Genomic DNA, 288,358 nt, shown 5'->3' with positions numbered 1-288,358 from the left:
CCCCTTATAAATCTATAGAATACAGGAGGAGAAGTAGACAATTAAGCACATCCAGTTTGCTCTGCCATTCGATTCAATTATTCCCAAGCTTCACTTTCCTGCACCCTCCTCCATGACCTTTGATTCCTTACTGATTAAAATTCTCTTTCCCTCAGCCTTGAGTATACTTAAAGAATAAAAGTCAACATTCTTCTGGAGGAAATGTACACCCAATTCAAACCCAATTAACACATAATTAAAATATCCATCACATGTTCCCTCATTCTATTAAATCTCAGGCATTCCTTCAGACAATATTAGATGATAATATTTACTCTTTTTCTTCTTAGGTCAATTAATTTATAATAAAAAGTCAGACATAACATACAAAATGACAATTGATTATATTCCCATTCTTCTCTTTGCACATGGAAATTTCAAACGTCATTTTTCTAGTATATCCAACTGTTTCTTAGAACTTGCTGCTTTCTTTTTAAAACAACCAGGTAGCTGACTGCTGCTATCCACCCATTTCAACTTTGAAATCTCTCCATTCTCTGTCATTTGTTTTAAAACTGCAATATGAATCCTCAGTCATTTCTATTCCCACATTTCATTGTGTACACATTATCAAAAAAATGATTTGTTATTTATTTAGCACTCAATAGGTATTGCTACAGAATTCCTCTTTAGCACTTTTGCAATGTTGTTGCTAAGAAAAACGCCATTAAGCAAGAGTGAACATCTCAGTCTCTGAGGATTTTGCTACTCATCTGATCCTTTTCACTTCCAAAGGGCAATATTTAGCTTCTTTTCCCACAAGAATGTTATTTTTAAACATTCATTCACAGGATGTGTGTGTCACTGCCTGGGCCAGCATTTATTGCCAGATGGCAGCTGAGTGGATCTGGAGTCACATGCATATCACGAGAATGGATGGCAGTTTCCTTCCCTAAAGGATATTAGTGACACGATGTGTTTTTGTGACATTCAACAATGGCCATCATTAGATTCTTAATTACAAATTTTCACTGAATTCAAATTTCACCATCTACTATGGTAGCATTCTAACCCCGGTCCCCAGAGAATTATATGGCCCTCCAGATGAATAGCCTAGCAATAATACCCACTAATCCATCACCTCCATTTTAAATGTTTCTTCAGTGTTTATTTTTCTGAATAATACTTTCCACCTTGGGATTTTGCATTGTTGGATTCAACTCTAATATTTCAAAACTGACCTTGTTTGGATGTCCCATTACACATCATAGTTCCTCTATTTCAGTTGTGGTAGCTGCTACATCTTTGTGTGATGCAATAAGGCTAACATTTTTCAATTAAGTTTTCTGATGCTAAGTAACTTTTTTTATTTATTCATGGCATGTGGGTATTGCTGGCTAAGCCAGCATTAAATGCTTTCTCTGTACAGGTGCTGCCAGATCAGCTGTGCTTCTCCAGCTATTTCTGTTCTTGTTCCACCATATATTACCTATCACTATTTGATCCATTTTACCTAATTTCCAATCCAATCTACTTAAAAGTCCCACAGCCCTGACTTTCAATATTGCATGGCAGCACCTGTAGAGAGAAAAAAACAGTTAATACGACAGAGTCCAAAGAATGTTCGTCAGAACGTCATGAAAGGTCATTACATTCAAAACATTAACCCAGATTTTCTTTCCACAGATGTTGCCAGACCTTCAGATTTTCTCCAGCACTTTGTTTTTGTTTCAGATCTTCAGCATCTGTAGTTCTTCCAATTTTTAATTCTGCTTTAAGCCCATTTGTCGTTATGTTGTGAAATTTACTGCTCACCCCATAAAACAAAATCACCTACATGCATCATGAAGAAGTTTGAAAGCTGCCCCTTAGATCCCAGTGAAACATGACAAGGTCTTATTTTAACTGAAGACAACCAATTTTAATAATACAAGCCTTATTGAGAATTTCTAAACTCTACAGGTATTTTTTAGGCCATTTACTTTATTTTATTGTTTTCCAGAGTGTACCGACTGCAGTGTGTGCCTTTTTCGGAAGATGAAGAAACATTTCCACCTTGATCTGATCACCCAAGCATTTGTCGGCAACAAATCCAAATAAAACAACATTTCTTGTCATTAGTGAACCTACCCTTATGTCATGAACCCCAGTATTTTTTTCTCATTCTCATACCACTAGCATAGCCTATAAGTCGCATCGGGGATATTTTTTCCGTGCATGTCCACAAATGTGATAGGGCTGATTGTCCTCTATCTAACACTTTGATGTACAACTCAAGTTCTTTCCAGTTTTGTAGTTCTTGTTGTTCAGCATCTTTAACTTATCCTCTAGTTTGTTCATGGCCACTGAGTTTTCCCAGTCACATGGATTTCTAGTAATGGTGGTATTCCTGGTTTGTACTGTACTTCTTGTCCTTTTTAAACTGTGCCCTTCATCTTGCTTCCTATTGCTATCTAGGCTGCTGCTGTCTGACCACCGCCATCCCATCTGCCACTTCTTTGCCCACCCGCCCAGCACGTCCAAGCCTCCCTGCTTCCTCAAAGTTACCTGCCCTTCCGTCTATCTTTATGTCATCTGCAAATGTAGCAACAATGCCCTCAGTTTCTTCATCCAGATGGTATTGCATACCTTAAATAGTTTAGGTCCCAACTATGACCCCTGTAGAACTCCACTAGTCTCAGGCTGCCATCCTGAGAAGACTCTAACATGCTCTAACAAGACAGTTCCCTTATTTCAGGTCAGAGAATTGCTCCTGGAACACTTTAGGCATATATACTCACTTTTCTCTCCTTCCTCTTCCCCTTCAGCTGCTTGTCTTCTTTCTGTGTTACCTCTGTTTATTCTCCCTGTAATGTTATAGTCACAGGGAATACATAATACTGCATCCTGTCTGATAGCAAGTGGTCTGAGCTTGCAATCAAACTGAAGTCCTTCAGTTCATGCCACATCACTCCCTGCAGACTTTAGCAGTTTTAAAGGAATATACTAAACACCAAACATATCAAGAATTGCAGTAAAAGGTCAGTAGAAATCAATCAGCAACAAATGAAAAAGAAGGCACACTTGCCTTCATTGCTCAGAACATTGAGTATAGGAGTTGGGACATCGTGTTGCAGCTGTACAGGATATTGATGAGGTCACTTTTAAAATGTTGCTTACAATTCTGGTCGCCCTTCTATAGGAAGGATATTGTAAAACTTGAGAGGGTGCAGAAAATATTTACAAGGACGTCACTGGTACTGGAGGGTGTGAGTTATAGGGAGTGGCTGAATAGGCTGAGTCTACCTATCCTGAAGCACCAGAGGCTGAGGGATGACCTTATAAAGGTTTATAAAATTATGAGACATGGATAGGGTGAACAGCCAAGGCCTTTTCCATCGGGTGGAGGGAATCCAAAACTAGAGGGCACAGGTTTAAGGTGGCAGATTTAAAAAGGACCTGAGGGGTAATTTTTTCACACAGAGAGCGGTGTGTGCATGGAATGAGCTTCCAGAAGAAGTGGTGGAGACTGGTATAATTACAACACTTAAAAATCATCTGGATGGGTATATGCATAGGAAGGACTTAGAGGGATATGGGCCAAATGCTGGCAAATTGTATTAGGTCAGAGTGCGATGTCCAGTCAGCATGGATGAGTTGGACCAAAGGATCTATTTCTGTGCTGTATAACTCTATGACTATAAAAACATGGAAGTAGTTGAGGAAATAGACTGGCAGAGATGTCATTCCTATTGCTGAACATTCAATTGGTAGTGTGAGATTTTACATGAGCAGGATCTGGGCATTACTGGCTAGGCCAGAATTCATTGTTCATCCCTTGTTGCCCTTGAGAAAGTGATGAAGAGTTATCTTCTTGAACTGCTGCAGTCCATTTGTTGTAGGTGCATCAACAATGCCTTTAGGGAGGGAGTTCCAGGATTTTAACCCAGCAATACTCAAGGAATGGAAATATAAATGATGTCAAACTTCTTGAATGTTATTGGAGCTGCACTTACAGAGTCATAGAGCACAGGAACAGACACTTCGGCCCAACTTGTCCATGTCGGCCAAGTTTCCCAAACTAAAGTAATCTCACTCGCCTGCATTACGCCCAGATCCCTCTAAACCTTTCCTATTCATGTACCTATCCAAATGTCTTTTAAATGTTGTCACTGTACCTGCATCTACCACTTCCTCTGGCAGTTAATTCCACATATGAACCACGCTCTTTGTGAAAAAGTTGCCAGTCAGATCCCTTTTAAATTTTTCTACTCTCGCCCTAAAAATATGTCCTCCAGTTTTGAACTCACCCATCCAAGGGAAAAGACCTTTGCTAGTCACCTTAACTATGCTCCTCATGATTTGATAAATCTCTATAAGGTCACCGTTCAACCTCATACATTCAAGGGAAAAATGTCCCAGCCTACCCAGCCTCTCCTTATGACTCAAACCCTCCAAATCCAGCAACATCCTGGTAGATATTTTCTGAACCCTCTCTAATTTAATGATATCCTTCTTATAGCAAAGCAATCAGTACTGTACACTGTACTCCAAAAGTGGTCTCGCCAATGTCCACTATGCTTTGGCCCACCATGTCTATGCTGATCAACAAACAATAACCTATACTAATCCAATTTGCCTGCATTTGGTCTATAGCATACTATGCGCTGGCAGATTAATTGCTCATCCGAATGCTTCTAAAATGTTGCAATAGTACCTGCCTCCACCACCTTTCCAGGTATCACGTTCCATATATCCACACCTTTCCTCAGATATCCCCCCAAAAACCACTTACACCTCACTTCAAACCTACACCCTCCGGCCTTAGATACGTCTGCCCCCCATGGGGAACAGATCTCATGATCTACTTTGTTTATGCCTCTCATAATTTTGTATGTCTCAATCAGATCCCCCCTCTCCTTAGTCTCCTCTGCTCGAAAGTAAACAAACTCACCATATCTAATCTCTCCTCATAACTGAAACTTCCAGTCAACATTCTGGTGAAAATATGATGTGGACAGTGTCTCTATATCACATTCATACTATTGTATCTTTTCAAAAATGGTTGAAACTGTCAGAAGCACCACAGTTATACCATGGGCAAAAGTGGACAGTTTTTAAGTGAGGTCAGACAAGCGCATTTCAAAATTTCAGCAGCTTCAGAAGTCATCTTTTCTGCTTACATGTCACAGTCTTATACTTGTGCTTTTAGTTCCTTTGTTACGTTGCCTGAAGATTTAAACGATGTACTGAGATGATCACCAGTATTTTGCCTGTAGTAAAATTTAAAATGTCCCCATTCTTCAGATTAGAGTCACGCTAGATTTAAACTTCATTGTCACGTCTACTCAGGAACAGGAGTGCAGGGAAAAGTGTACAATGTCATGACACACAGTGCTATCTTACGTACAAAGGTATAAAGAAAACCTAGGAACAAATTAATAAAAGAAACAAAATTAAAAAGCTAAGCATTACCTTCAGAGAACACGTAGAAAAGTAAAAAAAAGTAAATAGTTTACATTAAAGTCCTTCTTAATATAAACTAGAAAAATAGAAGAATGAGATTAGAAGGTCAGCAGCCTTTGATGAGTCTTCCTTCTAGCTCACTCTTCGGTAGACCTCAGCTGCCTGTTCTTGACGATGCTGCTACAGATACTTAGAGACCTCCATCATTGCTTGCTCTTCCTGCATTGGGCCATGATGCCATCAGCAAAGCAACCAGTACTGTACACTGTACTCCAAAAGTGGTCACTGCTACTGAAGCTGCTGCCTCCCTGAACGCCTCCTACTTCCCAGAACAGTCTTGGGCAGAACTCATTCACATGCTGAGATTCCAACACACCGAGCCAAGAGTCTGTGCCGAGGGGCCATGATCGGCCGTTGAGAGACTGGGCCGAAGTGCCAGCACATTGAGCTGAGAGACTACCAGGACAGACCCAGCTGAGAGACTGCTATGGGCAGCAAAGAGATTACTACACGGCGCCAAGACACCAGGCCAAGAAGCCATCGCTGGGCCAAGTGATTGCCATGTGCCGCCAAGAGACTGGGCTGACAAACCACCACAGGCAACCAGAGACCAGGCCAAAGCGCTACCAGGCCCAGAGACCACCATGGGCTATCGAGAGGCCAGGCCAAGATATTATTGGGCTAAAAGACCAGCACAGACTGCCAAGAGACTGCCGCAGGCCGCTGAGAGACCAGGTCAAGACATCACTGAGCAGAGAGACTACCACAGGCCGCCAAGAGACTGCCAGTAGCCAGGCTGAACCGAGTGGATGCCTTGTCAGGTTCTGACAGAGACCAGCAGTGTAGAAAGAAGAAAAACAGAGAGCAAAAACAAAACCAGATGGAGTGGATGAGTTCCAGCTGAAGCATTCTACTCCTCTGCCATCTTGGAAATTGTATTATCTTTAAACATAGAGTATAAAGCACAGAAACATACCATTCAATAAACTAGAGAGTTGCTATTTTTGTATTCCGTTCAGATCTCAAACTTTTTTTTAATCTAAGTTCTCTTACTATCTCTAGTGAACTGAGTGATCATGTACTGTCAATAGTGAAGCTGAATTCATGGCATCATGATAGTCATTCTCAAATCTATTCTTTAACTGAGTACACTGGCACTGAAGCATCCAAATTACAAAGTTGTGTCAGTGTTACTTTCTGCAACCCAGACGGAAGTAAATCTTGGCATAATTCTTTTCTGCTGTATCCCATTGTCTGTATTGTTATTATTATTCTTTTATCAGATGTAGACAACACTGGCTGTGCCAGGATTTATTCCCATCCCTCATTGCCCTTGAGATGATATTAGTGAGCTGCCTGCTTGAACCCCATCAGAAGTCGCTTGACAGCAGGTTACAGGCCAACAGGTTTATTTGAAATTTCAAGCTTCAGAGCACTTCTGCTTTGTCAGGCGAAGTCTGAAAGAGCAACTCTCCGAAAGCTCGTGATTTCAAATAAACCTGTTGGATTGTAACAAGGTATTGTGTGAGTTCTGACTTTGTCCACCCGAGTCCAACACCAGCACCATCACTTCTTGAAAATCTGCAGTGCTTTTGATCCAGACATACCCATACTGCAATTAGGAAGGGAGTTCTATGATTTTGACCCAACAACAAAATATTTCCAAAGCAGACAGTGAGTGACTTGGAGGGAAACTTGCAGCTGGTGGTGTTACGATGTATATACTTGTTTCTCTGAGATGGTAGTAGTCATGAGTATAGAAGGTGCTGTCTTAGAAGCCTTGGTGATTTCCTGCAGTGCATCGTATAGATGGGGCACACTGCTACTGAACATTAGTGGTGAAGGGACTGACAGTTGTAATGGTGGTGCTAATCAAGCAGACTGCTTTAGTAAACTTCTTGAGTATTGCTGGGGCTACACTCATTCAAGCAAGTGGGGTGTATTCCATCACACTCCTGACTTTTGTCTTGTAGATGGGAGAAAGCTTCGATGAGTCAGGAGGTGAATTATTCACTTCAAGATTCCTAGTCTCTGACCTGCTCTCATTGCCGCAGTATTAAATAGCTAATCCAGTTCAGTTTCTGGTCAATGGACAATCTCCAGGATGTTATTATTGGGACATTCAGTGATGGCAATACCATTGAATGTCAAGGAGCAATGGCTAGATTCTCTCTTTTTGGAAATGGCATTTGCCTGGCATTTGTGTGGTGCAAATATTTTCAGGCCAACTCTGGATATTGTCCAGATCTTGTTGCATTTGAAAGTATATGAAGCGTCATGAATGAGGCTGAACACTGTGCAGTCATTAGTGAAATATCTCCACTTCTGACCTTATGATGGAGGGAAGGTAATTGATGAAGCAGCTGAAGATAGTTAGGCAAAGTACACTTTCCTGAGGAACCCCCTCAGAGATGTCCTGGACCTGAAGTGACTGATCCCCCAACCACTACCACCATTCTGTTTTGTTCCAGGTATGACTCCAACCAGCAGTGAATTATCACCCTGATTCCTATTGACTCAATTTTTGGCATAGCTCTTTGACATCACACCAGTCAAATGTGGTGTTGATGTCAAGGGCAGTCAGTCACTGTCACCCCACCTCAATTATACTACTCTTGCTGTTTCTGTGGCCTCAGTTTTCAGTTTTTAGTGCCCTGCTAACTGATGTAAATAAGAAAAAATATCTTCCCATGCATAGGTGTGGAGCTAAGTTTGAAGGAATGTGTCAATGAAGGATGTTGTGATGACAACAAAATAAAGTGATGTTATATTTCATGTCAGAGCCATAAGACCAACACCTATTGTGATCTGGAATTTAAAGTACTGATGTACAACATTAGTCAACACTCAAGTGATTGTAAAGGATTATGGCTGTTTCACTTCTTACTGGTTCTGCCACTGCCCAAATACTAAACTTTTACTGAACATAGATATGTACAGTAAGCCACTGAGCAGTTCTAAAAACAAAGGACAAATTAAATATTTGAAGTACAACATTTGAGAATGTCTCTTAATATTCATTTCTGAAGCAAAGAATTTTAACCAAAACTTTAACCATTTGTTTTCCTGCTAGGGATGCTGGTTGCCCTTCCATTCATTTGGAACACTGAACTATTCGCTTTTGGTCAAGCTGAAGTATGAATGGCAGTGCAATAGAAAAAGTCGGGTTCCAGACGTACACTTGCAATGCCAAAGCATACAGCACTATCAGCCATGTGCTTGAAAATGGAATTAGAGTAGTTAGCTTAGTATCAGAGATAATGGGAACTGCAGATGCTGGAGATTCCAAGATAATAAAATGTGAGGCTGGATGAACACAGCAGGCCAAGCAGCATCTCAGGAGCACAAAAGCTGACGTTTCGGGCCTAGACCCTTCATCAGAGAGGGGGATGGGGGGAGGGAACTGGAATAAATAGGGAGAGAGGGGGAGGCGGACCGAAGATGGAGAGTAAAGAAGATAGGTGGAGAGGGTGTAGGTGGGGAGGTAGGGAGGGGATAGGTCAGTCCAGGGAAGACGGACAGGTCAAGGAGGTGGGATGAGGTTAGTAGGTAGCTGGGGGTGCGGCTTGGGGTGGGAGGAAGGGATGGGTGAGAGGAAGAACCGGTTAGGGAGGCAGAGACAGGTTGGACTGGTTTTGGGATGCAGTGGGTGGGGGGGAAGAACTGGGCTGGTTGTGTGGTGCAGTGGGGGGAGGGGATGAACTGGGCTGGTTTAGGGATGCAGTAGGGGAAGGGGAGATTTTGAAACTGGTGAAGTCCACATTGATACCATATGGCTGCAGGGTTCCCAGGCGGAATATGAGTTGCTGTTCCTGCAACCTTCGGGTGGCATCATTGTGGCAGTGCAGGAGGCCCATGATGGACATGTCATCAAGAGAATGGGAGGGGGAGTGGAAATGGTTTGCGACTGGGAGGTGCAGTTGTTTGTTGCGAACTGAGCGGAGGTGTTCTGCAAAGCGGTCCCCAAGCCTCCGCTTGGTTTCCCCAATGTAGAGGAAGCCGCACCGGGTACAGTGGATGCAGTATACCACATTGGCAGATGTGCAGGTGAACCTCTGCTTAATGTGGAATGTCATCTTGGGGCCTGGGACCACATTAAGGCCAGGCCCCAAGATGACATTCCACATTAAGCAGAGGTTCACCTGCACATCTGCCAATGTGGTATACTGCATCCACTGTACCCGGTGCGGCTTCCTCTACATTGGGGAAACCAAGCGGAGGCTTGGGGACCGCTTTGCAGAACACCTCCGCTCAGTTCGCAACAAACAACTGCACCTCCCAGTCGCAAACCATTTCCACTCCCCCTCCCATTCTCTTGATGACATGTCCATCATGGGCCTCCTGCACTGCCACAATGATGCCACCCGAAGGTTGCAGGAACAGCAACTCATATTCCGCCTGGGAACCCTGCAGCCATATGGTATCAATGTGGACTTCACCAGTTTCAAAATCTCCCCTTCCCCTACTGCATCCCTAAACCAGCCCAGTTCATCCCCTCCCCCCACTGCACCACACAACCAGCCCAGTTCTTCCCCCCCACCCACTGCATCCCAAAACCAGTCCAACCTGTCTCTGCCTCCCTAACCGGTTCTTCCTCTCACCCATCCCTTCCTCCCACCCCAAGCCGCACCCCCAGCTACCTACTAACCTCATCCCACCTCCTTGACCTGTCCGTCTTCCCTGGACTGACCTATCCCCTCCCTACCTCCCCACCTACACCCTCTCCACCTATCTTCTTTACTCTCCATCTTCGGTCCGCCTCCCCCTCTCTCCCTATTTATTCCAGTTCCCTCCCCCCATCCCCCTCTCTGATGAAGGGTCTAGGCCCGAAACGTCAGCTTTTGTGCTCCTGAGATGCTGCTTGGCCTGCTGTGTTCATCCAGCCTCACATTTTATTATCTTAGAGTAGTTAGCTGCTTGTTTTTGGGTTGAATAGCCGTTTTCTGTGCTACAGACCTCTCTGACTCTTTCACAAACCTCACCCACTCTGATAATAACTTTTAAAAACACCAAAACACCTACTTATTAGAAGTAACAAATATAAGAAATTGAACAAAATGCAGTGATAATGTATGCCACACACTGACCAGTGGAATTTGTTGCCCTTGAGCAGTAATGGATCAAGAATGTAGCATTTTTTTCCACTGTCTTTTGGTGCATGTGAAAAGTACAAGGATCCTAGAAATTCAGTTTGTCCATTGTTGGGAATGGAATCGCCTGAATGGTGAAGCTAGAAGTGCACTTGGTATAAGGAATCTGACATCATTATCTTTGACCTGCTCACTGGAAAGGAAAGATGCAAGATTGTGCCACTATACTGACAGCAGTGGGTCTAAATTAAATGATTAGAGGGTGCAGGAAAACAATTGAACAGGAAGCAGGACAATCTAGTCAAAGTTGTGGCTGGTGTCAAATATTGTGATGCTGATTGGAGGTAGGAGTAGCTGAGACAAAGATGACATAGATACACAGAGTTGTACAACAAGGATACAGACCCTTCAGTTCAACTCGTCCATGCCAACCAGATTTCCTAAATTAATCTAGTCCCATTTGCCAGTATTTGGCCCATATCCCTCTAAACCTTTCCTATTCATGTACCCATCCGGATGCCTTTTAATGTCGTAATTGTACCACCTCCACCACTTCCTCTGGCAGCTTGTTCCATACATCCTCTGCATGAAAAAATTGCCCCTTACATCCTTTTTATATCTTTCCCCTCTCACCTTAAATCTATGCCCTTTAGTTTTGGATGCCCGTACCCTAGGAAAAAGACTTTGACTATTCACTCTATCCGTGCCCCTCATGATTTTATAAACCTCTACAAGGTCACCCCCTCAGCCTCCAGTGCTCCAGGAAAAATAGCCCTGGCCTATTCAGCCTCTCCCTATAACTCAAAGCCTCCAACCCCAGTGACATCCCTGTAATTTTTTTTTTCTGCATCCTTTCAGGTTTAGCCACATCTTTCCTATAGCAGGGAGACCAGAATCGAGCACAGTATTCCAAAAGTGGCCTAACATATGTCTATACAACCACAACATGACATCCCAACTCCTATACTCAATGCATTCACCAATAAAGGCAGGTGTATCAAATGCCTTCTCCACTATCCTGTCTACCTGTGGCTCTATCGTCAAGGAACTATGAACCAGCACTGCAAGGTCTCTTTGTTCAGCAACACTTCTCAGGACCTTACCATTAAACGTATAAGTCCTGTCCTGATTTCCCTTACCAAAATGCAGCACCTCACATTTATCTAAATTAAACTCCATCTGTCACTCCTTTGCCCATTGCGCCATCTAATCAGGGTGCCGAAGTACTCTGAGATCACTCTCTTCACTCTTCTAAACCACCAAATTGTTTTACATTTGGGCTATTCTCAGCTCCAGACTCCATTAAGTACTATGGTTTGTGACCCTACAGTTGAACTGTTTACAGACTGAATGTAAACAATTCTGAGGAACGGTCACCAGACCCAAAACGTTAACTCTGTTCTTTTACCTTCACAGATGCTGCCAGACCTGCTGAGCTTCTCCAGCAACTGTGTTTTTGTTCCTGATTTACAGCATCCGCAGTTCTTTCAGTTTTTATTTGAATGTAAACCTAGTTCTTTTGAACATAGTTAATGTTGGCTGCTTCAGGGAACATCTAATCCTTTAGCCTCTTTATTTAGAAAGGGTTCAACGAATGTTTGAGGGTTATACGTGATATTTGTTGATGTTTTGGACTGCATCAATATGGTGGACAGTGTACCTCTAACTCATGATGAGGTGTGCTTGCTGTCCACTATATTGGAAGGTTCAGAGTCTATTTAGCTCCCAAAATATAGACACTGCACAGCACCCTGGTCATTAGTTTCCCTGACAGAAAAAACATCAATCTTCTAACACACTGACAGACTTTTCTTGACAAATCTGATTCATTGTTGTTTTATTTGTTCAGACACATTCATGTCCTTGTATAAACTGAGAATCAACGCTGTTTCCCACCTTCTCCTGCTTTTAATTTTGTCATAGCAATAAACTTTTAAAGCTTTTATCACATTGCTTCAGTTTCATATACTTGATATTATAGGTGTACAGCACAACGTAGGTGACAGCAGGCAAGCAGAAATTGGACTTCTGATGAGATGCAGGATATTTTCTATCCTGGTCAACATAAATATAGCATTCATTGCAGAAACTCTAAATATCAAGTTATTTTGATCACTACATACAGCCTCACAGTTTTCTGTACCTTTTCTAGAATGAGCAACTGTAACTTAAACTGGCTCCAAAATCAAAGGTCCAGAAGAGTACAGCTCAAATGTCCAAACTTTGGCTGGATCTCCATGAGAAAACTTTATCATTTCCAAAGTTGTAGAAGGAAAGCTTAAATTGAAAGTAAGCTACGGTGGTAAAAAATGATTGAAGAGTTTTCATATAACATTAAATTGCTCAGTAAAATTCTCTGTTTAGCATTTGATTAGGCAATAAGGTTTCTGGAAGATAAATTCTTGCAACAGTAAGTTTAGACATTAAACTCCTGAATTGAATGCCTCTGAAACAAAAATTCTGCCTCGGCCATTAATGACTGATGCATTAAGAATCGTGTATGGCATTGTGCCCAATCTCCAGCTACTCTGTCAACCTTCAAACCATTTCCAAGGAACTTAAATTCCAGTCATTGTCTCATTTTTTATCTACTCCAACTGGCACCTTTGTGATAAGTGTAATTTCCTCAGAAGCAACCTCCAGAAAGGGTGATGTAAAGATCAAGACACAAGAAACAGCACAGTAGCACTGGTCTTCAAGTTACTCCATGCAACATCATTATCATGACCATAAACCTGCCCATCTCTGTGGGCAGAATCTTACAATAGCCTGAACAATGTGGGCTGTGATGCAAAATGGCATCTCTCATTGGAATATCATAGCACAGACACTGTGCACTCAGGTCACGTACCAAACTCATACATCTCAATGACTGAAGAATCTTCATTTGAGAAATAGAGCCAACATAGCTGATTAAAAATTATATTTCTCTTCTTCCTTGCTACCAATTCCTTGATGGAGAAAACAAGTTTAAAAAATAACTGGAATAATTGGAAATTAATGTACTGGTCATACCGGACATCCATTTTAAAATATACAAGATGATTGAGACCAATCTTGTCATATACAAGTTTTACTGTTGTTTTTTTTCTGAATTACCAGCAGTTATGAGTTCTCACAAATACAGATTCCATAAATACTTTAGTTGGCCACAATACACTACTGTCTGACTTGTCTCTGAGAGTTCCTATCACTCAAGTGTATACAGATACAAGCTGTGCCTTTACCTCCCATAATGCACATCTCTCAATCCATGCTAAGATATAGGCATAACATGGTGTAGAACTGGATGAACACAGCAGCGTACCATTCTGAAGAAGGGTCTAGGCCCGAAATGTCAGCTTTCCTGCTCCTCTGATGCTGCTTGGCCTGCTGTGTTTATCCAGCTTTACACCTTGTTATCTCAGATTCTACAGCATCTGCAGTTTTTTCTATCACTAAGATATAGGCATGTTCTTTTTTATACATTCATGGAATGTGATGTCAGTGACTAAATGAGCAATTATTGTCCATCCCTAGTTATCCATGTGAAGGTGGGATGAGCTGCATTTTAAAGATGCATTCTATTTGGTGTAGGTACATGCTATTATGGAAGGTGTTCCAAGATTTTAAAACGGTGGCACTGAAAGAATGGCAATATATTTCCAAGTCAGGATGGTAAGTGACTTGGAGGGGAACATGGTGGTGTTCCTAGCTATCTGCTGCCTTTGTCTTTCAAGGTGATGACAGTCATGGGTTTGGAAGGTGCTGTTTAGGGAGCCTTTGTGAGTTTCTATTGTGTATCTTTCAAATGGTGAATACACCCTGATGAAGGGTGTAAACCTGAAATGTTGACTTTCCTGCTCCTGATGCTGCCTGACCTGTTGTGTTCCTCCAGGTCCACACTGTATTGACACTGATTTTAAATGGTACACATTACTGCTACTGAGCGATCAAGAGGCTGCTTTGTTCTGGATGATGTCAACAAGCTGCTAGCATACAAGGGCCTTGTAGATTGATTGACTGATTTATTGTCATGTGTACTGAAGTACAGTGAAAAAGATTTGTTTACGATCAGTACAGGCAGATCATAGTAAGCAAGGACGTACAGATTAAAAAGATTTAGACATAGGCATACAGGTTACTTTGCAAAGGGCATGCTAGGCGAGATCAACATTAGCAAGATCAGCATTATTTGAGGCTAGAGAGTCCATTCATCAACATAATAACAGCGAGGAATAAGCGGTTTCTGAACATGCTGGTGCATGTGTTCAGGCTTCTGTATCTTGTGCCTGAGGAAGAGGTTGTAGGAAGTCTTTGTCGGGTCTTTGATGATGTGGCAGCTGTTCTGCAGCAGCGAGCCATGTAAACAGAGTCTATGGATAGAAGGTTGGATTCTGTGGTGGATTGAGCTGAGTACACAACCTTCTGTAGTTTTTTACAGTCCTGGAAAGAGCAGTTGCCATACCAGGCTGTTATGCACCTTGACAGTATACTTCAATTGTGCATCTGTAGAAATTGGTGAGGGACGTTATGGACATGCCAAATTTCCTGACCCGCCTGAAAAAGACAAAGCATTGTTGTGACTTCTTGATTGTCACATTTACGTGGGAAGTCCAGAACAGGTTGTGGGTTATTGTCACTCCGAGGAACTTAACGCTTTCCACTCTCTCAACCTCAGTTACATTGATGTAGATGGGGGCAGAAGTCAACAATCATTTCTTTAGTTTTGCCGATGTTGAGAAAGTAGTTCTCATTGCACCACTTAACCAAGCCCTCTATCTCACTTCTCGTTCTTCTTAGATATCTGTCCTACTATGGTGGTGTCGTCAGTGAACTTCTAGATGGCATTCATTTGGAATTTGGCAACATAGTCATGGGTGTACAAGGAATATAGTAGGGGGTTGAGGATGCATCCTTTGTGAGCTCTAGTGTTGAGTGTTATTTTGGAAGAGGTACAGTTATCTCTCCTCACTGATTGCAGCCTATGGGTCAGAAACTGAGGATCCAGTTGCAGAGGTCAGAGCCAAGATCAACGTCACGAAGTTTTAAGATCATTCAGGAGGGGATAATGGTGTTGAAGGCAGAATTGCACTCAACGTGCAGGATTCTGATATAGGCGTCTTTTTTGTCCAGATGTTCCAGGGATGAGTGCAGGACTAGGGATACGGTATCCTGTGGGCCTGTTATGTTAGTAGGCAAATTGTAGGGCAATGAGGCAGGCTGGGAGACTGGAGTTGATGTGGTCCATGACCAGCATCTCAAAGCACTTCATAATTATTGAGATCAGGGCCACTGGGGCGGTAGCCATTAAGGCATGTTGCACGTGGGTACATTTCTTGGGTACGGGGATGATAGTGGTCTTCTTGAAGCAGGTGGGGACTTCGGCTTGCAGGAGGGAGGGCTGAAGATGGCAGTGAATACCTCTGCCAGCTGGACTACACCGGATCTAAGTGCATGGCCTGGAACACTGTGTGAGCCCGTCGCTTTCCTTGGGCTGACTCCCAGGAAGACCAAACTGATGTCTGCAGCAGTGACAGAGGGACATATGCATTTGGGACTGTCAGGGTAGGCATCACCCTGCCACTGGCATTCTGCTTGAATTGAGTATAGAAAGCATTGACATGATGGATAGGCTTTTGGGAAGCAGGAGTTGAGTTACTTGCTGCTGAATTCCTAGCTTCTGACCTGGTATGCATATATATGGTTGGTCTATTTCATTTTCTGATTAATTATTAGCCCCAGAATGCTGATATTAGGGGATTCTGAAATGAGAATGCCATTGAATTTAAAGGGGTGATGGTTGGATTCTTTCTTGTTGGAGATGGTCATTGCCTTGCACTTTTTGTGGGGTGCAAATGTAATTTGCTACTTGTCAGTCAAACCTGGATATTGTCCAGGTCTTGATGCATTTAATCATAGACTGTTTCATTATCTGAGTATTGAACACTCATGACCTGACATATCTTGCACTCTACCATTACTGTGAAGCCAGGGGATCAACCTTGGCTCAATGAAGAATCTGGGAGGACATGCCTGCATCAGCCTCATGTGTCCAAAAATGTGGTGTCAACCTGGTGAAACTGCAATACGTGACTACTCGAATTCAACAGCATAAGCAATAATTGGCAGACTGTGCCAAGACCTTTAGGATTCAACCAACTAGGTCAATCATGGTGATGCCAAGCCACTCTTGCTGGTGAACACTGAAGTCCCCTATCCAGGGTGCATTCTGTTCTCCTGCCACCCTCAGTGCTTGATGTCACCAGATAGGAGTATTCATTCATCAGCTGCGGAGGGACTTGTGGAGGTAATTAGCAGGAGGTTTTCTTGTCTATGTTTGACCCGATACATGAGTGTTCATGGGGTCCAATGTTAGGGACTCACAGCACAATTACTTGCCCTGTGTGCTACTGTAAATGGTTGATGGTAATGTTGTCTGGGACTTTGTCTGTTTGGTACAATTCCATGAGAATGACCATGTCAGGTCGTTGATCGACTAGTTTGAGAGATTTTGATGCTAGCCCTCACATGTAAGTAAGAAAGACTTTGCAAGGTCGACCTGCTATTGTTGTTTCTCGTGCCTAGTCTTAATCAGGTGATCTATCTGACTTTGTTCTTCTTTGATCCTTTCAGCCATTTTACACAACTGAATGGCTTGCTAGGCCATTTAAATGAGTTTAAGAGTCAGCTACAGTGGCTGTGCGTCTGGTGTCACACATATGCCATAGCAGATAAGGATCAGTGCACCAGATTGCTTTTACAAAAATTGTCAATAGTTTCATTGTTATCATTCGACTTTTAAATCCAGACAGTTTTTAATTTGAATTTCACCATTTACCGTCATAGGATTTCAACTGGGTATCTGGATTACTAGTGCAGTGACAGTACCACACTGCCATTGCCTTAACTGTGATTTTCTATTACCTCCTTCATAATGTATACTAATACTTTCTCAGTAAAAGATTTTAAGGTAACTAGTCTGTAGTTTGAGGGCTTTCTGTATCCTTCATTTCTTGGATAGAAATCTGGCTATTAAATGTCAATTACTACTAATTTATTGAGTTGCCATGGCAATACCTCTACCAATCAACTCAGGCCAACCAACTAATCAGCACTCTCGTCTCATGCAGTATAGAAATCACAGAATCATACAGTACAGGAGTGGCCCTTTGGCCCATCATGTCTGTACTGCTAAAAATGTATTATTATCTCACCAGCCCCACTTTTCCACACTTGGCCTAAACCTTTGAATGTATTGTTATCTAAAATGCACATCCAAGGACTTTTTTTAAAGATTGTGAGGCTTCCTGCCTCAACAATCCTCCCAGGCAGTGCATTCCCAATGCCCACCCTTTGGGTGATAAAGCTTTTCCTCAAATCCTGTCTAAACCCTCTGCTTATCACTTTAAAAATATGCCCTCTTTTACTGACCCAATAACTAAGGGGAATAGCTGCTCTTTATTCACCCTGTCCTTGCCTCTCATAATCTTGTACACTTCAATCAGGTTCCCCTTTAATCTCCTTTGCTCCAAAGAAAACAACCTGAGTTTATCCAGCTTCTCCTCGTAGCTAAATTACTCCATCTAACACAGCATCCTGGTGAATCTCCTGTGCACACCCTCCACAGTAATCATATCCTTCCTATAATGTAGTGGTCACAACCATAAACAGCTTGGTCACAGCTGGAGAACTAAGTTATGTTCAGCTCCAACATGATCTCCCTGCTCTTATAATCCATGTTATGACTGATAAAGGCAAGCATCCTTCTTAACTACTTTATTTACCTGTCCTGCCACCTATCAGGGATCTGTAGACAAACATATCAAGACTCCATTGTTCTTGTGAGCTCCCAAGTGTCTTGCCATTTATTGAATACTCCCTTGTCTTGTTCTTCTTCCAAAGTGCATCATCTCATATTTGCCAGAATTACATTCCGTCTGAACTGATCTGCCCATCTGCCCAACCCATTTATATTCTCCTGCAACCTAATACCTTCCTCCTCATTGTCAACTACCCAGCCAATCTTTGTGACATCCACAATCTTACTTATCATGCCTCCGATATTCTCATCTCCATCGTTTATGTACATTACAAACAATAAGGAAGCCAACCCTGATACTTGTCGTAAGTGTAGAAGTTGGTTTTCTTATTGATTTGGCATTATTGTAAATTGTCATAATATGTGCAAAATGAAAAGCTTTAACAAAATGTGTCATGTGGTTGGCTGGCTCGTTGTTTTGATCATAGAATCCTTACAGTGTGGAAACAGTCCCTTCAGCCCAACAAGTCCACACCGATCCTTAGAGTATCCCACCCAGATCCATTCCCCTATAACCCACCTAATCTACACATCCCTGAACATTATGGGCAATTTAGCACGGCCAATCCAACTAGCTCGCACATCTTTGTACTGTGGGAGGAAACCAGAGCACCTGGAAGAAACCCACACAAACATGGGGAGGATGTGCAAACTCCATACAGACAGTCACCTGAGGGTGGAATTGAACCTGGGTTCCTGGCGCTATGAGGCAGCAGTGCTAACCACTGAACCAGCAATATGTCCCTAAACTGGCAAAGGACAATTTGATCCCCCTGACCGGCAATCAAACCCAGGCCACAGCACTGGAAGCGCAGAACCCTAACTACTAGACTACCTGGGAAGGCAATGTTTTGCGGAAAAACAAACCAACTTGGCAAGAAACCAACCACAATATTCACAACCCAAGCTGTAAATCTACTTTAAAACCTTAGAAAATATGTCACTTTTCAGCGGTGATGAATAGTCAAGTTAAATTGTATTTTTTTCAATTTGCTGAACATCTTCCAGAATTTAGGGAATTTTCAAAGATCACAACTAATGCACCTACTATCTTTGCTGCCACTTCTTTTAAGAAAGGTGGTGGTGACACATGGTAGTTAACAGAAGGTTTCTTTGCCTTTATTTGACCTAATGTCATAAAACCTCATGTGGCCTGGAGTCAATGGTGAGGGCTTACAGGGCAACTCACTGTTGTATGTTTAACACTGTAGTGCCATGTCTGTTGCATCTGACCTGCTGACGGGATGGGACATATCCAGGGATGGTGATGGAGTTGGCCAAGACAATTGCCTGCAAAAACTGATCCAGTGATTATGACTGAAGTCAAGATATTGGCTCATTCATGATTAACCAATGACATAGCTCTCCCACATGTTGAAAAAACTTTGCTGGTTCAACAGGGCTTAGGGTTGTGGTGTCTGGATCCCAAACTGAAATCAGATGGTTTGCCCTGTGTTTTGATCCTTTTAGTGATTTTATATAACTGAGTAGTTTGCTAGGCTCTTTAAGAGGGCAGCTATGAGTCAATGATACTTCTGTTGTTCTGGGGTCACATACAGGTCACACCAGGTAGTGGTGATAGATTTCATTCCTTGAACCAAAGGTGACTTTTTTTTACAACAAGCAACAATGATTCCATGGTTGTCATTAGACATTTAATACCAGGTTTTAAAATTGAATTCACATTCTACCATCTGCAGTGGTGGGATTTGAATCTGGGTCTCCAAAAGATTTCCGAATCTCTGGATCAAACAGTATAAATCTCTCCACAATTGCCTTGATTTGTGTATAAGATTTGATAGTGAATGTTTATCTGACAATAATAGTGTTCATACCTGTCTGAAACCTACACTTTTAACAGTATCAGCTGGATTATGATCAGGATGGGAAACCTAATGATTTTCACACAGAAGCAAATTACATGACTGTCCTGGGTAAGGTTAGATAACACAGTCTCAAGATTGAACATGGGCTTTCATGGTTTCTGCAGTTCCATTACTTATTAAAGCATCTAAATGAATCCTCAGGGCAAAGAACTTTTAAATAAAGATAACAACCAAGTTAACTTTTTGTTAGTTAGTTTATTAGTTTAGTAATTAGTTTTCTAACTGATCAGTTGCTGTTAATTATTATGCAGGATCTGTTTTTTAAATAGCCTTCGTGTATTTGGTTTAGTTACTTATAATGATCTAACAATGAAAATTTGAGATAGCACTTTAGTCTCATTTGAGTGATGTGCAAGGTTTCTTTAGTTTCCATTTGATTACCTCCTTTGGTAAACAAAGTTAAATTATTAACCTGCTAAGTATATTGCTGTTCATATCTGCATGCAGGCTTCATTATGGGTAATAATCCCATTCAAGTAAGTGTAAATGGCAAACCTGAAAAGTGTTACTCATCAGAAGAGATTAGAAAGAAATCAGCCATATTCCTCAAAAAATAGTATTGCACTATCAGCTGTCAATCTGGCAAGTAATTCATCATCCTGCATATTGTAAACACTGTCATTGTGCTCTACATCACTTTTATCCTTACATAGATGGCTTGATATTATCACCAAGTCACCTGCCAAATAGTGCTCATCCAATCAGGCTTATCCGTCAGAGACTTGGGAGTTTTGTGTGGGTCTGTGCACGCCTCCAGTGTCCTGGCTCAATATTCCTTCGAGTATTTCTGGTACCATCTGAAAAGTTCATAAGTTGTCTGCTTCATCATACTAACTCTCCCAGCATTGACTTCAAGGGTGCATATTTGTGCCTTTCACATCTCCAGCTCCATCTCATTCTGGTCAGCTCCAAGCCACCACCTACATTTCTGGCATAAATGATACATACAATTTACCTCTTCAACCTTGACCTAAACACGGGAACTGAATGTGGGACTATTGGTCCACATCCTACCCACCTCAACAATCCTGACAACCCATGATACTTCAATGCTCCCAACATCTAGGCTCCAAATACTTTCAGATCTCATGGCTCAATGTATCCAGAAATTCAAAATTACTTGCTCCCAAGTCTCAACCACCCATAAGTTTTTCCATAAATCTAGACAACTCTAATATGTTCACTGGGTCTCAATATGTTGTTTCTCTTGTTACTAGAGTTTTTCTTGCTTGAATGGCTAGTCTTCTTTTTCCCATAACTTCTCTTAACCCATACTGCGTTTCCTAAGGGCATAGCTTCCCAAATTTCATCCCAGACTGTAGCAACCAATCCTGATCAAATGATTACAGAATCCCTACAGTGCGGAAGCAGGACATTCAGCCCATCAAGTCCACACCGACCATCCAAAGAAGATCTCACCTAGACCCACCCCATCTCTGTAACTCTGTATTTCTCATGGTTATCCACCTACCCTGCACATCTTTGGGAGTAAATGGGAGCATCTCGAGGTAGCCCATCAGACGCAGGGAGAATGTGCAAACTCCACCAAGTCAGTCGCCTGAGAATGGAATCAAACCCGGTTCCCTAGCACTGTGAGGCAGCAGTGCTGACCACTGGTTTTGATTCATCCAGGTTACAGACTTGGGACAAATATTAGCCATTCCACCAGCTACCATTAAAGCCCCAGTACTTTGTGTGTTATTTCATTTCCCCCTTCCTTATCCCAGCTTTGTACTTCTTGCCTAATTCGCATGCTCAAGTTCCTTTAGATTGTCTCTCACCTATATGTTCTATAACAGGCCAACCTTTGTGTAGCATGGAGCTGCAAACTCAATTTTCCTCTCACTCAGGGTTCCGTGAGCAAATTTTTAGTTGAGAAGTAGCGCTGGACAAGGGAAGAATGGCCTCAAGTCCTGATCACCAAGGAAGGGAGAGGAAGGATGAGGAGGAGCGCGAGCAGGGCCAAACTTAAGATTTGATTTTAACTAACAAGAATATATAAGTACACATTTGCATTAGAAGCAGGAGTAGGCCATTTGGCCCTTCAAATCTGCTCTGCTATTTAGTGAGATCATGGCTGATCTGATTTGACTTCTGCTTTTTATCCCTACCAATGTGATAGTTTTTCATTTCCATGCTGAATAAGTATCTAACCACCTCTGCCTTTAAAATATTCAAAAACACTACTCCCACCACCTTTTGTGTAAGGGAGTTCAAATTCTTACAACTCTGGGAAAATTGTCCTGATCTCAGTCTTTTAATTTGAAAGGTGACTGTTAGTTATAGATTCTGCGATACTAGGAAACATCCTCTCTCCGTCCACCCTGTCAACTCCTGTCATAATCTAGGCAATGTTTCGATCAAGTCATGTCTTAGTCTTCTAAACTCCAGTTTAGACAGGCCTAACCTGTACAGCCTTTCCTCGATCCACTTATTCCAGTTTAGTAAACCTTCTCCGAACTGGTTCCAATCTAATTAAATCTTTCTCTAAATAAGGACTCAAATAGTGTACGAAGTACAACAATAGCATAATTTCCCTACTTTTACATTCAATTCCCACTGCTATAAACAATAAAGTTCTGTTAGTTTTCCAAATTACTTGCTGTACCTGCTAATGTTTTGCAATTTACTCAAGAGCAGCCAAATACCTCTGCATCAAAGAGATTTGAAATCTCACCAAATTTCTCACCATTGCTTCTCTTTTATTCATCTGCCAAAAAGCTTTATCACACATTTTCCTATGTTAAATTCCATTTAGCAGATGTTTGCTCACTCAGTTAACCTATCTATGTTCCTGTTGCCTTATGTCCTCTTCAAAACTTAATTTTCTGCCTATCTTTGTGTGATCAACAAATTTAGTAACCATGCCTACAGTATCTTTAAGCAATTGATTTTTAAATAATGCTGAAAAAGAGAGACTTTTTGTCAATACTTTTCTGCCTTGCACTTACAAGGACAATTCACAAGACTATCAAGAAAGAAGAAAACCAACATTTATCTGGAATGAGAAGATAGTGCTGATTGGTTTACTGGTAGGCTCTGATCGGGACTTTAACATGGAAAATACAGCAATTAATGATGATTAACCGTGACTTGTTTACATTTCAAATTAGCAGGTTGACGCTGACTGATCAAGGCGCTGTCCTGAGAAATAAACTAATGAATGGCTATCAACTACTTTGTTAAGTTGAAAGGTATAGTATGCCCACATGTTCTTTCTGCAAGCAAAGAACAGGGCTCTGTGTTTTAATATATGTTGCTTCCAGTGCATATAAATGGACCACACTGTCTAGCAAACCTAAATTGCTTCTCAGTGAATTTTTCACAAACTCAGGCTTAACCAACAAATATTTCCATTTGCAGAGACTGTGATGGCAGTTTTGCACATGGTTGGGTTAAGTCAAATCCTTGCTTGTTGCAAACAACCAAAGAGATACACGGTTTGATAATTGATAACAAGATGTGGAGCTGGATGAACACAGCAGGCCAAGCAGCATCTTAGGAGCAGGAAAGCTGACATTTCGGGCCTGGAACCCATTTTCTGATGAAGAGTCTAGCCTGAAACATCAGCTTTCCTGCTCCTATGATGCTGCTCGGCCTGCTGTGTTCATCCAGCTCTACTCCTTGTTACCTCAGATTCTCCAGCATCAGCAGATCCTACTATCTCTGTAACAATCCTTTTAATTTGTCAGGAGCACCCTGTTGTGGCAAACACCACTCACGTAGCTACAATGATAATAGTGCAGAACACCTAGGTTCACCTTGTGCTCAAACATTTGAGGTACCTTACTCATCCAGAGTATCCTGAAGTAGACTGTGTAATTTTCATAAGAAGTGTATGCCTTAGGGCTTTTCATGAGTTTGCAGCAGAAATGATCTGATCAGCACTGCCATTATCCTGTAAGACATCTTCAATGTGCCATATTTTAGCATCACGTTTGCATAGTGAACTAACAGCTTGGGCCCTATTTACAAGTTTGCTGATAAGACCGAAATTTATTACGTGCGACTGCAGTTAATTATATAAACTGTAAAGATTGAGGCCCCAGCACTAAGCCCTGTGGCACACCATTTGTTCCTATTTGCCAACCAGAAAAAGATCCATTGTGCCTACTCTTAGTTTCCTGTTAGCTCGCAATTATTTATTCATGCCAATATGTTTACAGAAGCATAGAAACATAAAGTACAGAAGAGGCCTTTGGTTCATCAAGTCTGCAACAACGTGATTGCTCTTTTGTTCTTCAGGTCATCCCATACATCGTCATATGATGATCCTTCTTGTATATCAACTCTCCTCAGAGTTGGGATTGTTTCATTAGGCAATGTTATGATTTCATCAATTTTTTTTAATCCTTTCTCTAGAATTATTATTAGCTTGTATGTTCGACAGAATCATTCTCAACAGGATTGAGCACAACTGAACAGACATTCCTTAGATACCATATTGAGCAAGGCAATTAAAATGTGCTCCCTCCCCAACACCTCCACCCAAGAATAAATAGTAATTGTAATAATTTTTAATCTCTTTAGGTACCATAGTTTTCCTGCTGCTGAATCCGGATTGGGAGTTGGTTAAAACTTGTGCAAATATCAACCACTGTTAGATGATTAACTTATAATGCGGTTTGCGTTCCTGAAACCAATTTGTATAAACCAATATAAGATTGTGCAACAGGAATTTAATATAGGGAATATAACGTAATTGCGGTGATTCATCCACAATAATATCATTTAGTTTAATTTTTAATAAACAAATCTGATCTGTACAAGCATCTTTTTTAACCAGTTTTAATCTTGTTTGAGAAACAATCAGGAGATCAGATACTTTCTCTGGAGAGAGAAACTGTTCAATCTTAGGTCTGTGACACTTTGCTGAGGTGCTACCAACTTTAGGTTGCACTTACTTCAGGTACTGGCATTCGGCTGGAAAATCAGTGAGAGACCCCATTATCTCATCTGGAAAAAGCACAATAAATTAACTGCCACTCTGACATTTAAGAGCCAAGTTGTGGCCTTAAGTAGTCCAGGAGGATGAAAGACCCTTACCGCCTTTCAAAGGCCTGCAACTGACCAGTGCAGGCTGCAACTGCAGGGGCAGTGCCAGCTGCCAGCTAATTGATAGTGAGGAAACCCAGGCCACAGGTGAGTGAGGATGGAAAGAGGGGTCAAGGGGCATAGATATCAAGAGGTGTATATCTAATAACACAATCACTCCAATTCTGATGCTGAGTCCATTGTTTAGGCAGGGATTGCCTTTCAATAATCTCCCACCAATGATCCTATATGCAATCGTGCCTCCAGTAGCAATGGGATGAAACCCCCAAGATGTTTGTAATTCCCCGTTAAAGAGCCACAATTGGGAATGGAATGGCTGCCACAAAATCTCCCCTTGTCCTCTAGACTAAATCAAGGCAAAGTTGGGATAGTAGTTGTATCTTCACCCGGCAACTTCTCTTTCCCCTCACCCCTGAATAAACGCCCAACCTCTAAACATGTCTTGGAGAAGGGTATTAATTTACACACACGAACTCTGCTTCTCTTTCTGCACATGCTCCCTCCTTGTTGAGTATCTTAACCCTTTTCAATGTTTTTTTTAAATTCCCAACATCTGAAGCATTTTGCTCTTCCATCTTATCCTTGAAGTGACTAAGATTAAAACAGCTGATATTATTATTCGTCTTGAGTTAGAGGTCAATAATGAAAGGCTGACTCATCAAAAGATGAGAAAGCAAGCATTTTTCTCCCTTAAGATAAAGTATGGAACTTGTTTTCATCAAAACTACTTTACAAAATAAATGGTCAAAACTGGTTAAAATGTGAGTGCCTCACCAACTTAACCCAATGAATAGTTAGCCAATTTGCATATTGTCTGTAGTGCCTACCAAGAAGGTGGAAATAGAATGCTAAAATTTAGCTTCAGCACTCTTACATCAGGGAGTGAAACATCAGCCAAAATTCCTGTTCTTTACCTTTGTCCTCTTCCCCGACAGAAATAATTTGGTGAACACAGGTTTAGAAAGAATAGTACAACTTTGACCCTTCCCAATAGGCAAAGAGGTCAGTTTAAGCATGCTCACTATCTACTGAATTGTGAAAACGGTTTTCGTCCTCCCATCGTTTTCAAGTTGGGAACCTTACACTTGTCCTCTACCATCTCATACCGTTCCAATTCCATTTTGTTATCTTTCCATGGTTCTGGAAACTGCTACTCTCCAATCATCACCTTGAGAGTTGTATTCTGAATTGGAATTCCTGACATATCATAAGCGTGATTAGCCTATAAGTGTTCAATAGCCTTTACCAAAATCTGGCACCATACTCCTTATTAGATGCAAAAGCAAAATATTGCAGATGTTGGAAATCTAAAATCAAAATACTCAGCAGGTCAGGCAGCATCTGTGGAGGCAAAAAAAGAGACAATGTTTTAGGTCTATTGCAGTATTATGAAACTTGCAAAAGTTAGTAATAAGATATGAATTAGGAGCATGAGTGGGTTATTTTGCCTTTCTAATGCTCTCTGCCATTCAATAAGATTATGGCTGATCAAATTGGGGCTTCAAATCTACATCCCTGCCTCCACAAAAACCTCTGACTTCCTTGTTGATCAAGAATCTATCTTTATCTGTCTTAAAAATATTCAAAGAACTGTGGCTTAGGCTCTTTCATAAAATCTATATTCTAAGTTAATAATATTTTACCTGAAGTCAATGTGTCTGAAGCCCTAACAGACTCGATGTTCAATGTGTCACCAACCAGACCACATGTTAAGCACTGCATTCAGTTTGAATCACCAAAAAAAACATAGAAGGCATCCATGAACCAAAGTCAGTGCATTGAAGAAGCATGGTGTGATGTGTCAAAGTCAAAGAAAAAGCTGGATAAAGTTCGGTCTCAAAAGTGAATGATATTTTCATTGGAATAGGTGGACATGAGAACCACACAATGTTGGTTCACAGTCTTCTTTTACATTATATGGCTCATATGGGCAGCTGCTGGATGTTTGTAGGACTTAAACAATGAAAAACTTTAAAATTTATGTCAGCTGCATGTCTGGTAGTTCAGCCTGAATTTAGAAGAAGGGAAGAGAATGACCAAGAGTTGCAATGAGGGTCGAGAATAGCATTGAGCAACTGTGTTTTAAATGTAGGGTGAATGATATTATACCTGTATTATCAGATTCTAGAGTCAGGTTAATGTTTCTTTAAACATTTTTTTCTGCTGCCAGCATGGAGTTGTTCCTATAATGATTGGTAGTTAAGCCACATGAAGATATGGTTTTCTCGATTGCGCTTGCCCAATTTGAGTAAAACATTGTGATAAAAGAGTCATTAAACAGAAAGTTAAATTCCTTATCTGCAGACATGGAGGGCTTAGTATCTGTTTCAGGTGTAAGCCTCCAATGCCAAGCACACGTATGTTAAGAGTACTGAATATTTTGGATCTTTGTTCCAGAAAGAGGTGTCTAAGAGGTGGACCATTGTTGATGCCAGTACTACAGAAGCCTGAGATAAGAACATGGCATAAGACATGCTTCTAGCTATTTCTGATCTAGTTGATATGCTTGTTCTAACTAATATTGTGTGCATTTTCAAAACACGGACACATCCAGTGTTAATAACACTCAGCTGCATGACAGACTTCCCCATTAACATTCAACTTGCAAATGAGATGTTTTTGATTTATTTCTGCTGTTCAATGCAAGTTTGTTTTGGATGTATTTTGATGAGTGCATCTATTCAGAGAGTTTAGTGGATTTAGCTGTCAATTTAGTGTTCTTGTACAACCCATTGAGTAGTTGAATGCCCATTATCCTGGTGGCAACCATAATGCCTTCTCCTGAAGTAGCCTGCGTTCCATCCGTCTACATTCAGAGAGTTGTGAGCGCATGGAATAGTTTGCCAGAGGTTGTCGTGGAAGCAGAGTCAGTAGTGACATTTAAGCGACTGCTGGACATGCACATGGACAGCAGTGAATTGAGGGGAATGTAGGTTAGGTTATTTTATTTTTGGATTAGGATTATTCCACGGTACAACATCGTGGGCCAAAGGGCCTGTACTGTGCTGTACCTTTCTATGTTCTATGTTCTATGTCTCCAAAAGGAACCAGAGAGTGGCTGCTTAGGCACATAGGCCACCCCTCTACACCCAGCTCATGGTTTCCCTTCCCATCTGATCACACATGGGCATAAATTGTAAAATGAGTTTGATGCAGCTACCATAAACATTGTGGAACCAATCATCCAACTATAAATAAGCCAGAAAACACAGTTATAGACAGATGGAGACTGGTTTCAGGGTGAATCACAGAAATCTAGAAGATAAATGAGTAAACTAAAATGGGCTGAATAGCTTCATCATTCATAAATATAGTATTATTTTGTAGTATAAATTGTTCTTGATTGCTGATCCTCTGATTCCTTTTCTTTCAATTTGGGTTTCCTCAGCATTCTGTCTTCTTTACTAATCTTCCTTTACACTAGTTATTTCCACAATCCATCCACCCCTAATCTCTCCTTTACAATTGAAACTATTTTACATTCACTGCCTGATTTAAAATTGCAATCTCTAATCCTGTTCCATGGCTAATTTATAGTATTATCTCCCGCTGGTAATGGGAAAAGAATGGCAATTGTCAATTCCTTTATTCTCTGCTCACAACTCCATTGTCTAATGTAACAAAGGGACTATTTAAAAAGTTGGTAAGGGATGCAAAGTTGGTAAGGGATACATCTTTTCACCCAACATCCACAGTTTAGTCTGCTTCTTGTAAAAGGGCATAAGTAAATCAGTTATTACCCATGAACTGCATACAATTAAATACTGTTAATATGCAAAAAGACTTTATATGTAAAATCAAAATTTCAAAATAAATCAAAAGCCAACACATTCCCTTTCCAGGACATTTTTTTGTTGATGAAGACACAGTACCACAGTTGAAGGACAGATCCTGTCTGTGCCTGAAATGGTGTGCAATTACAATTTACATTTGGCACTAGTGGTGTGTATGCCAGAAGGTCCTAACAGTAGTGAGCACCACCAACTCTCCTCCTCCATGATTTTATGAGAGGGTATCATAAAGCCCAGATACAGAATTAATGAGGTGAAGAATGAAAGATTGTATGAGAAAGTTACTGTGAGCCACAGTGGACTGGGTATCATGAATAATACTTGGCAAAACACTAACTCAAAATAGGAAAAATCACCTCTAATCTCTGACTTTACTCCTCATAGGAAGTAACAACATCAAGACAATGCCTGTTTTCTATTTGATAACAAAGTGTGGAGCTGGATAAACACAGCAGGCCAAGCAGCATCTCAGGAGCACAAAAGCTGACGTTTCGGGCCTAGACCCTTCAGAGGGTGATGAAGGGTCTAGGCCCGAAACGTCAGCTTTTGTGCTCCTGAAATGCTGCTTGGCCTGCTGTGTTCATCCAGATCCACACTTTGTTATCTTGGATTCTCCAGCATCTGCAGTTCCCATTATCACTGTTTTCTATTTGGTTGGGTTATACCCTTGTCGACATGTCTACTTCATTCTTCCATTGGTCATATGGGTTAGTCTGTGAGAACATACAACTGACAATTTCCACTGGTTTTCAGTTATTAGGATTTTTGTTTTCTGTTTTAACGTTTATTTCTTAGATTTCAATCTTCACCTTTATGCAAGTATCCTCTACTGACATTATATAAGGTGAATGATAAAAATGGAGCCTATTTTATGCACTTTATAAACCTTCATTTATGGACTTCAAGCATGTACCTTCTAATCCAAAAAACAGTTTTGGTCTAATTGAAATTATTAATGATGAATCTTACTTCATAGATATCCATATATATATATATTTCTTCCAATTTTCATTTTCTTATGAGCTGATCTGTATTATATTACCAGCATGATCAATTAATCTTATTCCATACAGATTTAAAAATACCCTTTTGCCACGATATTATCTTGATTGTACATGTATATAACCACATTTTCTACAAATGTAATATCATGCAAATTTAATGGTCAAAGAGCCTTGTTTTACATAATTTGATGACATTTGGTTCCTTGTTATGAACCATTCCCTCTGGTTTTCCTATTTTGTTTCAGATATTATGTACATTACTTTACAGCCAATTTCATTTGTATTATTAATAATTCCTCCTATTTAAGTTATTTTATACTTAACTACAACATTATATATCCTCTACCTATTAAAATGGCCCTTGATCCTTTCTTTGGTCTGTCCTTTACTCTCATCCCCTATTTCTTTTATCTTCAGGTTTCTGTCAATTTTAGTAATCACCCCACCAGAATTAAAGTCTTATCTATAATCCTATTCATACGTTCTAGCAGGACTTTGGTCCATTACAGTTAGGTCAAATCAAGGCCATAGTCTTACCAGTCTATAGGGTTGCTCTATCAGAGAGAGATGACTGGTGGTGGTTTAACTTAAGGGCCACCGCGCCTCAGGTGAGGAGAGAGGTTGAAAAGGAGAGACCTTTATGGTAACAGAGATAATGGGAACTGCAGATGCTGGAGAATCCAAGACAACAAAATGTGAGGCTGGATGAACACAGCAGGCCAAGCAGCATCTCAGGAGCACAAAAGCCGACGTTTCGGGCCTAGACCCTTCATCAGAGCTCTGTGTGGAGTTTTTACATTCTCTTTGTGTCTGTGTGGGTTTCCTCCCACAGCCCAAAGATGTGCAGGTTAGGTGGATTGGCCATGGAAATTGCCCATAGTGTCCAGGGTGGGTCTGTATGGAATGCTGTTCAGAGGGTCAGTGTGGACTCGATGAGCTGAATGGCCTGTGTCCACACTGCAGGTATTCTATTCTAATTAAAATGAGTCTGACATCAGTAAGAACAGACAATACTTGCACCTGTTGCATCTGCTTTATAATATCATTTTGTGCAGCCTTTAGAAAATGTAATATTGTTAGTGTATCAATTCTAACCCTTAACACACCAAATGACTTTATTGTTTCTGCTCCTCCATTGTTATATGACTCTTTTGCATATTATCATATTGATAATGGCTGCCTAATTTCCAAACGTCTAGTTATAGAAACAAAAACAGAAATTGCTAGAAAAGCTCAGCACATCTGACAGCATCTGTGGAGAGAAATCAGAGTTAACACTTCATTAACAAATGGGTTTTAAGGAATGGTCATTGGCCATTAACTCTGATTTCTCTCCACAGATGCTACCAGAGATGTTGAGCTTTTCCAGTAATTACTGCTTTTGTTTCTGATTTACAGCATCTGCGTTACTTTCAGTTTTTTTCAGTAGTTTCACAATTGTTTTCACATGTAAAGAACTGTCAGACTGCATGTTAGACGGAGATAGGCAAGCATCTGTTCTATTAAACTAATATAATGTACTTGCGCTCTGAAGTTTTCATCCTCATCTCCAGAAACAGCATGTTCAGCTAACAATGGAAATGTGGAATAAGATGGACTCCAAAGAATGGAGAGATAAAAAAAAATGGAAAGTTTGTAGTCTAGGGAACTTCATTTTTATGGGATGCATAGCGTCATCTCCTGAGCAACTGAGAGTCATAGAATGTGTCATCTACCTTATGCCAGAATTAAGGATATCTGGAGCAACTGTGTAAAAACATGAAAAAGAGGAGGAAGCCCCTGCTGTTGCAGTCAATTCCAGGGTCAATGGCATACTGTAGAACAGGGAAGTCTTACCAAGGGAGTATCAGACGATAACTGAAACAAAGATACATACTCTGGGAATGTAAATATGTGACTGAAAGACTGCAGTGAGACCAAAGGGTGCCATCACCAGAACCAGAGAAGGTGCTGTACTGCTTTGGCAGACCTGAGGCTGGAATGGAACGTGGGTCACTGGTGCTGTGAGGTAGCATTGTTAACCACTAAGCCACCATGCCGCCCTTGTTTGGTGCTGTTTAATCACTTAGCAAAATAGTTTTAATTGCAAGATTTTATTCTATGTTTGTACAATGACTTCTTTAATGGAATGCATTTCTCCTATGATCCAGGATATTCATAGTTCCTGCAAACAATTTCAATTACTCAACAGCTGGAAAGTAAGTAGAGCTATAGGGAGGGGTCAGGCTAACTCATTCGTTGCTATTTATTTGTGTTTAATGTTATAAATATCTAAATATGAAAAGGGTATTTTAATAAATGCTGAATCTTTATGACAAAGATGTTCAGAAATTTCTTCATTTTAGGAGATATCCAGAATTTGAGCGCAATGTTCTGTCAGCATTATAACTGAATTTTGAAACTCATCCAGCAGCTTTACACTACACACTTTTACAGTTGGTAGAGGAATTTGTCAACTGAACTTCTACAATGCAACAAGCCATAGTAAAGGACTGGAACTGGATAGACCACCTGGTGTTGACCAAGGCACTGGAAAAGACAATGCCAGAAACAGCCCAGGCTACCCCGCAAAGTCCTCCTAACCAACATCTGGGTGCTAGTGCCAAAAATGGGACAGCTGTCTCACAAACTAGTCAAACAACAGCCTGGCATAGGCACACCAATAGAATCATACCTTACAGACAATATCCCAGGCACCATCATCACCATCCCTGGGTATGTCCCATCCCACTGGCAGGACAGACCCAGTAAAGGCAGTTGTACAGGGGAAGGAAGCTCTCAACATTGACTCCAGACCTCATGAAGTCTCATGTCATGAGGTTAAAAATGGTCAAAGAAACCTTCTGCTGATTACCACTTACCAACATCCCTCAGCTGATCAATCAGTACTCCTCCATGTTGAGCAACACTCTGAGGATGCACAAAATGTACTCTAAGTGGGGGATTTCAATATCTACTATGAAGATTGAGTCAGCATCAGCACAACTGATTAAGATCTGACCAGCTCAAAGGACATAGCTGCTAGACTGGGTCCATGACAGGTGGTGAGAGAACCAACAAGAGGGAAAAACATACTTGACCTCATCTTAACCAATCTGCCAGGTGCAGATACATCTGTCCGTGACAATATCGACATAAATGACCACAGTACAGTCATTGTGGAGTCCAAGTCCAACTTCCATATTGAGAATATCCTCTGTCATGCTGTGTGATACTATCACCATATAAAATGGGATTGACTTCGAACAGATCTAGTTATTCAAGATTGGGGATCCATTAGGTGCTCTGGGGCATCAACAGCAGCAGAGTTGTACTCCAGCACAACCTGCACCCTCATGGTCCAGAATATCCCTCACTCAGAGTCATAGAGCTCTACAGCAGGGAAACAGCACCTTTGGTCCAACTCATCCACGCCCACTGGATATCCTAAATTAATCTAGTCCCATTTGCCAGCATTTGGGCCATATACCACTTCCCATTTATGTATCCATCCTGTTGCCTTTTAAATGGTGCATTTGTACCACCTCCACCACTTCCTCTGGCAGCTCATTCCATACACATTCCACCCTCAAGTCCTCTTAAATCTTTCTCTTCTCACCTTAAACCTATGCCATCTAGTTTTGGACTCCCCTACCCTGGGAAAAGGATTTTGGCTATTCACCTTATCTGTGCCTCTCAAGATTTTATAAACCTCTATAAGGTCATCCCTCAGATGCTCCAGGGAATATAGCTCCAGCCTATTCAGCCTCTCCCTTTAGTTCAAAACCTTTAGCCCTGGCAACATCCTTGTAATTTTTTTTCTAAAACCTTTCAAACTTCACAATATCTTTCCTATAGCAGTGAGTCCAGAATTGAACACAGTATTTCAAAAGTGACCAAACAAATGTTCTGTACAGCTGCAACATGACCTCCCAACTCCTATACTCAATGCACTGACCAATAAAGGTAAGCATACCAAATGCCTCCTTCACTATCCCGTCTACCTGCGACTCTACTTTCAAGGAATTATGAACCTGCACTCCAAGGTTTCTTTGTTCACCAACACCCCCTAGGACCTTACCATTAACTGTATAACTTTGCCCTGATTTGCCTTATCAAAATTTCACATTTATCTAAATTAAACACCATCTGTAAATCCTTGGCCCAAAAGCCCATCTAATCAAGGTCCCATTGTCCTGTGAGATAACCTTGCTCATTCTCCTCTAAACCACCAATTTTGGCATCATCTGCAAACTTACTAACCATTCCTTCTATATTGACATCCAACTTATTTAAATAAATGACAAAAAGTACTGAACCATTACCATCAAACTAAAGGATCAGTCATGGGTCAATAGACAGTGTATGGGGGTGCACAGTAGAAGCAGCACCAAGCATACCTAAAAATAGGTGCCAATCTGGTGAAGCTACCAAACAGGATTACATGCATGCCAAACAGCATAACCCATAAGTGATAGACAAAGCTGAGTGATCTCGCAACTAATGGATCGGATGTAAGCTCTGCAGTCCCACCACATCCAGTTGTGAATGGTGATTGACAATTAAACACTCACTCAAAGATGAGCCTCCACAAATATCCCCATCCTCAATGATAGAAAGCCCAGCACATCAGTGCAAGAGATAAGGCTGAAGCATTCACGGCAATCTTCAGCCAGAATTGGTGATTGGATGATCCATCGCAGCCTTTTCCAATGGCTGCCTGCATTACAGATGCCAACTCGATTCATATCACATGATATCATGAAATGGTTGGAGTCCCTAGATACTGCAAAGTACAGCTACTATACTGGCATTAACGAAACAATATGGAAAATTGCCTAGGTGTAGACTGTACAGAAAAAAAAGGACAATTCTAATTCAATCATTAGTAAAGTGATGGAAGGTGTCATCAACAGTGCTATCAAGCAGCACTTGCTCAGCAATAACCTGCCAGCACCACCCAGCTCCTGATCTCATTACAGCCTTGACAGAACTGAATTCTAGAGGTGACGTTGTGGCGTTCCCTTTTAGGAGATTCCTACACACTTGATACAAATGTAAAACGCTGACTTCTGTGAACAACCACAGTTTATTTAAGTACGTACAAGCTTCTGGAGGATCAATTAAAAATCTTCGCAGGGCCTGCAGAGCCATGTCAAGTGATGCTTCCCAAAAAGGGAACCATCCTCCCTTTATATCGGATTTCACATCACAGTCAGTCATGTATGCAAGATACAACTTTTTACTTCCCCATAGCCATATGCCTAGCAACAGTGATAGTACATGACTTAATCACCTAACATTCGAAGCAAAGGTCAGCTGCCCAAAAACAATGTGTACATCTAGACAGTTCCTCACTTCCAAATCGTCATTCTAGACAGGTCCGTATCTTTTTAGCCTTAGTTCAACATTTACAGAGAGCAGAGTATAATTACAATACCACATTTTGTCTGCGAGTCAGAGTGCCCATGGCATAGCTTAGCACCTAATTTCTTACATGTCAGAACAAATATTAACCCTTTAACATTTCAAGGTGAGACTGGCAGCCCTTGACACCAGAGCTGCATTTGACCAAATGAGACATTGATTCCAGTTTTGCTAAGGCTTTTCAGTGGGGAATCAGCAGGCAAACTCTCCACTGGTTAGAGTCATACTTGGCCCCTAGGAAGATGGCTATGATTATTACAGGTCAGCCATCTCAGCTGCAGGTCATCTCAGCAAGATTTCCTCAGGGTAGCGTCAAAGGTCCAACCACCTTCAGTTACTTCATCAATTACCTTCCCTGAATCATAAGGTCAAAAGTGGGGATATTAAAAGATGATGATACAATGTTCAGCAACATCTGCAATCATCAGATAATGAAGCAGTCAGCAAATGCAACATGATCTGGACAATGTCCCAGCTTTAGCTGACAAGTGACAAGTAACATTCATACCACACAAATGTTAGGCCGTGACAATGTCCAAAGCAGGTCCATCATCTACTGGGCACATGTCAGAAGAGTGATAGAAAAAACACTGCCCGAATGTGTGGAGGCTCAACAATACTCAAGAAGCTTGACACGGTCCAGTGCAAAGCATCCCACTTGACTGGCACCACATCCACAAGTATCCACTCCCTTAACCACCCAGTAGCAGCAGTGTGTAATATCTACAAGATGTACTGTAGAAATTTGCCATAGGTCCTTACACAGCACTTTCCAAACCTATGACCACTTCCAACTAGAAGGACAAGTGCAGCAGATACATGGGATAACCACCACCTGCAAAGTCCCCTCCAAGCCACTCAAAATCTAGGCTTGGAAATATATTGCATTTAGTTCAGTGTACCTGGATCAAAATCCTGGAATTCCCTCCCCAGTTGTATTGCAGGTCTGAGAAGCCAGCTCAGCACCACCTTCTCAATGGCAACTATGGACCAGCAATAAATGTGACCAGCCAGTGACACCCAAGTCCCACGGGAGAATTTACGAAAAGCTATTCATGATCCATCCTTCAATTGGTGACTTCATTCAAGGAAGCAAAAAGAAATGGCTGGTGTGGAGAATGAAATTATCACCATAGTCCATGTACATTGCTTTTCTGAAGTTGGCTTGCAGCACATTTTGAGTACCTAATCCTTCTGGAGACACCTTGGAAATGTTGGTTCAACAGTACAGATGGATATTTATTCTTCACATATACCATGCCACAACCTGGTTGTGTATAATGACGCAGTGTCAAAAAAGTTTTCATTTGTATTTGACCTTTGCAGAACCTGTACGAGAAATACTAAATGCTAGCACAAGGTGACCAAGGTAAGTAAGTATTCAGCTCATCAGTGCTGATATCTTTCCCTTATTAATCACATAAATACAGCAACAGGCATTTAATAGGCTTTATTGTAACATAAGTCCTCAAGTGCTTCGCAGAATTATTCACAGTTAAAATTAGAGATTTAAATGCATGGTTGATAATGACAAAAGTTTCACTTTGCTTCTTGGCGCCTACATCAGTACTGAAAACTGGGGGATGTATTAATGGGACACGTCCACCTGAACAATGCCGGGATCAGAGGACTGGCAAGTTATACAACTAGGGCAGTAGAGGATGCTTTAAATCTGAGTGATTAATTACACGAGGGGAGACATAGTAAATTAAAGAGAAAGGACAAGGCAATACAGCAGGAACAATAAGTGGGTAATGACAATCAGAACATAGCAGAAAGGGACAGTGTGTATAAATTTGTGTTCACCAGCAGATAAGGCCAGAGTTATTTGAGTATATTGTTAAACTGGAGAAGGTTCAGAAAAGATTTACCAGGGTGTTGCTGGGAATGGAAGTTTGTGATATACAAATGGACTGGAAAGGCTAGGACATTTTTCCACTGGGGCATAGGCGGTTGAGGGGTAACCTTATTGAGGTTTCTAAAATCGTGAGGGGCATAGATATGATGAGTGACAAGTATATTTTCCCTAAGGTGGGGGAGTTCAAATCATGGGGGTAATTTTTTTAAGGTGAGAGGAAAAAAAATTTAGAAGGAAATTGGGGCAGCATTTTTACAAAGAGAGTGATTTGTGTGTGGAACTGCGAGAATAAGTGATGGATGTAGATACAGTTACAATGTTTAAAAGACATTTGGATAAGTTCATGATTAAGAAGGGTTGAGAGGGATATAGGCCAAGCACAAGCAGGAGGGAGTAGTTTAGTTTGGAAATATGGTCAGTGTGGATTGTTTAGATTGAAGGGTCTGTTTCCATGCAGTATGACTCAACGATTCTCAGACAGAATTCAAGGTTTTACATGTCCATGAATGCAGCATTATATCAAAATAGGTGAATCGATAGCACAAGCACTAACAAATGCGTACAACCTGACTGCCACTACGGAGACATGATTGTGGGAGATGAGAGCTAGATCAGGAATATTGTCATAAATATGGGCCATAACCTCATATCTAGAACATAGAACATTACAGCACAGTACAGGCCATTCAGCCCTCGATGTTGTGCCGACCTGTCATACCAATCTGAAGACTATCTAACCTACACTATTCCATGCACGTCCATATGCTTGTCCAATGATGACTTAAATGTACCTAAAGTTGGCGGATCTACTACCGTTGCAGGCAAAGCGTTCCATTCCCTTACTACTCTCCGAGTAAAGAAACTCCCTCTGACATCTGTCCTATATCTTTCACCCCTCAATTTAAAGCTATGCCCCCTCGTGCTCGCTGTCACCATCCTAGGAAAAAGGCTCTCCCTATCCACCCTATCTAACCCTCTGACTATTTTATATGTCTCAATTAAGTCACCTCTCAACCTTCTTCTCTCTAATTAAAACAGCCTCAAGTCCCTCCGCCTTTCCTCGTAAGACCTTCCCTCCATACCAAGCAACATCCTAGTAAATCTCCTCTGCACCCTTTCCAAAGCTTCCACATTCTTCTTATAATGCGGTGACCAGAACTGTACACAATACTCCAAGTGCGGCCGCACCAGAGTTTTGTACAGCTGCAGCGTAACCTCTTGGTTCCGGAACTCGATCCCTCTATTAATAAAAGCTAAAACACTGTATGTCTTCTTAACAGCCCTGTCAACCTGGCTGGCAACTTTCAAGGATAATCTACAGATGTATTGAAGTTTAATTAAATCTTGTTTTTTTTACAAAAAGGAACACACAGTCAAATGTTGACTACAGCTGTACATTCAGTGGCTACCTGACAAGATGACAAAAAAGCTTCAAATAATGACAATGCAGTACAAACTGAATTTGTAATTCCCTGTGAGTGTCTCAAACTGTGAATGCTATGGTAATTTAGACAACAGTCTGGTGAGAGACATACCTGCAATTTATCCTTGCAAGAATACATAGGGTCAGGGGTTAAATGTGAGCTTCAATACTGGTTATGCGTGGTTTGTGTTAGTCCTAGTGTATGGACTAGTGTGCTGTGTGCATCTAAGCTCTGAGAACAACCATTTGACCATCTTTGCATGGCAGGTAAAACAAACATAAAAGAATTTATCTCATTCTAGAGTGTTGCCAATCTAAGAATGTTGAAATTGACTGTTAATTGTCAATGTCACACTACCGGCAAGATCCAATGCAACAGCCACAATATTCAACTAACTGCTCGTCATGAACAATTCATTCACTGATTTATATGCCTTCTTTTAACTTGTCTCATTTGGGACGAATCTCTAATGTTTAATCTGTGCTTGTTGCATTACAGTTTCTTCTTTCACTTAGTAATTAATAAGCTAATTCCTTTTGTTAATTTAAGAAATTTTTGTTAACCTGGCTCCTTCGAAAATATGAATTCATTTGGATCTGGGAGAAAGGTAGCCTTTCTTTTACAAACCGAGGGAGCCAGTTCACCTCACCTCAACTGACAGCTTAACAGTTTCAGGTGTCCTATCTGAAACTGAACCAAATCAAAGAGCCTCAAAGGCACAGTAGTAGTGTCCCTAACCCTGAACTGAGAGGTCCCGCTTCTTTCCGCCCAAAGATGTGCAGGTTAAGTGGATTGACCGTGCCAGATTGCCGATAGTGTCCAGGGATGTGAAAATAAGGTGGATTAGCCATGGAAAACCCAGGGTTACAGGGATAGAGTGGGGGGGAGGGTGGTGAGTCTGGGTGGGACGCTCTTCAGAGAGTCAGTGTGGATTTGGAGGGGCCAAATGGCCTGTTTCCACACTGTAGGAATTCTACGAGGCTTCTAGGTTTTTCCAGGGTGAGGCAAGCTAACTTGTACTGATACTGAAAAGATACCCGATCAGCCAACCTTTACTGTTAGGGAAAGGTATGATCTACCAACTGCAGTAAATACCAAGGAACTGGTAAAAGGGATGTAAAGACAGCACATACCCATTCCTTTACCAAGTATATCTAGAGTGTGACTTTGTGTCAGGCCCACTGACTACGGGAGTTGTCACAAAAACAGAAATAGCTGGAGAAATGCAGCAAGTCTGGGAACATGTGTGGAGAAAAAGCAGCGAACCTTCATCAGAAGTCATGGGAGTTGCCCCCTGTTGTAGAGTAATAGGGTGCATAAATGTATCCTGATGAATCTTCACCAGTTTGCAGCAACCCTTTTCAACTCAGACTGATTACATAGTGAGATAGATAGAGAGGACAAGGATCATGAGAAGGTCCAACACAAAGTTTTTGAACACTTTAAAAAGGAAAAACAATATTTATCAGGTTCTACCATTGTACTTTGATTAAATTCTATTAAACTGTATCAGTCTCTTCACAGGACTCTTCAATAAGCAGTCTTAAATCTCTAAGTAAACAGTCCCAAGTCTGCACTAGCTACCTTTTCTGACATACACTTCTGAGAATTCACTACACCATATTCCACAGATTCCTACCACTGTATTTGAACAGTTTACCTGAAAGGACTGGTAATACCCTGAGACTGGGTAAGGCTGTTCCTCGGTCTTTGAGGGTTGCTTGATTTTCTAGAATCTGTAGGGCTTCCCTTCTAATCTAGGGCTGGTTCTGGTCTTTGACTTGTCTCACCAAGATGGTCTAGATCTAGTCAATTGATGATGTTCACCATGAGGTACAAGAAGATGGAGAAGCTGTGCCATTCGAAGGTACTCTCTTAAGACACTGACGAAAAGGTGTAAAACTAGTGTAAGCTGTTCCTCAAGGTTGCTCCTTTTATTTATTTATGTTTAAGTATTTTGTAATCAACCTGTTCCGAGTAGCTATCTCACACCTGGAGCATGTGGAAACTAGACCCAGCTCTTGTGGTCCAGGGGTAGGGACATTACCACTGTACCACAACAGGGTCCTAAAATATAAATCACTCTTTCCATTGTTGAAGGGAGCAGGGATATAAAACACCTCAGAAGCCCCTATGAGAAGCAAACTCACAACCCCAGTTAACAAGACCAATACTCTAACCTCTGAGCTGGGTGCAACCAAGGCTGTGTAGCATTCTTACAGAAACAACAGTTCATTCTGAAACAATGTGGTCAGTAGAACCTGGCCAGGCAGTTCCTAGCAGAGTCCAACTAGGTTTAAGCTTGGCTTCCAAATTTTGAGTTTTAAATTTTAAATCCATGCTATAGAGATACAGAATCTCTACAGTGTGGAAACAGGCCATTCAGCCCAACAAATCCACACTGCCCCTCTGAAGAGCATCCTACTCAGACCCAGCCACGTACCTCAGCATTTCCCCATTTCTGAATCACCTAATCTATACATCCCTGAACACTGCAGGCAATTTAGCATCGCCTGTCCACCTAGCCTGCACATCTTTGGACTGTGGGAGGAAACTGGAGCACCCTGAGGAAATCTACACAGGCAAGGGGAAAATGTGCAAACTCCACACAGACAGTTGCCTGTTGGTGGAATCTAACCCAGGTCCCTGGTGCTGTGAGGCAGCAGTGCTAATCACTGAGCCACCATACCACCCACCTCATGAAAAAATGTCAATAATTCTATATATCGTCACACTTCTGACTTGTGCTTTGTAAATGATAGATAGACTCTGGAAAGTCAGGAGGTGAGTTACTTCAGAATTTTTAGTCTCTGACCTGCTATTCTAGTCACCATATTTATATGGCTAGGCCATTTGAGTTTATGTTCAATAGTAATCTCTTGGTGTTGGTAGTGGGGAATTCAGTGGTGGTAATACTGTCGAACACCAAGGAGCAGTTTGTTGGAAATTTAGAAATATAGAAAATAGGAGCAGGAGTAGGCCATTCAACCAACCAGGAATGTTCCACGATTTATTATGATCAAGGATAATCGTTCAACTCAGTAGCTGTTCCTGCATTTCCCCTTTTGATCCCTTTAGCCCCAAGTGATGTATCCAACTTCTTCATGAAATTATACAATGTTTAGGCCTCAACTGCCTTCTGCGGTAGAGAACTCCACAGGCTCATCACTTTTTGGGTGAAGAAATTTCTACTCATCTCAGTCCTAAATGGTTTTCACCCATAACGTTAGACTATGTCCTCTGATTCTGGACTCACTCATTATTAGGAACATTCTTCCTACATCTGCCTTTTCTAGTCCTTTTAGAATTTTATAGGTTTCTACGAGATTTCCCTTGATTCTTCTAAACTCAGGAGAATATAATCCTATTTCTCTGATGCTGCCTGGCCTGTTGTGTTCATCCAGCTTCACACCGTGTTATCTCAGATTCTCCAGCATCGGCAGTTCCTACTATCTCCGAGAATATAATCCTAATTGATTCAACCTCCCCTCATATATTAGCCCTACCATCCCAGAAATTAGTCTGGTAAACCATCGATGACCTCTGCTCTATAGCAAGAACTTTCATCCTCAGATAAGGAAACAAAAACCACACGCAATATTCCAGGTACAGTCTCAGACCTGTGTAAAAGCAAGAAGACATCCCCGCTCCTGTATTCAAATTCTCCTGCTATGAAGGCCAACATACATTTGCCTTGTTCACTGTCCACTGCATTCTGACCTTCAGGGATTGGTGTCGAAGGACATTCAGGTCTCACTGAAAATTTCCCTATCTTAATTTATAGCCATTCAGATAATAATTCACCTTCCTCCTTTCCCAAAGTGGATAACCTAACATTTATCCACATTACACTGCTTTCATGCATTATCCTACTCATCAGCTTATCCAAATCACACTGAAGCATCTCTGCCTCCTTCTCAAAACTCACCTACCTCTCTCACCCAGACTTCTGTCATCTGCAACTTCAGATATATTTTGTTCCCTCATTGAAATCACTAATCCATAATGGGGTGCTAACACTGATCCCTGCATACCATACTAGTCACTGCCCATCCTCCGCTTCTTCCAGTCCCGCAGACCTGACCAGTCCCCCTCCACCAACACCCTCATCCGCCTAGCCGAACTCGTCCTCACCCTCACCAACTTCCGGGGGGGGTGGCCATGGGTACCCACATGGGCCCAAGCTATGCCTGCCTCTTTGTAGGTTATGTGGAATAGTCCCTCTTTCGCACCTATACTGGCTCTAAACGCCACCTCTTCCTCCGTTACATTGATGAATGTATCAGCACCGCCTCATGCTCCCAAGAGGAGCTTGAACAGTTCATCCATTTCACCAACACCTTCCATCCCAACCTCCAGTTCACCTGGGCCATCTCCAACACATCCCTCACCTTCCTGGACCTTTCTGTCTCCATCTCAGGCAACCACCTACAAACTAATGTCCATTTCAAGCCCACCGACTCCCACAGTTACCTGGAATACACCTCCTCCCACCCATCTTCCTGCAAAAATTCCATCCCATATTCCCAATTCCTTCGCCTCTGCCGCATCTGCTCCCAGGATGAGGCATTCCACTCCCGCACATCCCAGATGTCCTTGTTCTTCAAGGACCGCAACATCCACCCCCCGCCCCCCCCCCCCCCCCGCAGTGGTCAAGCTGTGCCTCAACTGTGTCTCCCGCATTTCCCGCACCTCATACCTCACACCCCGCCCCCCACAATAACCGCCAAAAGAGAATCCCTCTAGTCCTCACATACCAGCCCACCAACCTCTGGATACAATGCATCATCCTCCAGTCACAATCCCACCCCACCACTGAAGACATTTTTCCAACCCCACCCTTGTCTGCCTTCCGGAGAGAACACTCTCTCTCCGCGACTCCCTTGTCCACTCCACACTCCCCTCCAACCCCACCACACCCGGCACTTTCCCCTGCAACCACAGCAAGTGCTACACCTGCCCCCACACCTTCTCCCTCACCCCCATCCCAGGCCGCAAGATGACTTTCCACATCCAGCAGATGTCCACCTGCACATTCGCCAATGTGGTACACTGCATCCACTGTGGCTTCCTCTACATTGGGGAAACCAAGCAAAGGCTCGGGGACTGCTTTGCAGAACACCTACGCTCGGTTCGCAATAAACAACTGCACCTCCCAGTTGCGAACCATTTCAACTCCCCCTCCCATTCATTAGATGACATGTCCATCCTGGGCCTCCTGCAGTGTCATAACGATGCCACCCATAGGTTGCAGGAATAGCAACTCATATTCCACTTGGGAACCCTGCAGCCTAATGGTATCAATGTGAATTTCACCAGCTTCAAAATCACCCCTCCCCCCACTGCATCCCAAAACCAGCGCAGCTCGTCCCAACCTGCCTAACCTGTTCTTCCTCTCACCTATCCCCTCCTCCCACCGCACCTCCATTTCCTACCTACTAACTTCATCCTGCCCCCTTGACCTGTCCGTCCTCCCCGGACTGACCTATCCCCTCCCTACCTCCCCACCCATCTTCTCCTCTATCCACCTTCAGTCCTCCTCCCCCTCTCTCCCTATTTATTTCAGGATCTTCTCCCCATCCCCCTTTTCTGATGAGGGGTCTAGGCCCGAAACGTCAGCTTTTGTGCTCCTAAGAATGCTGCTTGGCCTGCTGTGTTCATCCAGAACAGGAAGAAATCCACTGCATCACTGATCAAAAACATTTAAAAAATGGTCCAGACATCAGGATGGACTTCTCATTCAATTCTGCTACAAATCTCACCGTAGACTGTGGGAATTATTTTTCTATCCCAAAAGCATTCACATCCAAAGGATCATTAGCCACCATTTCTGTCACCTCCAGCAGGATGTGCAACCTGATACATATTCCCCTCCCCTTCTTTGTCAGTGTTCCTCAGGAACCATTCTTTCCAGGACATCCTGGTCCACTCCTCCTCCACTCCAAACAACTCTGTACATGCCCACAGCACCTTTTTCCTTGCAATCAAAAAAGGTATAATACCTGCATGTTTACTTCCTCCCTCCTCAATATCCAAAGCTTCAGGCACACCTTCCAGGTGAATCAGTGCACCTGCACTTCACTCAATCTAATCGACTGTATTTGCTGGTCACAATACTGTCCCCTCTACACTGGAGGGACGAATCACAGACTGGGCAACCACTTTCGCGGGACACTTACGTTCTGTCTGCATAAATAACCCTGAGCTTCCAGTTACCTGCCATTTGAACATATCACCATGTTCTCTGGCCAATATTTTTGTCTTGGGCCTGCTGCAGTGGTCCAGTGAGACTCAGTGCATACTGGAAGAACAGCACTTCATTTTCAACTTTAGGATCCTGCAGCAGCTTTCTCGACTCAATATCAAGTTCAACAATTTATGCCCTTGAGCACCTTCTCCCACATCTTTTAACTATCCCTGAATCTCGGACTCTGTCATCGCATGAGCTATTTTCAGCACTGCCAGCCCATTTTCACCTACTATGGTCCCCATCAGCAGATCTTCTTTCTCCTGGCTTACCGTTATCCATACATTTTTTGTCTAACTGTCTTTCTCTGCCTCTGGGCTCCATCCCTACATATCACCTACTCTTTTACTATACCCCCCACCCCCTTTCTTCAGCAAATACACCCTTTTTCCTAGCCTAGACCCAAATGTTGATTTTGCTTTCTAATCACCGATGCTGCCAGACCTGCTGGGTTTTTCCAGCAATTTCTGTTTTATTGGTAGCTCTGTAATTAAAGTTTAATATCTGCATTGCTGATCTGGGGTTATGATCTGTGGTCATGGCATTTCATTACAAAAAGGAGAAAATAATAGGAAAGATAAACTAAAATAACACACACTTAACACTCTCATTGTGCCAGCTACAAGATGTCTAGAATTTACATTTGATATCTTGGCAATGTTGAAGGACCAAACTCCAAAGTTACAATCTAGTGTCCTGGGTTTTTAAATTTTCAAAAAAAGGTAACATACTTTTATTTCACTGTCCCCATTTTGGAAATGTATCTCAAAGTGTTTTAGAGCTAGTAGTAAAGGAAGAGTTTCCTTCTCCACTGTGGAATAACACTTCTGATACTTGTTTAATTTTTTCTGTATGTGCCTATTTGCTCAATCTAATCAAAATCTGTGCTCCAGAAGGACTGCCCATTACCTGATGGTGCTCATATCAACAGCTACTTCAAACGATTAAAGTTTGGAGCTGGAACAAAGATTTGTTTCTTAAAATAGCCTTCAGGTTTCCAAAAGCTCTCTTGCATTTCTCAGTTGAAACTACTTTTCCTATCTCTGTAACAGGTCTGTCGGCAGTATAACTGTTGTAATGAATTTTGGAACAAACTGCCTGCAGAATTCCGTATTCCTAAGAATCTCTGATTCCTTTTTTTTGATGTGGGCACAAGGAACCATGCTACTACTGGCATTTTTGCAGTCCTCATCTTTTATCCACAGTGTGGCCAAGAAAATTCACTTTGGCTTTAGTGAACTGACTCTTTGTGATTTGGACAATTTTATCAGCTGAATGTAATTTATGAACAAGGGGTTCGAGTTCCTCCCAGTGCATTTCCGACGGGTCTCTGTGCATTAAGAGGTTATCTAGATATGCTATAAGCCTTTCACTCTCTGGTTAATCAACGTTTGAAAGGTACAGAAACATGAATTGCTGGAAAATCTCAGCAGGTTTGGCAGTATCTGTGGAGACAAATCAGAGTTTTGGGTTGAGTGCCCCTTCTTCAGAACTTTCAGCCTTTCAAAGACGACTGATGGCATGGCTGAACACTATTATAACCTGTCTAGTGTTACAGAGGTGAAGACTGTTTTCTAATTTCCTAATGTAGCCTGCTTTGCCTGCCCTAATTGTGCAAACTTTCAGCCAAAGTATTGGGTTAGACTCAGCTCTGGTTACTACATTAACTGTTCAGCAATCAATGCAAAGTCATGAAGTTTGGACATGAGTATAAGTGAAGGACTACTACTGCTATGATCCATTGGTTGGTATTCCAGAATGTAGTTAATCTCCTTCCAGATGTGGGTCTGCTTTTCTGGGCAAACAGCTAGGGATGTTGCCTTATGGAAGGGATTGTTAGGTGGGGCAAAAATCCCCATCAGAGTATGGACATAGCTGGACTTAAAACCCTCTGAAGACATAAGTTGTGGAAATTACAATGGATTAAAGTTCATTGAACTTTTGGGACTCTAGAAACCACAGGCTGCAACTGAGCCAGGAAAAATTTCGCTGGGTCAGACTGGGAAATATGCAAGCCCAGGGACAGGTGTCCGGAACAGGGGTTAGTTTGTAGAAACTAAAGGAAGACCCCCATTCATGCCCTAGCTTAAACAATGGAAGCCAGGCGGCAGGAAACAAACAACTTCAGACCCCCTAGAGCCTGCAGATGTACAAAGCCATGCAATTATCCAGTCGTACGTTCCACACCATTGTGCTACATGCAAACCTGTCCCACCTAGGGATATAACGAAATTCACAACATTATTCAAACCTGAACAAATACCTGTCCAAGGGAAATACTGGACATTCCAAAACCATTCCCTTCAATTGAAAGGTCATTCACATCTACTCCAGTGCTCAGGAAGCCCGTTCAGTCCCGAGAGTATGAACAATAGCTCAACAGATTTAGCAGGAGATAAGGGGGCCTGCAGTTGGGTACAACTGGAGACGCCAAGCCCTGCACTGCAGAAGAAAAGGAGGAGGAGAGGAAGTGTGTCTGATACTAGCACTGCGATACCAACAATGTGCCCAAATTCCAACACAGTGTGCTCCGATGTGGGCTCCGCGATGAGAGTCCGAGCGAGAAGCAGGCCCCGCTCACGAAGGAAAGCAGCCTCACAACCACTGAATACCAGCACCTAACCACAAACTTCTACTCCATGTCCAGAGGCAACAAAAGGCATTTAGAGACACAAGACACTGACTGGGACAAAGCCAGCAACACCTACCACCATCCACGACAACAACCTGCTCACAAGGACCACCAGACATAAAAGAAACCCCAAGGTACCACCAAGGTCTCTGATGAAGGGTCTAGGCCCGAAACATCAGCTTTTGTGCTCCTGAGATGCTGCTTGGCCTGCTGTGTTCATCCAGCCTCACATTTTATTACCCAAGGTACCACCAGCCTGGTCCCGTGTGTCTAACTGCTTCAGCAGACACCACTAGATTGTAGTAACTGGTACTTGCGGCCCTTCGCGGACTTCCAGCTACGGCAAGAGACTACGGACAAGAGCCGGTCAAAATCGTGTTTTAACACCAGGGGTGAGCTTCAGGTCATCGAGACTCAAACTCCAGCTTGGCTAGTCTTAGATAGGGGCAGGTGGAGTTCAGGAGGGCTAACAATGTCGGGCACCCCTCAGGAAGGGAAATCGAATATGATTCCGGGTCGGGGGTACTCTGTCTTTCTCTTTCTTTCTCCCTCTCTCACCATCTCTTTCTATTAGCATAAGTAAGAGGGACCCACTATTTATTTGCCGATTGTATCAAGTCTTAGCTGCAAGACTTAACTGAGGTTTAAGTTAACTGGGAGACGAAGTCTCAGTCAGAGATAGGCAGGTTTTCGATATTCACTTTCTTGTTTTCTATAAATAAACTCAATTTGCTTGCTTGCCCAATAAAATCAGAGTTTTCTTTGCCACTGAAGCATCTGCCTCCTGTGTTTTCCACCATAACACACTCCACTACCTAAACCCAGTGCAAGAACCAGGGAGCTGATGAACAAAAACCAGGCTACACTCCCTATAGAATGGTCGCCATGAAGGAACACTGGCAGAGCAAATGCAATGCTCTGGATGGTGTAATAGAGGCTGAGAACCTGATGGAAGAAAGGCTTTCCTCTTATGTGTTTGAGTGTATATAGTTCTGTGTCGGGTTTTATTTTTGTTTGTTTTAGCGGTAAGGTGTGTGTGATTTGTTGGATGTTGGACTGTTTTCATATGGAACTGAGCCTGACCATTGCTGAAGGGCGAGGCTGTGTGTTCAGGACTGTCAAATTGACAAAGTTTTCGCTGCTGGGTTGCCCTAACAGGAGGGAAGTGGATAGGTCCCAGTAGTAAGGAGGATATTTCACAAGATGTGTGTCCAGCCACTCCCAGGCGATGGTTTGGTACTAAGGAGAAATGGGGTCACAGGGCTGTGGCTTCCGTTACTTGAAAATTTAAAATGAAAACTCACTTACCAGAATGATGCCCACAGGAGACACAGTGACTGCTGGAGATGTTACAACAGGTTCCACCGCTGGAATTTGGGGAACACAAATCAAACCAACACTTATACACCAAACACATCAGGGGACACTAACCCAAAGGGGGAAGCAATTGGAGGGCACAGTGTCAAGCCTACAGACCCCAACTCTAGAGAGACTGTACAACAAGCCAGAGATATGTGTGTGTGTTTGTGTGTGTGTGTGTGTGTGTGTGAACATTGTGTTTCTGGAGGGGACTTTTAATGGGGATGTATTTTGTTTATCCTGTGTAATGACAAATGTGTGTCAAATCTATTTAAGGTTTGAATCTGATGTCCTATATGTATGCTATACCAATATATTTTGATGAGATTCTCTAATCCTGCCTTGTGTTTTCCTTTCAGGGGACCATGCACTGTCTTGGATGGGGAAAATAAATGTGAGTGGGGTTAGGTAATCTTGGGAGTTGGCTTTTGGGTTTCGATGATGTTTGCTCACCTGAAGTGATACTCGAGAATGTAGATGTATCAAAGAGGGCATATGTAGGCAATGGTCTAGTGGTATTATTGCTAGACTATTAATCCAGAAACGGTGCTGATGTTCTGGCTGATGGTGGAATTGGAATTCAAAGAAAAAGTCTGGAATTAAGAATCTACTGATCACCATGAAATCATTGCCAATCTCAGAAAAACCCACCTGGTTCACTAATGTCCTTCAGGGGAGGAAATTTGCTACCTTCATGTGGGTCTGGCCTACATGTGACTCCAGACCCATAGCAATATGGTTGACTCTCAACTGCCCTCTGAAATGGCCTAGCAAGCCACTCAGGTGTATCAATCGCTACAAAGACTCAAAGAAATGGAACTGGACAGATCACCTGGCATTGATCTAAGCACCGGAAAAGACAACAGCAGAAACAACCCTGTCGACCGTGCAAAGTCCTCCTCATTAACATCAGGGGGTTAGTGCCAAAATTGGGAGTGCTGTCTCACAGATTAGTCAAGCAAGAGCCAGACATTGTCATACTCACAGAATCATACCTTACAAACTATGGCATAGACACCACCATCACCAACCCTGGATATGTCCTCTCTCATCAGCAGGACAGACCCAGCAAAGGGGGCGGCACAGTAGTATACAGGCAGGAGGCAGTTACTCAAGTAGTCCTCAACATTGACTCTGGACCCCTTGAAGTCTCACGGCTTCAAGTTAAACATGGGCAAGGAAGCCTCCTGCTGATTACCACGTACTGTCCTCTCTCCACTGATGAATCAATATGCCTCCATATTGAACAACACTTAACAGGAAGCACTGAGGATGGCATGGGCACAAAATGTACTCTGACTGGGGAATTTCAATGTCCACCACCAACAGTGGCTCAGCAGCAGTACCACTGATCAGGCTGGTTGGGTCCTATAGGAGATAGCTGCTAGACTGGGTCTGTGGCAGGTGGTGAGGGAACCAACAAGAGGGAAAAATATACTTGATCTCATATTTACTAATCTGCCAGCTGCAGTTGCATCTGTCAATGACAGTATCGGTAAGAGTGACCTTTGCACAGTCCTTGTGAAGACAAAGTCCTGCCTTCATATTGAGAACAACCTCCATCGTGTTGTGAGGCACTATCACCGTGATAAATGGGACAGACTTTGAACAGATCTAGCAACTCAAGACTGGGCATCCATGAGACGCTGTGGGCATCAACAACAGCAAAATCTTATTCTAGCGCAATCTGTAACCTCATGGCCCGGCATATCCCTCACTCAGCCATTACCATCAAGCCAAGGGATCAACCCTGGTTTAATGTAGAGTGCAGGAGGCCATGCAAGAAGCAGCATTAGGCACACTTGAAGATGAGGTATCAACCTGGTGAATCCACCAAATTTGACTACTTGCATGCCAAACAGTGAACGCAGCAAGTGATAGACACACTAAGTGATCCCACAAACAACAGATCAGATCTAAGGTCTGCAACCCTACCACATCCAGTCATGAATGGTGGTGGACAATTAAACAACTCACTGGAGGAGGAGGCCCCACATATATCCCATCCTCAATGATGGAAGAGCCCAGCACATCAGTGCAAAAGATAAGGCTGAAGTATTCACAGAAATCTTCAGCCAGAAATACTGAGTGAATGATCCATCTTGACCTGCTCCAGTGGTCCCCAGCATTACAGATACTGGTCTTCAACCAAATTGATTCACTCCACGTGATACCAAGAAATGGCTGGAGACATTGGGTACTGCAAAGGCTATCGGCCCTGACAACATTCCAGCAATAGTACTGAAAACTTGTGCTCCAGAGCTTGCTGCTCCCTTCACCAAGCTGTTCCAGTACAGTTACAACACTGGTATCTACCCAACAATGTGGAAATTGCCCAACTATGTCCTGTACATAAAAAGCAGGACAAATCCAAGCCGGTCCGTTACCGCCCCATCAGTCTCCTCTCGATCATCAGTAAAGTGATGGAAGGTATCATCAACAGTGCTATCAAGCAGCACCTGCTCAGAAATAACCTGCTCAGCAATGTCCAGTTTGGGTTCCACCAGGGTCAGTCAGCTTCGGATCTCATTACAGCCTTGGTTCAAACATGGACAAAAGAGCTGAATTCCAGGGGTGAGGTGACAGTGACAGCCCTTGATATCAAGGCTGCATTTGACTGAGTGTAGCTTCATGGAGCTCTGGTAAAACTGGAATCAATGGGTATTGGGGGCAAACACTCCGGTGGTTGGAGTCATACGTGACACATAGGAAGATGGTTGTGGTTGTGGGAGGTCAATCATCCCAGCTCCAGGACATCTCTGCAGAAGTTCCTCAGGGTAGTGTCCTCAGCCCAACCATCTTCAGCTGCTTCAGCACTGACCTTCTCTTCATCATAAGGTCAAAACTGGGGATGTTCGCCAATGATTGCACAATGCTCAGTACCATTAGTGACTCCTCAGATACTAAAGCAGTCCATGTTCACATGCAACAAGATCTGGACAATATCCAAGCTTCGGCAGACAGCTGGCAAGTGACATTTGCGCCACTCAAATGCCAGGGTATGACCGTCACCAATAAGCGACAATCTAACCGCCATCTTTTGACATTCAATGGTGTTACCATCACTGAATCCCCCACTATCAACATCCGGGGGGTTGCCATTGACCAGAAACTCAACTGGACTCACCACATTAACAGCGAGACAACAAGTACTGGGAATACTACGGCGAGTAACTCCTCTCCTGACTCCTCAAAGTCTGTCCACCATCGACAAGGCACAAGTCAAGAGTGTGATGGAATACCCCCGACTTACCCAGATCAGTGCAACCCCAACAACACTCAAGAAGCTTGACACCATCCAGGACAAAGCAGCCCGTTTGACTGGCACTGCATCCACAAACATCCACTCGCTCTACCACCTACGCTCAGTAGCAGCAGCGTGTACTATCTACAAGATGCAATGCAGAAATTCACTAAAAATCCTCAGACAGCACATTCTAAACCCACGACCACTTCCATCTCGAAGGACAAGGGCAGCAAATATATGGGAACACCATCATCTCCAAGTTCATCTCCAAATCACTCACCATCCTGACTTGTAAATATATCACCGCTCCTTCACTGTTGCTGGGTCAACAACCTGGAATTCCCTCCCTAATAGCATTGTGGGTCAACCAGCTTATCCCCACCTCCCTAACCTGTCCTTCCTCCCACCTCAAGCCCTACACCTATCTCCTACCTACTAGCTCATCCCACCCCCTTGACCTGTCCATCCTCCCTGGACTCACCTATCTGCTCCCCAACTCCCCTTCTACACTCACCTTTACTGGCTCCACCCCTGCCTTTTTGACCTGCCTGTCTCCTCTCCCTCTATCTTCTCCTTTATCCATCTTCTATCCGCCTTCCCCTCCCTCCCTATTTATTTCAGAATCCTCTTTCCCTCCCCCATTTCTGAAGAGCATAGAACATTACAACGCAGTACAGGCCCTTCAGTCCTCGATGTTGCGCCGACCTGTGAAACTAATCTGAAGCCCATCTAACCTACAGTATTCCATTATCATCCATATGTTATCCAATGACCATTTAAATGCTGTTAAAGTTGGTGAGTCCACTACTGTTGCAAGCAGAGCATTCCACGCTGTTACTACTTTTCTGAGTAAAGAACCTACCTCTGACATCTGTCCTATATCTATCACCCTCAATTTAAAGCTATGTTCCCTCATGCTAGCCAGAAGGGTCTAGGCCCAAAATGCCAGCTTTTCTGCTCCTCTGATGCTGCTTGGCCTGCTGTGTTCCTCCAGCTCTAAACCTTGTTATCTCAGATTCTCCGGCATCTGCAGTTCCTACTATCTCTAAAACAGCTGTATTTCAAAATTGTGTTTATCCCCAGTCGTGAGTCTATTTCCTCAAGTCGCAAAATACCCAACCTAGCTAGCAGGGAGGGGAAGGTGGCTTGGTAACAGTGCAGGGCACCCCAAGGTCATAAAGTCTGATTAAAGTATCTGTGTTTGAAACTACTGTTTGGTTTCTAATAGTAATTAGCCTGTGTTGTTAATAACTAACTAATAGTGACAGTTTCACAGTTTTGAGTTTGCCTTTTTATATCTTGTATTTTGTTCATCTTTGTATTATTTCCTTGTTTATTATTTTTGCCATTTTATTTCTTGTGATATTTTCACCTTTGCATTTTATAAACGCAGAGATTCTTTGCCCTGAAAAACCTGTCTGCTGACTTCTTCACTTCACATTTCTAAATTAAGTCCAATGTTAGAACCAGGGATCCGGGAGTGATTTGAATCACCTAAAAATCAGCAGACTACTGATCACAAACCAGAATCCCTACAGATGTCTACCATATCCATATCATGGAGAGCTAATGATCGTGCAGCCTCGCTTGATTTTGCATAAGCCCTTAAGTGAAGTGAGCAGCCTCATCAAACCTGCTCACTATTCTGAAGCTAGTTGGGCAAGAAAGGAAGCTAAGTTTGCTAATTCTTCAATATTAGTTAGTCAGGTAGTGAGGGTTCAAATTGGGCCTCACCCAAATCACCCTCCAGTTCACCCCTGATATGAGATCTCAAACAAATAATTCATTTTCCTGATCTAATCTGTACAGACCACTGAACTGAGCCTTTAAGGGTTCAGGTGGCATTAGTATGAGCATTATCACAGTCTCCTGGCTGAAAGGTACAAGCTGCAGCATGTCTATCAGCCTATTGTTTCATCACTGTTTAAAAGAATTTCAGATATTCTTGAGCAACTTCACAAGCTCATGAACTCCACTACTTAGTTTAACATGGAGACATGAAGACAGCAATGAATTGCCAAATAAGGGGGTTTATTGATTGTTAAATGTCTTGTTAGTGGTTTAACCCACCTTATTAATATTCAGCTTTCGCTCTTACCAAACATGCCAGAAAAGCTAGATGTCAAGAAACCTTGACATGGAAACCACAATGATACCTGGTGGATTCAGCTCTCCACTTGCTCTAAAGGCCCTTCATGTTGCAACCAAAGAGCATTACATACATAATTCATAGGCACCAGCTGCATGCATCATCATTCACAGGCAAAGGCACTGGCAAGGTATTCTGCAATTGCAGACTTGGATCTCAGGACGCAGCAGCAACCAGCATGAAAGGGATTCAGCAGGGAAACGTTATGCACACAGAAAGACACCCAGTTCATAGATTGGACTAGGCTCAGAGATGTTCATCTTAGCACTCGATTATGCAGCACGTACTAACACAATCCATGCCGAGCGTTGCCTTGCTTTGCTTTGCTGTATCAATTAGAGCAGTCATATAACCATACAGTTTGATTTGCTGGTCCGGAGTCCTTAGACAAGATAGCATACATCTTGCTGTACAGCAGAGTGTTAGTTCAATCTCACACCTGCACCATGAGCCAGCAGCTCATGCAGCAAACAGACTGCATAGGCAGGAAGCAAGTGGTGTAATGAATAAGCACATATGCCATGTTCATCTCATTTACGAGGAGTTAGGTGGGAAAGGTAGGCAGATGGATGCAGATGGGTTGAGGGGGGACCTGGAGAGCTTCAAAACCCATGGAGTTCATAGGAATGGCTCCCAGGAAGGGATTAGGATGTCTAGGAGCTCATTGGCACATTGAGGTGGTATCTGAAAGCCAGTGACCAAGCAGTTCTGATTGTTGCCTTCCCTTATGTTGGAAATCCAAACAGCATAATGATGAAGAAAATGGTCGCAATCATATTTGAAGTGGATGAAATAAGTGGCTCAACCTTTGAGTAAGGAGGCTGCAGAACTCACCAATGCCAGGGCCTTTGAAGACAAAGAATATCACACAGTGCACAGGACACAGCCCTGTGGGAACCCTATACCCTGGCTATCCCAATGTATTGTGCCTTATCTTTATGTTGCACCTCCCCGTCACAGATATCACTGACCAACTTATTCATAGCAGAGAGACTGTGAAAGAATAGGGACATAGTATGAGAAGTGCTAAAGGTGTCAGCAGCCTCCATAGTCATGTATGTGTATTGTTCCTTTCGTTTCCAGATAATGCAGCAGGCCGTCTGCACAAACCTCCACAATGGAACACTGTCAGTGGCCATTAAGTTATGCCTCATGCTGTACCATTGACATTGAGGCTGTGCAGAGAGATGAAAAACTACATTTAAGGTGAAATCTGTGATCATTCATTAAAATAAAACTACGAAATAAAATACCATGCACATGCATTTGTCTCCTATGATAGCAAAGTTCCTTCAATGAGTTATCTCCTTCCACTTCTTTATGATATGTCTTAGCATACTTGCTGTGGCGGAAGATGTCAAATCAACAGTGGAACCCGTTGACCCAGCAGGTTTGGTCGGCTGACCCTGGGTACACTTAAGTCTCAACACACCAGATTCAAATTGACCCTCTCATCATGAGTGGCGAGTGCATGTATGTGGAAATATAGGGACTGGTCACGCCTAGAGTGTCCTGAGTGGATCCTCCTCTGGTTGGATGTCTCTTGACTTGTTCCTGTCTCCTTATGAGGAAGAGGCACCTGGGATGTGCATCAGGCTTGCTACCACCTTGCCTTTGGTCGTGAGGACCACTGGCTGGGGTGATGGTGTAGAGGTGTGTGTGCCCCTCCAGCAGACCCTGAGGGTGCTGGATATCTTTCACAAAAGCAAGTGTCAAGCCCCCAAAGGGTCACTGCGCTCAAAGCATTAACTCTGCCTTATCTGCACAGATGATGTCAGACTGCTGAGTTTCTCGGTAATTTCTGTTCTTTTTCATGAAGGTGACCAGACAATTCTAAAACAGCAGCATTGCACAATGATGACTAATGTGTCCTATATACCTGTTTACCACTCCCTGTTCATATAGACGAAGTACCTGAAGGCCAACATCACTGAATCCTTTACTTCCTATGTCTGAGCTGGTGTCCAGCAGTCCTCTGAGTACAAGTGGCCTAGCGTACATCTACTGCGGCCAGCTGCACAGCTCTAGCAATCGGGTGCTCGCTTGCTCACTTGCTAAGCCTAACATTCCCACCGAGATAATCAGTCTCTAAACTAATACACAGATTTTTAGTCAGTAAGTGAATCAAGGGTTATCAGGTAAAGATAGGAAATTAACAGACTGTCAGATCAGCCATGATTTCATTGATTGTCAGAATGGACTTGACAGACCAAATGGTCTAATTCCGCTCTACATTTTATAGTGTTAGAAGAAGGACAGAAATTTAAACTAATTTTACTGAACCCCTAAGCTTGCCCTTTATTTTGAAATATATAACAATTTAAACCTTTACTAAGAAGCTGTACACTCTGTGTCTCTTATCACAAAGGCCAGACAGGAGGCAGCTCATTGTTTAGTGCCCTTACATTGCCAGCTCTGGCTTTATTAAATAAATATAGACCACACTTTATTTTAAATAACTTTAAATTTGATTCTCAGTAGGTCTGTTACCCAAAAATAAAGAGTCTTCATTTATCTTATGTTATAGACAATTGACAATAGGTGCAGATGTAGGCCATTCGGCTCTTCAAGCTAGCACCACCATTCATTATGATCATGGCTGATCATCCACAATCAATATCCTGTTCCTGCTTTATCCCCATAACCCTTGATTCCACTATCTTTAAGAGCTCTATCCATCTCTTTCTTGAAAGTATCCAGAGACTTGGCCTCCACTGCCTTCTGGGGCAGAGCATTCCATACATCCACCACTCTCTGGGTGATGTTTAAATACTGTAAACCCAAACTAAAAGCTATATTGATAAAACGTACGAATCATGAAATTACATATATGTAACAATATTAATGCTGTTATATATGTTGTTAGGATCCAATGTTGTGTAAATAAATGATGTCACAGTGTTAGACGGATAATTTATTTGGAGTATTCAAATGATTTTAAATTGATATACAGCAGCTACTTAATAGCCAGACATTAAAATTGATAATTGATATTTCCCCTTATGGGGCAATATAGAATGACAGGTCATAGTTTCAGACTAAGGGGTGGCAAATTTAAAACAGAGACGAGGAGGAATTAATTCTCTCAAAGAATTATGAATAGGTGGCGCAGTTGACACAGGGACAGTGAATAAATTTAAGGAGATATACAGACTTTTAATTAGTGTTGTTCTGAAGTGTTATGGAGAATAGGCAGGAAAGTGCAACTGAGGCCAAGATGACAACAGTCATGATAGTGTTAAACAGTGGAGAAAGCTCAAGGGGTTGAACTGTCTACTCCTGCTCCTTGTACTTATGAGGCTGGAGAAGAAGTAACGGGGAACAAAGAAGTGGCATAGGAACTGAATAAATACTCTGCATCAGTCATCACAGTGGAAGGTACCAATAGCATACCAAAACTTCAAAAGGAGGTGAGCGTTGTGCCCATCACAAAGGGGAAGGTGTTGAGCAAGCTGAAAGGGCTGAAGATGGACAAATCACCTGAACCGGATGGACTACACCTTTAAACACAATTCCTGGGTCAGGGAAGTCCCAGAGGACTGGAATTTGGCTGATATAACACACCTGTTAAGAAGGGAGGGAGACAGAACACTACAAATTACAGATTGGTTATATCTCAATACCTAGGTCATTAGTGAGATTTTATAGCCCATTATTAAGGATGGGACTGCAGAGTACTTCAAAAAGCATTGTAAGATTGGGTTGAGTTAGCACAGCTTCATCAAGTAGATGACGCCTGGCAAATCTGTTAGATTTCTTTAGGAGGTAACGAGAAAATTGGACAAAGGAGAGCATGACCTATTTGATTTCTACTAGGACTTTGACAAGATGCTGCACAGAAGGCTTTTAAATAAGAGCCACAGTGTTAGGAGCAAGGTATTTGCATGGACAGAGGACTGGCTGATTGCGCAGAAGGCAGAGATAAAGGGGCCTTTTTGGGGATGGCAGCCGGTAACTACTGGAGTTCTGCAGGGTACTGTGTGGCACCACAATTATTCAGGGCTCAGAGGAGGTTTACAAGAATGATCTTGAGGATCAAGACTTGTCATACGAGGAGTGGTTGAGGGCTGTAGGGCTGAAATCAATGGCGTTTAAAAGGATGAGGGAGAATCTCATTGAACCTTATAGAATACTGACAGGCGTGGATAATGTGGATGTGGAGAAGATGTTTTCACTAGTAGGAGAGAGTAGGACCCAAGGACACAGCCTCAGAGTGAAGGGATGACCCTTTAGACCAGAGATGAAGAGATATTTCTTCAACTATGCGGTGGCGATACTTTGGATCTCATTGCCCAGAAGACTGTGGAAGCCAAGCCATCAAGAGCATTCAAGACAGAGATAGATAGATTCTTGATTAATAATGGGATCAAAGGTCATGGAGAAAAGACAGGAGAAGGGAGTTGAGAAAATATCAACCATGATTGAATGTTGGAGTAGACCTGATGGGCTGAGTGGCCTAATTCTACTCCTATAACTTATGTTCTTATGACAAGGCACCAGAATTGGATATGGTGAATCAAAGGCCACTAGGGTGAGAGTGGAAGTTGTGTAGGCACGAGCCATAAATTTCAGTCTTTAGACCTGGGGTTTTGTGAAGATATCTTTTGTTATAACAGTGAACAAATCCTAAAATATTTATAGACATTTTTTCTTCTAATTCCAAACTGTGATGTTTTTAAAAAGGACTGCTATAGAAAAACCGGATTTATATTCAGTGAATATCTGGCAAAGTCCTGTTTGAAGCCATAAATGTCTCCCATGTAAATTGTCAACAAGAAGAGATTTACCAACAAACAATGGGGTGCTGACTATGTCTCCCTTCTTGGCAGAAAGCCATCTTTTGTACGTATGAATATTTTACCCTCTAGAAATATGCAAACAAACTATTTTAATTCAACTAAAGCGGACTAATAGAACTAAGTGCTGGAATGTGCTACAGAATCTCAACCAAACTGCACGACTAAGGATTGTAAAGCTGACTGTTCACCTACCATCGTCAACACTTACTGGAATCTTCTTTGCAATGGCTGCAAAGTTCAACCATCTGCTGTTCCTGAACAATTCACAAGTAAAAGGTTCTTTCTTGTAATCTGTGTGTTTCATTACTAATTCTTCTTTTGTTTGCTAATTAATAAACTTACTCTTTATTGATGCATGAAAGTCTGATAAAAATCAGTTCCTTTGAAAACATAAGTTCATTTGTTGCTGGGAGATATTATCCAAAGGAAAGAAATCTTTTCTAATTTAGCCTTTCGGCCACCAACAGAAAAGATGGGTGAATGAAGGAAGGTTATTTTACCCTTCCTCACCCAACAGTTTAATTGTTTGGGTTGATCAAGTATTCAAAGGGGTATTACATGATTATTTGAATAGAAACAATGTGCAGGGTTACAGGGACAAGGTAGGAGATCGATGCTATGTCAGAATGTTCATTTGGAAAGACTGTGCAAACACAATGGGCTAACTGACCTCCTTCCACAGGGTAACAACGCTGTGATTTCTTATATTACATATGCAGGCTATATTGCAGAGCTACATGAGCAGAATATGTCACAATTCACTTAGATAACTGGGTTGTAGGGATACTTGGTCAGGTGACATTGTAATTACATACATAGAGTCACAACATCATTTGGACGTAAGTTTTTCAGCATGATCAGGATGCATTACATGGAAGCACTATTTATAGACATAGCATCTTAGTTCTGGTCTCCAAATACAGTCTATATTACCTTATCATTGGTGAACCTGTACAAACTGCAATACCTGAATCTCAGGATGTACTCCATATGGTTACTGAAACAGATGATGAACGGATATATTTCAATGAAAAGATCCACCCATTATATTGGGAGTAGCCTAAAGTGTACATTGAATGTAAGGAGTGATAACATCACATTGTAACCACACCCTATCATTATTTTTATGGTCAACACTTGGTTTAAAAGGTTTAAACTCTGTGTGAGGTAGGGTTTCAGGTTTGGCCTTCACAGGACTCATTCGACCATGGGTTCCTGGAGTATAACTATTTGGATTCTTAGCTGGGCCATTTCATCCACCTTCAGTGTGGATATCAAACATGGTGAGTGTGAAAAATTAATCTTTCTCAGAGCAGAACTAACCTCTTGTCTTAACTGGCACTGCAGATATCAAGGACTATGCGCACAATTGCTAAAAACAAAAAGGTGTAGAGCTGGATGAACACAGCAGGCCAACAGCATCAGAGGAGCAGGAAAGCTGATGTTTCAGGTCTAGACCCTGCTTCAGACAAAAAAAACTTTTTTTTTCTGAAGAAGGGTCTAGACCCGAAATGTCAGCCTTCCTGCTCCTCTGATGCTGCTTGGCCTGCTGTGTTCATCCAGCTCTACATCTTGTTGTCTCAGATTCTCCAACGTCGGCAGTATCTCTGTGAAAAATAAGTCTATTTTACTTTATCCCATCTTGAATATGGAAAATCTAAATTGCAGCTATTTCTCAGTCGGTTTTCCTCCATCATTACTAAATATCAGAATTTGTATTTTGCAGCTAGATTACCAAACCACAAGGATCATGTCTGCAGCACTTGGGGAAACAATCACTTTAAGACTTTCGATGGGAATTTTTATACATTTCCTGGAACTTGCGACTATAATTTTGTGTCTGACTGCAATCAACTGTATAAAGATTTCTCCATTCAAATTAAACGATCGATCTCCAAGGGGCACCCCAAAATACATTACATCACAACAACAATCAAGGATATTGTGATTTTTATGACAGCCAAAATTGTGGTCATCAATGGAGCTATGTAAGTTAATCAGTGAAATATTTCGTATTGTATATATAACAACTTCAGTGAGGCAGTTTAGAGATCTTGGGTCTCAGTTAGCCAATTTTGCTCACAGTTTGATCTCATGGTGTATCTTTATCAACAAATCCCAACTTTGAAAATGCAATTCTTGAATGTTTCTGCTGCTCCATGTCCTAAAATAATTGGAATAGAATTTTGTTGTCACCATACAGACAGATTTGAAAACTCCTCAGGCTTTAATTTAGGAATGTGATCAGATTATGTCCACAGTTTGAAGATGAGAATTCATGTCTCTGATTCCCAAACAAGCATTCTTCTGTGTGAACAATGACAGAAGTGTCAGCAGCATCTTTGTTCAACAGGTATCATGAGATGCTTAAATCTTCCAAAATGAGATAATGTAGCATAGACCAGATATAAAATTTAGGACACAGGTTGTACATTCATCTGCTCATGAACAAACTTCTATAAAATGTCAATTAAGTGTATCATACCCATTAAGCTAGGATCACTATATGACATAACTAAGCAATAATGGAGTGAACAGAAGGAAAATTCATGTATGAGAATAACCAGGAAGATATTATAGATGACATTAGACCCTGGGACAGTCAGTGTGTGCATGGGCATGACGGCATTCAGTCTCTGTGGATATGCAGGTAGCGTAGGTGAAAGGACATGATTCGGTCACTGTGAGTTGAATGTTACCAGAAAATAGACATGTCAATTTTGGTGAGCTTCAGGAAGGTTTTCTCTTATTGAGCCCTAGTGAGTTTTCTCATGCTATCTTCCTTGAACTAGTGGAAGTATTGGCCACTGCTTGGACCTCCTGTATTGCTGGGTGTTGTGCATGCACTTTGACAAGTAATGAAAGTCTATAGCTGCTCTGCATAGTTCTTGTCAAATGACAGGTTGGGCAGTGAGAAATTGGCACCCCACATGGAGATCCTGGTGCATGAACAGGGCAGCATTTTTGGGTGGTTGGGTGACAAACCTATAAACCAGTCAAGCAATGTTTTGATTTTAAGATTCTTATTCTTGTTTTCACATCTCTCCATGGCTTCACTTTTCCTCATCTCTGTAGATTCCTACAGTTTCATAACCCTCTGTAAATATATTCATAGAATCATAAAATCCCTACAGTGTGGAAACAGGCCATTCAACCTAAAAAGTCCACACTGCCCCACCAAACATCATTCTGTCCAGACCCATACTCCTACCCTTTCCCTGTAACCTTATATTTCCTATGGCTAATCCATCATACTTACACACCTCTGGACACAACGGACAATTTAACATGGCCAATTCACCCAACCCGCAATTCTTTGGGCTGTGGGAGGAAACCGGAGCACCTGGAGGAAATCCATGCAGACACAGGAAAAATATGCAAACTCCACTCAGACAGTCACCTGAGGGTCGAACTGAATCCAATTACTTGTTCCTTTAATTCTCGTCAGTTGTGTTATTCCCAATCACAACTGCTCCACCTTGTCTTGTCTTCAGTGCTCCAGACTCCAAGCTCTGGAATTCCTCCCTAACATCTCTCTGTGTTTCTGCTGTGCTTTTATCCTTTCAAATATTTTGTAAAAACATCCTTGTTGATGGACAAAGGGACAGTGAGTTAATGTGGATGAACAGTCTGTTTGTGTTGATGGACAGTGAGTCAGTCAGTTTCTGAGGATGGACAGTGAGTTTGTGATGAGAATGGACAATGACATTTGGTTCATAAGGCCAGGCGGTCAGTTCATATGTTTGGACAAAGGGCTAGTCTATTTATATGGGTGGACATCGAGATAGTGTGTGAAGCTGAGCAGGTAGGAGTTCAGTGTTTTTGACTGGATGCATTGTGATGATCAGTGCTTATAGTAAGGCAGTAGAAGATCAGTTTGTAAGCAGAATCACTGATACTGTCAGCATATGGCTTGATTTGTCGTTGGATGGCTGAAATATAGTTTATGTGGTTGGATGGGGTGCAGGGAGACAATCAAACCTGTTTGTGTCTGAATGGATGGCCAGCATGTCAATTAGGTTTTGTGCACAGACATAATTATAGTTTTCATTGACAGACAGAACATAGAATATAGAACGGTACAGCACAGAACAGGCCCTTCAGCCCACGATGTTGTGCCGACCATTGATCCTCATGTATGTCCCCTCAAATTTCTGTGACCATATGCATGTCCAGCAGTCTCTTAAATGTCCCCAAATACCTTACTTCCACAACTGCTGCTGGCAACGCATTCCATGCTCTCACAACTCTCTGTGTAAAGAACCCGCCTCTGACATCCCCTCTATACTTTCCTCCAACCAGCTTAAAACTATGATAGGGGACAGTCTAACCATGCCCACCATTGTTCAGGTGTTTGGGCCCTCAACCTGAGTCAATATGTTCATTTTCTAATCAGACACTGGTAGAGAGTGTGTAGAGTGAACTTCAGTCTACAGTCTAGTAGTATTATCACTGAACTGATAATCCAGAGACCCTGGAAATATTCTGGGGAACTGGGTTTAAATCCCACCAGAACAGACGGTGGAATTTGAATTCAATGAATATCTGGAATTAAGAGTCTAATGATGACTGTGAATCCATTGCTGATTGTCAGAAAAACCTATCTGGTTTACTAATGTCCTTTAGGGAAGGACACTGCCATCCTTTCCTGGTCGGGTCTACATGTGACTCCAGAACCACAGCAATGTGGTTGATTCTGAGCTGCCCTCTGGGCAATAAGTGTTGGCTAGCCAGCAACACCCTCATTCCATGAATGAATAAAGGATTTAGCCTCTGCTAGTCAGTTCACAAAGTATTTGATGAAATAATCAAGAGTCTGCTTTATTTTGTGTCTAAATCATATTACACAAATTTGCTTTTGTTTAATGCTGAAAGTAAGTGACAAAACAAAGCATATCTGCAGAAATGATCCCAATGAATTGTTGTTGTTTCAGAGGGACAGCTGTGGAAACACCAGAAAAATACAGAAGTGCCATTTATTCTATTTTTCAGGGATCCATTCTCTTCATTAGATAAATACAAATTGAGCTCTCCTCTGTCAGAGCAACACTTCTCCCTGTCTTTGGATAAGTTTGTTTTCTAAGCAACATTATTTTCTCTGAAGGCACTCAAAAGAAAGTGCTAGTTTAGCATCATAGAAATAGTTCAAGCTCAGAAGAAGGTCATTTGGCCCACTGGAATTCCCAAGAACAAGGTACTTAATGCCATCCTGGTTCCTTTTCCTTAAAGCCCACAAATGTTTCCTTTTTAGCTAACTTGTGTTGATTTCAGAAGTTCATCCATGAGTACCATACAGAAAGTCTGGTAATATGTATTTAATGAATACTTTTCAGAGTCTCACTCCCTTACTATGGACCTGGTCTGTATATTGAACAAAATTTTCAATACACTAAGCTCTATGGAAAATTTGGGTTGACTCTAATGTGGAACAGAGAGGATGCTTTAATGGTAAGTACACATATTAGATACAGCTTCATCGCAACTTCAGAATTGTAACATATTCTAGAATATTATCCTGTATGTGAATAACAGACGTGAGGCAACTAGAAAGGAAGATACACATTACTTGTGGTATAAAATTAGACAAGGATACAAAATGTTCTTAAGGCCACTTAGCGGGGAGGTGATGTTATGATGGTGATTTCACTAAATTAGTGATCTGAAGCACCATGCTAATGTTCTGGGGTGTGGGTTCCAATACCCCTCCCAACACATTGTAAAATTTGAATTCAATAAGCATCTATCATAAAAAGATAGCCTAATGGTAACCATGTAACCAATTTGATTTTCATAGATGCCTGTAGGGGAGGACATTTGCTTCACCTAGTTAGTTGACATGTGACACCAGACCAACACCAATGTGATTAACTTTTAAGTAGGGATGGGGGAATTCTCATTCCCCTTTGGCATAAGGCAATACTGTGTGCCCCACTATCAAATCCTGAGGATTACCATTTGAGCAGAAATTGAACTTAACCACCCATATAAATACAATATTAGATCAGAGGCTGGAAATTCAGGTAACTCACTGCTGGACTCCCCAAAATTGGTCCATCATCTATAATGCACAAGCCTGGAATATGATTGAATACTCTCCATTTGCCTGGATGAGTGCAGCTCCAATTAAACTCAACAAGCTTGACAACATCCAGACAAGGCAACCCACTAGATTGGTACTCCCATTCACCAATTTAAAGACTCACTCCTCCCATTACTGACAGACAATTGCAGCATTACATACCATAGACAATATGCCTGCTCAACTCCCCAAGATTCTTTCATTAACACCTTTCAAGTTGATAGCCTCTATCACATTGAAGATCATGGACTGCAGATGAATGGGAGCATCCAAAAGATTCTCTGCACACAACATGCTGAGTTGGAACTATACCACTGTACCTTTGGTTGCAGCTGGATCAAAATTATACAACTCCATTCCTGTACTGCAATAGCACTGTGGGTGTACCTGTACCAAATGGATTACAGATGTTCAAGAAAGCAGCTTACTACCTCTTCCTCAAGGTCAATTAGGGATCAACAGCAAATGCTGACAATGTCCAAATTCTTGTTAGCATAAAATAATCCTTAGGAGAGCATGTTTTTGCTCATTGGAGCCATTGCAATACCCGCAAGGTGGTATCTCAGTAAACTGTTGGAGAACAGATTGCCGGACACCTATGAGACCCCGCAAATCTCTTTGAACATTGGTTTCCATGGCCATGTTAGCAACTGTCTGAACTTTAATGTTTTAATGATGTTAAGGTTGCTCAGGTTGCAGTTGGAGTTGTTGGTTGGTTCGCCGAGCTGACTGGTTTTCATACAAATGTGTCACCTCCCTTCTAGGTGACATCGTCAGTGTTGTGTAGCCTCTGTTGAAATGCTGTTGTTCTGTCCTGCTCTAAATTTATATGGTCCGGTCTGTCACGGTGGGCAATCTTGCAAGACCTGACCATATAAATTCAGAGCAGGACAGCACAACAGTGTATCAACAGAAGCTACACAGCACTGACGATGTCACCCGGAAGGGAGGTGACACATTTGCATGAAAACCAGTTAGCTCAGCGAACAAAACAATAAATACAGTCTGAACTGACATGACAGAAAGCTGTGCTTGCAGGATGGCGTTCAGAGCTTGCATGGCAGCACACTGGTGGTTTCTGTAATAGAAGGTGATATTGTACAATGCAGGGGTCTACAAATTCACTAATGGATTAGAGACCAATTTCATGCTGGAAAGAATGGGTTCTAGCTTGGCACATAACCATGGACTAACTTACTGCCAGACTTGTCCATCCTTACTGGTTGGGACAGCAGATTTACTTACAGGCCTACCACCACACCAACTATTTGCCTTGTATCTTCTTCTTCTATGCCAATCATCCCTGATTGATTCATTAATCTGAGTCCACTGCAGCAGAACTCTTGTGTGACCATGCTGCCTGTGATTTTGGTACTCACACAGATTGCCTGGCTGCAGACTCCTTGTGCCCTGTGTCTCACCAAGTGTAGCTCCCACCTCTCAGCTTTCCTGTAAAATATATGCTGTGTTAGCATATGAATTAATGGCTATAGTTGTGAGATTGAGTAACAATGTTTCTTCATCATCCGTTTTGTTTTACAATAACATCTGTTTCTTTTCCTCAGAGATAGTAGGAATTGCAGATGCTGGCGAATCTGAGATAACAAGGTGTAGAGCTGGATGAACACTGCAGGCCAAGCAGCATCAGAAGAGCAGGAAGGATCCTTCTGAAGAAGGGTCTAGACCTGAAACGTCAGCCTTCCTGCTCCTCTGATGCTGCCTGGCCTGCTGTGTTCTTCCAGCTCTACACCTTGTTATCTCTGTTTCTTTTACTCCACTGTTTGACAAGCTTTCTGCTCCCGGTTATCGGAAAAGATGAAGGTGGTAGGTTACGGTTGTGTAAGGGGAGGCAGGGAATATAGAACATGTCTGGTCATATATTTGTTGGTGAAGAAACAAAATGTTGTGGGATAATAAAAGTAAAATACTGTGAATGCTAGAAAACTGAAACAAATGCAGAAAATGCGGACAAACTCAGCAGGTCTGGCAGCATCTGTGGAGTCAGAAACAAAATTAACATTTCAAGTCCAAAGACCCTTCTAAAAAACTGTTTTTTCATGAATTTTCATGGATTAAATGAAGAGAGGCTGAACAACGGAAATAATCTAGAGTCAAGACAGAAAGAAAAGCCCATGCTGGAGAAATTCAGTTATGAACAGAGACTAGATAGGCTGCATCGGTTTTCTTACAAATAAGAAGGTTGAGGGGTGCAGTGATAGGAACTGACTGGATTTTGTTGAGTAGAAGATCCCTTGATTGGTGTTGTTAACCTGAGTCAAATCAGTAAAGCCTTGACTGACCAATATAACCAGGGGATTAAAATCTCCTCCGTTCAGGGCCTGATGCTGAATTGGCTGTCCACAAATAAATAAAGGGGATATCAGCCTCTGCATAGTTATTTCAAAGGGGTACCAGATTGAGGTATACAAAGTACTGTGGGATACAAATAGGGTAGACAGAGAGAAACCTTTCCCCTTAGTAAAAGAAACAATAACCAGGGGCACAGTTTAAGGTAAGGGCCTGGAAGGTTACAAAGAAGTAAGGGGAAATTGAGGAAATTGTTTCCCACCCAGAGTTTAATGGGTTCCTGGAACTCACTCCTGAAAGGAGATTAGAAACAGTAACTCCCAGGACACTCAAGTAGTATTTAGATAAGCACTTGAAACACCATTTCATACAAGGTCAAGTGCTGGAAAATGAGATTAGAATGGATAGGCACATGATGAGCAGCACAGATCTGATTAGACCAAGGGCCTCTTTCTATCTGTAAAAACCTTCATATGAAGCTTATTATGCAATATAAATAAGATGGCTGCTTATCACATGACATTGCAAAATTTGCTGTGATAACACCATCTACATCATCAAAAATTTAGATGAGTATACTTTACATATAGCCACCATGCTACCTCAACACATCAACAATGCCATCCCCCACCACAGCCACCCCGCCCTCCAAATCCTGCCATTACCAAGCTTAAATGCTCATGGTCATTACTTACCTCCTTATAGGCCTCATTTGGAGACATGCAGGTGTGGGTAGGTAGACGACGAAATAGTCACCCAAGGAGTGTTATGGGCCTCCTCCTCTGCCTTCAAACCCAGTGGCTATTAAACTCTTCCCTCTATACTAAGTACTATCACTGAGTTGGCAACAATGTTTGAGGTACTGACTCCTATTGTTTAATGTAATATAAGTTTATAAATATTTTGTGTTAAAAACCTTGAGGTTCTGTCATGAAATTAAGTCTTAGTCAAATGTCAATTGCTTTATTATTACTTTTTTTTAGGTGGAACTTGATGTGAAATTTCAAAATAGGACTTGTGGGCTCTGTGGAGATTATAATGGACTTTCTTTATACAATGAATTCATTGCAAATGGTAAGTCAAGAAATCTTGAACTTTCTTTGGGAAATAACTTGCTGAATGAAGTAGTTTTAAATTTGAAGTCTCTTGTTTTCATACACTTTAGGCCAACAATTTTCACCGATTCATTTTGGAAATCTGCAAAAAGTCCATCAGCCAAATGAGCAATGTGAAGATGTAGATGAACATGAAAAAGAAACCAGTGCTTTGTGTGAGCAATATGTACGTTTCACTAATCTGTATCTACGGCTAGTAAAATCTTTGAAGTTAATCACACTTTCCTGGAGTTACTAAACTAGAAATGCAGTGATATCATAGAATCCCAACAGTGTGAAAGCAGGCCTATAGAGCTTACATCAATCCTCTGAACAGCATCCCATCCAGACCCACCCCCAACCTATGCCTGTAACCGTGTATTCCCATGCCTAATCCATCTAGCCTGCATATCTCTGGGCACTATGGCAATTTAGCATGACTAATCTACCTAACCTGCACATTTTTGACCTGTGGGGGAAACCAGACAACCAGAGGAAACCCACTTAGATACAGGGAAAATGTGTAAGCTCCACGCAGTCACCTAAGGAAGGAATTGAACCCAGGTCCCTAGCACTGTGAGGCAGCAGTGCTAACCATTGAGCCAAGATAATAAAGTGTGAAGCTGGATGAACACAGCAGGCCAAGCAGCATCTCAAGAGCACAAAAGCTGACGTTTCGGGCCTAGACCCTTCACCCTGAATGAATGATCAGGATGAAAGGTCTAGGCCTGAAACGTCAGCTTTTGTGCTCCTGAGATGCTGCTCGGCCTGCTGTGTTCATCCAGCTTCACACTTTATTATCTTGGATTCTCCAGCATCGGCAGTTCCCATTATCTCTAACCACTGAGCCACCCCATTTCACAAAGAATGCTACATCTATGTGTAAATGTGGGCCAAGGCAAGAAAGAAGTTTAATTGAAATGCCTGATTAAATTCTTAGATAACTTGCACTGTCTAGACTTGCACTCAAAGAAAGCTGCTGGCACCTCATTGACTGATCTCTTACCTTTAAACATTGTCTTTTGGGATAGGAAGAGTAAAATCTTAAGTTTAAGAAAATATGTATCCATAAATTCTTAATGAGATTTTAAATAATTGTGACTATGTAACAAGCACAAGAACTAACACATATTTATGTTTGCATATGTATTCATATTAACCTTTTACTACAATTCATCTCAACTCTCACATCCCATATCTACTTACATTCATAAATTTAGATACGCACTTTTCAATAATTATTATGTTTCAATTTACACGTTGTTATGTAGCTGCTGTATTTTTCACACACAAACTTCTATATATTACACTGATATTTTTCAGAGAGAAGCTTGTGAAAATCTCCTTTCAAAAAACACATTTGCAGATTGCAACTCCCGTTTAAACACTGAACATTATATTCAGGCCTGCATGCAAGACATGTGCACCTGCAGCAAAGTCTTAGATTCATTCTGCTTGTGCAGCACGGTCTCTGAATATTCCAGGCAATGCTCCCATGCTGGAGGGAAACCAGAAAACTGGAGGACAGAGACATTTTGCCGTAAGTGTAACATAAAGTTGAAGTAAGCATTGCTCAGTGTGGTCAAGAGAGGAGGGGAACATCAACTATTAATAAGTTAGAAGTGAAAAAGCATATCCAGTTAATAGAGAAGATCAAGAAAGCAAAACTAGTATAGAGTGCCAGAAGGTACTAGGTAGTTGTGCAAATCAGCTATCTCAGCAAGGAATCATGCCCAAAGTGCGTGTGGGCTCTGATCTATACTCTCATCACTATTTTTATCATTATTGTGAATATGTAATCAGTTCTTACTTACCTTTATGAAGAAAGGTTGAGGGAAATATGGTGACAATCGAGTATATGAGTTTGACAGGCAGAGAGTGGTTTGTTGAAGTTGAAGATCTATTCCTCTTCTTGTTTCAAACCATTTTTATCGAAGAGAACAACACGCCTGTCAACCCTTCCTAATCATGTAACCATACCTTTTAAATGTTGTAACTATACCAGCCTCCATCTGGCCGCTCTTTCCAAATGCGCACCACTCAAATGCATGAAAACATTGCCTCTCAGGTCCTTTTAAATCTTTCCCCTCTCACCTTAAACCTATGCCCTCTAGTTCTGGACTCTCCCAACCCAGGGAAAAGGCCTTGGCTATTCACCTTATCCATGCCCGTCATGATTTTATAAATCTCTATAAAGTTACCCCTTATCCTTCGATGCTTCAAAGAAAGTAGTCCCAGCCTTTTCAGCCTCTCATTATAGCTCAAACCATGGCAACATCCTTGTAATTTTTTTCTGAACGCTTTCAAGTTTTACAACATTTTTCCTATAGCAAGGACACCAGAACTGAATGCAGTATTTCAAAATGGCCTAATCAATGTCCTCTACAGCCACAACATGACCTCCCAATTCCTATACCTGACTAATAAAAGCAAGAATACAAAACACCTTCTTCACTATCCTGTCAATCTGTGACTCCAGCTCCAAGGAAATATGAACCTGCACCCCAGGCCTCCTTGTTCAGCAACAATCCCCAGGGCCCTTCCATTAAGTCCTGCTGTGATTTTCCTTATCAAAATGCAACACGTCACATTTATCTAAATTAAACTCCAGTCAGTCGAGGAATATGGTACGGTCACTTTGAGGCTCTGTTACAATCTGACTGGGGTGTGTTCCATTTAGTCTGGAGGTGCCTTCTAATTAATCCAGGGGTATATTCTCGTCAGTTTGGGGCAGTACGTTCTCTTCAGTCCTGGGCTGTGTATTCTAGCCAATCCAGCTCGGGGGATGAGGTTTGTTTTTATTCTAGTCAGTCTAGGGTAGCAGGGTGTTCCAGACAGTCCAGGTGGTATGTTCCAGGCACTCTAGTCCAGAGCTGTGTTTCCGACAGTCTGGGTGGTGTGTTTCAGACAGTCCAGGTAGTGTGTTCCAGATGGTCCAGGGCTGTGCTCCCGTCACTCCAGTGCTGTATTTCAGACAGTCCAGGTGGTGTGTTTCAGACAGTCCGGGTGGTGTGCTCCAGGGCTATGTTACAGTCAGTCCAGGGGTGATGTGTTCCAGTCACTCCAGGGCTATGTTCCCGACAATCTGGTTGGCATGTTCCAATTAGTCTGCAGGTGCCTTCTAGTCAGTATGGAGGTCTGCTTTAGTCAGTCCAGAGCGGTGTTGCAGTTACTCCTACTAAATAAGAGGCAGAAATGGCAGCAAGGGCATTTAAAAATCCATACAGGTTCACAGACTCAGAGGTTTACAGCACAGAATAAGGTTATTCAGCACATTTTGTCCACGCTGGTTAAGAAAGACTCGACTATACTAATCTAGTCCTCTACCTCTTTGTCTATAGTCTTGGGGGCTATGGGAAAATAAGAAAATATCTATCAACTTCTTAAATGTTACAAGAGTTTCTGACTTACCACCCTTTTCAAGAGATGAGTTTGAGATTCCCACTATCCTGTCAGTGAAAATAATTCTCCTCACCTCTCCTCTTAGCCTTCTGCTTGTTACCTCAAATCTGTTTGGCAGGAAGGCAGAAAATAGCTTCAGGAAGAATTGGGCAAGCTTAGTGAATGGACAAGAACATGATAGCTGCAATATAATATGGAAACACAAGATTGTTCACTTGGTAGGAGAACTAGATGCGAAGAATATTTCTTAACTAGTAAGAGATTAGAAAGTGTAAATGTAAAAAGAAACTTAAATGTCCTTTTTGATAAGTGATTGATGGCTAACATGTGTGGTGCAGCAAGCAACCATTAAAAGAAACATTGGCATTTGCATTGTTTCTCTCTGCACAAAATGAGAACACTCTGTCTAGACTTACATACTGAGTAGGTTACTGCAGAATTCTGGCTTTAAAAGATTCCAGTTGTATTCATTTTACAGGGACTACATCTGGGTATATATCTGTTTGTCCCTCTATCCATTTGGTGTGTGTTATTTTACAGCAAAGAAATGTCCTTTAAACATGATCTACAAGGAAAGTGGCTCTCCCTGTATGAACAGTTGTTCGCACCTTGATACAAGCAGCTTGTGTGAAGAGCACTTCATGGATGGCTGCTTCTGCCCACCAGGTAGGCAATTTATGGTGTCTTGAAACAAATTATTTATTTCTCCCTACTTTCCTTCATCATAAAGAATCCTACAGCAATCTCAGAATCTGCTGTGTTACTGAATAGTTGAACCAATCATATGGGAAAAATAATATTCAAACCCATAAGCAAATAACTGATTCGAGACTAATTTCTAAGAGAAAGAAACTAATCACCTTGGCATACATGTAAATTATCCACCTTGGCAAGTAACCACTGGCAGCAAAAACACAGAAAAAAAGTGGTGGATTTAAATTTTATTACTGAGCTTTCATCTGGTCCACAGTTGGCACAGGACATCTAAATTGGGGATTCACACTTAGATGCCTTACTTAACAATTCTGACCTTTATGGGGATATCATTTGTATGGGGCAGTAAAAATTTGGTAAGGGTTGGTAGCTTCTGCAACAAACTGCATTATGTAACCTTGAGTGTTGACCACTTACGTGTTGATCCTTTTGTGTTGTGTCTCATGGTCAGTATGTCAGTATACCTTGAAGAGACATGCTCATGGTATCATCACTGCACATCATAGCATGTGATCGAAAGGTAACGTCGGTGAGTCCAGCGCATGACTGCAAAAAACAAGGCTGAAACCTTTGCAACCATCTTCAGCTAGAAGATCATAAGTGCATAAGCACATGTCACTGCTGCTGTTCAAAATGATTAGAAGAACATTGGAATAATTATAGATATGCTTCATATTTTTCAGGCACGGTGCTCGATGATTATTCTGGCACTGGGTGCATTAGTGTGAAGGAGTGTAAATGTACAATGAAGGGCAAACATTACAATCCAGGCACTCTGATTTCAGCAGAATGTGAAGAATGGTATAGTCATCATTAATTCCGCTTCTGTAATAAGACTCCATTTAGCTTTGAACAAACATACTAAATTGGTGTTCCTTGTCATTTAAGTCTCTGCGATGGAGGTAAATGGCTGTGCAAAAATCTACCGTGCCCAGGTGTCTGCTCATTTGAGGGAGGAGCACATGTCTCCACTTTTGATGGCATGAAATATACATTTCATGGTGACTGCTATTACATTCTTTCCAAGGTAATAAGATCTTATAAATATTTATTTTTGTTACATGTCAAACAGCACGGTGGCTCAGTGGTTAGCACTGCAGCCTCACAGCAACAGGGATCCAGGTTCAATTCCAGCCTCATTCTCCCCGTGTCTGTGGTGGTTTCCTCCGAGTGCTCCGGTTTCCTCCCACAGTCCAAAAGATGTGCAGGCTAGGTGGATCGGCCATGCTAAATTACCAGTAGTGTTCAGGGGTGTGTGGGTTATGGGTCTGGGCGGGATGCTCCAAGGGGTAGTGTGAACTTGTTGGGCTGAAGGGCCTGTTTCCACACTGTAGGGAATCTAATCATCATGTGAATAGTAATATTATGCTGAGCAAATGTTGGAACTGCGAGTTGATAAATTTCCAGCTCCTGATGGACTTCATCATAGAAGTAAGCCAGTGAAGTGATTGATGTGTTAGTTTTAATTTTCCAAAACTCATTAGATTCAAAGAAGGTTCCTCTAAATTGGAAAACAGATAATGTAACTCCTTCATTTGATTATGGAGCGATGCGGTAGGCAGGAAAATACAGGCCAGTGACTTTAATTTCTGTCGCAGGGAAAATGTTAGAAGCTACTGTTAAAGATGTTATAACAGGGACTTGGATATATTCAAGTGAATCAATCAGAACTAACATGGCTTTGTCAAAGAGAAATCATGTTCAACTAATTTATTGGAGTTCTTTGAAAGAAAATTGTGCTGTAATAAAGGGAAACCAGTGGATGTATTGTATTTAGATTTCCAGAAGCAATTTGACAAGGTGCCACATCAAAGGTTATTGCCAAAATTAAAAGTTTGTAGCGCAGGGGTAACATTTTTGCATGGACAGAAAACTGACTCACTGCAGGATGTAGAGAAGGAATAAATGGGTCTTTGGCTGGCAGGATTTCACAAGTAATGTGCCACAAAGGTCGGTGCTGGGGCTCAACTTTTTACAATTTATATAAATGATTTGAACGAAGCAACCAAATGAACGGTAGTTAAATTTCCTGATAACAAAAAGGTACGTAGGGTGATGAATAGTGAACAGGACATAAGGCAGTTGGAAAAGGATGTAACAAAAACAAAGTTGCTGGAAAAGCTCATAAGGTCTGGCAGCATTTGTGAAGAAAAAAATCGGAGTTAATGTTTCAGATCCGGTGACCTGAGGAAGGGTCATCAGACCTGAAACATTAACTCTGATTTTTTTCTTCACAGATGCTGTCAGACCTGTTGAGCTTTTCCAGCAACTTCTGTTTTTGTTCCTGATTTACAGGATTCAAAGTTCTTTTGATTTTTACTAAAGGATGTAAGTAGGTTAAGTGAGTAGGCAAAGATCTAGCAAATGGAGTATAATGTGGGAAATGAAATTGTCCATTTTGGCAGAAATAGCAAAACGAAGATATATTATCTAAATTGTGAGAAGTTGCAAAGCTGAGATGCAGAGAGGTCTGGGTGTCCTTATGCATGAATCACAGAACCTTAGTACACAGGTAGAGGAAGACAAATAATGTGTTATGTTTTATTGCAAGGCAGTTGAATGTAAGAGTATGGAGAGTTTTTTTTATAGAACCCCTACAGTGTGGAAACAGGCCCTTCAGCCCAACAAGCCCACACCTACCCTCAGGGCATCCCACCAGACCCAAGCCCCTTTAACCCACCCAATCAACACTACAGGCAATTTAGTATGGCCAATTCACCTAGCCTGCACATCTTCAGACTGTGGGAGGAAACCCATGCAGACTCAGGGAGAATGTGCAAACTCCACACAGCCAGTCACCTGAGGAATTGAACCTGGGTCCCTGATACTGTGAGGCAGCAGTTCTAACCATTGTGCCACTGTGCCACCATGCCACCCAGGTTATACTTCAGTTATATAGGGCATTGGTGAGGCTGCATCTGGAGTACTGTGCACAGTACTGGTCACCATACTTGGGGAAGTATGTTAATGTGGTGGAAGCAGTTCTGCAAAGGTTTCCTAGACTAACAACTGGAATGAATGCATTGCCTTGTGAGGAAAGGCTAGCCCTGTATCCTCTGGAGTTTAGCACAGTCACAGGTGAATTAATTGAAATATACAAGATCCTGAGGGCACTTGACTGGGTGGATGTAGAAAGGATGTTTCCTCTTGTGGGACAATCTAGAACTAGGAGTCATAGTTTAAAAATAAGGGAATGCCCATTTAAGAAAGAGATGAGATAAATCACTGTGTGTGAAGTCTTTGAAATCTCCTTCCTCAAAAGGTAGTGGATGCAGAATACTTAAATACTTTTTAAGGCTGAGATAAATAGATTCTTGATTACCAAGGAGAATGAAAGATTACTGGAGGTATGCAGGAATGTAGAATAAAACCAGATCAGCCATGTTCTTATTCAATAGCGAAATAGACTAAAAGAGCTCATAGGCCAAGTCTTGTTCCTTATTTGAATGTTTGTATGCTGCAATCATGTCTCTTTCCCAGTTGTACTGGCAGCTTTATAGGATATTATACTAATTCTGCCACATTCCTGTTTTGTTACTGTTCCTTTCTGTTACACAAGTTTTCCTTTGTGGTAAGGGTTAGTGGAGAGGACACCAAAACAAAGGGTTGAGAGAATACCTACCAATAAAACTATCAACTTTGCTAATTCAGGCAAATTTGGAACAAAGCCTTTTCTTATAACAGAACTCTTTGCACAAATGTATCAATGTACTGTAGCACTGTATTGTGCCCCAAAGCTGGAAATTTTCTCATGGTTTAAATTTTACAGCCATCTTTTTATTATTGATCTGTCAGTAGTTCTTTAGTTGTATTAAGTTTTTTTCTGCAGCATCCCAACACTAGATGTTGTCTTGAATATAAAATATCACGAGTTGGCTCTAGCAGTTTCACGATCCACTATGCAATGCCAGTGCTAACATGAGATTATTCCTATACAATATTAATGGGGAATCTCAATGAAGTGGTATACTCAAGTTCTGAAGTCCAGAAAAAAAACCTTTTTTAAGGTTTAAAACCTAAAATATCAAAGAAACTTAAAGTATCATAGAATCCTTAGTGTGGAAGCAAGCCATTCAGCCCATTGAGTCTATACCAACCCTCCAAAGAGCATCCAACCCAAAGCAACCCCCACCCCTGTAACCCTGCATTTCCCATGGCCAGTCCATTTAGCCTGCACACCCCTGAGCACTATGGGAAACTTAGTCTAGACAATCCATCTAATCTGCATATATTTGGACTGGGACTGTGGAACGAAACCAGACACCTGGAGGAAACCCATGCAAACATGCAGAGAATGTGCTAACTCCGTACAGACAGTCGCCTGAGGATGGAATCAAACCCAGGTCTCTGGTGCTGTGAGGCAGCAGTGCTAACCACTGAGCCACTGTGCTGACCAGTAGACTGGACTGTGAGCCCTTGTAACCATGGAGGTAACAACCCACTACTCAACAACAGCCACCCCTTGTCTCTCCTCTTGGGACATAATCCACATTTTGTGTTTTTCCCTTTCAATAATGAAAGAGGACTGGTGTTAAAAAGCCTGTTTCAGCTGGAGGGTGCCAATGGGACTTAATGTTCTCATATGTACCAGGCTAGGTTTGAGCATTAGCATGCTGTGAAGGTTATGATGGAGAAACTGCCCTTAATCATCCCTCATGTTTCCAGATAAAGCTTTTCTCTCATGCTGAGTGATGCAAAACCAAAATATTGAAAACCAAGGTGGCGAAGGATTGGGGCTCCTGATCCCAGGGCACATCTGCTCTGTCCGCTTTTCTTTTCTTTCTTTTCTTGTCTTCATTCTTGTTTCTTTTCCTCTTTTTACTTACCTATGCGAATAGTTCAATTGTAGCGATGGTGTGGAGGTGGCGAGGTGAGCCCAGCATGGATTCATGATGAAGGCATCAGAGGTGAGTTTGGGTTCCCGGTGCATTCTGCATTGATGAGATAGGCCCAGCGCCGACTCATGGCTGCTGCAGCAGAGGGAAGTTTGGATTCCCCGCAGCATCTGTATCCAATGCAGGCTCATGGAGGTGGCAGCAGAGGTGAATTTGGGCCCAGAACGAGACACTATTAGTGGTGGCCACACTTGCAAGGTCCAGCAATGACTCATGGTTATGGCAGTGTCGATGGAGGCGAGAAGGCACCATAAAGTGGTCATTCTTGCACTGGCAGCGTGGTGAGGGACTTGTGGCTGGCCACTCTAGGACTATGGCTGAGCACTTAACAAAAACAAGGTGGTGGTGCCGGCTTATTGTTGTTATCACTGGACTGTTACTCCAGAGGCCTAGTGTCCTGGGGACTCAAGTTCAATCCTGCCAAGGCAGATGGTGGAATTTGAATGTGATTAAACATCTGGAACTTAGAGTCTAATGATGATTGTGAATCCGTTGCCAATTGTTGGGAAAAAGTGCCTCTGGTTCTGATGAAGGATCTAGGCCCGAAACGTCAGCTTTTGAGCTCCTAAGATGCTGCTTGGCTTGCTGTGTTCATCCAGCTCCACGCTTTGTTACCTCTGGTTCTCTAATGCTTTTTAGGGAAGGAAACTGCCATTCTTAACTGATCTGGCCTTCATGTGACTCCAGATCCACAGCAATGTGGTTGATCTGGGCAATTAGAAATGGGCAATAAATGCTGCCCAGCTGGCTTTATCCCATGAATGAGTAAAAAAAGGACTGTAAAGTTGAACTTTATTTAGAGTCAAAGAATCATTAAGCACCAGAAACAGACCCTTCAATCTAAGTAGTCATGCCGTAATTCCAAATTAAACTCATCCCTTGTGCCTGTACTTGGCCCATATTCCCCAAACATTTATTATTCATGTACTTATCTAAATGTCTTTTAAATGTTGTAATTGTACCTGCATCCACCACTTCCTCTAAAAGCTCATTCCACAAACAAACCCACTTCTGTGTAAAAAAATTGCCACTCATAGCTTTTTTTAATCTTTCTTCTCTCACCTTAAAAATATTTCACTTAGCCTTGAAATCCTCCACCCTAGGGAAAAGATACCTGCCATTCACCTTATCTATACCCTTCCTGATTTTATAAATCTCTATAAGTTCACTCCTCAATCTCCTCCACACCAGTAAAAAATGTCCCAGTGTTTCCAGCTTCTCCCCATAACTCAAACCCTCCATCCCAGCAACATTCTGGCAAATCTCTTCCAAACCCTCTACAACTTAATAATATCCTTATTATTCCTTTATTTTACTGCCTTTATGTTTTATATTTTGGTTCATTTCTCTGTTTTAAGATGGCACAGGAGAGTGGTGAAACTATATGACTGTTTATAACAATAAATAAATCAAGTAATAAATAAATCAAATAATAAATTAGTTAGAAAAGGAAGTACGACAACAAAAGGACTCTCACTTCCCCTGACTACTAGAAGTCAATCATAGTCAAAAGGAATCAGCATTTTAAACAATTCGCAAAACTAAGGATCAGGAAACTGACTTGTTCATCTACAAACATCAATGCTACCATTGCAATGGTCTCAATGTTGAAAGATCTGTTTTTTGTAAACAGAGATTGATCCATAAATCTATTTTTTTAAACTTTTATCTTTTGTACTTACCTTTTATTTCTGACCAGTGTATGTCTGTGTCACATTGTCAGTTTTTCTTGTGCTCAGTAATTAATAAATTCATTCAATGTTAACTCAGATAGCCTGCTTAAGTTGGTTGCTTTTAATATGTAAGTTCACATGACTGTGAGAGAAAGTTATCCACAAGGAAAAAGAACTGTTTTAAAATTACATTTGTTCTACCCAACTGGGGGGGCAGTCGAAAAAAGATATGAAGCCAGTTCATCCCTCCAAGGCTGGCAGTTTAATAACGTGAGTTCTCCAATCCAGAACCATAACGAATTGGGGAACCTTGCCCTGCGTCTGGTTATGACACTATCTATAGATTCTTGTACTCCTTCTTTTGTGCCTACCATATGTGCTTTGTCATCTACAAATCTATCTGATGTTCTCATAAAACGTCAAAATATCAGACTAAAATTTGAATTTGTGCAATAAATTCTGTGGAAAATTTTCACAATTACAGCATCAAATAAAATACAATGGTCAGCTTATTAATAATTATAAATAATTGTTAATATTAATTCATTGATTGTAAATTATTTGCAAATGTTTAATGGTTGGAATTTTTGCAGCATTCTTGGACTAACAAATACAAGTTCCTCATCTCAAAATAATGGAAGATCAGCATTTGGAGTCAGCAAGCTGAGTCAGAGATAAAGCAATTGGAAGTATAATTTACATTTGGTAAAACAATGTTAAGTTGCTCTAGCATCCATACGTATCCAGAGTCTAAGATGCTTAGATGAAACCTTGAAATACTGCAAAGTTTCCACTTCTTTGTCAGTCAGTCAGCTTATACTGGTCAGCATTTGGTTATTGATGTTTAAAGCTATCTTTATAACTTTTGATTCTAGATTGATTTTAAAAATGGACTGATCATGCTTGAGGCAATCTATTCTACATATCCAGCCAGGTTTTGTTTTCATTATCCCTGTTTCTGATTCTTAACTGATGGATAATAATGATCTTCATGTCATCTCTTAACAGGACTGCGAGGGACAGCAGTACACACTGCTGGCAGAAATAGTTCCATGTGGAACAATTGCATCAGAAACTTGCCTAAAAACACTGGTGTTAACAACCGATCATAAGCATAATGTAAGTTTCTTCAGTATGTTGTGGCAAGTCTAATTTGTAGTTGTCAACACAACGTTTAATGACTGCATTCATAATTCTATTCCGTCTATTGTTCTTGGCCTTCCTGTTTATTCGCTTCAAATGGAGCTCACATCATTTCCATCACTAAAACAGCTAATTTGTTTACTTTCCAGACAAATATTTCTTTCCTGCCAAATATTTTTATTCTCCATAAAGCCCAAATCCACCCAAAGTTAGAGTATCATTCTGATATCGTAGAATGCTTTTCTAATAAATGTCTCAGATTTTTCAATTGGATGCAAGGGAAGTCAACCCTCTACAGAATGAAAACACAGAGAATGCTGGATAAACTCAGTAGGCCTGGCAGTATCTGTGGAGAGGGAAACAATTAAAGCTTCAAGTCTGGTAATCTCTGTTATCTGTATTTTTACCACCTTCTGCAGTATTTTGCCTTTATCCCTCTACATAATACAATCCACTCTAGTATTTATCTCCCTCTCTGTTATGTTTATTTTCCAGCCAAGATCATTCCGATCTTTCTTCTCTTACAATGTTCAACATTCTCTTGCTGACTCAAGGAAAAGCTCTGTGCACTAACATAACGACATCCCCTAATATCAGTAATGCTTCAGTTTTTCTCCATCCTACAATCTTCACACTTTTAAAGCTCAATCTCTTCACCATCTGATCATTATTGCGAGATGTGTCTCATCTCTCTTGCTCTTTTCCACAGTGGTGATTACCGCATTATGTTCTTTGGCCTTTTGACATTGTTATTTAATAGGAAATGGGTGATTGTGTCTAAAATAAAAGACTATTGTTTGCTTTTGTTTTGCTGTGCTGCATTCATCTAAAATTATTTATTTAATTCCCAGGTGCTTATTTTTAAAGATAATGGGAATGTTCTTATTAATGGAGTCAAAGCAGGATTACCACTGGTAACAGGTAGGAACCAGTCCTAATGAAATTTGTTGCAAATACTCTGCTCACTTAAATGAGAATCATCAATAGTTAAAGAACTTGGAATAAGTTGTCCATGAGTTCAGTTTATTTTCAGGACACACTTCTGTCATCTAACAGTATCACATGAGTATGGTTATCCAAGAAGTATCAGTACTAAATCTTACATTAAGATGTAATGTGTTACAGTTCATTGTACTTTCACATACCTATTGTAATCTGGAGTAATGGGTAAGGATGGCAGAGTCGCAGTCATAGAGACATACAAATGTACAGCAAGACAACAGACCCTTCAGTTCAACTCGTCCATGCCGATTAGATATCCTACATTAATCCAATCCATTTGCCAATTTTTGTCCTATATCCCTCTGAACCCTTTAAATTCATTTACCCATTCAGATGCCTCTTAAATGTTGTAATTGTACCAGCCCCCACCATTTCCTCTGACAGCTCTTTACATACATGAACCATCCTTTTCATGAAAATGTTGCCCCTTAGGTCCCTTTTAAATCTATAGTATTGGTAAAGATCTGTAGCTCGGGTTGTGGGTGAGGTTGTTGACTTGCTCACCAAGCTGGCTTGTTTTTGTTCCGACATTTCATCACCATGCTCGGTGACATCATCAGTGGAGCCTCTGATGAAGCAATGTTATTCTACTCCACTTGGAATTTATACTGTCCGGTCTGTTATCCTGAGTACTGCCCTTTCCGGTTTTGATCTGTATGGTTCATTCAGCCTAAACTATGGATCTGGCATGTAGATGACACATTTGTCATTATTAAATGCAACAAATTAGAACAGACCCACCATTTCATTGACAGCGTATTCACAGTGATTAAATTCACTAAGGAAGAAGAAACGAACAATCAACTTCGATTTCTGGATGTTAAGGTAGAACGACTGACAAATGGGGAATCCCAAACCTCAGTATACAAAACAGCACCCCATACAGATCAAATCCTCAACTTCCACAGCAACCACCCCAATGTCCACAAACAAAGCTGCATTAGGACACTATTTAAATGGGCCAGGACACACAAGCAACACTTCAGAACTACCCTGGGAAGATGAAGAACACTTATATAAGATCCTCGCCTTAAATATATATCCCTGCAACTTAATCCACAGATGCCTATATAACAGACGACAACAAGAGGACACAGTATAACCCAGCACACTGGCCACACTGCCCTACATCAGGAACATATTGGAATTGACAACAAGACCCTAAAACCGCTAGGAATCATGGTGGCCCACAAATCCACAGTCACTTTATAACAAACACTTACAAGGATTAAAGACTCAATTCCCACAACATACAGAACAAATATAGTTTACAAATTACCATGCAACGACTGCCACAAACATTACATCAGACTGACAGGAAGGAAACTAGCTATCAAAATACATGAACATCAGCTAGCAGCAAAATCGCTCGATGAACTCTCCTTAATATCTGTACATTCAGAAAATAAAGGCCATTAGTTTAATTGGAACAAAGTAACCATAGTAGCCAAAGCCAAACAGAGACAAGTACGGGAATTCCTAGAAGCATGATTCTCCACCGATACTCAATCAACAAACATATAGAATTGGACCTCATATAAAAAACCCAAACAGATCAAAACCGGAAATTACTACTCACCGTAACAGACCGGACAGTATAAATTCCAAGCAGAGTGAAATAACATCATTTTCAGTGGAGGATCCACTGATGATGTCCCCTAGCAAGGTGATGAAATGTCTGAACAAAAACAAGCCAGCTTGGCAAGCAAGCCAGCAACTCATCCCTTTTAAATCTTTCCCCTCTCACCTTAAATCTATACCATTTAGTTCTGGACTCCCCTGCGCTGGGGAAAAGACCTTGACAATTCACCCCATCTATGTCCCTCATGATTTTATAAATTTCTATAAGGTTACCCCTCAGCCTCCGATGCTCCAGGATAAATAGCCCCAGGCTATTCAGTTCTTCCTTATAGCTCAAACCTTCCAAACTTAGCAAAATCCTTGTAAATCTTTTCTGAACCCTTTCAAGTTTCACAACATCATTCCTACAGCAGGGAGACAAGAATTCCAAAAAGTAGCCTAACCGATGTCCTGTAACATGAGCCTCAACATGACGTCCCAATTTCTATACTCAATGCACTGACCAATAAAGGCAAGTGTACCAAACGCCTTCTTCATTATCCTATCTACCTGCAACTCCACTTTCAAGGAACTATGAACCTGCGCCCTAAAGTCTCTTTGTTCAGCGACACTCTCCAGGACCTTACCATTACATGTATAGGTTCTCCTTAATTTGCCTTACCAAAATGCAGGACCTCACATTTATCTAAATTAAACTCCATCTGCCACTCCTTGGCCCATTTACCCATCTGCTCAAGGTTCCTTTGTACTCTGAGGTTACCTTGTTCGCTGTCCTCAACATCACCAATTTTGGTGTCATCTACAAACTTAATGACGATACCTCCGATGTTCACATCCAAATCATTTACATAAATAACAAAAAGCAGTATACCCAGCACTGATCTTTGCAGTACACCGTTGAAAATTAATCTTTACTTTTGCAATATGATAGCATGAATTAAAACAAAGGAAGAATATTGTTTGAAAATTGCTGCTTGAATTTTCCACAAATTTCCAATGACAGATGATGCTGCAGCCACTAACTGCACAACCTGTGTGGAAAACCTCACTGAAGAACACTTGTTGAACCGAGTGGTCCATGGTGCCCACAAGGAATCAATGTAATCTGCTTCTAGCAGTGTTAACCAAAAATTTCCCCAAACCCTTCAGACATACCTGTGAAAATACTACAGTTGTTTTGGGAACTGCAATCAATTGGATAAGAGCAAACATCTGAAGTGGTCAGTCGCATCCTTGCATGTAACTTGATATCAAAAACAGAAAATGCTGAATAAATCTCTGCAGCATCCATGGAGAGAAAGCAGAGTTTCAAATTTGTTTTAATGGTTACTTGACCTGAAATGTTAACTCTGATTTCTCTCTACAGATGCTGCTAGACTTGCTGAGTTTTTCTAGCAATTTCTGTTTTTGTTTCTGATTTGCAGCACCCACAAATTCTTTGGTTGTGTTGTTAACTTGATGTCAAGATGGGTTGAGAGGGGCAGGCTATCCAGTGAGACAAGTGACAGAAGGCAGGAGCTAAACAAATATTTAATTCTTTTTGCAGCAAATTATACTGTTTTCAAACCATCGACATTCCACATCCTGTTAGAGACCCGGTTTGGCCTGCAGCTGCAAGTCCAACTAATTCCTCTAATGCAAGTCTACATAACACTAGATCAATCATACAAAGGGAAAACATGCGGTAGGTAGTGTGTACTTTGATTTGTCCTAGTCATACTAAGTGATCTGTAGTCAAAGATACATCAAATGGAAGCAATTCTTTGTTCAAATTAATCACAGATCACAGGAATAGAATTGACTGTTTAGTCCCTCATGAGTGATCTGGAATCTAACTCCGTAAATTTGTCTTTACTACCTATCCCTTAGGACCTTTGGTGAATAAAACTATGAATCTCAATTTAACAAATGATTTAGTATTAATTATTGTTTGACAAAAAGAATTCCAAACTTCTGCCATCTTTTATATGTAGTAATGTTTCCCAATTTTACTTTGGCTCTAATTCTGAGTTTATGTTCACCTAGTTATAGATTCCACAACCAGTGGAAATGGTTTCTCTGTATCTACCTTATCTCTTTCCCACGTGACACAGTTTTGTACATTAACAGGACCTATTAAGCAATAGTAATATACAGTAAATCCTCCATAGCTGTGAAATAATGACTTGCGAATTCACCTATGCATGCGAAAAAGTAACAACAAAATTCAACATCTACAGGCAAACTCATGTATCCGCGATTTTTAACCCTTTTTTGGCTTGTATGTTTCATGACCTCCTGTCCTTCTACGCAGCCAATTTCCTAACCAGGTCACTATTTTGCCTTCAATTTATATGGGCTTTAATGTTAGCTAACAGTCTTTTGTGAGGAATTCTACCAAATAACATAGGATCCCTTGGATAATCCCACAGAATTAAACATTAACTCTTAACTCAGTACTTTCATTATTCTATGTAAACGCTTTTCCCTGTCATTTTTTTTCCAGTTTCATGTGTTCAAATGCTATATTATATTATTATGTATGTGATTTTGTTTTCTTTATAAGGAACTACAAACATGTTTAGACTGAACATTACTTTGTTTTATTTCTGCTAGGTTTCTGTGGGAATTTTAATGACATTCTGTATGATGATTTCAAGGCAAGTAATGGCATAACTGAGGGGACAGCCGCATCCTTTGCAAATACCTGGAAAGCCCAGCAGAAATGTGTGGATAAAACAGATCGCCTGGAAAACCCTTGCACTATTAGTGTGGAAAACAGTAAGATCAGAAGGATATAAGTTTGGGCTATATTAGCAAGAGTAATTTAAGGTCAAAACTTTATATTTCCGCATTTTTTTGGGTTTTTCTTCTGACTGAGAACAAGCTATCAAGTTTTGCTGAGCTACTTCCTCTTCATGTAAGTTTCAGTTTTTCTGTCGTAAATGTAAACACATCACCCTCTCATATGATTTTATAATCTTTAAACTTGGGGAGCAAACTTCAGGCTCTAGTATCATTCAAGAACAAAAAGGGTTCAGGTACATAATCCTTTGAAATTTGAGCCACAGGTTATGAGGGTGTTTAGCACACTTATCTTCATTGCTCAGACTTTTGAATACAGGAGTTGAGCTGTCATGTTGTGGTTGTACAAGATTTTGGTGAGTATTCTGGAATACCGTGTGCAGTCTGGTCACCTTGTTGTAGGAAGGATATTATTAAACCAGAGGAGGTTCAGAAAAGATTTTCCAGGATGACTCTAAAAGCTTTAGAGTGTGTGAATCATGTCAATGTGAGTGATGCAGTGAAATTTACTACTATGTAGAGTATTCTTCTGTCAGGGACTCAGGAAGAATTTTAATTTATATCCAAAATTATTTTGCAGAAAACTACGCTGAGTACTGGTGTTCACTTTTAAAAGAACCTGGAGGAGATTTTGCTCCCTGCCATTCCACCATTCAACCAAATGAATATTTCAAGGTATGTTGGTAACGTTAAATAAATACTTTCCACCAGTCTTCACAACAGAAGACACTAATAGGCATTCAAAATTATTAAAAAATTAAGGGACAAAAGGAGGAGAGGAAATGAATACAATAGCTATCACAAGAGAAACTAACTGAGCTAAAGATCACTAAGACTCCTGGATCTGATTAGACACTTCCCAGGACATTAAAGGAAGTACCTACAGAGACAGTGAATGAAGTTGTAGTAGTCTTCCAAGAATACTTATATTCTGAAGAAATCTGGAGAGGATTGGAAAACAATCAATGTAACACCTTTACTTAAAAAGAGGACATAAAAATGTGGCAACTTCATCCAACACTTTACATCAGTTTCACAATTTCAATTCATGGGTACCAGTATACTCCTCTTCACAATGGATGTCAAGTTACTTTAAATGTCCATTCTCCATCAGGATGGTGTTAGGGCTCTCTGCTTCTTCGTGAAAAAAAGGCCTGAACCATTCCCATCTACCACCACCCTCCTCCACCTTACAGAGCTCATCCTCACTTTGAACAATTTGTTGATTTCCTCTCACTTTGTGCAGACCAGAGGTGTGGCTGTGGGTAACCACACAAACCCCAATTCTGCCTGCACCTTTGTGACATACATGGAGAATTCCTTGTCTTGATCATACTTGGGTCCCACCCCACAACACTTTCTCAATACATTGATGACATCACTGGTGCTGCCTCCCTCTCTCATTAAAATTGGAAAGATTTATCAATTTCACTTCTAACCTCCACTTTGCTTCCACCTTCACCTAGTCCATCTCTAATTCCTCCCTTTCTTGACATCTCTGTTTCCATTTCTGGGGAGAGACTGGCCACTACGAACCCACCCAACTCCCACAGCTGCCTGTTGCCTGTAAAGACTCCATTCCATTCTCTCAGCTTATCTATTTCCACTGCATCTGTTCTGAAGTCGCTACCATCAGCAGGGTGCCTTTTTCCACAAACAATGATTCCCCTCCACTATGGCTGATAGGACCCAGAGCTATGTACAACCTATTTCCTGCACTTCTGCCCTCTTCCCTTTACTTCCCTTCGACAACACCAATAGAGTCCCCCGGTCCTCATTTTCTACCAGACCAGCATCCACATTGAAAGGATTATAAGTTACCATTTTTGGTGGCCACACTAAAAGAAGGATGTAAAGGCTGTATAGAAGGTGCCTAAGGGGTTTAACAAGATATTGCCTGGATTGGGGTACATTAGCTACAAGGAAAGGTTGGACAAACCCGGATTATTTTCTCTGAGAGGTGAGCTGATTGAAGCACATAAAATTATGAGAGGCATGGATGGGTGGATAGTTGGAGTCTATTTCCCATGGTAGAAGTATCAATACTATGAGGGAAAGGTTTATGGGGGTGCGGGGGGGGAGTTTAAACGAGATGTGAGAGGATGGTAGGTGCCTGGAATGTGCCGCCAGCAAAGATCATAAAAGTAAATATGAGAGCAGTTAAGAGGCACTTTGCGGGACACATGAACAGGCAAGAAATAGGACTGTATGCTGGCAGATAGCATTAATTTGGAATGGCATTATAGTCGGCACAGACATAGTGGTCCAAAGGGCCTTTCCTGTGCCGTACTGTTCTCTGTTCATTTCAGCCACCTCCAACAGGATATACCACCAGACACATATTCTCCTCCACTCCCTTGTCAGTTCCCAGGGAATGTTCCCTCTAGGGTACCCAGATCTATTCCTGCTTGACTCCCAATGTCTCTCCACATGCCATGGATTGACCCATGTAAACGCAGGAGGTGTATTACCTACCCGTTTACTTCCTCCTTCCTCACTATCCGAGGCCTCAAACATAACTTGCAGGTGAAACAGCGATTTACTGGCACTTCACTCAACTTGTCTATTGTATTCATTGCTTACTGCTGTGATCTTCTTTGCACGGGGAGTTGAAGCACTGGCTAAGTAACCATTTTGCAGAACAGCTACATTCTGTCTGCAAAAATGAATGAGCTTCCGCTTGCCTGCCATTTCAAAAAAACACTATGTTTCCTGGCCAGCATCTCTGTCTCAGGCTTGCTACAGTGCTCCAGCAAAGCTCCGTGTAAACTGGAAGAACACCTCATTTTCTGCTTAGGAACTGTGCAACCTTCTGGACTCAGTACTGAGTTTAATAATTTTAGGACCTGAATATCTTCTTCCATGTCCTTCACCCACCACCACGCCTTATGTCCTTTCATCACATGGGCTGCTTTCAGCACAGCCAACTCATTTTCACCTACTTATTGTCCCTTTTAGCAGCTTTTCTTTCTCTCTGGCTTAACATTATCCATCCCTTTGTCAGCTTAACTGTACTTCTCTTTCCCTGGGCTCCATCTCCACGTGTCACTTACTCTTTGTCCCAACCATCCTCTCCTGTCATCAGCTTAGATACCACCATTTCCTAGCTACCATCCATTCTGAAGAAGGGTCACTGGACTTTCCCCAGCGGTTTCCGGTTTTGTTAACTATAGGCTAGTTAGCTTAACATCTGTTACTCAGAAATAGTTAAGAGTCTATGATAAAGGATCTAATAGAAAGCAGTCAGAAATACATTATATCATCATGCAGACAATATGGCTTGAGGAGATCATGTCTGACTAATTTATTAGAATTCCTTCAAGTACTCATTCTTCAACAAGCAGAATAATTAGAACGATAACAGTGGATGTCCTTCAGAAGGCATTTGATAAAGTCCCACATGTTATCTCTAGATGAGATAAGAGCAATGGTGTTGGAGGTAGTATATTCGTATGAATAGAGGACTGGCTTACTGATGGAAGACATAGAGTTGAGGTGAAGCTTTTCAGGATGGCAAAATGTAACTCATGGAATGCCACAAAGTTCAGTGCTGGGGCAACAACTATTTCCAATATATATCAGTGACTTGGATGACGAAAGTGAATGTGCTATAGCCAAATTTGCAGATGACACAAAAATAGGTGAAAAAGCAAGTTTAAGTATGACTTGAAGAGTCTGCAGAGGAATACAGACAGGATAAGCCAGCGAATAAAACTTGGCAGATGGAATAGAATAGGAAAAATCACAGGAAGTGTAGGGGAGCTGAATATTATTTAAATGGAGAAAGATTACAAAAAGATATAGCACAAGAGATTTGGAAGTTTAGAAAAATGAAAGATGACCTTATTGAAACAGGCAATATTCTTAAGGGTCTTGACAGGGTAGATGCAGAAAGATGTTTGCCCTTGTGGGACAGTCAACAACCAAAAGGTATGGTCTCGTAAGACAGGGACTTGGCAAAATTTCTTTTCTCAGAGGGTGGTGTATCAGTGACATTCCTTACTGCAGATGGTTAGAGAGGCTGAGTCTCCTGTGCAATCACATCCTTATACACCTAAAAACGGATCACCTCTCAAGCTTCTCTGCTCCAAAGAAAACAACCTGAGCTTATCCAACCTCCCTTCATAGTTGAAATGCTTTATTCCAAGAAACATTTTGGTGAATATTCTCTGCACTCCTTCCAGTGCAATCATATTCTTGTGATAGTGTGGAGACCAGAATTGCAAACAGCATTCCAACTGAAGCCCAACATGACCTTCCTGCTCTTATAATCTACGCTTTAACTGATAAAAGCAAGAGTCCATATGCCTTCCTAATTACCCCATTAACCTGTTGAGCCTCCTTCAGTGATCAGCGGACAAGCACCTCAATATCCCTCTGTTCTGTCAGCTTCCGAGAATCTTGCCATTCATTGAATATTCCCTTGTCTTGTTCCTTCTTTCAAAGTACATCACCTCACATTTATCAGAGTTAAATTCTGACTTCCACTGATCTGCCCAATTTGTTTTTTCCTCCTCTAACCTAACATCTTCCTCCTTACAGTCAATCCCTTTGTCAATCTTTGTGCCATCCACAAACCTACTTATCATCATCACCAGCACTCCTCCCCACCCAACATTCTTATTTCCATCATTCACAAACATCACAGGCAATTCGGGATCCTGCATCAATCCCTGTAGTATGGCACAGTAATCCGGGCTCCAGTCACACAAACAGCTCTCTGTCTCCTGCCACAAACTCAATTTTGGATCCAACTTGCTGAGTTACTCTGGATCCCTTCATTATCAGTTTCCTATATGTGTCTTTGTCAAAGGCCTTGCTGAAATCTATATAGACTACATCAACTGCCCCACCTTCATCTCTACACACTTGGCCACCTCCTTGAAAAATTCAATCAAATTTGTGAGGTATGCCTTCCCTCTGACAATGCCATGGTGACAGTCCCAGACACCTTGCCTCACTAAGTGGTGATTAATCTTCTCCTTCACAATTTTCTCTAATAGTTTCGCTATCACCGATGCAAGAGGCACCGGTCCACAATTCCCTGCTCTATCTCTAACACTATAATTGCAAAGTTGAATCACATTAACCATTCTCCAGTCCTCTTAGCACCTCCCTTGCAGCCAGTGATGATTTAAGCATATGAGTCACGGTCCCCGTTATTTCCTCCCTCATCTCTCACAGATACCTGGGATAAAACTCATCTGGGCCTGGGGATTTGTCCACTTTTATACCACCAAAACTCCAATACCTCCCCAATTCTAATATCAATCTGATCAAGAAGTTCACAGTCCATCTTCTTCAATTCTATACTTGAATTGTCCCTTTCCAAACCAAAGACAGATATGAAGTATTAACTTATTGGCCTATCAATGTCCTTCAGTTTCACAAATTTCCTCCCTGGTCCTTAGTGAGCTCTGTTTCTTCCCTGGTTATTCTCTTCCTCTTGACATATTTGTAGAATATCTTGGCATATGTGATGCCCCTATTTAAAAAGAAATGAAGCACAAAGTAGGTAACTATGCGCCAATTACTTGATATTATTAGAAAAGCGCTGGAATCAACTATTAAGCAACTAATACAAACATATTTGGAAAATTGTAATCAAATAAAACAGTGTCAGCATGGCTTCATGTAAGGGAAATTGCTAATTTACTACAGTTTTTTTGAGGAAGTCTCAACCAGAGTATATAGAGGGAAATCAGTAGATGTGTTGTATTTGGAATTTCAGAAGACATTTGACAAGATAAGTAAAGATTAAGTCTTAAGATGAGAGCCCACAGTGTTGGAGGTCATTAGTTAGCATAAATAGAGAAATAACTAATGATCTGGAAACAGTGAGATAGGATTAGGATTTCTTCTAAGAGGCACAGGATGGTTAGTTCACCTGTTAAATTCCACTGATCTATCAATTAAAATCACAACTAACAGCAACTACTGAAGGAAAGATTAAGTGGTTTTCTTCAGATTTAATGTGTGTTTTGATTGCAAAGACCAGAGAGGCCTCTTGTGACCTGATAGAGATCAAACCCTTTTTGAATATTTGGTTCCTAGTTCCAAGTTGTTGAGTTATTTGGCAACCAATTACATGGCTATTGGCAGGCAAAAGGCTTTTGTCATCAACACTAGCTACTGGTCCTTAGATCAATCAGTTTCTTGATGCCTTTCAGCTGAATCAATCCTTCGGATCCTATTCATCCACAAACACTTCGGTGACTGCTTGTTTAAACAGCTATTTACAGTGTTTGCTTAGTGTGTCAGGTTTCTCGCTTTTCAAAACATGTAGCCAACCTTCCAAAGCATTGATTTCAGCTGCTTCTTTTCTCATTTTAATCCAATGTGTAAAAGCACAAAGATATAGTTTATTGCATTTTACCTACACCCTTCTCTCCAACTTATATAAAGAAATAATTTAGTCTTCTCCTTTTGTTTAGAAATGTATGTATGACAGTTGCAACTGTGATAAAAATGAGGACTGCATGTGTTCTGCACTATATTCATATGTTCGAGCTTGTGCAAGTAAAGGTGTCATGTTAACTGACTGGCGGACAAAAGTATGTGGTAAGTATGTTTTACTATATATTTACAATACAGTTGTGAATCTAGACGCAACCATAACAAATACATTTGTCCTGGAATTTTGACTGGTGGAAATGAAACAGGGCTGGCAAATGGGAACAGATCTCCCACAGGTCCAAACATTCTGCTCAGAAACTAACGTCTAACTCTGTGTTCTGGATATCTCTGCATAATATGCAGACCCATGCAGGTAATAGCCATCTCACCAATGCTATTCTTTTAGGTAGTTATTTTAAGTATGTACAGGTGTTATTTAAAAGAGAATTGTTTGACACAAAATCATGGCTTGTGGGATCACAGTAACCATGGGAGCAGCATCACTGGCATTAAATTGCACTTATTAATCCGCTGAGCTAGTCATGCCTCTACAACAACAACTTGAATTTATAAAACACCTTTAACATGGTTAAACATCCTGTACACTTCACAGGAGATTGTGAGCAAAATCCAACAGCGAGAGACTAAAGTAGGTGTTAAGGCAGGTGCCCAAAAATTCGGTCGAAGAGATCAGGAAAAAAAGGTGGTATCTTAAAAGTGTCGTGGGTAGTAGAGATGCAAAGTGATTTAAGGACCCATACAGAGAATAATAGAGCCAGAGACATTTACAGAGATAGGCAGGTGTGAGGCCATGAAAGGCATTTGAAAGCAAGGATGGGAATTCTAGAATTTAGCTGTTGCTGAACTAAGACCCAATGGAGGTCAGCAAGTGCAATACTAGTATGTACAAGTCACTATTTAGCATAACGTCTGATGCAAGTTTTGAGTTTAAATAATAATAATTTGAATTAAAAATGAGTACTTCTGAGATGTGATTATATTCTCACACAAAGACTTCAATGAAAGTCAATTAACAGTCAGTGTGGATTAATAGATATTACTGCAAGTTGCTGTGGCAGAGTAGCCCTTTCAGATCATTGAATTTTCTTATTTGTTTTAATAAATTTGTAATAGACTCTTACGTGAAGACCTGTCCTGCAACACTAATATACAGCTATGATATGAAAAGTTGCAAGCGCACATGCCATTCTCTGAGTGAGAAGGATATTACATGTGGAATCCAACATGTGCCAGTGGATGGATGTGGCTGCGCTGATGGAATGTATATGAATGAAAAAGGCATATGTGTGCCCTCATCTGAATGTCCATGCCTCTATCAGGGCACCCTCTTGAAAGCTGGGGAGATGATTAATCAAGGAGATACACATTGGTAAGTTAAAGTGGCCACTGTAGTAATTTTGCACTATAATTATGATTAAAAGATACTTATAAAATTTGACCTTATATTTTTACTAATCTGTTACAGTGTGTGTCAAGATGGAAAAATGCAATGCATTTTATCACTGCATAGAATACAGAGTAAGTTTTGCTGTCCAATTTAGTTGTATTTGTTTATGTGTCAGCCATAACAGTCAGTAACACACTCACTTCTGAGTTGCAATACATCAGGTCGAAACCCCATTCCATAAGTACAAAGAAATTAAGGCTGGAACTCCCACACAGTATTAAAGGAACACTACACTGTTGGAGGTGCAGCCTTTTGGATAAAATACCACCAAGGCCAAACCTTTTCTTCTCAAGCAGATGTAAGAGATCCCATGACACAATTTGAAGGAAGAGAAACCAATTTTCCTGGCCTGTGATTATCCCTCAACCAACATTACAAAAGAAGATTAACTGGTCTTTATTAGAATCCTGTTTTTTGGAAGGAGCTGAACAATTTGTGAAGAATTTGGCTTCTTCCTGTGTTATAACCGTGTCCACACACCAAAAGTACTTAATTGGCTACAAAGTGATTTAGGATGTCTGATAGTAATGAAGAACATGATGTAGATGCAAGCTTTTCTTCTTTCTGTTCACAGAATGTTTTCCACCCAAGATCTATTTAAGTTGCAATACTACAGAGCCAGGCATAACGGGGACAGAGTGTCGCCGAACTTGTGGAAACCAGAATCTGGACTGTGTGAGTTTCTTGTGCTTCATTTTCATAATAATTTATCATAATTCTTTAATGTATATACATGTCATAGGGTCCATTGCAGAGAAACATCACAAAGTCATTCTTATCAGTTAGCATTAATAATTTTTTAAACCATTCTCAAATGTCCACTTCTACTTAAATATTTGAGTCTTCAGAATACAGTCCAAAGTAATTAATTATGATGCAGCTGTACAAAATAAGAGCACTTCACATGAAAACAATTTTTTAAGGGTTCTTGTGGCATGGTGGCAACCCCTCTACCTTTGGACCAGGAGGCCTAAGTTCAAACCCCACTTGCTCGAAAGGTGTGTGATATCATCTCTGAACGGGTTGATTAAAACATAGGAAAAAAAGAAATTAATACTTTTGAGGGTTCTTGTAGCACACTACTATTGCCCCTACTTCTGAGCCAGGAAACCCAAGTTCATAGCCCACCCGTTCCAGGGCTGTGTGATAACATTACTGAACAGATTAATTAGAAAATAATATCAAAGCATTTTCCATATTAACCCCACACAGCTAGAGCAGTCAAATCCTTACTTGATTCTGCTACCAAACTGACTGTTGAGTTAGGATAATTAAATTAATGTGGCTATGCACTGTAGAAGTGAGACTGCCTCCCGTTAACTTACAACATTTTAATCGCACAATACTGTCATTCAATGGATTTTAAAAATTGCAAATAAAACATTAAGGATCAGTTTCTCTATCTCTGTGCCAATATTTTAAATCTAAAACGTCGCTGACTTGGCCAAGCAGGGGTCTGTAGGGAGCTGCAATGCATGGTTAGGCCTTTAGGTGCACAATGCCATCTTAGCAAAATATACGAGGTGCATGGGCTGGCGTAAGGGTATTTAACACTCCGATTGTAACTAAACTGATTCCTACCATTCATTAATGAAACTGCGAGTCATTTTATTGCCTCATGTTTCAGTGAATTTTTAAAAATCAAACTATTCAGATGTGATATGACATATCTGTGGAATTGATGGGACTTGACCCCACTCAAAGTCAGGGATATTGCCACTGTGCCAAAAACTCTTAGTTAGTTCTATAGTAGATAACTTCTGCGAACAATAGCCAGCTGAACAGGAATATGAGGTCAACTGATTATATTGCATTGACGAGAGGTTCTGGGAGAAGTTTGGAAGATGTTTGGAGTACTTTGTAAAGATATAACCATCATTCTATCAATATTTATTCTGGTAATTCTTCGAGGACTTTGCCTAAGCAGAGTGGCTGCTCTGCTACTTTTGGAGATTTTGTAGGGATCAGCAAGAGAAAGCATAGGGATGGGAATCTTTTAAGGCTATCCCTTGGTCTGTAGGAGGAATGGGAGGAAGAAATTATGTCCAACAGAAGGAGGATCAGGAACGCTCCATATTCTTGATGAGTTGTAACATGGTCTATGGGCAGTCATATGAAATGATTTTCCAGGCACTGCACCCCATGCAGCTTACCCTGACTCAGTGGTCAAATATTGAGTGGTCTGGAGAATGCTTGGCTGCCAATAAGGGAAACCTCAGGGAGCTGAGGAGTTTGTGATTGCAGAAGGGAAGTGCAGCTGGGCAGCAGTTGTGAGATCTTGAGTCATATCCCTGCTTCTTCTGTGTGTACGAAAGTAATTTGAAAATTAGCTTTTTGAAACTCAACACATATACCATCCAGTTGAATGTCAGTGAAGACAGGTTTGTCATCACAAGAAAGCATGTTAAAAAGTCCACTGAAATATATGGAACTTTAGCCTTCAAGTGTTAGAATTATTTAGGAGTATTGACAAGTGAAACGTTGGAGAATGGTCCAGCTTTAGCTCAGTTTAAAGTAGTCTTGCTTCCTTAGTTACAAGGTTGTCCCACTCTGAAAACACAAGGCATCCAGCTCTGACAGAATGATTACAAAGGGCTGTTTTCTATGATGACAGGCTCAGGTTCTAAGAAACATGTTAAAATTTTGGAAGTTGGGAGGAAGAACATTTTTCACTCAAAGCATTAAGAGTTGTGAAATAAGTTTCCAGGATAAGCAAATGAGGCAACCAGTCTAACTGGAGCAGGAGATAATTGACATAATTCTGAAGAAAAAGAATAATCAACGTGTATGATAAGAAGGCGATGTTATTTCATCAATCAACAAAGATGGACTTTATTCGTCTTCCTTAAAATTCCGGTATTGTTAACACTCTTGTCGTGAGGAAAGAAATGAGTTATGCCTTACAGTCATATACTCTTTCACTTCACAGATATAATTCTACATATCCAAATGGAAGCTACCAAATGGAAGATCATGTACGCAGTTAGGACCGAAAAAAGTTATTCTGAAAAGGATAAAGAATATTAACTATTGGAAGGGCCAAATGAATAATGTTTGACATGCTTCTTCTTAACTCTCTTCCAGAGTTACGGGGAGAGGAATGTTGGGAAGGGAGTTTGATTGATAGCCCATCTGATATTGCCTACTTTACTATACAGTCGCAAGTTAAAGATAACTACCAGACAATTAATACAGTAAATTTTTAGAATTGAGATAACAATTCACTTTTCTCTGTTATTAATTTTCAGTCTAAAACCTATCTTTCCTGGTTTCCACAGTACAGTGAGAAGTGCGTGTCAGGCTGTGTTTGTCCTGAGGGGATGCTGGATGACAGAAATGGAAGTTGTGTTGTTGAAGACAATTGCCCCTGTGTGCACAATAATTTTCATTATCCAGCTGGAAGCAGGATCTCAGTTGATTGTAACACTTGGTAATTTTATAACTGCAATTCAAATCTATAGTTATTAAAACATATCAAAATGTTAACTGTTTCTAAACCTTTTGTAAATCTGAGCCACTAAAATTACAGGTTAATAACACATGATATATGCTTAAAATTAGATATTCTGTCAATCCTTTATTCCTTATATTTTGTCCTATTTTTCTTGCACAATAATTGTACTGTAATATTTTTATATTATCTGCTGTTCACTTCTGAAATGTCAAAAGATATACAATGTAAAAAAAAATGGCTGTTGAATGAAAATCAACCAGCAACTTATTGGCATTTTTCTCACCCTGTTAACTATGCAGAAGAGGTATCTTGCCCTTAGCCTCCCCGTGAATTAAATCCATTTACTTCACTTAATGTTTAAAAATTTAACTGATTTTCCCAATCAACTGGTTCGGAAATGTTATTATACACCTCTGGAACAGCTGGGGCACGAACCTGGGCCTCCCAGTCCAGGGTAAGGACACTACCTCTGCACCACAGGAGAGCCTAGTTACTGCATTTTCACATTAACTGCCCATTAAACTCAGCACAGTGATTTAAATCTGGTAGTTACAAGCATGACTAACCTTTTTTGCAATGTGCTCAATGTTGATAACTGCCAATCAACTTCTATTGTCGCATTATAATCAGCTCACATCTCCGGCAAAATACAGGCTAACTAATTGCACACCATGAGATGGCCACTAGCACAAATTCTGACTCCAAGACTATTCGGAATAGAAGCTACACAACAAATTTTAACTAGCTTCTCAAACTTGAATATGAAGGAAGTTGAAGTTAAATAAAATAGTTCTTTTAAATCATAAATATCCTTTTGATGTTTTCTGATAATTGATGATGTTTTCTGCATTTTGTTCTCTAATCATTTTAATTTATTTAGTACTTGCCAGAAAGGCAGCTGGGACTGCACAAATATTCCCTGCTTTGGAGCATGTACAATATATGGGAGTGGTCACTACATCACATTTGATGGCAAACGCTACAACTTTGATGGGAACTGTGAATATGTTGCTGCACAGGTAGGTTTTCTTGTATCTTTTTCTAGGATATGTTATATCCTTAACTATGGTGTAAGAGCCTGAGGGCTAGTAATTTTATTTCCAGATGTCTGTAGTGAATCAGATACCTCAGATATCCTTAGGTAACTCTTTCAATAATTTTCTTTAACTTATCAGAAAACTTAAATTTACCCCAGCAATGTGGCTTAGGCTTGAAAATCCTTGCCATTGTGCAATGGGGTGCATTCATTTTCCATTTTATGGCATTAACGTAAATCACATGAGGAACTGCATGAGGATCTGCATTACGTTCAAGGCAGCAAGCTGTTTTAGTAGCGCAATATCATGAATATTATTTATCAAGATAATCATATTATGCATTTATTTTCAGGATTACTGTGGAGATAATCTTACCAATGGCACTTTCAGCATAATTACAGAAAATGTTCCCTGTGGAACAACTGGAACAACATGTTCTAAATCAATCAAACTGTTCTTTGAGGTAGTGTCTTTTTATTAGAATATTTTGCTGACATTTAACTATTTGTAAATGCATTTTGTTTGTATTTGTTTATATTGAATCCTTTTATATCTTGATTCAGAATTTTGAATTGAAGCTAGCTGAAGGAAAGCATGAAATAATTCAGAGGAATGAAAACAAAAAGATCCCTTTCACTATCCGTATTCTTGGTCTTTATCTGACTGTGGAAGCTGACAATGGGTTGATTCTGATATGGGACAAAAAGACTAGTGTTTTTATTAAGCTGAGCCCCGCTTACCAGGTATGATTAAATTATCAACAATCTGAAGACAATATCTATCCCAATATTTTGAAAATATTATCAATATATCTCTGGTTTTAAGTGGAAACAAAGTGAACTGATCTCAATGAATGAGTGATTATTACTCTGTGATTTCAGGGTTATATTTGTGGTTTATGTGGCAATTTTGACGGAAATGCCAACAATGACTTCATGACAAGAAGCCAGTCTGTTGTCGCTGATGTAACTGAGTTTGGAAATTCCTGGAAGCTAACTGCTAATTGCCCAGATGTTGTGCCCAATGATGATCCTTGCATTGAGAAACCACATCGTAAAGGCTGGGCACAGAAGCAATGCTCCATAATTACAAGTGACATCTTTGCAAATTGTCACAAAATGGTTGTGTAACTTTCTCATTTTTAAAATTTCCTCATATGATATCATATTTTAAATATTTATATATTTAGTAACCTATTTTATCAACAGGTTGATCCAAATCCATTTTATGACACCTGTGTCCATGATTCATGTTCTTGTGACAGTGGTGGAGACTGTGAGTGTTTTTGCACTGCTGTAGCAGCATATGCTTTCGCCTGCAATGAAACTGGGGTGTGCATTGACTGGAGGACCCCTGAAATTTGTCGTAAGTTTATGGCAACATTAACATACAAAGTGTTCAAGCTTTTAAAATTTAATATTTACTGGAGGTCTGTATGTGTTCTTTTTATTGTTCTTGTTTGATTACAATGTCACCTGGCAGTCTGAAAATTCACTGTCTTAAGGTCCTAGCTTAAATGTCGGCACTGAGTCCCTGATATTCCACATCTGATGAGTTTGGTGGTGTTTTGGTATCCACAAATCTCCATGTGTCCAGCGGTGACATTGTACAACAACTTGTCACTAAACAAAACTAACATGCATCATATATTTCTGAAAAAAATTACCACACTATTAGTTAAATTTTTTTTACATATTTATGAGTTGTCATAGATAACACATCATTTTAACTGATTGTCAAATTGTAGAATTGGATCACTTAATAAGGTGGATCTTTGCTCCCAATTTTTTATGCATATTAATGATCACTTCTGATGATTCACCAACAAATACTATCAATAGGAAGATGCCTAGGGACAAGCAATCAATGTAAAGATAGAAATGTGAACATGAGGGATGGTCATTAATACCAGAATAGAAATACAGAAGGATGCCTAATGAATGAAAAGATCAATTTTAAAAATGACAAAAATAAACACAGAAGGAACAACAAAAGATTGGTAGAGAAAGTTACTGGGGGAGGGGAGAATGTGGTGAAGGGGAAGAGAAAATGTTACTAATATACCAGAGAATAGTTGTATAAAGTATTAAATCTTGAAGTATGCAGAAAATCTTTAGATCAACTATTACGTAATGAATATCTATTTTCTGCTGTTTCAGCTATGTACTGTAGTTTCTACAACCCTTCTCCTGAAATGTGTGAATGGCATTATTACCCTTGTGGATTCCCCTGCTTTAAATCGTGCCTAAATCCACTTGGCCTCTGCAACACCACATTCCAGTTAGAAGGTAAACAGTCTTTTGATTTTACAAGAAGTTTCATACTACACGACAATATTTTGCTGTTTTTTATCCCATCAACAGCAACAACTACTAATTATATTGTTTAAAGTTTTTTTTATTCAGGAATACATCACAAAGTGTTTCAGTATTATAGTTTTCAGTCTAATGCAAATGAAAGTAAAGACACTGCTGAACTGCCAAAAGCCAAAACAGTTACAACAGTGGGAATAGTAATTTACAGAAACTGGTGTGTCTTGCTGCACTGATATTGGTACATTGGCACTAGCTGTACAGAGTCTGGCATTGAATCAACCAGAAATCTTTATGTGCACATCTCTTCCCAACACAATTCTGACTAAGTAACACTGAAGCAGAGTGAGAAATTTTCAAAACCATATAACTGCCCAACTGTGTACCAGTATTACCTCACAGCGGGTTTAGTACTGTTTTATTAGCTTCAGGTTAATTTTCAATTGTCTGCAACAACTCAGAAGATTTGTCTGCCGGTCATGCATAACATGAGATTGTTAGTCTGAGTTTGCTGCCAGTAGCTAGAATTCTGAAAGTTAGCATCTAGTCTTAACTGGGTTTATTTTAAGGCTATTTGTTGCTTTCAGAATCGACTTAATGATGTTGAATTTATCCTGGGTATTGAAGCAGCTAGAACAAGCAAATAATGTATCTGATATCCTAAATTTCAGGTCTGACATACCTGAACTCCTCAACTTAATTGCAATGCTGCTGAATAAATTCCTGTGTAGAACGAGAATGGAAGGGTAATGGGGTAAAGAGGGGCTTCCAGGTATAACAATGGGTATTTCAAGAAGGTCTCAATTGTTGCTGTTGTTGGAGATGTCTGGGCCAAGGGTGATTGAACATTCTTTGTGGGACATGATGGAGTGCTTCTACTTCTCTGGAAGCACAGTGGAATGTTTTTGTCCTACCCGGAAAGCATTTTTGTCCTTCTGATCAGCTGCTGACTTGCTCTTACTCATGGCTGGAAAGCTGTGAGTAAGATACTGTTAGGGAGGTTCTGACATGTTTACCCAGGTACCTCACTTGCTGGAAGTGACCCTATCTAATACTATTAGAAATGATGGGGAAATGTTAAGTTCAAACCAGGTAAGTGACTCGCTATTTCTAGCTTCCAATGGTGGGGTAGCTTCAAATCAATTTCAATGACAGTGTTCACAGTGTCATTTAGGTGCTCATAGGGGATGTTTGCAATCTTGAATTTAGTGCACAACTGCCATCACCATTTCAAGTGCTTTTATACACAACTAGATTTATTCTAAAACCAATATAAGTAAGTATAAAAACAATAACCTGGTTAATCTGAAATAGATTTGCTCAACAGTACCAATTTAATTTGTTCTTTTTATTCAATAGCATGAAAAAACAATTACTTTTTAAATTTTTTTTAGGGTGTTACCCCAAATGTCCAGATAATACACCCATCTATGATGAACATACAAAACAGTGTGTCGCTCAGTGTGGCTGTTATGAAAATGGAAAATATTACGAAATTAACGAAACTGTTGAAACCACAAACAACTGTGAGAAATGGTACTTATTATTCTTTTATTTGCATTTTCAATAATCTCAGAATTATGAATTCTGAATCAAACATTTGTGGGTGGAAATCCCATTCCAACCATTGACTTTTTTAGTGCCAGATTGAAGTTCAGTATAAGTGACTTTTACCAACATTTTTGTCAAAATTTTGATGGTTAGCACCATTTCAGAAAGATTGCTAGCATATTAATTTTATTTACCTAGCAATGGTGATTGCATTTCAAATGAATTGATTAGGTTTAAAATGCTTTGTAGTTTCCAAAAGATATGAAAATATGCCTTATGAGTTTCAAATGAAAGGATTTCTATTCACTTCCATGATGCTTAACTCTTTTAAAATCAAGGATTTTTTTTTCAGCTTGTGCACGCCAGAAGGTATTAAATGCATGAACGACAGCAGTGGTAAGTATTAATTTCATTGTTCAGCTACAATGTAAATTAATCATGTATTTTAAGACAAAATATGAATTTTCACATCACCCTACGTTTTCTTTCTTTATAGCTTGTGTCTGTATATACAATGGCACAGTGTACCATCCAAATGAAGTTATCTACAACATAACAGATGGGTTAGGAGATTGCATCCTGGCATATTGTGCTGACAATGGAACAATTATTAGAATAATAAGGCCTTGTGTGCCAATTAATACCACCCCAACAACACCGCTGACTGTTTCTCCATTTTCAATCACAGCCAGTACAGGTAACATTTTTCTGTTCATTTTTTGATTAGTAATCAAACTGCTCAAAGTGGGAAATAGAATACAGGTGTATGTCCTTATAATGTTCAACAACTCTGCCTTCTTCAATTAATAATTGATAAATTCACTGATTTATCATGCTACAGATTAAAAATCTGGATTTGTTTGATTGGTGGATTGCTGACAATATGAACACATAAAAGCACAATCAAGCACAAACAATTTAGCCATTCATCATCAGATCTATTTGGATGAAAACAATCACTGTCAGATCTTTCCGTTGCTAAATCTGCTCATGACTTCAAGATAATTTTGGACTGCAAAGACAACCAACAGCACATTTTTGTCCACTCTTAACTTCCCCCGAAAAACATTTTGCCTTCTTGACCTCACCTTAAATAGTAGGTGTGAAGAATTCATGACTTATTTTGTCCCTAATATTGAGACCACGTGTTGCTTTCTGTATCAAATCCTTCCCCTTCCCTTAGTCAGTTTTCTCCCAAGGTTTCCATGGCTGAATTCCTAACATTACATTTTTTCCAACTTCCAACATGAAAACCTTCCACAATGGCTTCCCATCCCTAGATCATTACCACCAGAATCCTCGAAAGAGTTTTACTCAGCCCTCTCCTTCTTCAAAACAACATGTAACCCTAAAGCATCCAAAGGCAAGTTCTACATACATGCTAATGACACCCAACTCTCCTTAATCATCATCACTTTCCCAAGGCTCTGACTGTACTCCCCAGAAACCCATCTGAAATAACTACACAGAGGCTGGTATTCCATCACCAAATTACCCTTTATTTACACGTGGAAAGTCCTTGACGCTGATCTAGTCCCTCAGAACCAGCTCTGAGTGAATAGAACTTCTGACACTCCTGTTTATAACTGTCAGCTAGGGCTCCCTGATTGGACCAGGTTAACAGCGCCAATCGGGGAACTCACATTGTGTGGGTCCACCTGGCTGACCTTGTTCCAACTGCTACATTCTTCTCCATCTAAGTCCGGGGACGTATGCCTGTTTCTTTTCTTCTAGCGTCTCCTGGGGCGTTTTTGCATGAGGTCTGGTTTCTCTGACTCAGCCTCAGATACAGGCAGGGTGTATGTAGCCCACCTGTTGTGTCTGGAGCATCTTGGAAGAAATTCATCTTCTTCTTCAGGCAGTAAAGACACTGATGCTATGACATCCGCCATGTCCATCTCAGACTCCGAGGTTTCAAAGAATCCCAACAATATGGAAGCAAGCCATTTGACCCATCATGCCCACACCAAACCTCTGACGAACATCCCACCCAGACCTTCCTCCCAACCCTATCGCATTTGCATGGCTAATCCACCCAGCCTGCATATCCCTGGACACTGTGGGCAATTTAGCATGGCCAATCCACTTAACCTGCATAACTCTGGACTGTGAGAACACCTGAAGGAAACCCACGTTGACATAGGGACAAAGTGAAAATTCTACACAGACAGTTGCCAGAGGGTGGAATTGAACCTGGGTCCCTGGCACTGAGGCAGCAGTACTAACCACTGAGACATCATGCCATCCATTTCTTCAATACTTGACATGGGTTCTGACAGCCTTTCCGGCTATTCTGAGGGGCGAGGTATGTTTTACCACTGCCCTGTTTGTGAGTTTTCAACTTTCATGTGGTCCACATGCTTGTTTAGGACTACCTCACCTACCCAAATTTTATAAGTCACAGGACCTGATTTTGTGTCAACCTTGCCTCTTATTCATGCAGGGCCATTTCTGTGGTTTCAGCATCAAACTTCGTCCCCGAAAATAAAGTGCATTTCTCGCAGTAGTCTTCTGTCCAGCACTTACATTTCTGATGCTGGTTCATGCCACCCCTACCAAGGTCCGATCAGATTTAACCTGATGTGGAGTCTTCTCCCCATGAGCTACTCTGCTGGAGCTATCCCTGGAGTTGCATGAGGGCTGGTCCAATAATCAAATAGCAACCAGGACATTTTGGTATTCAGTGAAGCTGTAGGCTGGTTCTTTAAGCTTCCCTTCAAAGTTTGGACTCGTCTTACTGCCAGACCATTGGACAATGGATGGTATGGAGCCATCCTTATAATGCCTGATGCCATTAAACATTAGGAAATGCTCAAATACCCTGCTGGTAAATGATGTCCTTTTGTCAGTAAGCAACTCTTCTCAGGGCCCTTTTAGTGTAAGAGATACTCGTTACTTTTCTATCAACAGTCCCTGTGTTTGACGAATGAACTCTATGCACATACAACCACTTTGAGTGGGCATCCACAATGACAAAGAACATTGTGCTTTTGAAAGGGCCGGCAAAGTTGGCATGTAACTGAGTCCAGGGTTTACCCAGCCATTCCCATGAGTGTTGGGGGGGGGGCTGCTGGTAGTAATTTTTGTCCTTGTTCACACTCTGGGCATTGCCCCATCAAACTGGCGATATTTGCATCCAATTTAGGCCACCAGACATAACTTCTTGCTGACATCTTCATTTTATACTCCAGAGTTCAACCAGTATCTGGTGACAGTCTATGCTTTGGACAATCATTCTTTCACCTCAAAACAAATGCCGTCCTTTCTGGTGATCTGGTCTCACTGGGTCCAGAAAGATTTCATTCTGGTTGTGGTGGCCCTTTTATTTCCCCTATCATCCTCAGCTGGTTTAGTTTTGCCAGGACTAGATCTTCTAGCCTCAACAGTCTGATATTGTCAGCGGTGACTGGAAAGGTGTCCAGAAAGTTTAAATCCAGAATGGACTGTCTCTGTGCCAGCATCATTGGTGGTGCATCTGCCAGCAGGAGGCTGCTCAAGGCATCTGCGTTTACTATTCAGCCTCCTAACATGCTGAGTACTATTGATAACAGATGGAATCATAAAATATCTGACAATGAACTGAACATTTGAATCCAAAATAAGAATTACATGCATTGATTTAGCACAGAACAAAAATACGAGGGAAGGGACAAGCAATGGATTGATTTGAACAAAGGATGAAAACTTTAAAATCAAAACTTTGCCAGAAGAAATGCCAATAGTCGTCTAGTCAGGGTAGATAAATGAGTTTTATTGTACCCCCTTGGCTATTTCTTAAATGATTTCAATTTTACAAAGAAAAGAAGTTTGGAGTTCAGCCTGTAAAGTGTTGAAAGAGTTGAGTATGAAAGATCAGCTGCGGGTTTTTGAAGCAATATTGCTAAGGCTAAGACAGAGATAGGCATCATTATGAAGATGAACTTAGTTTATCAAAATAGCAGGTTGATGGCATGCTATCAAATGTCCATTGCTTTTGTCTTGTCATATCTTTACCCTCTGCCCTTTGCATGCACAAGCAAACCTGATAGTTATCAAGAGATTAACATGGAACGTTCAGGCAGATTATCAAATGCATTTTTGTTAAAACAATTAATCTCAACCAATGTGCTCATAAGGGTGTAATATTTCACAACCCTCACTTAGCAACTGAGCTATTGTTTATTCTTCAGTGATAAAACTGATATTATCTGTATTTTAAATTTTTTTTTGTCTTCAGCGATTAAGACAGCAACTTCATCTATCCCCACAACCAGCAAAACAATCAGCAGTAAGTAAGCTCTAAAATTATTTGTAATGTGAAACATTTCCATAATAATTAACATAGATATATCACTGCACATGTTTGAGCAAAACTATCTCCAGTGGTGTTACATCTGTCTGTTTTTTGAGGAAAACATAGCAAAAAGCATCAGCAGGAAGTTTTATTCTTTGATATCATCAAATACAAATAGCATAGCCTGAAGTTGCAAGCCCTTTTCATTTTATTATTCATTGGAAAGTCTTTAAGAACAAACTTTATGAATATTTTACCTGCACAGAGAGTATCATTAATGGAGGTATTTGGTTCAAAAACGCATTTGTTTATGGACAGACAAATCTCTACCAGTAGCATAGAACTAGTTAATTGCAGCAATTGAAGAAAGATTTGTTTCCAGATTAATTTTTCCATATACACATATAGAACTGAACAGAAACCAATGTAAAACATTGTAATAGTCACATCAAATCTTTTAATTCTATATAGCTACTTGTGTGATAGAGGAACAATGTGAATGGACTCCATGGATAAGTGTAACCACGCCGAACTCTGGTGTTTTGGGAGGTGATTTTGAAACATATGATAAAATTAAGGAGCATGGATATGCAATTTGTGATGCTCCAAGCAACATTGAATGCAGAGCCACACATGCACCAGATGTAGACCTTGAAGATCTTGAACAAACAGTACTTTGCAATATCTCTTTTGGTCTCATATGTGAAAACAAGAACCAACATTACCAGAAAACATGCTATGATTATGAAATACAACTGTTATGCTGCAATTTTATATGTCAAGCTCCAACAACAACAGAAGCACAGTCAACCACCTCGCACATTACCACAAAAACAACTACAGAATCAACACCACCTATTCCCACAAGTGTTATAACATCATTCTCACCAGAAACGACAGCACAAAGTAAAAACACAACTGAAGTTTCAATGCCAACTAACGAATCACCAAATACTGAAAAAGTATTGAGAACGACAAGTGCAATACCAACGACAGTCCAGACAACAGAATCATTCACTTCAGCTCCACACTCAGCCACATTTTCAACGACCATCACAAGCAAGCACTCAACTAGCAGTATAAAGATACCCAATGGATCAACAACAACAACGATCTGTACAACTGAAACAATGGAGACGAGTGAATCACACTCAACAACAGTATCGCCTTCACCCACTTCTCCAACAAGCTCTGCAACAACGAACTCCCCACGAACTACACCAAAATCACCACCTCAAACATCTTCACGATCAACCAAAACGAGTCCATCAACGATATCCACAAGCGAAGTAGGCCCACAATTTTCAACCACAGCCAGATCCAAGCCAACATCGCCACTCCCTCCAAACTCAATGACAACTGAATTTCCAATCACATCTGCAACCACACGTACAACTCCAGGTTCGACCAGTACCACATGGACAAGGGAAACAACAACCGAAACATCAAGTTCAAAACCAACGACGAGTACAAACGGAACTCAAACGCCTGAAACGGTAAGCACTACAAGAATCACAAAAACAAAACCATCTGGAACACCGCCAGCTTCAACCGCAACACCAACAATGACCAGAGGACAACTTTCGACAGAATCTTCAACCATGAAGGTCTCCGAATTTTCAACCACAATCACAGCAAAATCAGTTACACCAACACCAAAACGACCAACATCAATAGTAACACCACAGTCACAAACATTTCCAACACCCGTTACAAGCAAACGTGCAACAAGTAGTGCAGAAATACCCACTGGCTCAACAACAACTACTATCTGTACAACTGACACAGGAGAGACCATTGAATCACATTCAACCACAGCTCTATCTTCAGCCACATCCACAAAAACAACTCTCTCTGAAACAACCTCAATTTCACCTACACCCACTGGACCACCTGAAACATCTTCAACATCACACAAACCACAATCTTCAACAACTTCCACAAGTGAAGTTACATCGACAATTCTGACCAGTACCACATCCACATCCACAGAAACAACAGCAGAAACACCAAGCACTACAACGATGGTAAGTCGAACCCCTTCAACAACAAGCAGGTCCTTAAGCACAAGCATCACTGCAACCTCAACTGCGGCATCACCAACACCAACAGAAACAATCAGCAGAACATCATCTTCAACACAATCCACAACCACGATAGTATCCAAAACACCTACCACTGCCACAGAATCATCGGCTACAACATCTCCAAAAGTTCCAACGTCGACACCAACTCCACATTCACCGTCTACTGTAGAAACACCCAGTGGCTCAACAACAGCTACTATCACTACAACTGAAACAACAAGGACCGGTGAATCACGTTCAACCACAGCTCCATCTTCAGCCACCTCCACAAAAACAACACTCTCTGAAACAACAACCTCAATTTCACCTACACCCACTGGACCACCTGAAACATCTTCAACATCACACAAACCACAATCGTCAACAACTTCCACAAGTGAAGTTACATCGACAGTTCTGACCAGTACCACATCCACATCCACATCCAGAGAAACAACAGCTGAAACAACAAGGCGCACACCAAGCACTACAACGATGGTAAGTCGAACCCCTTCAGCAACAAGCACATCCTTCAGCACAAGCATCACTGCAAAATCAACTGCTACATCACGAACGCCAACAGCAACAATCAGTACAACATCATCTTCGACACAATCCGCAACCACATTAGTATCCAAAACGCCTACCACTGCCACAGAATCATTGGCTACAACATCTCCAAAAGTTCCAACGTCGACACCAACTTCACATTCAACTAGAACGGTAGAAACACCCACTGGCTCAACAACAACTACCATCTGTACAACTGAAACAGGAGAGACCACTGAATCACATTCAACCACAGCTCCATCTTCAGCCACCTCCACAAAAACAACACTCTCTGAAACAACAACCCCAATTACACCTACACACACTGGACCACCTGAAATATCTTCAACATCACACAAACCACAATCTTCAACAACTTCAACAAGTGAAGTTACATCGACAATTCTGACCAGAACTACATCAACATCCACACCCAGAGAAACACCAACTGAAAAAACAAGCCACACACCAAGCACTACCACGATGGTAACTCAAAACCCTTCAACAGCAAGCACGTCCTTAAGCACAAGCATCACTGCAACCTCGACTGCGACATCACCAACACCAACAGCAACAATCAGCAGAACACCATCTTCGACACAATCCACAACCACAGTAGAAACCAAAACACCTACCACAACCACAGAATCATCGGCCACAACATCTCCAAAAGTTCCAACGTCGACACCAAGTTCACATTCAACTACAACTGTGGAAACACCCACTGGCTCAACAACAACTACTATCTGTACAACTGAAACAGGAGAGACCACTGAATCACATTCAACCACAGCTCCATCTTCAGCCACCTCCACAAAAACAACACTCTCTGAAACAACAACCTCAATTTCACCTACACCCTCTGGACCACCTGAAATATCTTCAACATCACACAAACCACAATCTTCAACAACTTCCACAAGTGAAGTTACATCGACAATTCTGACCAGAACTACATCAACATCCACTCCCAGAGAAACACCAACTGAAAAAACAAGCCACACACCAAGCACTACCACGATGGTAACTCAAACCCCTTCAACAACAAGCACGTCCTTAAGCACAAGCATCACTGCAACCTGGACTGCTACATCACCAACACCAACAGCAACAATCAGCAGAACACCATCTTCGACACAATCCACAACCATAGTAGAAACCAAAACACCTACCACAACCATAGAATCATCGGCTACAACATCTCCAAAAGTTCCAACGTCGACACCAAGTTCACATTCAACTACAACTGTGGAAACACCCACTGGCTCAACAACAACTACTATCTGTACAACTGAAACAGGAGAGACCACTGAATCACATTCAACCACAGCTCCATCTTCAGCCACCTCCACAAAAACAACACTCTCTGAAACAACAACCTCAATTACACCTACACACACTGGACCACCTGAAATATCTTCAACATCACACAAACCACAATCTTCAACAATTTCCACAAGTGAAGTTACATCGACAATTCTGACCAGTACCACATCCACATCCACATCCAGAGAAACACCAACTGAAAAAACAAGCCACACACCAAGCACTACCACGATGGTAACTCAAACCCCTTCAACAACAAGCACGTCCTTCATCACAAGCATCACTGCAACCTCGACTGCTACATCACCAACACCAACAGCAACAATCAGCAGAACACCATCTTCGACACAATCCACAACCACGATAGTATCCAAAACACCTACCACTGCCACAGAATCATCGGCTACAACATCTCCAAAAGTTCCAACGTCGACACCAATTCCACATTCACCGTCTACTGTGGAAACACCCGGTGGCTCAACAACAACTACTATCACTACAACTGAAACAACAAGGACCGGTGAATCACGTTCCACCACAGCTCCATCTTCTGCCACATCCACAAAAACAACACTCTCTGAAACAACAACCTCAATTTCACCTACACCCACTGGACCACCTGAAATATCTTCAACATCACACAAACCACAATCTTCAACAACTTCCACAAGTGAAGTTACATCGACAATTCTGACCAGTACCACATTGACATCCACATCCAGAGAAACACCAACTGAAAAAACAAGCCACACACCAAGCACTACCACGATGGTAACTCAAACCCCTTCAACAACAAGCACGTCCTTAAGCACAAGCATCACGGCAACCTCAACTGCGACATCACCGACACCAACAGCAACAATCAGCAGAACACCATCATCGACACAATCCACAACCACAGTAGAAACCAAAACACCTACCACAACCACAGAATCATCGGCTACAACATCTCCAAAAGTTCCAACTTCGACACCAACTTCACATTCAACTACAACTGTGGAAACACCCACTGGCTCAACAACAACTACTATCTGTACAACTGAAACAGGAGAGACCACTGAATCACATTCAACCACAGCTCCATCTTCTGCCACATCCACAAAATCAACACTCTCTGAAACAACAACCTCAATTTCACCTACACCCTCTGGACCACCTGAAATATCTTCAACATCACACAAACCACAATCTTCAACAACTTCCACAAGTGAAGTTACATCGACAATTCTGACCAGAACTACATCAACATCCACACCCAGAGAAACACCAACTGAAAAAACAAGCCACACACCAAGCACTACCACGATGGTAACTCAAACCCCTTCAACAACAAGCACGTCCTTAAGCACAAGCATCACTGCAACCTCAACTGCGACATCACCAACACCAACAGCAACAATCAGCAGAACACCATCTTCGACACAATCCACAACCACAGTAGAAACCAAAACACCTACCACAACCACAGAATCATCGGCTACAACGTCTCCAAAAGTTCCAACGTCGACACCAAGTTCACATTCAACTACAACTGTGGAAACACCCACTGGCTCAACAACAACTACTATCTGTACAACTGAAACAGGAGAGACCACTGAATCACATTCAACCACAGCTCCATCTTCAGCCACCTCCACAAAAACAACACTCTCTGAAACAACAACCCCAATTACACCTACACACACTGGACCACCTGAAACATCTTCAACATCACACAAACCACAATCTTCAACAACTTCCACAAGTGAAGTTACATCGACAACTCTGACCAGAACCACATCAACATCCACTCCCAGAGAAACACCAACTGAAAAAACAAGCCACACACCAAGCACTACCACGATGGTAACTCAAACCCCTTCAACAACAAGCACGTCATTTATCACAAGCATCACTGCAACCTCGACTGCTACATCACCAACACCAACAGCAACAATCAGCAGAACACCATCTTCGACACAATCCACAACCACGATAGTATCCAAAACACCTACCACTGCCACAGAATCATCGGCTACAACATCTCCAAAAGTTCCAACGTCGACACCAATTCCACATTCACCGTCTACTGTGGAAACACCCAGTGGCTCAACAACAACTACTATCACTACAACAGAATCAACAAGGACTGGTGAATCACGTTCAACCACAGCTCCATCTTCTGCCACCTCCACAAAAACAACACTCTCTGAAACAACAACCTCAATTTCACCTACACCCACTGGACCACCTGAAACATCTTCAACATCACACAAACCACAATCATCAACAACTTCCACAAGTGAAGTTACATCGACAATTCTGACCAGTACCACATTGACATCCACATCCAGAGAAACACCAACTGAAAAAACAAGCCACACACCAAGTACTACAACGATGGTAAGTCAAACCCCTTCAACAACAAGCACGTCCTTAAGCTCAAGCATCACTGCAACCTCAACTGCGACATCACCAACACCAACAGCAACAATCAGCAGAACACCATCATCGACACAATCCACAACCACAGTAGAAACCAAAACACCTACCACAACCACAGAATCATCGGCTACAACATCTCCAAAAGTTCCAACTTCGACACCAACTTCACATTCAACTACAACTGTGGAAACACCCACTGGCTCAACAACAACTACTATCTGTACAACTGAAACAGGAGAGACCACTGAATCACATTCAACCACAGCTCCATCGTCAGCCACCTCCACAAAAACAACACTCTCTGAAACAACAACCTCAATTACACCTACACCCTCTGGACCACCTGAAATATCTTCAACATCACACAAACCACAATCTTCAACAACTTCAACAAGTGAAGTTACATCGACAATTTTGACCAAAACTATATCCACATCCACACCCAGAGAAACACCAACTGAAAAAACAAGCCACACACCAAGCACCACCACGATGGTAACTCAAACCCCTTCAACAACAAGCACGTCCTTAAGCACAAGCATCACTGCAACCTCAACTGCTACATCACCAACACCAACAGCAACAATCAGCAGAACACCATCTTCGACACAATCCACAACCACAGTAGAAACCAAAACACCTACCACAACCACAGAATCATCGGCTACAACGTCTCCAAAAGTTCCAACGTCGACACCAAGTTCACATTCAACTACAACTGTGGAAACACCCACTGGCTCAACAACAACTACTATCTGTACAACTGAAACAGGAGAGACCACTGAATCACATTCAACCACAGCTCCATCTTCAGCCACCTCCACAAAAACAACACTCTCTGAAACAACAACCCCAATTACACCTACACACACTGGACCACCTGAAACATCTTCAACATCACACAAACCACAATCTTCAACAACTTCCACAAGTGAAGTTACATCGACAACTCTGACCAGAACCACATCAACATCCACTCCCAGAGAAACACCAACTGAAAAAACAAGCCACACACCAAGCACTACCACGATGGTAACTCAAACCCCTTCAACAACAAGCACGTCATTTATCACAAGCATCACTGCAACCTCGACTGCTACATCACCAACACCAACAGCAACAATCAGCAGAACACCATCTTCGACACAATCCACAACCACGATAGTATCCAAAACACCTACCACTGCCACAGAATCATCGGCTACAACATCTCCAAAAGTTCCAACGTCGACACCAATTCCACATTCACCGTCTACTGTGGAAACACCCAGTGGCTCAACAACAACTACTATCACTACAACAGAATCAACAAGGACTGGTGAATCACGTTCAACCACAGCTCCATCTTCTGCCACCTCCACAAAAACAACACTCTCTGAAACAACAACCTCAATTTCACCTACACCCACTGGACCACCTGAAACATCTTCAACATCACACAAACCACAATCATCAACAACTTCCACAAGTGAAGTTACATCGACAATTCTGACCAGTACCACATTGACATCCACATCCAGAGAAACACCAACTGAAAAAACAAGCCACACACCAAGTACTACAACGATGGTAAGTCAAACCCCTTCAACAACAAGCACGTCCTTAAGCTCAAGCATCACTGCAACCTCAACTGCGACATCACCAACACCAACAGCAACAATCAGCAGAACACCATCATCGACACAATCCACAACCACAGTAGAAACCAAAACACCTACCACAACCACAGAATCATCGGCTACAACATCTCCAAAAGTTCCAACTTCGACACCAACTTCACATTCAACTACAACTGTGGAAACACCCACTGGCTCAACAACAACTACTATCTGTACAACTGAAACAGGAGAGACCACTGAATCACATTCAACCACAGCTCCATCGTCAGCCACCTCCACAAAAACAACACTCTCTGAAACAACAACCTCAATTACACCTACACCCTCTGGACCACCTGAAATATCTTCAACATCACACAAACCACAATCTTCAACAACTTCAACAAGTGAAGTTACATCGACAATTTTGACCAAAACTATATCCACATCCACACCCAGAGAAACACCAACTGAAAAAACAAGCCACACACCAAGTACTACAACGATGGTAAGTCAAACCCCTTCAACAACAAGCACGTCCTTCATCACAAGCATCACTGCAACCTCGACTGCTATATCACCAACACCAACAGCAACAATCAGCAGAACACCATCTTCGACACAATCCACAACCACGATAGTATCCAAAACACCTACCACTACCACAGAATCATCGGCTACAACATCTCCAAAAGTTCCAACGTCAACACCAATTCCACATTCACCGTCTACTGTGGAAACACCTGGTGGCTCAACAACAACTACTATCACTACAACTGAAACAACAAGGACCGGTGAATCACGTTCCACCACAGCTCCATCTTCTGCCACATCCACAAAAACAACACTCTCTGAAACAACAACCTCAATTTCACCGACACCCACTGGACCACCTGAAACATCTTCAACATCACACAAACCACAATCTTCAACAACTTCCACAAGTGAAGTTACATCGACAATTCTGACCAGTACCACATTGACATCCACATCCAGAGAAACACCAACTGAAAAAACAAGCCACACACCAAGTACTACAACGATGGTAAGGCAAACCCCTTCAACAACAAGCACGTCCTTAAGCACAAGCATCACGGCAACCTCAACTGCGACATCACCGACACCAACAGCAACAATCAGCAGAACACCATCATCGACACAATCCACAACCACAGTAGAAACCAAAACACCTACCACAACCACAGAATCATCGGCTACAACATCTCCAAAAGTTCCAACTTCGACACCAACTTCACATTCAACTACAACTGTGGAAACACCCACTGGCTCAACAACAACTACTATCTGTACAACTGAAACAGGAGAGACCACTGAATCACATTCAACCACAGCTCCATCTTCTGCCACATCCACAAAATCAACACTCTCTGAAACAACAACCTCAATTTCACCTACACCCACTGGACCACCTGAAACATCTTCAACATCACACAAACCACAATCTTCAACAACTTCCACAAGTGAAGTTACATCGACAACTCTGACCAGAACCACATCAACATCCACTCCCAGAGAAACACCAACTGAAAAAACAAGCCACACACCAAGCACTACCACGATGGTAACTCAAACCCCTTCAACAACAAGCACGTCCTTCATCACAAGCATCACTGCAACCTCGACTGCTACATCACCAACACCAACAGCAACAATCAGCAGAACACCATCTTCGACACAATCCACAACCACGATAGTATCCAAAACACCTACCACTGCCACAGAATCATCGGCTACAACATCTCCAAAAGTTCCAACGTCGACACCAATTCCACATTCACCGTCTACTGTGGAAACACCCACTGGCTCAACAACAACTACTATCACTACAACAGAATCAACAAGGACTGGTGAATCACGTTCAACCACAGCTCCATCTTCTGCCACCTCCACAAAAACAACACTCTCTGAAACAACAACCTCAATTTCACCTACACCCACTGGACCACCTGAAACATCTTCAACATCACACAAACCACAATCATCAACAACTTCCACAAGTGAAGTTACATCGACAATTCTGACCAGTACCACATTGACATCCACATCCAGAGAAACACCAACTGAAAAAACAAGCCACACACCAAGTACTACAACGATGGTAAGTCAAACCCCTTCAACAACAAGCACGTCCTTAAGCTCAAGCATCACTGCAACCTCAACTGCGACATCACCAACACCAACAGCAACAATCAGCAGAACACCATCATCGACACAATCCACAACCACAGTAGAAACCAAAACACCTACCACAACCACAGAATCATCGGCTACAACATCTCCAAAAGTTCCAACTTCGACACCAACTTCACATTCAACTACAACTGTGGAAACACCCACTGGCTCAACAACAACTACTATCTGTACAACTGAAACAGGAGAGACCACTGAATCACATTCAACCACAGCTCCATCGTCAGCCACCTCCACAAAAACAACACTCTCTGAAACAACAACCTCAATTACACCTACACCCACTGGACCACCTGAAATATCTTCAACATCACACAAACCACAATCTTCAACAACTTCAACAAGTGAAGTTACATCGACAATTTTGACCAAAACTATATCCACATCCACACCCAGAGAAACACCAACTGAAAAAACAAGCCACACACCAAGTACTACAACGATGGTAAGTCAAACCCCTTCAACAACAAGCACGTCCTTAAGCACAAGCATCACTGCAACCTCGACTGCTATATCACCAACACCAACAGCAACAATCAGCAGAACACCATTTTCGACACAATCCACAACCACGATAGTATCCAAAACACCTACCACTACCACAGAATCATCGGCTACAACATCTCCAAAAGTTCCAACGTCAACACCAATTCCACATTCACCGTCTACTGTGGAAACACCCGGTGGCTCAACAACAACTACTATCACTACAACTGAAACAACAAGGACCGGTGAATCACGTTCCACCACAGCTCCATCTTCTGCCACATCCACAAAAACAACACTCTCTGAAACAACAACCTCAATTTCACCTACACCCACTGGACCACCTGAAACATCTTCAACATCACACAAACCACAATCTTCAACAACTTCCACAAGTGAAGTTACATCGACAACTCTGACCAGAACCACATCAACATCCACTCCCAGAGAAACACCAACTGAAAAAACAAGCCACACACCAAGCACTACCACGATGGTAACTCAAACCCCTTCAACAACAAGCACGTCATTTATCACAAGCATCACTGCAACCTCGACTGCTACATCACCAACACCAACAGCAACAATCAGCAGAACACCATCTTCGACACAATCCACAACCACGATAGTATCCAAAACACCTACCACTGCCACAGAATCATCGGCTACAACATCTCCAAAAGTTCCAACGTCGACACCAATTCCACATTCACCGTCTACTGTGGAAACACCCGGTGGCTCAACAACAACTACTATCACTACAACTGAAACAACAAGGACCGGTGAATCACGTTCCACCACAGCTCCATCTTCTGCCACATCCACAAAAACAACACTCTCTGAAACAACAACCTCAATTTCACCTACACCCACTGGACCACCTGAAATATCTTCAACATCACACAAACCACAATCTTCAACAACTTCCACAAGTGAAGTTACATCGACAATTCTGACCAGTACCACATTGACATCCACATCCAGAGAAACACCAACTGAAAAAACAAGCCACACACCAAGTACTACAACGATGGTAAGGCAAACCCCTTCAACAACAAGCACGTCCTTAAGCACAAGCATCACGGCAACCTCAACTGCGACATCACCGACACCAACAGCAACAATCAGCAGAACACCATCATCGACACAATCCACAACCACAGTAGAAACCAAAACACCTACCACAACCACAGAATCATCGGCTACAACATCTCCAAAAGTTCCAACTTCGACACCAACTTCACATTCAACTACAACTGTGGAAACACCCACTGGCTCAACAACAACTACTATCTGTACAACTGAAACAGGAGAGACCACTGAATCACATTCAACCACAGCTCCATCTTCTGCCACATCCACAAAATCAACACTCTCTGAAACAACAACCTCAATTTCACCTACACCCTCTGGACCACCTGAAATATCTTCAACATCACACAAACCACAATCTTCAACAACTTCCACAAGTGAAGTTACATCGACAATTCTGACCAGAACTACATCAACATCCACACCCAGAGAAACACCAACTGAAAAAACAAGCCACACACCAAGCACTACCACGATGGTAACTCAAACCCCTTCAACAACAAGCACGTCCTTAAGCACAAGCATCACTGCAACCTCAACTGCTACATCACCAACACCAACAGCAACAATCAGCAGAACACCATCTTCGACACAATCCACAACCACAGTAGAAACCAAAACACCTACCACAACCACAGAATCATCGGCTACAACGTCTCCAAAAGTTCCAACGTCGACACCAAGTTCACATTCAACTACAACTGTGTTAACACCCACTGGCTCAACAACAACTACTATCTGTACAACTGAAACAGGAGAGACCACTGAATCACATTCAACCACAGCTCCATCTTCAGCCACCTCCACAAAAACAACACTCTCTGAAACAACAACCCCAATTACACCTACACACACTGGACCACCTGAAACATCTTCAACATCACACAAACCACAATCTTCAACAACTTCCACAAGTGAAGTTACATCGACAACTCTGACCAGAACCACATCAACATCCACTCCCAGAGAAACACCAACTGAAAAAACAAGCCACACACCAAGCACTACCACGATGGTAACTCAAACCCCTTCAACAACAAGCACGTCATTTATCACAAGCATCACTGCAACCTCGACTGCTACATCACCAACACCAACAGCAACAATCAGCAGAACACCATCTTCGACACAATCCACAACCACGATAGTATCCAAAACACCTACCACTGCCACAGAATCATCGGCTACAACATCTCCAAAAGTTCCAACGTCGACACCAATTCCACATTCACCGTCTACTGTGGAAACACCCAGTGGCTCAACAACAACTACTATCACTACAACAGAATCAACAAGGACTGGTGAATCACGTTCAACCACAGCTCCATCTTCTGCCACCTCCACAAAAACAACACTCTCTGAAACAACAACCTCAATTTCACCTACACCCACTGGACCACCTGAAACATCTTCAACATCACACAAACCACAATCATCAACAACTTCCACAAGTGAAGTTACATCGACAATTCTGACCAGTACCACATTGACATCCACATCCAGAGAAACACCAACTGAAAAAACAAGCCACACACCAAGTACTACAACGATGGTAAGTCAAACCCCTTCAACAACAAGCACGTCCTTAAGCTCAAGCATCACTGCAACCTCAACTGCGACATCACCAACACCAACAGCAACAATCAGCAGAACACCATCATCGACACAATCCACAACCACAGTAGAAACCAAAACACCTACCACAACCACAGAATCATCGGCTACAACATCTCCAAAAGTTCCAACTTCGACACCAACTTCACATTCAACTACAACTGTGGAAACACCCACTGGCTCAACAACAACTACTATCTGTACAACTGAAACAGGAGAGACCACTGAATCACATTCAACCACAGCTCCATCGTCAGCCACCTCCACAAAAACAACACTCTCTGAAACAACAACCTCAATTACACCTACACCCTCTGGACCACCTGAAATATCTTCAACATCACACAAACCACAATCTTCAACAACTTCAACAAGTGAAGTTACATCGACAATTTTGACCAAAACTATATCCACATCCACACCCAGAGAAACACCAACTGAAAAAACAAGCCACACACCAAGTACTACAACGATGGTAAGTCAAACCCCTTCAACAACAAGCACGTCCTTAAGCACAAGCATCACTGCAACCTCGACTGCTATATCACCAACACCAACAGCAACAATCAGCAGAACACCATCTTCGACACAATCCACAACCACGATAGTATCCAAAACACCTACCACTACCACAGAATCATCGGCTACAACATCTCCAAAAGTTCCAACGTCAACACCAATTCCACATTCACCGTCTACTGTGGAAACACCTGGTGGCTCAACAACAACTACTATCACTACAACTGAAACAACAAGGACCGGTGAATCACGTTCCACCACAGCTCCATCTTCTGCCACATCCACAAAAACAACACTCTCTGAAACAACAACCTCAATTTCACCGACACCCACTGGACCACCTGAAACATCTTCAACATCACACAAACCACAATCTTCAACAACTTCCACAAGTGAAGTTACATCGACAATTCTGACCAGTACCACATTGACATCCACATCCAGAGAAACACCAACTGAAAAAACAAGCCACACACCAAGTACTACAACGATGGTAAGGCAAACCCCTTCAACAACAAGCACGTCCTTAAGCACAAGCATCACGGCAACCTCAACTGCGACATCACCGACACCAACAGCAACAATCAGCAGAACACCATCATCGACACAATCCACAACCACAGTAGAAACCAAAACACCTACCACAACCACAGAATCATCGGCTACAACATCTCCAAAAGTTCCAACTTCGACACCAACTTCACATTCAACTACAACTGTGGAAACACCCACTGGCTCAACAACAACTACTATCTGTACAACTGAAACAGGAGAGACCACTGAATCACATTCAACCACAGCTCCATCTTCTGCCACATCCACAAAATCAACACTCTCTGAAACAACAACCTCAATTTCACCTACACCCACTGGACCACCTGAAACATCTTCAACATCACACAAACCACAATCTTCAACAACTTCCACAAGTGAAGTTACATCGACAACTCTGACCAGAACCACATCAACATCCACTCCCAGAGAAACACCAACTGAAAAAACAAGCCACACACCAAGCACTACCACGATGGTAACTCAAACCCCTTCAACAACAAGCACGTCCTTCATCACAAGCATCACTGCAACCTCGACTGCTACATCACCAACACCAACAGCAACAATCAGCAGAACACCATCTTCGACACAATCCACAACCACGATAGTATCCAAAACACCTACCACTGCCACAGAATCATCGGCTACAACATCTCCAAAAGTTCCAACGTCGACACCAATTCCACATTCACCGTCTACTGTGGAAACACCCACTGGCTCAACAACAACTACTATCACTACAACAGAATCAACAAGGACTGGTGAATCACGTTCAACCACAGCTCCATCTTCTGCCACCTCCACAAAAACAACACTCTCTGAAACAACAACCTCAATTTCACCTACACCCACTGGACCACCTGAAACATCTTCAACATCACACAAACCACAATCATCAACAACTTCCACAAGTGAAGTTACATCGACAATTCTGACCAGTACCACATTGACATCCACATCCAGAGAAACACCAACTGAAAAAACAAGCCACACACCAAGTACTACAACGATGGTAAGTCAAACCCCTTCAACAACAAGCACGTCCTTAAGCTCAAGCATCACTGCAACCTCAACTGCGACATCACCAACACCAACAGCAACAATCAGCAGAACACCATCATCGACACAATCCACAACCACAGTAGAAACCAAAACACCTACCACAACCACAGAATCATCGGCTACAACATCTCCAAAAGTTCCAACTTCGACACCAACTTCACATTCAACTACAACTGTGGAAACACCCACTGGCTCAACAACAACTACTATCTGTACAACTGAAACAGGAGAGACCACTGAATCACATTCAACCACAGCTCCATCGTCAGCCACCTCCACAAAAACAACACTCTCTGAAACAACAACCTCAATTACACCTACACCCTCTGGACCACCTGAAATATCTTCAACATCACACAAACCACAATCTTCAACAACTTCAACAAGTGAAGTTACATCGACAATTTTGACCAAAACTATATCCACATCCACACCCAGAGAAACACCAACTGAAAAAACAAGCCACACACCAAGTACTACAACGATGGTAAGTCAAACCCCTTCAACAACAAGCACGTCCTTAAGCACAAGCATCACTGCAACCTCGACTGCTATATCACCAACACCAACAGCAACAATCAGCAGAACACCATTTTCGACACAATCCACAACCACGATAGTATCCAAAACACCTACCACTACCACAGAATCATCGGCTACAACATCTCCAAAAGTTCCAACGTCAACACCAATTCCACATTCACCGTCTACTGTGGAAACACCCGGTGGCTCAACAACAACTACTATCACTACAACTGAAACAACAAGGACCGGTGAATCACGTTCCACCACAGCTCCATCTTCTGCCACATCCACAAAAACAACACTCTCTGAAACAACAACCTCAATTTCACCTACACCCACTGGACCACCTGAAATATCTTCAACATCACACAAACCACAATCTTCAACAACTTCCACAAGTGAAGTTACATCGACAATTCTGACCAGTACCACATTGACATCCACATCCAGAGAAACACCAACTGAAAAAACAAGCCACACACCAAGTACTACAACGATGGTAAGGCAAACCCCTTCAACAACAAGCACGTCCTTAAGCACAAGCATCACGGCAACCTCAACTGCGACATCACCGACACCAACAGCAACAATCAGCAGAACACCATCATCGACACAATCCACAACCACAGTAGAAACCAAAACACCTACCACAACCACAGAATCATCGGCTACAACATCTCCAAAAGTTCCAACTTCGACACCAACTTCACATTCAACTACAACTGTGGAAACACCCACTGGCTCAACAACAACTACTATCTGTACAACTGAAACAGGAGAGACCACTGAATCACATTCAACCACAGCTCCATCTTCAGCCACCTCCACAAAAACAACACTCTCTGAAACAACAACCTCAATTTCACCTACACCCACTGGACCACCTGAAACATCTTCAACATCACACAAACCACAATCTTCAACAACTTCCACAAGTGAAGTTACATCGACAACTCTAACCAGAACCACATCAACATCCACTCCCAGAGAAACACCAACTGAAAAAACAAGCCACACACCAAGCACTACCACGATGGTAACTCAAACCCCTTCAACAACAAGCACGTCCTTAAGCACAAGCATCACTGCAACCTCGACTGCTATATCACCAACACCAACTGCAACAATCAGCAGAACACCATCTTCGACACAATCCACAACCACGATAGTATCCAAAACACCTACCACTGCCACAGAATCATCGGCTACAACATCTCCAAAAGTTCCAACGTCGACACCAATTCCACATTCACCGTCTACTGTGGAAACACCCAGTGGCTCAACAACAACTACTATCACTACAACAGAATCAACAAGGACTGGTGAATCACGTTCAACCACAGCTCCATCTTCTGCCACCTCCACAAAAACAACACTCTCTGAAACAACAACCTCAATTTCACCTACACCCACTGGACCACCTGAAACATCTTCAACATCACACAAACCACAATCATCAACAACTTCCACAAGTGAAGTTACATCGACAATTCTGACCAGTACCACATCCACATCCACATCCAGAGAAACACCAACTGAAAAAACAAGCCACACACCAAGTACTACAACGATGGTAAGTCAAACCCCTTCAACAACAAGCACGTCCTTAAGCTCAAGCATCACTGCAACCTCAACTGCGACATCACCAACACCAACAGCAACAATCAGCAGAACACCATCATCGACACAATCCACAACCACAGTAGAAACCAAAACACCTACCACAACCACAGAATCATCGGCTACAACATCTCCAAAAGTTCCAACTTCGACACCAACTTCACATTCAACTACAACTGTGGAAACACCCACTGGCTCAACAACAACTACTATCTGTACAACTGAAACAGGAGAGACCACTGAATCACATTCAACCACAGCTCTATCTTCTGCCACATCCACAAAAACAACACTCTCTGAAACAACAACCTCAATTACACCTACACACACTGGACCACCTGAAATATCTTCAACATCACACAAACCACAATCTTCAACAACTTCAACAAGTGAAGTTACATCCACAATTCAGACCAGTGCCACGTCCACATCCACCTCCAGAGAAACAACAACTGAAACAAGCCACACACCAAGTACTACAACGATGGTAAGTCAAACCCCTTCAACAACAAGCACATCCTTAAGCTCAAGCATCACTGCAACCTCAACTGCGACATCACCAACACCAACAGCAACAATCAGCAGAACACCATCTTCGACACAATCCACAACCACGGTAATATCCAAAACACCAACCACAACCACAGAATCATCAGCTACAACATCTCCAAAAGTTCCAACGTCGACTCCAACTCCACATTCAACTACAACTGTGGAAACACCCAGTCGCCCAACAACAACTACTATCTGTACAACTGAAACAGGAGAGACCACTGAATCACATTCAACCACAGCTCCATCTTCAGCCACCTCCACAAAAACAACACTCTCTGAAACAACAACCTCAATTTCAGCCACCCCCACTACAACATCTCCATTATCGTCAATGTCAACCAAATCACAATCTTCAACAATATCCTCAAGCACAAGAGGCACACTATTTTCAACCACAGCCATTTCCAACTCAGCCCCACCATCCTCTTCCACTCCAAAATTGGCCACGACCCAATTTTCAATGACATCCACAACCCCTTATACACCTCCAACTTCGATTAGTACCACAATGACAAGGGAAACAATCAGTTCAAAACCAACAACAAGTACAAATGTAATTCGAACATCTGAAACAGTAAGCACTGCACCAAGCACAAACATGACACCGTCTGCAACACCTGCAACATCAACCCCATCACCAACAATGACCAGAAGACAATCTTCTACTGAATCTACAACCATGACAGTGTCTGAATTTTCAACCACAACCACAGCAAAATCAGTTTCACCATCTGTAAAACCACCAACATCAACACCAACTCCACATTCGGCCACATCTCAAACCACCATTACAAGCAAACATGTCATCAATAGTGCTGTAACACTCACGAGCTCTACAGCAGCTACTATCTCTGCAACTGAAACAATGGAGACTACTGAATCACAGTTAACCCTAACTCCATCTTCAACCACCTCCCCATTCACAAAATTCTCTACAACAACAACCTCTTCACTTGTTTCAATTGCATCACCAAATGTAACATCACCTCAAATCGCAACAAGTTTCCAATCATCAACGTCTACAATTACTCGAATCCCTCCGCCTACATTTACAAGAATAACGTCTGTGAGTTCTCCTACCTCTGGGATTATCACCGTAAATCAGTCTGCCACCACTGCCAATAAATGGAGTTCAACTACTGCCGTCACTGTTCCAATCACCAGAACCGCATCAGCAAGTTCTGTGTCTACCACTACAATCAAGATGCCATCAACTGCTTCCTCTGTGCATACGACTGGTTCTTCTCACACAAGCTCTTCATCTGCAACCACTGAATGTTTCTGCATTGTAAATGGAACGTTGTATTCTCAAGGTAATTTGTTTTTTGCTTTTTTCACCCTGACTCTTCTGTACGTTATGGGATCCTACTTCTTTATGTCTTCTTAAATCATAAAACTTTTCATTTTTAAACTCTCTTTGTTGTTAAATTGCTCTTTGAGTTACATCCCTCTCTGTTTATTTTCAAAATCAACCTGTTCAGAGAATGCTATGACAGATGTGTGAGGCAGGTGGGACTTGAACCCAGACCTCATTGCCCAGAGGTAGGGACATTACCACTGCATCACAAGAGCCCACTCATGGTCCTTCTCTGGACCTTCAGGTAGGATTTACTTCCGGTTTCATACTGGCTTTTTCATTTGCTTAGATACAATGTCGTATCAGACTCTTATTATGTGAGTTCGCCTAAACTTATATCATAACAATAGCAACAAAGTGAAACTCCTTTTTGCCAATTCGACAGTTGTGAATTTTACCTCAATTGTTACAGTATTATAGTATTTCTTACTCTCATGCTCATTGTGTCTACCACTACTTTTGGTCTTCTTATTCCCAACTTCCTCTCAAAACCTTTAGCATATTTCTGAATACATTTTCATCCTTTCCAGTGCTTTTCCCCCTCTTTCTCTTTCTGCGTTTCTGTACAATAATTCTTGTTGGCTCGTTGATCCATTTTGAACCATGCATATTATTTGGTTCTTCTTGATCCTATAATGGCTTATAAGTAGTGTGCTCAAAACAATATCCTGAACCCTAGTTTGTCTTTTAAGAATGCGATGATAATCATTTAAGGGAATAAAACTAAACAAGAGAGAAAGAAACGTAAAGATTTGGTGGTAAGGTGAAATGAATAGAGATGGCGAAATCTCATGTCAAAGATAACACTCATATTCCGCTTGGGAACCCTGCAGCCCAATGGTATCAATGTGGACTTCACAAGCTTCAAAATCTCCCCTTCCCCAACTGCATCCCAAAACCAGCCCAGCTCATCCCCTCCCCCCACTGCATCCCAAAACCAGCCCAGCCTGGCCCCGCCTCCCTAACCTGTTCTTCCTCTCACCTATCCCTTCCTCCCACTTCAAGCCGCAGCTCCATTTCCTACCTACTAACCTCATCCCACCTCCTTGACCTGTCTGTCTTCCCTGGACTGACCTATCCCCTCCCTACATCCCCACCTATACTCTCCTCTCCACCTATCTTCTTTTCTCTCTATCTTCAGTCCACCTCCCCCTCTCTCCCTATTTATTCCAGAACCCTCTCCCCATCCCTCTCCCTGATGAAGGGTCTAGGCCCGAAACAGCAGCTTTTGTGCTCCTGAGATGCTGCTTGGCCTGCTGTGTTCATCCAGCTTCACACTTTATTATCTGAGCCAATGTAAGGTCAGTTTTTGAATTAGATTTGATGAAATGTAACAGTCTCATAGACTCACTGGTAACAGAAATCACACACAATGGTGCCTAATAAAGGACAGCGATATTATACTGTGAAGGTCAGCGTAGCAATATTAAAAACAGCACTAAGCTTCTATATAATTATATTTAGCCTTCTCATCACTACAGTCAGAAAATAATCTTCCCCTCATTTTCTTGAAGCTGGATTTTTAAGAAATTGTATAGCTGTCAACAGATCTCTGAAGCACTGAATCAAAACCAATTTGATCTCTCAGTGCTTTCCATCACCCAGTGATGGCATGACTTTCATTTTCAGTATATTAACTTGGTTATTCACCATTTTTAAGTAAAGAAGGTGTCTCAATTGTAACTGGAAAATTGATATCTCCCACTGAAATTATGACAAAAATAAGGCAGAGAACCTGATATTTTTTGGGTCTTTAGTAGATTCCAGCCCAGAGTGTTAGATATTTATCAGATGAGGGTAAATATTCTTGGATGGCTAATCCATCTTGCTTTTGTAGAGCTGATGACTGCCAAAGCTTTGGGCCACTACAATGATTTGATTTACTAGGTACATGACTCCCCCTCCTCCAACATACCAGCACCGCACCACACCACACACACAGCAAAAGAGTGGCAGAGGCAAATATGTGAAAATTCATATACTGCTTCTTTGAGATTCTTCCCATAACATTACAAGCACATGATGTTGTCAAATCGAAACATGAAGCACCATGACTGTTGAAGTACATGGCAATTATGATTTTCTGACTGGGATTAGCTTCTAAGGAATCAAACAAAGAGTTCAGATTTCCAATAAAACATATCAGTATCAATCCATGTTCAAATGTGAGAATTATTGGAATTTTTAATAACTTGTTTCATATGATTAATAATTTTGAGTTCAATATTAGATAATCATTTTTTCCTTTGAAATTAATATGCTCTACATAATCATTGGGCTGCATTTGGATTTTTGTGTTTAGATTAATAATCCCCGATTAATTTTGGCATCTAACTTTCATTTTGCATTTAGTACTTCCACTCAATCCAATGGAAGTTAACAGTGAACATTACAAAGATCACCATTTGTAATATTGCTACGCTGACCTTCACAGTATAATATTGCTGTCCTTTATTAGGCACTATTGTGAGCGATTTCTATTACCAGTGAGTCAATGAGACTGTTATATTTCATCAAATCTAATTCAAAAACTGATCTTACATTGGCTCAGATAATAAAGTGTGAAGCTGGATGAACACAGCAGGCCAAGCAGCATCTCAGGAGCACAAAAGCTGCTGTTTCGGGCCTAGACCCTTCATCAGGGAGAGGGATAGGAAGAGGGTTCTGGAATAAATAGGGAGAGAGGGGGAGGCGGACTGAAGATAGAGAGAAAAGAAGATAGGTGGAGAGGAGAGTATAGGTGGGGAGGTAGGGAGGGGACAGGTCAGTCCAGGGAAGACGGACAGGTCAAGGAGGCGGGATGAGGTTTTAGTAGGTAGGAAATGGAGCTGCGGCTTGAGGTGGGAGGAAGGAATAGGTGTGAGGAAGAACAGGTTAGGGAGGCAGGGCCAGGCTGGGCTGGTTTTGGGATGCAGTGGGGGGAGGGGACGAGCTGGGCTGGTTTTGGGATGCAGTTGGGGAAGGGGAGATTTTGAAGCTTGTGAAGTCCACATTGATACCATTGGGCTGCAGGGTTCCCAAGTGGAATATGAGTTGCTGTTCCTGCAACCTTCAGGTGGCATCATTGTGGCACTGCAGGAGGCCCACGATGGACATGTCGTCTGAGGAATGGGAGGGGGAGTTAAAATGGTTCGCGACTGGGAGGTGCAGTTGTTTACTGCAAACCGAGCGGAGATGTTCTGCAAAGCAGTCCCCAAGCCTCCGCTATTTATTCCAGAACCCTCTCCCCATCCCCCTCTCTGACAAAGGGCCTGGGCCCAAAACGTCAGCTTTTGTGCTCCTGAGATGCTGCTTGGCCTGCTGTGTTCATCCAGCTTCACACTTTGTTATCTCAGATTCTCCAGCATCTGCAGTTCCCATTATTTCTTACATTGGCTCACTTTGGCAGTGCAAATGGCTGGCTTTCCATGGGAAATTTGTGTAATATTGCATTGCAATAATAATCTGTTGAGACTGCCACGGAATAATTGTATCACATCGATTTGTAACTTTTGCAACTTAATGTCGTGGGAAGTCCTTTTGTGAATCTTCTGTTGACTGTGTGCTGTTGAGCACATTTAATTCTGAATCCTCCTTTTCTCACATTATAGGTGAAATTATATACAACTACACTGATAAAGATGGATTTTGCATCTTTGCAAAATGCAATGATACTTGTAGTATTGAAAAACATATATGGCCTTGTGGAACCACAATACCTGCTCCTACAAGTGCACCTGTGAGTAGTGCCAGCTTCACAACTACACCAAGTGAACCCACCACAAAAATAGAAGCTTGTCCAGATTTTGATCCTCCAAGGCAGGCAAGTATATGTTACATGATAATAATGTGGCTTAGTGGTTAGCACTGGTGCTTCACAAAGCCAGGGACCCGGGTTTGATTCCACCCTCGGGCGACAGTCAGTGTGGTGTTTGCACATTCTCCCTGTGTCTGCGTGGGTTTCCTCCAGGTGTTCCGGTTTCCTCTTACAGTCCAAAGGATGTGCAGGGTAGCTGGACTGGCCATGCTAAATTGCCCGTAGTATTCAGGGGTGTGTGGATTAGTTCGGTTATAGCAGGATGGGTCTGGGTGGGATGCTCTGAGGGTTGGCTTGTTGGGCCGAATGGCCTGTTTCTACAGTGTAGGGATTCTATGAAATTCCATATTCTTGGCATCAAGACAATGTCAATTTTATTACACAATGAGCAATTACTATGCCTGTATACAATTCAATCTCCAGATTAGTATGTTTGATGCCTAAGAATATATTCATACACAGCGGCAGGAGCAGGCCATTTGGCCCAGTGAGTCTGTTTGCAATTGTAGATCCTGACAGATCATCTACTTTAACACCGTTTTCACATATAACGCCCCCCCTTATCCTTGATGTCATTAATAGCACAGTAATTATTCCATTAATTATACTCATGAGTAAAACGTGTGAAATTTAATCAGTTGAACCACATTACAGTTCCTCCAACCTAAGTCAAAAGCTCTGTCTCTAGATGTACATCACATTCAATGTCAAGTTATTCAAGGTTCTGAATGAGTTATTTGATGCAGCACAATGCAGTGGTGAACTCTCAGTAAAGGCCAGCACAGTACATTGTATAAGAATATGGCATTGAAGAAGGAAAATTAGCTATGGTAGTTGTTCAGGTTATTCATCCAAACTACTTACGGTAGAAAAGTAGTAGCTGAGAGTTCCCAGAAGATGTTTAACAAAAGCTGGAATGGAAACAGTGCAAACTCATTAGTGTATACAGTCAGGGCCTGCTGGAAATAGTGATGGTAAATATTTACAATAAATTATCCAAGAAAGGATAAAAATATTAATAATAAATGCTTAAATAGAACATGATAAACACTACGTAGCATGCCTACACGTGTCTCTAAACGATTTCTCTACTCATTACAGTACAATGAAACATGGCTACTCTGTGAATGTTTAATGGCAACATGCATAGAAAAGAACATCATTTCTATACAACCTGTGGTCTGTCCAACTGTTGAACCTCTTGAATGTGCCAATGGCCATGAACCTGTCAAAGTGTATGATGAAAATGGTTGTTGTTACCATTATGAGTGTGACTGTAAGTACAAAGTTGAAAGAAAATGATATTTTCTTAATGAAACTATTATACTGGTTGAATACCCTTCTCCATCTTTTCTTATCAATCATGGGCGGCACGGTGGCTCAGTGGTTAGCACTGCAGCCTCACAGCACCAGGGATCCGGGTTCGATTCCAGCCTCGGGTGACTGTCTGTGTGGAGTTTGCGCATTCCCCCCCGTGTCTGTGTGGGTTTCCTCCGGGTGCTCCGGTTTCCTCCCACAGTCCAAAGATGTGCAGGCTAGGCGGTTTGGCCATGCTAAATTGTTCGTAGTGCTCAGAGGTGTGTGGGTTACAGGGGGATGGGTTAGGGTGGGATGCTTCAAGGGGCGGTGTGGACTTGTTGGGCCGAAGGTCCTGTTTCCACACTGTAGGTAATCTAATCTACTCTTTATTTCCATTCCCTCAATGTTTAAGTCTCTCGCCGCAGCACGCTTCTACCCGATCTTAGGCCGCCTTCTTCTCATCTGGCTACTTGCCTCACCACAGTGACACTCTCTCTCATTCTCTGTCCCCATGAAACACCTCATCATACCATTTCAATTTCATATTAGCTATTTCCTTCGACGCTTCCGCAATCTTCACTAAGTCCTGACGTAATGACGCTGGATTTTATTACTTCTAGTCGCACCAGATGCCAATAGCATCATGTTTGTGATTGGTGTAGTGGTTGTTGTTCTAATTCCATCTTACTGCATACTTTCCCCAGCAAAACTACCACTCACCAGAGATCCCAGAATTGACTGCCTTCCGTGGTGCAAGTGCTGCCTTTAAAAATACAATGTGCACCCAGACAAGCACAGTAAGCACGTTACCCTGCATAGCTCGTCATATTTTCTGCAGACAAGGAGAATCGGTGTCCTAAGCTGCTTGCAGGATCCTGGAGCGTAGTCCAGTCCTTGAGCCGGGTACATGTCTCCGAGTGCAGTGTCCTTGCTGTAGCATTATACTGATAGTTAACAGTCTGGCCCAAGGTACAGTATCAAAGTGCAGAAATATCCTGTAAGTGGATCAGAGATGTACCGTAATGGATCTTGGAGCCTGACAATTATCAAATGTTAATGACCATGGACGTAGGGTACGTGCGGCAAGTGCCCGTGCTTTGATGTTGGTGCAATTGACCAACATGGAATTCATTTGGAGCAAGCGGGGAACTCAACTGAACTGACATTCTGTTTGGTTTCCATGTCGGGTTTTCCTGATGTCTTGATTGTTGAGTAAGTTTGATAAGATTGCAACTGGAATATTAATGTGGCAGTCTGTGTTGTCAACAAGGAACTTAATAAGCATTTATCACTGTCCATGACTATACACTGCTGGCTGGCAAGAATTTGGTCATCCTGCTGATGTAAAGAGTTAAAAAAAATGGGGCGAGATGATTTCAAAGTCAGGATGCTTGCCTAACTTTGTCACACATCTTGCCTCAGATCCCTATAAGATTCTGCCGAGTCATCTCTCTCCAGCCAGAGACCGCTTGCAAATAGAACGTGAGGGCAATGCAAAAAGTCAGAGAAAGAATAGTGAACATTCACTGATAGATTGAACAACTGTATCATTTCAGTTGCTATTTTCATCAGTGTTTTGTTTTTCATTTTTTGTCCTAACTTTTACAAATGTGATAAAAAATTTCAGATTCCTCACAATTAACAATGTGATGATGGCCATATATTTTAGCAGGCGATGTTGGTTGGGAGCTGAATGTTGGCCAAAATATAAAAGGGCACCTTTGCTCATCTTCAGAATAGTGCCAAGGTTTTATTCAGGGTCAGTTGAGAGGGTATTACTATTTTGATGGCCAAAGTAGTTTCGGAGAAAGCAAAATTACTGAAAATTAAGTAGTGTCACATATCTAAGATTTCGTTCTAGACTTAGCTACGTTCCTATATTTGATCAATGATGGTGGTGACTAATGTATTAGTGCTAACTATTGCTACACCTAATCATTTCCTATACGTTATTTTATTGTGGATAAATTTCTTGAATTGTTATGTGTGACTGTTAAGCTGTTTCTTTGATGAAGTAGAAGAGAAAAATAAAGATTTGAATGAATTATATCACAATTTAGTTCATTTTACAAGTTAGTTTGCTTTCTTTCTTTCAGAGAAATCATTTCTATATTATTGCTGAAATTAAACTGATGTCATTCAAATTTAATATACATAGGCTACTGCAATGGATGGGGAGGCTCACATTTTGTTACATTTGATGGCCAATATTACACCTATGATGGAAATTGTACCTATATCCTTATGGAAGAAACAAACCCATCACCTACAAATTTTGGTATTTACATTGACAACTATCACTGTGATACTCAAGGCAGTGTCTCATGCCCACGTGCTATTATAGTGAAGTTTGAAGAACTAGATATACAGATCACAAATATCGATCCAACTGGAATTCAGCACTGGGTAAGTATAATTATGTATTTCTGTTCTTGGAAGCACTTTTCCATGCGTTGACTACAATCATGCAAGTGGCTAACATAAAAGGGACTTTAAAAGTTTTTTTTTATAAACACATCAGTATAAAAGGGAAATGAAGCAAAGATGAATCCCAAGTAGGGACCAAAAAGTGAACTTGCTTGCAAAGGCAGAGACTGTGGCTAAGATCATACATGTCATCTATCATAACAAGTGTTACAACCAGACCGTGGGTGAGATCCCCAGTTTGTTACAGTTCCAGAAGGATGCCCAAATTGTTAAGCTCCTAAATAGGGAGGGATGAATTGGTTCTTCTTCATTATTCACCCATTCTATTGATTGGTTTAAACAAAGTTAGTTTAAAGGAATCCCTTTCCTTGTGGATTTTTTTTCCCAGGTCCAAATGAACTCACATTTTAAACAAAAATTTAACCAGATTGTTTTGAATTAACGAAGAGTGAATTTATTCATTGTGAAAAGTGGGAAGAATAAATAATGCAACAAATATCCAAGTGGATAAGAAATTGGGTGAGTCCAAAAAGAAAAATGATTAATAAAATGGTTAATGAGGATCAGTCTCTGAATTGTTCATGAAGAGCACCTGTTACTGGGTTGGTCTGATAGCATTGACATTGGCAGATGAGCAATCGATTTTTGAGAACAAAAATAAAGTTGCTGGAAAAACTCAGCAGGTCTGGCAGCATCTGTGAAGGGAAAAAAAGGGTTAATGTTTGGGTCTGGTGTGACCTTTCCTCAGAACAGATTTCCAGACCCGAAATGTTAACTCTGTTTTGTCCTTCAAAGATGCTGCCAATCCTGACAAGTGTTTCCAGCAACTTTGTTTTTGTTCCTGATTTACAGCATTCGCAGTTCTTTCGGTTTTTAACCTGTTTTTGAGATTCTTCACTTTGTAGACTAATGGAAGTCCTTTTGACCCGGTTCATTTTTTTATAACTGGTTTGCACTCGGACTGGGAGGTGTCCTCCTTTACCTCCAACATAAGAGTAACAATGTGATAGTTCTTTGACAGTGACCTTCATAATGCTAACGTTCAAACGCAAAGTAGTTTATATGTTAGCCAGTAGAGTTGAAACTGCCTTTTGACCCCTGTTTTAAACTGCCATGTTTGCAAGAGGTGGCTTTCTGTCTAGAGGAGAGAGATAGTCAGCTCCCCACATGCTCCCCAACATCATTATTTGTCCTTGTTAAGTCTCTTCTATTGGTGTTTCCCTGACAATTTACATGTGCTACATTCCATGGGCTCACACAGGACTTTTCCAGACCCTCACCGAATCTAATGCAGCAGTTGCCTGTAGCAGTCCTCCACTTAAAACAACATTTTGGTAAAGCAAAAAATATGGGTGATGATCCATCATCATAACACTAGAGAAGTGAATGCTATCAACAGAGATGCAAGTGAAAACACATTGGCCATATTGGATAGATTATGACTGGATAAAGAGAAAAAAAGGACTTAAAAGATTGGCGTTAACAAAAGTAGAAAAATTACTTAATTTTGATGCCAACTATTGAAGAAAGTAAAGTTAAGAAACTATGGAGAAACTGCAGAAAGTTTCTGATCACAATCTTCCAATCCTCCCTTAGATACAGGTTGATGCTAGAGGGCTAGTCAATTGCTAATGTTATGCTTGGTCAGAAAACATTAGTGGTGAGAAATGTTGAAACATTAATCTGAGACAAAATTAGCACTTAGCAAAGTATGTTCTAATAAATTAGTTGACACAGATTTTATAAAGGCAAAATATATTTAATGAACTGAACCAGGCTCTTTGAGACAGAAATGGAAATAGTTGATGAAGGAAATGTGTTTGATATTGTGAATGTAAACTCTCAATAAGCATTTGATAAAGCACCACATAATTGACTTGTCAGCTAAATTAAAGCCCAAAGTAAGGTCCTGTTGCAGCATAAATCCATAATTAGCTAAGGGACAGAAAGCAAAAATTGCAGTGAAGGATTGTAGAAAATATTAGAATAGTCCTTGGGATGAAAGGATGAAAGGTATGATCTATGCAGGCAGACATGGAAAATCGAAGTAGTTCTTCTTAGAGCAGAGCGCATTGTGAGAAGATTTGCTACTATTCAAAATCTTGAAGGATTTTCCTAAAGTAAGGATCAGCTGTTTCCAGTTGCAGAAGGGTCAATAATGAGAGGATACAGATTTATAATAGAAGATTAAAGAATCAAAGGTGGCATGAGGAAAGCAACTTTTTGAGTTCTTACGATCTGAAATACACTGTTTTAAAAGGCAGCGGAAATGGATATAATAATACTACTTTTTGAGAAATTGCATACATCCTTGAAGTGAAAAACAGATAAAGTCTGAGGAAAAAGTCTGGAGGAGTATGATTAATTGGTTCCCTCTGATAAAGAATCAGCCTGGATTTGACGTTCTTCTTTGGCACTTTATCATTCTATGACTCTAAATGATATTATATATTATATGATTCTGACATAAAATCACTTTGCTGTGCAGAAAAACTGCAACTCTTTGCCTTAATTTTCAGGTAACTGTCAATGACAACATTGTGTCACTACCCTATTCAAGAGATGATGTGAAAATCTCCAGCTCAGGCCTTAATGTGATGCTTGAAATTCCAAAACTAAAGGCATTTGTTACTTTCAATGGTCTAGCTTTTTCAATTAAACTTCCAAGTGAAATATTTGGAAATAATACACAGGGGCAGTGTGGTAAGCATGCAGATTTTTTAATAAATTCTTTGAAATAAGACATTTAGTAATGTGGGTTTTGTTTTGTGCATGTTAAAGTCAACATTATTACAAGTATTACAAATAGATTTTCTCTTAGGAGCATATATATGTATTGGATTTTAATACATATTTCAATTTCATTTGTAACTTATATTAAATTGCACTTGGAATAATATGAGTACCTAAAGAATGAATTAAGAATAACATGGAAGCCAGCTGGGCTCACTTCCTTATTTTGTGAGTTGCCAGCTGATGTATTTTCAAGAGCATTCCAACATATGTGTACATTTCTCATTGCTAATAAGGAGAACAGTACTCTAAGACAAGCCAATCTGGGTTTCTTCAATGTAACTCACAGAATAATGCTGACAATGTTGGCAAATACTTGCAATACTTGAATCTGTTGGATGACATGGCAACTAGGCCAATGTTGCCGGCACAGTGCAGATAAAGGCTGAGCTTTTCCCTGAAGAAGGGTCCTGACCCTAAACGTCAGCTTTCCTGCTCCTCTGATGCTGCCTGGCCTGCTGTGTTCGTCCAGGTCCACACTGTGTTATCTCTGACTCCAGCACTGGCAGTTCTTACTATCTCCGCTTGTTGGGAATATATTCTTTTACAGTAGACCTCTTTGCAACAAAAAAAACTTGAGGTCTCTGGATAAACATCCTCGCAATACTTGTACAAATCCATGGCTGGGGGTGGGGGGGTGCGGTGGGGTGGTGGCTGAATCCCACCTGGTCACTGATCTACGGCACTGCTGAAAGCCATCAGTTAGAGATTGTACTTAATTACACAAAGTGGTGAAAAGATATTTTTAATCACCTTGTTCAGAAATGTTGTTGCACATATCTGGAAAAGGTGGGACTTGAACCCAGGCTTCCTGGTTCAAAGGTAGAACACTATTACTGTTCCACAAGAGTCCTACATTAAGTGAATTGCTGGATAGTCATCTCAAACAAGTACCCTGTTGATTCCCCCTTCTATAAACCATGGCCACTGTGGTTAACTGTATTGACATACCATCACCGCAGTTAAGATTAGTTAATTCAGTATACATAATAATTAGTATTATGAAAGCTTCATTTTTGGGGGAGATGAAGGATTGCAAATTTATTTCAAATGGAGACACTTGAATTCTTATATTTTTAAGTTCAATGAAAAGACACATTAAACATGTTTTATTAGCAAGGCATTTCTTAGAAGTCACATGGTTCCAGATAATTGTTGGTCTTGTTTCCATGACCTCACGTCAAATAAAATGTATCACTGTTTCAAATAGGAAAGAGCTAGGTTGGTTGGATTTTATTTAGCAGAAACCTGCAGGAACAAAGAAGCTTTCCAGTTGAGCTCCCTTGTTTCTTGAAAATAACCTTTATTGTGAGTCCTCTAAACAAGTTTCATGACATTTCTTGAAATTCTGCATCTGCAAAGGTTCCCAGCAACAACTGCATGTGTTCAGTGACGTCCATTTTTGTGCGCAAGAATTTCAGACTATCAGCGAGCTGAACATCTGAAATCTCATTGTCTTTTACTTTCAAGAACTAAGACCAAACACACAAAAACAGTAATTGCTGGAGAAGCTCAGTAGGGTTTGCAGCATCTGTGTAGAAAGAGAAACAGAGCTAACGTGACCCTTCTTCAGAACTGATAGCTAGGAGAAGGTGGTATTTATGCTGATGAATTGAATGGAGTGAGTGAGAGGATAGGTGGAGACAGAATCCAGAGAGAGAGGGAGAGAGAGACAGAAAAGAAGGTAGATAGTCAAAGGGATTGTTGATAGCAAGCCAGGGAAGAAAGGAAGCTAGATAAGTGATAACTGGGGCTGTGAGTTGGTGCAATCGTTCGGCTGTGCTGAAAGTTACCTATGTCAAGACAGGAATTTGGATGTGAGGGTGGATAATATACATGGGAGGAGCTGTTCATGCTCTAAAATTGTGAAACTTGATATTAAATTTTGAAGGTAAGGTCTGTAACTGAGCACTGCAACAGACCTGAGACAGAAATGTTGGTATGGCAACGCTGGTAAACACCCCCGGTCTATCCATTCTCTCTGCATAACTAAAACTCTCCAGCTCAGGCAATATCCTGGTAAATCTCCTCTGCACCCTCTCCAGTGCAATGACATCCCTCTTTAAAATGTGGATTCCAGAACTGTACATAATACTCAAGCTATGTTCTAACCAATGTGCATTCAGTTCTAGCATCACCTTCCTGCTGTTAAACCAGATGCCTTCACGAATAAAGTCAAGCATCCCATGTATCTTTTTAACACTTTATCTAATGTCCCACTATCTTAAGGGACTCGATAGGCTGAGGCCCTCTTCTCCACTGTATGATTCTATGAACATAAAAGCAGAATATTATCTCAACTAAGAGAAATTACAGAATGCAGGAGTTTGAATGTTCTTGAACTTGATCACAAAAGACTCCCATTTAGATACAATCACCCAGATTTTTCAAAGTGTGTCAATTATTGTCAATTTGCTACTGCATTCATGCATTTTGTATTAGAACTGAGCTCTGCATTTCTGGGCAGAAATTCTGATCTTGGCCCCTTCAGAAATGCTGAGTGTACAAGTCCCGTCTCAGTGCAGGCTAATCGGGGAAGGTAAACTAAACCCCATTTTTCACGGTATTAGGTGCCATATTTTGTAATTTACATGTTCAGCAGAACAGCATGCACCCAATGGAGTTCCACAGGGATCAGTGTTAGAGCCATTAGTGTTAATGGTATATATAAATGATTTAGACTTGAATGTAGGAAAGCTGATCATTGATGATATGAATGTTGGTGGGATGGTAAATAGTGAAGAGGATAGGTTTAAATTACACAAGGATATTGATGGGCTGGTCAGGTGGACTGATGAATTTCAAAAGTAATTCAATCTGGATAGGTGTGAGATGGTGCACTTGTTAGGACAAACAAGGCAAGTAAATACATAATGAATAGTAGGATCCTTTGAGGAACCAAGGATCGAAGGAAACAAACACAGAGAATTCTGGAGAAACCGGAGGTGCGGACAGCAGTGTCGGGTCTGGCAGTAGGGAAGGAGACAACAGGTCTGGTGGTAGGATATAGGTCGTTGGCTCTGATGGGGAAAAGGACTGTCAGTTCCAGTGAGGGAGACAGGAGGGTGTGCGATTAAACGGGAAGAGGAGATTTCAGTTCTGGCAGTGAAAGATAGGGTATTGTCATGTCCAGTAGGGACAGGAAGTTTCAGGCCCGACAGTGAGACGTAAAGAATTCTCAGGTCCAATAAGGGAGGAGCTATAATGTGGTACATTGCTTAGCAGTTCCTTTGAAATTCTTCATTGCCTGTTTGATTTATAGAGCTATTTACTCTAAATCAATTAGTAATATTATGAAAAGATCACTAATACATTTTAATTATTGCAGAATAGAATTTCAATTTACTGCTTCATTTTTAATCCTAAAATCTCATATCATTGCTGGAGTTGATTTCATGTGGTTTTTGGTTTACTAGGACAGAGGGAAGAATAATAATGTCCATCTCCTTCAATATTTAGCTATAAATTTCAAGAGAAAAAAGGTTAAATATTACTGAAAGAGAGACATAATGCCTAACATTTTCATCTTGCTCTTATCAGGACAAATATTAGAATGACAAATTTCAAATTATCGCAAATTTACATTATATGAGTAAAGATGGATTGGTTGGTCTGTTGACTCAGATTGACCAAGATGCTGCCATGGAGAAAGCAGTGAAAAACTATAAGCTACCAAGGCCTCTAAGTAATTCAAAAAATGCACTGGTCTTGAACAGATTCTATGTTTCAGGGAAAGATACCTTGGATTTATGAATGTTGCTTATAGCAAGCATAAATATTAAGGCTGTATCTTAAATTAGTTTTTAGTGTAGCTATTAGCACAGTAAAGATTATTCAGCAATTTGGCAGCTACAGTAATAGCCAGTTTCAGATAACCAGTCGAATTGTAACCTGGTTCACTTACGCTTTCTAGAAGTAGCATACATTTACACTTGATTACTTGTTCTCGGCAAACAAAAGGAATGTGTTTAAGCCTTTTGCTTTTAATTGTCTTGGTCACTTACAGTTTCCAGATGGTATGCTTGTTAACTTAGAGTTGACTTGTCTACCAATCAGCACTCTTTGATCCTCTAGCATAAGTTGTCACCACTTGAATTTGGCATTTTTGAATTGTCCTGCCATGAGTGAAAAACAAAATCTTAGACAATATTTCTTTCTTTAGCAGTATTCAAGTTCTGTATTATCATGTGATTGTGAGGGAAGGAGGTCTTTGTGGAATAGCCCCTGCCTCTGAGTGAAAAGCTCCAGGTTTGAGTCCTACTCCAGGATTTGTTGGCCAAAGAAAGTATGTTCATAATACGGCTAAATTGACATCAACCTCCAAATCTTTTCAATACATGACAGTGACAGGCACAACAATGACAAGAGATTCATGGTTAATTTTTAACTATCCATAGCTCCAAACTATAAAATGCAGACAAAAGTACACATTGGCGCAGCAATTTGACTCTTAGTGAACTGTAACGCAACACCACTGATTGCAAACAAAGATCTGTGTTGCGAGATCTAATGACTTCACATCAATTATATTGGTGGTTATAGGCAGAGTTGTTAGCAAAACTTTAACTCATACTGCCAGTTAATTCTGCAGAGAAAAAAAAATTGATCAAAGTTAAAGACAAGTCATCCAAAATAAGGTTTACAGCAGATATACATCACTATGAACTACCCTAAAGAGTAAATTACAATGAAAGTTTATGGAACAAGTTTTTCTGGAATAGTTCTCCAATGCATAATAAGGTCTATTTTAATTGATAAAGTGTCCTCAAAGAGGATACATATATAAATATAAACTGACATACTCAATGATCTATCTTCTCAGGTACATGTAATAATGTTCAGGATGATGACTGCACACTGCCCAATGGAAAACCTGCAACCTCCTGTTCTGAAATGGCTGATTACTGGCAAGTCAAAGATTCCAACAAGCCAAATTGCAATGGACCATCCTCACTACCTACTCCAAGACCTCAAGTTACATTCAGTCCCCAAACAACACAAAAGCCTTGTAACTCTAATTCTCTATGCAAGCTCATTACAAGCGAGTATGTTGTTTTACTGTATTGTACTATGTTAAGATTTTTTTAAGATAAATAACTTTGAATTTTTGCTTAGACAATGAACTAAGTAACATACTAAACAAGCTTATGCAAATCTTTTGGAGTTTTTAATGAGCTTTACAAACTTTTCCTGCGAAATGATAATTGCAAGTTTATATTACAATGAAATGTTCTGAAATAAGAGCATTTAAAAGTCCAGACAATATAACCATTAAGTCAGTGAGATTTTCCCTTTACTTGATAGCTTGAACATAAGGCAATACTGGTAAGGTGCATCTCTCGTTGGTTAATAACTGGGATTAAATACCACTCCATAGTTTAGGATATCTTTCGTTAACACAACACATAATTAGGGCACTTAACTGACCTGAGAGGGGAAAGTGGATGCAAAACAAGGATGTGCTTGGACAGTTGAAAATAAAGCTTGGTCAAACTGGTTGATTTTAAGGAGACAGTGGAAGATGCGAGGGATTTGTGGTTAGGACTTAAGAGTAAGCTTCAGTTTTTATTTAAGCGTTCAGTTGCAGCGAGTTGCAGTTCATTGAGGGCTGGATGTCAGTTAAACAGTCTAACAGTTATTAGGCCATGAGTTTTGTTAGCAACATACATACAGGTATCATTAATGTATGTGTGGTATGTGACCCCATGCTTAGGATGATGTTGTAACGTGGATAAGAAAATACAGTTTCCAAGCTTCGATTCTTGGTCAACATCTGCAATGTCATGCTAGATAGGAAAAGAAACTATTGTTATGAATTGATCAACAAGAGTAGAAACAAATATCAGCTACCTATTGATATGGACAATGGAACAAATGCACTTGAGGAGAATTACACGATTTTGGAATTGTCATTTTTAGCACTTTGGGAGAGGCAGTAACATGTTTAGAGAGAACATATAAGGGAGAGAAGGCCAGGATGTGTGACATTAAAAAACTGTTCATCTGCTTTGTAAAATAAACGGATATTGGAGTTTGTAAAGAATACTGTAACAATACTTGTCAAAAAAACTGCAAGAATAGATCATTAGAGAATGAAAGTGAAAACACTGGTTTTGAAAAGGAAAAGAACAATGCCTTATCAGAGAGAATTATTTACAATGTCAGTCAGGCTGAATTTAGGAGTGGGGAAGGGGTAGGCGCTCAGCAGTTTATTGAGGGTGAAATTTAATAAGCAGGCAGCAAGTCTCAAGAATGAGATAGGTATAAAAGTGGAAAAACATTACTTGAGTAACAAAAATACTGAGAGGTTTGAAGAAAATTAGTGGAAGAATTCTACTTTGCAACTAACCCATTCTGAACTTATCCAGGGGATTTTTAATGGGTGTGTGTAAAGGGAGCTTTAATCTGCAACTATACCATTCATTGTACCAAAAGTAACAAAAAATCCAAAGTCTCACAGAAGGTTTCATGAACTGTATCTTTTCCAGGTTATTTGCAAAATGTCACAATCATGTTTCACCAGACCACTACTACCAGGCATGTCTGCATGATGAATGTCAAATGCCAAGTACCTCAGTGATGTGTGCAAGTTTGCAAACTTATGCATCTGTCTGCATGTCTCACCATATCTGCATTGATTGGAGAAATTACACAAATGGGGCCTGTTGTAAGTATTACATGGTTACAAAATGTTGCAATGCATTCACAGCAGAAAAACAGGTCAGTTGGTCCAACAGGTCCAAATGGATGTTCATATTCCACACCTCTCAACATCCTTCTTCATCTAACCCCATCAAAATTTTCTTTCAACCTTTCTAGTGCAGATTAGATTAATTTTGTTAGAATTTTGAGTATGTAACTATTAAGATGGATGAAGAGAAATAAATAAATGCATTGTATTTAAACTTTCGAAACAAACACAAAGTATCACACAAGGGGTTATTACATAAAATTAGAATTAAAATTTTGGAAGAGGAGGCCACTTTTAGAATTCTGCATTCAATTCTAGTCGCCCTTCCATAGAAAGGATGTTATTAAACTTGACAGGGTGCAGAAAAGATTTACAAGAATGTTACTGAGACCAGACGGTTTGTGCCATAGGGAGTGGTTGAACAGACTGGGTTTTTTTTTCCATGGAGTAGAGGCTGAGGAGTGACCTTATAGAGGTTTATAAAATCATGAGTAGCATAGATAGGGTGAATAGCCAAGGTCTTTTTGCCAGGATGGGAGAGTCAAAAAATAGAGGACGTAAGTTTAACATAAGAGCGGAAAGATTTAGAAAGGACCTGAGGGGTAATCTTTGCACACAGTGGGTGTGCATTTATGAAACTAGATGCCAGAAGAAGTGATGGAGGCAGGTACAATGACAACATTTTAAAGGCATCTGGATGGGTGTATGCATAGGAAGGATTTAGAGAGATATGGGCGAAATGCTGACAAATTAGACTAGGTCAGATTGGGAGGTCTGTCTAGCATGGAGGTGTTGGACTGAGTGGTCTATTTTCGTGCTGTATGACTCTATGACTCTAATTGTACAGAGTATTGCTAAGACCATGTCTGGAATACTACATGCAATTTTCATCTCAACATTTAAGATATTACAGACGTACAAAGGAAGCATTCACTAAATGAAGATTCACTGTATTAGAATTGAGGATGAAGGGCTAATCCCATGATGAAAGGCTGAGAATATTGGGTCTATATGCTCTAGAGTTCAGAAGAGGTAATCTTATTGAAATGTACAAGATTCTGAAGGAAGTTGACAGGATAGATGTTGAGATATTGTTTCAGGTATTCAGGGAATCTGCATCATGGATTCTGAGGATAAGGGAGCCGATTTGAGATGAGAAAATATTTCTTCATTTAAATGGTTGTAATTCTTTACAATTCTTTTCCTTGGAGGGTTGTGGAGCCTACAACATAATACATTTAAGGCTAGAACAGGCAGAACTTTGATCTGTCATACAATCAAGGAACATAGGAAGTTGACAAGAAAGTGGAATTGAAGCCCCAGATCAGACATGATCGTATTGAATTATGGATTAGATTCAGTTGGTCATATGGTCTAACCTTGCTCCTATTTCTTGTGTTTATGTGTATTAGTAGACCCTGGCAGCAATCAACACATCTATTCATCAGCATCAGCACACCTACTCTGCATTATTTCAAAAAAGTTAGAACGAGGTCTGATAAGGGATTGAAAATAAAATTCAGTAGGGAGAAGAAAACAGCAGCAGATCAAGCAGAATTAGCATCTAGAACTTCAATTAAAATCATATTTTGTGCTTATTAATTTAATAGTTTAATTAATTCTATAGTAGTAAATTTGGGAGTCATTTCAACAGCTTCATCTTGTTATATGCTTGTATAGGTGGTGGTGGGAGTAAATGTTCAAGCTAGCTTTTTCTCACAGTGAGGTACTCAATTTCTAGGGATCACAATTTCAAGGTGAGAGGGGAAAAGTTTAAGGGACATATGCGTGGACAGTTCTTTACGTAGAGGGTGGTGGGTGCCTGGAATGCCTTGCCAGCGGAGGTGGTAGAGGCGGGCACGATAGCATAACTTAAGATGTATCTAGACAGATACATGAATGTTCAGGGAGCAGAGGGATACGGATCCTCGGAAAATAGGCGACAGGTTTAGATAGAGAATCTGGATCGGCGCAGGCTTGGAGGGCCGAAGGGCCTGTTCCTGTGCTATAATTTTCTTTGTTCTTTGTTCTAGTAGTGGGATGTTAATCATTTGGGTTGTTTTGTTGAGCTTCTTGAGTGCTTTGGGAGCATACTACACATGGCAAGAGGGGATTGTTACATCACATTACTTTTGTGGAAATAAATCACTAATCAGAGAGTTCCTAACCTCTGACTTGTTCTTTTATCCATAGCATCTATGAAGTCGATCTATTTAAATTTGTGATCAACTTTGACCGTAATGTTGATGGCAGGCAATTCAATGATAGTCACAGAATGTCAAGCGGAGGCAGTTAGAGTCCCTGTTTTTGAAGTTGATCATTGTCTGGCAATTACGGCTTTCTACTTATCAGCGTGAATGTGGTCCTGATCTTGCCATATGTGGGCACAAATTGCATCAATACCTGAAGATTTACAAACAGAGCTGAACAATGTGCAATCATCCACAGATATCTACACTTTTGTTCTTATAGCAGGCGGATATTTTGGAATCCAGAGACTTTTCTGGTCCTGCTTATTTTTTTCCCAAGCTCCCCCCACAATGCTATGTACATGGCTCTGGTTGTACTCCCCAGAAACACATCTGATATAACGCCACAGAAGCCAGTATCCCGCCACCAAGTCACTCTATACTTATACATGGAGAGTCCTGGACACTGGTCTGGCTTCCTCAGAGCCAGCTCTCAAAGTGAGCAGAACCTCTCATATTACTTTTATACCTGTCAGCCAGGACTTCTTGATTGGAGCAGGTTAACAGCCCCAATCAGGGAACTCATATTCTATGAGGTATAGCTAGTTGATCTCATTACAATCACTACACCTTCATTCTCACTAATATTCAAAACTGAGTTCTGGTTTGCGAACAGGATGCATTCAAGGGACTTCTGAACTTCCCTTTTGGTCACCCTTGCCTGTCTGGCTACTTCCAGAAACATGGAAATTAGCATTTCAGAGGTACTGTTGTGATTCTAGCTGCTGCCCAGACTCCAAAACACGGAGCTTAAGCTCTTCCTGCTCATGACATTTTCTGTTCCTATGATTGTCAGGAAAATGTATTTTGAGTTTCCAAATTCCCATAATGTACATTTCACATGCATAATGTGTATATGACATAAGGTGTCATTTCTCAGTTTAATACTTAACTGTATAAACGTGCAAACATAAATTTAAGATGTCTCTGACCTGGAGAAGGATAAAATATTTACTGATTTTTCAGCAATCTTTCCCAAGATTACCAAGCTCTTAGCCTTTCTTTGTAGATAGTATTTATCACCTAGAACATTTACCTCTCAGCTGACACAGCAACACAAATGCTCATTACTAAAAACACAAACCAATAAATGCAGCACTTATGTGTAAATTAACTATACCTCTCCACACTCTGAGCTATGCTTGATGAAGCTTGTCAAGAATTTCCATTTCTCTGATGTCTGCAACCATTCTGTATCTGATAGGTTCCTTCAATCATTAAGAAGTATATGTTCTGTTAAAATGCCAACCTGTAACATTGCTGATAATGTGACAAGAACATTAATTTCTTTTTTTTTCAATACAGCTTTTAATTGTCCTTTAAACAAAATTTACAAAGCATGTGAAGTCTTTGAAGAGGAACTTACATGCACTTCAAGGTTTGTTACAGACATTAGAAAATATATTGCATTATTTTAAAAATAGTTTTAAATATATTTTAACTTACTGTTCCCACCAATTATGACTGATATACTATGCTAATAAATATATAATTGTATTTTTAAAGCAATTCAGATTTGACTAGTCGTAACTTATCAGAAGGATGTTTCTGCCCAGAGGGTACCATTCTTTTCAGCCCTGACACTGACCTATGTGTTAATAAATGCGGTAAATTTTTTTTGCTTATTCTCATTTTTCTTTTTTTCTGCACTTCTTTGGATGTCTTCCCTCATTTTTTGTGTTCCTTCTGTAATTCTAAGGATTTTTTTTTAAGGTTGTATTGGACCTGATGGACTACCTAAAGAGGTAAGCAGATATTAACCATACAGTCACTAAAACCTATTTACATCATAACTTGCTTATGAATATGTATTTTATCACTTGAATAAAGTTAACAGGCAATTGAACCACTGCAATGGTCTGAAATACATTGAGAGTTGCGGGATTTTGCCAACTTGTTTAACTGGCTTACTACGCACTTCAAGTCCTATCGTCTTTTGTTTAAAGCACTTTGAAATAACTGAAATTTAAAATGCAGTTGGTGAATGTAGACATTCAGTGAGATAGAGGTAGGAAGTGCTGCTTGACAGATTAAGCAATTAAATTAGATTGTAGGCAACAAAATAGGGAAGACTAAAAATATATAATTAAGTTTAATTAATTAATAAACAAGGTTATTACCTCGATTAAAACTATATATAGATAATTGAATGATATTTCAGTACTTGAAAACCTGAACAGTTATATGAAATACCATAAAAATAGTAGGGCACATTGCAGCTGTAGCATGGGGGATCCAACAGATGCCTGGCGAGTGCACTTCAACAAACTTTGGTTTGGAATCGATGGACTGATACACGGGTTTCACATGCTGCAATGTACTAGGGAAGGAGAAATTTTCAGGAGCTTGCGTAAGGTCATGTATTTCAGATTTGGTCATAGAAAAGTGTGTACATCTATGAATGAGACAAATATGTGAATCCAGAAAATAACGTGTCTCCAACAGGTATGAGGTTCTTGGAGCCAGTGTAAGTGAGGGCAAGGATTAAAGGATGAGCAAACCAACCATTAAACATTGCTAAAAGAGGACACTCATCAAAACTAGGATGCAAGAAACAGAATTGAAAAAGGGAATACTAAGTTATGCAGCATGAGAAGTGGATGTGATTGATTAGGTGATCATTGTCCTGTGATGCAGCAATATTAATTGTCAATTTTAATTCTCAGCACAGACAGGTAGATTCTAATTGGTCACGATGTTTACACAGAATGCAGCAGAGATTGACAGTCTTCGTGATCCTTTTTTAATGAATGTGCAATTTTCTTTCGTCTACATAAAACAAGGTCATTTGTATTTTGATATCTAGCTTCTAACACATGCAAATAGTGTGAGCCCAGATGGTAATCTTAAAATGGTTTCCAGTATAACTCTTATTTAATAAACAATTTCCGATAGCACAATCACATTAGATGGAAATATATTTTTCTGAGGCTTGCAAGCATTGATGTACTACCGTTTATAGAGTTACAGCAGTAAAAAGAAATATAATAGTGACAAAGAAACAGTATCATTTGGAGGTCAGATACTGTTCTCTGCAGGAAGTAGCATGAGTCCTAAAGCTACATAATTGCCTACACAAGGCTGGTCTTAAAGCTGTAATCTTAGTGCTGAAGAGGAGCTTGAGTGAAAGGAGATCAACAACAGAGGTAGGATTAAGAAAGAGACATAGAATGAGAACTGGTTAGTGAATAGAAAACAACGAAGAAGAACATACTGATCATTTCCAAATTGGCAGTCTATGACCAATGGGATACTTCAAGGATTAGTACTTACGCCCCAATGATTCGGATGTGAGGCTTGAATGTAATGTATCCAAATTTTCAGATTGGCAAAGTCTGGTGGACTTGTAAAAGATTTGGACAGACTGCATTAGTGGACAAAAAAAAACAAAATGGTAGACTGAATACAATGTGGAGAAATGTGTTATCCAAACAGATATTTTGGGCAGAATCATATCAGTCTGAGTTATACAGGCTTTAGAGACATGTTTCGCGAACTCCATCAAGACATTGAAATTATCTCACTGTATCTTGTATGCTTTTCTCAAGCAGTGAGGCCAGATTCTCGGTAGGCATCAGCAAGTTCAGTCAACACTCATTAATGTTTCTTAAACTCCTTGTTAACAGCCCAACTTGCCTTGGATTGTAATCTTACCAAGCTTAACAAATAAACTAGTCATCAGGAAAACTGAGCAAAGAAACCAGAGTGGGTCCTTAGCAGGTTCAACTCACCACCAACTCCAAAACACTTCTATGTTGGATACAAGACATCAACATTTCAGGCAGCCAGCCACATACACCCCTCATGCATCCAGCATGTGCCAGCCTTTGTGCACCTTCATGGCATGTTTCCAATCCACTCACTATAATTCTGCATTTCAATGCTGCACCTCAGTGAGGCCCAGCATCTATCATTGTAACATTGTATCAAGGACTCTTTCTGCTCAGGGATTGGATAAAGCTGCATTGGACTTATGGCTAGCTGTCATACTATTCACACGTAAGCTCACAGCATTCCTGCCCTGCCTTCCATATCACTACTGTTTTGCCATCCCATTTTGCACAGATGCAAAGCCAGGAAGCTTGCCATGATTATTAGCAGGCCTCAGTCCAGTTGAAAGGGAAAGTCTTTGCACAGAGGATCTTGGCAGATCAAGTCTTGGGCAAGTTTCTATACCAGTTCAAGCTCTGTTCAAGCAGTCAGAGTCAAGGTCCTTTGCTGATAAAGAGTGAGGAGTCAAATATCAGACAGTGTATCATCCATCTTTATTTTTTTTCCCTTATTGTGAGCTATTTTGCTCTTGAAATGAGAGAGAGACAGGTATTACAAATGACGTAAAATGGTGACACAACAATTACTGCTGATACAGGTGGGAAGGTTTCTTGAGCAAGTGAGAAGGTCATGCAGTGATTGATTAGGTGATTGATTTTCATGGTTGGGATGATGAGAGTGAGTGGAGAAGATGCTGAATGCAACAGCGAGAGAGGCAGTGGTTGATTCATGGTGGGAGGTGGGCCCAGTAGCAGCGACAGTGTGAGGTTTCAGACAGAAAGATGATGGCACTGATGGAGTGGAGAAGGACACTGATCTTCTTTCTACAGTGCTGGGCATTCCTCCAGAAGTGAGTGCACTAACTTGGGTGACAACCTCAAAACAGGATGGCTGGGTCTGATGTCAGGGCGTCGACTGATAAGATGGAACAGAAAAGCTCAGTCATGATAAGTACCATAAGGGTTAATATGGTAATTAATGTGGTGTGTTTGTAAGATATGGCAAGATAACTCACTCAGCCCTATGGTGAGAATCATTCCACTAAAGTTTGCGGTGGCGCGGTGGCACAGTGGCTCAGTGGTTAGCACTGCTGCCTTTCAGGACGAAGGGCCTGGCTTCAATTCCACTCTTGGGTGACTGTCTGTGTGGGTTTTGCACATTCTCCCTGTGTCTGTGTGGGTTTCCTCTAGGAACTCCAGTTTCCTTCCACTGTCCAAAGATGTGCAGGCTAGGTGGATTTGCCATGCTAAATTGTCCATAGTGTCCAGGGATATGTGGATTCGATGAATTGTAGGGGGATGGGTCAAGGTGGGATCCCGTGAGGGTCGGGGTGGTTTTGTTGGGCCAAAGGGCCTGTTTCTGCACTGTAGGGAGTATAAGTCTAATATGATATGACTCACATTTAGTCAAAAATCTTTGAGATTAGCCCACAGAGGGACTTGAGTATCCTTGTTCATGAGTCACTGAACTTTAACATGCAGATACAGCAAGGAATTAAGAAGGCAAATACTATGTTGGCCTCATTACAAGAGGATTTAGGTAGGACTGTTCAGGGTGCTTGGTGGCTTCAAATGACGGAAAATGTAGATAATTAAAGAAAGAACACAAGGTGATATTGAAGGGTAGTTATATAGCTAATGATAACCAGAATGCGGCAGCGTACTGACATAAAAGTGCACAACAGATGTGGTCAGAATAAAAGACATAAGTCAAAGACAAAATTAAAGTCTCTTTATCTAAATGAAGATGATGTTGGGCAAACTGGATTAAACTGCTCTACATCGTGACAACGGCCTTATTCTGTGCCAAACTGATTCTATTTGGAATCTGTTTGAATGTAGCAAAGAAAAAAAGTTATTGATGACAGCAGTTTATAGATGATCTATACTAGCTGCAGGATAGAGGTTTCACTTATGTATTCTCACTGGTAGGCTGGTCATTAGCTCAATGAATGCTACTATTTCATTCTGATTTAGTCTACTGGCAGATTTTTTTTATCCCTAGTGGTTGTTTGCCAATGACTTTCACTCTGAGGGTCAGATTGAGGATGCAGTTTCCAAGTATGCCTCAACTAGAAGAGGAATTGAATCTGTGCTTTTGGTTCTGTTGTAAACCATATGTTTGCCATCTATGCAACTAAGCTAATCAGCTCCGCACTAACCAAATATCACAAAATAATGGCGCTTGAAAGAATGGTACTGCAATAATAGTCAACAACCTTAATCTTCATCTCGACAGGACAAATCAAATTGGGAAAAAGTATACCTGAGGACATGTTCATGGCGATCTTTTAATTTGTAATGAACAGGATCAATTAATTATTTCATGGTAAAGGTAAACTAATAAAGATAAACTCAGTAAACTAATCATAACGTCGGAATTTCACATTTAATTTAAGGGTAAGAAACTTAGGTCTGAAATTAGTACTTTAAATTAAAGGGAATTACAAAGATATGAAGAAAGTTAATGAAAGTGGACTTGGAAAATAAGTAATGTCAGACATTTAAAAGAAATTTCTGCACTTTTACAGAAATATTACACTGAGAGAGAAAGGCTAAACAATCTATTGCTGAATACAAAAGTTAAGGATGTAACAAATTGAAGGAAATGGTTTACAATATTGTGAAGATAAGGAACATTTTCAAAATCAGCAAAAGATGCCTAAAATTTAAGAAACTAGAATATGATAATAAAACAAACAGGAACATCTTCTAAGAATTTGAAAGGGAGCAGCATAGCTCCGTAAACATTGATCCCCTAGAGATGAGAGTAAGAAATTAATGAGAAACAAAGAAATAGTAGAAACTTAAAACAAGTATTATGAATGTGTCTTCAAGGTGGAAGAGACCAAAAACATCCCAATAAAAGTAGTAAATTGGGTGCAAATGGGAAATCGCATTTGACGAATTCATTATTTTAATTCCTTAAGCATAAAATGAGCACAGTGAAAAAGGGAAAAAGTAGATGTGGCATATTTGGATTTCCATAAGGCAACTGACAAAGTGTATTGTAAAAGATGATCAAATTGTAATATATTAACACAGTGAATTAGCTAACCAACAGAAAATGTAGATTTGGAATCTGTAGGCCATTTTCATGTTGGCAAATGGTAACTATTGGAATGGTGCAGGGAAAAGTATTGAATTTCAACTATTTAAAATCTACATTAATTCCTTGGATGAAGTAATCAAGAGATAAATTGTAAACTATATTGTCAGGACTGCACAAAGAATCTGCAAATGAATAAGGAAAAGAGAGGTGAATAGGGCAAGAAATTATTAGAATGAGCATAATTTGGAAAAATATGAAGTTATCTACTTTGTCGAATAAGTGCACAGTAATGACTCTGCATCTGATCTGATGATCACTTTCTATTCTCTTATGTTTTCAATAGTTTAATGAAAGATTTAAGTTCAACTGCCAGGACTGCATCTGTGACAAAATCACACACCGTGTCATCTGTCAACCACACAACTGCCCTGTTTTTCCATCAACGCCTTGTGGAGGAGAAGGATTCATCAATGTTAATGTAACAGTCCCAAATGATGACTGTTGTATGAAAACTGTGTGCAGTAAGTTGATTGTTACTTAGTTACATGGAATGAAATGGTATATTTAAGGCTGAAATAGATAATTTCTTGAACAGTAGGAGAATTAAGCATTGTGGGGTAATGGCAAGTAAGTGAACATGAGGAATATCACATCAGCCATGATCTTATTGAATGGTGGAGTAACCTTGAGGGCCCAAATGGCCTACTCCTGTTGCTATTTCTTATGGTCTTTTATTAGCATGTATTAAAGAACAATTCAATTGAAAAGAACTCAAATCCAGGTTTGGTGGAAAAATATAAGTCTCACGCTTTGCTGTGCTGTAAAAGCACATCTAATCCGTCTGTAACTTGCCTATGATTTTTTTTCTTCATGCAGCATATGGATTCATGGTACAGTTTGCAAACCATGATGGAAAGTGTGAGACGTGAAGTACAGAGGCAGGCCATTCTTGGAGACAGCAAAACAGCTCCCAACATTATTTAAAGGCCCCCAAACCTCACAATCAATGCTTCTTCTGTGCCTCAGATTCCTCATGCTACCTATTTGTTTGTAGCCAAAGGCCCCAGAAGTGGGAATCCCAAATGCTGATATTTCTCTGGCCCATAATCCTGTATTGAATTGAAGACAAGTATTCCAATGAGATGTAGTATATTAATTATATTGCGAAGAGGAAAAAAATACCATTGAGATAAACTGGCCTCAATTTCCAAAGAAATTTCAGAATTCTTTTCTTAATTATATAGACCAATGAGGGTAAGAAATATATAAGCACACTATGATATACGTATCAGGCCTGTGACAGGTTCTGGAGTCTTTGGAATGGAATAGGGCAGCTAGGTTTTCAGGATGTTTCTGTAGGAATATGTGCTGTCCTAATGCAAATTAAGATGTCTACCCCAAAGGATTATGCATGTTCAATTGTTCAGTTTAGGTTAGTTTTTAATTTCTGGTAATTTGGTCATACACTTTGATTAACTTAAAGTAATCAAAAATATAATTCTAAGTTATTCATTAAATTTAAGGAGCTTAAAATAATCATGAATAGCTTAACTGTCATTTACAATTAATTTAATTTCATTTGATGTACAACTTGTGATTTATTTAGGGTGCAACATCAATCTCTGTGCTCCAAATGAGATAAAATGTAGTCTTGGATTTAAAATAGTGTCAAAGATTCCAGATGGGCATTGTTGTCCAGTTTACACATGTGGTAAGTTAACACAGTAATCTGTATGGTTTTGAATATTACAAAAGCATGACATGTAAATCATGTACAGAAAAGTATGTTAGAGGAAGAATATCGCATCTATCAGTCATACTAGCCAGTAGTTCAATCTTGCATATTGTTCAACTCACCCCATTGCCCACCTTGGAAAAATTTTCACTGATCAGTGGTGTGTTGTCAATTAATAGCAATTAACAATTGTTAGGATCCTTGCTAATGGCTCAAATGGCCTCATTAATTTCCCAATTCCATCCTCACTATAATCACCAAACAAACCAGCTGTCAGAAAAACCGAAGACAAAAACTAGAGTGTGTTTGGTAGATTCAGCTTGCGGGCTACCTCAGAATAACCTCCATCTTGTCCATGGTAGAGCAGGGCACATTTAGTGAGCACTGTCTACACAGTTGTTCCAACATGGACACTGACATCTGAATTTCAGGGAGTCATTGCTACTATATTAGCATCTCTCCAACGTACTGATAGTTTTCCCTGCAAATTCAAACATGTCTAGCAGGGCACACCAGCAGCCAGTTATGTATGGCTGCGTTCAGTACAGTTACCGCATGAGGGTAGACATCCAGTTCATGAAATGGGTCTGGATTATTCCATTAATCTATCAGCATTTATTCACTTGGTGCCTAGAAGGAGGCCCACAGCATTTATTTTTCCCATGACCTGCCATGATTTGCAGTGGCAACAGGTGCATTCACACAGTCAGGCAGGCGGTCACACTGTGCAACAGTCCTCAATACATCTTGACATATGTCAGTGTGCTCTGTCAGTGTAGCACCTGTAATGCTCGACAGCAATGCTCATGCCAAAACATACTACATCTGCAGCAAGCAACAAAGGTTAACAAAGGGCAGCCTTCCATAACAGTCCCAGGTGCTGGCCATGGTCAAGATTTGCACAAGTGATCTGGATCTGTGTTTCTGAATTCCAGAGACCAGGTCATGGTCAGTTCTTTGTCTCCATAGGAGCCAGTTCAACAGGATGGACTGCCATAGTCAGCAATGTATGTGGCCAGCAGTCACAAATTTGAGCCAGCGTCGGCAGGTCAGATTGCTCAATGTGTGGGCCATGGTTGTCTTGTCACTTCTATTCAAAGAATTTAAGGGAAGTGAGGTTTGGAGAGGAAAGCTAGGCAGTTGTAGATGGTTGTGTGATGACATGGGGAAGTGTGAAGCCTACGGGGCTGATGGAATGGGCACTTAGGGTGAGAAGTGTTGAGGGTCACTGCATTGCATTCATGCTGAAGCCAAAATAGTAGCACAGTTCTTATAGGACATGATGATCCAAACATCGGTAACCTGGCCCAAACATCCACCATTGCTCTGCTGATTATGAGATGTCTTCCTTTATAATGACACAAAGAAGGCAAATGAGTAAGACACAAGTGGATGATATGTCTGTTAGTGCTGATACATGTGGAACCATTGTGTTGAAGTGTCTGAGGAAATGAGGAGACAACTGGCAGGATACGTAAGGTTAGTGGTATGGGAAGCTGATGGTCAAGCAAATGAGTGAGGATGGGTGTTGCATGTTTTAAAGGGGTTGTCAGAGCATGGGCTTTAATGAGAGATGGCTTCATTTACAGGGATGGAACTAGCATGAGATAGCAAAGATCAGAGTTTGAAACTTTCCCTGGAAGAATGGAGAAAGTCATTGCCTTTATTTCAGCACAACAGCCCTGTTCTTTGCACCCTGGAGACGGCACTGAACTGGGTTACAATTTACAATCAGGCAAGCGTTCTCTAATGGACCTCTGAGAAGAGAACATCTTTTGCTGCACCATTCTGCCCACCAAGATTTCTAGATGTCTCTTCTGACAAATGTGGTACAGCATCCCCTTCTATGCCATCAATCCTCATTGCTCACACAATTGAGCAGGACAGCTGCCAAATGCCAGTCTTCCTACAGGTAAGTGACAGGCATTGAAGATGGCCCAGTCACAATGGATGCTAATCTTAGGACGGATGTCTGCTGAGTGGAAAGTTCTTCTGGGAATAGTATATGATAAGATGGGACAGAAATTGGACTCAATACATGCCAAGATTAGTTGAGAAAATCCGTTTGGCCTCATAGCAAGAATCATTCCACCAAACATGATGAGACTTGCACTTGTGCAAAAATAAGTACAGTTCACACATTAGCTTTTGTGTCGGTCAGACAATCAGGGATATTCTTTGGATTACACAAGAAAATTTCACTGCTTGTCTCTTTCGATACACTCACAACATGTCATTGGGTTGGAACTAGGCCTAGTCTATTTAAATATGGCCTTGTAGTTAAATGACCTCATTCAGATCAGTGAATAAGCACAGACCAATGTGCGCTCCTAGGCTCCAGTAAAAATCAAGCGCAATATGCTGAGGTTAGTTTCTTATTAATTTATAATGCTTCACTAATTGCTTTCTAACTCATTCTGTTGGTACTTGTCATTCATATGCTGTAGAAACGCATGATAATTGACTCATTTTGAATTTTTTATAAGTTTTCACATCAGTGATATTTACATACTTCAGTGGAAGTAACTGTTCTATCAAATGAAATTAATTAAACACTTTATCTTAAAGCAACTTGTGAGTTTAACTTATGTTTTATGGCATTTCTAATATTTCTTTCACAGAGCCAAAGGGTGTTTGTGTTAATGAAGGGGCAGAATACTATGTAAGTTGGTTGTTTGGAAAGTAAACTTTTCTTTTAATTCAATAATCAGTTCAAATTATTTATAAAAATTAATTGATCCTTTTTTAATGTCCATACAGCCAGGTGCAATTATTCATCTCTCTCCTTGTCAAAGCTGCACTTGTACCAATGAGACAGATGTGGAAACTCTGTCAAACCTCATTAAATGTCGAAATATCGAATGCAACAAGAAGTGTGGACAAGTAAGAACTATATTTGAGAATTCTTTGAAAATTTTGAATAATTTTGTAGTAATCACTGGAGCATATATATTTAATGCTGATAATTACAATTTAAAAAATCCAAAGACACTGGCTGTGTAACAAACAGGTGGTGGAAGGGTGATTGACTCCTCTCATTTTGGGCCAAGTCGGAGAAGGACATATTCACTGAATGGTAAGGTCCTGGAGAGCATTGCTGAACAAAGATACATTGGAGTGCAGATTCATTGTTCTTTAAAAGCAGAGTGACAAGTAGACAGGATAGTGAGGAAAGGATTTGGGGTATGCTTTCCTTTTTTGATCAGTGCATTGCATATTTTGCAGCTGTACAGGACATTTTGGAATACAGGTAGTTCTCGTATAACACGATAGTTGCGTTCTTATGTGACCTCACACTGCGGAAAGTCACTTTAAGAAAATTACCATAGAAATTGCGTTATAGGTAAATCACTATATCTGTACAACAGATTGTTCTCCTTATCCAAATAGCATCCACTATTCATCAATTGCGCTACAACCAATTCACATTAACAAAACACTTATTATAGCAGAACAACCTGGACTGCCTTCAATTATGGTCTCCCCAATATTGAAAAGATGTTGTTAAGTTTGAAAGGGTTCAGAAACGATTTATAAGGATGTTGCCGGAGTTGGAGAGTTTGAGCTATAGGCAGAGGCTGAATAATTTGGGATTATTTCCCCTGGAATGTTGGATTTTGAGGGGTGACCTTGTAGAAGTTTATTAGAATCATGAGGGGCAAGGATAAGGGGAGTAGTCAAGGTCTTCTCCCTAGGGTAGGGGAGTCCAAAACTACAGGGCATTGGTTTAAGGTGAGTGGGGAAAAGGTTAAAAGAGACCTATGGGGAAAATTTTTCATGCTGAGGGTGCACATATGGAATGAATTGCCAGAGGAAGTGGTGGAGGCTGGAACAATTACATTTAAAAAGCATCTGGATGGGTATATGAATAGGAAGGGTTTAAGTGGGATATGGGCCAAATGCTGGAAAATGGGACTAGGTTAATTTAGGATATCTGTATCGAAGGGTCTGTTTCCATGCCAGACAACTCCATGACTCTAAACACTTTTTGGTTGGTTACAACAATATTTTAAATTTCTATCTTAGCACACACTATCATATTTCACCTAAAACATAAACAACAAGGTGTAGAGCTACTATCTCTACAGCTCTAGAGATAACAGAGCTGGCCAAGCAGCATCATAGGAGCAGGAAGGCTGACCTTTCATCAGAAATGGGGGAGGAGAAGAGGGTTCTAAAATAAATAGGGAGAGAGGGGGAGGCGGATCGAAGATGAATTTGCAGTAGGAGAGATCCCCTGACGTTTGTCCAGAGGGAGGAGGGTAACTTACCTCAGATTCTTCAGCATCTGCAGTTCCTATTATCTCACCTAAAACATAGTTAACCAGATCAAAATAAAAGGAGCTGTTTCCAATATTTTTGAGTGAAAACAGGAATTTTATAATATACTACCCTGAAAAACATATAATAACCGTGACATCAAACATGCACATTTAAAGATGATAAAGTCCTTCAGTTGTGAGAATGACCTGAGTGGCAAATGTTTAGCTATTAAGTTGTTTCCTCAGTAGGCACATTTGTACATCTTGAGATAACATGGTGTGGAGCTGGATGAACATAGCAGACCAGGCAGCATCAGAGGAGCAGAAAAGCTGACGTTTCGGGCCTACACCCTGCTTCAGGAATGGGGGAGGGGAAGGGGGCTCTGAAATAAATAAGAGAGAGGGGCAGGCGGTGATAGAAGGTGGATAGTGAAGCAGATAGCTGGAGAGAAGACGAACAGGTCAAGGAGGCGAGGATGAAGCTAGGAAAGGTGAGTGTAGGTAGGTAATTGGTGAGGAGGGAGGGGCGGGTAGGTGGGAGGGAAGGCGGACAGGTCAACGAGGTGGGAATGAGAGGTGGGGGCTGGTTTTGGAATGAGGTCGGGGTAGGGAGATTTTGAAGCTTGCAAAGTCCACATTGAGATCATTGGGTTGTGGGGTTCCAAGGCGGAATATGAGGTGATGTTCCTTCAGTTTTCAGTGGCATCGATGTGACACTGGAGGAGGCCCAGGATGGACATGTCATCCAGGCAGTGGGAGGGGAAGTTGAAGTGGTTCACAACTGGGAGGCATTGTTGTTTGTCGCGAACCAAGATTAGGTGCTCCACAAAGCAGTCTCTGAGCCACCGCTTGGTCTCTCCGATGTAGAGAAGACCATATCGGGAACGGCGGACACAACAGGCAACATTAGCAGATGTGCAGGTGAACACCTATTTAATGTGGAAGCTTTTCTTGGGGCCGAGGATTGAGGTGGACAGGGGACATGTGTGGTGCTACATGGATGCAGGGAAAAGTGCAAGCGGTGGTGGGGCTAGTGGGGAGTGTGGAGTGGATGAGGGAGTCACACAGAGAGCGGTCCCTCATGAAGGCAGATAAGGGTGGGGAGGGAAATATATCCTTCATAGTGGGTCAGATTGCAGGTGACAAAAGCGTTAGAGAATGATGTGTTGAATCTGGACGTTAATGGGGTGATATGTGGGGACAAGGGGAATTCTGTCTTTGTTTTTATTGTGGGCAGAGGGTGTGAGGGCTGAGGTGCGGGAAACGCAAGAGATGCGGTCGAGAGTGTTTTTGACCTCTGTTGGCGGGGGGATATTGCGGTCCTTGAAAAACGAGGACATCTGGGATGTCTAGGAGTGAAACACCTCAATTTGGGAGCAGATGTGACAGAGATTGAGGAATTGGGAATAGGGGAGCATATCCTTGCAGGAAGGTGGGTTTGAGGAGGTGTAGTCTCGGTAGCTGTGGGAGTCAGTGGGCTTGAAATAGATATTAGTTTCTAGGTGGTTACCAGAGATGGAGACAGAGAGGTTCAGGAAGGAGAAAGAGGTATCAGAGATGGTCCAGGTGAACTTAAGGTTGGGGTGGAAGGTGTTAGTGAAGTGGATGAACTGTCCGAGCTCCTCGTGGAGCACAAGAAAGTGTCGTTACAGTGATAGAAAGTAAAGTGGATGAACTGTTGGAGGTACTGCAATCTGACCCCACTACGAAAGATCTATTTCTCTCCCCACCCTAATTTGCCTTCCGGGCGGACTGCTCTCTCCATGATCCCCTCGTCCACTCCACACTCCCCACTAGCCCCACTATCCCTGGTACCCCTCCCTGCAACTGCAGGAGGTGCTACACCTGCCCCTATACCTCTCTCCTCAACTCCATCCCCGGCCCCAAGAAAAGCTTCCACATTAAACAGATGTTCACCTACACATCCACTAGTCTGGTCTATTGTGTCCGCTGTTCCTGATGTGGTCTCCTCTACATCGGGGAGACCAAGCAGAGGCTTGGAGACCACTTTGTGGTGCGCCTACGCTCGGTTCGTGACAAACGATAACACTGCCCAGTCATGAACCGCTTCAATTCCCCCTCCCACTCCCTGGACGACACGTCCATCCTGGGCCTCCTCCAGTGTCACAATGTTGCCACCCGAACATTGGAGGAACATTATCTCATATTCCGCCTTGGAACCCTACAACCCAGTTGTCTCAATGTGGACTTTACAAGTTTCAATATCTCCCCACCCCAACCTCATCCCAAGACCAGTTCCCCACTCTTGTCCCTGCCTCCCGCTCTGGTCTGCCTTCTCTCCCACATATCTGCCCCTCCCTCCTCACAAATCAACCCCCATCCCAACTCCCTACCTACACTCACCTTTACTGGCTTCATCCCCGCCTCCTTAACCTGCCCGTCTTCTCTCCACCTCTCTGCTCCACTATTCACCTTCTATCACCACCTTCCCCTCTCTCTTATGTATTTCAGAGCTCCCTTCCCCTCCCCGATTTCTGAAGAAGAGTCCAGACCCTAAATGTCAGCTTTCCCGCTCCTCTGATGCTGCCTGGCCTGCTGTGTTCATCTAGTTCCACACCTTGTTACATAGAACATAGAGCATTACAGCGCAGTACAGGCCTTCAAGGGTCTAGACCCTTCAAGGGTCTAGGCGTGAAACGTCAGCTTTTGTGCTCCTAGGATGCTGCTTAGCCTGCTGTGTTCATCCAGCTCCACACTTTGTTATCTCGAGTCTACTACTATTGCAGGCAGAGCATTCCACGCCCTTACTACTCTCTGAGTAAAGAACCTACCTCTGACTTCTGTCCAATATCTATCACCCCTCAATTTAAAGCTATGTCCCTCATGCTAGTCATCACCATCCAAGGAAAAAGGCTCTCACTGTCCACCCTATCTAATGTTACCTCAGACTCCAGCATCTGCAGTTCCTGCTACCTCTTTGTACATCTTGAGTTCTCAGTAAACTTCTGGTTTCAAGTTGCTTTTTTCACAAGATGCCTGTGAGGTTGAGAGACTGTCTGTAGTATCTCCAGTTCTTGCTTATAAATCCAACTTTTCTTGTTTAACTTTGTTGTCCCAAGCTGTTGATACAGGTTCAGTTTCTTGTCTCTGAGTCTGTTCATTTCTTTTTCAAGCTGGCTAACTGGCTTTTCACCTTCCAAAATTTGAAATTATCATACACATGTGAATGAAGCAGATGATGAATTTCTTGAGCTGACGCAGTTGTCTGTTTTCCACAATTTCAGTGCAGCCTGGTTTTGTATTTCTCACACCGGTCTCACAAATCTTGACTCAATCTGTGGTCAGGTGATCATAGGTGTCATTTTTGATCAGTAGCATCCTTTTTAAAAGGATCCTTTTCATCCTTTAGTTCATGAAGGTCTTAGATCTTAAAATCAGATGATGGAATTAGAATATTGATAGTCCATTTTGACTGCAAGCATAATAAACTCACAAGTGCCATAAATGGATTGTTTACTTTCCTCTGCCAAACATTCCCTACCAGTAGTTCAGGAAAACAGTTGTTGAAATCTAGGAATAGCTCTGATCATGGTTAATCTTTTCTCGTTGACAGGAAACAGTGTTGAAATAAAAATGGAAGGCCAGGTACAATCAAGTATTGAAACTAACATTTAAAAATTTAAAAAGTCACTATTTTACCTCTAAGAAACAGCAAACGTTTGCACAAACAGCTTTTTTGAGGTATTAACCACTGTATTTTGCAACAGGGTTTTGAATATAAAGAAACAATTGGAAGATGTTGTGGTGAATGTGTCCAAACTAGATGCGTGATACACCCAGGAGACCAATCTGTTCAACTATTACTGGTTTGTATAATTAGGTTATTTTAAATACTAATAGTTGATTCTCTGCTGTTTTGTTTTGTGAAGCAATAATTATTACTAGTTGGTCCGAATGTGATAAATTAGAGTATATGACCGCTTTCTCACCTAACTTCATCAATGTTCCCTGCTCAGCTTCGAAGGAACAGTTAAGATCTCCAAGTCCTGATCTGCTTTCTCTCCCCTTCTTCCTTTGTCATTCTGTTTGCTGTTATACTTTCGTTTTCACTCCTTCATTTTTATTTCTCACCCATTAGTTCTTTTCCTACCTTTGTGTTATTTTCTGCTGTTTTTCTTTCAGATTGGAGGTATGGGATTACATTGTGAAAAAAAGATCCACCAAAGCATTCAGGCTATCTTGAGATGAAAGTTGCTATGAAAATGTAGTTGTCAGTGGCCTTTTTTTCAAATTGCTTGCCCCAGTTTCATGTGTTTCCTCCTACTTCTTCATATCTTTACTTCACATCAATCACATCATTATTCTACTTTACTACTACTTACTCAACATCTGGCCCTTTTTATACCCTTTGTTCTGCTTAATTCAATCCACTATTAACCTTCAATCAGCTCTAGCCAGGCCATTACATTTTCATTCAAAGTTTCATTTCCTACCAAAATTCATCTAGTTAAAAATAAACCAAATTAGCATGAAGAGATAAGCTGTCTGCCTCCTTTCTCTCTATTTGGGACTTCCTGGATATCTGAAAAATGCTAAAATTAAAATTTTTGTCCCTATCTAAAAACAAAAATTGAGTTTTTCCATAATAATGGGAATATGGTTAGCCATTCACTGTTTTAAGCCTGAATAGGTATTGAATTAGGTCATAGAAAATCATATTTCAACTTGCCATTTGGCAGCCCACATCTAGATATTGCCCATTTTTGTTGAATTGGAGTTGGACTGTTTCAGTATGTGAAAAATCATGAATGGTGCTGAACATTGTGCAATCATCAGCAAACATCCCCACTTCCAACCTTATGATGGATGGAAGGTGCTGAAGATAGTTGTGTTTGAGATACTACTCTGAGGAAATTCTGGAGCTGAGATGACTGGCCTCCAACAACCACAATCATCTTCCTATGTGCCACGTATGGCTCCAACCAGTGAAGAGTTCTCCCCTGATTCCCACTGAATCCAGTCAAATGTGGCTTTGAAGTCAAGGACAGTAATTCTTACCTCACCTCTGGAATTCAGCTCTTGTGTTTATGTTTAAACTTTAAACTTCAGGGGAAGACGATGGCTTAGTGGTATTATTGCTAGACTGTTAATCCAGAGACCCAGATAACATTGAGGACCTGGGTTTGAATCCTGCCATGGCAGATGGTGGAATTTGAATTTAATAAATATCTGGAATTAAGAATCTAATGATGACCGTGAATCCATTGTTGATTGATGGAAAAACCCATCTGGTTCATTCATGTCCTTTATGGAAGGAGCCTGTCATCCTTACCTACATGGGACTCCAGACCCAACCAACAATGTGGTTGACCCTTAACTGCCCTCTGGATAATTAGGGATGGGCAATAAATGCTGCCTTGCCAGCGATTCCTGTAGTCTGTGAATGAATAAAGAAAAGAAAGGCTGTAATGAGGTCAGGAGGTGAGTGGACCTAGCAGTATCCAAACTGTGTGACAGTGAGTGCATAGAAATACAAACAAGAGTAGCTGTTGGGCCCCCAAGCCAGCTCTACCGTTCAGTAGGATGGCATTCTTTATATTCACTTTCCAGCTCAAAAATTCACATCACCATGCATTAATCAACATCTTCAACTCATTTGTCTTACTCACATTGCATTAAAATCAATGCCATCCACTTTGTGCCTTAACTCTATTTGCACTGCCTTCTAAACTGATTTAGTCATAGAGCCATTGAGCTTGTACAATGGTCCGTGTGCCCATCTGATCAAGGTCCCATTGTACTCTGAGGTAATCTTTTCTCTTCACTACGCCACCAATTTTGGTATTATCTACAGACTTACTAACCACACCTCCTATGTTCACATCTAAATCATTTCGATAAAAAACAAAAAGCAATGGACCCAGCATTGATCCTTGTGGCACACTGCTGGTCACAGGCCTCCAGTCTGAAAAGCAACTCTCTGCTACCTGCCTTTGAGCCAGTACTGTATCCAAATTGCTAGTTCTCCCTGTATTCTATGTGAACTAACCTTGCTAACCAGTCAACCTAGTGGAACTTTGTCCAACGCCTTACTTAAGTCTATATCGATCACATGCAACACTCGGCCTTTTGTTAATTCTCTTTGTTACTTCTTCAAAAAACTCAGTTAAGTTAATGAAATACAATTTCCCACACACAAAGCTATGTTGACTATCTCTAATCCATCCTTGCCTTTCCAAATACATGTAAATCCTGCCCCTCAGGATCCCCTCCAACAACTTGCCCACAACTGATGTCAGGCTCACCAGTCTATAGTTCCCTGGCTTTTCCTTACCACCTTTCTTAAATAGTAGCACCAGATTAGCCAACCTCTGGTCTTCCAGCACCTCACCAGTGGCTTGATTTCCCATATTTACTTGTCTGTGCTTCGCCCCCGAATGTAATTCCACTCCATATAGCCTTCCAAATGAGTTTAAACCCCAACTAACAGCATGAGCAAACCCCACCACCTTGCAAGATATTGGTCCTGTCTGCTCATTTGTTATCAGGCTATATCTTGAATCCAGATTTGTTTGAATTCAAATTTCACTATCTGCAATGTTGGATTGCAAACCCATGGACTAAAACATTAGTGTGGGGCTCTGGATTATTGATCTAGTAACATTATCTTTATGCTTCAACCTCCTGGATGGCGACCACTTTATTTCCATGCATTTGTATTTCATCTGGATCTTGCCTTATTTAAGTGCCACTTCCAGCTCCTCTTTCTCCTACTAAGAAACAAGCCAGTCCAAATCAAAGCAGCTGGCTACAAATCACCAAATGCATGCCTGCTTTTGGATCAACTAAGACACCACTTCAGCCCTTAAACACTTTATGTTGGAACTTAGGGATTTCTATGACTTACATTCTTCTGCCAGGTCACTTTGCATACAAGGATACAGATGCACCTCATGCATTTGAACAAGGATGCTCTGATAAATCTTATGACTCTTAGCCTTGCTTTCTTAGCTTTCACTCACTTTACCACTTACTTGGAGGCTGTCAGCCTTTGGTTACTTTATATTGCTTTCTTCGTACACACTCACTAACTTCAGCGCTGACTTACACTTTGCCAGATTCTATTTGGCTTGCATTGCTTTCCTCGCTCAGTGTCTTTAGTGCTCAGCTTAGCAGCCTCTGTCCTGCTTTTAGGTACAGGCAGAGAGGCAGGCAAGTGATAGTAGGGAGCACTGAACATTCCATCTATCTATGAATAAAGGGTGGTCATGGCATTGTGTGGCACAGTGCTACATCAACATCACACCTGAAGCATGTATCATCAATTTCTGTGGCAAAAATACTGTATCTACCTAAAACAAATAGTCATATATAGATGTCAAAAGGGAGCAGTCTTTGGTGGAATAAAGTGAAGTACACTCCGATAACACTACAGAGAGTTGGCTATTGTCAATTGGTGCTTTGTTTTACCAGAGCTCAGGATCTGTGTCCTTGAAATCTGGGGAATGGGTCATGGTCAGTCCTGCAGGTCAAATGCAAGCAGTCCTAGGATTGTGGGAAAGCCAGTCAGCGTGCTATTGAGTCTTCTAGGGCTTCTTTTTTCTGCTTCGAAACAAAGGAAGGCATTGAGACTGATGGAAATGTATGGAAGAGCAATCAGTTAATGCATGAGCAGAGACACTGAGAGTAATCCATAGATTTGTATCTATGCATTAAAGTTAGAATTTTCCCAGCCTGTGAGCTGAACAGGCTATGGCAAGAAATATAGGAAAATATAGGGAGATTGAGAAAATCTAAATCTCAATGTCAAGCAGATGTTCTCATTTTCCCCTAACAGTTTCAACCATGATTCTGATTCTCATTGATAAGCAGTGACAGCTTCCTTTATGTGCATTTGCATCTTGCTATTAACTAACCTCACTTGGAAGTTACTGTAGTTACCTAGCAGATGCAGCTCACTGTTTGCTTCACCAGTCTCTATTTTAATGTATCTTCACCAACATACTTACATACATACAATCCCTGCAGTGGAGAAACAGGGCCTTTGGCCCAACAAGTCCACACCGACCCTCAGAGCATCTCACCTAGACCCGTACCCCTATAACCCACCTATTCTACACATCCCTCAACATTATAGGCAATTTCCCATGGCCCATCCACCTAGCCTGCACATTTCTGGGCTGTGGTAGGTAACCAGAGCATGTGGAAGAAACCCACACAGACACGGGGAAAATGTACAAACTCTACACAGACAGTTGCTTGAGGGTGGAATTGAACCCAGGTCCCTGGTGTTGTGAAGCAGCAGCGCTTACCACTGAGCCACAGTACCGCCCAAAGGAAGACGGGAACTCCTTCGAGCCGGAAATGAACCAACGACCTAATATGTCCCTAAATGTTCTAAGGTCACCTCTACCTACCAAAGTTGGCATCAGCAAATCATCAACCTCAACATATTATCATGACTAATCTCAGATCAACTGAGAATCTATTTCAGCCCTTCAGGACTTCACTTTGGAGCTCCTGACACCTTTAACTTGCATACACCTGCAGCATCACTTTGTGATCAGGGGCATTTTTTTTTTCTTGTACATAGGGTCATCTAGCACAGAAACAATCCTATCAGTCCAGCCAGCCCATAGCAAACATAATCCCAAACTAAGCTAATCCCAACTGCCTGCTCCTGGCCCATATCCCTCCAACCTTTCCTATTCATGTACTTATCCAAACGTCTTTAATGGCGTAATTGGACCCACATCCACCACTTCCTCAGAAAGTTCTTTCCACACATGAAATGTGCCTCTTAGTCTTGAAATCTCCATCCTAGGGAAAAGACACCTACCATTAACCCTATCTATTTCCCTCATGATTTTATAAATGTCTGTAAGGTCAGCTCTCAACCTCCTATGCTCCAGTGGAAAAAAGTTTCAGCTTATCCAGCCTTTCTTTATAACTCAAACCTTCCGTACGTGGCAACATCCTGGTAAATCTCTTGTGAACGCTCTCCACCTTAATAATATCTTTCCTATAATTGGACAAGCAGAACTGAATACGGTACTCCAGAAGAGACCTCACCAATGTTCTGTAAGACTCACCATGACTTCCCAATTCCCATACTCAAAAGGACTGGGTAATGGAGGCAGGCATGTTAAATTCCTTTTTAACCACCCTGTCTATGTGTAATGCAAACTTAGAAGAATTATGCAAATGAACGCCTAGGTCTTTCTGTTCTACAGCACTACCTAAGACCTGACCATTAATTGTATAAGTCTTACCCCTGTTTGTTGCACCAAAATGCAATACCCCTCATTTATCCAGATTGAACTCCATCTGCCATTTTTCAGTTCATTGACCCATTTGATCAAGATCCCTTTGTAACCAGCTGAGCTTTGTCTGGCAACATCTGTAGAGAATTTCCTCAGTTCTGAGGAAGGGTCACTGGACCTAAAACTTTAACTCTGATTTCTCTCCACAAATGCTGCCAGACCTGCTCAGCTTTTCCAGCAATTTATGTTTCTGATTTACAGCATCCACAGTTCTTTCAGTTTTTGATCAGAACCAATCCCTGTGGAACAACGCTGGTGACAGGCCTCCATTCTGAATAACAACTCTCTGCCAACCCTCTCTGTCTCCTGTCATTAAACCAATTGTGTATCCAATTAGTATTCTGTACAGGATGCATCATATGGCTCTTAGCTTCATTTCTTAGCACTCTGTCAAGTGCTTACTTGGAGGCTACCAACAATTGAGTTACACAACTTTTTAACTAGACAGCAGGAGTAGTGCATACTGTCTGCAATAGTGAGGTTAACAGTCCATAAAAATTAGTGAGTTTTGTATCCAGTGGTAGAGTTTGAGTGAGTATGAGGAATAATAAAGAAGATGGTGGGACTTACCTCTGTGCAACAAAGTACAACTGCAGATGCTGGACTCACAGATAACACAGTGTGGAGCTGGAGGAACACAGCAGACCAGGCAGCATCAGAGGAGCAGGAAAGTTGATGTTTCTGGTCAGGAATTGCTGACCTTTTTTCCTGCACTGCTGTGGATTTCTTCTGGCCCCAAAGACAGGGCTGATCTGGGCTACTAACAGTGTTCAAGTGCTTGGTGTCTTGACTTCTTCCTGGTGATCATACGGGCAAAGAATGGCCCTCTTCTCAACCAGCATATCCACCAGGGCCCCGCAGGCTCCTATCTCAAAAGTAAAGTGCCAGTCTTCCTTTCTGAGACATTTCAGAATGGTTCCAGTAGCATGCATACCAGGAGGTCTAGCAGTGGTGAGAATTTTACCTCTGCTCTTTCATGATAGCTTGACAAGGAAGTCAAACAGTCTAACTGCATAATTAATAAAGGTAGGAATGGAAGACAGCATCAGAAAAAACATTATGAGTCATCACAGGACACCTGCCATGAAAATCCTCAAAATAACACCTTGTTGTGAAGAAGGGTCACCAGACTTGAAATGTTTTCTCTGCTTTCTCTCCACAAATACTGCCAGACCTCCTGAATTTCTCCAGCAATTTCTGTTTATGTTTCAGATTTGCAGCATCTGTCATCCCCTATTTTATCAAAATTCAGCTGTTTACCTTCTTGACAGTTGAAATAACATTGAATGAAGACACATATAGTTTTCTCTAATCTCTTGTCTATTAGGTTTAGATGACGTTATAAAAGCAGATGAGCCATGTTCTAATTCAATGATGGAACAGACTTGAGTAACCAAAAAGCCTACTCCTCAGTCGTATTTTTTAAAAATATACAGTATCAATTTGACTCAAGAGATTCTGAAATTTGCCTTTCTGCCTTTCAAAGTGATTTTAAGAAAGGCTGGCAAAAAGGAAATGCCAGATATTTAAACAAAGTTTTAGTGATTCAGCTGACTGAATGATGCATTCTATGGAATTATGTACACTAAATGTGCTCAGTTCATCTTTCAAGAGTTAGTGTTCTGCACTAAAATGTCCCCAAGTCCAAATTAGATTTTTGGATGAGGCAGTCTTCAAGTAAAAACTTTACTGAATGATTTAAAACTTTACTAGAGCTCATTTGTTATCTACATTTTTCATGATTTTTTTGAAGTTTTCTGGTTTATTTTGATCTAGTCCTTGGTTTGGGGCATTATAAATATCAGCTGCTGTGAAAAAGTGGTCATGAAAATATTCAAACATTTTGAGTGATTTCTGGAAATTTCATGGGCAGATTGCAACAATAAAATAAATAAAATGATATGCTATCACTTTAAAATAATGGCTGACTTTTATCACATGACACATCTAGAATTGACAATACCTATTATAATATTATCCTAAGATGTAACAGGTAGTGTCTATTCTCAATTAAACAAAACCTCATATTCATAATTTAATATGTAATAATATAATGCAACTTTTTGAACTCTATTATCTTTTGACTTGCCATTCTAGCCTGGCTATACGTGGTCATCACCTTATAACAACTGTACAGTTTATGGATGTCTTCAAATTAATGATAGCTTAATATCGACTAGTTCCAAGTTTGTTTGTCCTGATTTTCATCCAGAAGACTGTGAACCAGTGAGTATGCAAAAATTTCAACAAACTACTTAATGGAATTCCAATTGTACTGTTTAAAATTCAACTAAACATATAACAGTATTAAAATTATTTTCATGCTATCTTTCAATATTTGTACACAGCAATTCAAATAGAATAAGGAAATAAAGTATTTGCTGATTTAGCATATAAAAATTCTAACTGAAAGACACTTGACCTGGTTCAAGCCATGCAGCAAAAATATGCAGCACCCCTCTGCTGTTACTTGCATCTTCACTGAGGACAAAGATTAGAAGTTAAAAGTATTACATGCAGATCTCAAAAAGATGGACAAATACCTTATTGTTAAGTTAAAATCATACAACTGACAGATGTTAATTTGGATCATGAATGAAATCCTGCGCCAGCGTGTTATTAGTTGTTGGATGTTTAATAAGCGCTTTTTATGATGCTTTTAGAACAATATATAATTCAATGTAACATTATCTTTAACAATGTATGAAATTTTACAATTAAAACTTTGATATTTCAGGGCACAATTATGATGACTGATGATGGATGTTGTCAAACATGTAAGTTTGAAAACTGACAATATTCTAATATATAAAGTCTAAAAATGAGTTCCTTGTCTTTTAAACAACTCAGTAGAAAAAGTTTGTCTGTTCAGACACCTGGCTTTTTGATGAATAATAGAACAGTTAATGTCTTTATGAATACATAATGTTGACAAATGTGAAGTCTGCACTCAATAATTTGTCTCATTTTCAGTCATTGGTTCTTTATGTAAAACAACTGTATTTCTTCTGATCAAGACTTCATGTTTATTGGCCAATGCTTAGGTAGACATTAATTATTTAAACCCTTTCCCGACATTATGGCTAAGATTCTTGTTAACTCAGAAACACTACAAAGACTGTTTCCAGGTCCAGATTCCCAGCATTCATCTAGACGGTAATGATTGTAAGTTTGGAACGTGCTGTTTAAAGGGGTCTTGGTGAAGTTCTGTCAGTCTTGTTAATGGTACACACTGCCGCTATTGAGTATCACTAGGTGTGAGAGTGAATGGAGTTTGCAGATGTGATGCTTAGTTCCAGATGTGTCAAACTTCTGAATATTGCTGCCTAGGTAATTTTGGATTATTCCATTACATTGCTAATATCCTTTAAAATTCATTCGTAGTACATAGGTGCCACACCTATTGCCCGCCCCTAATTGTCCAGATGACAATTAAGACTCAACTACATTGCTGTGGGTATGGAGCTACATGTACGCCAATGAAGGTAAACACAACAAATTTCTGTCCTTAAAGGACAGAAGTGCAACTTGCTGGGTTTTTACAACAATCAACAATGGTTATATGGTCACAATTAGCTAGCCTTTAATTCCAGATCTTTAATGAATTTACATTTCGCCATTCGCCACGGTGGGATTCAAATTCATGTCCCCACAGCATTAATCTGGGGTTCTGGATTACTTGTCCTTTAAAATTACCACTGCCCACTCACCCCAAAAACATATGTCTGATAGCTGATGCAAGTTTGGGGAGTCAGGAGCTGAGTTATCCTCTGCAGGATTCCCACTCTGTCCTGCTTTTGAAGCCACAGTATTCGTATGGTTGGTCCTGTTGAGTTTCTGGTCAATGGTAACCCTCAAGATGTTGATAATAATGGCAATGTCATTAAATGTTAAGGCACAATGGTTAAATTCTCTTTTGTAGGGATGGTAATCGCTAGTATGGCACAAATGTTACTTTGTACTTATCAGCCCAAGCCTGGATATCATTTATTATCATAATTTCATTTCATGTACCATATATTTCATATCATATCATAATTTATTATTTTTAAAGAAGAGAAAGAAAATGTAAGGAAAATAATTTAAGACATGGGTTGCAGCTCAGTCAGAGACCCTTACAATGTTTAAGGTGAGTACCTGTATAGGAAGTGTTTCCAACTGCATTTCAGGTCTGAACTGGTGGCTGGATCATCTGCAAGATTGAGATTTTCTAGATGGCATGTACAGTCAAGTGTTCACCATGCAAGCAAAGAGTTCGCTGGCAGAAATGTACCAGCTATTACCAAACAAAGTATAAATACTAGGCATATTGTTGAGGAGTCCCCTGGGCTCGTCTCCCTCTCTGACAGATTTTCCATTTTGCATGTCATTGGGGAAGATGATTTCTGAGGGGAGTGCAGTGAAAGTCAAGTCTGCGACACCATGATTGACTCACCTGCTTGGAGTAAGTGGTTAAAGAGTATCACTGATCGGGCATTCTGTCATAAGGACAATAGATAGCTATTTCTACAGCCAAAGATATGATACCAGGATGTTGCCTTCCCATGCCAGCGTTTGGAAGGGAGAGGATGGAACAGTGTATTATCTTAGCTGATGTTATCCCTGGATAATTCAGATCCTAAAATGAAATCTGACTTGACAGATCATATTTTGTTTTTATTTCATCTTTACACATCTTTAATACACAAGACCGCAGATTTAGTTTAAACATTAATTTCAAGGTGAGAGGGGAAAAACTTAAGGAAGATGTGCGTGAAAAGTTCTTTACACAGAGGGTGATGGGTGCCTGGAACGCTTTGCCAGCGGAGGTAGTAGAGGCGGGCTCGATAACGTCATTTTAAATGTATCTAGACAGATACATGAATGGGCAGGGAGCAGAGGGATACAGATCCTTGGAAAATAGGTGACAGGTTTAGACAGAGGATCTGGATTGGCACAGGCTTGGAGGGCCGAAGGGCCTGTTCCTGTGCTGCAATTTTCTTTGTTCTTTGTTCTTTGTTATAAAGGAAGTTTATTGCACAACAGAAATGAAAATAAATTAAACCAACCCTATTCAATTACACCACACTTCATAAATTTTCAAAACACATGGCAATGCAAAATCTCATCTATCCCCAACAACATCATATTACAGTTACACAAAAGTCCAGAGAAATTCCTTCCCAACTGAATCTATAAGTTCGACTTAACTGCTTCTTCTCAGTTCTGAATCCTTGACTATTCCAATAACTCATTTGTTTTAATAATCTGCATAGTTTCAATCAAATACTCCCAGTGTGGAAGCTCCACAAACTACACTCTTATTTGATTAACTGCTGAACAGTGTAATTTTCCAGGAGAGACTACTTGCTTCTGAGCCCAATCAGGTACTCTTCGAACTGCCAAAAGACTTTTGAACGAAATCAAAACTTGTTCATCTCAGTTTCTGCTACAAAAAAGCTTAATGTTTTCTCTCTATGGTCATAACATCCTTCAGTGTAAACAAAATTGTAGTGACACTCCAGGAATAACAGATTTCTTTAAAATCATGGTTTTAGAAAGACTGACCTAATTGATTTCAGATCCCTTCACAAAATTAGACTAAAACCCATATGTCAATTTCTTTGAAATCCAAAGTCTGAAATATGATGTTTATAGATCATACATCTTTCTTTAAATAGTCAGAGGTGTAATCCATTTTAGAAACAACATTAGGGGTAAACTGAGGGATGAAGCCCTGCAGCCAGAATATAAGGAACTGACAAATTAAAAAACCGAACCTCAAACATGGTAAAATCAGGATTGTGGCACATGCTAGAGACATTTGGAGCAGGAGAATAGATCAGGGGAATTTGTGGCTGGAGAACTGGTGCAGGATGGCAAGATTTAGATTTCTGAGGCAATGGGATGGATTCCAAGGAAGGTAGAACCTGTACCATCTTAAGGGGTTGCACCCCAACATAACTGGAACCAATATTCTCACAGGCCATAGCATTATCAAAATGTGTAGCAATGTTAAAAATCCAAGTCAAAACATATATCTAAAGGAACGTGCATAATAGGGTAGATGACTAAACAGTGCCAACAGGTGTAAACATATGTGCTGTAACTGTGATCATGGAGACAAGGCTACAGGGTCACCAGGGCTGGGAAATGAATCCATGGATATTCAACATTTCAGAAGCACAGGCAGAAATGAAAAAGAGGTAGGGTTGACTTGTTAGTAAAGGCTGCAATCAATGTAATAGTGATAAAGGATATTGGCTTGGAAAATCTAAATATAGAATCAGTTTGATGCTAAGAAGGGACAAGGGGAAGAAAATGTTAATGGATTGCCTATTAGCAAAAAGTGGCCCAACTATAGCTGACAGAAGATATTAAAAATAGTATTAAATCCAAAGGGAAATCATAGAACATTGCCAGAGAAAGTAGGAAACCCGAGGACTGGGAGCAATTTAGAATTTACCAAGGGATTAATTAAGAGGGGACAAATAGAGTATGAGAGTAAACTTGTAAGGAATGTAGAGGACTTTAAAATCTATTAAAAGTATGTAAAAAAAGTTAGTGGAGATGGATAGAGGTCCTTTACAGTCTGAAATGGGAGAATTAACTGTTGAGAATAAGGAAGTAGAAGAGTAATTAAACAACTACTTTATTTCTGTCTTTACAGAAGGAGACACAACTGACTTTGCAGAAATGCTAGGGAAGCATGGGTTTACAGGGAAGGAGGAATTGAAGGAAATAACATTATTTTTTAAAAAGTGGAATAATTTAATTGGGGTGGCATGGTGGCTCAGTCATTAGCATTGCTACCTCACAGCTCCAGGGACCCAGGCTCTATTGCACCCAAGGGCAACTGTCTGTATGGAGTTTGCTGCACTTTCTCCCTGTGTCTGTGTGAATTGACTCTGGTTTCCACCCACAGTCCAAGATGGGCAGACTAGGTGGATTAGCCATGGGAAATGCAGTGATAGAGGGTTGAGTTTGTGTGGGATGCTCTTTGGAAGGTTGGTATGGACTCAATGGGCCTCTTCCACATTGTTGGAATTCGATGAAATTAATCTGACTGAAAGCTGACAGATTTCCAGGTCTAATCTACTTGCTGGGGGCAAAAGCAAGTGGACATGGAGATCATTGATATATTTGTTTTTATCTTCCAAAATCCTGTTGTTTCTGGAAAGTCATTGCAGATTGAAGAGTGACAAATATAACCCAACAGTTAAAAAAGGAAGAAGAAAACAGGAATTGCAAACATGATCATCTCACATTAGTAACACGGACAATGCTGCTATCTATTGTAAAAGATGCAACAACAGAACACATGGAAAACAATCAGTGGGATCAGACAAAGTTAATACAATTTATCAAAGTAAGATCAAGATTGACAAACCAACTGGTGTTTTTTTGAAAACCAAAAGAACTGCATATGCTGTAAATCAGGAGCAAAAACAGAAGTTGCCCTTCAGGGTTACCGGACCCAAAACGTTAACTGACTTTTTCTTCACAGATGCTGCCAGACCTGCTGGGCTTTTCTAGCAACTTCTATTTTTGGATCTGAAGTATTTTTGAATTATGTAACTAGTGAAAAGAGGACTGGTGGATGTAGTGTTTGTAATTTTCAGACAGCTTTTGTTCTTCCATATAAAATGCTCAAGTATAATATTAAAATACGTGGGGTTGGGGGTAATGGACTGAAAATTCGTGAGCAGACACAAGAGTGTAGAAATAAATGGATCTTTTAAAAAGTGATAGCTGGAGACTAGTGACATGCCACAGTGATCATTGCTTGGGCCTCAGGCCTTCACGATGTATATCAACAAATTGGATGACAGGATTAAATGCCATGGACCTGATTTTCCAAGGTGGAAAAAAGACAGAATTCTGGAGAAACTTAGTATGTAAGGCAGCACCCGTGGAGAGAGAAACAACGTTAGCAGAATTCTGAAGGAAAGTCATAATGGACTCAAAACGTTAACTCTGTTTTTCTCTAAAGATGTTGCTACACCTGCTGAGTTTCTCCAGCATTCTGTGATTGCTGCAGATTTCCAGTGTGCACAGTATTTTGTTTTAATTCAGGGTTTTTCATGGGGCTGTCCATTTCTGAGAGGAGATTTCACTCAGGGCTCCATCAGAAATGCAAACCATACTTCTATCCTGACAGCTCTTTCATAGGATAGAACTATCAAAGAACGGCAAATCACATCCCCTTTTCACAGCAGTCAGCTGCCATATTTTTACAGTTAAAGTCCTTAACAGCAAATCTGACAGCTGCTGTCAAAGGGTAAATGCACAATATAAGTGTGATGTTCAGATACTAAGACAGTAGGATGCCAGGATACCAGGAGTGGGACACCAGATGGGTAGGTAAGAACTTGAGTCCAGGTAAGCAGAATTCTAGGTGCATAGCAACGTAGAAACAGGAGTAGGCCATTCAGTTCTTTCAGCCTCTTCTGCCATTCAATGAGATCATGACTGATACGTGGCCTGACTCCATATATCTGCCTTTGGCCTCTATCTCATAATACCTTTGCTTAACAAACATTTATCTCAGATTTAAATTGACAACTGATCCAGCATCAACTGTCGTTTATGGAAAAGAATTCCGAACCTCGACCACACTTTGGGTGTAGAAGTGTTTTCTAAATCTCTTCTGAACGGTCTAGCCTTAATTCTCAGTCCATGCCCCTAATTCTAAAATCGCTAACCAGTGGAAATAATTTATCTCTATTACTCTGAATTTTCATGTGAACATCTTGAAGAATCAGCCAGTGAACCTTTACTGGACTTCCTCCAATGCCAATACATCTTTCCGTAGATAAGGGGGACTGTTCATTGTCTACGCCAACTCTGATTTGATAGACTTAATAAGAACTTTCTATTTTTATAATCTATTCCTTTTCAAATCACAACCAACATTCTATTTGTCTTCTTTATTACCTGCTGAATTGGGATGCTAACTTTTTGTGATTTATGCACAATGGCTGCCAAATCTCCCAATGCTATAGCCATCTGCAGTCTCTCTCTATTCAAAAAGAAGTTGGTTAAGAAATAAGAGTGTGATGAGGGTAAGATGCCAGGAGAATCGGGTACCAGGTGGCATCGTCATATATATATATATAGGCTGCCAAGTAATTGATGAAATGCTTAGACCAGATTTAAGCCAAATGGGAGGAGTTGTTAGGTTAGGGATGAGGGAGAGGACAGAGGAGGTGTCTGATCCAGGAGGGATAGACAGTGTCATGAGTGGCACACAGTAGTTCGTGTCGGGTCCAGCAGAAAGCATGTGTGTTTCGAGGCTGGAAGGGATTGAGCAATGTTGGGCCTGGCAGCAAGTTGGAGCAGAGTCCAGGAGTTCCATCAGATGGAAACAGAGTTGGGAGGGTAGTTGAGAGCAGATAGTGGTTGATTTGGAGATCAGTTTAATCATTACCAAGGAGTTGGTCTCGGTTTTTAATCCACTAACCTTTCCTGGATAACTATGAGCATAATTGAATGAGACCCCAAGTTCTCTGAATTTGATTCATTTGGAAGGTTCCAGAAGCAGGAGAATTGCCCATTGGAATCATCAATTTTCTGGTCACATAGTGAACATCACCTGGACCACAGGCTTCCCATGCACAATTCCAATCCATGCTGCTCCAACATCCATCTGGCCATCCGATTATCGGAGCCCTTGTTTTTCTCTCAGATGCGGCCAGATCTGAATATTTTAAATACTTCCTGTTTTTATTTCAAAGTTTTAGATCTGTAGTATTTTGCTTGCATTTTATTATTGAATTCAAATTTTACTCACCAATTTAATTGGTGAAAAAAGTATTCACCTTTATTGTAAAATTAACATTTCAAATATAAATGGACAAATATCATAAGTGAGATACTCTTTCCTCTAGCTTTAGGAAAACAAAATAATAATATGCCTATTTTATTAATTATAATTCCTATGATTCTTTTTAGGTTTCAAATCTATTAGCGACAATAACTGCTGCTGTTCTCATTTCATGTTGAAATCCTGTTTTTTATTTCTAAATATTCATGTTTATAATTATAATCTAGGCCAAGAAAAACAGAGTTGTAAGAGAACAAAAAAAATGATCCAGATAACGCATGATGGATGCCAATCATCAAAGAAAGTAGAAATTGCAGAATGTGAAGGAACATGTGGTACTTACTCTATGTAAGTAGCAATTGCCTTATGTAGCTCTCACCTCGAATGATCTTCCTTATATTGTTTACAACACATTAGTCTCATTTTGTTTTGTTCATAGCGTGTGCGCATCACTGGTAAACCATTTATTGCCCATGCTTAATATCCGTTGAGAAGTCGGTGGTGAGCCACCCATTTTGGAGTCAGTGTCATATAGGTACATCCACGTGCTGGTTCAGAGGAAGTTTCAGAATTTTAACCCAGTGGCATTAGAGGAACACCGAGATATTTCCAAGTCAGTTTAGTGTGTGGCTTGGAGGGGAACTTGCAGGTGGTGGATTCCCATGCGGTTGATTCCCTTATTCCTTAAGGCGATGGAGATTTTCAAACAGCCTAAGCAAGTTGTTGCAGTTTGTCTCAAAGATGGTAAGCAGTGCTGTCGGTGTGTTTCAGGATGGAGGCTGTGACTGTTTGAGGTGGTGGATAGGGTGCTGAGCTAATGTTCTGCATAAGTGATTTTTCAGTTGCATTCATCCAGACAAGTGGAAAGAATTCCATTGCACTCATATTTTGTGCCTTGTAAATGGTGAACAGGAGCCAGGAGATGAGTTATTCACTGTCGAACTTCTAGCTGTTGCTCTGCTCTTGTACCCCTATTAGCAATTTTAAAGGCCGTAGCGAGTTTATGGAGGTGTCCATAAAATCCAACCAGTAGTCTGTCTGCCACAAACTTGCACACACCTGTCCCTACCACAGTTTTACAAGTGGAAAGTGTATTGTGGGCAGCTCAACGACTACTAGATCAAAAGCCTGAAGTGAGCAATTAATTTCCCCTAAAAGGCATCACTGTTTCACACTGAGATTTAACTGCCAGATGGGAGATGCCTACTCCAATCATCTGGTGGTTGTGGTCTCGTGGTGGTAAGTAGGGAACATCTCTTCAAAAGCCATCAGCAGGACCTTCTGAGTTGTAATGACCTCCATATTTCTCTCTTCCCCTGACCTTTACTCCTTCTTTCGCAACAGAGAGGGCATGCAAACTCTATGTAAGTAGCAATTGCCTTATGTAGCTCTCACCTCAAATGATCTTCCTTATATTGTATACAACACATTAGTCTCATTTTGTTTTGTTCATAGCGTGCCACCACCTTAAGGAATAAGGGAATCAACCCCTTGGGAATCCACCACCTGCAAGTTCCCCTCTAAGCCACACACTCTTGCATTGAGGGAGACCAATCTCATTTCCTGGGATTGAACCACAGCAGCTCACCTCTTGTTGGTCCAAATCCAATATCAGTGTTCCACCCCTGCCCCTGTGATGTGCCAGTACAAGAGACTTTCCTCTGATTGGCCAGCTGTTCTCTGAGGAGGAATATCCTATGTTCCTGAGGAGCTTTTAATTGGAGGGGCTTTGGTGGTCTGTAAAACTAAGCCCATTATTTACACAGTTGACTCAGTTCAGTTTCTGGTCAGTGAGTAACCCCAGGATGTTGATAGTGGAACACTTTGAATGATAATGCTGTTGAAGACCAGGGTAAGATAGTTAAATTCTCCATAGTTAATGATATTCATTGCTTGGAACTTGTCACCAACGTTACTTGCCACTTATCCAAACCCAAATTTGACCAAGGCTTGTAGAGTGCAGAATAGACTTTCTCAGGATCTGAAGAGTTTCACAGGGGCCTTAAGATTGTGCAATTATAGCAAACATCCTACTTTTGACCTTACAATGAAGGAAGGTCATAAATGAAGCAGCTGAAAATGGTTGGGTCCAGGACACTATTCTGAGCAACTCCTGCAGAGATGTCCTGAAGCTGAGATGATTTACCTGCAACAATGATAATCTTCTTCCTTTGTGTTAAAAATCACTCCAACTAATGGAGAATTTTGCCTGTTATTCACATTCACTTCAATTTTATTGAAGCTCTTGTACACCACAGTCAATTAAATACTGCCTTGATGTCAAGAGCAGCCACTCTCCTATCAGCATTAGAATTTAGCTGTTCTGCCCATGTTGGAACTAAGGCTGTAAAGAGGTCAACAGCCAAGTGGCCCTGGAAGAAACCAAATTGAGCAACAGTGAGCAGTTTGTTGTTGAGTACATAGCAACACTGTTGATGACATCTTCCATCAATTTGCTAATGATTGACGGGAGAACAGTAAATGACTGAATATGATTTGTTTTTGCATTCAAGACATACCTGGGAAATTCTCCACATTATTGGATGAATTTTAATGCTGTGGCTTCATGAAACAGCTTAGAAAGGAGTTCATATTTTCTCATGTTTTAATTCTCTTAAAATATGTCTAATAATAGGTATTCTTCAGAAGTAAATTCAATGGAGCACAAATGTAACTGTTGTCAAGAGATAAAGACCCACAAAAGAGAGATTACTTTAATATGTCCTGATGGAAATACTATTCAATACTCTTATGTCTATGTGGATACATGTGACTGCATGGAAAATAACTGTGAGGAACCAACCAGCTCACCTTCAAACAGCACAATCCATGAACTATCTCGAGCAAAACGCAATCCAGACAGGATCAATGAAAGTGGAGACAAGCTCAATTTGATCAATTTAGAGAAACAGACAGACTTCATAAGCTTTAATGAAGTAAATGAATCCAACAAAAGTAAAAGGGAAGCAAACTTAGAAAATGACCTACAAGAAAACCAACTTAAGGAAAGAAAGCCAAGGCATGGGAGACGAGCAAGTGCTCAGAAGCGTATAAAGCTCACTTAAAACGAATCAAATATTCTGGTGAATCAAATTCATTCTGTTTGCTTCTTACTTCCAAACTTCACAATGCTGGTGTTTATTAACTGTTCATTTTGTTTTTATTCACGTTAGTTCCTAATTAAACAAGATTATTCTGAAAAAATGTCTATTTATTATCCAAAGTCCTATTCCAGTGAAAATTCTTACTATGCGCAGAAGAAATTAAGTAATAATGCTAATAAATAAATACATACATATTTATCACGTCATTGCTTTTGGTTTTTGTCTTTTCACTGTCAAAAGCAGACTTCAACCCTTGTGATTTATACCGCACCTTAGAGCTCACTAAATTAGAATATGCGTGCGAAATTGTTATATAGAATGTTTCTCTGCATATTGGCTTCTGAAGTATAAAATCATAGGTCATTTACAGCACAAAAAGGGGCCACTTGGCTCCAAGATTCACCGGACCCAAAACATTAACTCTGATTTTTAATTCACAGATGTTGCCAGGCTTGCTGAGCTTTTCCAGCAACTTCTGTTTTTGTTCCAAACAAGACTAGTTCTCTGGAAGAGCAACTCAGCTAGTTACAATTATCATCACTTTACCATTTAAAATCAACGTCATTAAATGAATTGCCATTTCCTAATTGAAATATATACACTTTCATAACACTATTGATTATACACACTGGCTGAGATATCACATTTCTAAAATCTTCAACCACTGACGTTTCTTGCATTAATCTCTCCTGACACCCGCTTTTAGGAACAAACATGTAGCATTTGCAATTCCTCAGTCTTCTGGCATCACCCTCCATTTCTTTGGAAAATCTCCACAATTTCCACCCCTACCTCCCTTAGTATTCCATCTAGTTCTGGTGACTAATCGACTTTTAAGTATAGCTAGCTGTTCTAAGGCCTCCTCTTCATAGTGCCTCAGCTGCCTTCTCTTCCACAATTATTTAGACAGCATTTTTCCTTGGTAAAACAAATGAGAAGTACTAATTTAGGATCTCTGCTTCCATGCTTAGATCCTGTTTATGGTCCCAAATGAGCAATGCCCCACCTTTTACTGGCCTTTTAATATTCATATTATACAGATGATTCTTTTGGGTTCCCCTTTACATTAACTGCTGATCTTTCACATGCTCTCTCAAAAGCCACATGCATTTTTCTTCACTGAAGGTGGAAATTAAAAGTTTCTTTGGAATCTCGCACAGTTTGAAACAATTCATTTGCGTTATATTTTCATCATATGCTTGAATGAACAAAATACTGTTTTTACAAGGAGAAATTAACTTCCTATATTTCTTGTTTCTAAAAGCAAGACATTTATGAACTATTTGAATCTCCACTACTTCCGCCACTTGCAATCTGATCCCACTACCAAGGACATTTTTCCCTCCCCATCCTTATCTGCCTCTCCGTCACTCCCTCATCTGCTCCATACTCCCCACTAGCCCCACCATCCCTGGCACTTTTCCCTGCACTGCAGGAAGTGCTACAACTGCCCCTCCACCTCCCACGTCACCCCCATCCCAGGCCCCAAGAAAAACTTCCACATTAAACAGATGTTCTGCTGCACATCTGCTAATGTGGATATTGTATCCGCTGTTCCCCTCTCTACATCGGGGAATCCAAGCCGAGGCTTGGAGACCGCTTTGTGGAACACCTACGCTCAATTCATGACAAACGACTGCACTTTCCAGTCGCAAACCACTTCAACTCTCCCTCCCACTCCTTGGATGAGATGTCCATCCGAGGCCTCCTCCACTTCCACAAAGATGCCACCTGAAGCCTACAGGAACAAGACCTCATATTTCATTTTGGAACCCTGCAAACCAATGGTCTCAATGTGGAGTTCACAAGCTTCAAAATCTCCCCAACTCCGATCTCATCCCAAGACCAGCCCAGTTCATCTCCACCTCCTTGACCCGTGCGTCTTTTCTCCCATCTATCCGCTCCTCCCACCTCACTGGCCAACCCCCACCCCCATTTCCTACCTACTAGTTTCATACTCGCCTTTTTGACCTGTCCATTTTCCCTCAACTGACCAACCCCCATCACACTCCCTACCTACACTCACCATTACTGTCTCCATCCCCACCCCACTTGACCTTCTCTCCACCTATCTGCTCCCTTATCCACCTTCCATCATCACCTCCCCCGCTCCCTATTTATTTCAGAGTGCCCTTCCCCCTCCCCTATTTCTGAAGAAGGGTCCAGATCCAAAACATCAGCTTTCCTGCTGTTCTGATGCTGCCTGGCCTGCTGTGTTCATCCAGCTTTACACCTTGTTATCTTGAATCTTTGCTCACCTGTTCTCATCACCTGAGTTGGCCTAAGCTTTCAAAATTTTGTTCTTATTATCACTTGCCTGGATTCAGTCTTGGTCAATAAGAGAAAAAGATTGAAAAATAGAGATCTTTATATTTGTGGTGCATCTAAATAGAAATACACCTGGAAATGACATTTATGTTAATCATAATTTTCCTCTAGATCTAGGTATTATGTTACTAATTCTGAGGAAGTAACAGAAAAGTATCAAAAGAAACAAACTGAGCATCTGAACAACATGAGATACAATTATATCAGCATGTGTTTATTTATGACTTGCATAATTCATTCTTGAAGTCACTAACAAGAAAACTAAGAAAAATGCCTACAGATACTGTCTTTATGGATTTTCTGAATTCATATGATAAGCTGAGACACAGGAATTACCAACAAAAACAGAGTGTATGGTATCAGGGGAGAACCTGTGGCATGCTGATAATCAGTGTGTTATCAGGAATAAACAGAATTTTTCTGACTGATGGGATGTGACAACTGGGATCTGTACAAGAGTCTCAGCTTTTCACCACATTTATTAATAACTAGGTAACAAAATATACAGCTGTACATCTGATTATGCAAATAACATTATGTTAAAGTGGGTAGTAATGTTCACCATGGCTTTTGTTGAAGTCATCTGACCTTGCATGATGGAAATGGCAGGAAGAGGTCATCAGTCACAATGCGGAGTGTTTTAAAGACCAGAGATCAATCTGGAGTGGAGGTCAAATAGACCATGCTTGCTGCTAAGGGACCTTAACTAAGATGAACTATTAGTGCATTTGCACTCCAATGGCAAGTTCAAAGAGCAGTATTTCATCCCACTAACACGGTGGACTGACATCACTTCTGAAAAAGCCATCTGAATATTCCTCCTCAGGGGGAAAAAAAATCAAGTCCTCTCTCCTTATATATGGTGTGTCTGTGATCATTCTCGTCATGTCTGTGAATGGTGAACTATTTGCTCTAGCTGGAAGGTATGTTAGAAGGTTGATGACCTGAACATGCATTGGCCATACTTTGTGGCTACAAGCTCGTTTGTAATGATCTCCTTTGGGATTGTAGTCTCCTCAATCACTGTTGTGTCCCTAGGTTACAAATGATGGCATTCCGAGAACACCATTTTTGGGTCATGCCTCTAGGAAGAGGCCTCCTTGTCCTTCCTCCTGCCAGGCAACCCTCTACAGGTGCTAGTCATGTTGCAGGCCATATACTGCTGCAACAAGTATCCATACTCATGCAAAAGGAGTACTTCACTTTCCATTCTTATCATGTACAAGAAATATCTCCAAATTGCTCGAGCATCTCAACATAATGCTTACATAAACTTTGCCGTAGCAAAAATAGGACAAGAATATTTCACCTACTTGCAGAGTGAGCCTTCAAGCAACTCCAAAACAGGGTCCATGTTTGTTGTTTCAAGAATGGCTAGCAAGGATGCAGACTGCTCAGGTTGACCAAATTTGATATCCTGCTGTTACAATCTCCCACTCAGATGACAGACACCATGAAAGTTCTTTTCATGGTCTTCAGTTGCATGAAAAGGACATATCATTGCAAAATTCTAATTCAGTAACAACACACAGACTGCACAGAAAGTGGCATAATAAATCTTGCAAGAAACCTGTGCTATCGTAGTTACTAGGTGCCTGCAAGTGTAAACAAAGATTTGTCAGGTACCACCCTGCCCTATGACGAGTACAATGTTTTTGAAAATAAATTTTTGTTATTGAGAGTTTGGAAAATTAACCTACAATGGAGGCGAACAAGAGAATAATAGTCATCCTAGCATCACAGGTCACTGCCTGTGATCATTGGGTGAGAGGGTTCGGTAAGACCACTGACATAGCAACGACAGCCAGCCCCTGAAATAAGGTTTGTCAATATAGGGTAGGTGGAGAGACACAGAGAGAAAGAGAGAGAGAGAGGATCCAGGGAACTGAGCCATTATCTATTTCAGTCAAGACTAGGAATTCCCCTGCACCAGCCCTAGGTAAGGACAAAGACTGTCACCATCAATGACTCCACAATGTCAGGATGAACACTCCACCACTTCAATACCAGCGCCTCTTTGCTTCCTTTCCACAGAACAGCTTTGTAAACTTTTTGAAAACTAAAGAATTAGGATTAATAACACTTTGTAAAGAAGTATCCCTGAGATCGATACAGCTAAAATGAGAGCTGGAGAATTTTAAGTCCCTGTGTGCTTATGATAGGTGTTAGACAGAACCAATTGAGAACCAACAGGAATACTGAAGGTTTACAAGAGAAGGTGAAAAAGTAAAGATGAGAAACAAAAAGGAACTATGACAAAAGACCAGCTTCTAGCATGAGGGGAAATTCCAACGTTTTCTATAGTCATACAAGCGTGGTTAAAGGAGGATTAGGCTGGTCAGAGACCAAAAAGGGGATTTTACCCCACATGGAGACGGGGTAAAGCTGAGGTGGTAAATGACGTTACAATAAAGGAGGATGCTGCCTAGGCCATGGTAATAGAGGAGGGAACTCTGTCACTAGAAAGTTGAAAATTTATAAGAAAGAAGTCTTGGATAGACTGTTAGTATTTAGAGTTGACAAGACACGGGACTAAATGAGATGCATCCAAGGAGTTTGAAGGAAGTGAGGTCAGAAATTGGAGGGGGACCATTCTCCTTAATCTTTTAGTGTTCCATTGAATCAGGGGAGGTGCCAGAAGACTGGAGAACTGCAAACAATATGGCCATGTCCAAGGAAGTTTGTAAGGATAATCCCAGCAATTACAGACTAGTTACTTTAACTTCATTGATGGGAAAGCTTCTAGAAACAATTATTCAAAACAGAATTAGTAATCACATGGAAAAAGGTGGGTTGATTAGGAAGACTAGGCATGAATTTCTAAAGGGAAAGTCATGTTTAACTAATTTGCTGGTGTGTTTTTGAGAGATAGAGAATGGCTCAATGAAGTGATATATACGGCTTTCCAGAAGGCATTTGATACAATCAAATTAAACAGGCTCGTGAGAAAAGTTATACAGGTATAAAAGGGAGAGTAGCAATGTGGATACAAAATTGGCTGAGTGATAGGAAATAGAGTCAATGGATATTTTTTGGGATGGAGGAAATTTCATAGTTGAGTTCCTCAGGGTCTGGAATTGGGAACTTGACCTTTCCTGATATATATCAATGATCTGGGTCTTGGACAGTTTCAAAGTTGGCAAATCAAACGGGATTTGGAAGAGTTGGAAACTGTGAGGACAGTTGAACTCCAGAAGGATGTTGACAACCTAGTGGAATGGCTGGATAGGTGATAGATGAGATTCTCTACATACAACTGAGGGGTGATGCAAAAAAGCAAAAGAACAGTGGATGCTAGAAATCAGAAATAAAAACAGAAATTGTTGGAAAAGCTCTGTGGGTCTGGCAGCATCTGTGGACAGAAGTCACAGTTAATTTTTTGAGTCTAGTGACTCTTCTTCAGAGCTTTGAGGTGGTGCACTTTGGTAAAAAAAAAATTGAAAAATATCATAAAATAGAGGGTACAATTCTAAAGAAGGTGCAGGAGCCAAGGAAACTGGATGTAGATGTGCACAGATTGTTGGAAGTGGCAGGACAAATGGAAAGAGTGATTACTAAAGAGTACAGCTATATTAATAAGGGGTAAAGAATATAAGCATAAGATAGTGACATTGAACCTGTGTATAAGACACTTGTTAGACCGCAGCTGGAGTACTCTGCACAGTCAATGGCTCACATTACAGGAAAGAATTATATGTACTGGGCAGAGTGCAGAAGCAATTTACAAGACTGATTTCAGGAATGTGAAACTGCAGTTATGATTGAAAACAAAAGGTTAATTGAAGAAGTGGAACTGTTTTCTTTGGAGAGAAGAAGACTGAGAGGAGATTTAACAGAGGATTTCATTTTAATATGAAAGAGAACTGCATTGAGTAGATAGACAGAAGATATTTTCATTTATGAAAGGGGCATTATCAAAAGTGTTTAGATTTAAAGTGATGTGCAAAAGAAGAAAGGGTGATGTAACAAACAACTTTTTCCCCTTGCGTATGGTGGAGGCAGGTTCGATTGAGGCATTTAAAACTGCATTGGATGATTATTTGGATCAAAGTATTGGGCTAATGGTATAGAGAAAAAGCAGGAAATTGGTACTTGGTGATGATGGTCATTTCATGAGCTAGTGCAGGCACAATGGATTGAATGCTGTCCTGCTGAGGCATAACAATTCTCTGATTTTGTGAAGAATGAGAGGTGACTTTATTGAAGCATATAAGATTCTTAAGGGCCTTGTAATCTTTCAGATCACAAATCAGCCAGGATGAGCAGTTTGACAAGAGCAACACAGGCCAAATACATTCCCATGATGCCTAGCAAGGAAATGCCTCAAAAATTCTTGCAATCACTGTAATGGCCCTTGTTCTTCTTCAGGGTCACAATCTTTGTGATATGCATATCGCAAAGGGATCACTGCATCCCTCACTCCAGAAGTGACAGAGAAGTTTGTGCAGAGGTTTTCTCTGCTTGAAAAATTCAACCATTGGAACTTTCTCAATGGCAAACTTGCTCTAGGCCCAAAATGTCAGCTTTCCTGCTCGGCCTGCTGTGTTCATCCAGATTGTTATCTCATAAACTCCTACCCTGTGGGTTTGATGTCTATCTCAGTCACAACAGACAGACTTTCTGCAATGTCTAGAGTTTCCTTGGTGACTGTGTTCACCCTAGATTATACTTGAAGGTAGTACATAGTGCAAAGAGATTTGGACCACATATGTTATACAGGAAAAATGGCAGAAGGGTTTCCACTTTCAATCCCCAAACATAGATTTGGCATCTCTTCGCAGGACAAAGCCATCAATTCAAATATCTGAAGCATGGCAATCTAACCAACACGCACTCATTTTTAAGTTATCAACATCTACATTGGCTCAGCATTTATCAGATCAATGATGACTGTACATCCAAAGACCTTCAGGCAAGTGAATTGGTCCCTGGGGCACAACATCCCAGGTGTGATTCCCTCTTCTACAAGGTTCTCTCTAAATGACATACAACGATGATGGTCATCGACACTGACAAATGGAAGACACTTGCTAGTTGGCATGGTCAGCGAAACTGTCTGCAGAAGCACTGGAGAGGTAAACAGAAACAGAAAGTGCAACAGATTCTGAGAAATCAGAGGCAAGGGAACCCTGCATATTCCCAGCACACTGCCTTACTCTGCAGCAAATGTGAAAGAGGGCAATACCAGAATGGAATTCCTGAGCCACTCCAGACAATGTTTAACACAGAGTTCCCACCAGAGAGCAGGCCATTGCCTTCTTCTGAGGTGCAAGCCTGCCACACAAGCACAACATTTGTGATTGGTACTTTGTGATTAACTCAGTCAGACATTGCAAAATTTCGATGTATTTGTCAAGTTTCAACCATACAGGTAAACGTTTGTTTGATAATCTTGTTGAAAATTCTAATCTAAAGCGTCAGATTGTTTGTTTTTTGAAAGGACGCCATGACAAATCTGGTAGCAAACAATCCCACCCTCATTTTATTTACAGGATTACTTTCTATTTCCTTGGTTAAGAAATACTTTAAGGGCCTCTGCAATAACATGATAATTGGGAATAAATTCACCAATACAGTGAGAAACAATGGATCAGGTGGAATTATTCTTCAATGAGTTTGAACCAAATTTAAGAAACAGATTCTGACATAACTGCATGCAAAAGTGGTATCTAATAAAATGTAGGAATGAAAGATATGGTGTACCACAATATGGTAACTGTAATTCCTACACCCAGGAATTAGCGCAAATATTTTCTATGTTCACATGAGTATTTCTCTTAATTGTCTTCTTCAGGTGCAATGTTTTAAGCCAACATTAATGATCCTTAATAGCAGCCAAATATCTAGGTGTTGTTCTCAAATTGTATACCAGCATAGCTCATTAAACTGCCAGTGTATTTTTCCTAGATAACACAGTGTGAAGCTGGATGAACACAGCAGGTCAAGCAGCATCAGAGGAGCAGGAAATTTTCACGTTTCGGGTCAGGACCCTTCTTCAGAAATGGGGGAGGGGGATTCTGAAATAAAAAGGGAGACAGGGATGGATGGATAGAGGATGGATAAAGGAGTAGATAGGGTGAGAGGAGACAGACAGGTTAAAGAGGCATGGTTAGAGCCTGTGAAGGTGAATGTAGGTGGGGAATTAGGGAGAGGATAGGTCAGTCCAGGAAGGACGGACAGGTCAAGGGTTTGTGGCTGGGGACAGGATGGGGCTTGAGGTGGGAGGAATGGTTAGGGAGGTGGGACTAGCTGGGCTGGTTTTGGCATGTGGATGGGGGAGGGGAGATTTTGAAGCTTGTGAAGCCCACTTTGATACCCTTGGGCTGCAGGGTTTCCAAAGGGAAATATGAGATGCTGTTCCTGAATCTTTAGGGTGGCGTCATTGTGGCAGTGCAGGAGGCCCAGGATGGACATGTCGTCCGAGGAGTGGGGGCGGGGAGTTGAAATGGTTCGCGACTGGGAAGTGTAGTTGTTTGTTGCGAACTGATAGTATCCATCTTCTATCCTCCTCCCCCTGTCTCCCTATTTATTTCAGAATCCCCTTCCTCTCCCCCATTTCTAAAGAAGGGCCCCGACCCGAAACGTCAAGCTTTCCTGCTCTTCTAATGCTGCTGAGCCTGCTGTGTTCATCCAGCTTCACACCCTGTTATCTCAGATTCTCCAGCATCAGCAGTTCCTGCTTTCAGTGTATTTTTCCTTTTGTCTTCCTCTTGCTCTGCCAGCTTCAAATTTAAGGGTGACTACGTGTTGTTCTCCTTTCTCTTTCCTACTTTCTCAAAGCAATGGAGTTGTCTTTTGGCGGTTGCCAGCAAAACCAATTGTGCCTGCTCAAATACCCCTCCATTGGGCCTTGTCCAACTAGTCCTCATTATATGTGCCTGAAGCCACTTCTTTGTAGCCCTCGTCTTTTGTGCATTCCAATGCAGTAATATTGACCATATTTTGTTACTTTTTCAAGGATGGCTTTTGTTAGTGTTGAGCACTTCCTGAAATCTTGATTACTTTTCCCATCGCATAAAACAGGAGATCGGAGCTCCTCCGGTTACAGATTACAGTGTTGAGTTGGATGAATACAGCAGGCCAGGCAGCATCAGAGAAGTAGGAAAGCTTATGTTTCAGGTCGGGACCCTACTTCAGAAATGGGGGAGGGGGCTCTGAAATGAATACAGAGAGGACACCCCCAGTACCATCCCCATTCCCAGGAGAGGGTCGCGCGGGCGGGTGATGGTTACAGGGTTCCCCGCCCCCACCCTCCCGCGGGAAGAGGGTCGCGCGGGCAAGTGGCGGTTGATCGGGAATTGGCGCGAAGTCTGTGAGGGATCCCGCAGTGAGAGGCTCCAGGTTTCCGAAGGAAGACAGGAGGGAAAGTGATTCGCCAAATTCCACGAGCTGGGGCCTCTGGAGTTAGCCAAACTTCTCTGAGGCTCAAGGTGTAGAGCTGGATGAACACAGCAGGCCAAGCAGCATCAGGAGCAGGAAGGCTGACGTTTTGAGGCCCTGCTGTGTTCATCCAGCTCTACATCTTGTTATCTCAGATTTTCCAGCATCTGCTGTTCCTGCTTTCTCTGTGGCTTACCCAGCAGAAGAAAAGACCTCACACTGGGGCAGACGGAAACACAGACTGCTGGGGGGTGAAGGAATGAGACACGATTGAATAAATCCAAAACAAGAGACTGAGGCCCATTGACCTAATCATTACAGTGATAACAGTACAGAAAGAAGCCTATCCGTTCATATTGAAGTGCGCAGAAGCCTTTCCATGTGGAAGCAGGCTGTTCGGTTCATCGAGTCGACACTGACTCTCGGAAGAACATCCCACCCAGACCCACACCCTACCCTATCCCTGTAACTTTGCATTTCCCATGGCTAATCCAATGAACCTACACATCCCTGCCTATTACAGGCAATTGTGCATGGCCAATCCATATAGCCTGCATATTTTCAGATTGTGGAAGGAAACCAGAGCACCTAGAGGACACCCCAGGACTTCTCAATTTACTGATCCATTAACTACCAAATGCCTTAAAACCTGCCTAAAAGACTTTCCACTGACTGGCCTGCAGTTGCTGGGTTTATTCTTCGCTCCAGTCTTAAACATTAGACCATTTGCAATTCTGTAGTCCTTTGGTACAACACTCCAGTGCAAAGACAGTTGGAAGAAATGCTAACTTTTGAAATTCATCTTCAATTTATCTAATGTCAGAATTGCATCCCTCGTTTTGCATCGTTAACTGCATCCTGTTTAGTCAAGACAGATGGAAAGAATTTATTTGGAACCTCAACCATCCTTTCTAACTTTGCAAGAAGGTCTCCTTTTTAAATCCTAATTGGCCCCTTCCTTTCACTGCCATTTTTCTACTTGTTTGGTCATAATAGGCTTCTTGACAAGGTAAGCCACTATCTCATTTTCTGGGATTGTCCCAAAAATTGGCTTCCAGTTCCAAGCATGGGCTTCTGAGGATGCTGTTTGCCCTGGATTCCCCTGGGCAACAAATAAAGAGGGGGCTTACTTTAGGATCAGGGTGGCATTAATACTTTGAGGCTGAGCGTACGGAATGTTACAAGTTCTGGGAAAGCTGACAGGAAACATTGAAACATAAGAGCAGGATTAAGCAATTTAGTCCTGCATGTTTGCCCTGCCTTTGAATATGATTGCAGCTGAACCTGTAACTCAATGCAATATTCTCACTTTCCCTCCCCACCCCTTGAGCCTTTAATATCTCAAAGCTTATTAATTGATTTCTTGAATAAAGCCAGCCTCCACAGCTTTCTAGAGTAGTGAATTCCACAGATTGACCACCCTCAGTAAAGAAATGTTTGCTCATGTCAGTCCTAAATGATCTATCCTGTATTCTGAAACTGTTATTGATGGTCCTAGACTCCTCAACCAAGGGAAGTACCCTCTCTGCATATTTTGTCTAACCCTATTTGCATTATATATGTTTTGTTGGGATTTCTTATTTTTGTAAACTGTAGTGAATAGAAGTCCTGTCAAACCAATTTATCTCCATAGGACAGCCCTGCAATTCTTGGTATTGACCTAGTCCACCTTTGCTGCACTCCTTTTGGCAAGTATGTCCTCTCTCAGGTAGGAAATCAAACTGCTTACAGTAGTGTAGGTATGGTTTTACCAACGCCCTATCGTAACACAACCATACTGCAGTAAAACATTCCTACTTCTGAACTCAAATCTATATACAATGAAGATTATTGTTTTATTATTTGCCTTTCTAATTGATTGCTGCACCATCCTGTTTACATTTCCATTGACTGATGTTCAAGAATACCCAGATCCTTTTGTACATCCCATTTACCAATATATCACCATTTAAATAATACTCTGCCTTTTTCTCATACTGAAGTGTATAACTACACATTTACCCATGCTATATATTACGTCTAGTGTGTGTTTGCCCTCTGAAGTTGTCTAGATTGCCCCAATGCCTCCTTGCATCTTTCTCGCAACTCACAATACATCATAGATTTGTGTCTTCAGCAAACTTGGAAATATTGCATTTGGTTCCCTCATCCACAGTGAATAGCTAGGACTAGAGATTGATTCCGGTGGTACATCACTAGTAGCCACCTGCCACTGAAGAAAAAGACGTATTCTCAGTCTGTTTCTGGTCTGTAAATAATTCTCAATCCATGCCAATATATTACCCCCCCCCCCCCAATCCAAGCTTTAATGTCACCTATTAATTTTTTATGTGGGACCTTATCAAAAGCCTTTTGAAATCCAAATGCACACATCTTCTGGTTGTCCCTCATCAATACTTTACTGGTTACATCCTCCAAAAACTCCAGCAGAACAGTTAAGCATGATTTCCTTTTGATAAGCTCTTGCTGACTTGTCTAATCAGTTAATGCTTTCCAAATGTTCTGTGATCACATCTTTTATAACAGAACTGGCATTTACCCCACTACTGATGTTAGACTGAAGTGTCCGCATTATATGTGTTGTCTTTCTCTCTCCCTCTACCTGCTTCCTCTGCTCTGCCGGCTGGTAATGATCCCCTTTCTGTTTGTTCATTCTTTATCTGCAGTGTGCCAACTTCACTATCATGTTGTCCGTGATAATCTCAGCAATGCAGATGCCCCAAGTGAATCCAGCTGCTGCTTCAGGTCCAAAATGCAGTTCACCAGTAGATGCAGCTGGACATATTTCCTGATCCAATGCTTGCTAGGAAGAATCTTTATTTTCTGCCATTGGCTAAGAGCAATTCTCTAACCATTTTTTAAGTCGGGTAAATTGGGGACTTCGGATAGTTTGATGACATTTTCAACTTCTGGTGCAGGAGTGAATGAGTGGGGCCTGAGCAAGACTAATGTGAAGGACATTATGGTAAGATCTAAGGGTGTGAAATGTTTTGAAATTTCAAATTCTAGGGGACATTCCTGGTTCAAGGTAATAGGCAATGAGTTTAAAGGAGATTTATGAGATAAGGTTTTTTTACACAGAGTGTGGTAAGTGTCTGGAATACACTCCCAGAAGAGTTGTTGGAAGCAGATTCAATAGCAATATTTAAGAGGTATCTTGACAGATATATGAATAGGCAGGGAATAGAGGGATGTGGACTGCATAGAGGCAAAAGGTTTTTAGTTTAGAAAGGCATCATGTGTCAGCACAGTCATGATGGTTTGAAGGGCCTGCTCCTGTGCTGTACTGTTTTTTGTTCTTTGAGTGTATGTGTGCTCGCGCGTATGAAGGGTGGGGAGGGGAATTTGAGCAAGCTTAAATGGAAGAGCAGGTCCCGATAGACCCTTGTTGGATGTTGGTCTGACCTGCACAAGATGCACATGGGTCCTCTGACTATTATAACCTGGGAGGGGAATTGTGCTAAGGAATATGTATGTGAGGTTTCGAAGCACTGTGGAGTGCCTAGAAATGGTACACCACTTTGAGCAGTACACAGTGTGTCACAAGATCAAGGAGCCAGACTACAATGAACAATTTTGTATTTAGAAGGGTGTGTAGAGAACAGGAGTAGGCCATTCAGCCCTTTGAGACCCCTGTGCGATTCAAGATCATGACTCATCATCTACCTTAACGCCTTTTCAAATGCTAACCCCATATCTCTTGGGATATGATTGGTGTCTAGAAATCTATCTTGAACATACTCATGACTGAGTTTCTACAGCCTTTTGCTCTTGATGGAAAATGTGTCTGCTCTGGGTACATGGACCAAAATTGTACATGCGCCAGGTGCAATCCAGCTGAGGTTCTACATAATTGAAGCAAGACATATTTACTCCTGCATTCAAATCCTCTTGGGATAAAGTCCAACATACCATTTACAAAATACTTGCCTAAATGTTAGTCTTCAGTGAGTCATGAACAATAACACCCAGATCCTTTTGTACACCTGCACTTCCTAATCTATAACCATTTGAGAGATACTCTTCACCTCCATTCCTCCTACCAAAGTGGATAACCTAACACTTATTAACCTTATGTTCCGTCTGCTATAATTCTGTCCAATTACAATATGGCTAAATCCTCTTTTTGTGTCTTCTTCACAACACACAGTCCCACCCGCTTTCGTTTCACCCACAAACTTGAAAATATTACAGTTGGTCTCCACATCCAGATATTTTCTCCTCAAGTGTTCAGAGATGGCTCAAATTTAGGAACTCCACCACTGCACCACAAGAGCCCTTAAATGAAAATAGGGTTTTAAAGAATGATAATGCATTCTACCCCTTGCTGAGTCCACTTGTCATAGCAGGCTGTAAGCTTACCTAAGGACTGTCTCCCCTCAGACATTTTAATTAGCCTACTTGAACATATTGTAACACACCTCCAGGTCAGGTGGGAATTGAATCCAGGCCTCCTAAGTCAAGGATAGCAATACTGAGCCCTTGGTCCCATGTTGCAAAACTGTGATCTAGGCTAAAAAGCTGGTGTCCAAGTACTGATCTTTACTTTATGATTTTCAGGGGCTTACTTCTAGCTTTTAGGAACTCCCTCAACATTCTGACTAATTCCTTATGAGATGTTGTCATGTGTGTTACCTTCTGTGTTTGTGCTGATTTTTGGGTTATTTGGATTCACACAGGAGCATAATCACAAGAACGTAAACAAAGTTGCTGGAGGAGTCCAGCAAGTCTGGGATCATCTATGAAGGTATAAACAGAGTTAATGCTTCGGGTCCAGTGATCCATCCTCAGAACTCTGAGAGTTTATTAAGAGAGATGGAGGGATTGAATCGGTGGCATGGCTGTTCTTGCTGATGTATGCGTTTGGAAGGTGGTGAATAGTTCTGAGGTAGTGAGGAGGCAGCACAGAGGGCATGTGGTGTGGAAGCTTGGGTTGTATGAATGAAGATGTTACAGGAAACAATGAGAGTAACACAGCATGAGCCTTGGTGGGAGTTAGCTGCAGCAGCAGAGATAAAATGAGCGCGGGGTAGCAGAGAGTGTAGCACTTAGCCTGGTGCAATGAAGAAGGTCATTGACTTTCCAGTGGGTATTGCTGACTATTCCTCTGATCCATGAGACATCACTAACGTGAGTGGCATGCGGGTACAGCGAGTAATTTTAAAAAATTAAATATTCACCTTTATTGCTTGTGATTGGAAATAACAGTGAAGTCCTGTTAAGACTGTATAAACTGTTGGTCAGTCTGGACCTGGAAACTGTGTATAGCCTCAGCCCCAATGCCTAGGAATGGATTGAAAGGCAATTAGAGACAATTCAAAAGAGATTCACTGGGCTGATTCCTGGGATGAAAGAGATGATTTACCAAGAAAAGTTAAATAGGTTATGCTTTTATTCATGAGAGATTAGATGAATGAAGGGTGATTTTATTGAAATATACAAGATTCTATGAGGGTTTGACAGGAGAAATGTTGAGAAATTGCATCTACTAGTGAAGGATTCTCAAACTAGGAAACATTGTTACAGAATAAAATGATATTCATCAAAACTCAGATGCAAATAAATTAATTCTCCCAGAGCAGAAGGAACTTCTGAAATCTTTCTACCTCAGTCAGTTGTGGAGGCTGGATCACTGATAGTATTTTAAGAAAAGGTAGATTGTTTTTGTTTGAACCATTGGAGAGTTGATGTCTACAAAAAGCTTCCAAGAAAGAGCAGCTGAAGCCTGTGTTGAATGGTGGGACATGCTGAAGGTACTGAAAGGCCTAATCTTGTTCCTAATTCCTATGTTATGTTTCCAGCCAACAGGGAGAATCAGACCAAACTGATACTTGAGCTGCCTTTCTGTACAACACAATGGCCGTCCCCATGATCTACCTCACTTTATACAATGGCGCAGCATGGTGACTCAGGGATCAGCACTGCTGCCTGACAATGCCAGGGACCAAGGTTCAGTTCTACCTTCGGCGACTGTCTGTGTGAAATTTGCACGTTCTCTCTGTGGCTGCGTAGGTTTCTGCCAAGTAGTACAGTTTCCTCCCACAGTCCAAAGGTATGCAAGTTAGGTGGATTGGCCATGCTAAATTACCCGTAGTTTTCAGGATGCGCAGGTTAAATGCATTAGCTATGGGAAATGCAGGATTAGAGGGGAAAGGGTAAGAGGATGCTCTTCGGACGTTCGGTGTGGACTTGTTGAGACAAATGGCCTGTTTCCACACTGTAGGTATCATGTATATAACCTATCTCCTGCCTGAAGTTGCAAGATGTCCCTGACTGACCAAGCAGAAGGCTGTATTCATTTCCTTGACTTTGAGGAGCTCCATTGTACTGTTCCTAACTTAAAGGATGTCAAGCCCCAGATTTGACTTGGATGAACCAGTTGATTGTAGTGGACAACAGTCCAAGCTAAATGTGGCTCAATGGTTAACACTGCTGCCTCACAGTACTAGAGAGTTGAATTCTACCTTTAGGTGACTGTCAGTCTGGAGTTAGAATGTTCTCCCCATGTTTGCAAGGGTTTCCTCTGGGTTCTTCAGTTTTCTCCCACATTTCAAAGATGTACAGATTGGGTGGATTGGCCATGCTGAATTGCCCATCGTGTCCAGGGATGTGTAGGTTTATGTGGATTAGCCATGGGAATTGCAGGGTTGTAGGGATAGCATATATGGATGGTTCTGGATGGGATGGTCTTTGGAGTGCTGGTATGGGCTTGATGGGCTGAATGACCTGCTTACACACTGTAAGGAATCTATGATTCAATAAATGGCCTACCAGGATTGCACTCTTTCTCCCATTACCCATTTGTTCCATTTCATATTCATGTATTTGCATGCCCTTGATTCACATGCTTTCTATTTGCTCCATCTTCTGTAGACGCATGGACCACCTCTGATATTGAGGCATCTCATATCCACCTAACTATGCCCACATGCCACTACACTCTCTTCTGCATTTAGTTGACGACCTTAAACAAACTGCAATTTTTAGCACTAAGTTGTCCACTCTAATCACATGCTGCGAGCCTACTTTCTATGCTGCTTTCTTTAGTGTAAAAATACACTTTCTTCACAGATTATGTTAGTACTTTGCAAAAAGGTTCAAGTCAGGCATTTCAGAAATTAAATTAAAATATTACATTTTTAATTTTAGCATTGCACTCTTAGTTGCTTCCATTTCAAAAGCAAAATTGGAAGACTTGCTACATATAACCAGAAACTCTATACATTTAAATATGAGCTATGAGGGGTTTTATAACAGCACCTTGCTATGTTATGGCAAGAAGGCTTATACGATGGCCTTTCCCCCATTGTTCCTTGGCAGGAGCTGCCCCAGGCTTTCGTGCATCCCTCAACTCATAGTCCCAGACCTTGGTAAGTTTTGGGCTCACCAAAAAGCGTCTTTTACCGAATTCAGGCCTCCAGGCACAGTTGATGTTTGTCTTACTGTCTATCCCAGGGAACCGATCAAACTGATTCTTGCATCGTGCTCAGGACAGATCTCAACGAAAGTCACTGCATATCTCTCCAGGCCTTTTTGCAAAGGCACCTTCCAGAAGGAGATGTGAGACACTTCCTTCACCACCCCTGCCATCTCAAGGACAGTGCAATGGCACAGCGTGTCTGGGTATATACGGTAGATCTGAAGCATAGTGTCCTCTCACCACCAGCTGAGCTATGCCTTTGTGTTTGTTGGAAGTTTTTGGTGATGAGGCATTTTTCAAAATGACTTACATTTTCTGTACTAAGGTGCCATCTGAAAAACAAAAGCTGCTGCATTCTCCAATTAAATTCTGTGATGGCCCAGAGGCACATGCTGCCTTGACTCCCTTGGACACATTTACTTTAGCGATAGAGCTCAAAGCAAAAGTGAGACCACTAACGTGTATGATATTTTGCTAGAAGGTGTGGGGAGTGCAGCCCGGGCCATTGTTCACCAGCTCTTTGGTTCTTACACTGGACTTAGGTAGTGGAGTGTGGTGCGGTGGAAAACAAAGGAGGCAGATGCTTCAGAGGCAAAGGAAACTCTGATTTTATTGAACAAGCAAAATTTAATATATTTACAGAAAATAAGAAAGTGAATATCAAAATTAAAAACCTGCCTATCTCTCACTAAGACCTTATCTCCCAGTTAACTTAAGCCCCAGTTAGAACTTGCAGCTAAGACTTGATACAGTGGGCAAATAGATACAGTGGGTGGCTGTTACTTATATTAATAGGAAAGAGATGGTGAGAGAGAGAGAAAGAGAAAGACAGAGACAGTACCTGCTGACATGGAATCTTATTCTACTCTTGAGGGGTGCACTACATTGTGAACCCTCCTGAACCCCACCTTCCCCTATCTAAGATTGGCTAAGCTGGGTTAGAGTTTTGATGACCTGAGGCTGACCCTTGGGGTGAAAACACAATTTTGACTGACTCTCGTCCATTGTCTCTTGCCATAGCTGGGAGCCCGCAAAGGGCTACAAGCACTGGTTACAGTCAATCTTGTGGTGTCCGCTGATGCAGTTAGACATGTGGGACCAGACCAGTGAGTACCTAGGGTTTTCTTTCTTCTGTTGGTAGTCCTTGCAAGCAGGTTGTTGTTGTGGATGGTGGTGGATGTTGCTGCTGTTGCTCCAGTCTGTGTTTTATGTCTCCCTATGCCTTTGGTTGTCTCCAGATGTTGAGTAGATGTTCGTAGTTAGCTGCTGGTGTCCAGTGGTCATCAGGGCTACTTTCTTTCATGAGCAGAGCCTGCATCTTGCTCAGACTCTCAAACCTCCTTCACAGATCCCAATTCAGAGCACACACCGTGTTGGAATCAGGGCATGTAATTGATATTGTAGTGCTGGTCTCACAGAGCCCGAACTCACAGCGCCCCATTAAAAGTGCAGGACTCCCAGTACACTCACTTTCTTTCTCTCCTCACTGTGCTGGGCTTGGGGTCTCCAGTTATACTCAACTGCAGGCCCTCTTATCTCCCACCAAATCTGTTGAGCTGTTGTTCTTCCTCTTGGGGCTGAATGTGCTTCCTGAGCACTGGAGTAGCTGTGAACAGCCTTTCGATTGAGGGGAATGATTTTGATGGTTTTGGAGTGTCCGGTATTTCCCTTAAATGGGTATTTGTTCAAGTTTGAATAATATTGTGAACATCTTTACACCCATAGGTGAAACAGGTTTGTATGTAGCACAATGGTGTGGAATGTTCAGTATTTCTCTGTCTGAGCATTGGCTGGAAAATTGTATGGCTTTGTACCTCTGTAGGCTCCAGAAGGTCTGAAGTTGTTGAAATTGTTTGTTTCCTGCCATCTGGCTTTCATTGTTTAAGCTGTGCAATGAATGGGATCTTCCTTTAGTTTCTGCAAACCAACCCCTGTTCTGGCCATCTGCCCCTGGGCTTGCAGTCTGTCCCAGCCAACTTTTTTCTGTCTCAGTTACAGCCCATGGTTTTTGGAGTCCCAAAAGTTCAGTGAATATAATCCAATGTAATTTCCACCACTTCTTCCTTCAGAGGGTTTTAAGTCTAGGTATGTCCATAAACCGATGGGGATTTTTCTCCCACCTTACAAAGGAGAAATGGTAAAGCACTTAGCCAGACTAGAGGCTGAAGACTGAGTCAGCAAGTACTCTTAATACATGATTGAGAATCTGAAACATTGAATCTCTCAACTGGACAGAACTTAACTAAGAAAGCTGAATTAAATCTGGTGAATTGTAAAATTGATGACATGCACACGTGGCTTTCAATAATTTCTGGTTTGAGAAGGCTGTCTCACCTTTTAAGGATGCAGAATTTAATTGCTAACGTTAATCTTGGTGAGAATTTGATTTTTGGATTTTCGCCTGTTTTCCTGCTTATCATCCATTTTGCCTCCTCTGGGAACAGAAAATTGCATCCACAATTTGGAAATAGGTCCTATTTCTGACCTACGCTGAATGATTTCTTGTTAGGAACACATGATTGTGCAAGCATATCAATCGTGCTGTCAAGACATTAAAGACAATCTGATTCACAACATTCTCCGATTACAACATTTCACAAGAGCAAACAGGATGTTGTTCCTGGTCCACCCTAGTCGGAAATCTAAATAATTGCTGTGTCAATTTCTTCTATTTATGAATGGACCAGTAAGTAAAGAATGCATTTTATCATTATTGAATTTATCACAAGAAATACCATGACTATTAGAATCAATAGTGATGGGAATTGGTTTGTCTTGGATTTATTAACATTAACATGTTCCAAATCTACACATCTTGGCACAATTAAAAACTTCAAATACTGCTGGGTGGATATTTCTGTAGAACAAGGTGGGCTTTTGTAAATAGTAATGGACAATTGGTAAGATGTCATTTAATATTTTAAGTAAGTGCAGGTATCTTTTTCCTGAAATATGATAACAATGATGTGACCTGCATGTTAACAGAGGTGCAAATACTATGGGTAACATGACAACATTCTTCCTTTCCATTTCTTGCATTAAATCTTCCAGTCTATTAGTATAACAACTTCCTCTCAGCTCTGCTGCTACATTGCTTTTCCGATTTCTATCCGAGAAACATTTTCAGATGTGCCCAACAGCTGCCACAGTCTCCCTCAAGAGGTACAGGTTTACTTTAAAAATGAAGATTGATGATAGCCAAAAAATGTGTCAATTAGCTCACATGAACTTGGGAATCTTACCAAATATGCGCCCTCTCAGTAGCACATTTATAGCTGGAGTGCACACCACAATCATGGAGATCAGTTAAGCAGCGTAGTAGACGTGTTGATGATCACATAAAATTACAAGGGGATATTAATAATCTAGGAGAATGGGCAAAGCTGCAGCTGATGGGTTTCAAGTATAAAGCCATCCATTTCAAACCAAGGAAGGATGGACCAGAGTACTTTCTAGATGGTATGAAGTTAAATACAGTGGACGTCGAAAGAGATATGGGGTTCAGTTGCCTAGATCTTTAAAATGTCATAAACAGGAGCAGAAAATAATAAAGAATCCTAATAGAACGCTTGTCTTTATATCAAGAGGACCGGAGTATAAGAAGAAGTTATGCCACAGTTATACAAAACACTTGCCAGACCTCACTTGGTATATTGTGAACAGATCTGAGCACTGCATCTTAGGAGCAATATAAAAGGGATGGCATGGAGGCTCAGTGGTTAGCACTACTACCTCACAGTACAAGGGATCTGGGTTCAGTTCTACTCTCAGACAACTTGCTGTGTGGAGTTTGCACATTCTCTCCACGTCTGTGTGGGTTTCCTCCCACATGCAAAGATGTGTAGATTAGGTGGATTGGCCAGGTTATATTAACCATACTGTGCAGGCTAGGTGGATTATCCATGGGAAATGCAGGGTGACAGGAATATGTTCAGCCTGGGAGGGAGGCACTTTGGAGATTCAGTGGGTGGGTGGCCTGTTTCCATCATGTATTGGCCTTGGAGGATCCTTTCCTGTTTTTTCCAAAGGGCACAAAGATCACAATTTACCCATATTATGCTTCATCTCCCATTTATTTTCCCACGCACCTAACCTGTCCATACTCCCATTTCAGACTTCTCAAGTCCTGTTCACAATTTATCTTCCTACGTATCCATATACTGAAAATTTAGCAACCATTCATATAGTCCTATCACTCAAGTTATTGATACTGATTGTAAATAGATGGGGCTGTAGGACTGATTCTTCCAGCACTCTACTTGCCACATCTTGCGAACCTGAACATAACCCATTCATGCCCGCACTGTTTCTTTTTAGTTAACCAATTCTCAATTCAAGCTCATTTGTTGCCCTGTGCTCCATGAGCTCAAATCCAGCAAATCACAGCACAAACTGGAAGAACAAAATCTCATCTTCAGACTAGGCACTTTATAACTTTCTGGACTTACTATTGAGTTCTGCACCCTCAGATTGTGACCACACTCCCACTCCTTACCTTTCTTTTGGCTTTACTTGTTGCATTCGCTGACACCATGTCCTCACTCCCTTGCCCCCACTCCAATGGTACTATCTGATCTTTCCTGTTTTCAGTGAGACACACCATTATGCTGTCATTCTCACATTCCGGTCATTTAATCTGCACTATCAGCATCCTCCATCCCCAACACTCCATAACTCACCTCCCTACAATTGCATAAATGCTACTCCCTCCAACAATTCACATCAGCTCTGATGAAGAGCCATCTAAACTCGAAATCTTAGCTTGCTCACTTGCCATGGATGTTGCCTGATCCGCTGTGATTTCCAGCCTTTTTTGGTTTTTAGTACGGATTCCAGCATCTACTGTAATTTGCTTCTAGTTACAGCTTGAGAGGTAGGGATAGAGGGTAGCACAATGGCTCAGTGGTTAGCAATGCTGCCTCACTACCACCACCAGGGACCCAGGCTCAATTCCAGTCTTGGGAAAATGTGTGGAGTTTGCATGTTTTACCCATGTCTGCATGGGTTTCCTCCCACAGTCCAAAGATATGCAGGTTAGATACATTGCCCATGGTGGCCAGGGACGTGTAGGTTAGGTGGATGAACCATGGCAACTGCAGGGATAGGGTAGGGGCTTGAGTCTGGCTGGGATGCTCTTCAGAGAATTAGTGTAGACTTGGGCCAAATGGCCCATTTCCCACTGTAGGTGTATGATACAGTGAATTTTATTTTGGGAACACTTTAGGTGGCTGACTTTGAGAGTTTGAGGACTTTGAGGACCAGCAACATCTCAGCAGTGATGAGGGTAGTCTGGCGTAGCTGACAGTTTTCACATATATCCAAGGCCAGTCACCTGGAAATGTGTGTTCTTGATTAAACTGCTCCACAGAAAAACAGAATCCAAGAGAGATTTGACACAAAAAGTCCTTTTCAACACTGGTTCCAAGCCTACAGCACTGGAAACCTGTGTGACATCAATCTGTGCTATCATGGAAGTGGTCAAAGCTGTGACTAAGGACTCCAGAATCCTGGGAGCTCTTTTGTCATGGGCCTTTATACACGCATTCAGTTGTTTCTATTCAAGACAGACTGATTCCGGAGAAGATGAAGTCAAGTACTGTCTAAATATTTGGCTATTTAATAAATGTTTATTATAGTTTAAGACTTCATGCAACAATACATGGTATTCAGAGATTTCCCAATCTCAAATCTTCCTGTTACGTTATTGAAGGATTATTCCATAAACTTACCTATTTAATGCTAGCCTACCATACACGCTCCTCTTTCTTCCTGTGCCCATACACTGCCAGAGATAGTAGGAGCTGCAGATGCTGGAGAATCTGAGATAACAAGGTGTAGAGCTGGATGAACACGGCAAGCCAAGCAGCATCAGAGGAGCTCCTCTGATGCTGCTTGGCCTGTTGCGTTCATCCAGCTCTACACTTTGTTATCCCATACTGTACCAGTTGTGCCTAGTAAGAGTGGCACCATGACACAATTGCAAAGTTGCTCCTAGCTCCCAAAGCCCTGACTCATACCCCTTCCTTAAGCTTTCACCCCATCATAAATATTGATTAACAATTATATCGATTCTCAAATAAGTTCAACATTTCCTGTATAGTTTTTCTTGTATCTCCCACTCCTCCCTAAGTGTTTGACGTGCTACACTTGTGTCAATAGGTTAGTCAAGGCATTCTGTGACAAGGTAGGGTCAGATGTCACATGACACCAGGTTATATTCCAACAGGTTTATTTGAAATCACAAAATTTTGCAGCATTGCTCCTTTGTCTGCTGAAGTCACTGATGAAGGAGCAGTGCTCCGAAAGCTTATGATTTCAAATAAACCCATTGGACTCAAACCTAGTGCCATGTGACTTCTGACGTTGACCCAGTCTCTACATTCTAAGATAACAAAGTATGGGGCTGGATGAACACAACAGGCCAAGCAGCGTCTTAGGAGCACAAAAGCTGACGTTTCAGGCCTAGACCCTTCATCAGAAAAGGGGGATGGGGAGAGGATTCTGAAAGAAAAAGGGAGAGAGGGAGAGGTGGACTGAATATGGATAGAGGGGAAGGTAGGTGGCGAGGAGAGTATGGGTGGGGAGGTAGGGAGGGGACAGGTCAGTCCGCGGAGAACGGACAGGTCAAGGGGGCGGGATGAGGTTAGTAGGTAGGAAATGGAGGTGCGGCTTGAGGTGGGAGGAGGGGATAGGTGAGAGGAAGAACAGGTTAGGCAGGCGGGGACGAACTGGGCTGGTTTTGGGATGCAGTGTTGCATGCTGGTGAAATCCACATTGATACCATTGGGCTGCAGGGTTCCCAAGCGGAGTATGAGTTGCTGTTCCTGCAACCTACGGGAGGCATCATTATGACACTGCAGGAGGCCCAGGATGGACGTGCTGTCTAAGGAATGGGAGGGGTAGTTGAAATGGTTCGCGACTGGAAGGTGCAGTTGTTTACTGCGAACCAAGCGTAAGTGTTCTGACAAGATACAGAGACATTTGAAGCAAAGTTGGCGTACTTTCTTTTTTCCTGCTGGTTTCTGTTACATCACCAATATTACATCAGAAGGGCCTTGTATTCATGTAACTATAGAAATGTATGGAGAAGTTGGATTATTTCTTTTTCTCTGTCATAAACAGGTGGAACTGCACTTGTGACAAAATTCTGTAGCATTAAAATGCTTAGGGTTTTGCATTCATGTTGTCACGTGTTGTATATTTTCTAGCAGAACAGATCTGGTTGAATATATTGTATATTTTCCAGAAGAGAGCATCCAGTTGAATGCTTCACTGTATTTTAATTAGTTAACATTTTGTGCAGAATGTCCTACATTAAAAGGAACTTATACTGTATAACGTTTCTTGAACAATTTTCTAGACTCAGTAATCACTACTTTTGGACTGCACATTTCAGAGTTAGATCCTCCTTTGATTGAATAAGTTCAGTGACTGATCACAGTTTCTGCCATTTTGCCACTAACTGCACTGTCACATCTGCATAAGCACAGTGCAAAGACTTCCAGTCATGAGCAATTAGGAAGTCAGATAGTTATAGCCAGGTGACTCAGAGTACTGGTGAGGATCTTGATGTGGAAAAGAAGGAAAATACCATTGCTGCATGGGTTGCGGAAACAGAAGTGACTCCCTTCTAGATCTCAAGAGCCACACCATCAAAAAATAAATCAGAATCATTTATCTAATGTTTGACAGCGAAGACGGTTTCCACAGAAATGCCTAAAGTGATGGGATAAGTAGAAAGACATCTGTGGTCAGGACAGGAAACTTCCTAAGATGTGCAGCACAGGTTGGACACCATGGAAGTCAGGAAAATGTCAGTAGCATCAAAGCATCCAGAAAAGCTTCTTGAGATTTTGACTTCCGGCGTGGCAGGTACTAAAGGTTCAATAGAAGAGAAGACTTCTCAATAATTGTGACATATCATAGAATAATACCATATGAAATAATGTGCTTGTGCTGATTCATCAAATGTTAGACTCATTTAATCCCATTACTCTACCCTTTCTGCAGAAGTTTCCAAATTTATTTATTCAAATACTTATTTAGAAGTCATTATTGAATCTCCTTCTCCACTGGTTTTAAAAAAGCATTGGTCTTTTTGGCCAACTTCCCTGAATCTGTATAATCTGTATCCTTCCTGGACCTCTCTCTGTCTCCAAGTCTGGTAACCACCTGGATGATGAGATCTATTTCAAGCCCACCGACTCCCACAGCTACCTAGAATACACCTTCTCTCACCCATCTTCCTGCAAGAATGCTATCCCCTGTTCCCAATTCCTTCGCCTCCGCCGCATCTGCTCCCAAGATGAGGCATTCCACTCCCGGACATCCCAGATGTCCTCGTTTTTCAAGGACCACAACTCCCCCACCTCAGTGGTCGAAAATGCCCTCAACTGCATCTCTCGCGTTTCCCACACCGCAGCCCTCACACCCCCTCCCCACAATAACAACAAAGACAGAATTCCCCTTGTCCTCACGTACCAACACGTGAACCTCCGGATTCAACACATCATCCTCTGCCACTTCCACCACCTGCAATCTGACCCCACTATGAAGGATATATTTCCCTCCCCACCCTTAAGTGCCTTCCGGAGGGACCACTCTCTCCATGACTCCCTCGTCCACTCCACACAGCCCACTAGCCCCACCACACCTGGCACTTCTCCCTGAAACCGCAGGAAGTGCTATACCTGCCCCTCACCTCCCCCCTCACCTCCATCCCAGGCCTCAAGGAAACCTTCCACATTAAACAGATGTTCACCTGCACATCTGCTTATGTGGATATTGTATCCACTGTTCGCAATGTGGCCTTCTCTACATCGGGGAAACCAAGTGGAGGCTTGGGGACTGCTTAGTGGTGTGTCGCTACTCGGTTTGTGATGAACAACTACACTTCCCAGTCGTGAACCACTTCAACTCCCCTTCCCACACCTTGGATGACATGTCTATCCTGGGCCTCCTCCAGCGCTACAACGATGCCATCCGAAGGCTGAAAAACAGCACCTCATATTCCACTTGGGAACCCTGCAGCCCAATGATCTCAATGTAAACTTCACAAGTTTCAAAATCTCCCCTCCCTCGACCTCATCCCAAGATCAGCCTATCTCATCCCCACCTCCTTGACGTGTCCATCTTTTCTCCCACCCATCCACTCCTCCCACCTCACTGACCAACCCCACCCCCAACTTCCTACCTTTCAGACTCATCCCCACCTCCTTAACCTGACTGTCTTCTGTCCCACATTCTCAGCCTTCCCTCCTCACTGACCAGCACCCACCCCGACTTCCTCACTACACTCACCTTTACTGGCTTCATCCCCACCTCCTTGACCTGTCTGTCTTCTCTCCACCTATCTGCTCCTCCATTCACCTTCCATCATTGCCTCCCCCTCTCAGTATTTATTTCAGAGCCCCCTTCCCCTCCCCCTCCCCCATTTCTGAAGAAGGGTCCAGACCTGAAACATCAGCTGTCCTGCTCCTCAGATGCTGCCTGGCCTACTGTGTTCATCCAGCTCTATACCTTGTTATCTTAATCTGTACCCCGACCCTTCTGCAACTGGAAATACTTACTCTTTATACAGCTATCAAAACTATTCAAAAGCTTGACCACGGCTATAAAATGTCCTTTAACCTTCTCAGCTAGTAGGAGAACAAATGTGGCAGGTCCCATGTAGATCATAGAATCACTAAAGTGTGGAAACAGGCCCTTTGGCCCAACAAGTCACACTGACCATCACAGCATCCCACCCTAACCCATCACCCTATAACCCACCTAACCTGCACACCATGGGCAATTTGGCATGCCAATCCACCTAGCCTGCACACCTTTAGACTGTTGGAGGAAACCCATGCAGACACAAGGAGAATGTGCAAACTCCACACAGACTCTTGCTCAAGGGTAGAATTGAACCCGGGTCCCTGGCGCTGTGGGGTAGCAGTGCTAACCACTGAACCACCATGCCATCTCTAAGATTGACAGAAGGCTGGTATTCCTGGTATACTTCCATCCCCTCTAGAGCCTACCTAAGACCTTGAATTGCTCCTTAAAGTGTGATTCCCAGATTACAAACCCATGGACTCCCACAATTACCTTGACTCTGATATATCGTCCTTTTTCTCAACTGATGATTTACACCCTGACCATGATTGACAGGGCATTCTGCTGTGTCCAAAATGTTTCTCAGATTTCTGCCCTCACCATTTACCCTTCTTCCTGGAACAACATAATGTTTTCGTTGTCCTCACTTTCCAGAGAGGGACCATTCCTTCTGTGACATGCTGGTCCATTAATTACTCCTAAATACTTCCTTGTATCTACCCCCATTGCACCTTCCAATCATAGCAGGGGTAATAGTTTCCCTTTACTTCTTTCCTCCTCACAGTTCAAGGACCCAAATACAATTTTCAGATGAAGCAGTGATTTACTTAAACTTCTTTCAGTCAAGTCTACTGTATTCACTGCTCACATTGGCCTCTATTATATTGGCAAGTTTAAACACTGACGCACACACACAAACATCGTTGCTTTGTCCATAATAACAGCCTCAACGTTCCAGTTGCTTTCCATTTCAATACACTATCTTGCTTTAATATTAACTTTTCTGACTTAGACCAGCCTCAGTGCTCCAGCCAAGACAAACTCATTCATCACTTAGATACCTCATTTTTCACTTAAGCACTTTAAAATCTTAAGGTGTCAGCATTTACTTCAGCAATTTCAGAGCGTGAACATTGCTCTCATTACTTTCTGCCACTTTCCTGCCCACACCCATTACTTGTTTTGATGGGTTTGCTCTCACTGAGTTGGCTTATTTTCTACTGTTCATACCTATTATCATCTATTTTACAACTATACTACTCCTCTACTCCCATCAGGACTCCTTTGTCATTTGCTCTGGGCACCCTCTGTTCCACTTGCTCTTCATCCCTTAGATAATGATACAGAAATTATCTTTTTCCAGTCCACTTCAGTTCTGGAGGAGAGTTTTGTTGAACTTGAGTCATTAACCTCCTCACTCCACAGATCTGTTGAGGTTCTGTAAAACTTTCTATTTTTATTTCAGTCTCTAGCATCTACAGCACTTTGCTTTTATTTGAGGATTCCAACTCAATCTTTCCTGTTATTTTCAAAGATTTGTGTATGTATATCCCTAAGCCTCTATGTTCCTCCATCCTGCACCAGTAGTTCTCAATTGTATCCAACTGGCTGGGACTGTCCTCAATTTGTCCCATTCTTATCCATCTAATTGTAGCCAAAGAATCACTTGCAACAGCTTCTCTTCCTGCTCCCACACTATCACCTCTGTTGCCCCCCCAAAGATTCATCTTTGATCATTGAACATTTATCATCTATATGCTGTCCCCTTGACAACATCATCCAAAGGTAGTTTTCAGATGTAAAATAAAATTGTCAACCTGGTGAAGCTACAAAACAAGAATATTTCAATGTCAACAGTAGTGGCAGCAGCTGACAGACAGAGTTAAGTGATCCCATAATGACTAGGTCAGTTCTAAGTTCTCCAGTCTTGCATATTTAATTGTGAATCATAGTGACTAATTAAACAACTAACAAGGGAAGAACGCTCGACAAATTCTTCTAACTCTGAAAATCTATGCCCAACAAAGGTGAAAATGTTTACATCTATATTCATCCAGAAGTGTTGACACATCACAGCCTGCTCCTAAGGATCTCAGGCAGACAGATGCCAGTCTGCAGCCAATTTCATTAACTTCACATGATATGAAGAAACAGCTGAAGTTACTGGATACTGGCAAGACTATGGGCCCTGACAACATTACATCATTAGGATTGAAGACTTAAAGACTCAGAACTTGCTGCACTCCACCCAGGCTGGTCCAGTAGAGCCACAACACTGGTATCTACCCAGTAATGTGGAAAATTATTCAAGTATGTCATGTCCACAAGAAGTAGGACAAATCCAATGTATCCAATTATGACCTCATCAACAAGATGATGCAAGTGGTCACAGACAATGCTATCAAGTGGCACTTGCTCAGAAATGATGTGCTCATTGATGCTCAGCTTGAGTTTTGCATGGGCTACTTAGCTCCTGAACTCAGTACAGCCTTGATCCGAACCTTGCTCTGAGCTGAACTGCTCAGAGGAGGGCTTGGTCTGATATCTTGTAGCATCAAAGTAACATTTGACTAAGATTGACATCAAAGTGAGCTGGCAATACTGGAGTCAGTGGGAACCAATGGAAAACTCTGCATTGATTGGAGACAAAGCTAAAAGCCATAGAATCATAGAATTTTACAGTACAGAAGGAGGCCATTTAACCCATTGTGTATGTACTTGCTCCCAAAAGAGCTCCCCAGCTCATCCCATTCTCCAGCCCAAACTCTAAATTCATCACTTTCAAATACATGTCCAGCTCTCTTTTGAAGCCATCTGTGGAATCCACCTACACCACCCTCCCAGACAACAAATTCCAAATCCTATTAACGCTTTGAGTAATGAAGTTTGTCCTCCTCTCACTCCTAGCTCTCTTGCTAATAATTTTGAAATTGTGACCCATAGTTACTGAAATACCAACTAGAGAAAACAGAATATTCTTCTTTACCCTGTCAACATTGTTCATAATTTTGAATACTTCAGCAAGACCACCTCTTAATTTTCTTCACTCCAAGAAGAATAAACTCAATTTCTGTAATCTTCCCGTGTATCTAAAATCCCTCTTTCCGGGTATTGATCTACTTAATCTCCTTTGCACACTTGCTTGGGCTATAACATCCTCTCCTCATTAAAATGCCCAGAGTTGAACACGATATTCTAAATGTGGCCCCGACCAATAATTTCTAGAGGAACAGCATCACTTCCTTGCTTTTATACTCTATGTCTCTATTTATAAACCCAAGGACCCTTTCCGGCTTATTAACAAGTGTTTCAATTTGTCTGCCACTTCAGAGAATTATGCACCTGAACCCTGAGTTCCCTCTGTACTCCCCTCAAAGATGTACCATTGAGCCTGTATTGTCTCTCCATATTTCTTCTATCAAAATGCTTTGCCTGACATATCCCTGCATTAAAATTCATCAGCCAGGTGCCTGCCGATTTTGGCCAACTGGTCAATGTCTCTCTGAAGCTCAGTGTCATCTCTCAATTCACTATTCTCCCTAGCTTGGTATCATGAACAAATTTAGAGAATTTGCGACCTGTACCCATTTCTAAATCATTTATATAAGAGCCCCAACACCTGTTCTTGGGGAATACTACTTTCAACTTGTCTCCAGACTGACAAATGCTCATCTATACCTACCCTCAGTTTTCTATCTTTTAACCAACTTCTAATTCATGCAGCCAGGGACCCTTCAGTCCCAAACATTTCTAGTTTTCTGACCAACCTGCTGTGTGGTACTGTATCAAATGCTTCCTGAAAGTCCAAATATACAGCATTCACAGCACTATCCTCTTCCACTGCCTGTATCACATAATCAAATAACTCAATTAAACTTATCAGACATGATCTGCCCTCGTCAAAACCATGTTGACTGTCCAATATTAACTTACTTTTCTCTAAATGTGTATGTATCTTGTTCCATATTACAGCCTCCATCAGCTTTCCCACTATTGATGTCAAGCCGACAAGCCTATGAGGCAGATTCTGATTGTTGTGATCTTTGTTTAGCTATTTGTTGAAGTTTTATTTTAATTTTCTGATAAACTGTTAATGCTAGCTTGCAAAGACACATAACAATTCTGCTCATCATAAGATTATTTGCTTTGTTCAACATAGAACAGATTTCACCAGCAACGGAAAATGTGATAACTAAATATGATATGTTTTGCTGACAGTCTGGAAGATGTGTTCCAGTGAGATCAAATTGGACCTAGATTACCTCTTATACCAGTTATCTTCTTTAATATGCATAATAAATTGATGATATACTGCTATTGTATCTACATTTATCTTTTGTAAACTTGCGTAAGATTTTTTCTTTCCTACTGAATAAATTAATCAGAAATATTGACTCCCATATAGCAAACAATCTGTGCTACAAGTTCCGTAAGTCACTTATCAGCACTGTTTTGTAATCTATTCTTTTGTGAAACAAATTTTATCTTATTGAGTTTTGCCCAAAAGGTATGTGTAACCTGGAGATCGTGCCAAATTCTCTGGTATAAAACACAGTGTTGCAGGTGACCAACACCTTCCAGGAACCTCAGTAGCTCGTACTGAGCTTTGAGTAAGATGGGAACAAGTAGGGAGGCATCAATATGGATCCTAATACTGACAATCACATTTCCTTATGGCTCAAACACCTTAGAATGTAAGAATATTCTGTTCATATATCGGTTTTGAATGAATGAGTTATCTGTTTTTACAAGTGTTGAATAATCTTTCAAAATCTTTTCAATCTGTAAATTGGAATTTGATGCTTCTGCTTTTGTAGCATATCTGTGTTAAAGATGAATGATGTTGTGGAAATATTCTATGTTAGGCCAGCTAAGAAGGAATATTTGTCAATGAGCATTAAACCCATAGTCAGTTAGAAAATCGATTGCTGATAACCATAAAAAATAGTTATTTGGCAAGTTTCCAATGAATCTCTACTAATTATTTGACTTCTAGTTCAATATTAATTGCACTGGTAATTACAAGTGCTAGTGTGGTTGTTTTAAATGAACAAATTTTATTTACAGATACGTGAGAATTGTCTCTATTTACGTATCTGATTAAATAACCATCTTCTTTACAATTTAGGTTTATTTTTCCTAACTAAACCTGGCAAGTTCAGATTTGTTGATTTTTATTTTTGATATGTTACTGTAATAAAAACAGAAAAAGTAACAAGCCAGGCAGCATCTGTGGAGTGAAAAACTGAGTTAATGCTTCAGATTGATGACCTGTCTTAGAAATAGAAGCGATGAGAGATTTACAGCTTAAAAGCAAGAAATACAAACAACATGTGTTAGATATACTCAGCAGGTGTGGTAGTATTTTTAGACAGAGAAACAAAACCATTTTGTAAATCTGTGATCTTTTATCAGAACTAAAAAAATTTAAAAATGAAATCCATTTGAGCAAGTGAAAGAAAGGAAGAGGAAGGGAGGGGTTGACACGGTGGCTCAGTAGTTGGCACTGCTTCCTCACAGCACTAGGGATCCCAGTTCAATTCCAGCCTCAGGTGATTGTCTGTGTGGAATTTGCACTTTCTCCCCGTGTCTGCATGGGTTCCCTCTGGGTGCTCCGGTTTCCTCTCACAGTCCAAAGACCTGCAGGTTAGGTGAATTGGCTATGCTAAGTTGCCTATAGTGTCCAGGAATGTGTATGTAGGTGGATTAGACATGGGAAATGTAAGATTGCAGGGATAAAGTAGGAGGGTGAGTGTGGTTAAGATGTTCTCCAGAGAGTTGGCGTGGACCTGTTGGGCCAAATGGCCTGTTCTCACACTGTAGAGGTTCTATGATGAAGAGAAGGAAAGATCTGTGATACAGTGGAGGATAGAAGAGTAATTATGTGAGATCAGAGTGCATGGTGTAAGGCCAAAAATGGTGGCAACAGGGCAAGTAAAGGAACAGAAGGTACGTCTTGAGGAGCTGAGAGAGGAAAGATCAAGAATAGCTACTTTTTGGAAGCAAAGGAAAAGAAAGCAGGAAGCAGGAGAGAAAAATACAAAGTAGCAGAGAAAAATAACAAAATAGGGCTGAGGTTACAACTTAAAATTATTGAATACTGTATTGAGTTCAGACAGCTGGTACGTACCCAGTCACAAAATTAAGCCTTATTGGAATGTGCAGGAAGCTAAGGTTTTAAAGCAACTGCAGGACACTATGAAAAAGTAGCATGGAAAGAATAAAAATATGTCTATAATATGGTACCAAACAGGAGTGAATAAATGACATCCAGTATCTAATCATACATACAGCATACTAGAAGTTGAATTATTTTTCTTTCTGTAGTTTCTGATTTAATACAATACCCACAAGCCAGATAAAATATGAATTACATAATGGCCTAAGTGTGCCTCTAAGTGTGCAATATATACATACACTTATCCCATTTTATGGCCTCCATTAATTTTCCCACATTTGATGCAAAGCTGACAGGTCTGTGAGCTAAATTCTGATTATTGTATTCTTTGTTTAGCTACTTGTTGAAGGTTTTGTTTTATTATCTGTTCAACTGTTTGTGCTAGCTTGCAAAGGCATTTATAATATTTCTGTTTATCGTAAGATTACTTGCTTTGTTCAATTTAGAACAGATTTTAGAATAAAGGGAAACTTAGTTATCTAAATATCTGTTTTGCTGACTCTCTGTAAGATTAGATTAGATTAGATTAGATTCCCTTCAGTGTGGAGATATGATCACTTTTGGAACTTGGACCTAAGTTGCCTCTTACACCAGTTATCTTCGTTAATATGCGTAATAAATTGATGATATACTACTATTGTGTCCACATTTTTCTTTTGTAAATTTGCACATCAATCTTTCTTTCCTACTAAATAAATAAACCAGAAATATTGAACACCCAAATAGCAAACAATCAGTGCTACAAGTTCCATAAGTCACTTCTCAAAACTGCCTTGTAGTTTACTCTTGTAGTAAAACAATTATATCTTATTGAGTTTCGCCCAGAAGGCATGTATAACCTGCAGACTTTGCCAAATTTCCTGATATCCTGAGCTGCAGGTGACCAACACCCTATGAGGACCTCAGTAGCTCATAATGAGCTTTGAGTATGATGAGAACACTGAAAATATCAGCAGTCGAGCACAAACTTTCGCAACAAAAGGAAGATGCAGGGCTCAATTTAATGTTCTTGACTGAGGTCCTGCCCACTGCTTCAGGCATCAGTGGGAAATACTCTTTGCTTCCATGGGTGCAATCTAATCAAACTAAGGGCCAGAACTGGCCAACCCAGATATACAGATTGCAGTTGGGGAGTGAGCACGACCTGCTTAGGTTGTCACTTTCCTGCCATCGTCAGAGTTTGAGAGGAAGGGGAAGGCTACCAGACATGACTCGGCAGCAATCTGTCTACGAATAAAGCAATGGCTGACACAGAAGTACAACTCATAATTCAGGTCCAGTAACAGAGGACCAGGACTGAGAAGGACAGCAAAGAGGGATGAAAGTCTTGACCCATCTTATCTATCACAAAATATACAGCTACCCGAAAATGTTGGGGAACCAGTTGTGCACAAAGTAGAGCTGTCTAGGCAGCTGGCCATTGTTTTGGCAATTGTGTGACTCTGGTATTTTTAAATCAGACCCATGTTTGCTCAGGAACAAAAACAAAGTTGCTGGAAAAGCTTAGCAGCTCTGGCAGCATCTGTGAAGGCAAAAACAAAGTTAATATTTTGGGTCCAGTGACCCCCCACCCCCTTCCAAAGAACCGTGTTTGCTCAGTCCTCCCTTCATCCCCACCCTATGGCTGCCAATTTGTGGCCAACCCACCCACCAGTCATTTAGCAGCACCCCACTCCTTGTGAGAAATGGGATCTTTGACAGCTTCTCCCCAGACCTGAATCAGGGCTGGAAACACCCTGACATTAATTTTCTAATCCTGAAATTAACATTCGGTGCTATAATGTAGAAGTTATAGGGATAGGTAACTGGGTGATTTACTACACTTCCTATGGTTTTACCACATCGATTACTTTGGTGGGGTTTGAGATAAAGTTTTATTGTAAAATAGGGGACAGTGAATTCAAACACATATGCTCTTGGTTAACATACAACAAATAGCAAAATTTTTAAGAATATAGAAGTGATAGCTTTGATTAACAGTGCACTATTCTAAAAGTCTAATGTATAAGCATCTTGTCATAACTTTGCAACATGAAATAGTTCACATTATTATATATGTTATGTGGAATTCATCAGTCAATTGTCATTTTTTGTGTTTTTTTTTGATGGAACAACAGGGCCTCCTTTACTTGACAGGACAGTGGTGCTATTTCCAGAATTGACATCAGCTCAGTACTTTACAAGTAAGTTGACAACTAAATAAATAAATTACCTTTTACTTGTAAAACTCTTCTGTTTTACAGCTGAGAAATCTAGTTAATGGACTCAAGTCCATGGTCAGGACATTGTAAAGTTTCAAAAAAAGAGAAATATTGATATATCGAGTGGTTCAAGAGCAAAGAAATTTGGAAAATCTTTGAAATCTGAAATAGAAACAGAAAATACTGGAAATATTCTGCAACTTGTTCAGGGAGTGTCTGTTGAGAAAGAAACAGCGTTAACATTTAATTTTGTGTTGAGGAGTAGTAATTTTTACACTCAAACGGTAGTGAATCTTTTATATTATTAATTCAATAGGAATATGAATTCTCCATCATTGGATATATTTAAGGCTGAGATATTCAGATTTTTGGTCACTCAGAAGATTAAAGGATATCTGGTAAAATGGAGCTAAGGTCAAAGATATGATAGTATTTAATCACTGAATAGTCACAAGGGCCTGTATGCATTATTTGTGTTCCTATTTCTTATGTTCATTTGACCTTACATCAGAACTGGTAATGCGTGAAGATGTAACATCATTTCAGCCAAAGGCAAGGGAAAGGGGGAATGACAAAAGAGTTGATAATGCAAGGCAAACTACGAAGCAAATGAGACAAATAAGGAAACAAAAGATGGGTCTAAAGCAGATTTCAACGGGAAAGCAAAATCAACACCAACCACCTCTATCCAAAAATAAAGTGCCAAAGGTGATGATCTGAAACCTTTAAACTCAATGTCATGTTCAGGAGGTTATGAGTCCACAAGACTGGATAGCGTTTTGTTTGAAAATGAGTTCCCACTCTGTGAGCTTAGATGAGCTCCAAAGCATTCATTTAAATATGGTGGCAGGCTAATGATGAAAGGACCAGGGTGTGAGTGCAAGGAAGAATTAAAATGGCAGGCCACCAGAAATTCAGGAGTACACTTACCAACTGAACTGGAATGTTTTAGGTAACTATGAGCCAATTTCCATTCATCTTTTGCCCCCATATTGCCTATCTCTGACACTTCCTTGACTTGCCTGACTCAGTACCTGGAGGGGTGAGGCATCTTTACAGTAGTTCACTGATTCTTATCTTGATTTAACTCACCAATGTTTCATTTCTTGGAAGGACCTTAATCCATTTTCTTATTTTTATTGCATCAGTTCCACAATAGTGTCTCAGGTATGTCTTCGGTCTTCCTTAAATGAGGATAAATTGTCTTCCAGCCCCTGTGGTTGACAGCCCTTAACCTTATTCATTCCATTTCCTAAATATTCACTTTCACTTGCTTCCATCACGCTGAAAACCATGATAGGTTTCCCCCTGCTCTCACCTTCCATCTTGACCATGTCTGCATTCGACAAATTTTGATCCACTCTTTTCACTGCTTTCAGAAAGATACAACCAAATAAATCTTCCTCGTCCTTCTACAGCTTCCTCTTCACTCTCCTTTCAGAATTATGAAAGGACCATTTCCTCCTTTAATACCTGTAAACTCCTCAGTCACCCCCAATATTCCATTTCCACCAGCAAACACAGGAAGTACAGCAGCTATGCTTCCCATTACCCAAGAGCCCAGACACTCATTCCAGGTGAAACAATAATTTGGTATATTGGGTCATCAGTGTGCAAAACACTCATTCAGTTGGAACTCCAGGCCCACAGCAATTATCTTAACTGCCCTCTGAAATGACCTAGCAATCTACTGAGTTGTATTAACAGCTAAAGAAAGGACTCCTAAGAAAGGAATGAAACCAGTCAGACCAGCTGCCATTGACTGAAGCATTGGTAATGGAAACTGCAAAAACAACATCGTGATGTTCTAAGAGTCTCCATCTGTGGGCTAGTGCCAAAATTGAGAGAGCTGTCCCACAGATGAGTGAAGCAATACTCACGGAATCTTGCCAATGCCACAGACAATGCCATCCCTCGGTACATGAGAATGGCAGCACTGTGATATACATTTGAAAGGAATTGTCCTGCACCTACTCAGCATTTGACTACATGTGTGACATCAAGAAGGCCTAACAAACTGGAGTCAGTGAAATTCAGGAGAATAATTCTTCACTAATTGGAGTCATACCTGACACAGAGGAAGATGGTTGAGGTTGTTACAGGTCACATCTCAGCTCTAGGACATCTCTCGAGGAATTCCTCAAGGTAGTGTCCTAGGCACAAAAACCTTCCAATTTGAGGTCAGAAGTGGGGATGTTCTGCATTTGTGACTTATTAAGCACTGTAAGAGTCCATGTGGAAATGCAGCAAGACCTGGATACTATTCAAGTTTGGACTGACAAATGTGAAGTATTATTTGTGCGACACAAATCCCAGGAAATGACCATCTCCAGTAAGAGAGAATCCAACAATCCCCCCTTGACTTTCAGTGGTTTTAACATTGCTGAATCCCCTATTAGCGACATTCTGGGGTAACCTATGACCAGAAACTGAACTAGACTAGCCATATAACTATAGTTGCTACACAAGCATATGAGAGGATAGGAATCCTGCAGCTAGTAACTCACGGTTACTGAGTCCCCAAAGCCTGTCCACCACCTACAAGGCAAAACTCGGGAGTGTGGTGGAATGATCATCACTTGTCTGGATGAATGCAGGTCCAGCAAAACTCAGGAAGCTTAATGCCATCAAGGACAAGCAGCCCACTTGATTGACATCACATTCACAATTATTGACTCCCTCCTCCACTGAGGTTCAGTAGCAAAAGTGTGTGCCATCTACAAGATGGACTGCAGAAATTCACCAATCCTTAGACAATATCATCCAAACTTATATCTACTACCATCTAGAAGGATCAGGACAGCAGATAGATGGGAATACTACCACATTCAAGTTCCCCTCTGAGCCACTCAACATCCTGACTTGGAAAGATATCACTGTTCCTTCCATGCCACTGGGTCAAAATCTTGGAATTTCCTTCCTAATGGCATTGTGAGTCTACCCACAGCTCTTAGACTGCAGCAGTTCTAGATGCTGTTCACCATCATCTACTCAAAAATAAACTAGGGAATAATTGCTGTTCCTGCCAGGGATGGCCATATCCAAAGATAGAATTTTAGAAATGGAGTTCCTGCAATGGACCATAAATAAAGGTTCTGCATGAGATCTGAGAAGGTAATGATCCATTGAAGGGAGGAGCTGGTATTTAGATTTCTTCAGAACTTGAAAAAAAGCCTATGAAGCATGTTTTCATAGAGCAGCCAGTGTCAACCCTATCTTCTTTCATACACCGTGATCTGTATTTCTCATAAAGCAATTTATAGGGCTCATAAAGAAAAAATGATCGGAATGATTTATCAAGGTTAATAACTAAACAATATTTCTTCACTCAAAGAAAAGCTTAAGACAACAGATACTGGAGATCTGAAATTTAAAAAAAACAGAAAGTGCTGGAGAAACTCAGCAGATCTGGCAACATCTGTGGAGAGAGAAGTGGAGTTAATGTTTTTAGTCTGGTATGACACTTGGCTCAAAACATTTACTTTGTTTCTCTCTCCACAGATGCTGCCAGACTTACTGAATTTTTCCTGCACTTTCTGTTTTCAAAACAGCATTTATTTACTGATTATGTTCATGCAGTTTAATTGTCTATTTTCACTTTACAGGTCACAATCCAAACCACAATTTCCGTGTATGCAGTACCTGGGGAAATTACCACTTTAAAACATTTGATGGTGACATTTATTATTTTCCTGGAACCTGCAATTATGTCTTTGCTTCCCAATGTTTAAGTAGTTATGAGGAATTCAACATTCAGATGAGACGTTCTATTGTCAATGGCTTTCCAAGGATCACTCACATTGTCCTGAAAATTGATGGATTAGTTGTCGAAGTACAGAATTCAGTTATTTTAGCTGATGATAATGTGTAAGTTGTTTTGTGATTTGAAGCTTTCATTTTGCTGTTTTCAACATACAGCAGATCTGCACACTATATATTGTGTTGGGGGAGGGGCTGGGGAAGGGTGATTTGTATAATTTTAGTCTGAATTTTCTAAACACGATTGGCAACACAACAACAAAAACAGAAGTTGCTGGAAAAGCTCAGCAGGTCTGGCAGCATCTGTGAAGAAAAAACTCAGAGTTAATATTTCGGATTAGGTGACCCTTCAACAACCTGGAACACAACAACCTGGTTATTTCTTGGTCCCAAACGTGCGGCTGAACTGGGTTGCTGATTTGACCATGTTTCTAAGTGCTGTAATCAAAAAAGAGGTGAATTCTGCAGCCATTAGGGGAATAAAACACAGGGGCAACTGTGCAAAATTAAGGTACTGCTCATTTCTAGAACAGGATGATATTAATTGTTTTGGACAAGTTGGAATTTGTACAGGAGCTAAATCTGTTGGATGGAGTTGCAAATAAAACTAACAAAGAAACAGATAGTAGGAACTGCAGATGCTGGAGAATCTGAGATAACAAGGTGTAGAGCTGGGTGAACACAGCAGGCCAAGCAGCATCAGAGGAGCAGGAAAGCTGACATTTCCGGCATAGACTCTTCTTCACAAGAATGATCTAGACCCGAAACGTCAGCTTTCCTGCTCCTCTGATGCTGCTTGGTCTGCTGTGTTCATCCAGCTCTACACCTTGTTATAACAAATCAATAATTTGTTTTGTACGTATGTCATAAAGTATTTCTGAAAAGGTCAAATTAAAAATCACATTGAAGACATTTATAATTTCTTGCTTCTTTTGCCCTAGTGTGACATTGCCTTACACCCATTCTGGGATTGTGATTGAGAAAGTCAGTAATTATATCCGTATCACCGCAAAGATCGGCTTGACTCTCATTTGGAATGGAGATGATGCCCTCACGGTATGTGCATCATAAATTAGCAGCTATTTGAATATACTTCATTATTTTCCATCCCTTAACTAAGAAAACATGGATATGATGGCATTGTCCCTTCACTAATGAGTTTGAATCTTACATGGCAGATTGTGAAATTTACTTCCTAAATATATCATCAAAAGCTGGAAAACCCCATGTGGTTCACAAGTACCAACCAAATCTGCCATCCAACTATCTGGTCTACACCTGACCCTGGATCCATTGACTCAAATGCCCTCTGACATGGCAGACCAAATCTCTCAGTTGTATCTAACTGCTACAAATCCTGATCAAAAGGAACAAAATTAGATGGGACATCCAGCATTTCCTAAGGTATTAGAAATGATAATTACACACCCTGTCAACCCAGCCAAAGTTGGGAAGGCTATTCCATCGACTATTCAAATAACAGCCTGACAGAGTCATTCTTACAGAATCAAATCTTACAGGCAATGTGTCAGAAACCACTGCTACGAACCTAGGTATGTCCTGCCTGAATAGGACAGGGTCACCAGAGGTTGAAATATAGTGGTATACAGTCAGAATGGAATTGAGTCCGGATCCCATGAAGTCTCAGGACATCAGATTAAACATGGTCCAATAGATTTCTTGTGGTTACTGCCAACCCCAGTCTCCCCAACACATCAGATGATGAATAATTTCTCTGCCATGTTGAACATCTGAAGGAAGCATGAGATTGGCAGGAGAACATAACGTACACTTGGTGAGACCATCACCCTGGCCAAGTTCCAAAGTGTATAGTTGATAACTGGGCATACATTTGTGGTTGGAGAACCAATCAGAGGCAACAAAAAATAGCATATTTGACTTTATCCTCACCAATTTCCCTGAGGCACATTCATCTAACATGCTAGTACCAGAGGAGGTAATTATGGTGACAAGATCCTGCCTTCAGTTTGAGGATGCCCTCCATCATGCTGTATGGCACCATCATTATGCTAACTAGGATAAATTTCAAACGTATTTAGGAGCTCAAGAATAGGCATCCATTGGGTGTTGCAGGCCAGCAGCATCGGTAGAATTATATTCAAACCCAATCTACAACCTCAGGATCTGACATATCCCACATTCTCATCACCACCAATCCAGGGGTTCAACAAACAGCACAAGATGGTATGTCGAGAGTTGCAGCAGATGTATCTATAAATATAGTATCAACCAGGTGAATCTACAACACTGGATGACTTGTGTGCCAAATAGCATAAACAGTATGTCATATATATATAGAAAAGTGATTCCACAACCAATCAATCAGATATAAGCTCTGCAGTCCTGCCACATCCAGTCATGAATGGTAGCGGACAGCTGAACAGATCAATGTAGGAAGGTGCTCCATAAATATTCACATTCTCAGCGGTGATGCTCGGGCTATAATCTATACTCAGAATGACCACAGCTGTCTAGGTTTCTTGTCTCTAAGGGAAAGAACTCCCACTCTAATTATTTAAGCACTAATTGAAGCTGCTCCCTGTATAATATCACTTTGAGAAAGGCAGATTTCACAGAAAAGAGCTGGCTGACTTTGTGGTTGGGGTGGACTAGATAATCAACCCCATTGTAACATCCAGCTTTCAGAGATGAAGAAGGAATGATGATATATGTCCAGATTAGGTTGGCATGTGACCTGGACTGGAATTTAGAGCAAGCAGTGTTAATACAGTCATAGATGAGAAGGGCTGTTAGTTTAGGAGGTGGTTTCAAATAAGCCTTTGAAAATTGCTAATGTATCTTGTAGCTACTTTTCAAATTAAAAAAATACTGCAGATGCTGGAGACCTGAAATAAAAACAGAAAGTGCTGGAGAAACTTAGCAGGCCTTGCAGCATCTGAGGAGAGATAAACAAAGTTAATATTTTGAGTCTGATATGACTTCTTCAGAACTGAATGCACTGGAAAATGATGGGTTTTATGGTATTTACAAAGGGGTGGAAAATAAAAGGCAGAGGAGTGCTGATGGTAGTAGAGGAATGATGTAGATGAAAAATAGGTGTGATTAGTAGAAAATAGGTCAGCTTTGCTGAGAGCAAACCCGTAGAAACAAATCACTGGGAAGGTGTTGGAGAATTGAGGGTTGGGAAGGATGTGTAATCAAAATGCAACAATGTTTATGCTATGAAATTGCTGAAGTCAATATTGAGTCCTGAAGGCAATAAAGTGTTTAAGTGGAAAATGAAGTACTGTTCCTTCAGCTTGCATTAGGCTTCACTGGGACATTGCAGCAGAAGTAAATAGAAATGCAACAATTGTGTTCTAGTGGTGGGGGAGAGAAAATCATCAAGGTCTACAACACAGAGCCATTAAGCCTGGGCCAATCAAAAACAATCACCTAAGTGTCCCCATTCCATTTACATAAAATAGTGGATTGCTAACACTCAAGTGACTACTTTGTCCCACATGGTGTAAAGGTGTTGAATGTAATAAGACTTGCACTCATCCAGGCAACTGGAGAGTCATATTAGAAACATCATTTCTCAATAGAGTTGTTTATTCTGTGTCCTAACTAATGTAAACAATTGCAATATGCATGGTGTAACTCCTTAACTGGGGGTTGATCAACACAGTTGACTACAGTAGTTACGGAATTACACCAGTTGATCCCTGGATGGACAGCTCAGTGCCCCTCAGTCAATACATGATCAATGGACAGCGATGCCTTTACCACTCTGCCACTGCCCTTCCTACTGCCTATTAATCAGCCAATCCAGGCCAATTGCTGTAACACAATGCCGAGCTGGTGTGGCACAATGCCAGACAAATCTCTGATACCGCTATCTCCTTTCTGGACCTCTCTGTTTCCATCTCTGGCAAACACCTGGAAACCAATGTCCATTTCAAGATTACAGACTCCCACAGCTACCTAGAATACACCTCCTCCCACCCACCTTCCTGCAAAAATGCCATCTCCTATTCCCAAATCCTTAATCTCCGCCACATCTGCTCCCAGGATGAGGCATTTCACTCCCGAACATCTCAGATGTCCTGGTTTGCCAGGGACCGCAACTCCTCCACCTCAGTGGTTGAGAATACCCTCAACTGTGTCTCCTGCATTTCCCGCGATTCATCACTCACACCCCCTTCCCGCAATAATAACCAAAACAGAATCCCCCTTATCCTCAAGTACCACCTCACCAATCTCTGGCGCATCATCCTCCGGCCCCACCACCAAAGACATTTTTCCCTCCCCACTGTTATCTGCTTTCCGGAGGAACCACTCTCTTTGTGACTCCCTTGTCCACTCCACACTCTCCTCCAGTCCCACTACACCCGGCACTTTTCCCTGCAACCGCAGGAAGTGCTACACCTGCCCCTACACTGCCCCCCTCACCCCTATCCCAGGCCCCAAGAAGACCTTCCACATCAAGCAGATGTTCGCCTGCACATCTGCTAATGTGGTATAGTGTATCCACTGTTCCCATTGTGGCCCCATCTATATCGGGGAAACCCAGCGGAGGCTTGAAGACCGCTTTGCGAAACCCCTTATCTCAGTTTGCACTAAATAACTGCACCTCCCAGTTGCAAACCATTTCAACTGCCCCTCCCATTCCTCAGACGAAATGTCCATCCTGGGCCTCCTGCAGTGCCACAACGATGCCACCCGTAGGTTGCAGGAACAGCAACTCAAATTCTGCTTGGGAACCCTGCAGCCCAATGGTATCAATGTGGACTTCACAAGTTTCAAAATCACCCCTCCCCCGACCGCATTCCAAAGCCAGACCAGCTCGTTCCCACCTCCCTAACCTGTTCTTCCTCCCACCTATTCCCTCGACCCACCTCTAGCCCCACCCCCATCTCCTACCTACTAACCTCATCCTGCCCCCTTGACCTGTCCGTCCTCCCTGAACTGATCTATCCCCTCCCTAACTCCCCACCTACACGCACCTTTACTGGCTCCATCCCTGCATCTTTGACCTGTCTTGTCTCCTCTCCACCTATCTTCTCCTCTATCCATCTTCTATCTGCCTCCCCCCTCTCCCTATTTATTTCATAGCCCCCTTTCCCTCCCCCATTTCTGAAGAATGGTCTAGGCCAGAAACAGCAGCTTTCCTGCTCCTCTGATGCTACTTTGACTGCTGTGTTCATCCAGCTCTACACCTTGTTATCTCATCCTACAAGGCCATTTTTTTACTCATTCACTGAGTCATGCTACAGCCCAAAGGTGTTGGGCATCATGATGAGGAGCAAGTGGTCTGAGTGGAACACTTGAAGTCAAAATTTTCAATGAAGGTGCCAAGAAACTTGATAAAGAGAAGCTATTTGTTCTGGATGATGAGACTAGGGCTAGAGCATGGTCTAAGAATCAGGCAAGAAACTAAGAAACAATTCTGCACACAAAAGGTGATAGAAATGTGCACATCTCTTCCACAAAGAACAATTGAAGCTTGATCGAATGTTAATTTTAAATTTGAGTTTAATAAATGTTTGTTTGTGTAAATTGTCAAGAAATCTGGGGCAAACGCATATGTCAGGATTTGCAGACCAGCCACTTTTAGGGTGATATCCAGGAATCTCCTTGCTGCTAAACACAAGATTAGCTGCATGAAGTTTGGGGAAAATGTTAGCTGGAGTGCAGCTGCCAGAAAGATCGTGAGATTCAAGTCAATGGTACACACTCAGTCGATTCATAATCTGCCTACTCCCCGATGCATTCTGCCGCATTGCCAGCCTACCCAAAACATAACTCGGAGCCTCATATTGCAGTCTCTAAAATATTCCCTCTCTTAGAAAAAGAACTTCTTTTCTTCATGTTACTGCATATAGCTCATAGTACATCATTGATTTTTATTTCTTTTTTCTGCATTAGCTTGAACTGGGCCAACATTTTGTCAACACGACATGTGGGCTCTGTGGTGATTTCAATGGCATACAGGATAATGAATTTTTTTCGAATGGTACGTATAATGGACACTAGTCATCACATTTGATTAGATTGGTTTTACTTCATGTTTTTTTTATTTATTGCCTGTTATTGATTACAGGATACCACCTGACTCCTAACCAGTATGGAAACTTACAGAAACTGAATGATCCCAAGGAGCGATGCAATGATGTACCTTCATCTGATAATGATAAAAATTGTTCAAATTTTGTGAGTGAATCTTTCTTATTTATCTAACCTCCCTCTGGCTTGAATCCATTTCAGCTCTGAGGTTTTATTTAAAAAATTTGCTTTTGCTAATTATCTACTGCTTTTTCACAGCTGATTAGACATTGTTAAAGGGTGTGAACAATGAATGAGTAAACTATTTTTATAGTATACACAGCACAGAAGAAGGCATGTAAAGTCCCCACAGAGCAACCTCCTATCCCATCTTGGTCAAGGTGACAAAGTGATAATGTCATTAAATGTCAATTTGCGTGGCACAGTGGTCAGCACTGCTGCCTCACAGCACCAGGGATGTGGGTTCAATTCCAGCCTCAAGAGACTGCCTGTGTAGAGTCTGCATGTTTTCCCTGTGTCTGTATAGATTTTCTCCAATAGTCCAAAGATGTGCATGTTAGATGTGTTAGCTACGCTAAATTGGCCAAAGTGTGCAGGCTAGGTGGATCAGCCATTGTAAATACAGGAGTTGGATGGTCAGTGCAGACTGAATGGCCTCTTTTTGCATTGTCAGGTTTCTGTGATTCCTCTGATGTCACTGGATTAATAACGCAGCAGCCCCAGACTAATAGTATGGGTTCAAATCTCACCATGGTAGATGGTGAAATTTGAAGTTTTAAAATTTCATTCATGGGATATGGGCATCGCTGGCAGCATTTATTGCACATCCCTTATTGTTCAGAGAGTAGTTGAGAGTTAACCACATTGATGTGGTCTGAAGTTACATGTAAGGATAATAAATGTAAGGATATTACATGTAAGGATGATGGTTTCCTTCCCTAAAGAACATTAATGTATCAGTTGGGCTTTTCCAACAATTAGTGGTTTTGTGGTCATCAGTCGACTCCTAATTCCAGATTCTTTACTGAATTCAAATTCCACTACATACCACGGCAGAATTCGAATCTGCATTTCTGGATTATTTGTCTGGCGATAATGTCACAAGGCCATCACCTCAGTTAAGAAAAAAATCCGGAATAAAAATCTAGCCTAATAATACTAAGGTAACCACTGCTAATTGTCATATAGACCCATCTGATTCACTAATGTCCTTTAGGAAAGGAAACTACTATTCTTACCTGATCTGGCCTACATGTAATCCAGACCCACAGCAATAAGGTTGACTGTTAAGTAATTGGGGATGAGCAATAAATGCAGGCCTAGCCAGTGATGCTCACATCCCGTGAATGAGTAACAAAAATCCTGATTGGCATAATCGATACTTTTCTCCCTCATGTTTATCCAGCTTCTTTTTAAATGTCTCTATGCTATTCAGCCTAGCTATCCCTGGTGGCATAGTAATAAAATATGTTAACAAGATTATTTTTTAAAATGTAAATTAGTATTAGTATTAATTTCTAGGGGAATAGAATTGAAAAATGGAGAAGTTATGTTAAATCTGTATCATATCTGGTTTTTGCCATCTTAGCCAAAAAGTCTGAAGAATGTGGGACTCACTACCATAGGGGATAGTTGATAGTGTGGATGAATTTAAGTAGAAACCGCAGATGAAGGAGATAGGAATTGAATGTCATGCTAATAAGGTTAGATGAAGAAGGATGGGGTTAGTGCCATTAATAAACATAGACTCATCATATACTATCATAGATAATGCACGGCATGTTGGACCGATGGGCCCATTTCTGACCTGTAAATTAATTGGGACCCAATGTAAATGGCAATTTGCTAATTTTATACTTTTTAAAATTCAGGATATCTGATGGTTAGAATGATAATAATTCATTGGTACATATGGTCCTTTGAGATCAAGGTGGAGAGATCTTTGTTCTAACTCAATATTTCCAGGAGTACTTAATGCATAAGCTGGTGGCAAAAATGCAACCATCTCATGTACCAATGATCCACATCTTTGTTATGAAATATATTATCAATGTAATTAAAGACTGATATACAATTAACAGTATTTGGCCTTTACTAAATAAGTCCTTTTCTCCTCAGGAATCCATGTGTGAAAGAGCTCTCACAGATCCAGGTTTTTCCAACTGCTATGATATCTTAGATTTAGCACCTTTTATCAAGAGCTGTATGCTGGACTTATGCCTGTGCAAGGATTCAGGAAATCCATCATCCTGCATGTGTAATACTTTATCAGAATTTTCTAGACAATGTGCTCATGTTGGAGGTAAACCCAGCAACTGGAGAAGGAAAGAAATGTGTGGCAAGTAGTTTTAAAATTGCTCAACCTCAAGTTCCTTAAACAAAGTCACAAAAACCTTTATTTTCTCGTGGAAGTTATGACGACATTAAATGTTGGCACTGTACCTCTATTACAGAGAAGACATGCCAATTTAATATGACCTATGAGGAGTGTGGTATTCCATGTGCGGACACATGCTCAAATCCTGAAAGGAGCCAGATGTGTGAGGACCACTGCATTGATGGCTGCTTCTGTGCTCCAAGTAAGATATAATACTTCAGAAAATATAGTTCAGTTAAGTACCAACTGCGTGCGATGGTTTTTCCTTGTTTAATAAGGGAGAGAAGGATGGTTTATGTGTCAAAAGCACATTGACTAAAAGGTGACGTGAAAATTTACCTTAGCACAGCTATCACAATCTAAAGGAATATTACAAGTTAGTTATCAGAACCCAAAAGCTTAACTGTCTTTCGCCCTTACTGATGCTGACTGAGCTGTGCATTGTAAGTACTTTCTGTTCTTGTTTCAAATTTTCAGCATTTTTCAATGTTTTCTTTGTATTTTAAAGTTTACTCATATGACTGTGTCCATGATGGTAGATGTGTTGACAAGGCTTTATCCCTGATTTTATCTCCGAGGCAGAAGCCATATTATACTTATATTGTAACTAAAGCAAAGTGCTAATACTTCTGAAATCAATATTTTTTGATTTACCTTATCTGAAATAAAAGTAGGGTGATGATTAAGGTAGCTACCATGATTAAATTCCATGATCTGATACTTCAGAGCATTGTAATACAGAGAATTATGTAAATTCTTTATGCATAAAAAGTAACAGCAAGACATTCTAAATCGTAGGAAAAGGAGTGATGGATGCTTCTGCCACCCCAGTAGTGTACAAGGCCCATCTGAAATTTTGTTCAAGCAAAACGGAGCCTGTAAAAGACAAGCTGTGTCTGCCTGTGCTTCCCTATATTAAATGTTCTTAAGGCTGCTGGAGTAATCTTTGAATCAGCATCAAATGCTGATTATAACATTCTGAAAAAAATGTAGGGACAGATAGGGCAGACAGGTACTATATAAGCTTTGCTTGGTTGTACTATATTGATAAATGAAAAGTATTTGGGTGTTGCATTACTTTTTATGTTATTATAGAGAGGATGTAATAACAGTTTTATAGAGAGATGCATGAGCCCTCCTTACATTATTGAGCTGTGCATGTGGTATCAGTGTTATCAAGTGGAACGTAATATTAATGTGATGAGTTTGCTGCTGTGGGTCTGGAGAGGAGTATATTAATGATATTTGCATATTTTGTTAATGTTATGAGCAAAGGATTCTTACAGTAGTTTTGAAGACAGTGGGTAGTTCATTGTGTTATAGAGATGATGTTTGTTGGTGATTGTTAGAGAAACGTTGATTTGTGTTGTATTAAATGCAAACATAAAAATAGATTCATATCAGAGGCATTTCCAAGTGTTACAAAGTGAGATTGCAATACCAAAGACCATAATGAGATCACCTGATGACAACATCTCCAGTAGAAATAATTGAATCATATTGTTCATCAATTAAGGAAAATCTGCATGTTAAGAACCTCTGTATATCTAACTTCAAGACTTGATATTGTAGATACTGTTTTTGATGATATTTCCAACACTGGATGCATTCCAAAAGAACAGTGTCCCTGTACCTACAATGGAATATCTTATGCACCTGGAGACTTTTATTCCACCAAATGCAGTAAATGGTAATTAATTAGACTTTTACAAAAAAAGACAAATAAATCATTAAGTTGATCTTCATCTAAGAAAACTACTGATATTGAACATTTTTTACTCTGGCAGCAATTGTAATGGAGGACAGTGGTCCTGTACTGATCTATCTTGCCCTGGGATCTGCTCCGTTGAGGGGGGAGCTCATATTAATACATTTGATGAAAAGCAATACAAATTCCATGGGAATTGTCATTATGTTCTTGCTAAGGTAAGGATCTCTTTCATTTGAGCTTCAGTAAAGTGAAAATTAACAGCACTAACAAGTTTAACTTGCTAATAATGTTGCTGATTACATTTTATAAGAGAGTTGATATTAGTATATTTCTATTTTCATTACTTCCAAAGGTCTGTGCGTTACATAAGAATTAACTTAAAACATTCAAATCTCTATCAAGTGCATTTAGTTTGATGTGCTATGTAAGTGAATGATTTCTTTGCCATTGATAAAATTGTGGTTTGGTTTCTTTCTTCTAATCCATCACTCTAGGACTGTGAAAATACTTTCTTTTCTGTCCTTGGGGAGCTGCAGCAATGTGGTATTACTGAATCTGAAACATGCTTAAAGTCTGTATCACTGACTGAACATCGATCTCAAACAGTAAGTCATGTACAATTTGCTTTTTGATACTTTAAATATTTTGATATATATTTAAGGGAGCACCAAGGTCCAAAAATGATTTTATTAAGAATGTATTGGTCCTTTATTTACAGATCATTACAATTAACCCCAGTGGCCGTGTGTCTGTTAATGGAATCTTTACAGAATTGCCTTTAACCTTTGGTAAGTCATGGTCTAAAATCAATAATATTTTGCCTTAAACACAAAATATACCTAATTTCTTTGCCTGCAAGAAAATCCCAAACAACCAGATTCCTGTATGTAATAGGCTTTGTATATGTCATAGATTTCTGAAACTGATGCCATCTTAAAACCTCGATCAGTGAACCTGTATGATAACTGAGCAGCTCACAACTTCACTTGCTTGTTTACACCAGAAAGCAGGAAGACATTCTGGTGTTGTAGCCTCCACACTTGACCCTGTGGAAAGAGCAAATCCTTGCTGTGCAACATCCCATACAGTCAGTGCTCCAGGACTTTACTAACAAAGCAGGGCACTAATATCTGCCTGTCTACTAAGTGCAGGGCAAAGGTCAGGAACCCATGGAGGGCAGCTCTGGATTGACAGTGTTTGTCCAGATGCACGACGGACCTTAAAAAAAAATACCGACAGTAGGGACCCAATCAATTCCAGGATTCCTAGTGAGTGACAAATTGAAATGGTATATGATGAGATGGTGTGGAGATCGACTGTGATGCTCACATTAGGAGCTGAATCGCCAATTACTGCAATGGGCTTGGCAAGAGATGGTGAGAAAATTTACTCAACCTAGTGGTGAGAATCATTCCAGCAAACTTATCATAACTTGCACTCGGCCAAAAAATTGTATAATACAGCTGAAAGAAATTAACAAATATTTCAGTGGGATTGTTATTGAAAATTAGTTGCAATATAGAAAAAGGCATTCAAGTCCATAGCTCCCTGAAAGTGGCCATGCAAGTAGGTAGGGTGGTAAAGAAGACAAATGGCATGTTTTCTGTATTGGTCAGGGAAATGAGTACAAGAGTCAGGATGCCATGTTGCAGCTTTATAAGACTTTGGTTAGGCCGCACTTACAGTATTGCATTCAATTCTGGTTGCCACATTACAGGAAACATGTGGAGGCTTTGAAGAGTGTGCAGAAGAAGTTTACCAGGATGCTGCCTGGTTTAGAGGGTATGAGCTAAAGGAGAGGCTAGAAAAACTCGGGTTATTTTCTCTTGATTGGTGGAGGCTTGATAGAAGTCTATAAAATTATGAGATGTGTTGACAGGATTGACATTCAGAATCTTTTTCCCAGAGTTGAAATGGAGGCATGCATTTAAGATGAGAGGGGGAAAGTTCAAAGGAGACAGCAGGGGCAAGTTTTCTTTTACACAAAGAGTGATAGGAGTCTGAAATGCACTGCCAGGGATAGTGATTGAGGCAGGTTTGAAAAGGGCATTTAAGAGACTTTTAGATAAGCATTTCTTGCATAATGGAGGGATATGGACCAAGGGCAGGCAGAAGATATTAGTTTCATTTGGCATCATGTTCAGCGCAACATTGTGGGCCAAAGGGCCTGTTCCTGTGCTGAACTCTTCCGTGTTCCATGACACTTGTAGGAAGAGGGTGGTGGCTACGAACTACTTAGAAAATAAGCATAGATATGTAGGTGAAAGGTGCTAAGGGTAGAAAAAGAACAGATGATTAAAAGCAGCAGCACACGTTTATAAAACAATAAAAACTGAAACAAAACACTTGAGTCCATTTCAAAAAAGAATAGAATGCAAGTGCAAAAGGTTGTGTTACATATGATCTTGGTCGGACCATGCTTAGAATATTAGGAACAGCTTTGTTCTCTGTATAATACAAAAATGATGTAGAAGTCATGACAAAAATGGACAAAGACACAGATACGAAAAAGGTAAGAGGAGAACCTAGAGAAAGCCACGAGCAACTAATGAAGCAGGAGAGAGGAGGAGCCAGAGCCAGCCATTAGCGAGTGCCTAAACAAGGGAGAGAGCAAGCACTGGGACAGCAGTTTGAGAAATTGCATGAGAAAGTGGGATCAGCATCTTCATAAAAAGCAGGAGAGAGAACTGAATCAGCAACTTCTCAAGCAATATGACAGAACTCTGACAACAGCTTCAAAAAGAGATGAGCGGCCTGTGTGAGAAGGCAGCAGGAGATAAAAATCAACAGCACAGAGACACCCTAACCAGTTTCTAACTGTCAGAGCAGAAATTAATATCACAGGAAAACAATAGATTGGTGGATATTTCTTCCATATCTCATTTGATTGGTCAAATAATGTAAGTAGGGAGATATTATTACAGCTGAAAAATACAGTTAAGAACTTCATTTTGAAACATTAAACAACCTATTAACTAATTAAATAGAATAGAGATAGCTGGGCTGGGGAAGTATTGCAGCTGGTAGGTGTCAGTGCAATCCACAAATACCACATTTTCAGCAAGTGCTGGCTACTTGAGGAATTTCAGCTCAGAGTTGATGTCTGAGCTGCAGACACTGCAAAACAATAGGGAGTGAGAGAGGTGCTTGGGGAATTACAGAGGTATGAAGAAAGTGTTGTCCAAAGCTAGCTAGAAAAAGGACGAAGGGAGGAGTTAATGGATGAGCAGTGGTAGATATTTAAGCAGGTTTTTAATAACACTCATTAAATATTATTCTATTTACAAAGAAGGACTCGGGCAGGATGAACTATTGATGGCCTGTATTACCATGCCATTTAGCACACACAGGAAACTTGAAATGGCTGTCAGCAGGCCTCAATAGACCCAATGGAGATACCTTCATTCAGGGGTGCAAGAGCCACCTCTGATACTAATTCAGGGACTTACACAGTTAGTCAGTCACTCAGGGCTGTCAGAGTCAGGATGGCTTTCACATAATGGACGAAGAGGTGTCTTGACTCTTTGTGCCCTATAGTGGGCTGTTTTCCTCCTGGCATGAAAGAGAGAGACAGGTATTGCAGAGGATGAAAGTAGATGGCACAGCAGTATTTTTGGTGCAGGTGGAGAGGTGTCCAACATGAGCAAGGAATAAGAATGGGCCACTCATCCTTGAACCTGTTCCTCCATTTAATAAGATCATGGCTGATTTTAACCTCAATGCTACATTGCTGCATACTCCCGATAATCTTTCATCCACTTGGTAATCAAGGATCTACCAAGATGTGCTAAAAAATATTCAAAGATTCTGCATCCACCGCCTTTTGAGAAAGGGAATTCTAAAGACAGAGAAAAAAAATTTCCTCATTTCTGTTTAAAATGAGTGACCCTTATTTTTAAACTATGACCCCTGGTTCTAGATTCTTCTACCAGAGGTAGCATTCTTTCAACATCTACCCGGTCAAGTCCCCTCAGGATCTTGTTTGTTTCAAATAAGTTGCCTCTGACTCTTCAAAACACCAGAGCTTATAGGCTTCACCTTTCCTCATTAGGCAATCCACTCATTCTGGGTATTAGACTAGTAAACCTTCTCTAAATTGCTTCCGATGCATTTGACGTCCTTCCAAATTTACAAATGACGAACCAGTCCTGGACACAGTATTCACTGTGCCTCACTAATATCCTGTATAACTGAAGCATATTCTCCCTACTCTTGCACTAAATTCCCTGGCAATAAAATATAACTGTTTATTAGCATTCCTGATTACTTGCAGAATCTGCATTACAGTACTAACCTACTGTGCACTAGGACACTCAAATCTTTCTCCCAAGTGTGTGAATAGGCAGCGCAGATAGCATGCAATGTTCAGGACTGGCAACGATTGCTGGAATTACCAGTGATGTCCAAATTTCATGGAAAAATATTGCAAACTTTAATAGATTTAATAAAAGACACAGCAGACAAGATTTCCGCACTTCCTTGGGGTGGTGGGACAGGAAGTGGAAAGGGCATACTTTACCAACAAAAATGAAAAATCATTAAAGACAATGATTCATCCTCTATGTTACTTGAGATGAAATTTAAAGCAAATATGGAATCCAAGTAATGTACACAATGTTGTTTTGAACTATTTTCTTCTGATAGTGTATTTTAAATGGCTTGAAGAAATCTGATATATACATTTTTAAATGCTCAACTTCCTTGTTTTCACAGCTAACCTCACTATTTTCATGCCCTCGAGTTTCCATGTGATCATTCATACTTCTTTTGGACTGCAGCTCCAGGTACAGTTGGTGCCTATCATGCAACTTTATATAACGCTGGATTCTGTCTTCAAAAGTCAGATGTGTGGTAAGCTACAGCCTAATTGTATCTTTACCATCCAGCCATTGGAAGTAGTCGTAAATGCCACATTGTTTTTAGTGATTTCACATTGTATGACATATTTGTGTTTATTTAGGTCTTTGTGGAAACTTCAACAATGTACTCAATGACGAATTTAAAATAGTCAGTGGTCTTGTAGAAGGAACACCTGCTGCCTTCGCAAATACCTGGAAGACTAAAGCCAACTGCCCTGACAGAAAAGATATTCATGAAAATCCTTGCTCCCTCAGTGTCGTAAATGGTTAGTCTATAACTTAGTGCTTTTCAGTGATGAGCCGATAGGTTGGAATTCAAAGCTTAAGAAAACAGGCCTAATAGTAGTGTTTCAGATTCAGATTCTGTAATATTAACCATGTTATTATTTATTGCATGAATAATTTATTCACTAAAGTACAATTTCATCTCTGTAAAGTTTACAAGAAATGGATTATTATGGAGCAAGAACATGGCCTGGCTATCAAGCCCCACATATGCATGATGTATCAGAAATGTAAGAAAGACAAGATAAACTTCCACCAAAAATTGGTAGGAGCTTCACCATAATAGACTGTAGCAGAAATGATAGCATGAAAGCATCAACCATCTTGAAGACATAACATGGATTTACAATAATGTTGCTTATTTAACTCAGGCTTCCTGGGATATAATCAGAGATCTGCAGCACAGGAAAAGGCATTTCAGTTCATTACATCCACACTGGTCAAAAACAACCACCTAATTATTCCAATCCCATTTCCAGCACTTTGCTCATAGCCCTTGCATGCTTTGGCATTGCACGTGCACATCTGAATATTTAAATATTTTGAGGGTTTCTGCCTCTATCACAATTATAGCAGTGTGTTCCAGATTCCCACCACTCTCTGGGTGAAAAATGTTTTCATCTTATCTCCTCTAAATTGTCTGTTGTCACTTTAAATATATGCTGCCTGGCCATTGATTCTCCATCAAAGGGAAAAGATTTCTTCCTGTCTATCCTATCCATGCCCCTCATAATCTTATGCACCTTAATCATGTCCCCTGTCAATCTTCTCTGCTCTAAGGAAAGCAACTCCAGTACATTCAATCTCTCTTAATAACTGTAACCCTCCAGCCAACATAACATCCTGGTAAATCTGTTGTGCACCCTGTCCAGTGCTATCACATCCTCCTATAATGTAGATTCCAGAACTGCGCACAATACTCTAGCTATGGCCTAATCAATGTTATATACAGTTCCAACATAATCTCCTGGTTCTTAAACTCTGTGTCTTCAGTAATAAAGTATACCAGATGTCTTGTTAACCACTTTATCTATTTGACTTGATATGGACCTTGTGAAAGCGACCAACATAATCAAAGACCCCTCCCATCCTCTTCCATTGGGCAGAATATATAACAGTTTCCAAACACATACCAACAGATCTAAGAACAACTTCTTCCCTTCTACCATGAAACTTATGAATGGACCTTTCATAAATTAGAGTTGATCTTTTTCTGCATCTTCTCTGTAATTGTAACAATATATTCTGCATTCTGTTCAATTACCCTAATGTATTTATGTAAGGTATCATTTGTCTGGTTAGCATGCAAACAATACTTTTCACTGTATCTTGGTACATGTGATAATAGTAAATTAAATCAAAACAAATACATTAAGGAATGGTGGACATGCACACCAAAGTGCTTCCCAGGGTCTGCAGATCATCATGTATTCCCTTGCCTTGTTTTTCCTCGCCAAATGATTCAAATCACATTTACCCAGATTGAATTCTATTTGCCACTGCTCAACCCATCTGACCATCCTGTCCATATCCTCTTGTAGTCTATCTTCCTCACTACTTACCACTCCAACAATTTTTGTATCATCTGTAAACTTACTGATCAAATCTCCTACATTCAATCTGGATCATTTATATAAACCACAAACAGCAAGGGCCCCAATGTTGACCTTTTGGGACCCTATTGGGCATGGAAATCCAGTCAGAAAAACACCCCTCAACTATCGCTGTCTGCTTCCTGCCACTCAGCTAATTGAGGATCCAATTTACCAAATTTCCTTGGAAGCCCTTGCTGTGCAGGTCATTATCAAAAGCCTTGTGGAAGTCTAAGTAGACAACATCATGAGTCATCTGGTCATCACTTCAAAAATTCAATCAAGTTGATCAGATAAGACCACCCTTAACAAACAACACTGATTGTTCATGATTATAATCCCTGCCTTTCAAAAAGTTCGGTCCACCTCCCCCTCTCTCCCTATTTATTCCAGAACCCTCACCCCATCTCCCTCTCTGATGAAGGGTCTAGGCCCGAAACGTCAGCTTTTGTGCTCCCGAGATGCTGCTGGGCCTGCTGTGTTCATCCAGCCTCACATTTTATTATCTTGGATTCTCCAGCATCTGCAGTTCCCATTATCACTACCCTTACCGTTACCTTGTCTCCGACCCTTGGTACCTATGATTTTCAAACGGCAGATCTTGTTCTATTTCCTTAACTGCCTTCCTGTCCTTGACTTTATTCCAAATCATGTGCAAATGTTTATTGAATTACCTAACAAATTAGGAACTTGAACAGTGTATCCATTTCACCAACACCTTCCACCCCAACCTTAAGTTAACCTGGAGCATCTGTGATATCTCTCTCTCCTTCCTGGACCTCTCTGTTTCCATCTCTGGCAACCACCTGCAAACCAATATCCATTTCTAGCCCATCAACTCCTACAGCTACCCAGAATACACCTCCTCCCATCCATCTTCCGAAGCTCAGTCCGCCTCCCCCTCTCTCCCTATTTATTCCAGAACCCTCACCCCATCCCCCTCTCTGATGAAGGGTCTAGGCCGGAAACGTCAGCTTTTGTGCTCCCGAGATGCTGCTGGGCCTGCCGTGTTCATCCAGCCTCACATTTTATTATCTTGGATTCTCCAGCATCTGCAGTTCCCATTATCACTACCCTTACCATTACCTTGTCTCCGACCCTTGGTACCTATGATTTTCAAACGGCAGATCTTGTTCTATTTCCTTAACTGCCTTCCTGTCCTTGACTTTATTCCAAATCATGTGCAAATGTTTATTGAGTTACCTAACAAATTAGGAACTTGAACAGTGTATCCATTTCACTAACACCTTCCACCCCAACCTTAAGTTAACCTGGAGCATCTGTGATATCTCTCTCTCCTTCCTGGACCTCTCTATTTCCATCTCTGGCAACCACCTGCAAACCAATATCCATTTCAAGCCCATCAACTCCTACAGCTACCCAGAATACACCTCCTCCCATCCATCTTCCTGCAAAAATGCCACCCATCCCCTATTCCCAATTCCTTCACCTTCGCCTTCTGCTTCCAGGATGAGTCATTCCACTCCTGAATATCTCAGATGTCCTCGTTTTTCAAGGATCGCAACATTCCCCTCTAGTGGTTGAGAATGCCCTCAACTGTGTCTCCCGCATTTCCCACAACTCATCCCTCACACCCCTTCCCCGCAATAACAACCAAAACAGAATCCCCTCATGCTCACGTACCATCCCACCAACCTCCAGATCCAACGCATCATCCTCTGGCACTTCCGCCATTTGCAATGCAACCCGACCACCAAAGACATTATTCCCTCCCCACCCTTATCTTCTTTCTGGAGGGACCAATCTCTCTGTGACTCCCTTGTTTTCTCCACACTCCCCTCCAGTCCCACCACACCCGGCACGATTCCCTGCAACCACAGGAAGTGCTACACCTGCCTTAACACCTCCTCCCTCACCCCCATCTCAGGCCCCAAGAAGACCTTCCACCTGCACATCTGCTAATGTGGTATACTGTATCCGCTATTCCCGTCGTGGCCTCCTCTACATCAGGGAAACCAAGCGGAGGCTTGGGTACCACTTTGCGGAACACCTACCCTTGGTTTGCTGTAGACAGCTGCACCTCCCAGTCGCAAACCATTTCAACTCCCCCTCCCATTCCTTAGACAACATGTCCATCTTGGGCCTCCAGCAGTGCCACAACAATGTCACCTGAAGGTTGCAGGAACGGCACCTCATACTTCCTTGGGAATGTTCCAACTCAATGGTATCAATGTGGACTTCACAAGCTTCAAAATCTCCCCTCTCTCAATCGCATCCCAAAACCAGCCCAGCTCGGCCCTGCCTCCCTAACCTGTCCTTCATCCCACCTATCCCCTCCTCCCACCTCAAGTCCTACCCCATCTCCTACCTTCTAGCCTCATCCCACCCCCATGACCTGTCCATCCTCCGTGGACTGACCTATCCCCTCCCAAACTCCCCACCTACACTCACCTTTACTGGCTCCATCCCCACCTGTTTGACCTGTCTGTCTCCTCTCCACCTATCTTCTCCTCTATCCATCTTCTATCTGAGTCCCCCTCTCTCTCTATTTATTTCAGAACCCTCTTCCCCTCCCCCATTTCTGAAGAAGGGTCTAGGCCCAAAATGTCTGCTTTCCTGCTCCTCCTTTGCTGTTTGGCCTGCTGTGTTCATCCAGCTCTACACCTTGTTATCTCAGATTCTCCAGCATCGGCAGTTCCTACTATCTCTGAAACAATAATATATTTTGTTCTTTCTCTGAGGTGAGAAGATGATTTTCTTTAAAATTTACTTGATAAATCATTCTGGATATTAAACAAAATAAACTGAAAGAACTACGGATGCTGGAATTCTCAAGCAAAACAAGAAATTGCCGGAAAATCTCAGCAGATCTAGCAGCATCTGTGGACAGAAATCAGTGCTAACATTTTGAGTCCAATGACCCTTCTGCAGAACCTGATGATATTTTTCAGCAATGTTTTGTTTTCCCTCTGGATATTATAAATGTCTAAAAATATTCAAGCAGTAAATGAAATATTGAATTTCGAAAAAAACACTAAAATTTTCCTTTTTTTGATTTGAAACAAAAGAGACTGTGTACACACATTTTGTTATTTTCCAGAATCCTTTTAAATTTCAGGCCCCTTTAAATATTTTAGAATGTCATAATATAGTTTCTTTAGTATGTCCAGGCTTAGTGATTCTAAAATTTCTGTTACTCAACATATTTAATATTTTCACAGAATTAACAAAAGACTTGGTGGGTTGAGGATGATTTCTTTCCAAACGTGAATAGTGGTTTTAGTCCATCACTATGCTGTGGCATTGAAGTCTACAGATAGATTCAGTATTTCTTGAAGCTGCCTTGCTGTATCTGAAAAACAAAATCAAATTCCATCCAAGATAACAAAGTGTGGAGCTGGATGAACACAGCAGGCCAAGCAGCATCTCAGGAGCACAAAAGCTGACGTTTCGGGCCTAGACCCTTCATCAGAGAGGGGGATGGGGAGAGGGAACTGGAATAAATAGGGAGAGAAGGGGAGACGGATCGAAGATGGAGAGAAAACAAGATAGGTGGAGAGGAGAGTATAGGTGAGAAGGTAGGGAGGGGATAGGTCAGTAGGGAAGATGGACAGGTCAAGGAGGCGGGATGAGGTGGTAGGTAGGAAATGGAGGTGCAGCTTGAGGTGGGAGGAAGGGATGGGTGAGAGGAAGAACAGGTTAGGGAAGCAGAGACAGGCTGGGCTGGTTTTGGGATGCAGTGGGGGGAGGGGAAGAACTAGGCTGGTTTTGGGATGCAGTGGGGGAAGGGGAGATTTTGAAGCTTGTGAAATCCACATTGATACCATTGGGCTGCAGGGTTCCCAAGCAGAATTTGAGTTGCTGTTCCTGCAACCTTCGGGTGGCATCATTGTGGCACTGCAGGAGGTCCATGATGGACATGTCGTCTGAAGAATGGGAGGGGAGTTGAAATGGTTCGCAACTGGGAGGTGCAGTTGTTTGTTGTGAACCGAGCGGAGGTGTTCTGCAAAGTGGTCCCCAAGCCTCTGTTTGGTTTCCCCAATGTAGAGGAAGCCACACCAGGTGCAATGGATACAATTCCATCCATCCTGCTTTGGGAAGAATGGGTTACTTAATCCAAATTTCTCTTACAATTCAGAAACCCCAAATTTACAACATTCTTGAGAATTTACAATGCTCAATCTTTTGAAGGGGCCAGGACAAATGTCTTGGATGTAATTCCATCATCACCCCCTCCCTTCAGTCTCCAGGTGGGAGCTATGTGTTTTTGTTTAAGCAAAGGAAAAACTATATTCGTTGCTTTTACTTTGAGTTTCAAACTCTGAAAAATCAGCCCTCTTGGATTTCAGAACATGCCTTAAGATATTTCAAAGAAAATTATACATATAAGGTTTCAAAATTCCATTTTCCCTTATTTTCTCTAAAGAATCAATTCATACCCTTGAAGATTTAACGAGTAAGTTTTATTATCTTGAATTAAAGATTCACCCACATATTACAATAATAGTTGGAATTTCACTCTGACTAGAGAATGAAATGTAGTTTATAGACTGCAGGCACTTGAGATGTTCACATTTAAGTGGAAAATATTTATTACCCTATAAAATACAAGAATGCTCTTGCAATTTGCTATTTTTTTCTCCCACACAAGAAAGCCTTAAAACACGGGCAAAAGTGTCCTGTCTCGATACAGAAGCTTGCCTACTCCACTTAGCTGTGACTAATATCTGTTATCTGTAGAATTTCTCTTTTAAGTCCAAAGTCCTGATTTCCAGAGAATGATCAACTCTCGGTAAATTCCTGTTTAAGGTGTTGCATTATTGTGGCTTTATCTTTGCTATCAGTAGTCTTTGCACTTCTCATGCCTTTAAGCATGAAGGAAAGTTATGCGCTTGCCGCCCTGTATTTAAATTTTACCTAACAACTTCCAGCGTTGGCCGGTGGGGTAAAGCAACATAGCTTGCTCCCTCCACACTTAGGTGAACTCAAATTCTGCTTTCTCGATGTTCACCTTTTCGGATTTCACATTTCATTTTCACGGTTCCTACAGCTCAGATTTTTGAACATTTTGCTCCACTATTTCAAAACCACCTGTACTTTCGTTACCGGTCTGCCTGATTACTTTATCCTCAATTTCTAAACCACCCACACTTTTGTACCAGGATGGTTCGGACTCAACACACTGAGTGCAGCCAGCCAGGTTCGATTCCTAATTAGGGAACCTGGCCTTATTGTTCTGGACATTCAAGTTTCCTGTAGTATAGTAGGATCGCCTCGGCCCCTGAGCCTGGGTCTCCTCCACTCCAACTGCTCTTCTTTTCTCGTTTTCTTTTTGGATTTGCTTCTACTTACTTTCTCGGGAGAGCTCGGTCGTGGCTGCACAGAGATATAGAAGATAGGAGCAGGAGGAGGCCATTTGGCCCTTCGAGCCTGTTTTACCATTCTTCAAAATCACGGCTGACCATCCAACTAATAGCCTAATCCCACTTTCTCCCCATAACTTTGACCTCATTCACCCCAACCACTATATTTAGTCACCGCCTGAATACATTCAATGTTTTGGCACCAACTACTCCCTGTGGTAATGAATTCCATGGACAGCAGCATCAACAAGGAAGGTGGAAGGAGGTAAGAAGGTGGCTTCATTGGTGCTCGGAGGGTGGTGGTGGCTGGTGAGCCCGGGGCAGGACTTGGGTAGATAGCAATGTTGAAGAGGTGGCTGGGGGTGATCATGGGATGCAACATTGTCTGCTATATCAGCAGAGGCGATACTGGCAAGGTAGGCTCAGCAACGAAAGATTCTGCCTGAGGAGCGGTGACTTCAATGTTGGTTGAGTCTAGTGCTGGTGGTGGTGAAAGACTTACGGATTCTCTTTAAGAATTTTTTTATTATTATTCTTAAACTATTCAAAATGTTGCCAGATCATGGCAACAGTGGAAGTTTTCACAGTACTTTGTTGCATTCTTCACTGTAAAGTACATGTGACAAAATCATTTCTTCATTATTCCTAGACTGCCGTCTCAGTCTGTCTAGTCTAGTCTAAGTTCAATGTGATCTGCCCTGTTGGACTTCTGTTCTAAACTGACACAATCTGTTGTTAAATATTCTTGCAAGTGAAAAATATTTACCAGATCATCAATTTTGCCTTTATGGAGGGCCTGGTAGTAATCACATTCTGCTCCCAAGGCTGTTACAAGAATTTCCTGGGTCTGATTGTCGGTCTGCTATCCTCTGACTCTTAGCTACAGACAGTTACTGACAAATATCAACTGGATGTTCAAAAAAGCCTTTATTTTTCACTATTGGACTCCAGAGTATCTAAACATGATACTCTGGAGACACCAAAGGACTGCAGATACAGTTATACTCTTTGATTCGGTTACAAGAAATTAACATATACCAGTTGAAAAATGTACAGCTATCTACATCCAATCATTACTATTGAATAGGTTTACATCATGCATAGAATATGAGTACAATTAACCAATCACTGCATAGGCACAGCAACAAATTGCAATGTATAATTAGTTTGAAGGCAAGTCCACACTATCAGGTATAATTGCATTACAGACTACAATTTGTTTTTAACATAATCATTTATATCTGGCTAGAATATATCAATTAATCAATCATTCTCCTTTTCTGTTGTCCCTGGTGTTTTAATGATTCTTGTAAGACAGAGATTTAATGAATAAAAAACATCTTTGTGTTGCTGTGAGCACTATCATTATAATTCCTTCGCTCATCTCGCAGATAAATTTGCTTCTAGAATAGATGGTACGGTGAACCTACATATCTTCCTATGTTTTGTTTAACTAGCAGTTTTATGTCCTTATGAGTTCTCAGCTAGAAGCTTGCAACTGCGCACCATTAAATATCCCTCTGCAAGATAGTTTTATTTTAACCCTTTTATTCATATATCAGCCCAGCATAGATATTATTAGTAATTAAATATTTTAAGGAAAATGTAACATTAGTATGTAAGATGTCATCATAGACTGAAATCTGCCACCTGCCATTAGTCTGCTAGTTATTAGCATAAGCAAAGGACAAGTGACTTTGAATTTGACCAAGAAACGTCATGTATGATGTGAAGGCCATCAAACCTGTGGCAGACTATGTTGTAAACTGGTCTCTAGCTAAGTTCCAGGGCAAGTACTGCACAACATGAGTAACAGAAGATAATCAGACATTTCCTGATACATTAATCAGCAGTCTTGAAGTTTCCCAGAGTGGGTAACAACATTAATTTTCTCATAAACAATCAGCAATAGTATGCTTTCTTCTTTCAGAAGTAAGAATATCTCAAAATCCAAGGGATTGTTGATTGCACACATGTCAGTTTGGATCTTCAGTACATAACGATATAGTCATTATAAAAATGTCTTCTACTTCACTCAGTTTAATCTTTAACGATTTTCACAGGATCATTTAGGTGCCAATGGCAGCAAGGAAGCTTTTTCTTATTTTAAAACAATCTAAAATACTTCCCCCCACTCACTATAATTAGATTGAAAAAGAAAATATCAAAAGTTGTCTCTTTGGAATGTACAGTCTGTCTCTTGACATCAGTATGGCAGCCACACACTTGAAAAGTACAAACTAGGGAAAACGCACATGTGACACAAAGAATCATCAATGAGTATTCCATAAGCTTGGTGTATATATTGCAAAAGAGAGTGGTGGTATTCAAATATCTAGGCCCAGATTGATAAGCCAGTTGGCAGTCTTTAGTGACCTGATATACCTTGACATGTCACAACATGGTTCATCGTTGGTGATGGAATTTTATGCAAGGCCAATGTGCACATAGTGAGGTAGCAGCTAATAGCTAGAATCCAGTTCATGTACAACAGCACCAAAGTGAGAATTGACATAAGTAGGTTGATATATATTATTTATCTAAATGTCATAGCTAGTCAGGTATAGGAATGCACCACCGCTGTTTTTGTGGTTTCCCGACAGCTACAGTTGGACAGAAGTGAAATCATGCTGAATTTCTACCCCATCTTGGTTAAGATACATTTTGAGGAAATGTTGTTTTTGCAGCAAAATAATCCACTGGAAATAGTTCTCTTTTAATTTTTTTCTTTATTTTTCTAGAAAAGTATGCTAAGCATTGGTGTGGCCTGCTATTAGCTGACAACTCTACATTCACTCAGTGCCATTCACATGTCAACCCAAATCAATACTTTGAGGTACAAAAATTACTGATGCTATTATATCTGATAATTATTCCACATATTGCTTGTAACGTCAAGCCTGTTATTTGTTTCGTGAAATTTTCAACATGGCTGCTGTCATGAGTAATGACAGCAGAAATATATGACTCATACATGAGTTTTTGGTCTGCATCAATTTTGTGTTGAATGTTTTCATTTGAAGACATGTTTCTTTGTTCTGTGTTTGTGTAAGATTGACACCTTAGAAGTACAAGATGACATGATGCTTTTATTTTGCAGCAATGTAAATATGACAGCTGTAACTGTGAAAAAAGTGAAGACTGCATGTGTGCTGCCCTTTCTTCTTATGTTCAGGCCTGCGCAACTAAAGGGATCATCATTTCCAATTGGAGAATGAATGTATGCTGTAAGTGTAATGGTATCAACCTTTGTGCGTTTTGTGGTTCAGGTGGTAACACTCTTGCCTATGAATCAAAAGGTTATCATTTCAAATACCACTGCACTATTTTAACACATCCAATTGTCACCACAAGAGTTTTTCAGTTCCATGCAGTATGTTAATGGACATGAAAGTGCCATAGCTGGACATACATGAATGGTATGAAGGGTCTTATAGGAAGTACAGGTTGGCTTAGACAGTTAGATGAATCACTGGGGTAGGTGGAGGCATAGTATGGCATTAAAACTGTAAGAAATCATGGGAGTGAGTGGATGGGCACAAAACAGCATGAATTGGAAGTGTGTGGGGGGTTGTAAAAGGAGGGAGAGCCTGGGGTTGTTATGGATTTTATGTTATTCCTGAGACAATGTCTGACAGAATTGAGGTTGAGATTTGATACCTGACAGCCTCTGAACATTTTCCTAGTTGGATAGCCTGAATGCAGCCAGTATCCCCTCCCGCCAGGAATAAAAACCCTGTTTGCATGAGCAGTTCCTTCTTTGATGATACTGTGGCTTTAAAGAAGTACAATTTGTCCTGTCTTTTTTTAAGTTAAGAGAGGTTGAGACAGCGGAAATGAGTGGTCTGTTCCAAGCCGATAAAGTAAACAGCTTGAGGCCTTGGATTTAGTTTTTAGTTGGAACAATAGAAGAAGCACGAATAGTTGGTGTCAGGCTCCCACAGGACCAGTATTTTAGTTTAACTTCTGGCATTTGCTGGAGTCTTGAAGCTGGATTGTGGAAGCTGTTATTCCTCTCTGTTACAGCAAAAACGTTGGATTCTGTTTCTGTTGCTGGAATTACATGTGAAACAATTATTTTACTGAATTTGCCTTTGCCAAGTACATGTTTATGGGATGTTACTAAATTAGAACAGTTGTTGCAAAGCAGTTGAATAATCTGTTAAGTTTTCCTATACAATTAAGTTATTCCAATTCTTCTCTCTTTTATTTATATTTTAACTGTCGTACGAAAATAAAGTGAGTTTTGTTTCAAACCTGATATTTTGACTTATCAAATTCCATCCGTTACAAAACACCTTACATGTGCCTTTAAAAATAAGAAAAAGTTGGGGTCTATGGTATGTTCTTAATATGTCTGAAGGGGTTTTGGTCTGGTCCATAACACTTCCAAAATGAGCAGGCCAAGCCAGGAATTTTCCTGACTACTGCAACCTGCCTCCAGGATAAAAACCCAGCCTATTGTGTTATTAGCTGACGTTATGTACTATAACATTCTACAATTCTATAAGGAAGCCATTTGGCCAATCATGCCTGAACCAGCTTGCAAAAAAGCTACCCAGTTAGTCCCGTTCTCCAGTTCTACCTCCATATCCCTCTGATTTGTAAAATAACACTTTACGAAACAGCGTTACATTTATTTATTTTAGATTTTTTTTAACTGGTAATTTGGAAATTCCGCAAATTTTCTGTGTTTGCTTATTTCAGCCAAATACCTCACCTGTCCCAAGACTCTCACCTACAGCTACAATATGACAAGCTGCCATCGCACTTGCAAGTCCCTAGGAGCACCAGATAAAACATGTGAGATTGACTTTGTGCCAGTTGATGGATGTGGTTGTGCTACTGGAACCTACATGGATGAAACTGGCAGATGTGTACCACCCTCCAGCTGCCCATGCTATTATAGGGGGTTGACAGTGCCAGCAGGAGAGGTCATTCATGAGGAAGATGCCATGTGGTGAGCTTATGAAGTTAATTAATGATTTAACTGTGCAGCAGCAGCTCTACACAGTGTTTGATGAAATCCTATTATTTAATTTTAGTACCTGCAATCAAGGGAAGCTGGAGTGCATTGGAAAAGAATTAAAACTTCAAGGTAACATCTTGAAAAGAAGTAATTATTCAAGTCGGACAATTTTTTTGTGTTTTCTGAATCCACTTTTGGTTCTGCTTTCCAGCCTGTGTTGCTCCCATGGTTTACTTTGACTGCAATAATGCTTCAGCTGACAGTGTTGGTATCGAGTGTCAGAAGAGTTGCCAAACTCTTGATATGGAGTGTGTAAGTGTTAATAATGAGTGGGATTACCTTTGTAAATATTTTAATAATCAAATACTCTTATGATTCTTATATATTGTTCTTTATTCTTGACTTTAGAGCTACCATGCTGCTTATTTGCTCAAGAGTTTTTGTCTTTTCGTCTTCCCTGTTCAATGTGTCACATGTAGCAAAGGTACTGTTATATGGGTGGCACGGTGGCTCAGTGGTTAGCACTGCTGCCCCACGGCACCAGGAATTTGATTCTCTCCAGGGGTATCTGTCTGTGTGGAGTTTGCATATTCTCCCTGCATCTGAGTGGGTTTCCTCCAGATACTCTGGTTTCCTCCCATTTCCTCCTGTGCAGGGTAGGTGGATTGGCTATGCTAAATTGCTGTAGTGCCCAGGGATGTTTAGGTTAGTTGGGTTAGACAAGGGAAGTGTAGAGGTAGGGGAATGGGTCTGAGTGAGATGCTCTTCAGAAGGGTGGTGTGGACTTGTTGGGCCAAATGGCCTGTTTCCACACTTTAGGGATTGTATGTATGTATGTAATTCAGAGATCTTAGGAATATTGGAACAGAAATAGTTCATGCATCCTATTCAGTCGTCTGCCACTCATTTAGATAATGACTGGTCTATGTCATAACTCCATCACTCTGCTTTGTTTCCATATCCCTTACCTAACTAAGCTGTATTGTCATAATGGGACAGACATTGAACAGGCCTAGTAAGTGAAGTCTGGGCATCCATCAGGTGCGCTGAGCCTTAAGTAGTAGCAGAATCATACGCTAACCTCATGGCCCGGCATTTCCCCCTGCTCATCCATGAACATCAAGCCAAGGGATCAACCCTGCTTCACTGTAGAGTACAAGTGGGCATGCCAGGAGCAGACCAGGCATACCTAAAAGTGAGATATCAACCTGGTGAAATTGCAAGATAGGACTACTTGTGTGCCATACAATATCGTGACAACTGTTAGGTAGAGCTAAGCAATCCCGCAACCAACAGCTCTGATCTAAGTCCTACAGTCCTGCCGCATCCAGTTGTGAATTGCGGTGGACAATTAAGCGACTCGCTGGAGGGAGATGCTCCAAAAGTATCCCCATCCTCAATGATGGGGAGCTAAAGCTGAAATATTCGCAATAATCTTCAGTCAGAAGTGCAGGGTGGATGATCCACCTTGACCTTTTCCAGCCCATTTCATCACAGATGCTAGACTTCAGTCAATTTAATTTGTTTCACTCCACGTGGTATCAAGAAGCAGTTGGTGGCACTAGATACTACAAAGCTTATGGGCCCTGACCACATTCTGGCAATAGTACTAAAGACTTGTGCTCCAGAACTTGCCACAACCCTATCCAAGCTGTTCCAGTACAGCTAACAACCCGAACATCTACCCGACAGTGTGGATATTTTCCCAGGTATGTGCTATATACAAAATACAGGACAAATCCAACCCAGCCAATTACTACCCCATCAGTGCTCTCTTGATCATCAGTAAAGTGTCAAAAAAAAGGTAGAAGGCGTCATCAGCTGTGCTATCAACAGCTTGCTCGCGGAAGCTTCTGTCCTCATTACAGCTTTGGCTCAAACATATGGACAAAAGAGTTAAATTCCAGAGGTGAGGTGACAGTGACAGCTCTTGAAGTCAAAGTCACATTTGACCAAGTGTGGCATCAAAGAGCCGTTGCAAAACTGAAATTAATAGGAATCGGGGGCAAACTCTCTGCTGGTTGAATTCATACCTGGCACATGGGAAAATGGTTGTGGTTGTCAGAGGTCAGTCATCTCAGCTTCACAACATCTTGCAGGAGTTCCTCAGGGTAGTATCCTAGGCCCAACCATCTTCAGCTGATTCATCAATGACCTTCCTCCATCATAAAGTCAGGAATGGGAGTGTTTGCCGATGATTGGACGATGTTGCCATTTGTGACTCCTGATATTCAAGCAGTCTACATTCAAATTCACCAAGGTCCGGACAATATTAAGGCTGAGTCTGACAAGTGGCAACTAACATTTGCAGTACACAAATACCAGGCAATGATCATCTCTAGTAAGAGACAATCTAACCACTGTCCCTTGGCTTTCAATGGTGTTATCCCCCATTGTCAACATCTTGGAGGTAACCATTGATCAGAAACTCAACTGGACTCATCATATAAATACAGTAACTGCAACGGCAGGTAGAGACTTAGGAATACAACAGTGAATAACTCACCTCCTGGCTCTGCAAAGCCTTCCACCAACTCCAAGGCACAAGTCAGGGATGTGATTGAACATTCCCCACTTTTCTGGATGAATGCAGCTCTAACAACATTTAAGACGCTTCATACCATCCAGGACAAAGCTGCCCGCACTACGTCCACAAGCATCCATTCCCTCAACCCACCACAAGATACATTGCAGAAATTTGCCAAACATCATTAGACACCACCTCGAAACCCCATGACTACTTCCATTAAGAAAGAAAGGGCCAGCAGTTGAGGAACATCACCACCTTCAAGTTCCCCTCCAAGCCACTCACTATCCTGACCTGGGAAAAATGTTGTTGTTCCTTCAGTGTCACTTGGTCAAATTCTGGAATTTCCTCACTGAGGGTCCACCTACAGTACACAAAGGTCAGCAGTTCAAGAAGACAGCTCACCCATCACCTCCTCAAGGGACAGACAATAAAATGCTACCCAGCCAATCATACCCATATCTCACAAGCGAATAATAAAAAAAAAATTTGGGCAAAAGTTCTTCGTATGAAGAAATTCTTCCTGACACAATGCCTTATTGTTCCTCCTTATTCTGGGCTCCTTACACCAAAATGATCTTTCCTCCAGCATGAAGTCATAAGTAAGGATGTTTGCAGATCATTACACAGTGTTCAGTAGAATTTACAACTCCTCAGATACTGAAAGAGTTCATTCCACATGCAGCAGAACCTGGACAACATTCAGGCTTGGACTGAGAAGGGCAAATGCCGTGCACACTAAACACCTAGCAGGCAACCAGTATCTCCAACAAGATACAATCTGACCATCTGTTTGTGACATTCAATGTAATTGAATCAGCTGAATAAACTTTGTGGCTACATGCACACGTCAGAGGCTGAATTCTGCATCAGATAACTCTGCCCACCAGCTTTTAAAAAAGTTGGTTTATGGGAAGTGGATGGCACAGGTTGGACTAGAGTTTATTGTGCATCTTAATTGCTCATAAGAAGGTGATAATGAGCTGGCTTTTTGAACTGCTGCAGTCATTGGGGTGTAGGTACAACGGGTGTTAGGAAGGGGATTTCAGGATTATTACTCCATGACCATGAGAGTTCCAAGTCAGGATGATGTGTGGATTAGAGGAGATCTTCCCACAACAAGTTTATCATCTACAAGACAGAAGTCAGGAGTGTGATGGATGAGTACAGCACTAGCAACACTCAAGAAGCTCAATACCATCTAGGACAAAGCAGCTCACTTCTTTGGAGTCTCACTCATCACCATGCACATTCACTCTCTCCACTGCCAACACTGTGTGTTCCATCTGTAAAATCTGTTGCAGGAACTTGCTAAGTAACTTCTAAATCTGCAACCTATGCCATCTAGCTGGGCAAAGGCAGAAAGGCAACTATCTGCAAGTTTTTCTTTGAGTCACACACTTTCCTGATTGGAGATATATTAGTTATTCCTTCATTGTCTTAGACTCAAAATCATGAAACTCCCTGACAGCACTATATGTTTACTGACAAAAGAAAGACTGAAGCAGTGCAAGAAGGTGGCTCACTAGCAAGAATAAGTACGGATAGAAACTAAATGCTGACCTTGCCAAAGGTAGTGGCATCTCAAAACTTAGTTTTAAATATGTTCTCTTTATATACCAAGTCATATACTTTAATCAACTTAAACATTTCAGCTAGAACACCCTGAATGTGCTGTATTTGAGGGAATGTGAGCCTCATCTTCGGAACCTTTGCATAATTTACCCCTTTTGTTTCACTGTCATCCTGGTGAATTTGCATGACATCCCCTGCTCCCCGCAATACATAATGTTTTCCACAAGTGTAGTACCCCAGACTCAATCTACTCTTTCCATCTTCAGTTTTCCTGTTGCTTAATCTTTTTACCTGTCAAAGTTTTTGCAACCTCTGCATATTTGCTACTCTGTAGTTAAATAAAATTTTCAATGTTGTTATTTTACAGTATGCCACAGGTTGTGTTTCTGGATGTGTATGTCCTGAAGGTTTAGTTTCTGATGGAAGTGGTGGCTGTATCCCTATAAATCAGTGCCCATGTACACATAATGGAATTCAGTACCATTCTGGGGACATCGTGCAGGTGGACTGTAACTCATGGTATGCTGAAAATATTGACTCATTTTTACCGACAGGATGAACTGTCAGGTCGAACAGTATAATAACCCGAGCAATATAATTTGGTTAATGTGCATTTTATTTGACTTTTTAAGTGAATGCAAGAATAGATTGTGGACCTGCACAAACCAACAGTGTCATGGGACATGTACGATCTATGGAGATGGGAACTACATCACTTTTGATGGAAAACGTTACAACTTTAATGGCGACTGTGAATACATTATTGCACAGGTACTGGGGACAAATTTGCGCATTCATTAAAATAATCAATGTATTATTTTTAAAATAGAACAAAAGTACAAGTACAATGATGCTAAATTGCTCCATTTATTATTGTTGTTATATTCCAATTTCAGAATTTTTAGAGCTAAGTTAGTTTTGTTTGCAGTTCATTTATAGACTTAAAGTTATGTATTTTGTGGAATTGTTAGTCTTTTTTAAATTCTGTCTCTTCATACCTGTTAGGACTTTTGTGGAAATAACACTTCTGATGGCACCTTCAGAGTAATCACTGAAAACATCCCTTGTGGGACCACTGGAACAACATGTTCTAAATCAATTAAAATTTTCTTGGGGGTAAGTGAACAGGATAATATACAATCAGCATCACTGCCTCTGTCTCCTGCAATTGAAAGGGTACAGATTGAAGTGTTGAGAGGAACTAGATGTTAAATATTTTGAAAAACAGGGCTTCAATGGGTTAGAAAATCTGGATTTTGCCCAAACCACATGCAAATTAAAATTGAAATTAGGTGGATAAGGTAAGCGACTGAAAGGATGGTGTGGGAAGGGTATTGTATTAGACACAACCGCTGGCACTGGAACAGGTGAGAATCGTACATTTGCTGAACTGGGCTGGGGACCAGGACCCTAGTGAAAAGAATGAAAGGAGCAGTTACAAAAATTTTAGGAGAATGAATTGGGATTGAAAAGATAGTAAGAACCATAACTCTGCAGCAAACATAGAAGGACAGACTAATAATCAGAATGGTGCTTCATGTACGATTCTAAAAGTAATGGAATCGAGAGGGAGAATTAAGAAATGTACATGTGAAAATTACAGTGCCACTGACAGAAAAGTATGTCTGCTACCCAAATGGGGTAGTCACTATACAAATGCAAATTCAGCTCAGGTCAGTCAGGAGTAATATGGAATCCTTTGAGAATGATAATGCTGATGTGGTCAGTGAGAATAAGAAAATGATAGGCACATAAAATTTACAGGTTAGATTAGATTCCCTACAGTGTGGAAACAGGCCCTTCGGCCCAACAAGTCCACACTTTCCCTTGAAGCATCCCGCCCAGACCCATCCCCCTATAATCCACACATCCCTGAACACTATGGGCAATTTAGCATTGCCAATCCACCTAACCTGCATATCTTTGGACTGTGGGAGGAAACTTGAGCACCTGGAGGAAACCCACGCAGACACGGGGAGAATGTGCAAACTCCACACAGACAGTCGCCTGAGGCTGGAATTAGAACCTGGATCCCTGGCGCTGTGAGGCTGCAGTGCTAACCACTGAGCCACCGTGCCACCCAGGAGAGGAACCATTACAGGTGAGGAAAAGGACAGTATGCCGGACATGCGAGTCTATTGCTATTGAATAAGAGATAGGGGTTCACTGGAATTGACTTAAACAAAGTAGATGTAATGAGGAAAGCAAAGCGCTAAGGAGTAATAAACAGGATTTTAAAGTAGGTCAATGCAAATATTTCAGATACCCTAACTATAATCTGGTGAAACAAAAAAAAACAGTCCGTGAAAAACTCAGCATGTTAGGTAACATCTATGGAGATGGAAGAATAGAGTTAATGGGCCAATTCTTATGTTTATTTGGCTAACTGCAAGATGCATCAAATTCTTGGGGTTTTTACATTGTGAGACTCAATGTATTTTCTCACTACCTTACCAAACTGACCTCATTAACCACCACATGCAAATAGCCTCCCTCTCACGATATTCTATCCCGATCATCATGCACTTTTCCCAGAGCAGCTCACCAGATATCCCAGAATTGACCAGCATCTTTGGCTTCAGTGCTATTTAAAAGACCATTATGCATCTAAACAAGCATCGTCAGTCTGGAGCTCTGCACGGTTAATGACATTTTCCCTGGACATGACAGACAAGAATAATTTGGTGCTCCATTTTGATGGCAAGGGTCTAGAGGTCCTTGTGGATGTGGTGCAGAGATGGTACATCCTCTTCCCCTAAGACGAGCAGAGGCCATGACCGCAGACTATGGCAGTCTGCTCCGAGGTCACCACCAAAGTCAGTGGAGGAATGCCCAGTAATGTAGGAAGAAGAAGGTCAACATCCTAGAGGGGCAGAGAGGTAAGGGAGGGAGTTGTAGATCTTAGGACTGAGGTAACTGAAGTTAAAGTTGCTAGATTTGGGGTTAAAGCCAAAGATGCTCAAGACCAGAATTAGGTAAACATGGTATTCTGGTAAAGTCGTAAGACTGAAGGATATAGCAGAGACAGAAGGAGGTGAGGATTATTTTGAAAAGAAGGCAACAGTTTTAAAATCAAGACTTTTCTTGATCAAGGCTCATGTAGGTCAGTGAACACGAGGGTAATTGTTGAATGGAATTTGGTGTGAGTTAGGACACAAGTACCAGAGATTTTCATGACTTGAAGTTTATTGAGTGTAGAATATGTAAAACTAGATGAGTATGCACTGGTTTAGTCAATTTTAGGAGATAACAAATGCATTATTGTGGATTTCAGCAGAGATGAGCTAAGGCAGAGTGATCAAAAGCAAAGTTGCTGGAAAAACTCAGCAGGTCTGGCAGCATCAGTTCTGAGAGTCACCGGACCCAAAACGTTGACTCTGTTTTTTACCTTCACAGATGCTGCCAAGCCTGCTGAGCTTTTCCAGCAACTTTGTTTTTGCTCCTGATTTACAGCATCCGCAGTTCTTTCGGTTTTTATGATTGCAGAATAATGTTGGGCAACACAGGCAAGAGTAAAAACTCAGTCTCACACAGCTGTCAACAAGAGGGATAAAGTTATTAGCTAGGAAATGGAGTTTGGAGTGGGCCCCAAAAATAGTTTTGGTCCTCTCAATGTTTGATTGAAGAAAATTCCTGCTGATTTAGTCCTGAATGTCAGATAGCAATCTATTCATTCAGGCATTGACAGAGATGGATGACGTCAGAATAAATGTGATCACTGACTATATGCCTTCAGAAGCTACCACCAAATGGCAGCATTGGATAGAAAACAGAATAGGACCAAGAATGAATCATTTGGGGTCATCGAGATAACAGTGTGGGAGCAGGGATGGAAGCCAATAGAAAAAGTGCCTTGACTATGATTAAAGACAAACCAGGTGAGAGCAGTCCCATCTATCTGGACAACAATGGGGAGGTTTCGTAGGAGATGATGGGATCAACAGTGGCAAAGTCTGAAGATAGTTTGAGAGGAACAATGCAGGAGAGTTTACCTTTGTCACAGCCGCATAGTCATTTACGGCATAGGTGTACGGAGTCAAGGGCAGAAATCTGATTGGAGGCATTCAAACATGGAATTCAAAGAAAGGTAGATACAGGTTTGGGTGGCAATAACAAATTCAAGGACTTGAGAGGAAATGAAGTTTAGAGATGGAAGTTTGCAAGAATGGTAGTGGTTGGCAGATTTTGAGGAAAGCAATGATGAGCTTTAACTTATCGAAGAGAGAGGCAATACAATTCACACTACTAGCTAATTGGAAGAAGGGAAAGTTAGATTACCAAAGGTTTAGTGGGAGCAGGAGATGGAACTCGTGGAGAAGATGAATTTGGTGATGAACAAGAAACAGTCAAAAAACCAAATAGAATTTAGCCTTTATATTTAGAAGATTGGAAGAGAATGGGGTAAAAGTCATGCTTCAGCTACACAAAGCCCTGTTTAGATCATCTATCAAGTATCATTACCAATCCTGGGTATCACACCTTTAGAGTAGAGTAAATTTTATGGACAGCAGTGTAGATTTAGCAAAGTGACTCCTGACTCTAAGGATTTCTAGAGGATTTCACGTCTTAAAATTAAAAAGACACTTGTGCTGTTAATTATAAGACTGAAGTTTATGTGACAAGCTTAATGGACAATTAATGTTCAAAACCGGGAAGATCTTAAACATATGCCAAGAGTGCAAGATGCCTTTTATACAAAGAAAATGTTGGAGCAAACACAGCAAATTCAGCAAAATCTTTTTATCCCTTGAACTGGCTGAACACTTCATGTTTTAATAACACAGTATGTTGTTAACACACAATACTTTTCCAATAAGACACCGCAAACCAGCAGACACAGAAATTTCATGCTCAATTTATACATAGTTACTTTACATGATATTTATCTCATTAGATTGTTTACAATCTTTCAGAACTTGGAAATAAAACTCTCAGGTGGCAAGTACGAAGTGGTGCAGTTTGATAGCAGCAAACACATTCCTTACGAAGTGCGCTATCTTGGCATTTACCTTGTAATTGAAGCCAAAAATGGATTGGTATTGATCTGGGACAAGAAAACAAGCTTGACAATTAAACTCAGTCACTCTTTTCAGGTAAGTGCTTACTTCTGAACCTTGACATTGCAAGTGATGTTCTTTACATTAGCAGCAATTTAAATATTTTGAACTATCAAATTTCACTCATTTCAACACTCCTTATCATTGCTCATGGTTGAGGTATCTCAAACCCCTTCACATATAATTATTTACTTTGAGATAGATTGAGAATTATGATAATGGCCAACACACACTGCTACAATGTGTAAGCATGTGATTTCTTGTTATTAAGTGTAGAGCTGGATGAACACAGCAGGCCAAGCAGCATCTTAGGAGCACAAAAGCTGACGTTTCAGGCAGAGGGTGGTGATAGAGGGTTGCTTTTCAGACTACAGACCTGTAACTAGCGGTGTGCCACAAGGATCAATGCTGAGTCCACTTTTTTTTACATTAATATAAACTATTTGGATATGAACATAAAGGGTTAGTAAGTTTACAGGTGATACCATATTGGAGGTGTAGTGGACAATCTAGGTCCAAAACATCAGTTTTTTTGCCCCTAAAATGCTGCTTGGCCTGCTGTGTTCATCCACCTCTACACTTATCTCGGATTCTCCAGCATCTGCAGTTCCCATTACCTCTGATTTCTTGTTACTGTTTTTATTGCCCGAGATTGACTATCACAGTCTGTTCCCCAGCAAATCACCGTGTACTTTCTCAACTGAAGCTAATGAATGAGAAGCACACCTGGGAACATTTCAAATAATGGCCAAAGCATAGCAGTAGCATATATTGTAGGAGAAGTTATCTGCCTGTTGATTTCAGAGAATGATATTTGATTTATTTGATTTATTTACTGCCATATGTACTGGGTAAATCTTCTTTTTTTGCAGAGCATTGTTAATAGCCAGTATAATTATAGACATATGACATGTGAATCACAAGGAGCAGTAGGCCATTTGGCCCTTTAAACTTGTTCCACGATTTATAAGATCTTGGCTGATCTCATTATAATATCAAATCCACATTCATTCTAACCCTGATAACTTTTCACCCCTTTGCTTAACTAGAATTTACCTTCCCTTACCTTAAAAATATTCAAGGACTCTGCCTTTTCAAGGAGCGAGTTCAAAAGACTCACAACCCTCTGAGAGTAAAATTTCAACTCATCTGTTTTGAATGAGGGGTTACCCCTTTTAGACTCTCCCTAAGAGGAAACATCCTCTCCATGTCTCCTCCATCATGAACCTTCAGGATTTTAAATGTCATTTCAAACAAATTGCTTCTTACTCTAAAGTTCCAGTGTATACAAACCTACTCTGTCCAGCATTCCCTCAAAAGATAACCTGCCCATTCTAGGGGGTATTAGTCTAGAAAGCTTTCTCTGAACTGTCTCCAACACATTTGCATCTTGCTTTAAATACTGTAACCAGTACTGTTCACCGTTCTCCAAATGTGGTCTCCTGAATGACCTGTATAACCAAAGCATACTTTTGTATTCAATTCCTTTCACAATAAACAACAGTATTCTACTGGCTTTCCTGCTTATTTACTACATCTGCATATGAACCTTTAGTGAATAATTCAGTGGGACACTTAGATGCCTTTGTACCTCATGTGTCTGCAATCTTTCACATTTAGATCATCTATTTCTTTTTTATTCTTCCTTCCAAAATGGGCAACATCACATTTTCCCCACATTAGGCCTCATTTGTCAAATCTTTACCCACTCACATAACCTGTCAATATTATTTTTGTAACATCTCTGTGTCATCTTCTGTTCCTATTTTCCTACCTATCTTTATGTTATTGGCACATTTGGCAATAATACCTTCCAACCTTCATCTGCACCGTGTATATAAAAGCTATGCTTGCTGACATCCAGGCTCACTAGCAGGGAGAAATTAGGTGCAGGAGCAGGCCATTCAGCCCTTTGAGCCTGTACTACCATTCAATACAATCATGATTGATCATGCAATCTCAGTATCCCATTCCTGCCCTCTCCCCATACACCTTGATCCCTTTAACCACAAGGGCCATGTCCAGCTTCCTTTTGAATGTATCGAACACACTGGTCCCAACAGCTTCCTCTGGGAGAGAATTCCACATGTTCACAACTCTGAGTGAAGAATTCTTCCTTATCTCAGCCCTGAATGCAGTTGGTTCTATGGTGTAATAGTTAGCACTCTGGGCTTTGCATCCAGCGATCCGAATCCGAATCTCGATTGGACCTCTAATTGTTGTGTCCCTCCGAATTGTTTAACGAGGAGCACAACAGTGAAATCTGCCTACAGACCAATCTAAGGCTGGACCTTTTAGCACTGCCACGTCAGATCTCATCACATTTTGAGGGGCACAGTGGCACAGTGGTTAATACTGCTGCCTCACAGTGCCAGTGACCCGGGTTTGATTCCAGCCTCAGGTGGCTGTCTGTGTGGAGTTTGCACATTCTCCCCATGTCTGCATGGGTTTCCTCTGGTTCCCCGGTTTCCTCCCACAGTCCAAAGATGTGCAGGCTAGGTGAATTGGCCATGCTCAATTGCTCATAATGTTCAGGGAGGTGTAGATTAGGTGTAGATACGGGGAAAGGTCAAGGTGGGATGCTCTGAGGTTCAGTGTGGACTTGTTGGGTCGAAGGGCCTGTTTACACGCTGTAGGGATTCTATGATCTATGAATGACTTACCCATTATTCTTAGACAGGGTCCCCTTGTTCTGGACTTCGCCAACATTGGGAACATTCTTCCTGCATCTAGCCTGTCGAGTCCCATCAGGATTTTATCTTTCTTTGAGATCCCCCGATTCTTCTAAATTCCAGTGAATACAAGCCCGTTCGACTTAGTCCTTCCTCATAAGTCAGTCCTGTCCTCCCAAGTATCAGTCTGGCGAGCCTTCACTGGACTGCATCAATAGCAAGAATGTCCTTTCTCAGACTAGGAAACCAAAACTGCACACAAAACTCAAGGTGTGGCCTCACCAAGGCCCTGTTTAACTGCAGCAAGACATCCTTACGCCGACACTCAAATCCTGCCAACCTGAAAAGGATTTACTTACACCTCCTCTGTGTGCCCTGTTAGCTAGCCAACTTTCTATCCATTCCAAAATGCTACCATCTACCGTGCACAATAACCTTTGATATGGCACCTTATCAAATGCCTTCTGAAAGCCAGAGAACAGTACATCAACCCATTTCCCTTCATCTACCACATGCGTAATATTTGAGTGACTCTGTTTTGGGATCGGGTACTCTTTAACAAATTAATGAGGGAATCTGACCTTTTGTCCTATCATTATCGTGCCCAGTAGTGGCCAACATAAAAGCAAGGTAACTTTCAATTAATTGCTCCAACATTTCATCCTCATGATTAGGAGGATGGTAAAATAAAGCTCTTCTAATGACAAATACAGTGTGAAACTCTGAAATCACAGATGCCTTCTAGCTCTGAACACCCAACCAACAGTAATTGTTCCTGTAATCACTGTTTGTAATATGTTGACCTAAGAAATCATTTCCATTTTTGGCAAGATAATAAAATGTGAGGCTGGATGAACACAGCAGGCCAAGCAGCATCTCAGGAGCACAAAAGCTGACGTTTCGGGCCTAGACCCTTCATCAGAGGGTCTAGGCCCGAAACGTCAGCTTTTGTGCTCCTGAGATGCTGCTTGGCCTGCTGTGTTCATCCAGCCTCACATTTTATTATCTTGGAATTCTCCAGCATCTGCAGTTCCCATTATCTCCATTTTTGGCAAATTTGCTTATGTTGCAGTTTTAGATATTGAGGTGAGAGCTAACTGGAATTCAGATGACTGTCCCATCATAACCTTCTTTTCAAACATTGTCATAAGCTACAATGATCTACAACACATGACCAGCAGTGTGCCACAAGGCTCAGTGCTGGGTGCACTGCTTTTCGTCATTTATATAAATGATTTGGATGTGAGTATTGGAGGTATGGTTAGTAGGTTTGCAGATGACACCAAAATACGAGGTGTAGTGGACAGCGAAGAAGGCAACCTCACAGTACAACAGGATCTTGATCAAATGAGTCAACGGGCTGAGGAGTAGCAGATGGAGTTTAATTTAGAAAAATGTGAAGTGCTGCATTTTGGAAAGGTAAATCAGGGCAGGACTTATACACCTAATGCTAAAGCCCTGGGGAGTGTTACTGAACAAAGAGACCTTGGAGTGCAGGTTCATGATTCCTTGAAATTGGAGTCATAAGTTAATCAACAGTGAAGCAGGCATTTGGTATGCTTGCATTGGTTGTTGCATTGAGTATAGAAGTTTGGAGGTCATGTTGCAGTTGTACACGACATTTGTTAAGCCACTTTTGGAAAACCATGTGCAATTCTGATCTCTCTGCTATGTAGGAAGGATGTTGTGGAACTTGAAAGGGTTCAGAAAAGATTTACAAGCATGTTGCCAGGGTTGGAGGGTTTTGAGTTATAGAGAGATGCTAAATAGACTGAATAAAGGGAGGTGATGGCCTTGTGGTATTATCGCTGGGCTATTAATCCAGAGACCCAGATAATGTTCTGGGTCACCTGGGTTTGAATCCCACCATGGCAGATGTGGAATTTGAATTCAATGAAATATCTGGAATTAAGAACCTAATGATGACCATGAATCCATTGTCAACCGTTGAAAAACCCATCTGGTTCACTAATGCCCTTTGAGGAAGGAAATCTGCCATCCTTGCCTGGATTACATGTGACTCCAGACCCACAGCAATGTGGTTGACTCTTCACTGCCCTCTGGTCAATTAAGGATGGACAATAAATGCTGCCGAGCCAGCGACGCCCTTATCCTGTGAATGAATAAATTTAAAAAAAGGCGGGGGCTATTTTCCCTGGAGTGTTTGGGGTAGAACTTTACAAAATCATGAGGGGCATGGATAGGGTAAATAGACAAGATATTTTCCCCAGGGTGGGACAGTCCAAAATTAGAGGGCACAGGTTTAAAGAGAGAGAGGAAACAATTAAAAAGGAATGTTTTCACACAGAGGGTGTGTGTATGGAATGAGCTTCCAGAAGAAGTGGTGGAGGCCGGTTACAATTACAACAATTAAAAGGCATCTGTATGGGTAAATGAATAGGAAGGATTTAGAGGAATAAGGGCCAAATGCTAGAAAGATTTATTTCGGATATCTGGTCAGCATGCGCGAGTTGGACCAAAGCATTTGTTTTTGTGCTGTACATCTCTATGCCTCTATATGTTACTCCATTAGACTGGTCAAATATAATTTTATTTTCACAAAACCATGTTGACTCTGATTACTTTGAATAATGTTTTCACATCTTATTACTTGAGTATAAAAGACGTGACTAAGATCACTAAAGTGATTCTCTTTCATTATATCGTCATTTCAACCACTCACTTAAACTACAAAGATATATTTTGTCCACTACTGACATCCTGAATGACCAATGCTAACTAATATTGGAATGCATAGTCAATTTTCATCCCGCCTTGACCATTGACTTTGTTGATTTGATCACTGGCAGGTAACAGTTGTACACGACAAAGCCAAGTAAAGACCCAAACTAATAAAATAAAACAAAAATCTTTATATCAATGTTATGAATATTGTCAAGTTTCCTGTCTGTGATGTCCTAGGGGCTCCCCTTGATCAGTCATACAAATGTTTTAACTACTAGCACAAATTGAGGTAAGGCGTTTTACACCCTGGCCATCATTTACCTAAATGGATGCAGCTGCAACAACAATTAAAAAGTACATCATCATCACAGACAAAAAAAAGCTTGCTTGATTGTCAGTTTATCCAGAAGCCCTTTAAGGAGGAGCCAGTGGCCATCCATTCTGGGGAGGCATCCCAATGACATCTTGGGGGGGGGAAGGGAACACGGTTTATGATTGGTCAGTGCCAGTTTGTGTTAACTTGTTCATTTCTTTGGTGCTACCAATGAAGGAATCCCATTGCAGTGCAGGATAAGTGTGTGTCAGTCTTTCTAAAGGGTTGGTAGAGTTAGTTCATCTCCTGGTTAGTACACGGAGTTCAGAGAGTGAGTAAGTTGGGGGCGGGTACTATTTGTTAGAAAGTGATAACTATAATTTTTTGCGAGCTGCTTAAAATTTAACTTGTAAGCTAACAGCCAGTAGAGGATTAAACATGCCACTTGGTGGGGTTTTCTGTTCTGCCTGCGAGATATGTTCAATCGTGGATGCTGACTGCATCCCTGATAATTACATCTGCAGGAAGGATATCCAGCACCAGCTCCTCATTGAACAAATGAATTAGCTTGAGCGGCAGGTGGATACACGCTGAACAGCACACATATAGAGTGGAGACCATCATAGATAAAAGTTAAAGACATGTGGTCACACCCAAAGTATAGGAAGATAAATTGGTAGCCACTAGATGCAACAGGCAGTCAGCCCAGGAGCCCCCTGCATTTGTCCCCCTGTCAACCAAGTATTCCGTTTTGGATACTGATGAGAGATTTGACTCATCAGGTGACAGCAGCAGCAGCTAGAGCAATAGCACCATGGCTGGCCCTGCTAAACTGTTGCTAGTAGAGTAATAGTAATTGGAGATTTGATGATCCACAGATAGGAGCTTCTGTGGATGTGAGAGAGATTCTAGGAAGGTATGTTACCTTGCTGGGTAGTGGATGTCTCTGAGCAGATACAGGCATCCTGAAATGGGAGGGTAAACGATGGAAGTTATTGTCTGTATTAGCACACATGACATAGGTAGGAAGACTGATAAGGTCCTGCAACAACAATTCATGGATTTAGATAGTAAACTAAAAAGCAGAACCTCTAGGGTAGTAATCTCAGGAATACTTCCTGTCCCATGTGCTACTGAGGCTACGAACAGAGACGGATTGCGATTGAACACATGGCTAAAGATCTGTTGTAGGGAGGAGGGCCTCAGATATGTGGATCATTGGGATGTCTTCCAGGGAAAGTGGGTTTAGTACAAGCAAGATAGGGTGTACCTAAACTGGAGATATGCCAAAACCCTGGCAGGGAGGTTTGATAGTGCCATGTGGAAGTGTTTAAACTAATGTGGCAGAGGTGTGGGAACCTTAGCAACAGGTCAGTAAGAATAGAGACTTGGGAAGAGCTTGAATCTAAAGCAAAGAAATCTAAGAGCAAGAGCAGTCAGGGAGAGGTTGTTGGTCTCAGTGGAATTGGAAGCTTGAGGTACATTGTGCTTCAGTGCAAAAAGTATAACAGGTAAGATGGATGAACATAGAGCCTGGATTAATGCATGGAATTTTGATGTCGTTGCTATCACATGGTTGAAAGAGGGACAGGATTGTCAGTTATGTTTTGGGATATCAATGTTTTTGACAAGACAGAGGAGGAAGAAAAAGACGCAGGAGGGTTGCATTACTCGTTGGCTATCACAGCTGTGTTGAGAGAGAGCACCCTTGAAGAGAGGCATTGTAGGTAGAATTTAGGAATAGGAAGGGTGCATTCCCACTGCTGGGATTGTAACATGGATCTTCCAGTTGACGGGGGAGATGGAAGAAAGGGTAAGTAGTCAGATTATAAAAATAACAGGGTTGTTGTGGTGGGTGATCTTAACTTCCCCTGTATTGATTCATTTACTGGTGGGGGTTTGGAATGGAGATCAGTTTGTTATATGTATCCAGGAGGGTTTCTTGAACCTGTATGTGGATAGTCCAATGAGGAGGGGCCATACTGGACCTAGTATTGGGAAAAGAGCCTGGCCACGCGATCAAAGTTTTAATGAGGAGCATTTTGAGAATAGTGACCATAACTCCATAAGTTTTTAATTACTTATGGATAAGGACAGGGGTGGACCTTGGATGAAGGTATTAAATTGGGAGAAGAAGACCAACTAAAACTGAATTAGGCAAAAATTGGAGAATTTGAATTGGCAGCAGCTCTTTGAGGGTAAATCTACATCTGACATAGAGTCATAGAGTTGCACAGCACAGAAAAAGACCCTTCAGTCCAACTCATCTCTGCAGACCAGATATCCTAAATTAATCTAATCCTATTTGCCAACATTTCGCCCAAATTTGTCGATACCTTTCCCATTCATACACCCGTACAAATGCCTTTTAAATGTAATTGTAATACCACTTCTTCTGACAACTCATTCCATATATGCACCACCTTCTGCGAGAAAACTTTGCCCCTTAGATCCCTTTTAAATCTTTTCCTTCTCACCCTAAACCCATGTCTTCTAGTTTTGGACCCCTTCTCCCTTGGGAAATGACTTTGGCCATTTACCGTCTCCATGCCGCTGATGAACTTATAAATTTCTATAATGGCTCCCCTTAGCCTTCAACGCTACTGGGAAAATAGCCTCAGCCTGTTCAGCCTCTCCCTATAGCTCAAGCCCTCAAACCCTGGAAACATCCTGGTAAACCTTTTCTGAGCCCTTTCATAACATCCTTCCTATAGAGGGGAGACCAGAATTGAACACAATACTCCGAAAGTGGCCTAACCAATGTCCTGCACAGCCGCAACATGACCTCTAAACTCCTACACTCAATGTACTGACCAGTAAAGGCAAGCATACCAAATGTCTTTTTCACTCTCCTGTCTCCTGGTGGCACAGTGGCCTCACAGTGCCTCACAGTGCCAAGAACCAGAGTTCAAATCCACCCTCAGGTGACTGTCTCGGTGAAGTTTGCACGTTCTCTCTGTGTCTCGGTGGGTTTTCTCTGGGTGCTCTGGTTTCCTCCCACAGTCCAAAATTGTGCAGGCTACGTGGATTGGCCATACTACATTGTCCATAGTGTTCAGGAATGTGTAGATGAGGTGCGTTATAGGGGATAGGTCTGGGTGGGATGCTGTGAGTGTCAGCATAGACTTGTTGGGCCAAAGGGCCTTTTTCCAGACTGGAGGGATTCTATGCTGTATCTGGAACTCCACTTTCATGGAACTATGAACCTGCACTCTAGGGTCAATTTTTGTTTAACAACACTCCCCAGGACCTTACCATTAAGTGTATAAATCCTGCCCTAATTTGCCTTTCCAAACTGCAGCACTTTACATTTATTTAAATTAAACTCCATCTGCCACTCCTCACCCCATTTGCCCATTTGATCAAGGTCCTATTGTACTCTGAAGTAACCTTCTTCACTGTCCAGTACACCTCCCATTTTGGTGTCATCTGCAAACTTCTCGACCAAACCTCCTTTATTCACATCCAAATCATTTATATAAATGATGAAAAGTAAAGGACCCAGCATCAATCCTTGTGACATAACAAAGTGTTTAGCTGGATGCTTTTCTGATGAAGGGTCTAGGCCCGAAACATCAACTTTTGTGCTCCTAAGATGCTGCTTGGACTGCTGTGTTCATCCAGCTCCACATTTTGTTACCTTGGATTCTCCAGCATCTGCAGTTCCCATTATCTCTGATCTCAATCCTTGTGACACACTGCTGAACACAGTCCTCAGTCTGAAAACCATCCCACCACCACCACCCTCTGTCTTCTACCTTCGAAATCAATTTTGTATCCAACTGGTTAATTTTCCCTGTATTACATGTGATCTAACTTTGCTAACCAGTCTGTCATGAGGAACCTTGTCGAACACCTTACTGAAATCCATATATATCATGTCCACCACTCTGCCATCATCAATCCTTTTTGTTACTTTGTGGGAGTCTTTTTAAGAACTGGTTGATTAGAATGAAGGACAGACATGGTTCCTGTGAAAATGAAGGCTAGGCATGGCAGTATTTGGGAACTTTGGATGACAGGGGAAATTATCAGCTTAGTCAAAAAAAAAGAAGCATGGCTAAGACCTAAGCAACTAAAAATAGACAAAGTCCTTGTGGAATATAAAGAAGGAACAAGCTCAGACAAGGAATCAGAAAGGCTAAAAGGTGTGATGATATGTTCTTGGCAGCAGGGCTAAGGATGATCCCAAGACTTTTATACATATATTAGGAGTAAGATAGTGGCTAGAGAAAGAGTAGGCCCTCTCAAGCATAAAGGAGGGAGGTTCTGTGTGGAGCCAGTGGAAATGTGTGAGAACCTTAATGAATATTTTACATTGGTATTCACCAAAATGAGGGACATGAGGGATGCTGAAGTTAGGGAATATGAGTGAAAAGACTTGGGCAGGTCAATATGAAGAAGGGGGAAGTGATGGGTGTCTTGAAATACATTAAGTAGACAAGTCTGCAAGGCCAGGTGGGATCCATCCCAGGATACTGTGGGAAGCAAGGGAGGAAATAGCTGGGGCCTTAACAAATATTTTAGCATCCTCTTTGGCCTCAGGCAAGGTTCCAGAGGACAGGAGAATGGCCAACATTGTTCCTTCATTTAAGAAGAAACAGAGGTAATCCAGGTCATTACAGGCCGGTGAGCCTGACGTGGGGAAGCTCTTGGAGAAGATACTGAGTGACGGGATTCATTCACATTTGGAAGCAAATGGATTAGTTAATGATAGGCACCATGGGCTTGTGTGGGGAAGTTCATATTTTACCAACTTGATTGAAGTTTTTGAGGAGGTGACAAGAATGATTGATGAGGAAAGAGCAGTGGATGTTGTTACAGGGACTTTAGTAATACATTTGATAAGATGCCTCATGGCATACTAGAACAGAAAATAGAGTCTAATGGGATCTGGGGTGAGCTGGCTAGCAGGATACAAAACTGGCTTGGTCATAGAAGATAGCCCATAGCAGTGGAATGAGGTTTTTCGGTTCAGAGATCAGTAGCTAATGGTGTTACTCAGGGATCAGTGCCAAAACCTTTGTTGTCTGTAATATATATAAATGATCTGGAGGAAGTTTTAAATGGTCTAATTAGCAAGTTTGCAGATGACACCACAATTGGTGGAGTTGCAGATAGCATGGAGAATTATCAAAGGATACAGCAGGATGTAGATAGATTGCAGATTTGGGCAGAGAAATGACAGGTGGAGTCTAACCTGGACAAATGCAAGTTATCGCATTTTGGAAGATCAAATTCAGGTGTGAATTGTGCCACAAATGGCAGAAACCTTCGGGGCATTGACATACAGTGAAATCTGGGTTTACAGATCCACAGATCCCTGAAAATGGCAACACAGGTGGACAAGGTGGTCAAGAGGCATGTAGCATGCTTGCCTTCATTGGCTGGGGCATCAAATATAAAAGTTGAAAAGCCATGTTACAAATGTACAAAATTTTAGTTAGGCCACGTTCGGAGTAATGCATGCACTTCTGGTCGCCACATTACCAGAAGGACATGGATGCTTCAGAGAGGGTGCACACAAAATTTACCAGGATGTTGCATGGTCTAGTGAGTTTCAGGTATGAGGAGAGGTTGAATAAACTTGGATTATGTTTCATTGGAAATATGGAAGCAGTGAGGTGGGGGGTGGGGCACGGTGACCTGATGGATGTCTACAAAATTATGAGATGCAATTGCTTCGCCACTTGCGAAGATCTTTGCATCCTCGCTCTCCACTGGAGTCGTACCTGAGGACTGGAGAGAGGCAAATGTAATTCCTCTCTTCAAGAAAGGAAATAGGGAAATCCCCGGCAATTATAGACCGGTAAGTCTCACGTCTGTCGTCTGCAAGGTGTTAGAAAGGATTCTGAGGGATAAGATTTATGACCATCTGGAAGAGCATGGCTTGATCAAATACAGTCAACACGGCTTTGTGAGGGGTAGGTCATGCCTTACAAACCTTATCGAGTTTTTTGAGGATGTGACTAGTAAGGTTGATGAGGGTCAAGCTGTGGATGTGGTGTATATGGACTTCAGTAAGGCATTTGATAAGGTTCCCCATGGAAGGCTCATTCAGAAGGTCAGGAGGAATGGGATACAGGGGAACTTAGCTGCTTGGATACAGAATTGGCTGGCCAACAGAAGACAGCGAGTGGTAGTAGAAGGAAAATATTCTGCCTGGAAGTCAGTGGTGAGTGGGGTTCCACAGGGCTCTGTCCTTGGGCCTCTACTGTTTGTAATTTTTATTAATGACTTGGACGAGGGAATTGAAGGATGGGTCAGCAAGTTTGCAGACGACACAAAGGTCGGAGGTGTCGTTGACAGTGTAGAGGGCTGTTGTAGGCTGCAGCGGGACATTGACAGGATGCAGAGATGGGCTGAGAGGTGGCAGATGGAGTTCAACCTGGATAAATGCGAGGTGATGCATTTTGGAAGGTCGAATTTGAAAACTGAGTACAGGATTAAGGATAGGATTCTTGGCAGCGTGGAGGAACAGAGGGATCTTGGTGTGCAGATACATAGATCCCTTAAAATGGCCACCCAAGTGGACAGGGTTGTTAAGAAAGCATATGGTGTTTTGGCTTTCATTAACAGGGGGATTGAGTTTAAGAGTCGTGAGATCTTGTTGCAGCTCTATAAAACTTTGGTTAGACCGCACTTGGAATACTGCGTCCAGTTCTGGGCGCCCTATTATAGGAAAGATGTGGATGCTTTGGAGAGGGTTCAGAAGAGGTTTACCAGAATGCTGCCTGGACTGGAGGGCTTATCTTATGAAGAGAGGTTGACTGAGCTCGGTCTCTTTTCATTGGAGAAAAGGAGGAGGAGAGGGGACCTAATTGAGGTATACAAGATAATGAGAGGCATAGATAGAGTCGATAGCCAGAGACTATTTCCCAGGGCAGAAATGGCTAGCACGAGGGGTCATAGTTTTAAGCTGGTTGGTGGAAAGTATAGAGGGGATGTCAGAGGCAGGTTCTTTACGCAGAGAGTTGTGAGAGCATGGAATGCGTTGCCAGCAGCAGTTGTGGAAGCAAGGTCATTGGGGTCATTTAAGAGACTGCTGGACATGCATATGGTCACAGAAATTTGAGGGTGCATCCATGAGGATCAATGGTCGGCACAACATTGTGGGCTGAAGGGCCTGTTCTGTGCTGTACTGTTCTATGTTCTATGTTCTATGTTCTATACATCGGGTGGATAGTCTGAGCGTTTTACCCAAGGTGGAAACGTCAGCTACAAGAGGACACAAGTTCAAAGTGAGAGGGTGAAAGTTTAGGTAAGAAGTACAGGGGGAACATCTTTCACATTTAAGGTGGTGGGTGCCTGGAATGAACTGCCAGTAGAGATGGTGGAAGCAGGCACGTTAGCAAAGTTTAAAGTGTACCTTCATAGACATATGAATATGAGGTGATCAAATAGATGATCACCGTGCATGAGCAATATGTAGCGGGTACAAATAAGGACTAGGAATCAGCACAGGCTTAATGGGTTAAAGGGCCTGTTCCAGTGCTGTATTGTACTGTATAAGACTAAATATGCACAAAAACCTTCCGTTCACCTATCCATGGTTATTGTTGTGTGTCTACATTACTGTATGCTGTCTACCATCTAGAAGGACAAGTGCAGCAGGTGCATGGAAATGCCATCACTTTTAAATTCTCATTCCAGTCACAGTATTTCTTTTAAAGGCTACAGGGTCCGAATTCTTATCGAGTACTGTGGGAACACTTTCATCACTGATAACAAAGGCTCAAGAAGCAACCCTTCTGATAGCAACTTGAGATAAACAATTAGTGCCAGCCTGAACAACAGTATCCAGATCCTAAAAATAAAGTTTTTAAAAGTTTAGGACAAAGTGCTATAACTAGTAAGAATTTGGAGGTCAAAACAGTATTTGTTATTTAAACTGTTCATTTTATTCAGTGTAAAATCATACCAAAGTGTGAACATTTCTTATTGGTCCATTAATGAGCTAGCAAACTGTTTTTTGATCTTCTGTAAGTAAATGATGACAGTGTAAAGCGTTGTTTCACTAAACGTGATGACTTTGGAATATTATAAAATGCAATTTAGTTGTCTCCCACCAGCACGAAGTTATGTATTTTTTTCAATCACCTTTGAAGGAAAAAAAATAGAAAAGAGGGAGAAAACAACCCAATAATTCTCACCTTTTTTTTGGTATTACAGGGTGACATCTGTGGATTGTGTGGTAATTATGATGGCAATGTACACAATGACTTTACAACCAGAAACCAGTTGGTGGTTGTAAACAAGGAGGAGTTTGGAAACAGCTGGAAGGTGTCACCTACTTGTCCAAATGTAATGAAAACTGAAGACCCATGTTCAATTAACCCTCATCGAGATGCATGGGCTCAGAAACAATGCAGCATCCTCAAGGATAAACCGTTTCTACCTTGCAATTCTCAGGTACAGCATTATTCACCCAAGTATTCCAAATATCTTTTCACCACATCACATAAAAATCCCGAATTGTGTTGGGGCAGGAATGGTTTCCATCTTCCTACGCAAAGAACTTGTAACAATTACCAAAAGCGAAATATTTTTCAAAAAAGAAAAGACAGTATATTCTTAAGTTTCTAGTGATAACTGGGAGGTAAAAATGGAAAGATCCTAGAATTGTTAACTAATTGTGTCAACAGTGCAGCTAGGTGAAATGTAATTTCTTCATATTTTCAGTTCAAATGTGTTCAATGTGCTCAATGTGCCTACTGTTAGAGGTCAGATAGCCAGGCTGTGAATTGAAGCCATTTTTATAAACTTGCAAGCTTTTTTTTGTAGATATATACATTATCTACCACACCTTTCTAATTTAACTGTTTCAAGCCCACCCTATAAATTGTAGAATATAGGGTAAATTTTTAGTTAATGCTCTCTGCCTGAATAGAATTATGTGCCAACTCCCCATTGAAATTTTCTGAAATGAAACTTGCAAATGGTCTTGATTCTGTGAAGTTATGCTTTCTGTTTTCATGAATATCTGAAAGAAATTAGAAACTGAGAGTGTCATTTAAGTTTAATATTTTCATCAGTGTTTAAAAATGGAATGCAGTTAGTATACAGCAGTTGCTGGACAATTTGAATCATTCCATTGAAAAGTGCAGCAGAAAAGTTTTAACAAACTGTCCTGAGTGAAGGGATTAAAGATTTCAAATTGACAAATAGAAATATCTGAAGCATTTGAGGTACAGGAGAGATGCAAGCCCTCAGGCCTCTTGTAGTAGTGTATTTATTTCAAAGAAAATTTTTCATTTATAGAAACTGGGTTCAGGGAGTGGCCTCAAGAAGTTGGAGATGAATTGAGTTTGGGACAACTTGTCCTGTGAGAAGTGCACTACTTCTTGAGCAATCTCTTAACTTGCTTAATTCCTTTTGTTCAAAGCCACATTATGCAATCCATATGAACATGATCTCTGTGAAATAAAATTTGAGATGTCTATATTTGTATTTTTTCATGAGGTGTAAACTTTCTAATGTTTACTCTGCAGGTTAATCCAACTCCATATTATGAAGCTTGCGTACGGGATGCATGTGCCTGTGACTCTGGTGGAGATTGTGAATGTTTGTGTACAGCGATTGCTGCTTATTCTTTGGCCTGCAGTATGGTTGGGGTGTGCATTTCCTGGAGAAATCCTGAATTTTGTCGTGAGTAATATTTTGCTTACATTCAATAATAGGCTTGGGAGAGTAGCTGAAGCCTCTAACTTCCATCAAGTCACCCACCTCTTAGGATTATTTGTAGCTAAGGTACCAGACGTCTAAGATTCTGCAACCTATGAACAAGATCAATTCTGAGTCAGCCACAAGAAAATGTGCAAGTGGGTTATTTTTCTCCATCGTTGTCCTTGCATAAATGGGGGACTAGTTTATTGCTTCGTCACAGATACCTGGGATTGAGAGTGTTGCAGTTCAAAGAATTGAGCCTGCATCCTCTCATCCCAGATATTTTTTGTATCATGTGTGCCACTACTTATCTGCCCGCCTTCATTATCTTTAACAGTGTTCTGAGTAATATTCAGAAGAGTATTCAACACTCATGTTTTTATAAGCAGAAAAATAAAATTAAATAGTTTTCACGAACTATTTTATATTGTTCATTTAATTTCAATTTCTCTAATCATTCACCACATTTTCAGGTTTGTTGCAAGGCACCAGTTAAATAACTAAATTTCTAAATGGTCAATGTCAATAGACCTCTATCCTCTGTGGCAGAGCACATTTATTGGGTAGATTTTAAATATAATTATCGCCACGCATGATCTATAAAGGACAAGAGATCTACTCTACCAGATTCATTCTCAGGCAATGAAAGAGAGAATCTACTCCAATATGTTTGCATAACAAGATGAAAAAGTCAATAGTCAATTTCTTCTTTTCAGCTCTGTTTTGTGACTATTACAATCCTGATGATGAGTGTGAATGGCACTATGCACCTTGTGGCATTCCCTGTGTGAAAACTTGCCGAAATCCTGGTGGAGCATGCTCCAAGATTATCCCCAAACTTGAAGGTATATTTGTTTACTAATGTGGTGTTTAAATGAACAAAGTCCATTTTATACAAACATTTTTATTCACAATTAGTTGGGAAGTGGAAAAACAGATTATAGATTTCATGTCAGATATTAATCACCCAAAAATGGATTATTTTACTCTCCCCTAAATAATTCATTAAAATAATGGCTATTTGACTGGAAGTTCGTTCTTTTAGCCCAAGTGTCTTTGAAAACCAGTTTAATATTGCTGTAAAACAATTGATCTACAGCTTGCCATTGCGTCGACTGCAGTGTTGCTAAAACCCATAATGAATATCACTCAGAGGGGCAAAGATAGCAGGTGAACAGGAAGGCCATCACTTCAAGGTGGATTTTAAAGTCACACACCATTCTGAATTCTATACATATTGTAATAGAATTATATAATACAGAAACAGACCGTTCGGTACAGCTCATCCGTGCTGATCAGATATCCTAAATAGATGTGGTCCCATTTCCTAGCATTTGGCCCATATCCCTCTAAACCTTCCCATTCATCTACCCATCCAGGAGCCTTTTAACTGTTGTAATTATTTCTATTTCCATCACTTCCTCTGGCAGCTTGTTCCAAATATGCACCACCCTCTGCATGAAAAAGTTGCCACTCAGGTCCCTTTTGAATCTTGCCCTTCTCACCGTAAACCTATGCCCTTTAGTTTTGGAATCCCATACCCACCCTATCCATGCCCCTCATGATTTTATAACCCTGTGCTAAGGCATTTTTTCCATTGTGATTGGATAAATCCCTGGAGCTCACAAATAACAACATTTCCAGTGATTTCCAACTTCAGAGAATGACTTTTCAGAATACAGAAACTACAAGGCAAGTTACTTTGACACTAAACAGAAATTGCACTGCTGATTACATGACCCATTAACAGAAACAACATAGCACATAAAACTAGCAATTAACAGATATCGCACAGCACAACACACAAATAATTAACAGATTGCACTGCAAGTTATACTGCCAATTAACAGAAATTACACAGCTGTAATGAATAGAAATTGCACAGCAGATTACACCAATAATTAACAGATACTAGGCAGCAGATAATGCCAACAATTAGTAAAATTTGCTCTGCGGATTACAACAATAATGAACAGAAATGACACAGCAGATTACACAATAATGAACAGAAATTTGACGGCAGACTGCGCCAAGAATTAATAAAAATTACACTGCAGATGACAGCAATTAACAAACTACACACGTGGTTACTGCAACAATGAATAGAAAGTGCACAGCAGATTACATCAACAATTGAAAGAAACCAGGCAGAACATTACAACATTAATTACCAGAAACTTCATAGCAGATTATACCAACAATTAACTGACATTATACCACTGATTACAATAATAACTAACAGAAACTAAACAGCAGACTGCACTAACAATTGGTGGAATTTACTCTGCAGATTACAACAACAATTAACAGAAAGTACACAGCATGGTACAGGAACAGTTAACAGAAAGTGTAGAGCAGTGGAGATATTTTTAATGTAACCTTTACAGATACATTATAACACATGTTTGGGGCAAGTGGAACTTGAACCAAGATCTTCTGGCCTGTGGCAGGGCCACCACCACTAGACTATGAGAGCCCTTTACTCAGTAGTGTATGCTGATTATTTATCAAGGTTAACAATATGATATCGATTGAACTTTTAGATACAGCCAAATTACTCTTTGATTCAAAGTGTATAAATCTGGTGGGGAGAAACTAAGTTTGAGTTGCTAACCCATTAGAACATCACTACTGTGGTGCGTGAAGAACTACATAATTGTATTGTCACCTTACATAGGCTGCTACCCAGACTGTCCTGATGATAAGCCATTTTTGGATGAGGACAAAATGGAATGTGTTGAATTGGACCACTGCCCATGCTTTGTTAATGGGAAGCACTATGAGCCAGGCCACATTGTGCCAAGCACTCAGAACTGTGAATCATGGTAAGTTTTACCATAAGCATTTCCACATGTATTATCAATGTGACAATGGGAAAGTTTTCAGTTTTTGAGGAGTGGAGGAAATTGCTTACCTTTTTCTTAATGACAGAAACTGATGCTGAGTGATGAGAAACATTCCTCATTTAGAACCCAGTTTCATCTGGAATCAGCACATCTTGGGCTGGCATGGTTGCTCAGTGGTTAGCAGTACTGCCTCATAGACCCAGGTTTGATTCCAGCCATGGGCGACCATCTGTGTGGAGTTTGCACATTCTCCTCATGTCTCTGATTACTCCAGGTGCCTTGGTTTTCTCCCACAGCCTAAAGATGTGCGGGTTAGGTGGACTGATCACGCTAAATTGTTTATAATGTCCAGGAATGAGGAAACAAGGTGAATCAGCCATGGGAACTGCTGGGTTATAGGGATAGGGTGGGAGGGTGTGTTTGAGTGCTCTTTGTAGGGTCAGTATGGACTTGACAGGCCGAATGGCCTGATTCCACACTGCAGGGATTCAGTGCGTTAGAGACGGAGCAAATCTTCATGCATCTCACCCAATGTATCATGTCCTGTGACTGCTTGGCATATTTTTAGTCTTAGGTGAAGCTGTTTGGAATATCTATTATGCTATTTAAACACATATTCTTATCAACAGTCTGTCAGGATTTTCTGCTGTGTTGGGAGAAATTCCTGAAAATGTGATCATGTCACATGTTCACCACGTGATCAAATTATGTCAGTAAGTCTAGGTCTCTTGTAGCCGACTTTGTGGCATTTTTTGCACCAACATCTATCACATTCAAAATCTGGAAAAACAGGAACCTACTTGTGTGAATGAAGGTGGGCAAAAAGATAGAGCAAAAGTGGTGGGAAATGGACTAGGTAGAGAAAATTCACAGCAATGGCAGCATGAAATAACAGTTATGCTGGTAAGAATCCCTTCATAACCACCAGACAATAGTTCACTGATAATCGATATTCACAACTGAGCTTATGTTCCCTAGAATATAGACAGTTAAGGAATTTTAGGAGGTAATTTGATTGCGGTTTATAAGACAAAGCTTGTGTTTTCGAATAAACCTGTTGGACTGTAACTTGGTGGCGTGTGTTTTCTAACCTATAAGATATTAAGGGGAAGAATGAAGGAGATGGAGGAGAACCATTTCCGCTCATTGGGGAGTTTAGGACTAGGAGGAATAATGAAAACTGAAATTACTAAATAATTGTACACAATAATGGTGGCCTAGTTTAGATCTCCCATTCATAAAAGACAACCGGTGGTAGATCAACTGCCAATTTAAATCTGAGATTATGAGCTTTTTATTAAACAAAATTATTATGGAACTTGGAGTCAGGTCACAGGTTAGCCATGATTTCATTGAATGATTGAACAGGCTTGATGAGCTAAACAGGAAATATCTCTATTCTGTGCGCCTGTATAATTGAAAGTTATATATCCAACCTATAACTAACAGCATTCCTATCTATCACTAATGGTAGTAATGTTACATTCACTCCGGGGCTACATTTTATCCATTGTAGTCTGCAGTTATGGATGATGATGACAGAGGTACCGATGTTCTTTCCATTAAATGACCGCCAAACAACCTCTTTCTCTCTTAATGCTAGTCATTAGGTTCTGTTGATAGGATTTGCAAGGGGATACTGTATTTGTTTGGGTACATTATGAATGCACCTTCCTTGGAAATCCATTATTGAGGTGGGAATCAAACCTGGAGCTTGTGACTCAGAGGCAGGGGCACTACCCTCCATACAACAAGACCTCACAAAACATCAGTGGTTACCCTGAAGCAAGACCTTGTGTAGTCACACTCACCAGTCAAGCTTCTTTCATTAATCTCTCCTTATAATATTGGACTCTGGTTTATACCTAGGTTCATTGCATTGCTGCTGTGACTAAAAGCTCCGTAGTTTGATGATCTCCAAGTTTGCCATATTCACCAGCCTCCCTTTTGTCTCCTGCATTTTTGAACCACAATTCTTCTTGAGTTCGACTCCAACTTTCCCATCTCCTAATTCCTACACTGCAGTCTCCATATCTCCTTGATGCCTTCCAGCACCCCCAAGTGTGATTCCTCCAGGCTGTCTCTTTCTTGTGAGCCCCTATTAGAGGTTAGGACTGCTGTCTCACAGCACCAGGAACCCAGGTTCAATTCCACCCTTGGGTGACTGTCTGTGTGGAGTTTGCACATTCGCCCTGTGTCTGCGTGGGTTTCCTCTGGGTGCTCCAGTTTCCTCCCACAGTCCAAAGATGTGCGGGTTAGGTGGATTGGCTATACAAAATTACCCGTGGTGGCTAGGGATCTGCAGGCTAGGTGGATTAATCATGGGAAATTCAAGGTTACAAAGTGGAGGTGGATTTAGGTGCAATGCTCTCCGGAGGGTCAGTGTGGACTCAATGGGTCAAATATCCTGCTACACAGTGTAGGGATATTATGAACTTCTTCAGTTTTTCCTCTCTCCTAAGGCTCATCACCATAAATCTTTTCTGTCACCCCCCACCTTTCATTACTGTCATTCACACTCCAAATCTCATTCCCACACTTATGAATGTCCCCCAATATATTACTATTCTCCTTCTCAACAAACTTCTCCACGCTGCAACCTTCATTTCTAAATCTTTCTCTCTTTTTCAGGGCATCTGTCCTGACTCCCATATCCTTGACGCCTGACACAACACACATTCCCGAACCTCCCTTGTTCCACTGAGTACCCAATTCCCAGTCTCCCTCTCACCCTCTCTCATCTCTTGGCCATCAACTGCTGCCCACCCCTGATGTCCCATTGGTGTCTATTCTCTGGAGTGGCAGGATGTGCATTTGTCCTGACGTAGATGAGAGGATTTTATAAATTCTCAGATATTTTACGTCGGCTAACAGAAAAACTCCAGTACAGAACAGTCTAAACAGAAAACATTTAATCACAACTGTAGATCATGCAATAATCTCAAGGGCCTATCCAAAGCTCCAGGCATTTCTTTTGCCAGATTAGTTAAAGTAGCTCAAAAAAGCCATAGAGTCTTATGAATGTATCATATCCATCAAAGATTAATTTTCTGCCATTCTCTGTGCTAGTTTAGAGAATATTATATTCAAAACTGATCCCACCACTAAACATGATCTTATCCCAGTTCATCTTGATCAGAATTATTCCTTGCCTCTAATTTTGATTAGTTGCAGAGTCTTTTCTCATTAATCCAGTTCTGTTGTACACACAAAAGCCACTAGACATGTTTTAAAATAGGATTGTCCAACATTTTTGCATATTTTAATATGCTGAGCAAATTTCAAAAAGGTTTGCCACAAGAATAAATATTAAGCTCAAGGAAACAAATCCAAACTAATAAATTGATTACTCAAAGGAGTAATTAATAAAAATGACTATTAAAAATGCAAATCTGAACTAAAACCTTTCTGTGTTTTATTTTTGATTAAAAAGCAAAACTCGACAGAGAAAAAGACTAGGCTCCAAGTACTGATTACCAGGGAACAGGGTGGGGCTGGGGTCAAGCTAAGTAGTTGGGTTTATCCAGTAGGGATCTTGGTTTACCTGTAATGGTACGAGCTCCAAGCTATCATCGACAGAATTCACCTGAAAATGGGGTCATTAGCTGCTTATCTTTTAGCCTAGGTTCACCTCTTCTCTCAGCCTGGTTCATGGAAGATTTTGGAGAGGGAGACTTCCACACACATGCTCACCCATCAAGGCACTCACTCACGCATACCACTCCCAACCACCCTCAACTGCTAGCCTAACTTTTAGTCACTTCCTCTTCCCAACAGCCTGACCCTTACTTTCCTCTTTCCTAAGCCAGTGCCCCCTTAAAGCCTCCCAGTTGAATTCCCAACACCACCGCTGTTTCATGCCTCAGGCTGAACAAAATTACTCATGTTGTGTTGTTCATTGCTTCTCCAGTGACAAACTGGTGATTTTCAGAGTACATGTGGGCAAAAAATGGTCTTTGATCAAAGGACCTATTCCTTGCAAAATCTTTCAGTTGTACTTACTTGCATTTTGAACAATGGTTTGGCAAGCCTTTGGTGAAACAAGTCTATTTTAAAAGCTTCTGAATATTTCTTTCTAAGAGATCTCTTACTGTGAACCAATCTAACCCACAATGTAAGTTCTGCTTAAATTCTCAAAGTTATTCTGAGTTATTTACATGAGATTACTATGGTGTAGAGAAGTCTACCCATGTACTCCAAAGACCTCGGCAATTCCCAGTACGACACTGGCCTTTGAAACAACACCAACACCCACAGCATCCAGCACCAGAAGTTCTACTACAGCGGAGATTACAGTGGTGAACTGATTAAAACTTTTCATGATAAACATACTTTCAGCTGCACTAATGGAGTTGTAACCTTTTATAAAGAGAATTTGTTCTCAAATAAACTGTTGTAAAATGCTGGTTGATCTTACTGGCCCATTTTATATTTCTTCGCATGCATTTAAATTCACAAAACCTTGTAACTAGTTTTGTTCACAATGAAAATTTTAATCCATTACAATGCATATATATTACAATGTACAAGGGAATGATTTGCTTTATAGAAAATGTTAACTTTGGCACATAGAGATAGGAAGAGCTGCCGATGCATTTCTGAAGAAGGGTCCTGACCCAAAACATCAACTTTCCTGCTCTCTTGATGCTACCTAGCCTGCTGTGTTCCTCCAGCTCCACACTGTGTTAACTTTGGCACGTTCTGTGGTTGAGTTAGTCAATACCCCAGGATTGAACTAAAAGATAGATAATCAGTTCAAAGTCATTCAATTATGTTATTATAATATACTTGTTGTTGTCTCGATACACAGTTTTATTCCATGTTTTCTTATATATGGGATATTTAAGTTTTGAACAATGATGAGAACTAAAAACAATCTTCTCAAAAAAATTAGTTTGATCTTACAATGTTTTATTAAACTGGAATTGTGAAAGTAAGTAACTTAATATTATTCTTTTCTTAGCAAATGTAAAAATGGGAAAGTACAGTGCACCTATGACAAATCAGGTAGGTTCATTACATAATGTATCTTCCTAAAGAATTTGCTGTTTTGTGAGTTATTTCATAGATTGTTGCTGCTGCCTTTTTTGAAGTTCAATTTATCAATGTTTTATAGGGAACTGATAAATGGATAGAGAAAATCCCTTTGAATAGATTAGGGTAGACAGGAAGATGGAACTTAGCCTGAAAATTTTGTTCAGAATATTTCAAATTTGAAGTTAAGCATTTTTAATTGTAAAAGCAAGTGATAACAGTTTGAACGTCTTTTCCGCAAATGGCTGTTGACACTGGTTCAATAATAAATTGTACACTGGGATTAATATTTTTATTACCTTTCGTTAACATAAAGCTATAGTGCACAAGTGGGTATAAAGACTTTGGGCACAGCTCAGCCATGATCTCATGGATTGGAGGAACAGGCTTCTCAGGTTCAAATGCTTTGTCTTCTTTCACATGTTCTTTCTCATTGTGAGTATTTTCCTTGTTAGAGTGCACCTGCGTTTATGATGGCAAAACCTTCCACGAAGGTGATATTATCTACCATACGACGGATGGGATTGGAGGGTGCATCAAGGCAACATGCAGTGTGAATGGGACAATAAACAGAGAAGTCTACCCATGTACTCCAAAGACCTCGGCAATTCCCAGTACGACACTGGCCTTTGAAACAACGCCAACACCCACAGCATCCAGCACCAGAAGTTCTACTACAGCAGAAAATACATCAGAGAAGAGTGAAACAACACAGACGACTATGCTGTCAGCAACAACCGTTACCCCTACGAGATCAAATACAGTGAAGACAACCTATGTCACTGTGACAGCTACTGCTGAGACAACACTAACAAACAAGACAATAGCTCCAACTACTGTATTGAGGACAACTATGCCAAAAACCACTAAAACTACATCAGAAGAAAGCCAATCAACAGTGACTGCTGCCTCAACAACATCAGTCACCACATCAACAACTATTTCATTGATGTCTTCTATGTCATCAACTACAGTCTTCCCCACAACAACTCAACCATTATCCTTTTCCTCAGAAAAAACAGTTACCCCTTCAAAAGCTACACCATCAACCTCTCCTTCAGAAAAAACAGTCACACCTTCAACAACTACACCATTGACCTCTTCCATATCTCCAGCTACAATCACACCCACAACAACCACACCATCTACCTCTTCCTCAGAAAGAACTGTTATCCCTTCAACACAGACACCATTGACTTCTTCCATCGTGTCAACTACAGTCACACCCATAACAAGTACACCATCGACAACCCTTATTTCATCAACTACAATCACCTCAACAACTACACCACTGACCTCTTCCACATCTTCAACTACAGTCACACCCACAACAACCACATCATCAACTTCTTCCTCAGAAAATACAGTCACCCCATCCGCATCATCAACCTCTTCCATTACGTCAACCATGGTCACTCCCACAACAATACTATTGACCACTTCTTCAGGTAAAACAAGTACGCCCTCAACAACTACACCATTTACCACTTCTTCAGAAAAAACAGTCACTCCCAGAACATCGACAACCCCCATTTCATCAACTACAATTACCTCAACAACAATTGCACCATTGACCTCTTCCATATCTTCAAGTACAGTCACACCCACAACAACCACACCATCAACGCCTTCCTCAGAAAAAACAGTCACCCCATCAACATCATCGACCTCTTCCATTACATCAACTACAGTTACTCCCACAATAACGACATCATCAACTACTTCATCAGAAAAAACAATTACGCCCACAACAACTACACTATTGACCACTTCTTCAGAAAAAACAGTTACAGCATCAACAACTACACTATCAACCTCTTCCATATCTTCAACTACAGTCACACCTACAACAACATCAGCCTTTTCCTCAGAAAAATCAGCCATCCCAACAAGTAGACCATTATACTCTTCCTCAAAAACAACATCTAGCACCACCACAACAACTACACCATCGACATCTTCCAGATCTTCAGTTGCACTCACCCCTACGAAAGCTACATCATCCACCTTTTCCTCAGAAAAAACAGTCATCCCATCAACAACTCCACCATCTAACTCTTCTTCAAAAACAACATCCATCTCCAGAACAACAGCTTCACCATCTGGTTCTTCTTCAGAAAAAACAACCACTTCCACAACAACAACACCATCAACCTCTTCCTCAGAAAAAACTTTTACCACAACAACTACACCAATGACTTTTTCCTTAAAAACAACATCATCAGTCACCACTGGGACAACAAAACCATTAACATTTTCTGTGTCATCAGCTAAATTTACCTCTACAACATCTACGACATTGTCTTCCTCCTCACCAGCGACATCAACAGTCATCCCGACAACTACAGCAATATCTAGCTCTTCTTCAGCATCAACTACTACACCTCCTCCTGTGACAGCACCATTAAAGTCTACCAATACAACAACAGCCACCTCACTGAGCAGTAAAACCAGTATCAGCACCTCAGAAACAAGCCAGCCAACATCAACTTCTTTGTCAGTATCAAAAACCACAGTCGCTCCAACAATAACTGTCACCCCTACATCAAAAGAAGCATCAACTGTTTCTTCAGTTACACCTACAGCTGTGACAGGGCCAACAAAGCGCAGGATGACAACAACAAGTACACTGAGCACAACAGTTACTGAAAGTACATCAAAACCACCTCAAACAACAACAACTACTTCTTCAGCACCACTAATAACAGTTACCACCCCTACTACAGTTATTAAAGTCACATCAGAACAAAGTGAAACAACATTCATTACAACGTTACCAATTTGTTCATGTCATATAAATGGGCGCATGCTGTCACCTGGTAAGTAATTACTTTTAATAGATGACTGAAAAATGGTCTTAAAATTCTTCCAAGTTATTTAGAAATACTACTTCCTGGCCCTTCCAAATAACTATTCTTTTATCTGTTTTCCTCTCTTTTTTCTGTAATGCTTCGCCGTTGTTCATCAGTGCTTTGTCAAGTTAACCACTTCAGCTTTTTAACGCCACATTCTAGCCAAGTGCTGCAGTATATCTATTTGCTATCTAGCCAGGATGTAACTTCCGATTAGATGCATAATTAAATATCAGACTCTTGCTCAATGTATTGTCCTCTGCAGAGGTCTGCTTCCCTTTTATTTGAGTCTATTTTTGAATTTATGTTCATTTCCAAGTAACATAGTGCGAGCTAGTACAACACATGAGCTCACACGTTGTGCTTCCAATCTGGCCAGCACCATTTCAGGGATAAGCATATCCTAGTCCACTTCAATTTTCATGAAGTTGAGCGAACTTTCCAAAGAGTCATGGTTTACCACACCTTAGAGGTGCGATGAACTATAGACTACATAAAAGAACCTTTTGGAAGCTAAAGTTGCTCCTCATACAATCAATCCTAAAGTATTTCTTATCTCCAGCCCTATAGCCCCTCATGCCCCAAAACCAAGTTATGGCACTCACATTCCCATTTATCCACTGTGCAATGCCTAGAGGAGTGAATGCTATCACAGCAATATACGTTTAAACAAAATTCATTCCTTAATCCTGTAACACAGTTTTTTAAGAATTCCCACCTTTTTACCACAGGCTAACAAAAATCATGTAGACCTGTTAGAATACTGACAACAAAAACTGCAGGCACTTGAAACTTACTTATCTGATATAAACAGTTATTATGCAAATCAAATAAGAGATCCAATCTCCAGAACTGTCAATCAAGCAGTGTTTTCCATGTTGCTCAGCCATTTCAAGCATTTAATGAATTTTTGAGCACTTAGTCAAATCTCATTCTGCACTTTTGGCCTGTGTATGATATGTATCCTTTGCATAATACATATCTCTAACGTGTTTCAAAATCAGCTGTACTTATTGACCTGTAATATTTGTACCAAATCCAAGTCCTCACCATAGCATTGCTTAACACAAAATGGATGTTGTTGTAACATATTCTGTGTAAACTTGGCAGATTACCTGCATGCAGATTTCACGTTCTGATATCTCCCAAAGTGACATGTCTTTGACATAAGTTTGGAAAAACAATATCAAAGCTGAAATGAATTGACATCTGTTTGCATAGGATTGTTGTTAGAGGTGATTTTACCTTCCCCAGTATTGACTGAGACTCCCTTTGTGCCAGGAGCTCAGATGGGACAGATTTGTTACCTACATCCAGAAAGATTTCTTGAAACAACATGTAGATAGTCCAACTAGGGAAGGGGCCATTTTAGACCTTGTGCTGGGGAATGAGTCTGTGTACAGTGGCAGAGCATTTTGGTAACAGTGATCATCAATTCTATATGTTTTAGAATAGTTATGGATAAGGATGAGACTGGTTTTATGCATGGCAAATCATGTGGGATCGTCAACATGGCTTTGTGCATGGGAGATTATGTCTCACTAACTTGACTGAATTTTTTGAAGAGGTGAACAGAGAAGGATTGTTGTAGGCAGAGCAGTAGTTCTATATGAACTTCAGTAAGGCTTTCAACAAGGTTCCACATGATAGACTGATTAACATCAAATGGAATCCAGGGAGAGCTAGCCAATTGGATACAAAATTGTCTTGAAGCTGGGAGATGGACGGTGGTGGCAGAGAGTTGTTTTTTGGACTGGAGACCTGTGACCAGCAGTGTGCCACAAGAATCAGTGCTGGGTCCACTGCAATTTGCCATTTATATGAATGATTTGGATGTGAAGATTGGAGATACGGTTAGTAAAAGTTTGCAGATGATGCCAAAGTTGGTGGTATGTGGATCGTAAAGATGGTAATCTCAGAGTACAACAGGTCCTTGATCCACCAGACTTAGAAGTGACAGATACAGTTCAATTTAGATAAATGTGAGGTGTAGCATTTCGGTAAGGCATACCAGGGCAGGACTTATACACTTAATGATAAGGTCCCGGGGAGTGTTGCCAAACAAAAAGAACGAGAGGTGCAGGTTCAAAATTGGAGTCACAGATAGATGGGGTGATGAAGAGGGCATTTTGTACACATGCTTGGTTTGATGAGTGTATTGAATATAGGAGTTGGGACGTCATATTCCGACTGTACAGGACATTGGAGAGGCCACTTTTAGAATATTGCATTGAATTCTGCTCTCCATGCTACACAAAAGTTTTTAGAAAAACTTAAAAGGGTTCAGAAAAGATTTACAAGGATGTTGCGGGGACTGGAGGGTTTTGAGCTACAGGCAAAGGCTGAATAGGCTAGGGTTTCTTTCTCTGAAGTGATGAAGGTTGATGGGTGATCTTATAGAGGTTAATAATAAAATGAGGAATGTGGATAAGGGGAATAGCCAATGTCTTTTTAGGGTGGAGGAGTCCAAAACTAGAGGGCAATGTTTTAACATAAGAGGGGAAAGATTTAAAAAGAACGCGTGGGGCAACGTTTTCATGCAAAGGGTGGTGCAATATGGAATGAGCTGCCAGAGAAGGTGGTGGAGTTGAGTTCAATTACCACATATAAAAGGCACCTGAATGGTTAAAGAATTGGAAGGGTTTCGAGGGAATATGGACGAAATGCTGCAAAATAGGACTCAATCTGTGTAGGATATCGAGTCTGCATGAGTTGGACAGAAGGGTCTACTTCTGTGCTACATAACTCTAAGACACTATAATTTTATGGGCCTTTGGTGAAAGTCCTAAATTAGGGCAAAGCAAATTATAACACAATGAGATGGGAAATGGAGAAATTAGATTGCAGCAATTGTTTGAGGGTAAATCTACCAATGAAAATTTGGAGTGATTTATAAGTTAGTTGATTTGAGTTCAAGACCTCAGCATGTTCCTGTGAGGATGGCAAGATTCGGGACACCTAGATGACAAGAGATATTGAAAAATTAGTCCAAGTGCTTGTGGAGAGAAAATGCAATCAGTGACATCAGTTCACAGTTTCAGAGCTGTGCCTATGGTGGTCACTTAGATGACATGTGAATGGTCCAGCATTATTACGCGGCGAGTTTATCAGATCAAAGGAAATCTGATAGCATGACAATAAGCCCAAGATCATAGAAAACATTGGACTGCCGATGATTGAAATTAGCAATGAAATGTGGTTTGCTGGAAAACCTCAGCAGGGAGACTGGCAGCAGATGTGGAGAGAAAATGCAGAGATACTGATGGCCTTGAAGGGTCTCGGACCAGTCTGCAAGTTTTCTGTGATGGACTCCTCATTGGCAATTCCGACAGACGGAATGTGACAACTTCTGAGCAGTCATTTTTCTACAAAAATAAGTGGTTACAATTTACTTGTCCATTCCCATGAAGGTGAAGACATCCGAACAGGAGCTGCTGATATCTATACATGGAGACAAAAGTAAATAGAGTCGCTGAAAGAAGATATCTGATGAGACGTCTGTAAATGAATATTCCTGACTTCTGTTTTCCATTTTCTGTACATTCCCAGAACTGCTAGGTCCATCTTCCGAACAGGAGCCACTGACATCTATATATTGAGAGGAAAATAAATTGACTGGTTGTGTGAAGACATGTGACGAGATGCTTGTAGATGACGTTTTATGCCATTTGTTTTCCAGGACAGGCTGTGGTTACTTCCATGGGCAAATCAGGCCTGTGTAATTTCACTCTCTGTACCAAGAGTTGCGAGGTTATAAAGAACACAGGCAAATGTCAAACCACCACAGCACCTACCACCACTCCATCGGAAACGGCGACAACAGTAACAGTAACTCCCAGCTCTACAGAAACAACAAGATGCTCTTGTCAAGTGAATGGCCAAGCACTAACACCTGGTAGGTTTATCAATTGATAGGAAAACCGATACCAGGACGAGTGGCTGATGTTGTCTGCGAAAGATAAGATACCCCGGATGCCGATGTTTGAAATCTGAAAAGAAAAGTGAATTTGGCGGAAAATCTCTGCAGAGATTCTGGTAGCACATGTGGATAGAAAATGCAGAGTTAGAGATGGCCTTGATGGTTCTCAGAGCTGTCTGCACATTTTCTGTGAGGGACACCTCTTTGGCAATTCGAACAGCCTGAATGTGATCGGATATGATGAGCCATTTTTCTAATAAAATCGGTGTTCACTATTGAGCTGTCAATTACCATAACTGATAGGTCCAGTCTTCCAAACAGGGGCAATTAACATCTATGTATTGTGAGGAAAATCAATTGACTGGTTGAGTTAGGATATTTGATGAGATGCTTGTACATTACATTTTGTGCCTTATGATTTGCAGGGCAGGCAGTGGTGACTTCCGTGGGAAAATCTGACCTGTGTAATTTCACTCTCTGTACCAAGAGTTGTGAGATTATAAAGTACACAGGCAAATGTCACACCACCACAGCACCGACCACCACTCCATCGGAAACTGCAACAACAGTAACTGTAACTCCCAGCTCTACAGAAACAACAAGATGCTCTTGTCACGTGAATGGCCAAGCATTATCACCTGGTAAGTTTTTCAGTTGATTGGAACTCTGATACCATGATGAGGGGCACATATTGCCTGCGAAAGATCAGATACCCAGGATGCCGATGTTTGAAATCTGAAAAGAAAAGTGAATTTGCCGGAAAATCACTGCAGAGATTCTGGTAGCACATGTGGAGAGAAAATGCAGAGTTAGAGATGGCCTTGAACGTTCTCGGAGCAGTCTGCACATGTTCTGTGAGGGACACCACTTTGGTAATTCGAACAGCCTGAATATGATCGGATATGATGAGCCATTTTTCTATTCATATTGGTGTTTTCTATTGAGCTGTAAATTACCATAAGTGAAAGTTCCAGTCGTCCAAACAGGGCCCATTAACATCTATATATTGAGAGGAAAATCAATTGACTGGTTGAGTGAGGACATTTCACGAGATGCTTGTACGTTACATTTTGTTCCTTTTGTTTTGCAGGGCAGGCAGTGGTGACTCCCGTGGGTAAATCAGACCTGTGTAATTTCACGCTCTGTACCAAGAGCTGCGAGATTATAAAGTACACAGGGAAATGTCAAACCACCACAACACCATCCACCACTCCATCGGAAACTTCAACAACTGTGACTGTAACTCCCAGCTCTACAGAAACAACAAGATGCTCATGTCACGTGAATGGCCAAGCATTATCACCTGGTAAGCTTATCACTTGAAAGGAAATCCGATACCACGATGAGTGGCACATGTTGTCTGGGAAAGATTGAGCACTCCAGATTGGTGATGTTTGAAATGTGAAATCAGCAGTGAATTTGGTCGAATATCTAAGCCTGGATTCTGGCAGTTCTTGTGAAGAGATAATGCAGGGTCTGTGTCGACAGTTCAGTGTCGCAGAGCTGGGCCAATGGAAGACGCTTCGTCGAGAGTTCAAACAGAATGAATGCCAAAGGTTCTGATGGATAATTTTGGTGCTTCTCAAGGAGATGAGCATTTACTTGTCCTTTCGCATAACATGCAGGCGCGATTTGCAGACAAGGAGCCACTGTCGTTTATATGTTGATTGAAGCCTTTGAAGGTGGCTGAGTGACGACATGTGATGAGATGGCAGGAACATAATTTTTCTGACTTTTGTTTTCCAGGGCAGGCAGTGGTCACTTCCGTGGGTAAATCAGACATGTGTAATTTCACGCTCTGTACCAAGAGCTGCGAGATTATAATGTACACAGGCAAATGTCAAACCACCACAGCACCTACCACCACTCCCTCTGAAACTGCAACAACAGTAACAGTAACTCCCAGCTCAACAGAAACAACAAGATGCTCTTGTCACGTGAATGGCCAAGCGTTATCACCTGGTAGGTTTATCAGTTGAATGGAAATCCAAAACCACGATGAGTGGGTCTGTCTGAGTGGAAAGATCAAAATCCGCAGACCGCTGATTTTGGAAATCTGAAATCAGCAGTGAATTGTTTCGAAAACCTCAGCATGCATTTTGGCAATGCTTCTGTGGAGAACGTTCAGAGTCAGTGATATCAGTGCAGGGTCTCATATCTGTGACTCAAGTGTGGGCTTTGTTGACGGTGCCAACAGAAGGAATTTGACAGTTTCTGATTGAAAATCTTTGTCTTAAAACAGGTGGTTAGAATTGGTACTTTGACATAACTTGCAGGTGTGGCTTCCAGACAAGGCGCACCTGTCATATATAAGTGGGGTTGAAGCCTCAGAGGGTGGCTGAGTGACAACGCATGATGTGTTGTCAGTAACATAATTTTCCTGACTTTTGTTTTCCAGGACAGGCCGTGGTGACATCCGTGGGTAAATCAGACCTGTGTAATTTCACGCTCTGTACCAAGAGTTGCGAGATTATAAAGTACACCGGCAAATGTCAAACCACCACAACACCATCCACCACTCCATCGGAAACTACAACAACAGTAACAGTAACTCCCAGCTCGACAGAAACAACAAGATGTTCTTGTCACGTGAATGGCCAAACATTATCACCTGGTAGGTTTGCAATTGACAGGAAATCCGATACCACGATGAGTGGCACATGTTGTCTGGGAAAGATTGAGCACTCCCGATTGGTGATGTTTGAAATCTGAAATAAGCAGTGAATTTGGTTGAAAACCTCAGCATGGATTCTGGCAGTTCTTGTGAAGAGATAATGCAGAGTCAGTGTCAACAGTTCAGGATCTCAGAGCTGTGCCAATGGAGGACGCTTAGTTGAGAGTTCCAACAGAATGAATGTGATAGGATCTGATTGATAATTTTTGTGCTTCTCGAGGAGATTAGCATTTACTTGTCCTTTGGCATAACATGCAGGTGCGATTTGCAGACATGGAGCCACTGTTGTTTGTATGTTGACTGAAGACTTTGAAGGTGGCTGAGTGACGACATGTGATGAAATGGCAGGAACATAATTTTTCTGA

The 288,358-nt window shown here is 41.0% G+C and overlaps 2 protein-coding genes across 2 annotated transcripts; both read left to right on the top strand.

Moving 5' to 3' along the window:
* Positions 1–60,357: 60,357 nt before the first annotated feature.
* Positions 60,358–180,347, top strand: LOC125459226 (mucin-2-like). The gene is made up of 48 exons (XM_059652219.1): positions 60,358–60,455; positions 60,899–61,160; positions 64,506–64,620; positions 68,542–68,632; positions 68,724–68,839; positions 69,976–70,192; positions 72,595–72,720; positions 73,452–73,569; positions 73,657–73,795; positions 80,345–80,455; positions 81,331–81,400; positions 84,609–84,746; positions 85,658–85,822; positions 86,427–86,521; positions 92,281–92,407; positions 93,377–93,632; positions 93,729–93,781; positions 94,285–94,385; positions 96,989–97,140; positions 98,045–98,183; positions 98,554–98,664; positions 98,765–98,944; positions 99,083–99,322; positions 99,410–99,566; positions 100,361–100,489; positions 101,908–102,049; positions 102,417–102,460; positions 102,561–102,761; positions 106,281–106,331; positions 106,809–125,852; positions 129,487–129,698; positions 130,794–130,968; positions 133,150–133,397; positions 135,938–136,121; positions 141,034–141,256; positions 142,700–142,878; positions 146,457–146,529; positions 146,658–146,758; positions 146,865–146,896; positions 152,317–152,494; positions 153,580–153,684; positions 156,330–156,370; positions 156,469–156,591; positions 161,699–161,797; positions 169,352–169,480; positions 169,992–170,031; positions 177,287–177,407; positions 179,695–180,347. The coding sequence occupies exons 1-48, from the start codon at positions 60,380–60,382 to the stop codon at positions 180,122–180,124; spliced, it is 25,659 nt and encodes an 8,552-aa protein (XP_059508202.1). The 5' UTR covers positions 60,358–60,379; the 3' UTR covers positions 180,125–180,347.
* Positions 180,348–211,468: 31,121 nt separating this feature from the next.
* On the top strand, positions 211,469–287,745 carry LOC125459468 (mucin-2). The gene is made up of 33 exons (XM_059652218.1): positions 211,469–211,582; positions 215,184–215,249; positions 218,873–219,134; positions 219,968–220,082; positions 224,919–225,006; positions 225,094–225,203; positions 227,175–227,394; positions 227,510–227,635; positions 229,006–229,123; positions 229,221–229,359; positions 229,639–229,749; positions 229,863–229,932; positions 233,858–233,995; positions 234,105–234,269; positions 243,946–244,040; positions 244,305–244,431; positions 245,912–246,164; positions 246,250–246,302; positions 246,385–246,485; positions 250,643–250,794; positions 250,908–251,046; positions 251,281–251,391; positions 255,189–255,368; positions 269,175–269,414; positions 270,494–270,650; positions 271,385–271,513; positions 273,346–273,493; positions 278,478–278,521; positions 279,004–281,367; positions 285,080–285,295; positions 286,410–286,625; positions 287,066–287,144; positions 287,718–287,745. Exons 1-33 carry the CDS (start codon positions 211,504–211,506, stop codon positions 287,743–287,745), a joined length of 6,639 nt encoding a protein of 2,212 aa, XP_059508201.1. The 5' UTR covers positions 211,469–211,503.
* Positions 287,746–288,358: the final 613 nt, after the last annotated feature.

This window comes from Stegostoma tigrinum, chromosome 17 (genome assembly GCF_030684315.1).
Source record: "Stegostoma tigrinum isolate sSteTig4 chromosome 17, sSteTig4.hap1, whole genome shotgun sequence".
Lineage (NCBI taxonomy): Eukaryota > Metazoa > Chordata > Chondrichthyes > Orectolobiformes > Stegostomatidae > Stegostoma > Stegostoma tigrinum.
Note: the sequence above shows the minus strand (reverse complement) of the source record. Positions and strands in the feature narration are given on the sequence as shown.

What these genes read in the sequence shown, in the direction of transcription:
- LOC125459226 (XM_059652219.1), top strand. Translation starts at nt 60,380, where the DNA reads ATGGGTTCCTGGAGTATAACTATTTGGATTCTTAGCTGGGCCATTTCA. An exon ending in TGGAACGTTGTATTCTCAAG is followed by an intron (nt 125,853 to 129,486) that starts GTAATTTGTTTT and finishes CTCACATTATAG; the next exon opens with GTGAAATTATATACAACTAC. An exon ending in TAATACACAGGGGCAGTGTG is followed by an intron (nt 136,122 to 141,033) that starts GTAAGCATGCAG and finishes CTATCTTCTCAG; the next exon opens with GTACATGTAATAATGTTCAG.
- LOC125459468 (XM_059652218.1), top strand. Translation starts at nt 211,504, where the DNA reads ATGGGAACAAGTAGGGAGGCATCAATATGGATCCTAATACTGACAATC. An exon ending in GAGAAGGAAAGAAATGTGTG is followed by an intron (nt 227,395 to 227,509) that starts GCAAGTAGTTTT and finishes CCTCTATTACAG; the next exon opens with AGAAGACATGCCAATTTAAT. An exon ending in ACCCAAATCAATACTTTGAG is followed by an intron (nt 244,041 to 244,304) that starts GTACAAAAATTA and finishes TTTATTTTGCAG; the next exon opens with CAATGTAAATATGACAGCTG.